This window comes from Lonchura striata, chromosome 35 (genome assembly GCF_050655825.1).
Source record: "Lonchura striata isolate lonStrDom1 chromosome 35, ASM5065582v1, whole genome shotgun sequence".
Classification (NCBI taxonomy): Eukaryota; Metazoa; Chordata; class Aves; order Passeriformes; family Estrildidae; genus Lonchura; species Lonchura striata.
Window position 1 is genome coordinate 9,624,687 of NC_140737.1, and position 283,903 is coordinate 9,908,589.

The following is a 283,903-nucleotide window of genomic DNA, read 5'->3' on the forward strand; positions in this document are numbered from 1 at the left end:
TCATGCTCCCAGGGACTGCAGGTTTTTCAAAGGACTTTGGCTTTTTTTCTTTTGCCTTGGAGTCTTTGAGAGGTTTCTGCAATCATGGCCCCAATTATCTGCTGTAATTAGTCCCTGGAGAGGCTTTGTACTCACAATCAGTTGGGCTCATTAATGCTTTGAGATACACAACTTTTTTCTGGTACTTTGGATTTTCCTTCCTACATTGAGTGTTTTTTGTGCCATTTTGAGTCTCTGAGAGGTTTTTGTGCAATCCTGGACTCCAATTATCTCCTCCAAGGAGGCCAAGAGGAGCCTGTGTTAAGGATGGACTTCATGGGGACCCATTAATTCTTTGAGACACTTTTGGGTTTTCTTCTGATTTTGACACTTGGATAGGTTTGTGCAACTTCTCTCAGGCCCTGAGGTTCCAGGTCTCAGCTCCAAATGCACCACGGGGCTCATTAGGATCAAGCAAGTCCTGACAAACCATGGCTCTGCCTTGATTTCCCTCTTGTCTGGGGCAGTTCATCAGGAAGTTTCTGTAGTGGTTTTGCTTTGCCAATTTGAGATTTCTCGGCCAATTCATCAATTAGTATGGTGGGTTTAGTGTTGGCTAATTACCAGTGCATACACTAGAATATACTTACTCATTTCCTCCTCTGAGGTAGGATTAGGAGAAAGGCAAAGTGGGCTCAAAATTTTAAAAGTGTATAAAGAAAAGTTTATTAACAGCAACTACAAGAGTGAGTGATGAGGATCAGAACAAAACTTTCAGAACACTTCCCCTCTCTATACAACTTGACAATGTAAAGCGACAAAACCTAAGATTTTCTGTCACTTTACCACCTCTACAATAGTCTGTCTTCAGTTCAGTTAGGGAGAGAAACTCCTCTTGTTAATGTTATGGAGGCTTATCCACAAGAAAACAGTTATCTCATGGCTTTTCATTTCCAGAAATAGCAGCTGCCTGGAATAATCTGCAATTGTGAAGTCCCTCCAATTTTTTCACAGCCGTTCCCAGAGCTGTGTTCATGAGCCTTGCCAGCTTCTGGGGTATTGGTTTAAAGATGAGCTGTTTAAGAGCAAAGGTTCTCTTCATCTCTTTCTGAAATCATCTTCATCTCTGGGAACAGAGGTCTTCTTCTCTCCCTGGGGACACAGGGTCTCATCACTCTCCTCTTTCTCTGTTCAAACTTCTCATGGGATCACAGCTACTACAACATTTGCTTACTTTAGCATGGAGGCCTTTGCTGAAACAAGTCATCTCCCCATACTTTTCAATGTGTTATGGGGAAAAAGAGAGTTTGAGGTATCAATGACATCCTTCTCCATAGCTTTAGCGGAGGATTTCTGCCCCAAGATCAAGGCATCTCCTCATCCCTCCCATATGGGACTCAACTTCCTCTTCCCTGCCCTCGGTGTGTTCATGCTGCTCCTCTGTGTGCCTGCCCTGTGTCTTTTTCTCTCACTGGAGGGAGGATGGCAGCACTGGCAGAGTCAATATCTGCCCAGGGCTGCAGATGGTTCCGTGAGCCTGGCCGGGCTCAGTAGCCAACTTTAATTTTGGCCATGGTTCCTGGACATGAAGTCCAGTTCTTTTCCATAGGAATGAAGGGACAGATCCCCACTGTTTTAGGGACAGATGAGAGGTGACCACAAGAGGAAAAGGCCAGCCTGAGATGGCAGGTTTTTGTCTGGGAGATACTCTTGCATATAGGGAACATTTTTGGGAGAGTACCGATTTTGGCAATGTGCATCTGAAAAGACAGATGGTTCTTTTCCATAGGAAGGAAAGCACGGAGCACCAGTGCTCCAGGAGCTGATGAGAAGCAGCCCTTGACATCCTAATAGCACCCTGACCTGTCAGGTGGCTCCTGGCAGGCCAAGCCAGCCAGACCTGGTCCATGTTCCCTCGCTTCCATGGGGCCCCACAGTGTCCCAATGGTTCCCTTGCTTCCAGGAGGCCCTGAGGTGTCACAATGTCCCCTTGGTGACACCAGGCCCTGAAGGGTCGGAATGGTCTCCATGGTTCCATCAGGCCCCACAGAGTCATAATGGTCTCTGGGTCCATGGAGCCCCGCGGTGTCACCATGGCCCCTTGGTTCCATGGGCTCCAGTGGTGCCACAATGATCCCCTTGGTTCCATGAGGTGCCACAGCGTCACAGTGATCTCCATGGGAAGGAAAGAACCGAGCCCCAGTGTGGCAGGGGCAGCCACATTAGACCAAGGCCAGCCAGACTTGATGGTACTGGCAGATTTTGTCTGGGAACAACCCTTGGATATAGGGAATTTTAGAGGTGGAATCCCAATTTCAGACATGGACACCCGAAGTAGAAGGATGGTTCTTTTCCACAGGAAGAAAAGCACGGAACACCGCTGTTTCAGGGACAGATGAAAGGCTTCCACCAGAGGCCTAAGGCAGCCAGACTTCTCTGTCCTGGTAGCTTTTGTTTGAAAGCAACCCTTGGATATAGGGAATTTGGGAAGTGGAACCCCAATTTCAGCCATTTCTGCATAGATAATAAGGATGGTTCTTTTCCATAGGAAGGAAAGCACAGAGCCCCAGTGTTTCAAAGGCAGAAATGAAGAGAGGTGGCTCTTGAGAGGCCAAGCCAGCCAGACCTGTTTGTTCTGGCAGCTTTTGTCATGGAGAGATCCTTGGATATATGGAATTTGGGAGAAGGTATCTCAATTTTGACCATGAACACCTTGAGAAGAAGGACAGGTCTTTTTCATTGGAAGGAAAGCACTGACCCCAGTGTTTTGAAAGCAGGTGAGAGGCATCCCCAAGAGGCCAAGGGCAGCCAGATCTGTCTGTCCTGGCAGATTTCACTGGGAGCAATCATTGGATGTACAGAGTTTTGGAGGTGGAATCCCAGTTCTGGCCATGGACGCCTGCTCAGGATGGATGTTTTTTTCCTATAGGAAAGAAAAGCACAAAATCCAAGTGTTCTAGAAGAAGATGAGATGTGGCCAGCCTTAGGCCAAGCCAGCCAGACCTCTCTCTCCTGACAACTTTCATCTAGGGGCTATCCTTGGACACAGGGCATTTTGGAGGTGGAATCTCGGTTTTGGCCGTGGACACCTAGACAGGAAGAAGAGTTATTTTCATTAGGAATGAAAGCACAGAGTCCCAGTGTTTCAGAGGCACATGAGTGCCAGCCCTCAGGAAGCCAAGGCCAGCCAGATTTGTGATTCCTGGCATCATTTTTCTGGGAGCTATCATTGGATATAGGGAATTCTGTAGGCAGATGCCCAATTTTGGCCATGGGTACCTGGTTGAAATGGATGTTTTCTTCCCATAATAAAGAAAAGCACATGGTCCCAGTGTTTGAAAGGCAGATGAGAGGTGGCCCCCAGGTGGCCAAGGCAGCCAGACTTGTTTCTCCTGGCAGATTTCATCTGGGAACAATCTTTGCAATTTTAAGCAAATTTGCAGAAGGAATCCCAATTTTGGCCCTGGGTCCCTGGAGGAGAAGGACAGTTCTCTCTCATAGGAAGTGAAGCCCAGAGACCCAGTGCTTCAGAGGAGATGAGAAGCAGCTCTAATTATACCAAGGTGTTCAGGTGGACCCCAGGAGGCCCAGCCAGCCAGACCTGTTCCATGTTCCCGTGGTTCTGTGGGACCAAACAGTGTCACAATGGTCTCCTTGGTTCCATGAGGCCCTGGAGTGTCACAATGTTCCCCTTGCTTCTGCAGTGTCACAATGGCTTTGTGCTTCCATGAGGCCTTGCAGTGTCACAATGGCTTGGAGGTTCCACAGAGCCCTGATGTGTCACAGTGGCCCTTCGGCTCCGTGTGCCCTCACTGTGTCACAGCGGCTCCTCTGTGACACTGCGGCTGCACAAGGTCACCATGGACCCTTAGTTCCTTGTGATCACTGAATTCCACGGTGGTTTCCTTGATTCCATGAGTCCCCACAGTGCCACAATGATCCCCTTGGTTCCAAAACTTCCCACAGTGTCACAATGGCCCCTTGGTTCCATGAGGATCTGCAGGGTCACACAGGTTTGTGACATTTGTCCTTGCTGCCCCTCACATCCCCCTGCCCCACAAACAGCCCCGAGCCACCCGTGAGGGACAGGCCCTGCTGTGCCAGGCTGGGCTCAGGGCTTGGCCTTTCTGCTTCCCCCAGCCAGCCCATGCCTTGCTCAACATTGCAGTTCCCTGCTCTGAGCCTTGGGCTCCCTGCAATCCTGGTCTCAAGGATCTGCTCTCACCAGTCCCTGGTAGCCTTTGGCAGTCCCTGTCCTCAGTGGGACCCAGTGATGCTCCAAGAGACTTGGAGTTTTGCTTCTGACTCCTTGAGCAGCTTCTTCAGCCTTCTCTCAGTGCCTCATGATCCTGGACAGGGGCTCGAATCCACCGTGGGGATCATCAAAACAAAGAAAACCCTCAGGGACGCTTTGTCTTCCTTCAATCGTCTTCAGGTCTCCAGGGCTTGTGCGGCTGATTGAAGCCAGTTTGGAGTTCTGTTAAGGAGGAAGATTTCCAAGTTCACCTCATGACTTCTTTTCTTTTATCAATGTAATATTTTTTTATTTCCCAATTCAGAGAAGAGCTGTTAGAAGTATTCCCCAGGTGATCTTGATGCTAAAGTTCCCCTGGGCATGTAGAAGAATGAGCCCCATGAGGGCTGACGCTGTTTGGACAAGCTGCTCCTCACCCCCAGCCTCACCATGTCTGACATCGCCCACCTGGCACTGACATCCCTGTGCCCTGCAGCAGAACCTTGTCCCTGAGCTCTGCAGCTCCATGTCCCAGCCCATTGCACCGTGTCCCACCTGCTCTCCTCAGGGCTCTGCCTGCACACAGGCCCAGGAGAAGTTTTCCTGTTGGGAAGGAAAGAATGGAAAAGCATGATCAGGTTTCCTGAACAACAAACCCCACTCAGGAACCACCTGCTCAGTACAGGCTGCCTGGAATGGTGTCACCTTTCTACAAGGGACAGTGTGACCAGAACTGATCTCAGGAAGCAGAATTCTCTGAGTCTCCCAGCTGAATTCTCTGTCCCTGTCCTTTTCCTGGATCTCTGTTGCAGATGGAAGCTGCTGGTGCCATCCTCACTTTAAACCTCTTTTTAGAATGCAGGCAGATATTCCCAGCTGTGTTGAGCAGGATTTCCTCAATGTTTCTATAAATCTTTTGTGTTCCCCATGGAACGAAGGGGCCATTTTGGCACTGAGGGGGTTACATGGAAACAAGGAGTCAGTTGTGACCCTGGGGTCCCATGGAACCAAGGAGTCCATGGTGACACAGCGGGGCAGCATGGAACCAATGGCCCATGGTGACACTGCCCATCCAAGGAGGCCATTTGGACATTATGGAAGCTCATGGAGCAAGGTGGCCATTGTGACACCGAAGAACTTCATGGCACCAAATATCCATGGGGACACAGCAGGGCATCATGGAACCCAGGAACTGCTGTTGGCAGTGTGGAAACTCCTGGAACCAGGGGCTGTTGTGGCACTGCAGAACCAACACAGCTGCTGCACCTTGTCCCCTGCTCTGCACAGCTCCTTGGGAGGCACGGCAGGAGCAGCACCCTGGGAGCCTCAGGAATGCCCCTCTGGGATCCATGGCACACACTCCCAGGGGCTGGAATTCCAGTTCCCAGCCAGGAAAATATGTTCCTGCCCTTGAAGGCAAAGCTCTTATGGAAGAGCCAGAAGCTGAGTGGAGCAAGATCTTAGAGTGACATTTCACTGCCAGACTCCCTAACTTCACCCATGGTTGTTGTAGCTCATGGATTGGGAATTAAATCAGGGCAGGGTCTTTGGTGGGACCTGCCCTGGGTCAAGGGAGGCCCTGAGAGAGAAACTGAATATGCAAAGAGAGGTGGGAGGGAAAGGAGGACACAAACACAATCAACTGAGAAGGTGGCACTCTGAAAAGCCAAACAAAACTGACTGAAAATTAATGGGACAGAAATCAATAATTCTGAAAGTTTTATTTACTATCAAAATATATCCCATACACCCAGCTGCACACAATCGTGATCCCACACCATTTAAATTTGGATCCCACTTTTCCTAATTTCCCTCCTACCCCATCTCACCCTGGAGGCTATGGAATTGGATATTTTGTCATGGGTTAGAATTTTTTGAGGTGGAAACAAGCCATTTTGAGGTGGGTTTGTAACCTTTTGTGGTAAAATTTGGTTTTTTCAGTGAGACGGAGTCATTTTGAGGTGACAGATCAATCCATCTTGACTTCAGGAGTGCAAAGATATGGACAACACTGCCTGAAATCCCCCAAGAACCCAAAAATCCTCCAGAATATGTGCCCAAAGTATAAATTCCTTCTCAAATACCTGTTTAAGGGTTGGACTTTGGAAATCTCTGAATAATTACTTTCTTTTCAGTCCTATTTCAGGTGTTTTATTTGATAAGGAAAAATCAGAAGAACATTAGGGCCAAACCAAAAAGATAACCAGTCAGATGTCTTACCAACATGGATCACAGGGAATGTGGGTCACAAGGCCTGTGCCCAAAATGGGTCTTCCCATGGGGATAAGGCTGGAGCAGTGTACAAAGCTCTTCCTGCAGTTGGGGGACTCACCGGGCTTCCCTTACTAGTGCCTCCGTTGGTGTTTGGTCAAGTGAGAGCTCTGGGTGAAGCTCTTCCCACACCGGGGACACTCGTAGGGCCTCTCCCCGGTGTGGATGCGCCGGTGCTTGACAAGGGTGGAGTTGCACTTGAAGCTCTTCCCGCAGTCGGGGCAGCGGAAGGGCCTCTCCTCTGTGTGAATCCGCTGATGGCAGAGGAGATTTGAGCTGGTCTTAAACTTCTTCTGACACTCAGGACACTCATAGAGCCTCTCCCCACTGTGGATCCTCTGGTGGATGTTCAGGTTGGACCTCTGGCTGAAGCCCTTCCCACATTGCTCACACTTGTATGGCCTTTCCCCAGTGTGGGTGATCTGGTGGCAGATCAAGTGGGATCTTGTCCTGAAGCTCTTCCCACATTCCTCACACTCGTAGGGCCTCTCCCCAGTGTGGATGTGCCGGTGGGTGACGAGGGTGGAGTTGCGCTTGAAGCCCTTCCTACAGTCAGGGCAGTGGAAGGGCCTCTCATCCGTGTGAATCCACTGGTGCAGGAGGAGATCAGAGCTGGTGTGAAACCTCTTCTGACACTCGGGACACTCGTAGGGTCTCTCCCCAGTGTGGATGCGTTGGTGGGTGACAAGGGCAGAGCTGCAGCTGAATCCCTTCCCACACTCCCCACACTCGTAGGGCCATTCCCCGGTGTGGATCATCAGGTGTCGTTTCAGATTGTTGCTCTGCCTGAAGCTCTTCCCACACTCTGAGCACTTGTAGGGCTTCTCCCCATCATGAAGCTTATCAGGGACCACCGGCTCTGAGCTCTGGATGAAGCTCTGCCCACCTTCCTGGCCCAGGGTGGGTCTTTGCTCCTCAGAACACCCTGGGCTGGGTTTGCAGCCCTTCCTCCGGTGGGATCTCTGGTGCTTTTCCTCCCTGTTGGATTCCTGTGCCAAGGTGTGGAAAAATGACGGGAGACAAGTCCATTCAATAATGTCAACAAGTCTCAGTTTATTCCAAGCACACATGTACAGTTATACCCGTTGTAATGAAGCTCATGCATATTGCAAAACTTAGGCTCATCATTGGTGTATTAAAAACAGGTCAACCCCGCCTTTGGAGCTTTCTGAGCTTGCTTTGTTTTCCCTTACATTTATCTTTTTGCTGACCATTCTACTGTTGTGAACCAGCTTACCCAAGGACATAAGATATTATTGCTACATCTGCTATTGCTGCACTGTGCAATTTTCAGCTACTGCTTCACTAACTGCATGTAGTCATGTCCTTTCTCACGAAGCCATTCATCCACAAAACTCTCCACATTTCTTATCAGTCATGCTGTGACATTCAATAGCCCATTATCAGCAAATGTCTGTCCTGAGGGAGGATTGATTGTGGAAGAGATAAGGAAAAACTGCCTACTTAACACAGGACAACTGCCATACAGATGGCAAAAAGAACACATCTTGCTTTTCAGTCTGGGACAGGAGGACACAAACAAAATCAGCTGAGAAGGCAGCACTCTGAAAAGCAAACCAGATCTGACAGAAACTGAATGGGACAGAAATCAATAATTCTGATAGTTTTACTTATTATCAAAATAAATTACACCCACCCAGCCCCACACAATCCTGACCCCACACCCTCAAATTTGGATCTCACTTCTCCCGATCACCTTCCAACCCCATCTCATCCTGGAGGCTGAGGAATTGAGCAATTTTAGCATGGGACTGAGGTGGCAACCAGCCATTTTGAGGTAGGATTGAGTCACTTTGAGGTGACAGACAAATCCACTTTGGGTTTTGGAGTGCAAAGATATGGAGAATACTACCAGATATCCCCCAAGAACCCACAAATCCTCCAGAATATGTTCCCAAAGAGTAAAGTCCACCTCAAATACCTCTTAAATGGTGGGACTTCTGACATGTCTGGTCAATACTCTTTTTAGTCATTTTCCAGGTGTTTTTAAGTGATAAAGACAAATCAGAAGAAAATTAGGGCCAAACCAAAACCAGAGACCCCTTGAGCATCCCCTGGACACTGGACAAAGCAAACTCAGCAGAAACCAAAGTTAACCCTACATAAAATGCCTTGAGGAAGATTTGCTCTTCCCACAAGTCATTTCTGATGGAAACACAAATAAATCCCAAACATTAATAGACCAACAACAGAAGCAATTCTCTGGCAATTCCAAATTTCATCAGTTCCAGCACAGCTCCAGCTCAGATGCTGGCAGGTTCCAAAAAAAAAAAAAACAAAACCAAAAAAACATGGAAATTTGTCCCAATACAGATTATTAAAAGGAAGGGAAAGGTCTGTGTAGCTATCACAAAGGTGACAGGGACCAAGAAAATAATGCTTCTCCCCCCAAAGCCCGTGAATTCAGGAGTTATTTGGGTATTTACCTACTTGAGCTGGGCTTCTTGTAGGATTTAAGTAGCCTTGTGTTCCTCACTTTGAGGTGAATGATCCTTGTCAGTCTTGCTGGTATCATTTGGTCCCTTTCCTCCAGTGATTTTAACAGAATTTTCAAAGAAGGAAAACAAAATATTTTCTTTACACTGGCCACCCACAAGAGCCATTTTCCTCGTAAGTTCTCCCAAAAGTCACTCAGAGGAAGCTGCATCCAAGCTTCCAAGAGTTCCTCCAGAAAGAGCCACAAACTCCTCAGAGGAGAGAAACATGCTGTTGTCAAAGGCACCTGGGGTCAGACAACAGAGCCCTGAATTCACTGTGCAAAATAATGTTGCAATCTGGATAATAAAATTGTTAGAGAGATGCCTCTGCCCCAATTAAGGTGCTAACAAGACCAAATCCAAAGTGGATTTTATTGACCAGTAAATGTGAGGTGAGAGAGATGGAAAGAAAAAGAGGAGAGAGCAAGGGAGTGACAGGGACAGAGATCTCCCCTGGGGCAGGGCAAGTGTGACATTGTCCCCTGTGTGCGTGGCCTTCCCAGGGTGGGGGTTTTACACCGGAGCCAGTTTGGGTAAGGGGGGTGGTGTTCACCCCCCACCCCGAGCAGGGATTGCCTCACTGTTTCAGGTTTCAGTGTCAGATGTAACCAAAAGTGTTTTCAGTCCCCATCTCCATAAACTGTTATCAACAGGTGGGGCAGTGTTCTTTATCTCTTCCATGGCTCAGCCCTGATAACGCCCTTCAGGGCCATCTTCTGTTAATGGGCCATTGAGTGTCACTGCAGCACTGATAAAATTACATCATCCCATTGTGGGATGCTCCGCCCAGGGGGAGGAACCAAGCATTCCTGCCTGGATAAAATCTCACCTTTGCAACACCACGAACACTGGATTCCCTGAGGACAAGAGCTCCATAATCACCACTGGACCTTCAGAGGAAGACCAGACCCTTCTACAGGATCACTGCTTTGACAGAATCACATTCATCACTCCAGCCAGACTGTAGACACCATTTCATCAGCCTGCTACCACCACCCTGACCAGCGGGGTGTCAGGTTATATCCTGACTCAGTGAGTTTAAACCAGTGTTTCTGTATAATTGCCTTGATCTTAATTTTCTTACACAATTGTTATTCTGGCTTAGACTCTCCCCCTGGTTTGCCTTCAAACCAGTAACAAACTCACTGTGCTCATAACTTTTTTCCTCCCAAAACAGGATTTTTCATCCCCAAACATTCGCCAGATGGAGGAGGAGGCTGCAAGGAAGAGGAAGATGCCCCAGGACCCCGAGGCAGGTGAGGAGGAAGTCAGTGCCCCTTTCCCCCTCTCTCCTGCTCCATCTCCCAGCCCAGCACAGCCCCCGGCTGCAGGACAGCCCCGCTGCCGGTGCCCTCCTGCCGGGGATGCACTGGGGGGATCTTCTTGCCCTTCCCTCTGGCAAGGAGGCAAATCCCATCCTCTCCTTGTCCTTCCTCTCCCAGAAAAGGAGAAGATGAAGAACAGAGAGGACAAATCCCCGCGGTAGAAACTCGTGGAAGAGTCCATTTTGAGTGGCTCCACAGCACAGGAATCCAATAGGGAGGAAAAGCCCTGGAGACCCCACAGGAGGAGGGGCTGCAAACCCAGCCCAGGATGCTCTGAGGAGGAAAGACCCACCCTGTGCCAGGAAGGTGGGCAGAGCTTCAGCCAGAGCTCGGAGCTGGTGGTCCCTGACAAACTTCAGAATGGGGAGAAGCCCTACAAGTGCTTGGAGTGTGGGAAGGGCTTCAGGCAGAGCAACAATCTGAAACGACACCTGATGAGCCACACTGGGGAATGGGCCTACGAGTGTGGGGAGTGTGGGAAGGGCTTCAGCTGGAGCTCCCAACTCATCATCCACCAACGCATCGACACTGGGGAGAGGCCCTACGAATGTCCTGAGTGTCAGAAGAGGTTTCACACTGCTCCAATCTCTTTGTACATCAACGGATTCACAAGGATGAGAGGCCCTACCGCTGCCCTGACTGCAGGAAGGGCTTCAAACACAACTCCACCCTCGTCACACACCAGCGCATCCACACTGGGGAGAGGCCCTACATGTGCCCCACTTGTGGAAAGAGGTTTCAGACCAGCTCCCATCTCCTCCGGCATGAGCGGATTCACACCGAGGAGAGGCGCTTCCTCTGCCCCGACTGTGGCAAGGGCTTCAAGCACAAGTGCAAACTTGTCAGGCACCGGCGCATCCACACTGGGGAGAGGCCATACGAGTGTCCCCAGTGTGGGAAGAGCTTCACCCAGAGCTCTGACTTGACCAAACACCAACGGAGCCACTGGTAAGGGAAGTCCTGAAAATTCCCCAGCTGCAGGAAGAGCTTTGTGCACTGCTCCAGCTTCAGCCCCCATTGGAGGACCCTGTTGGGAAGAGCCCTGGTGATCCATGTTCCCTGTGATCCATGCTGGGAAGACACCTGTCCCTTTTCCTGCCCCTGCCAATGACCTGATGTGGGATTGAAGAACATGAGGATCTGGCCATGGCCCTGTCACTACATTCACTCCCACCTCAGGTCATTGCCAGGGGCAGGAAAGGGACTCTGTCTTTCCGTGAGGAGAAGGGTGCCCTTTCCATGCAGGAGGAAACACGTGGCCAGGAAGATACAATTGATGGTGATGGAGTTTACCCTGTAACTAGTTTTTCTTATCCCTTCTGTTGTCAATATTTTTTCTGTTTCTGTTTGTTCCTTATCTTGTTGCTGTTCCCAGTAAATTGTTCTTATTCCAGCCTGGAATCTTTGCCTTTTGTGTTTTCCATGGTAAGTGGGAGGGCAACAAATGGCAGGGCGGTTTTAGCAGGAGCAGGAAATTGAGGAATCCCATTCCTGAACCCCGGCCTGTGGAAACCGAGCATCCCAGCTTGTGCCAGCCCTGGTAGCCAAGGCAGCAGCCTTGGGAGCGGGTCCCTGGCTGGGGCTGAGGGAACCTCTTCACTCTGGTGCCCAGGGACAGGAGTGGAGGGAGCGGCTGCAGCTGAGTCGGGGCAGGCTGAGGTTGGATCTCAGGAAAAGGTTTTTGCCCAGAGGCTGCTGGGGCACTGCCCAGGCTCCCCAGGGAAGGGTCACAGCTCCAGGGCTCTCTGAGCTCCAGCAGCGTTTGGACAGCGCTGCCAGGCCCAGGCTGGCAGTGTTGGGGTGTCCTGTGCAGGGTCAGCAGCTGGACTCGAGGATCCTGATGGGTCCCTCCCAGCTCAGCCAATTCTGTGGTTCTGGGATCCATGACCCTGGGGATGGGAGTGCCAATGGTTGCCATGGCAACGGGCTCCAGGCCTGAGCTGGTGTCCATGGCAACCACCCCTGGCATGGGGTCTCCATGGAGCTGCCCAGGGACTGACCATAGCAACAGGGGCTGGGGATGGTTGCCATGGAAACTGACCATAGCAACAGGGGCTGGAGATGGTTGCCATGGGAACTGAACAAACAATGGCCATATTGGGATTTCACCTCCAATGTTGACTGTTGTGACAGACTGAAGGAGATTGTTGGCTGGAAACATTTCATGTGTAGGGGAGGAAGGGGCAGGTCCAGCCCTGCCCTGGCCTGGAACCCCAGCACTGCCCTGCCCTGGAACCCCAATCCCCCCAGAGCCTCTATCCCAGCCCAGCAGTGTCTGCCAGTCCCTGGCACAGCACAGGCAATGCTCCACAGCCACCTCTGGAGCCCCAGCCCAGCTCCTGAGTGACCAAATGACCCCAAGTCCCACCTGGGGGAAGGCCCCAGGAAGACCAGGGAGTATTAAAGGCTGACCACAAGGCAAGCACACATCTTGACCCTACCTCCTCTTGGAATTTCCACCTGAACATTGCTGGAATCCAGGAGTTGGTAGCTGAGTGTGTGCTTCTCTGTATCTTATTGTTCTCTCTTTTTGTATCTACCTCTTCTATTTCTGTACTCTTGCCAATATTTATTAACTTAAAATTGACCAGGCTCAGAGTTTGTGAAGTTGAATGGGCCAAGTTAATGCTTTGAGAAGTTCTTTTTGTTGATTGAATGCCATATTAAAATGTTTGCCAAAGTTTCACTGATTTTCTAAATTTCCCAGTAAAGGCTGCTTTGTTGCTTAGAGCTCCTGAGAAAATCTTGATAGTATTGCTCTTGTGCATCCAACTCAGAGTGTTGCAGATGATAGATAGATATGATTGTTCATAAATAACACAGCTAGGATGAGAAAAGTTCTCCCAGCTAGCCGGATGTCACTTCTGCCCTTGGATGAATCCTGGAGTGAAATCGACTGCTCCATCTCACCCCCCAGAAGATGTGTGGCTCATCCCACACCTCTGTACCTGCCCCTAAAACATCAGTGTCTGTAACCCCATTGGCCCATGCCTTATCCCAGCCCACCTAGGAGCCCCTGATAAGGGGGCTCTGAGAAGCCATGCGGCCACTTGGAACCTCTTCCCGCTCTTGGAACCTCTCCCCTCTCTTAGAACTTCCTCCCCTCTTAGAACCTCTCCCTCCCCCCCTGGAGCTTCTCCTCTCCTAAACCCTCCTTTTGTCTCTCCCCTCCCCTGCCCTCTTAATCCCGGCCACATGCTACGCCTGCGAGCACGAGGCTCGGACCTTCCTGCACCCCCAATAAACCTCTTTCCCCAAGAGCAACCTTCGGAGATCTCTGCCTCCCTCCACCCACACCGTGCTGGAGCGTGGTCATCCCGCATTTAGGTCCCTGGGCTATTTGTTTTTTGAGTTGAAAAGACTAAAGTGGTTTCAGTGATATAATATACACATGGCTTGTCAGGTTGAGATCAAAGCAGCTTTAGCTATAAGAGAATAGAAGATGTCTGCACTTGGCAAACTCTTATTTTTCCTCCACGTATGCTGTACATTCATCAAAGAGCATCTTCACAAGTCATACTTTCAGCTGTCAGCCACTCCTAAAACTATTGCAGCTGCCTTCCTTTCTTCCTCAAAAAGATAGAATGGGGCTTTTTTCAGCCCCAGCCATCCTTCTTACTGTGCAGAGATAGGGACTGTGCAGTGCCATACAAGTTCCTCAGCCTGGGGACAGGTGCTCATTCTCTCCTGCCCCCAATGGTGTGAGTAACAAACTTGCAAGCAGGAGTCACTAACAGAAGCAGGTGTCTCTCACTTTTTTTTCTTTTTCTCTCTTTTTTTTTTTGTTGTCACTTTCCAGTATTCTGTGAGCAGTAAAAATCCTTAAATATTTGCAGGGGAAACTAAATTTTTTGTTCTTGTTTTTGCTTGACTAAAAATCTGTGGGTTTGCCAAGATACAGATCAAACCAACAGCAATCACTGTCAGTGGGATTTTTTTCCATGTTGAAAAAGTTTAACAATTAAATTCCATCATTTACTCTGACATGTTGAGATATCAGTCACTATTGCATGGGCCAAGCACTTATTCTGGATTATATCTCCCAGTTATATAACCAAGTATTCCTTCAGTACAATGGTCTTTTTGCCAAAAGATTTGATGTTCCATAGAAGATGCAATTACTGTACAGAGTTTGTGCATAAAAAGAAAAATCCTCAATCTCTGACATATGTATAGAGCTGACAAAGGAAAGAAATTCAGTATCAGAGCTGGGTAAAATGGCTCATGGTTCAAGTGGTTGTTTTTAATGCTTTTAATAAAAAAATCCTCTGCTGTTGTTTTTAAATACATGTAGTCAAATCTGGAAAGTTGAGCATAAGAACATAATGTAGCCACAGTAGGATAATGGACTCAAAAAAATAACCACTGAAAAGACTGAATAAAAAATAAACACTCCCCACTTTGTCCCCCAATTTTTCTGGAATTGTTTAAAGCTAAAAACTACAAAACCAAAATTTACAGAGCTATTTTTTCTGAAGTGTGGACTATACAGTAGTGATAATGAAAATGAGAACAAACCTCCTGGGATGGTTGTGCTACTTTGCCCTGCCAGATACAGAAACATTTCTATACTTTAAGTATTTTATGTTGTTTTAAATTTTATTTCATTTCTAGGGAACAACAGTACCTCAGGTCATTTTGATGTCAGATTGTGTTTCACATCATTTCTGTATGAGGTGCATTTCTTTTCTTTGGATACTTCAGGAAAACATTATGAGGAGCCTGAAAATTGATTATATGAGCTGTGGTCAGGATGCAGCCTTACAGAAAAATCATGAGCACTAAACTTTCCTTGCCAGCAACAATTAAAATATGTAAACCAGCATTTTAAAGAGTTTGAGTTGAATGGTGATGACTTTAAATGGCTTTTTAAAGATGGTGACAAAAGTACTTATGGGTATTTTCCCCTATACTCATACAATTCTGTGTCTTTAATGCACTGTAATCATAATAAATATTTCCAGAACTGAAGAAACAGAGCCTGAGAGCTTGTCCATCCTAGGAGTTTCTATTGTTCTCATAAATTTTTCTCTACAATTATCTCTTCTCTTGGAAACACTGTGACATAACCATGCTGCCATAATAAGCATAAGCAGTAGAAATCAAATTCAGAGCTACACAACTTATTTTACAAGGAGAACAGATAATGAAATGGTAAGTAGTGTCAATATACATTAATGGAAAAAATTGCCTAAGCCCTGCATGGCTCTGAAAGAGCAAGCTTTCCAGTTATTTTCGAATATTCTGATCCACATGGAAAATGCAGAGAAGTCCTATTTTGCAGGGCTGATTTGCTTCCTATGTGAGCCATAGCAAGGTCAGAGTCCTTGGAAGGACACTGCTTCTTACCTCAAGATTTCTGTGAGCTTCTGCCTTGCTTCTGGCTTGGAAGACCTTGAAAGGCAAAAAAAGAAGAGGAAACAAGTGCACTTTTAACCAGGGGTGACTCAAGAGATTAAATCGCTGCCCACTGGCCATGCTTCACAGAGCACAAAGCGAAGATTGACTGCCCATGACAACATTTGAACCTTGTGTCATTGCTGTGAATCCTCCTGGGTGTACTTTGCTCCTTAGACTGAAGGCACTGTCATTGAGCAAGCTGGGGGTTAAAGCAGCCTTTTTATTTTGGATAGTAATTCACTAATACTTGGGGACTGAGAGGATTTGGGTTGCAGTACTTATTACAGCCTATTTCTGCCTTGGTGGAAGGAGGTGAGAAGTACAGAGCACCTGAAGCAAGGAAGAATTGAGATATGCCAAAGAACCAAAAAGCTTGATTGGCCACCTAGAGCAAATCTTTGTGGGCTTTAGGAAACTGTGGGGTGGCTGCTCTCACCTGCTTCATGACTGGCCTTTCTTTTCCTGCATATTATTTTCATTTCTACTGTTTGTAGTGTTTTTTCTTGCACTTTGCTCCTTACTATGAATTAGTATGCTGCTCAAAGCTAAATATCAGCCAAATTGATAAAGATAGGTTATTTATATCTTCTCAGGATTTAAATGCCACAGAAAAAAGTTGGGGGACTTGAGCAGATCAAGCAATGTTTTACCCTGCAGCCCCATGCAAGTGACTAACTGCTTTAATGGCAGGTACATTGACAGCTTTAGTTTGGATATGGAGGGAAAATAGATTGTTTTTTGGAAGACACTGCTACTTTACTCAAATTTGCTACACTACAGCTCAAGGGTTAGAGCACACCTAGACAGTGTGACCATGCTGTAACTATCACTGTGTTCATTTGTAGTTTTTTACTCAGAAGTTGAAGCTTCTTCTTGTTCCTTTAATTAGCTGCATCTATCAGGACCTGTTTTGTTTTCTGCTATAAATGGTGGGTCAAATAAAAAGAAGGACAGATTTCAGGCAATTTGAGAAATTTTTCTCCTTTTATTATTTCTTCACACATATATATGTAGATATTGCTGAAGGGCAGCTATTACTGAAGGGTAGCTCAATCTTTTAGGACTAAATTGCTCCCTAGGAGTGTGTAAAAGTGACTGTGTAAAGAAAACTTCAGCAATCTTTCCAAAGATTGCTAAAAAAATTCAGGAGTACTCTGCTGCAAAATTTCAGGCATTTCAGGGCATTTTCACTTCAAACTTCAAGCATTTCTATGGAAATGCTCAAGAGACAGCATACTTAATATATCCAACATCTCTGTTTGCAAAGAGTCTTTATTTCAGATAGAGGTATAGGAAGGACATTCTCAAAGATATAGAGGGTTGCGTACAAAGAATGACACATTTCAGGCAATTTGAGAAACTTAACTTCTTTTATTAGTTTCTCAAACATAGATATTCAAGTATTGTTTAAAAGCAGACAAGCAACTAGGGGAATTCTCTAAACTAAGGGTAATTCTCTAAACTAAGGGTAATTCTCTAAACTAAGGGTTTAAACTAATCTAGTCTAAACTCTATTTCTCTACACTAAGGGTAGCTTTGCAAAATAGTTATATACTGCCAACACTAAAGGGCCTCTGGAATGAATGCTAAGAAACAAGTCTAATTAAAACTACAACTCACTAAATAACTACATTAAGTCCCTAATATGCTAGGTTGCTGTCTTCGAGGTATTCCAAGCAACCTCCATCAGCTTCACTGTTCTTCTGCGAGGATGTGCAGGTGGAGCCCGTTTCTGCCTCCTTGACTTAGGCAACAGCACTGTTGCAAATGGAAAGTGAAGGGCAAGGCCACTCATGGAAGTGTCTACACAACGAAACCATGTGCTGCAGCATCTTCATTTCACAGGAGCAGGAAAGCAGCTTCAGGATTGCCACGGACAAGTACAACAATCACAAAGAGTCGACGTCACAGCAATCGGCTGCGAACTTCTCCATCAGAGCTTTGTGCAGGGAATTCTTCTCATTGTTGAAGAGCATCATCCAGAGGCGAAAGTGCAGCTGAGCATAAGCCTCCATTGCCTTTCTGTGGGCATCTGGATCTCGGGCCAGGTACTCAAAGAGGTTGAGTGGCTCAACCTTTTGCATTGCTGGCAGCAAGCTGATCTCTGCAGGAAGCTTCTCGTTGCCTAGAACAAAATGGTCCAGGTGTTTCCATTTCAGGCAGAGCTGCATGTATGCCATGATGTCCCACAGCCGCAGTGGAAATTCCTTCCTGCGCCAGTAGACTGGTGGTAAGATGTTTAACACATGCATGACCAGAGTCTTCCAGTTACAGGTGGAAAAACCTGTGCCGCTCAGCATGCAGGTGAAGAGCTGCAGGTATTTCAGGTGCAACCTCTTGCATGGTATCTGCCTGGCAATGTGCTGGAAGAATTTTGCCTCCGCCACAGCGAATGTCTCAGGCCATGCTGTTCTTGTGAGGATGTTGGCCTTGGCGGGCTGACTGCTCACAAGGTTACCGGAGTTGCCTTTCTGGGCCTCTAAGGGCTGGTTGACCACAAAGATGTCAGAGTCCCCTTGGCGCATCCCAAAAAGCATCTCCACCGACAGGGTCCTCTTGCCTCTGCTCAGCTGGAATTGGCAGGACCAGCTGCAGAGCTGAAACACCAAGTGCCATGAGTATGACTGAGGCACATGCAGCCACGAGCATCTCACCATCTGGAAGAACCAGCGGGAGGTTTTCTCCACATCCAGGTAGGAGCCGGTGCAGAGTGTCTCCAGGAGGCTGCGCTGCTGCTTCCGCCGCAGCTCCTCCTGCGAGTGGTGCAGGAGGCACAACAGCTTCTCGCCCAGCTGCTCGCTCTCACACGTGCACACCAGCTCTACACGGACGCTGAAGGTCCTTGCTGCCGTCTGCCCTGCACTGCTTGGCTCTAGGTGGAAGGTGTGCCCTGGCGGGGGATTCAGTGGGACCAGCACACGGTACACCCCATCCCACTCATGGGGGCTCCAGCCCTCAAAGGCACTGCCCACCCCGATGGCTACTTGAGGCACCGGATCAAAGCTATTGCTCACGCTGTACACAAAGACACGCATGAAGCTCTCCATCAGCTCAGCTGTCACTGAGCAGCCTCTCTCCAGGTCCTCCACAGGCCACTCTATACCATCCATTAAAAGGATGTCCTTCTCATTCCCAGCATCTTGGGTGTCTTCTCTGTTTTCAATTCCACCACTGGCATTTTCTTCCCTGCCACCATCACTGCCACCTTTTTCACTGGCAGCCACATTACCTTGTTCCTCTTCTTGTCTATCATTATTCTTGTTTCCCTCCACATTCACATCAGCCTGTTATTCATCTTTGTTTCTATCATTGCCATCTTCTGCTATCACATCCTTATTTACTTCCTCAGGTGCAGGAAAACCACTATGGGCAATTTCATTCCCACATTGATTGCTATCTTCCTGCCCAGTCCAGTCTTTACTTCTTTGGTCATTGGCACGTCTGCTTTCCTGCACCTTCACATCCATGTATTCTTCTGTTCCATCTACATTGTCTTCACCTTCATTTACATCAGTGTTTTTGCCTGCCTTTATAGTAACACTATTGTTTTTTTCTTCATTTCCTTCTCCTTCTTCCTTTCCAGTGTCCTTGTCTTGGTCCACCTGTACATCCTTGGTTTTTTCTTCATTTGCTTCTCTAGATCTTCTTTATTTCCAGCAACATTGCCAGGTTCTTCTTCATTTCCTTCAGTGGTAGTGTCTCCTGGCATATCCCCATCACTCTGTCCTTCTTTCTTTAAGTGATAGCCATTGTCGACATCGCTGTCTTCCTTCACATCATAATTGCCACTGTTGACATCACTGTCCTCCTTCATCTTCACATCATAATTGTCTTCAGTGGCATCATCCTTGTTGCCATCATCTGCAGCCACAGGACTGCCTTCTCTGTCATCTTCAGTGCCGCTGTTTTCTGCCTCCAGAGTCATATCTCTGTCTTCTTCACCTTCCTCTGGATCAGCGGTGTCTTCTTCCTGTTCAGTTATTCTCTCATCTCCCACGGTCTTGCGGGAGCTCTGGTCCTTGCTGCTGCTGCTGGCCTCACAGCTCCTTCTCCTGCAGCCCAGCCACAGGCCCAAGAGGAGCAGGATGCCAGCAAGAACCCAGAATGGCCACTGCTGCAGGGCACCAAAGAGCATGGCTCCCCAGCCCTCATCCTGCTGCTGCAGGGGCCCCTGCTCCAGCTCCTGCATCAGCCGGGCCATCTCACGCTCCAGCAGCTCCTGACGCTCCCGCATTCTCTGGTGCGTGGCCTCATCCAGCCCATCCCCAGCTGGCTGGGGGTACTGGATCAGGCTTTGCACAAGCACAAACAGCAGTGACAGTAAAGCCATGGTCTGCAGGAGGACACACAGGAGGGGCTCAGTGGGGCCGGAATGGAGACAGTGAGGGGCAGGAGCGGCAGGGATGTGGTGGCAGGAAGGAAAGGGCCCCCGGCAGCTGGCAAGGCTGCACCGCTGCCCCGCGCGCCCCGCGCCCCCAGCAAGGCGCTGCGCCCGGCGCTGGGCCCTGGAGACAGGGCAGCCCCGGGGACCGGCACTCCTGTCCCAGCCCTCCTCCAGCCCCCTCTCCCCTCTGCTGTGCACTCACCGCTTGCCGAGGCTCTACTGGGGCAGCGGCACCGGCCTGGGGCCTTTTATAGTTGCCCCCATTGTGACACGGCCCCTGTGCTGTCACAGAGCCCAGAGCGCATCACAGGCCAGCCCCGCCCGCCATCCCAGCCCGGTCATGGAACTCATCATGGCCCCGATGCAGAGAAGAAAGGAACTGAAGTCTTTTTTTGTGTTTCAGGCTCTCTTATGTAGTTTGTCTCACAGCCACACAGCACTCCCCCTACCCCAGACTGGATGTGAGACTTCAAAAGGTGATGCATGTCATCTGCATCCTGTTCTGTTCAGCGCTTGAGACAAAACACCTCAACACCTCTTTCTGCTGCTGCTGGAAGGGGCAGATGAGATGGCTTGAGCTATGCTTGTAGGAAGCTACCAAAACAGTAATAGTCTCTTCAGCTGCACACTCACTAGGCAGAGGAATTTACCTCAAGGCACATGTTGGACCTGAAGGCACATCTGGAAGTGAAAAAGCATCTTGAGAAAAAATATCTGCGTTTAGTCTCAGAGGAAGAATTTGAGCCACCTCAGAGCATTTCTGTTTTGTTCTATAATTTTGGGGTTGGCGGCGTTTTTTTTTTTTTCTTTTTTTTTGAGGGCATAATAATTGTAATAAACACTACCAAATGTGAATTTCCCCTCTTCCTTCTTTGATGGAAGACAAGCAATATAAAAGTGGCAATTGCTCTTTCTCTGCATCTTACTCCAACATTTGCAGTTATTAAAATTTGTATCTTCTTTTCACTAGTCCATCAGTTTGAGGTGATGTCTGCAAATGAATAATAATTTTTCTTACCACTGTATCCTCAGCTTTAAGAGGATTCTCTCCCTTTCATATTCAGATCTTTCATTTTCTGCTTTATGCATCCTTTAAAGACCAGAAGCCTTTTCCCTCTGCTTTTTAATTTACTTAGGAAAAGCACATTAATTAAACAGTTACATTTGGTTGGTTGAAGGTTGCCCATGATATTTATTTAGCTGGAGGTTTATCTGGCTGTTAGAATAACTCACTGGAGAGATCACAATTTTATAACAATGCTGGTCAACCAATGTGACCTTCAACAGGACCACCTGTGGTGAACCTTGTGAGCCCGCCTGTGGCACTCATCCCTGCCTTTTCTGGCATGATTTTATATGCTACTGCACCTCAGGCACACAGTATGTAACTTCTGTCAAGCCTTCGAGACACTAGAAGTGTGATTCTGGAAATGCTGATAAATATAAAAGATACGACTCAGAGATAGCCATGTTACCTCTTCTTCTAAGGTTTCCAGGCCTGTAAACGAGGGGGGACAGGAACAACCAGACAATCAATTTATGGAACACTGAAAAGGTCAAGATATTGTAATATGCTGTATTGCACTGAATCTATGGGATATTAAAATTCAGATGGTTCATTCCTAGAAAATATTTGCAGTTGCACAAATAGAGAAGCACAGATTTCCACCATGGTGGCAATTACACAAACAAATGGATCTACTCCAATTACAGGTCGAGACAAACATCCGTGTGTGAGCTTCTTTGGAGCTTTTATATTTGGAGTACTGAGTTGTTCCACTCAAGCAGAGGAACTTAACCTGATACCAGGGATGGAAGGCTTCTTCCCTTCTTCTTTCTCATAAACAAAATGATGAGAAAACATTAACAGTCAGTTCAACCTCTGCTAACCTTTTAACTTCAGCTGTTGAGATGATTAAGTCAGGAGCCTCTGTTAGACTATTTTTACCTCTTATTTTCTTTCTCTTCTTTCTGATCCTTAATTTGCACTTGACATTTCAATTGATTTGTTGGGCTAAGGAATTTTGCCACTATTAGCTTTACTTTGACAAACCTCTCTTATTTTAGCATAGAGGGTCCCAGAAATTTAGCTAGGAGCCATTTTGACATAAGGGAAAGATCAGGTTTCTGGTCTATGTGACCCTGTACATTTTACAGGCTTTTGAGGAAAAAGTCCTTTTCTACAGGATGCAATTTCTAAACCTCTGGACATTGCTAGTCTAATCGACCCTAAGTGGTGACCAACATTTTTTAAATCCTTATCAAACTCTGGACCTGCAGCTACAACTGAGGCTGCAGCAGGAACACATGGAGCAGAAAGGGTATTATATGTATCTCGCAGAAAATAGTCTTCTCAGTACATCCCTCCTCTCAGTGCTTGCTTATATTAAGCACTGAAAGTCACAGTTCTCTATACAGAGCAGAACCTGACTATTTAGAAAGGAAATAATTTAGCCAGCTAACCCAGACAGAGAATTGAGGCATTACTTCAGGAGAAATGAGGAAGGTGATGTCTGCCATTAGTCTTCAGTTACAAGAAGAAATAAATCCTGTCCCAAATTAAAGCAAGAGTTGCAGACCTCTTGCATTGTGACTACAAACAAAGTTGAAAGAGTATTCTGGCAAGAGCTTCTGAATTTAAATACAGAAATGACACAGGTCATGTGAGAACCAAAGAATGGAAACATTAATAAAGGAAGCAAAACCCTGTCCATGTCACTCCAAGATGTCTTCTGATATCCATGGCAGAATGGTGAGTTTGACAGAAACATTTATGTCTGCCAGGCAGATATCCAGTTATAGGAAAAAATTCTGTTTGTCTATGAAAACGCAGTTTTCAGTAAAAAAGATGAAAACTAATTTTGAATGTATATAAACAATACAAAATCATTCTTCAGGATATCTTTATGTATCAGGAGGCACATCTTTTATAACACTTTTATTGCTATATTTGTGAATAACTGTTTTGCAGTGCTATTTTAACTCAAATAATTAAGCTTTCCTTCTGTTTTATGTTTAAAAGTTTGGGGGTTGGGGTTTTTTGGCATTTGGAAGCAAGTCAACTGGAGAGCATTTTCTGTGCCATCTGAGGTCAAAAGTAACAGCATGGAGTCAGAGAAGGCCATTCAGCAGGCAATTTGTATCCTCAGTTGGGTATCCCTTCTGTAGAATGCAGCTGATATAAACTATACAGGGTCTGGGGCTACAGAAACAGCAGAAATTAAGAAAGTGAATTTTCTAGGAAAGCTTGAAGTATAGAAAACTTTGAGCATGCTGTTAAAGAAGTTGTGAGTTTGGTTCAGGGGACTGCAGAGTTGATCCCTTCTTCAGTCATATTTCAATTGTTAATACAAGAGGAAATAGATCTTTTGATCACTTTTTCCTGTTAACAATCTGTTTTTAAACACTTCTTATAGATTGTTTTGCACTCATAGTATGATAAAAAACACAATTCTTGAAAAATTCAGCTACATGTGAAAATTAGATTTGGAAAAAATGGTGCTTCTTTACAAGTGTTGAAGTAGTTCTCTCTTCTTTGAGTAACTCCAGCTTTAGAGCAGGTATTTGAAAGTTACAAGTGAATCATACCTATGTCCTTCACCATTCTAAACAGACATCTGCACTTTGAGCCACTTTGGAAGCCTCAGCTGTTATGTGCAGTGCCTTCTCCATAAACAGCCAAAAGTTAGGGTGCTGGAGACTCCATCTTCACTGAGAAAATCCATTCTAAAACTTGCTGAAACTATTACTATCTAATCCCCAGCTTCTAAAGGTGTTTCTTTTTATCCCCATTCATTCTTTGTACCCAGCCTGAGCTCTGGGGGTGCCAGGGATTATGGAGGTCCCATTTGTATTCCTAAAGCTGCCATAACCCCCTGGAGGAACTCTCCTGCAAAATTAGTTCTGCTCTCTGAGTCTATGGCTTCCACAGTCCCTTTTATTGGAATGATGTCTTTTAGAAATGCCTTAGTAAGTGATCCAGTGGTTGCTGAGCAGTCAGAATTGCTTTTGCCCCCCTGTTAGGTGAGATGGTGTCACCAGAAGATATTGAACCCTTCCTGCTCAGGGCATTTCAGTGCCAGGCTCTTACAAGCACACACAGCTGTGCTGATTGAGCTGACCATGGGGGTAACCTGCACTTTGTCTGATTCCCTTTCCTCAATAACAGCATGTCTGGGAACTCTTTTCCCTTCTGCTGCCCTTGAAGAGCCATCCAGAAACACATTTTCTGCCTCAGGCCAGGCAATGTCTCCTGAATCTCCCCCAGGCTGGGTCTGGAGCTGTGTCACTTGAATGCAGTGCTGGGTTTCTTCCCAGCCCCTCTTTGGGCTGTTGAAACAGGAGGCTGGGTTAAACCCTTCCCCTGTGCTCAGTTCTGAATCCTCCTGTGCCACTGAACAAGTTTCACACTGTAATAACCGAGCACTGCTCATCCATTGCGAGGCTCTTTTGGTTATCAAAGCTTGAACTTGATGGCAGACTGGAACAGTTGGCGATCCTGTTGTCATCAGGTTTTGGTCCTGGGTCCCTGCTGAAGCTGTGGCTGCACAATTCTGCAGGCAATGAGGCCACTCTGGCCACTGGGTGAAACATTTTGGCCCAAGAATTCCTTTGGCATGGCCCTGTTTAACATTCACCTACAATTCCAATTTCTTTTCTGAGTCTGGAAGAGCCAGAGCTGAGGCATCAATATTTTTGGTTGTTCATTTTCTCAAGTTTTGCTCTCTTTCTCCTGTCTATACCACAGCATGGAGGCTGTCTGAGGTTAAAAAGTCCTACAGTGTTCTGGCTGGAACAGAGAATCCTCAATCCAGGCTGTGTAATTCCCTATTTATCCTCAAAATTGTCTCAGCTCCTTTTTGGTCCAGGGAAATGTTACTTCTGAGATTGCCCAGTGCCTCTCTGGGTCAATTCACCAGGAATCTTCAGTCCCAGTATTTCCCAAATATTTAACCTTTTTCTCCACCATTTACCATTTTTTTTTTTTTTTTCCCAATACTCAAAAGATATTTTTAGCCAGGAAATTCAGCCATTTCACTGGGGCTTTGTCTACCACTTGTTCTTGTCCTCCTCATTGGAGCCATCTGATTCCCTGACTGGCAGGATAGGAGTGCTGTAGGGAGACATCCCTGGCTCCAAAAGCCCTGCCTTTAGCAGGGACTCCATACCAGGCTGTGAGCCCTTCCTTCCCTCCCCTGGAACAGGGTGTTGCTTTTAGACACCACTTGTCCTGGTTGCTTCCAAGTAATTTGGAGAGGCTCCACATCAAATTTTCCCCCTGGGGCTGCCCACACCTCTGGGTTCCCTTCAGCACAGGCCTTGCCAGACATTTGACACAAAGGTACAGCAGCAATAGCCTCTGTATCACTTTTTACAATATTACAATGCCACCATCAAATTCCTTCCTAGTCAATTACAATCAGAGTAGGAAGAAAAAGAAATTAGTTTATTTCAAACCTACCCCCCACAGCTCCTAACAGTGATTGAACAAGTGATACCAGCTCAACTTTCCCATTTATTCCCTTAATAATGAAAACATTCCTTTACAATTTTCCCCCCTTAGGTGTAAGATTCCAAGTGGATGGAGAGGCCCCTGTGTCCATCAGGAGAGGCCTCCTCTGGATGCAGACCCAGCCTGAATGTTCTCCAGGGCTCCAGTGTGGTGGGTCCCCGGTGGGATGAGAGCTCAGAGAGCCCTGCCAATCCATGTCCATGCAGGGGTGGACTTGCTCCTGCTGAGGGTGCTGCTGTCTGTGCTTGCAGTGTCCTTGTGGGCTGCAGCTGGAGCCCTGACTCCTTCCCAGGGGCTGTTTGGGTGGGCTCTGCCCTGGCCAGGAGGGCAATGCCTCTGCCAGGTGCTTGTGGCCGACCCCGTCATGCCCTGGGTGCTGGGGCCCCCTTGGGCCCTGGGGTTGATCCCTCAGGGATGTAGGAACTCTGCCATGGCCTTTGCCTTCAGCTTGGCCTTTTGCTCATCCCTTCTTGCCTTCAGCTGCTGTGCCCTTGTGCCCAAGTGCTGCAGGGCTTCTTGTGCCACTCCTGCAGCCCCGGTCACTGCCTGTGGGTGCTCATCCTCTGAGAGCTGCTGAGCTTTCTGCAAAACCTTTCCTTTCTGCAGGGACCCAAAGCAAATCCTGAACAGCAAATCCTGATCCTTCCATGTGCACTCTGCATTTCCCAGCTGTTCCTTTGTGTTCCCCGTTGTGCTCAGGGTCCCTGCCCAGCCCGTGTGGCAGAGCCGGTGCCTGTCCTGCCGCAGTGTCCAAAGGCGGCCCCCCCGGCGGGCAGGGCCGGCAGCTCCCCGGGGCCGGGCAGCGGCCGGGGCGTCCCGCAGCCTCCTGGGGGCCGGGGGCCACTGCCGGCCCTGCCCGGGGCTGGTGGGGTCAGGCAGCGCCCGGCGCTGAGCCCCGGCTGCCCCACAGCCCCGGCCCGGCCCCGCAGCTCCCCACAGGCCCCAGCCCGTGCTCCCGGTGCCGCACCTCTGCGCCCGGTGCTGCCGCTGCCACCGCAGAGAAACCCCTGGCATCCTGACCTCCTGCTTTTCCTCTCCTGGAAACCGGGGATGGAAGGATCTGGATCAGCTGGCAAATGTGAGGATAAGACCCTGTTGAAAAACATTTCAGTCCTCTGTATTTTTCTCTTTCTTCTCTTTGCCATCATCCTTTTCCTCACCACATAGATTCCTCCTGCTGCTTCTTACCTGAACCATATTGCTGCACACTCCTCTTCACCTGATCCCTTCCCAGCACACCAACCCCATCCATCCCCTGTTGTCCAAATCCCTTCTCCCCTTCCCTTATTGCCCCCCTGGGTGTCCATGTCCTTAATTACCTCTGGGGAAATATGCAAACTACCTCAACATTCTCCCAGGGGACCCTTCAGAGACATTTTGGGATCATCATCCCTTTGGCCAGGACCCTCCCTGGCTTTCCCTTTTCTCCCCTCCATGGGTGCCCTGCCATGTTCACTCCCCGAGGATCCCAGGGCACTCACTGATGAGATTTTCAGTGCTCTCTCCCTGCTGACTCTTCCCAGACCCCCTGATGTGTCACTCATTTGTCTCCTGGTCACTCCCGGGTCCCCAATCAATCCCCGGTGCCGCCACCAGCCAAGGGAGCCGATCACCCAAAGTGGGTGAGGCACCTTCAGCTGCACTCCCTGCCCGCCGCCCCGGACAGTGTTGGAGGACACAGCCTCCTTTTCATCCTAATTCTCCTGGCCACATCTTCCTCTCCCTTTCCGCATTGACTGAAGTACTTGAGAGGTACAGACTTCCCAATCCACCTACTACATACTCCCATAATATGCTCCCTGTTTTTATATAGCAAATGATATTCATGGCTCTGTTAAGTCTTTGTTTTTCTTCTGGAACTTCTGAGCAGGACCTTGGCTGAGGAGCAGTCTGTGTCATCAGTTAATAACATTTTCTGAGACAGATTGTGTCTGCTGTCATTTCCTTATGAACAGGTCCCTGGCCCTATCTCCGAGGAGCTTCAGAGCATCTGTTTGTAAAGACACTTTCCTGTGGTTCCTTCCATGGGGTCCCCCGTTTGTGGGACATCCCCCCTGGAGCAGGGTGTCCCCTCTGTGCTGCAGCCCCAGGGCTCGGGCCGAGCTCAGCCAATCAGAGCCCGCGGCGCTGATGACTCACCAGTTGCCAGGCAGACTCGCAGCTCCCCGCGTTCCCCACCTGGACCCACCTGCGCCCCCCCTCGGCCCCATGGCCCCGCGAGGGGAATTTGGGGAGGTGGGAGTGGGGCAGCGCCAAGGCCGGGCCCCCCCGCGCTGTCCTGGCGGGAGCGGCTGCAGTGGGGACCGAGTGCGGGCGGGAGCGGCCGAGAGCCCAGCGCTGCCCCAGCCCGACCTGCCCCAGCTCCATCCCTGCCCCTGCGCTGGGATGCTGTGGGGCTGGGGGGAAGAGGGAGCCGGCAGTGGGTGCTGGGCCTGGGGGCAGGAGGAGAAGGGAAGGAGAAGCAGGCTTGAGGAACAAAATGGTCAAAGGATGAAGGTGGCATGAGAAGGGGGGAATTTGCAGGATAAGGAGGAATGGCACTAGGAAGAGGAGTGTGAGGAAGAGCAGGCGCACAAGAGGAGGAGGAGAAGGAGCAGAAAGAGGAAGCAGCAGAAGGTTCCACCAGTCCTTATAGGTGCAGCCTCCCCCCAGCCCCAGGAGTGCTGCTTCCCCCACATGCAGCAGGTGACTGTGGAGGGGGATCCACAATTTTCACGGGGTGAATCTTGGTGTTTCTGAGCTTGCTTGGGCTAAATGTTGGTGCTTTGGTTTTATGTGGCAGCTGAATATTTATCTTTTGGAGGAGGTTTTTGCTGGCTTTTGATGTTTGGGGTGTTTTTGTTGTGTGTCTTGGAAGTTTACGGGATTTTTCGGCTGAATCTTCGTGCTTTGGAGGTTCTTACAGACACAAGATTCCCAATGACTTCCTGAGATGAACTTGCGCAAGGAGGAACCTCCAGTCCAAGGTGCTCTCCTCTTGTTTTTTCCCCAAACCAGGATTTGTCATTGCCTGGGTGTGGCTGGATGGAGGAGGAGGAAAAGCCCCGGAGATTCTGCAGGAGGAGGAGCTGCAAACCCAGCCCAGGGAGCTGCGGGGAGGAAAGAGCCCCCCTGCGCCAGGAAGGCGGGCGGAGATCCAGACAGAGCTGGGAGCTGGTGGAGAAGCCTCATGGCAGGGAGAAGTCCCACAAGTGCTTGGAATGTGGGAAGGGTTTCAGGTGGAGCTCCAGCCTGATCGAGCACCAAAGGATCCACACTGGGGAACGGCCCTATGAGTGTGGGGAGTGTGGGAAGAGGTTTGGGTGGAGCTCAGACCTGAGAAAACACCAGCGCATCCACACTGGGGAGAGGCCCTACGAGTGTGGAAAGTATGGGAAGAGCTTCATACGCATGTCTGGCCTGATCCAGCACCAGGTGATCCACACTGGGGAACGGCCCTACGAGTGCTTGGAATGTGGGAAGAGCTTTGGGTGGAGCTCTGTGCTGAGAATACACCAGCGCATCCACACTGGGGAGAGGCCCTACGAGTGTCCCCAGTGTGGGAAGAGGTTTCAGACCAGCTCCGATGTCCTCAAGCATGAACAGATTCACACAGAGGAGAGGCCCTACCGCTGCTCCGACTGCGGGAAGGGCTTCAAGCAAAACTCCAACCTCACTGTGCACCAGCGCATCCACACTGGGGAGAGGCCCTACGAGTGTGGGAAGTGTGGGAAGAGTTTCTCCAGGAGCTTTCACTTGACCCAACACCAACGGAGGCACCAGTAAGGGAAGCCCTGTGAGTGCCCCGCGTGAGGGAAGAGCTTGGAGTGAGGGAAGAGAGCGAGGGAAGAGCTTGGTGTGCTCCTGCAGCTCCATTCCCCATGGGAGGATCTGGGCTGGATGATCCCCAGTGACCCCCGTGGGGCAGAGCCCTGGTGCCCCCATATGGGGAATAAAACAGAGAGTAAAGCAATGGAGCTGATCAAGGGGCCCGATATCTGAGGCCTGACTGAGCAGAAACTGTGGGAGACACAGACACAGTTTCAGTCTCCCTGGGCAAGAAGTGACCAGAAAAAATGGTGTGAGTCTTTGTGATAAGATAAATGTTCCCAGGTTACTGGATGTCTCGAAGAATGTGTAACCAATGGGAAATTGTTACCAAAAACAGAGCCCTCTATAAGCCCCATACAAGTCAATCCCTGTATAAACACCTGGTACACTCAATAAAATTTGCTTTGCTCTAAACTCGGATGTCCCTGTCTCTCCATGGTGGATAACCCTGTTGTGGGTGATCCCCGTTGGGTGGGGGAAGGTGCTGGAGGGATTTCTTTCCCTTCTCCTGGTGCTGCCGTGGTTTGGTTGGTAATAAATTCCCTCCCTGTGCCCAGGCTGGGTCTGTTGTCCCCGTGCCGGTGCTCGGGGCGGGATCTCTCCCGTTCCTTCTCTGCACTGCCGGGCCTCTCCTCAGCCAATGAGAGAACGCGGTGGAGAAGAGTCAGCCAATGAGAGCGAGCGGGGCTGATGACTCACCAGTTGCCGGGCAGACCCGCAGCAGGCAGTGTTCCCCACCTGGACCCGCCCTCCCTGCCCAGTGCCGGCCCCGCCGTGGGGTCCCCCCAAGTCCCTCCCCAGTGCCCCCATGAACTGGGCTGGGTTTAACTGGGAAGCTTTACTGGGAACACTGGGAGCAGGCGGGCAGGGTCAGAGTGACAGCAGGGCTGGGGGGACACTCGACCCCCCCAAAATCAGCGTGGGGATGGAGCGGGGGTCCCGGCCGGGCCGAAGACCACAGGGAGTGGCTGCGGCCGCCGGCGGCTCAGGAGCTCTGTGGGCAGAGAAAAGGGGGTGACACCTGACTGGGGGCCCCAGGGGAGCACCCACACACTGGGGGAGGGAGGACACGACCCCCGGGACACCCCTGACTTTCCTGCACAGGTAGAAGCTGAGCACCAGAGCCAGGAAGACAAAGCCGAACTCGGAGTCTCCAGTTCCTGACAGCATCTTGCTGTGGCAGCATCCGGCAGCATCTCTGGGGCGTCCGCAGGGGTCAGGACCCCCCAAAAACTCTCACAGGTATCCAAGCCCCTTCAAGCACCCTCCTGGTCGCTTCCAGCCCACTCAGGATCCCCTGAAACCTCCCTCTTGATCCCTTCCTGACCTCCCCAGGACCCACCAAAGCCCCTCCTGTCCCTCTCAGGATCCCACAGCCTCCTTCCAGTCACCCCCCCACTGCCCCAGGACCCCCAAACTCTCTCCCAGTCCCTTCTCAGCCCCACCAGGGTTCCCCCAGACCCCTCCCAGTCTCTTCCCAGCACAACCAGCCTCATCCCAATCTCTGCTTTTCCATCCCCAATCTCCTTCCAGCTCCTCCAGGCTCATTCACATCACTCCCAGTCACACCCAGCACAACCAAACTCTCTCCCAGTGTCCACCAGGACCCCCAGAACCTCATCCCACCCTCCCCAGTATCCTTCAAACACCTTCTTAGCCCTTCCAAACCCCAACCTCCTTTCCCAGTTTAAACCAGGCTCTCTCCAACTCTTTCCCAGTTGCTCCCAGCACATCCCAGTTGCTGTCCCAGCACCCCGAATTCCTCCCCTGTACCACAGTTCCAGCTCAGGGAGTGCTCCAGGCTAACGTGCTCCACCTGGCAGGTGGAGGTGAGCCCGGCCCGGGTCAGGGTTTCCAGCAGCACCAGGAGCTGGTGGGTTCAGTCCCCGTTGGGGACCACATCAGTGGCCACCACAGAGAGCTCCTGCTGGCCCTGGAACCACCTCAGCTGGACATGGGCAGGATAGAAATCCACCAAGGAGCACACCGGCCGGCGGGGCCGGACTGGGAGCTCGAGGGCACCAGCGAGATGGACACGCTGGGGGTCACTGGGAGAGAGCAGGGACACACTGGGATCAGCTGGGGGAACTGGGAGAGAGAGAGGAGGGGTGGTGTGTCCATGGGGCAGAATGGGAATGGACTGGGAGGGACTGGGAATGAACTGGGCAAGACTGGGATGATACTCAGAGAGAGGGGAGGGGATGGGGGGCACTGGCAGAGAGGGTGGAGATCTCGGAGTGAACTGGGGAGGAATTGGGAATGGGCTGGGAAGGAGTGGGAGGGACTGGGGCGGCACTGGGAGAAACTGGGAATGGGCTGGGAAGGAGTGGGAAGGACTGGGGCGGCACTGGGAGGAACTGGGAATGGGCTGGGAAGGAGTGGGAGGGACTGGGGCAGCACTGGGAGGAACTGGGAATGGGCTGGGAAGGAGTGGGAAGGACTGGGGCGGCACTGGGAGGAACTGGGAATGGGCTGGGAAGGAGTGGGAGGGACTGGGGCGGCACTGGGAGGAACTGGGAATGAAGCGCGCGGCACTGGGAGGCCGAGTCCAGTGCGGGGCACGCGGCGCTGCGGATCTGCCTGGCAACTGATGAGTCATCAGAGACTCGCGCTCTGATTGGCTGAGAGGCGGCAGCGCCACGCCAGGCTGAGATGGACAGCCGGGAGGCACTGGGAGAGACTGGGATGGACTGGGAGAGCCACGGGGTCAGTAATTAGTTGGTTGGTCCGTCTTTGGGATGCTGCAGGCGAGGCTACAATTCTGGATGGCACTGAAGCGAGACATTTGGGATCCCTGTCACATGATCCTGTCATTGATCAAGGAATGATGAGGGGGGCTCACCCTCACAGCCTCTGGGCACGGGTTCTGGAAAGTGTAGCACAAAGATACCTGTGTGCAGATGATCTTTATATGCAGCAGACCCAGTGGGAGACTATAGAACACGGGATCCAACGTCTGAGAGAAATGGCAGTGGCAGAGATTATCTTCTCAGATGAAATAACAACTAGGAATCCAGGCTTGGCACCATGTACATCTGTGATGTGGCAAAAACTTGTACGGCTTGGGCCACATGAATACGCTTCTGCTTTAGCAATAATGAAGCAGGAGGAGAGGGATGAGACCTTTCTCGACATGGCAAGGAAACTCCGAGCATATGCAGATGCTGTACATGGCCCAACCCATGCCAGAATTGCAGCAGTGGAAACATGTCTGCAGAAATTAGAAGATAAGAGGAGAATCATAAGAGACTCAGGGAGGAGATTAAGGAGGACCTTTTCCAAATTTCAGCAGTACAGATCAGAGGTTCTGGTATGCAATGTAGATGTTCCTCAGATGGTGAGAGAAGGTACACCCCACGAGCTGAGCTGTGGTTCTTCCTGCATGACTGCAGAGAAAACATGAGGAGATGGGACAGAAAATCTGCTGCTGCTCTGGCACAACGGGTGCATGAATTGAAGGAAGGCAAGACCCAGAGAGAAGTGCCACCAAATGGAGAGCAGCTCCAGTTGCCCGTAGCCAAACTGCCAGGCATGATGATGATGATGACATGTCCGATCCCCTTGAAGGAACCTCTAAGACATACGCCCAAGGCAAGAAGGATAGCCAGGCTTAGAGGGGCCCTGCCTCTAGCCAGGTAGAGGTGAGGGAAAACCGTGTTTTCTGGACTGTGGGGATTCAATGGCCTGGCACATCGGAGCCACAAAGATATAAGGCTTTGGTCGATACTGGTGCCCAATGCACGTTAATTCCATCAAGACACATAGGGGCAGAATCTGTCTCTATCGCCGGTGTGACAGGGGGATCACAGGACTTTACCTTGCTGGAAGCTGATGTAAGTCTGGCAGGAAAGGAGTGGAAGAAACACCCTATTGTGTCTGGCCCAGAGGCCCCATGTATTTTAAGCATAGATTACCTTCAAAGGGGGTATTTTAAAGACCCAAAGGGACTCAGGTGGGCATTTGGGATAGCAGCTGTAGTGACAGAGGGCATCCAGAAATTGAACACCTTGCCTGGACTGTCTGAGAATCCAACTACAGTAGGACTTTTGAAGGGAGAAGAACAAAAGGTACCAATTGCCACTTCAACAGTGCATCGTTGACAGTACAGAACAACTCGAGATGCTGTGGTTCCCATCCATAAGATGATCCGAGAGCTGGAGAGCCAAGGGGTGGTCAGCAAAACCCACTCACCCTTCAACAGCCCCATCTGGCCTGTGCGCAAATCTGAAGGAGAATGGAGATTGACAGTGGACTACCATGCATTGAATGAAGTGACTCCACCTCTGAGCGCTGCTGTACCAGACATGCTGGAACTCCAGTACGAGCTGGAGTCCAAGGCAGCAAAGTGGTATGCCACCATTGATATTGCCAATGCATTTTTCTCCACTCCTCTGGCAGCAGAATGCAGGCCTCAGTTTGCTTTCACCTGGAGGGGCGTGCAGTACACCTGGAACCGACTGCCCCAGGGGTGGAAACACAGCCCCACCATCTGCCATGGACTGATCCAGACTGCACTAGAAAAGGGTGAGGCTCCAGAACATCTACAATATATTGATGATATCATTGTGTGGGGGAACACAGCAGCAGAAGTGTTCGAGAAAGGAGAGAAAATCATCCGAATCCTCCTGGAAGCTGGTTTTGCCATCAAGAAGAGTAAAGTGAAGGGACCTGCTTGAGAGATCCAGTTCCTGGGAGTGAAGTGGCAAGATGGATGGGGTCAGATTCCTACAGATGTCATCAACAAGATCACAGCTATGTCCCCACCAACCAACAAGAAGGAGACACAAGCTTTCTTAGGTGCCATAGGTTTCTGGAGAATGCACATTCCCGAGTATAGCCAGATTGTGAGCCCTCTCTACCTGGTTACCCGCAAGAAGAATGATTTCCATTGGGGCCCTGAGCAGCAACAAACATTCACCCAGATCAAGCAGGAGATCGCTCATGCTGTAGCCCTTGGCCCAGTTAGGACAGGACCAGAGGTCAAGAATGTGCTCTACTCTGCAGCCGGGAACCATGGGTTGTCCTGGAGCCTTTGGCAGAAGGTGCCTGGGGAGACTCGAGGCTGACCACTGGGATTTTGGAGTTGGAGCTACAGAGGGTCTGAAGCCAACTACACCCCAACAGAGAAGGAAATCTTGGCTGCCTATGAAGGAGTCCAGGCCACCTCAGAGGTGATTGGCACGGAAGCACAACTCCTTCTGGCACCCGGACTGCCGGTGCTGGGGTGGATGTTCAAAGCAAAGGTTCCCTCCACCCACCATGCCACCAGACCTCCATGGAGCAAGTGGATTGCCCTCATCATGCAGCGTGCCCATATTGGTAAACTGAATCGCCCTGGGATTTTGGAAATAATTACAAATTGGCCCGAAGGTGAAAGTTTTGGTGTCACAGAGGAAGAAGAACAACCAGTGACACAGGCTGAAGAAGCTCCACCATACAACCAACTGCCAGCAGAGGAACCACATTAGGCTCTATTCACTGACAGTTCTTGTCGCATCGTAGGGATGAATCGGAAGTGGAAAGCAGCTGTATGGAGTCCCACACAATGGGTTGCAGAGGCCACTGAAGAAGAAGGTGGATCAAGCCAGCTTGCTGAACTCAAAGCCATTCAACTGGCCCTAGACATTGCAGAAAGGGAGAAGTGGCCAAAGCTCTACCTCTACACTGATTCATGGATGGTAGACAATGCTCTATGAGGGTGGCTGGAGAGGTGGAAAGAGGCTAACTGGCAGTGTAGAGGAAAACCTATTTGGGCTACTGAAGAGAGGAAAGATATCGCTACCTGGGTAGAGAAGCTACCTGTGAAGGTTCGCCATGTAGATGCCCATGTCCCCAGAAGTAGAGCTAATGAAGAGCAGCAAAACAATCAGCAGGTAGATCTGGCTGCAAAGATAGGGGTATCAAAGATAGACCTGGATTGGGAACACAAGGGGGAGTTGTTCCTGGCACGATGGGCCCATGATGCCTCAGGCCATCAGGGCAGAGATGCCACCTACAAGTGGGCATGAGACCGAGGGATGGATCTAACCATGGACAGTGTTCCATCACCATCATGTGATCCATGACTGTGAGACGTGTGCTGCCATCACAGGCCAAGCGGGTGAAGCCCCTCTGGTATGGTGGGCAGGGGTCCAAGTACAGCTATGGGGAGGCCTGGCAGATTGACTACATCACACTGCCCCAGACACGCCAAGGCAAGCGCTACGTGCTCACAATGGTAGAAGCCACCACTGGAAGGTTGGAAGCCTAGCCTTTCCTGTGTCTCATGCTACAGCCCATAACACCATCCTGGGCCTTGAAAAGCAGGTCCTTTGGAGGCATGGTACCCCTGACAGGATTGAGTCAGACCATGGGACTCATTTCAAGAACAGCCTTATCAACACCTGGGCTAGGGAACATGGCATTGAGTGGGTGTACCACATCCCCTACCATGCACCAGCTGCAGGCAAAGTGGAGAGGCACAATGGACTGTTAAAAATCACCTTAAAAGCATTGGGTGGGGGATCTTTCAAAAATTGGGAGCAGCATTTAGCAAAGGCCACCTGGTTAGTTAACAGCCGAGGTTCCACCAATCGAGCAGGTCCTGCCCAGTCTGAGCCCCTGAATATAGTAGATGGAGATAAAGTCCCAGTGGCACATGCCAGAGGTTTGTTAGGGAAATCAGTGTGGATCAATTCTGCCTCAAGTAAGAAAAACCCATTTGTGGGATTGTCTTTGCTCAGGGACCAGGCTGTACATGGTGGATAATGCAGAGAGATGGAGCAACACGATGTGTACCTCAGGAGGATCTGACTGTGGGGTGAGACTCGTGCAAATATCAATGTTTGCTGGATGTTACTGCCAGTGTCTGTACATGAAAACACACAGACACAGACAGAAGGAAATGTGTAAGTGTCAAAGGTTTGAGCAAGTGAAGTAGAAGGAAATGTGTAAATGTCAAAAGTTTGAGTAAATGAGATGGAAGGAAATGTGTATGAGTAAGTGAAAGATTGAAGTTTTTACTTGATGGAGTTTTTACATGATGTTGAAGATATGGAGATAAGGGGTAGAATATCCAAGGGTGACGTTATGGTGTTTGTATCTCCAATCGTGTGTTCTGTTTATGTTTGATATTCTGTTCTGTGCTTTCAGAACTGACTCAGAAAGTGAAGGTTTGTTTTGCCTTGTTATCAGCCGGCTCACCTCCCCCCATGCTCTGCTGTCTAGAAGAGGCCAGTGCTGGCTGGCTTGCTTTGCTTTGCTTGCTGGCTTTTGCTTGCTTTGCTTTGCTTTTTTGCTTGCTTTTGCTTTTGCCTTTGCTTTTTAAATTAGTTTAGCTAAGCAGTCCAATTCTTTCCCTGGACTGTTTCTTTTCCCTTTCCCTTTCCTGAATACCATCCAACCTGCTCTGGACTGGGACCAGGGAAACACCGAGGAGCACCGGGAGCCTGCGCTCTGTGATCTGCAGCAGCCATCCCCAGTGCCCAGAGCAATCCCCAGTGCCCAGACCCAGGCGACCACCCCCAGGAGAGACTTTCTGGATTTGTCATCTCTGCAGAGTGGTGAAAGAGTTTTGTTGTCATCTGATGTTGTTCATTTTTTTAGTGCTGGGAAGGGTTTTGTTTGTTAAATAAACAGGTTCTTTTCAATTTCTGTCCGAGAAAATTCTTCCCGAACCAGGTGGGTGGGGATGGGCTGTGGGGGTTTGTTTTCTGCAGGCTCCTTTCAGAGGTTTTATCTAAAATTTGCCCTAAACTAGAACAAGTATTTTTCTGCAAAACTTGTGGCTTGAGAGAGTGGAAAAAAACCCTGTTGTAATCATATTTTGGTTCCAATTACTTTGTGTTGGTATGGAGCAATTACTGGTTATGTTGTTTGAATTCATAGTGTCTCTTGGGGTGAAGGCTTGCATGTGTCTCTGGTCCCTAGGGTTTTTTGAGATCTTAATCCCTCTATGGTCCCTAGGTTTATTTTTTTATCCAGGAATAGCTCCAGTATTGTCCCAAATACGTAGTTTTTGGAGTAGAAGAGCACTGACCAGAATACCCATCAGGCTGGGCTTGGGTGTCATGGCTTGCAGGGAGTTTATGAAGGTGCTGAAGTCTGTTCCAGGAATGCATGGCTCATGGTCATGGTTGTGCAGCCAGTTTGTTAGAGGGGAAGCAGGGGATGAGGCTTTTCAGCCATTGTTTTCCTTCTTCTCCTCTGAATCTCTTAGCTCCCTATTAGAGAATGTTCCGTCTCCCCTGACTGTTAAAGAGACCATCTTCCTGGTGTTTAATCTGGTAAGCTTTCTCTCTACAGTCTGCAGTCTCTCTAGAATGAGGGCTGAGATTTCTAGAGGGGCTGAAGAGACCCCTGACCCAGGAGTAGACCCAGGTGTGAGAAATCCTGAGTGGTGTGGGAAATGGGGGGAGGCGGGAATTGGCACATAGACCATTTTCCCACATTCAAATCAATTTTACTGATTTGCCTAAAGTAGGAAGGTATAAACACTTATTGGTGATAATAGATCACTTGACTCACTTTGTAGAGACATTCCTTACCTCCAGGGCAACTACACAAACAGTAGTAAAAATACTATTAGAAGAGATAATCCCCCGCTATGAACTAGCAGAAGTAATAGACTCAGACAGAGGGCCACACTTTGCCTCCAAAATAATTAAAGAAGTAGTTACAACGCTAGGAACAAAGTGGCAATATCATACTCCCTGGCATCCACAAAGCTTGGGTAAAGTGGAAAGTGTAAATGGGAAAATTAAGAAACAACTAACTAAATCGATGTATAAAACACAGTTATCTTGGGTAAAATGTTTACCTTTAGCCTTGTTAAATATAAGAACTCAGCCCAGAACTGATATTGGAATTTCTCCATTTGAAATGCTTTATGGGATGCCTTATGACATGGATTCTCCTATAGATCACCCTGAAATGAGTAATCAACAAATTAACCAATCTGTCATGCAACTTATGAAAGCTTGGGAAGGGCTTAGAAGAGCTGAGTTATTAGTGCAAAAACCTCCTTTAGAGCTAGCAATCCATAATATAAATCCAGGTGATAAGGTGTTAATAAAAAACCTAGAAAGAAACCTCACTGACCCCAAATTGGGAAGCCTCCTATGTTGTTTTACTCACTACAGAAACTGCAGTCAGAACTGCCGAGGAGGGGTGGACCCATGCGAGCCGAATAAAGGGAGCGATTCCTGCTGCTGCCGAAGAGCCCTGGAGAATAACCAGCCAGCCCGGGCACCTTAAGGTCACATTTAAATGGACTGAATGGACTCAGTAAGAATTGTACGAACCAGCTGGTAGAGTGAGATATTGGACTATGGATATCCTATAACTAATGATTTTAGAGTATATTGTACAAAGAAGGATTGTGATTGTTACCCTTTTGTATGCTATATTTGTAAAATTTGCAGGAACGGTGGTGGGTCCATAGTTACAGAGGCACTCCTCCTAGGGGTATTTGTAAAGGTGTTATCAGTTAGAAAGAGAACTGACAGAGTCAGGCCTAACGATTGGAGAAGAGAACGGGACCCTACCAAGGGAATCCCAAGAGTGGTGGGAGGTGTTTACTAAGGGGGCTAGACCCGAAAATTGTTGTTTCCACTCCATTGAATCAATTCCCCTAATTGTTCAAATTATCAAAGGGAATTGCTGGAAAACTTTACCTGGGATTCAGTGTGACTCACCACAAGTGAAGGATAAAAGCTGGGAATCATTCAAAAAGAGGCAACAAAAACAGAGTAAGGGTCCTCCTGAAGAATATCCTTGCTCCGAGAAGATGGTGCACCTGGCGGCTCGGAGCAACCGAGTCGGCGAGCGAGGCAGAGGGATGAGAAGCGGTGGAGGAAAGAGCCCTCAGACTGGGACAATTCAAAGTATTTCAAGAACTGCCTCAAGGATACTGATCTCCCAAGGTTAAAGGTGAGCCCGGCAATAACATGTCAAAACAAACACTGGGAATGGGGAGATAATGATAATCAAACCCTGGGGCAGTTTGGACTCCACCCTTGCTGGCAAATTCTGTGCATATTAGTTATATGTTGTACCTGGCCTGTACAAAGGGACTATGCACACCAGCCATTTAATTGGACTCTGACCAAAACAGACCAAGGGAAAGTTGTTAAGGATAATGCCACCACTGTAGCTCCCAGTTTTTTGTTACTAACAAAGACTTGGTAAACTCTATGTGGGGATGGAGTAAACCTGAACTCCAGGCTACCTATTGGTGTCCTAGTTCCAATCCTGGGAGGAGATATTGTCATTATCCTGGGGAATATCTGTGTGGGTATTGGGGCTGTGAAACCATAGCAACCGCCTTGGCTGTCACCCATCCAGATCAATTTTTAAATGTCTCATGGTACCCTGAGGGGTGCAAAACTCTGGGGTATGGCACTCAAGGAGAAAATCTGTATGAGGGGGATTGCAGGTCCCATTGTATTGTTGTTACTAAGTTTAACTTTCAGACCTTACATTTTTAATAAAATCATAGACATTGTAAAAGGAAGATTAGAGGCAGCTCATCTAACACTTATTAGAGATAGGTAGGAAACATTGCCCAGGGACTTAGAAGTAGATGAAACCCTGTTCTTAAGCTACCAAGAGTTAAAGCGTTTTAATGAACAAATTGGTAAAGAGAAAAAGGGGGTGTTGTAATAAATAAAAAGGTCTTTGTTCATCAAAATGAGCATTAAAGGAGATCAGAATTTGAACTGAGTAGGGAATGCAACCAGCATAGAAGACTGTGCAACTAATTATATACAAGTTTAGTTTTAGGCCAAGGACAATCTGCAATGAAGATGAGGAGCCTTCATTCCTATGACCACCAAGGGCAGAAAAAAAGACCCCCCCCAGGAACCAATTGCACCAGCGCAGAGTGCATAGAGAGAAAATACGTCAACCGAAAAAGAAAGGGATTATAAAACCAAAAAGGTCAAAGGGGGATGGTGCTCCGTGGCAGAGCAGAGGCTTCCTGGCCACCCAGCGCTGTTCTTTTGCTTAATACCGCTTGCTTAATAAATTCTTGTTAATTGATTTATCTATAATTAGCCTCCCCAATTGAATTTGTCCATAACACCCCTGGCCCAGCAGCAGGGGACAGGGGGCACGGCCTGTCCCCCTGGCCCAGCAGCAGCCCCGTGCCCTGCCCAAGGCGCTCCCAGCAGGGGCTGGGCCCCAGAGGCAGGGGGAGACCCCAGTCCCGGGGCAGCGTTTCTGCCCCGTCCCCTGTCCAGCCCAGCCTGCCCCGTGTGCGCAGTGACCGCTGGCACGGGCTGCCCTGGACACTGTGACCTGCTGGGGACACTGAGAGCTGCCCCACTGTGACACTGCCCTTGGGATTGCACAGGCACCAAACAAACCCCAGCCAGCACCGCCCCTTGTCATGTCCCAGGCACCGGAGAGCATCAGAGCCAGCCCCGCTCCTGGTGATGTCCCAGGCACCAGGGCACATCCCAGCCCCGCTCCTGGTGATGTCCCAGGCACCAGGGCACATCCCAGCCCTGATCCTGGTGATATCCCAGGCACCAGGACACATCCCAGCCCCACTCCTGATGATGTCCAAGGCTCCAGGACACATCCCAGCCCCGCTCCTGATGATGTCCCAGGCACCAGGACACATCCCAGCCCCGCTCCTGGTGATGTCCCAGGCCCCACAAGTGTCCCAGGTGTGGGAAGAGCTCATCACACAGCTCAGCCTTGACCCCAAACCAGCAGAGGCACCATGAAGTGCAGCCCTGCGAGTACCCCAGTGTGGGAAGAGCTCCGTGCGCTGCTCCAGCTCCATCCCCCACGGGAGGATCCGTGCTGGATGATCCCCAGTGAGCCCCGGTGGGCAGAGCCCTGGTGACCCGTGGTGCTGCTGATCCATGTTGGGAAGACACCCAGCTGGGGGGCTCCACATCCTCCTGGCTCCCCGTGGCCTGGATTTTCTTTTCATTTCTCTTTGCCCTTTCAAAACTCTTAAAAGCAGGTAAAAATAAAGATGTTGAGCTAAGACAAGGATGGGGACATGGGGGGGTCTTGCAGGGGATGTGGGGGATGCTGGGTTTGAGGGACTTGGGGGTTCCTGGGAGGGACCTGGGAGTTGCTCAGGGCTTTGGGCACCCCAGGCTGAGCGGCTCCAGTTGCCCTGGGAGACCCTGGTGGAGGTTCTGGGCAGCTGGTCAAGGACCTCCTGCCCTGGAACTGTCCCCATGTGCCCCCATCCCAACGCCTCGTCCACCTGCAGCGGCTGCCCAACTCCTTACTCCCCTTCCATACTCCACTTGCCCCTGCCTGTTCCCGTGTCCCCCCTGTCCCATTCCCATCCTGCTCCCATCCCAATCCTGGCCCCATTCTTGATCCTTGTACCATATTCCCTGTCCCTGTCCCTGTCCCTGTCCCTGTCCCTGTCCCTGTCCCAGTCCTGTTCCCTGTCCCCATTCCTGGTCCCTGTCCCCATTCCCTGTCTCTGTCACCACTCCCAGTCCCTGTCTCCATTCCCATGCCCCATTCCCTGTCCCCATTCCCATTCCCTGTCCCCATTCCCATTCCCTGTCCCCAATCCCGGTGAGACATTAATTTTGAAGAATTAACAATTTTAGGAAAGTTAAGATGGTAGTTAAATTAGATGTTGCTGACTTATCGGAAGTAGATAAATGGGCTTTGTTCATAGTTAACAGTAGCTGGATCTTAGATAAGATATCCAGGATCTATTAACTCATTGCTTGCCAGCTTTATGCTTGGGTAGCTGTGCTTATCATGTGAAACAGAATGTGATCAACAGATTTCAGGGACACAAAAACAGTTGCAGACTTCCCATACTTTAGGAATCCATTAAGCACAGGAAAACGGCAAGGATTCATTTGTCACGTGTGCACGGGAAAGGCAGAAAGGTCAGAACGAGGAAGACTTATTTTACTTCCTCATTTTGGAGACCCCTCCCCAAAAAGGACCCCTGACTCATTTCAGGGAACAGAACTACAGATGCTTAATTGCCTTTTTGCCAATTAGCATGTGAAGCGGATCAGAGGAAGTGACAGGGATATGAATATGCATTCATATTTTGTGTATTCAAGACTTCTGTAAATATAAAAGCTTTGTAATACCTGTGATTTTTGCAGTGTGCATTAGGGAATTATCCCAGGTACTGCCTGGCTGTCTCAATAAACATACACTTTCTAACTTTAAACCCGTAGAGAGTTTTTGTCCATCTCAGTTGGATATCGATATTAGATTGATATTCATATTTTAGTAAATCATTGTCCTAAAGAAGTCCTAGTATGTGCATTAACATGTCTTTTCTTAATATTCGAGTAATAATTCTTGCATTGCTTTAAGATAAACTGGTATGATTCAAAGAATATCCACTGAGGTACACATAGAACATCGATTTATCATAAGCAAATTGCAGTTGCAGAGATTTTCACTGACATTCTGCCACTTGTCATCATTTTAAAAGTGAAAAGTCAGCTATTAAAGTCAATAAAAAATTTCTAACTTCTAACAAAGGGAAAAAAGTATATGGTTTGCACTAGATAAAATATAAATACAGAAAATGTCTCCCAACCAAGTTCCTTGCCCTGATCAAAACATCTCCCAATCAAGTTCTTCGCCCTGAACCTGGCTGATAAAACAAATATTTTCAGTAAATGTGGATGAAACGTTGCATAAGTTAATAGTATTCAAAGTCCATGTTCTGTTCCTATTATTATTTTTATACAAAGAAAAAAGGGGAAAGGGGTTGGATTGAGGGTACACCCTCCTCCCCTCTGAGTCTGTTCTCATGTTTTACAATAAATCCTACAACAGTACAATACAGCTGCCTAAAATATGGACACTGGAAACCACAGACAGCATTACAAATGATCACCTGCCTCATGGACAGTTCATAGATGGATTTGATTTGTTTACAAATTATTTCTCAAGTTTGCAAACAGTTTTTCTGTTTACAGATTGTTTTCTGGAAGTTTGGTTTTTCCCCAAGGGATCAAGTGCTTAAAGGTTGTTTTTTAAAATTGGGTTTTTCTCTAAGTGTTAAATGGGCTCAGGGTTAAATAGCTTTCTGCTTTTAGAGATAAGTTCAATTTGTAACCAAGAAGCATTATGCCTGTGGCCTGAGTTCTCCCCTAACAGTTACTGGAGGGGAATGCTGCAGCTCCAGTGTAAATTAGATGCACGCTGTCCTCTGTCACCATGTTTGCAAAGGGCCCTTGCAGATGGGTGACAGAGAACAATAAACAGAATTTTATAAAGAAAAGGAGGGTGAGGTGTTACCATGATTGACAGGGGTCTTGACCAATCCAATATCTCCCAAAACTGCAGGCACCTCACGGGCCAGAACCTGAAGGGGCATGGAGCTCAAACCAATGAGAGCTTCCAGGCCTGGTCTTTCAAATGCCCTGTGTAAGGGGGGCTTGGGAAATAAAATCTCTCTGTTGCCCCATGAACTTGGGAGGAGCAGTCTTTGTCTCCTGTGCCCTCGCTGCCCCACAAGACCAAAGAGATGCTCACCAGGGCCCTCCCTGTTTGTGGCTGTCCATTGCCCAGCTGAGCAGGCAGCCAGTTGTGTTTGCAGGGAGCTGCCACAGGCAGACACACAGCAGCTGGAGATTTGAATAGCAGGGCTTGGGCCAATTCTTTTTCTTTCAGAGTGCAAGAAAGATGCAAAAGCACAAGGAAACATGGCAGTGTTTTGGTGGAGTCTCTTTGTCCTGTGAAGTTCAGTAGTTGTTGGTGTTTCTGTGCTGCTGCTAATCCCTTCCATGAAAAAATCATTCTGGGAAGGAGCACCAACATCTGACATGCACCAAATGTTGCCCCCAGATGCTGCAGGTGCTGCTACCAACAGCCCCTGTAGGACGGAGCACAGCCCCCAGTGCACACCAGCTTTGGCTGCCCTCTGGCAGAGAAGCCCTTTTGGGGCACAGGTTTCTGGGCAGGAGATGGGCACCGGTGCTGCCAGGGCTCGGGGGAACTCTGCTTGGCCGGGGACTGTGCCTCACCTGCTGCTGTCAGCACTGCCCGGGCCCCAGGGCTCAGAGCAGCATTCCTGCCCTGGCCCACACGTTCCTGGTCTGTGTCCCATGGCCGTGCTCAGGATGGCCACCATGTGGGACGTGTCCCGAGGAGGCCGTGCCAGCTTCTGTGGAGGCCCCGTGCCCTTCCCGCCGCGGCTGCGTCAGCAGCTCCGGGGGCTCCTGCTGCTCTGAGCCCGCAGAGCAGGGCAGCGTTTGCTGATGGGCTGAGCCCTTCCTAAAGATCCTGTTGGGCTGTCTGACACACCTGGGCCAAGGCATTCCTTCCACCCTGGGACACTCTGGGGGGCTGGGGGTGGCCCCAGGGCAGGTGGCAGTGAGTGCAAGGGCCCTTGGTGACAGGGTGCAGCATGGTCACCGTGGAATGGAACGGGACAGGGATTCCAAGGGCCCTTGGTGACACGGTGCAGCATGGTCACCATGGAATGGAACGGGACAGGGATTCCAAGGGCCCTTGGTGACACGGTGCAGCATGGTCACCGTGGAATGGAACGTGACAGGGATTCCAAGGGCCCTTGGTGACACGCTGTGGCAGAGGTGTTGGCAGTTACAAGTTACAGTTACACTCCACAGTGCTCGGTGCACACGACGAGAGAGGACGCGAGAGAGCAGTGCTGTGAGGAGCCCTCGCACAGCCACTCGTTCCTGGCTGACCCAGAGCTTTCCCAAGGTATTACTCCTGCAGGTGAGCTCGTGGCCAGACCAGAGCACTTGGTGACCCCTGGCCTTCCCGAGGCATCTCTTCTGCAGCTGCCCTCGAGGGCAGACTGTGGCATTTGCTTTTCACTGCCCTTGACAGGAGTCTCCTGTCCTTGTGGCTGGAGCCCCCAGGACCAGAGTGCAGGACTTGCTGTCCTGTAGCCTTGCCAAGACTTCACTCTTGCAGGTGCCCTCAAGGCACGACTGCAGCACTTGCTGACTCGGACCTTTTCCTTTTCACCTTCTGCAAGCAGCCATGAATCCAGGCAGTGTCGTAGAGCACAGACCTGCGAGCGGGCCCAAGCTGGCCTGGGGGAAGGAGGAGAAAGAAGGCCCTGGATCTGCCCCAGCAGAGCAGCCTGAAGAGCTGGAGCAGTTCCAGCCACGGCAGAAGGGTGAGTGGCAGAGCTGGGCCACAGGGCTGGTGCCTGCAGCCAGCTTGGCCCCATGCCATGCCATGCCATGCCATGCCATGCCATGCCATGCCATGCCATGCCATGCCATGCCATGCCATCACATCCCCTGGGGCCATGCCCATGGACTGGATGGAATAGGGGCCGGGCAGACACCCCACAGCCGTGCTCCGTGCCCTGGGCCGTCGCGGGGCTGTCCCTGCCTGGGCAGCGCAGGGCTGGGCTGTGTTCTCCGGCTTCTCCCGCAGCCCCTCAGCTCGGGCTGCGCTCGCTCTTTGCCAGGTGCAGCCGTGCAGCGCACACGAGAGCAGGAACGCACCCGTGGCCGCTTCCGCAGAACAGCGCAGGTACCTGCAGCCATCCCCACCTGGGCTGGGCCTGCTGGCACTGCTCAGCCCAGCAGCACGCCTGCAGCACTCCGTGGCTTCTTGCCCTTCTCCTACAGCTCGTTTGCAAATTCATCAAGAGAATTCGGCAGGAAGAGACCGGCGCCATGGGCCCTGGGCTCAGAGCCTACTCAGAGCTCCTCGGACATGAGACCAGTGCCGCCCTGCTGGATTTGCTTGTGCAGAGGGGTGTTTCCAGAGCAGAGCAAGTAGGCAGCTGTGGCCAGGCTTCAATTCCCCCATGAGTCACACGGCTTCCCAAGCCACAGTGCTGGGCCCTGTGAGCCTTTGAGGCCATCGCAGTGTGGTGGGAAGGGAAGCACTTCTCTGGGGACACTGGGAACACTGCTCCCTCTGGCAGCTTCCCAAGTCTCCCTGTGCCTTCTCCAGGTGCCTGCCATGGTGAAGTACATCCACCAGTGGCTCATGGCCAATGATTCTGCAGAGCACAGGCTGGACAACGCCCTGCTGTATCTCACAGAAGCGCAGCCAAATGACGCTGTAATGACACTCCTGCGTGTGGCCCCATCCTGTGACAGGTATGGGGCCCACCTGCCCAGAGGGCTCAGGGCTCACCCCAACCCATCGCCCTGTACAGCCTGTGCCAGGTGTCTGACCCACAGAGAGTCCCAGGGCCCTCTGGCTGCTCCCTTTCCCAGCCCTGGCATGTCAGCCCCCGAGCCTGCTGCCATGCTCCCTCGCTGCCCCACAGGGGCCTGTCCCCACAGGGCTGGGCTGCCTGGCTGCTGCTGGAGAGGGGCAGTGAGCAAAGGCAGAGCCGTCGGTCAACCCGGGCCCCTAGAGATGCCCAGGCCACGGTGCTGTGTCTGAGATCCCCTGAGACAGATCTCTAACCCCACAGAGCTGCCATGGCCATGTGGAAGACCATCATGTGCACGCCCTGGACTGCAGAGCTGGCACAGCAGATACTCCTGGATGTGCTGGGGAGCTGGCCAGAGCACAGCACGTGCACCTCCGATGGGGACAAAACGGGTGTCTTTGTCCTGGCTGTGAGTTTCTGCCAGTGGCCTTTGCTGGCCCCAAGGTCACCTGTCCAGCAGCTCTCCATCCTCCTTCCCCCACTGCATCTCCTTGCCTCAGGGCCTGAAAGCTGGCCTAGGGACAGCTGCAGGGCCACCAGGCCCGCTGCTCCCCCTGTGTCTCTCTGGGCCTCTCCCTGCCACGCTCGGGCCCTGTCACACGAACACCTCGGCACTGAGCGCTGTACTGGGGGGCTTTGTCCTTTGCAGGCAACTGTGGTAATATGGAAGATCCTCCAGGAGCGCTGTGTCCCAGATATAGTGGATGAGCATTTCCCGCAGTTATTTGTGCATCTGCTCTTCCAAGTGTTCTCCAGCACCAAAGAGATGCCAGAGGCGGTTGGTACCTTCTGGAAGGGATGCCAGGAAGAACACGGCCTTGCCACCAGCCCCAGCAGGTGCTCTATCCCAGTCCTTCTGTACCTGCCACATGGCCAGGGCAGGAACCAGTGCTCCCAGTGTGACCCGGGCTTTGCTCTGCACTCAGGTTTGCAGTGAGGACCCTGAAGTCCCTGCTGTGCCGACTGCACTATGAGGATGTGGTGTTGTCAATGGAACGCAAGCGTGGCTGGGACACGCTGCTCTGTGCTGACACCCACATTTATGCCGTGGGTCTGCTGGCCAGGTGAGACCCCCTTCTCCCCATTGCTCCCGGCATTTGTGCTCTGTGTCTGGGGTATCCCACTCAGTCCCTGTGGCTGTGGGCCAGAGGCACGAGGGACGGCCAAGCAGACTGGGAAAGGATGGGAGAGGAGGGTGCCCAGTAGCAGCCACATCTCAAAGGGCCCAGGTCCCCCTGCAGGGTGGGGGGTAAAGACAAGAACTGCATCAGTCTGTCCTGGGAGGGGCTTCCCCCCCTGGCTCAGGGTCTTAGTGTCATAGGAGCAGGCCCCCAGCTGGGTAATCATTATCGCTGACTCCATATATTTCAGAGGTCCGATCAATAATAATTATTATTAAGAAACCCAGTGTTCTTATAGATAGTTATGATATAGATTGATTTAATGGGTTTTCAAGTCTAAACATTATCACCATTAGTTAATTAAAAAATCACGCTTAGGTAGACAAATCTCCGTAACATATTCAGATGTTCACAATACCAGGTGCAGCATGTTAAGATAAGAATGTTTTTTCATTCTTTCCTCTGATCTTCTCAGACTTTCTCAGGCGATGCCTGGGAAGGTTGTCTGTTTCTCTCTGAGGCCAGAGAGCTGCTGCCACATCTTAGTGCCATTTTCCGCCTTCCAGGGAGATACACAATGAATCCATCGATTTGTGTAAAAGCATCTCAGACTGTCTCCTTCAGTTGCTCCGCAAAGAGATGCCATACTGGAACTTCCCTGCCCTGGCATTCCTTGTGGGGGTGAGTCTGAAGGCCGGCACTGCCTCCCAGCTCTCTGCCCTCTCGTAGCCGCAGCTGCCTGGGACGGTGCCCACGCCCTGTGCTGCTGCCTGGTCCCCGCCCTGTGCGGTTCTGGGCTCCTGCCGGCCGGGTCCCCTGTCACTGCCCTGTGCCTTTCAGGTCCTGCATTGCCTGGACTTGAGCGCATGCAGTGACAGCATCATGGATCTCTTGTCGAGGCACTTGCTGAGTGAGTGCACAGAGATGCGCCGCCAGGTTCTGAGGGCCCTCCTCTTGCTCAGGGATAATCCCTCGCTGGTAAGGAGGGGCAGCAGCTGAAGCCGTGCAGGCAGCGTGGGGCTGGGGAACGCAGTCGCTGGAACTTGGCTGGGCTTCAGGCACTGGGGCAGCCACTCCCAGCTCTCCTGCCTCCCACTTCAGCTGCCCGAGGGCTGCGGGACAGGCCTTTGGCCTCTGGGCCCTGTGGCAGAAGGGTGGCCTTTCACACACCTTTGCTCCGCACAGGCCAAAAGAATATGGAGCCTGACCGAAAGCCTCGGGGAGCTCCTGCAGGAAAATGATAGTGATGTGGTCAGGATGGCCATTGTTCTAGTTAGTGATTTGTTCCTGGATAATGACGCCCCAATACCCAGCCTCATCACCCTGCAGCTGGCTAAGGTGCTCCTGCCACTCTTTGAACACGTAAGGCTCTGTGCCCTCAGCCACGGCCACTGGCTGCTGCCCAGACACTTGGTGCCCTGTGGAGATGCAGGCCTGCACCAACGTGGGCCAGAATCAGCTGATGCCAAGGTCTTGTTTCCTTCCTGTTACACAGGATGACAGGCATGTGCAGTGGATCTCCATGTTTGTATTTCGAACCTTGCTGTCTACTGTAGAAGAGGAAGGAAAAAAGCTCCTGATGACACAAGTGTGTCACAGCCTGCTCCCACTCTTCTTCCACTGCCATGATGAGAATCAGAGTGTGGCAGAGGTGAGGACTCGCGGGCTGCTGCTGTCCCGCTGGGAGAGGGCTTGGCTGCCTCCTACCCTGGCACCTAGTAGGCTGGATCCTCCTCCTGGCCCTGGCACAGGGATGCTGATCCTGGGCTGTAGGGCGATTTCCGTGTCTCTACTGCTCTCCAGGCTTCTCAGGAAACTCTCCTTTGTGTGGCCAAATTCCTGAACAGGAGAGATCTTGAAAAATCTGTAAAGAAGGAGAAACTGTGGAAGTTCATTGAGATCCTGGTAAGGAGGGCCGGGAAGCCGCAGCCCCAGCCTGGAGCAGCCCCTGAGCGCGGTGCTCGGTGTGCGGGCTGGCAGCTGTGCCCCTGCCCGCTGCTGCAGCCCGAGGCCGCGCGGGCTCTGCTCCAGGCTCCTGCGGCCCCAGCCGGGTGCCCATGGAGCCCCGGCCCGGGGGGCTGCGGGGCCAACCCTTCCCTCCTGTCGCTCTCTCCAGCTGGCAGAGGACAGCAGCAGCGTGGCCGAGCACCTGCGCCAGGCCCTGCCCTACCTGCAGAGCCCACAGGAGCCCCTGCGAGAGGCGGCCGTCAGGTTCATGGGTGAGCCACGAGCTGGGCCAGGAGGGCGTGTGGGCACAGGGCTGGCGGCGCCGCTGGCAGGGAGCTGTGCCCTGGGCCTGACAGGCTCTGTGTTCCCAGGGACGGCCGGGCGGCACCTGAGGGGGAGGAAGGAAGAGCTCCAGCTCCTCTCTGAGGGTGAGCGAGGGCAGCGGGCTGCCAGCGGGGGCTGCCGGGGGAGCTGCGAGCCCTGCCCCGGCTGCGGAGGGCTCTGCTCCCTGTGCGGACCAGGACTGGCGTGGGCAGAGCACACAGAGCTTTCAGGGCACCTGGGGGATTCGTGGCCAGCAGCTTTGGGCTGATCCAGCTGGTCCCTGCTCCCTGCTGGCCACGGCCAGAGCCGGCTGGGATGGCCCTGGCACAGAGTTCCCTCGGGTCCCGTCAGATGTGGGAACTGACCATGGCTCTGTTCCTCTCTCTTTCAGCCCTTGAAGGCTTGGAAAATGATATCAGTGTTGCCGTCGCAAGCCTGGCAGTTCAAACATCGTACATTCTCCAGGAAGCAGAGAGAGCTCCATATTCCACCTTTGACAACCTGCGTGATCGGCTCTGCAGGGCATGGAGGAGACGGCCTCGTCTGTCGGGGCTCGGCTGGCTGCGCTGCTGGAGCTCTGCAGAGAGCTGATTCCAGAGGCTCTGTCTGCAGGGCCACCCAAGCCAGCAGGACTGTTTTGTTTCTTTAAGATTGTTCTTTTCTATATTTTTTGTTTTTCTTTAGCGTAGAAATATAGGATGTGTTGCTATAGACAGACTCCCAGGATCTTTCTTTTGCTACCCAGGCTCTGCAGGGCCTAGGGGAAGAGGGAGAAAATGGTTCCTGGGCTCAGCAAGCTGCCCAGGCATGCAGGGTTGCAGGGAAAATGGCCACAAGCCCCTTGGCCTTTGGTGGTTCTGCTGAAGCCTCTGTGCTGCCCACAGAGCAGATGGGCAGGGGCTGGAGCTGTGGGGATCACTGTGAGAGCGGTGCCTGGAGATGGCCACAAGCCCTGTCCCAGGCAGGAAGCGCCATCCGTGTCCTCCTGCCCGTGTGTTGCTGGCTGGATTGCTGAGGGCTGCCAGGTGCCTCTTGGTGGGGCTCCTCTGGAGCTCCTGTGGGGCTGCGGCACTGCTGCCGGGCAGGTTGGCCGGGCTGGGGAGAACCTGAGGAGACGGGGCCACAAAGGGATGAGGGGCTGTGGGAGCCCTGACAGGACAAGGCAGTGGGAAGGCACGAGGGGGACGTGTGAGGGAGAAGGTAACGTTGGCTCGGGGAGGAAAGTGTGTTGGAGCCAAAGAGACCACTCACCCTTATGTTTGTGTGGCAAACAGAGCACATTTTTTCTCAAGCCCTTCCCTCTAAAGGGCCTTTGAAAACCCAGTCCGGATGATTTCACTGCTCTGATCTCTGCGCCCCTTCAGATTCTGGCCTGGGCAATGCCTGCAGCCTTGGGAGAGATGTGATGGGCCCGGCCCCTGTCAGTCAAAGCAGGGCTGGTACATTCACCCCGTACAAGCCAGCCTGCGCGGTGACACGGCAACAGAGTGCGAGGCACAGCTCCGGGAGCTCCCCGTGAACCTCAGCTCTGGGACCACTGTCTGCCCCAAGCTTCAGGGGCTGCAGTGGGAGCCCGGCTGGGCTCTGCCCTGGGGCCATCCTGCAGGGACAGCTGCAAACAGGGAGCATTCCCTGCCACAAAGAGCCAAGGCAGGGCTGCAGGGCAGCTGCTCCAGCCCCAACTGCACTGCTGAGTGCTGTGCTCTGGGGCTGGGGCTCCCCGCACAGGGGACTGCACTGGTGTGCCAGAGGAGACAGAGAAGCTGCAGCTTCAGCCTAACTGAGGTGGGTGCGTGGGCTGGAAAGAGTGGGGAGGCTCCAGGGGATTCACAGAGCTCATCCTGCTGCAAGGACAAGGAAAAAGGAGCGGGAACTCAGCAGTGAGGAGAGCTGGGGGCTGGAGAGCAGCTCTGAATGACACTAAAATCCCACCAGACCTCTGAGACATTGCTGCTCCTCAGCCAGTGACAGGATGAGTCCCTTAGCCTGGGGCTTGGCCTTCCTCATGGCGAGGGGCACCAAGGAAGGGAACAGTGTGATGGAGACTGGAATAGGCTGGGAACTCACTGCGGGAAAAGAGGAAGCAGTTGGGATGTAAAAGGCAGGGAGAAGAGAGAACAGTTCAGAGAAGGGCTGAGCTACTGCTTGAGCAAGCTGCAAAAAGTCATTTGGGGTCATCCCAGATTGATTTCATTTCAGAAGTTATTGAACAAGTTTATTTTTTGGGTGGCTGCATGTTTTCTTGAGCTGTATTGCTAAAATGCTCAAGCCAGTCTGTGCTGCAGGGCACCCCATTTCTCCTTTGGCTGATTGCAGCCCCGTGCTGAGCTCCAGCAGGGCCCTGGCAGAGCCCAGAGCAGCCTCAGCACCCGCAGAGCCCGGCTGCAAGGAGAGAAACCAGAAAGCCCCGTCAGCTGAAGGCTCCTGTCCCCTTGTCCCAGCCACCCGCGGTGCCCAGGCCATGCTGGCCGTGCCAGAGCTGTGCCCAGAGCTGCCCATCACTGCTGCCTTTGGGAGCAGAGCAGAAGGGCAGGACATGTGCCCAGCCTGCAGCCAGCCACGGCACCTCCAGCCCTCAGCAGCTGCCCAGAGCAGGACGCTCCTGTGCTCGCTGCCATCTCCCCAGAGCTCTGATCCCACCATCCCCAGCGGACAGGACCCACCTCACGCCATCCCCTGCTGGAAGAAAAGCTGGTCCCAAACGATGCCCTCAGCCTTCTCCAAGGGCACGGCCCATCCACGCCACAGCTGCTCCCAAGCACGTCCTGATCCAGACTGGGCCCCACCTGGAACACTTCCTCTAGAAAAACAAATATCAAATTATGGAAAATAGGTTACAGACAAAAAGGGGAACAAGAAAAAAGGTCAAAGATCTTACCTCTGTCAGGGCCTTAAGGAAGGCCCAACCCCTGCATGCTAGGGAAAAACCCACCATGGGGGAGGGAATCCCAGGCTTTCTCCCTTCCCCTGCACTGCCCCCATGGTGATCCCAAAGCAAACAAGGGCAGTGGAGCAGCCCAAGCCCTTCCTTGCCTGCAAAGCAAAGCAGCCCCTGCACAGGGTCTGGAGTCCCACCTCTGCTCCCACCATGGGGGTTTGTTTGTGTGGGGCTGGCTGCCCCAGCCCAGCCCCAGCCCGGGGCACGGTGGGTGCTGGGGGCTGTTGGCAGGGCCAGGAGCCCACTCCCATTTCGTACCCACCCCAGCCCATGCCCCCAGCCCTGCCAAAAGCAGCCTGGCAGCCGACTGAAGGATCAGCTGCATCTGCCCCAGCAAAGGGGGAACCTTTGGTTCCTGGCCAGGCTGTGCAATGCCCAAATCTGGGAGCATCCCCCAGTGTGTGGACTCATCTGCAAACTCCCTGTGGAGCCTGGCTTTGGAGGAGGTTTCAGAATCAAAGTCCACCATCTTCAGCCTGCCGGTGGTCAGGTGGAGCAAGAGGTTGTCATCCTTGATGTCCTCACTGTCCCCAGCAGCAGCAGCCCCACCTGGGACAGCTTCTCCAGGGGCTCCTTCTCCTTCCCTGGGCCAGACCAGGCTGTCAGGGCTCTGCCCAGGGCCCCAGCCATCCATGAACCATGGCAGGCAAAACCAGGGGGATGTTGGCCACCAGTGCTTGCCACACCAGGTCTCCAGCTCAGCTCCAGCCCATGAGCTGTGTTCCCTCCTGCTGACCCCTGCTCAGAGCTACAGGCAGGACAAAACCTGTCTGGTCGGCTTTGCTACTGAGTGCCAAGAGATGTGTGGAGCTGTTACCTGCCAGGCCCCTGGATCGAACTGTGCACGTGGATCTCTCCCATCTTCTAGAGCAGAGGAACACCCTGCACCCAAGGATCACAGAAAATCTCTTCTAAGGATGGCCTGTCCAAGGGCTGCATGGACAAACACCTCTTAATGACATCCTGGCACTCTGGGGAGAGAAACCAGAAATCACCAGTCATTTGGAGAAGTTGCCCCCTTTTCCCGTACCCAGGCCATGCTGGGTGTGCTTAGAGGTGGGCCTAAACTTCCCCATGGATTTTCTGTTTGGAGGAGAGCAGGAGAACAGGACATGTGCCACCTCCTCAGCAGCTGCCAGAGCAGAATGCCCATGAGCTGCTGCTGTCTCCCAGCACTGGTATTGCTCCCGAGGCCAGAGATGAGGATCCACCTTGAGAGAGCCATCCTGGGAACAAGATCTGCCCCCAGATATCTCCTGGCCCCTCCTGAACGGGTGCTTCCCCATGACCAGGTGGTGCAGCAGGAGGCCCAGGGATCAGATCGCCGCTGCCTCACCGTGGTAGCGTTGCTGGTGGATCCACTCTGGTGGGCTGTAGGACAGGGTTCCTGTGGAACACAGACACAGTTCATCAGGGGGATGTTGCAGCCTCCAGCACCTGGAGGAGCAGCCCCCGCGCCTCCTCCTCCGGCAGGAACCCCCGATCCGCCAGGAAACCCGACAGGTCCTGGCACCGCTCCGGATGCTCCAGCACCAGCACAAAGCTGTCGGGGAGCTGAAGCCACTGCAGGAGCTGAATGACACCAGCACAGCCAGAGGAGACCTTGTCCAGCAGCGCGATCTCCAGGGCTGCGCTGGTGCCGTGGGGCTGCGGGAGGAGCACGATGCCGTCAGTGGGGCTGATGCCGTGCCGGGGGTCGGGAACCCCTCAGCCAGCCCGGGATGCTCTGCGCCCTGCGCTGGCCCCACGCCCGCTCTCCCTCCAGGCGTCCTGGCAGCTCCCACCCTGCCGGGCCCCGGCTCAGCCCCGCCCGGCACGGCCCGGCTTCTGCCGCTGGCCCCGCTCATCACCAGCTCGCCCCGGCGCCGGACCCGGTTCCCTGGCACCCTTTTGATGGCCACCTGCGAGCCGAGGGCAGCAGCGGGCTGAGCTCGCCGCCTGCCCCGCACAGCCCCATCCTTCTCCTCCTTCTCCTTCTCTCCCTCCTCCTCCTCCTCCTTCCCCTCCTCCGCGCCCGCCGCCGGCCCCGCCGCTCCCCGGGCGCCGTCCGAGAGCCGCGTGGCCGCGCAGCCGCCGCCGCAGCCGCCGCTGCCCAGCAGCGAACCCGCCGGGGCCGCTCCTGCCGGGCCTCCTGCGCCTTCCCTGCGGGCGGGACGCGGCTGTCAGCGCTCGGCCCGGGCCAGGAGCGGCCCCGAGCGCCGCCCGAGCGCCCCGGGCCGGCCATGCCCCGGCGTTCTCCCCCGGCATCCCAGATTCGCCATGAAATGGGAGCCCTGATCTTGTGGAAGTGCCTGAAGGATGCCCTGTTCCTCTGCAGGGACACTCGGGCTTAGACAGGAGCCGGAGCCCTCTCTGGGGAAGCCTCCTCCGAGCTGGAATTTGTGCAGTGCTGGGAGAGGAGGAGGAGGGGAGAAGGCTGGTGCTGTGTGGCAGGAGCAGGAGGTTTGGGCCGCAGGACATTCCGTCTGCGCCGCTGCCCCGCAATGGGCGGGAACGCTGTGGGGAAGGCTGGGGGACACTGGAGCGGGATATGGATGGCACTGGGGGGGAACTGGGAGGGCCTGGGAATGAACTCAGGTGTATTGGGATGGACTGGGCTGTGCTGGGAGGGACTGGAGGGGCACTGGGGCTGTACTGGGCTGTACTGGGCTGTGCTGGGGATGAACTGGGCTGTGCTGGGAGGGACTGGAGGGGTTGAATGGCTGTTCCCACCCGCACTGCCTCCCATTGGCCGAGGCTCCCGCCCATCAAGGCCCCAACCAATCAGGGACATGGATCATGGCTTTGGGGGCGGGGCCTGAGGCCTGCACCATCTTTTCTTTTGCCTACAACTCCCATCATGCTCTGCGGCCCCATAGAGCCCCATTAAAGCCGGGACTACAACGCCCGTCATGCCCCGCGCTCCACAGAACCCCGGTACCGCCCCCATCTGTCCCATCAGTGTCCCCCAGACCCTCCGGGACCCCCAAGTGCCCCTCAGTGCCCATTCGGGACCCCCAAAATTTTACTGGCAAAGTACAAAAGAACAAGGAACTTTGGAAAAGCGTTTAATACAAATCCAATCCAACTTAAACTACTTGTCATAGCAGTAACTTCATTCACTCAGCCCATTTAGCCTGGAAACCCCTAAACACTGAAGTTGTTCAGGTACCCAAAAATGTTCCATATAAAGAGCATTAGAAGGAGAGGAAAGAGAGAGAGACAGGAAGACAGAAGCTCCACAGAAAGACACACATGTGGCTCCCAGCTCCTGGGGCTCCAGTGTGGGTGAGACACAAACCCCAGGAGAAGGCAGAGTCCATACCAGGGGCTGACCTTGTGCTCCTTGGTTTTAAGCCCCTGGGCCTTCGTGGGCCTCCCCCCAGCTGGGACTTCTGATATCTCAGGTGTTCAGAGCTGGGTGAGAGCTGTCCCATCTGTGTGACTGATTGACAGCTCAGCCCAAGGTGTCTGGGGACATTGATCTCATCCAGCCTCTGACAGCGACCACGGTGACACTGGGGAACTTCATGGAGCCTCATGGAGCCATGGGTCAGTTGTGACAAGGCAGGTCCAAGGACACCCTGGTGACACCGGGGAACCTCATGGGACCATGGGTGAGTTGGGACAAGGCAGGTCCAAGGACACCGTGGTGACACTGGGGAACCTCATGGAGCCATGGATCAGTTGTGACACTGTGGGGACCTCGTGGAATCAGAGGGGACCATTGGGAAGCTCCCATGGATCCAAGGGCCCAGGGTGACACTGTGGAGCCCAGAGTGTCATGGAGGAGCCATTTTAACACTGTGGGTCCCCATGGAACCAAGGGAACATGGGACAGGCTGATGCCTTAAGTTTTAGCTTCCATATTTTCCCAATTCTGTGCTGTATCAGTCTGTAACTCTGAACTTCATGCAGAGTGTCAGCAAGTTCTTTTACAGTGTAGTCAGACAAAACAATCCTTTTCCTGCCCGAGAACCATAGACACCGCTGCAGCTTCGGGCCCAAAAATTGAAAACAGCAAATTGAGGAGAGCAGACTGGGAGGGTGGGGCTGCATAACCTGAAGGTATAATTGGACAATTAACCCCAATATGGAAATGAACCAAATCTTAAAAAAGTGTGTAAACACGTGACCTGGCGTCCATCCTGGGTGTACCCTCAGCCAGGCCCTTGTACTGCCCAAGTGAATCCTTTGAAGGCCTTTTTAATAAATCCCCACTTTACTCCTGTAACACTGTCCAGCCTCTGCTCTAGGTGGCCTCTCAAGGCATCAAGGCCTGGCTGGCTGGGCCACCTGGGGGCCACCTGACAGGTCCAGCTGACCTTGGCATGTCCAGGGCTGCTGCTCATCTGCCCCTGGAGCACTGTGGCTCGGTGCTCTCCTTCCTGTGGAAAGAACTGTCCTTCTCCTCCAGGTGGCGATGGCCAAAATTTGGATTCCTCTTCTTAGTTTGCTTCTATGCAAAGATTGTTCCCAGATGAAATCTGCCAGGACAGACAGGTCTGGCTGGCTTGGCCACCCAGGGGCCACCTCTCATCTTCCTGTGAAACACTGGGACGCTGTGCTTTTCTTTCTTATGGGAAAAAAGCACCTTTCACATCCAGGCACCCATGGCCAAAGTTGGGAATCCGCCTCCAGGATTCCCTATATCCAGGGATTTCTCCCAGGTGAAAGCTTCCAGGAGAGACAAGTCTGGCTGGCCTTGGTTTCCAAGGAGCTGATTCTTATCTGCCTTTGAAACACTGGGGCTTTGTGCTTTCCTTTCTGATGAAAAGAACTCTTCTTCCTGCCCAGGTGCCCATGGCCAGAACTGAGATTCCACCTTCAAAATTCTGAATATCCAAGGATTTCCCCCAGATGAAAGGTGCCAGGAGAGACAGGTCTGGCTCTCTTGGCCTATGGTGACCACCTCTCATCTTCTTCCAAAACACCTGGGCTCCACACTTTTCTTTCCTATGGGAAAAACCATCCATCTTGACCAGATGCCCATGGCCAAAGTTTGGAATCCTCCTCCAGAATTCCCTAGGTCCAAGGAATTTTCAGTGACAAAGCTGCCAGGACAAACAGGTCTGGCTGGCCCGGCCTCCCAGGAGCCTTCTCTCTCTGCTTCTGCCCCTGCAACAGTGGGGCTCAGTGCTTTCCTTCCTATGGAAAAGAACCATCCTTCTTAACAATGCAGAAATGGCCGAAATTGGGGTTCCACCTCCCAAATTCCTTATATCCAAGGGTTGCTTTCAGAGAAAAGAATACCACAACGGAGAGGTCTGGCTGCCCTTGGCCTCTGATGGTCACCTTTCATCTGCCCCTCAAACACCGGTGTTCTGTCCTTGCCTTCCTATGGAAAAGAACCGTCCTTCTCCTCCAGGCAGCCAGGTCTGAAACTGGCATTCCACCTCTGAAATTCCCTATATCCAAGGACAAAATCTGCCAGCACCATCTGATCTGGCTGCCCTTGGCCTCTGGTGGCTGTGGCTCATCTGCCCCTGCAGCACTGGGGCTGGGTTGTTCCCTTCCTGTGGAGACCACGGTGGCACGGTGAGGACCTGGTGGAACCATGGAGTCCATTGTGAAACTCTGGGGCCACGGTGACACCGCGGGGCTCCATGGAACCCAGAGACCACCATGACTCTGTGGGGCCTTGTGGAACCATGGAGACCATTCCGACCCTTCAGGGCCTCGTGTCACCAAGGGGGCATTGTGACACCTCAGGGCCTCCTGGAAGCAAGGGACCATTGGGACACTGTGGGGCTCCATGGAATGAGGGGAACAGGGAACAGGTCTGGCAGGCTTGGCCTCCCAGGGGCCACCTGACAGGTCTGCCTGATCTTGGAATGTCAAGGGCTGCTTCTCATCTGCCCATGAACCACTGGGACTCTGTGCTTTCCTTGCTATGGCAAAGAACTGTCCCTCTTTTCAGACATCCATGGACAAAATTGGTACTTCCCCTAAAAAATTTCCTGTATGCAAGGGTATCTGCCAGAAAAAAACCTGCCAGCTCTGGCTGGCCTTGGCCTCTGGTGGTCGCATCTCAGTTGCCTCAGAAGCACTGGGGCTCTGTGCCTTCCTTCCTGCAGAAAAGAACTGTCCCTCTTGTCCCGGGGCCATGGCAGGAACTGGAATTTGGCTGCCAAAATTCCATCTATCCTAGGATTGCTCCCAGACAAAAGCTGCCAGGACAGACAGTTCTGCCTGACCTTGGCCTCTGGTGATATGAGCAGAATGTTTTCCTTTGCAAACACCTTGGAGAGGGCCCAGAGATCTCCCGAGCTGGGTTTTGCAGGCCTCAGGAACATAACCCATGTATGGAGGCTGATGTGCCTGGGCTCAGCTGTGAAGAGACTGAGGACAGATCAGGAGTGGCCTGGCAGGGCTTGAAAGGTGGATTCCGAAATGGTGGAGCTTTTCTCCATAGTGGGAATCAGGCAGGGAGAGAAATTATGCCACAAATGCAGCTGGGGAAGTCCAGACTGGACACAGGAGGAGAAAGGAATTTCCCTCCCAGGGCAGGGCTGTGGTGCAGCACGTCCCCAGCAGGAGCCTGGAGCAGCCCAAGGCTTTGTGTGGCCAGGCAGGGGCAGCAGGAGGCAGAGCTGCCAGCAAAGGAAGGGCCAGCGAGGTGGGGCAGCCGGGGGTGACGACAGCCTGCAGGGACAGAGGCGCAGGGCAGGGACACCGTGGGACAGCCTGGGCTGCAGAGGGCTCAGGGATGTGCAGCAGCTGCAAGGCCCTGACAGAGCCAACCTGTGCAGCCCTTTGGCCATGGCTGCTGGCCCTGGGCCTGAGGCCACGAGGGGACAAGTGACCCTTGCAGCCCTGGGGCCTCAGTGCCTCCTTGTCCCTGCTCAGCAGCCTGGCAGGGGCCGCCCCATGGTCCTGCCCTTGGCACTGCCCATCCCCACATGCCAGTGCCCATCCCGGGAAGAGCCCTGAGCAATGAGGGAGGGACAGGATCTGCCTTGCCAGGGGCTGGGGCTCAGGCCTGTGCCCTTTGCATTCCTGAAACACATCCAGGTTTGCTCAGCACCAGAGACACCTTCCCCTTGCTTGTCCCCAGCTCTCATCACTGCCTCCAGTGTTCTGCTCTGACTGGAACCTGGGGACACTTTCTCAGTCCTGTCCCTCAGTGGGACCCATTAAAACTTCAAGAAACTTTGGTGTTTTAATTTAACTTTGAGTTCTTGAGAAGTTTTTTGAAGACACTCTCAGGGACTGAGTCTGATGCAAATAAGACCAAAGCCCTGACAGGGTCATTAAAGTTTTCTTATTCCAGTTGTGGAGAAAGATTTCAAAGTGCTTGTAAGAAATACACATTCCTGTTTTAAAGGGTGTATTTTATTACATTTCTCTTTAGATCAGAGGTGATTGCAGCATTCTGTGATTGATATTGACCCAGGGTCTCCCCTCAGGAGCTCTGGCCTGCTCAGAGAAGCTGTGCCCTGAGCTCTGGCCCAGCGTGGACAACCTTGCTCCACATTGCCCCAGCCCATCCTGTCTGTCCTCACTCACCTGGGCCCTGCTGTGCCTGCAGAGCTGGCTGCACCCAGCCTAAGAGGGTCTTTCCCTTTTTCTATGTTTGGAGCAATCTAAAACTCCTGAGTTTCCCCATGAAAACAGACACCCTCCTCAGGTGTGTGCCAGCCCAAGGTGCCACCAAAACCATCCAGACCGGCCCTGGGCCAGCTGTGAGGGTGGATCATCAGCCCCAGCTGCACTGGGCACTGCAAGGGGCTGTGGCCATGGGCACTGCACTGACCCCACTGCTGGGTTTGGCTGCCACGGCAGCCCTGAGAAATTAAACTGTCCTTGGAAACATTGAGGAGGACTGGGACACACTGGGGAACACTGGGAATGCTGTTGGAGACACTGGGACATACTGGGAGTGATGCTGGGGAGGACTGGGACAGCCTGGGAACATGAGGAACGCTGAAGGGGAGTCTGGGTGGACTGGGACACACTGGGACATACTGGGAGTGAAACTGGGATTGAAAGTGGGGGATACTGGGACAAACTAGGGACATTGTGGGGAAGATTTGACAACACTGCAGCATACTGTGGATGACATTGGGAGAAACTGGGAGGGCCTGGGAATGAACTCATGTGTATTGGGAGGGACTGGGCTGTACTGGGAAGGACTGGGGGGGAACTTGGTTTTTACTGGGCTGTACTGAGGATGAACTGGGCTGTACTGGGAGGGACTGGAGGGGTTGAATGGCAGTTCCCGCCTCCGCCGCCTCCCATTGGCCGAGGCTCCCGCCCATCAGAGCCCCTAGCTAATCAGCGCATGGGATCATCGCTTTGGGGGCGGTGCCTGGAGGCAGCGCCATCTTTTCTTTTTTTCCTACAACTCCCATAATGCCACGCAGCCCAATAGAGTCCCATTGGGGTCGGGACTACAACGGCCGACATGCCCTGCGCTCCACAAACACACACACACACACACACACACACACACACGCGCACGCGCACGCGCACACACGCACACCCACAAACGCACACACGCACACACGCACACAAGCACACAAGCACACACGCACACACGCACACACCCCGCCCCCCCCAGTATCCGCCGCCCATCTGCCCCATGCAAAAGTGTCCCCGAGGCCTTCCCGGACCCCAAACGCCGCGTCCGAACCACTTCCGGGACTACAGCTCCCATCATGCTTCGCGGCGCACGGCCAGCGCTGTTCCAGCCGAGACTTCATCTCCCGCATCTGCCGCTGTCGCTGTGCCTGGAACTCCCGTGATGCTCCGCGGCCCCGTTACACCGCATTGTACCCGCGCCTACAACTCCCATCAGCCCCCGCGCCCCAGCGAGCCCCGCCCGAGCCCCCCGAGTGCCCAATCAATAGCCAATAGTGCTCAATGAAATAATTGTGTTACTTAGATCCTATGACCAATAATTTTTTGGTTACAAGACACATATAGAGATTTTTTTATACAAGCATTAAAATGAAATAATAAAATATTGATCAATATTTTTATTCATAAGCAAAATAAAATTTTAATTGTTATTAAGCTAAAATTAATTAATTGAAATAATTTATTAAAATTTAATTAAATTTTATTTATGAAGAAAATACAAATTTTTAAAAAATGTTTTGGCATGTCAGTCTCAGGTGGGCAATATCTGTGGGTAAGGGGCATGTGGTAAATGGATGTGATTCATGCTGAATAAGTTGTGTCCTAGATTGCGAGGCAAGATGTATTCAATTGCCATCTGTTAGAGGTTGGTTCACTGCATTGTTTATTTTATCTTTTTATTTTCTTCCCTAATAAAGAACTGTTATTCCTGCTCCCATATTTTTGCCCGAGAGTCGCCCTTAACTTCAAATTTATAGCAATTTACAGGGAGGGGGTTCTACATTTATTTTTTTCCCCATTTCAGGGAGGCTCCTGCCTTCCTTAGCAGACTCCTGTCTTTGCAAACCAAGACAGATTTTGGCACCCAACGTGCAGCTCGAGGGCACAGAAACAAAAAAGAGAATAACAGTTCTTGAGTAATCCAATTTTTGTGTGCTGCTACAGAAACCTCGTTCAGCAGCACCCTGTGCTCCAGCCTGCCCTGGTTTGGGTGACACGGAACCGTGGCTGCATTTCTCCATTTGCAGGCCCTGATCTAAACACGGCTCCTACAGCCAAGGCTGCTGTGGCTGTTCTCCGGTTTGTTTTATGGGTGAATAAGGGGAAGAATTCATGGATCTTTAACTTCCTCTGGGAAGCAGGCACATGGATTCACAGCTGTCACACACTGACTGTGTGCTTTTGGGGTTACTTTAATAATGGCACCTACTGTGAGGAAATGACACCATGGGAAATTTTCTCCCAAGCCTTTAACCATCTCTTTGGGGCTGCCCCACCAGTTTGTGAAGGGCTCAGATCCACTCCAAATACCAATGGTATCATAGAGGGGCTGTGTTGCTGTTAGCCCTGTTCTATTTGGCACTGAGAGACAAGGGAAGATTAACCTGGATAACCACCCTGACACCCAGCCCAGAACCTGACACGGCCCCAGAGACCAGGGATGCTGCGGCCCCAGAGCCTGACCCTGCCCCACAGCCACCCCAGATATGAACCACCCAGACTGGGTGGGGGTCTGGTGAGGGAGATGCAGGAGATGCTGAAGGAGTGCATTTCCCCAGCTGGTGAGAAGCCCTCCCCCTGCCTCGAAAAAGGAGAGTCTGATGGGGCAGTAGTGGAACCCACAGATGTTACAACTGTCCAGGTTCCAGCCGAGCCACAAAGGCAGCCACAGCCAGCAGCAGTCGCCCCTGTAGAAACAAGGAGGTCTAAGATGGAAGCAGAGCACCCAGATAAGGGAAGGCCCTCACAACCCACAGGGGAGCCAGAGGTTGCGATCATCACCGAGTCCCTGACGTACAAAAGTCTCTGTAACCTGCACAAGGACATTGTACGACGGAGACGTGAGGCTTATACAACCTGACTGCTTCAAGTCTGAGACCTCATGGGTACAGGTGTCCAGCTGGATGGTGGTGAGGCAAGGAATTTGGGACCCTTAACCCAAGACTCAGGTATGAATCAGATTTTTGTAAGGGAGCCAGGGTCCCTTTCCCTCTGGGAGCGGATTTTAATGAGTGTCAGAGAGAGGTTTGTCCACAGGGAGAGAATGCAGGAGCACCAGCACAGAACGTGCTGGGAAACCCTTGAGGAAGGGATCCAACAGCTGAGGGAAGTGGCAGCATTGGAGGTACTCTTTGGGAGGGATGGACAGCATGATAATGACCCCAACAAGGTCAGGGGCACAGGGCAAATGCTGTGGAGTCTGGCAAGGCTGGGGCCATCTCAGTACACCACCTTCACTGCCACGATTAATGCCGATAACAGCCGAGAGACAGTGGGCTCTGCTGCCAACAGCTGAGAAATTGTGAGAGTATGATCCATGGCCCAGTGCAGGCTCATGGCTCTGCTGTGGGCAAGGAACTCAAAGAGGAGATGAGGGAGATGAGGGTGGAGGTGAGGAGGAACAGTTCCCACATTGCCCCAGTGCGAGTCACAGGCCCCAAAGTCAGAGCCCAACGTTCCCCAGCCAGAGAGAGAGGGTACGCCCCACGGGCTGGCCTGGGGTTCTTTCTGCGTGACCATGGGGAAGACATGGGAAGGTGGGATGGGAAAGCCATTTCTGTCCTGGCAGCGTGGGTGTGTCAACTCAAGGAGGGAAGCACTGACCGAGGGAATTCCAGTGAAGTGAAGGTAGCCTCAACCTCCCATGACCGAGCTGCCAAGTATGATTTGTCATATCCACTTTAAAGTACCTCTACCATGTATGCCTAGGAAAAAAAATTATATCCAGGGCTAGGGAGGCCCTGCCTCAAGCCAGGGAGAGGCACGGGAAAACCGGATCTTTTGATCAGTGTGGATGCCATAGCCTGGCACATCAGAGCCACAGAAATATGAAACCCTAGGTGACACTGGTGCACAGTGTACCCCAATGCCATCGGGACATGTGGGGGCAGAACCTGTTTCCATTGCTGGGGTGACGGGGGGATTGCAGCAATTGACCCCGTTGGGAGCCAAGGTGAGCCTGGCTGGGAAGGAGCAGCAGAAACATCCATTGTGACCGGCCCAGAGGCCCCGTGTGTTCTGGGCATAGACTTCCTCCAGAACGGCTGTTACAGAGACCCAAAGGGACTCAGGTGGGCTTTTGGCATAGCTGCTGCAGAGGCAGAGGACATTAAGCAATTGAACACCTTGCCTGGACTGTCTGAGAACCCATCTGCAGTAGGACTCCTGAGGGTGGAAGAGCAACGAGTGCCAATTGCCACCTCAACAGTGCACGGCCGGCATTATTGAACAAATCGGGATGCCGTGATCCCCATCCACAGAATGATCCATGAGCTGGAGAGCCAAGGGGTGGTCAGTAAGGCCCACTCACCCTTCCACAGCCCCATCTGGCCTGTGCACATGTCTGATGGAGAATGGAGATTGACAGTGGACTATTGTGGCTTGAATTAAGTGACTCCACTGCTGAGCGCTGCTGTGCTGGACATGCTGGAACTCTAGCACGAGCTGGAGTCCAAGGCAGCAAAGTGTGAGAACTCAAAATGTCTCTCAGACATTTTTAGACATTCCAGGTCTTGATCAGAGGCACTCTAGACCCCGGCAGGCAGCTGGAAACAGCTGTGATTTTGAGTTTGAGCCGTGGAATGAATTAACAACTTTGAAAATGGAGCAAGCAGTCACAAAAGGTTAGATAGTATAGTAAAAGTAGTTACAAAGTAGAGGGGAAATTTTTTTAGTATTGTACAGGGGGATTTTAGCACATGTACAGGGAAGTTTTTACTTTGTACGTGGGGGTCAGAAGTTCTAAGATGGAGGAAAGTGGGCTGATCCTGTTCTTCCTCCTTCTTCTTCCTTACCTCCATGTTCTCAGTGATGTTGGCACTCACAGATTGGTTTAGAGTAGAAAAGCACTTTGTAATATAGGTAGTAGGTATTGGGGAATAATTGTAAACATGTTATACATAATATATCTTATAAAAGATAGCAGCAGCCCTGGGCAGGGAGAGAGAAGAAGACACCAGACAGTCAGGGTGTCAGGAGTGTGTGCCTCTCTGCCTGGGCCACTGATCAAACAGCCGCAGCCCGAGAAAAGAATCTGTTAGATAACCAGAAATAAACTGTCTTGAGACTGAACAACAAGAGACTGCCGAGTTTTTCTTTGAAAGCATGGGTTGGAGAAGAGACTTTACCACCACACACCAAGCCCGGGGTTCTCACACCAACCTTGCTGATTCTGGAATTCTCTGAAACCACCCTTGGAGCAGCTGCAGGAGGAGCCCTGGGCCTCCTCTTCAGAAGCTCCAGCAGCCCAGGTCCCTCAGCTTCTCCTCACAGCCCCAAAGCCCATCCTGTCAGTCCTGCAGAGCCTCTGCAGCTCCTCCTCACTGCCCAGAACAGGGAGCCCCACAGCCAGACACAGCAGCCCAGATGTGCCCCCCTGGCCTGGGGTGCCTCTGGCAAGGGAGCAGCACCAGGCACTGCAGGAACCTGCAGACAATTCCTGCAGCACTTATGGGATGATCCTGCTCCCCAAGAGATGTTCCCATGGTGCCAAGTCAGGAACTGCAATGGGGAGTGGGGCAAGAGAGGAAAGGGCAAACAGGGATGGGCTGTGTGCAGGGGAGGGAACAGGGTTGGGAAAGAGGAAAAAATTTGTAGAAGGAAGAGGAAAGAAAGCAAAGGGGAAACTAAGGAAATGCTCAGGGCAGTTTGGGGGTGGCTGCCAGGCAGCCCTGGCTCTGAGCAGCAGCGTCTGCAGTGGGACAGGAAACTCCCAGCTGATGGGAACAAACTTTCTGGCTGACTGCAGAGGCCAGGACAAAGCTGAGTGGTTTCCCTGGCATCCCCCAGCCCTTCCTGGCTTCAGGGGCTGATGGCATTTGTGCTCCCTCAGGTTCATGTCCCCACAGCACCAGCTCGGGGGTGCTCCCGCCTGCTGTGTGCAATGCAAACAGGGGCTGCTGAGCCAGTGCTGCCGTGTCTGTGCCTGCAAGGATGCGGCACCTCTGTGAGCTGGGGCAGAGGCCAGGGCTGCAGAGGGGGGATGTTGTTGGCAGCTCCATGAGGACGCTCTGGGACGCTGCCCTGGGCTGTGCAGCGCACTGGGGATGGATCAGCCCCTGCTCTGCTGCTCCTTCCCGTCTCCCCCAGGGCCCTTGCAGAGCACCAGCCGTGCTGTTTGCCCCCAGCCTGCCCACGGCCAGCCTGGGGCTGCTCACGGGGGTTTTCTGTGCTGAGCATTGGCCTGGCCGTGTTCTTGAGAGAGCCTGGGCAAGGAGCCTGGAGCCCCCAGGCCCTGGCCTGAGGCGTCAGCGCTGCCCCAGCAGTGCCCATGGCCTGTCCCTGCTGCAGCCCCGGCACTGCCACCCCCAGGACTGTGCCCGGCCCCGAGAGCACTCAGGCCCTGCAGCAACACCAGGGCCACCAGGGCAGCGGGGCAGGGCCACGGGAGCAGCACTGGCAGCACCAAGTGCTGCTGCTCCTGGGCACAGCTGCTGTGCCAGCCCTGATCTGCCCCAGCTCTGCACACAGACATTGCTGCTGCAGCTCCAGAGAAGGCAACAAAAGAGCATCTCTGCAGAAAACTTGCTGGGAGATCCTTTAGCACCTTTAGTGCCACCAAAAAATGAGAATTGGCACAAACAATGATATTTATTGTGGAAAATATGAAAAAAGTAAAACAAACAAAAAAAAATTCACAACCAAACCAACAGGAAATATCAAAGATTACTTTTATTACACATGATTAGCAGAATTTGGCCAGCAGTTTAATGTTCCTGAAACCATCCAGTCATCAGTCTCCTCACTGCAGCCTTGAGCTCCTGGTTCCTCAGGCTATAGATGAGGGGGTTCAGGGCTGGAGACACCACCGAGTACAGAAATGACAGGGCCAGATCCAGGGATGGGGAGGACATGGAGGGGGGCTTGACATTGGCAAATGCTGCAGTGCTGAGGAACAGGGAGACCACGGCCAGGTGAGGGAGGCAAGTGGAAAAGGCTTTGTGCCGTCCCTGCTCAGAGGGGATCCTCAGTACAGCCCTGAAGATCTGCACGTAAGAGAAAACAATGAACACAAAACAACCAAATGCCAAGCAGGCACTAACAGCAAGAAGCCCAAGTTCCCTGAGGTGGGAATTGGAGCAGGAGAGCTTGAGGATCTCTGGGATTTCACAGAAGAACTGGCCCAGGGCATTGCCATGGCACAGGGACAGGGAAAATGTATTGGCTGTGTGCAGCAGAGCATTGAGAAAGGCACTGGCCCAGGCAGCTGCTGCCATGTGGGCACAAGCTCTGCTGCCCAGGAGGGTCCCGTAGTGCAGGGGTTTGCAGATGGACATGTAGCGGTCATAGCACATGATGGTCAGCAGGGAAAGCTCTGCTGAGATGAAGAACAGAAAGAAAAAGAGCTGTGCAGCACATCCTGTGTAGGAGATGTGTCTGGTGTCCCAGAGGGAATTGTGCATGGCTTTGGGGACAGTGGTGCAGATGGAGCCCAGGTCGCTGAGGGCCAGGTTGAGCAGGAAGAAGAACATGGGCGTGTGCAGGTGGTGGCCGCAGGCTACGGCGCTGATGATGAGGCCGTTGCCCAGGAGGGCAGCCAGGGAGATGCCCAGGAAGAGGCAGAAGTGCAGGAGCTGCAGCTGCCGCGTGTCTGCCAGTGCCAGCAGGAGGAAGTGGCTGATGGAGCTGCTGTTGGACATTTGCTGTGGCTGCACATGGGCACCTGTTCATGGAGAAAAAGAGAGTGAAGAGTTAGAGGAGATACCTGTAACTAAAAACAAAGACATTTCCCATACACCGTCTTTTGTAGCACCCTTGGACGTACTTTTGTGCTTAAGAGTTCTGCGGTTTTCTTTATAAGCTCCCCAGTATTTTCCCAGTATTCTTGGATATAAAAAGGTCTGCATTTTTGCTTCCCTCAGGGAGAACAGAGCAAGTTCTGTGAGGCAAAGTGATGAGGGGAGATGGTCTGTCACTCTGATCTATTCCATTTTCTCTCGGCATTAGACTTTCTCAGCTGGAGGGTTATCACCTTCCCATGCTTCCACTAAAAACTGCTAGGTACTGCTGAGAGAAGATGGATCCACCACAACCCAGATCCACATTTGTAGCCAAGGACTCACTTTGCTCATTTCACCAACCCAGCAGCATTTTAGGTCTCAGAACACTTGCCTTTCCCCATCAATTTTATGACTCAAAGATGCTCTAGGATAGGTTTGCACCCTAGATTGCAGCTCCCAGCTTGGACTGAAATATCAGGGAGATTTCCAAGTGTCCTTCTGATGGCACTGGATGAAGGGAGGTGCAGCTCCTTCCCTGGCTGCACTGCCAGCATTGCCCAGAGCCGGGCTCTGGGGACAGCTGTGTCACCCTGAGCCAGCTGTGCCCCCTGCCAGAGCCCCCAGTGCCGGGCAGCTGCTCCCAGCCCTGTGCTCTGCAGAGGGAACTGGGCTCGGGGCTGCAGAGCTGCCTCACGGCTCTGCTGCAGCTCTGCCTGCACAGGAGGGGCTGCACGCCTTGGAGCCCCGGCCCTGAGGGCAGAGGCTTGGCTGGGGCACAGGAGGGAGGGGGCTTGTTCAGAGGGAGGGGCTGCACTGGAGGGGATCCTCTGGACATCTCTAAACTCTCCCTGCCACAGCATTTCTGGGTTTTGTTTTCTCTCCTTCCCTGATCTTCTCTCTGCTTCCTGGAGATTTTCCTCCTGCAGGTGTTTCCCTGTGCCTCATCTCTCCCTGCCAGCACTCCCAGACCCCAAATCTCTGTGCACTCTCCTTGGCCTGACAGAACCCTGCCTGTTTGCAGGGCACTGGCTGGGGGCAGTTTCTGTTTGCAGCTTGGAAAAAGGACAGCTCAGACTGAACCTGATGGCTCCAGCAAAGGTGATGCTGCTGCTGTTCATGGGCAGAGGGGCTGAAAGCACATTAGGGATCTCCTGTGAATCTATTTATCACTAAAAATAACAGTTCAGATTTCTCAGGCACTTTTCAAAATACATAAATAATAATTCATAATCATCCTTTAATATTTACCCCCTCCCTGCCATTCACCAATAGTACGAAACTGAACACAAACTCTTTGGGAATTTCCTCATTTTTTTCAAAATCCTTCTGTTGGAAATATTCTGTGACTGATCAGAAGCACTCAGCATGTCAGAGCTCCATGAGCATTTCACCTGCCCTGCACCAGAAATACTCAGAGTTGTACTCACAGGGTCTGTGGGCATTGGGATGTTCCAGCTTTAGGAGATCACTGCAGGAGCTGCAGCTGCATTGTCCTGCAGCCAGAGGTTCCTGTGCCAAGGGCTGGCAGTGATTCTGCCCCAGGCACTTCTCAGCCCCTTCCCAGCCCTGACTGATTGAAGCTCTCTGCCTCTGTGCTGTGCCCGGGCTGGCTGCAGGCAGTGCCCCAGCCCTGCTGGGCTGGCAGAAGAGCTGCTCAGCAAGAGAAATGTGCTTTTGAAGCTCTGCTTGGTTACCAGGATCACCCTCTGTGCCAGGAGCCCAGCCCAGCTCAGCAGCACAGACACAGCACAAGGACTTTAATGACCCTCTGGGGCTTTGTGATCAGGCCCTGAACATCCGGCCCTGAGAGGGAGCTACAGAAACCTCTCCAGAACTCCAAGTCAGAATCCAACTCCAAAGTTTTTTGGACTTTTAATGGGTCCCACTGAGGGACACGACTGAGAAAGTGTCCCCAGGTCCCAGGCAGAGCAGAGAACTGGAGGCACTGATGGCAGGTGGGGACAAAGAGAAGCCAAGTCTTGGTGCCCTGGGGCACAGCAGGGTCTGTGCCACCAAGGGCTGTGAGGAGACACCTTGTCCTGAGGCCCGGGGGCCTCCTGGCACAGCCCCAGCCAGGCTGGGCACTGTCAGCCCCTGGTCCTGCCCTCAGCATCCCCCCCTAGCCCACATCCCAGTGGCCTCAAGGATCTGCTGGAAGGAGTCCCTGGGGAGCCTTGGTCAGGAATGGCCCTGGGGGCTCCTTCATGCTCCCAGGGACTGCAGGTTTTTCAAAGGACTTTGGCTTTTGCTTTTGCCTTGCAGTCTCTGAGAGGTTTCTGCAATCCTGGCCTCCAATATTCTGCTGTAATTAGTCCCTGGAGAGGCTTTGTAATTAACAATACTCAGTGCACCTTATTAATGCTTCAGGGTACTTCAGTTATGTTAATGTACTTGGTGTTTCCCTTTTGCTACAGACTCTGAGGGAGGTTTGTGAAATCATGGCCCCAATTATCTGCTTTAATGAGTCCCTTGAGAGCTTTGTACTGACATTCAGTGAGGCACAAAATTGCTTTGAGATACTCAACTTTTTTAAGGTACTTTGGATTTTCCTTTCCACACAGAGGTTTTTGTGCCATTTTGAGTCTCTGTGAGGTTTTTGTGCCATCCTGTCCTCCAGTTCTCTCCTCCAAGGAGTCCATGAGGAGCCTGTGTTGGGGATAGACCTCACTGGGTCCCATTAATGCTTTGTGACATTTTGGGTGTTTCTTCTATCTCTCACTATTGGAAAGTTTGTGCAATCTCCTTTCAGGCCCTGAGGTTCCAGGGCTCATCTCCAAATGCACCATGTGGGTCATTAGGATCAAGCCAGTCCTGACAAACCATGGCTCTGCCTTGATTTCCCACTGCTATAATGCAGTTCTTAAGGATGTTTTCTACAGTGATTTTGGTTCACCAATTTGATATTTCTTGGCCAGTGTGGTGGATTCAGTGTTGGCAAATTACCAGTGCACACACTAGAATTTACTTATTCATTTCCTGCTGTGAGGTAAGATTAGGAGAAAGGCAAAGTAGCTCAAAATTTTAAGATTATAAAGAAAAGTTTATTAACAGTAACTGAAAGAAAGAGTAATGAAAAACAGAACAAAAATTTTCAGAACACTCCCCCTCTCCATACAACCAGACAATGAAAAGATACAAACCCTAAAATTTTCTTTCCATTTTACCACCTTTAGAACAGTCTTTCTTCACTTCACTTAGGGAGAGAAGTTCCTCTTGTTAATGTTATGGAGACTTCTCCACAAAAAAAACAGTTATCATGGCTTTTAAATTCCATGAATTGTATTCTCTTAGAAAAATCTGTAATCATGAAGTCCCTCCCATTTTTTCACAGTTTTTCCCACAGCTGTGTTTATGGGCCATGTCAACTTCAGGGCTGTAGTTTCAGGATGATCTGTTTAAGAGCAAAGGTTCTCTTCATCTATTTCCGAAATCATCTTCATGTCTGGGAACAGAGGTCTTCTTCTCTCCCTGAAGGCACAGGGTCTCATCACTCTTTCTTTTAAAACTTCACACAGGATCACAGATACTGCAACATTTGCTTACTTTAGCATGGAAGCCTTTGCTGAACAAATCATCTCCCCATAATTTTCAATGCATTATAGGCAAAAAGAGAGTCCTATGTATCAATGACATCCTTCTCCACAGCTTTAGCAGAGGATTTCAGCCCCAAGATCAAGGCATCTCCTCATCCCTCCCATCTGGGACTCAACTTCCTCTTCCCTGCCCTCGGTGTGTCCATGTTGCTCCTCTGTGTGCCTGCCCTGTGTCCTTTTCTCTCACTGGAGGAGGATGGCAGCACTGGCAGAGTCAATATCTCCCGGGGCTGCAGATGGTTCCGTGAGCCCGGCCGGGCTCGGTGCTTGCGGCCGGAGCTGTTTTCCCATGGAGGTTTCTGCAGCGGCTGCGCTGGGGCTGTGTCAGGCTGGGCCGCACTGGGGCAGGGCCAGGATCTCAGCAGCCAGGCCAGAGCCCAGCAGCAGCACGGCCGGGGCCGATGGCTTCTCCTGCCCTGCCCGCCGGCTGCGGGCGAAGCCCAAGGGCGGCAGAGCCTTGGCCGAGCCGGCCCGGCCCGGGGCTGCTCCTGGGGCCCGGCGGATCCTGGCCGGGCCCGGGCTGGCGGCGGGGCAGGGCTCGGCAGGGCCAGATGTCAGCACCCGCAGCCACGGCCCGGCCTCGGCCCCGCGGCCTCCCCTGCCCTGCCCGGCAGCCGATGGCGCCTGGCGGCTCCCTGGGAAGGGGCCCGGCCCCACGGCAGGAGCCGCCCGGCCCCACGGCCGAGACGGGGCTGGGCCGGCCTCGGCACCTCTGTGGGGCCAGAAGGGAGAGAGACCCAGCCAGGCTTTCTCATCTGTAACTTGTGTCTGCACAGAGGCGTCTGCAGCTTCCTTAGTGCTTTAACAGACTGTCAGCTCTCAAAGCTAATTACTGATTGGTTTTTGTCAGACACACAGGAAACTGCTAGCAGCTTCTCTCAGGACATCACTTCTGTGATGCAAAACCACCACAGCAGCACAGAGCACAGAGCTCCTTTGTCCATATGTAGTGGCCATGTGCCTGAGGCCTCAGAATCCCTCCTTGGGAGATCTCTGGGCCCTCTCCAAGGTGTTTTGAAATGAAAATATTCAGCTCATGGTCTAAGAAAATTACCAGAGGACAGAGCCAGCCAGACCTCTCTGTCCTGGCTACTTTTGTCTGGGAGCACTCCTTGGATATATGGAATTTGGGAGGCAAATTCTAATTTTGGCCATGGTTCCTGGAGATGAAGACCAGTTCTTTTCCATAGGAATAAAGGAACAGAGCCCTAGTGTTTCCCTGGGTGGATGAGAGATGATCACCAGAGGACATGGCCAGCCAGAACTGGGAGATTTTTTTCTGCAAGATACACTTGCATATAGGAAATTTTTTATGGAGAGTACCAATTTTGACAATGGGTATGTTAAGAGAGGGACAGTTCTTTTCCAAAGCAAGGAAAGCACGGAGCCCCAGTACTCCCAGAGCTGATGAGAGGCAGCCTTTGGCATCCCAAGATCAGCCAGACCTGTCAGGTGGCCCCTGGCAGGCCAAGCCAGCCAGACCTGGTCCATGTTCCCTCGCTTCCATGGGGCCCCACAGTGTCCCAATGGTCCCTTGCTTCCAGGAGGCTCTGAGGTGTCACAATGCCCCCTTGGTTACATGAGGCCCTGAAGGGTTGGAATGGTCTCCATGGTTCCATCAGGCCCCACAGAGTCATAATGGTCTTTGGGTCCATGAAGCCCCATGGTGTCACCATGGCCCCTTGGTTCCATGGGCTCCAGTGGTGCCACAATGATCCCCTTGGTTCCATGAGGTGCCCACAGTGTCACAGTGATCTCCATGGGAAGGAAAGAACTGAGCCCCAGTGTGGCAGGGGCAGCCACCAGAGGCCAAGGCCAGCCAGACTTGATGGTACTGGCAGATTTTGGCTGGGAGCAACCCTTGAATATAGGGAATTTTATAGGTGGAATCCCAATTTTAGACATGGACATTTGGAGGAGGATGGTTCTTTCCATAGGAAGGAAAGCACGGAACACCAGCGTTTGAGGGGCAGATGAAAGGCAGACATCAGAGGCCAAGGGCAACCAGACCTCTCTTTCCTGGTAGCTTTTGTCTGAAAGCAACCCTTGGATATAGGGAATTTGGGAGTTGGAAGCCCAATTCCCACAATTTCTGCATAGATAAGGACGGTTCTTTTTTCCATAGGGAGGAAAGCACTGTTGTGTTCCGCCGCTGCAAAGGGCGCAACAACTGCCCCAGGCCCCAGAGTCTCAGACCTCAGGCAGACACCAATGACCAACAGGGAAAGGAAGGCAACAGGACAGGTCTTGCTTTAGAAAACTGAGGATTCTTCATTTTCCCAGGGACATACACAAGAAACGAGGTGGTAGGGTCAAGACTTTTATGTTACAGGGTGGGATGGAGTTTAGGATCAAAGTCCAATATTAAGAGGAGCAGGAGACTGCAAAGGGGTGGATTGAGGAGGACAATCAATGGAAAAAACTACACTGGGGACATTGCAGCACAATTTAAGCCAATAAGGGTACAGAAAAAGAAGAACATTCTGGGGCCATTCCTCATTTGATCATATAGGGTAGAGTGTCTTTTCCCGGGCTTTCAGGGGCACACCCCACAGCGTGGAGGGGTGGAATCTTCTTTAAGTCACGCTCTCGCCAGATGCTGTGTCTGGGTAAAATTCCCACCTCATTGGGCAGGGGCACTCTACACCTTTGGTGCCATTATTTCTTTTCTGGCTGTTTTATACAATGAAATAAAACTCCAGCATCTGTGGAACCACCCTTCAATCCTTCCCAGGCTACTCCTGTTCTGTCCTCAGTCTGCACACAACTGAGCCCAGAGCCTGCAGCCTCTACGTGCTCGTTATGTGATGAAGCCTTCAAACCCCATCTTGGGAGATATTTGGGTCCTCCCCAAGGTCTGTGAAAATGGAAAAATAGTTATCAAAGTTATTTTCTCCCAAGTCTAGCAGTGACAGAACAATGGTAAATATCTCTAAACTGAATGAGAGTGGATTTAAATTTGTTAGAAGGAGGAAATATTTACAGTGATGAGAGTGGCACAAAATGGCAAATGTTTTTCCAGAGAAGTGGATTTCCCATCCCAGGAATGCTCAAAAATCAGGGAGTGTGTGCAACCTGACCCAGTGAAATCCCCTCCCCTCCCCAAGGATGGAATTCCTGTTGTGTGGGTTCTCGGATGTGCTGGGTGCCCTCACAACACTTCTGGCCAGAATGTCTGCTGAGGGCAGCCAGGCTGCTGCAGGGCAGTGACCTCACAGCCATCACCATGGCAGCCCTGTCCCCTGGGCCTGGCTCTCCCCTTTCCTCTGCCCCTGCCTTGTCTCTGCTGGAATGAAGAGTTTTGTCATTAATATCTTGTCCCCAAGGTGCTGGGCCAATGGCTTCCCCGTCAGGCTCCTGGAGCAGAAGTGGCTTTTCAGAGCCCAGCCAGAAATGAGCCCTGAGGCAGCAGTTCTGCAGCGCTGGCCACCAGGCCGGGTGCCAAGGGAGGCTTCTGGCCATGCCCTGCAAGCAGCTGCTGCTGCCAAGGTGCCTTTGGTGCCTCGGGCTGTCCCTGGCACAGCTCCCAGCACGGCACTCTGCCCTTGTGCCCGAGGCCTTCCCTGTGCTGGGGCTAGCCTGGGGCTGTTCCTGCAGCAGGACCTGCCCTGCTCCTGGCACAGGAAAGGCAGTTCCTGCTGGAGCAGGAGGCTCTGCCTGCAATGGGCTCAAACCACTCCAGCAAGGCCCTGCTGACTTCAAAATTGCTTCCTAGAGAAGAATATCCTATAATTGTTATAGATTCTGGACTGGGGAGTAAATAACTCTGGTTAAGAGCTTACTGTCTAGTCATGATCTGATTGTATTTATATAAATATATCTGGTATTCCATCATTAATCCTGTAGGAAAAATTGCATTGACAAATTGTTCAATTCTACCTGTCCAATCATTTATACATAAACCTTTGAAAAATTCTGGGGCTGGGTGTGGATCCAGTCACCCCCAGTCTCTTCTCTTAAAAGGAATTGTAGAAGTCTGGGGGCCCTGCAGGGGTTTGAGGATCCATGGTGGCTGTTGGGTGTCATTTTTCCATCTCATGACTCAGCAGGAGTTTCTCCAATAATGAAATAAAGCTTTAGCCTGAAGCTCCCACTCTGCACATGACAGGAGTGTGTGTGACATCCCAGCTCTTTGGCAGCCTGGGGACTCCTGGGATGTCACTGTGGAGCCCCCGTGAGTGCCTGTGACAGATCAGTGCCTTTGCAGCCCAAGGTGCCCTGGGATGTCACCATGGAATGGCTGTGACTGCCTCTGACCACACGGCTCTTTGCCATCCCCAGAAACCCTTGGGAGGGCTCCATGGAGCCCCTGTCTCTCTGTGTGACATTCCAGCTCTTGAACAGCCTGGAGACTCTTGGAAAGTCCCCATGGAACCCCTCTGAGGGCCTGTGACAAATCTCATCCTTAGAAGGCAACCATCACCAGGAAACCCTGTTGCTATGGTCAGTTCCCATGGAAACCATCCCCAGCCCCTGTTGCTATGGTCAGTTTCCATGGCAACCATCCCCAGCCCCTGTTGCTATGGTCAGTTTCCATGGCAACCATCCCCAGCCCCTGTTGCTATGGTCAGTCCCTGGGCAGCTCCATGGAGACCCCATGCCAGGGGTGGTTGCCATGGACACCAGCTCAGGCCTGGAGCCCGTTGCCATGGCAACCATTGGCACTCCCATCCCCAGGGTCATGGATCCCAGAACCACAGAATTGGCTGAGCTGGGAGGGACCCATCAGGATCCTCGAGTCCAACTGCTGGCCCTGCACAGGACACCCCAACACTGCCAGCCTGGGCCTGGCAGCGCTGTCCAAACGCTGCTGGAGCTCAGAGAGCCCTGGAGCTGTGACCCTTCCCTTGGGAGCCTGGGCAGTGCCCCAGCAGCCTCTGGGCAAAAACCTTTTCCTGAGATCCAACCTCAGCCTGCCCCGACTCAGCTGCAGCCGCTCCCTCCACTCCTGTCCCTGGGCACCAGAGTGAAGAGGTTCCCTCAGCCCCAGCCAGGGACCCGCTCCCAAGGCTGCTGCCATGGCCACCAGGGCTGGCATCAGCTGGGATGCTTGGTTTCCACAGGCCGGGGTTCAGGAATGGCATTTCTCAATTTCCTGCTCCCACTCAAACCCCGCAGGCACTCATTGCCCTCCCACCTTCCATTGAATGAAAAAAGGGAAAGATCCCAGGCTGGGATAAGAACAATTTACTGGGAATAGCAACGAGATGAGGAACAAACAGGAATAGAAAAAAAATTGACAACAGAAGGGATAAGAAAAACTATTTACAGGGAAAACTACATCACCATCAATTGTATCTTCCTATCCACGTGTTTCCTCCTGCATGGAAAGGACACCCGTCTCCTCAGGGAAAGACAGAGAGAGTCCCTTTTCTGCCCCGGCAATGACCTGAGGTGGGAGTGAATGTAGTGACAGGGCCATGGCCAGACCCTCATGTTCTTCAATCCCACATCAGGTCATTGGTAGGGGCAAGAAAAGGGACAGGTGTCTTCCCAGCATGGATCACAGGGAACATGGATCACCAGGGCTCTTCCCAACATTGTCCTCCAATGGGGGATTAAACTGGAGCAGTGCACAAAGCTCTTCCTGCAGCTGGAGAATTTTCAGGACTTCCCTTACTGGTGCCTCCGTTGGTGTTTGGTCAAGTCAGAGCTCCAGGTGAAGCTCTTCCCACACCGGGGACACAAGTAGGGCCTCTCCCCAGTGTGGATGCGTTGGTGGCTGACAAGAGTGGAGTTTTGCTTGAAGCCCTTGCCACAGTCAGGGCAGAGGAAACGCCTCTCCTCGGAGTGAATCCGCTCATGCAGGAGGAGATTTGAGCTGCTGTGAAACGTCTTCCCACAAGTGGGGCACATGTAGGGCCTCTCCCCGGTGTGGATGCGCTGGTGCATGATGAGGTGGGAGTTTTGCTTGAAGCCCTTCCTGCAGTAAGGGCAGCGGAAGGGCCTCTCCTCTGTGTGAATCCGCTGATGTACAAGGAGATTGTAGCTGGTCTGAAAACTCTTACAACACTTGGGACACTCGTAGGGTCTCTTCCCAGTGTGGATGCGTTGGTGGCGGACAAGGGCAGAGCTGCAGCTGAATCCCTTCCCACACTCCCCACACTTGTAGGGCCTCTCCCCAGTGTGGATGCGTTGGTGCCTGATGAGTTGGTAGCTCCAGCGGAAGCCCTTCCCACACTCCCCACACTCGTAGGCCCATTCCCCGGTGTGGATCATCAGGTGTCGTTTCAGATTATTGATCTGCCTGAAGCTCTTCCCACACTCTGAGCACTCGTAGGGCTTCTCCCCATCATGATGCTGCTCAGGGACCACCAGCTCTGAGCTCTGCCTGGAGCTCTGGCTGAAGCTCTGCCCACCTTCCTGGCCCAGAGTGGGTCTTTCCTCCTCAGAGCATCCTGGGCTGGGCTTGCAGCCCCTCCTCCTGTGGTGTCGCTGGGGCTTTTCCTCCCTGTTGGATTCCTGCGCTGTGGAGTTGCTTAAAACAGCTTCTTCCATAAGGTTCTGCTGCAGGGATTTATCCTTCCTGATCTCCATCCTCAGCTCCTGCTCTGGGGGAGGAAGGACAAGGAGAGGATGGGATTTGCCTCCATGCCACAGGGAAGGGCAAGGAGATCCCCCCAGGGCATCCCCAGCAGGAGGGCACCGGCAGCGGGGCTGTCCTGCAGCCGGGGGCTGTGCTGGGCTGGAAGATGGAGCAGGAGAGAGGGGGAAAGGGGCACTGACTTCCTCCTCACCTGCTTGGGGGTCCTGAGGCATCTTCCTCTTCCTCACAAAGTTCTCCATGTGGCGAACTTTTGGGTATGGGAAATCCTGTTTTGGGAGGAAAACAAGTGATGAGCACAGTGAGTTTTGTACTGGCTTCAAAGCAAACCAGGGGGAGAGTCTAAGCCAGAATGACAACTGAATAAGAAAATTAAGATCAAAGCAATGATACAGAAACACTGGTTTAAACTCACAGAGTCAGGATATAACCTGACACCCCGTTGCTCAGGGTAGTGGTAGCAGTCTGATGAACTGGTGGCTGCAGTCCGGCTGGAGTGATAAACGTGATTCTGTCAAAGCAGTGATCCTGTAGAAGGGTCTGGTCTTCCTCTGCAGGTCCAGTGGTGGTTATGGAGCTCTTGTCCTCTGGGAATGCAGTAGGCAAGGTGGTCGTGGTGCTGCAACGGTGAGATTATATCCAGGCAGGAATGCTTGGTTCCTCCCCCTGGGCGGAGCATCCCACAATGGGATGACGTAATTTTATCAGTGCTGCTGTGACACTCAATGGCCCATTAACAGAAGATGGCCCTGGAGGGCGTTATCAGGGCTGAGCCATGGAAGAGATAAAGAACACTGCCCCACCTGTTGATAACAGTTTATGGAGATGGTGACTGAAAACACTTTTGGTTACATCTGACACTGTAACCTGAAACAGTGAGGCAATCCCTGCTCGGGGTGGGGGGTGAACACCACCCCCCTTACCCAAACTGGCTCAGGTGTAAAACCCCCACCCTGGGAAGGCCACGCACACAGGGGACAATGTCACACTTGTCCTGCCCCAGGGGAAATCCCTGTCCCTGTTACTCCCTTGTTCTCCTACCTTTTTCTCTTTCTTTCCATCTCTCTCTCTACCTCACATTTACTGGTCAATAAAATCCACTTTGGATTTGGTCACCTGAGCTCCTTAATTGGGGCACAGGCATCTCTCTAACAATTTCATTATCCAGATTGCAACAGTATTTTGGCACAGTGAGTTCAGGGCACTGTTGTCTGACCCCAAGTGCCTTTGACAACAGCATGGTTCTCTCCACTGAGGAGTTTGTGGCTCTTTCTGGAGGAACTCTTGGAAACTTGGATGCAGCTTCCTCTGAGTGACTTTTGGGAGAACTTATGAGGAAAATGGCTGTTCTGGGTGGCCAGTGTAAAGAAAATATTTTGTTTTCCTTCTTTGAAAAGTCTGTTAAAATCACTGGAGGAAAGGGAACAAATGATGCCAGCAAGACTGACAGGGATCATTCACCCCAAAGTGAGGAACACAAGGCTACTTAAATCCTACAAGAAGCCCAGCTCAAGTAGCTAAATTCCCAAATAACTCCTTAATTCACGGGCTTTGAGGGGAGAAGCATTATTTTCTTGGTCCCTGTCACCTTTGTGACAGCTACACAGAGCTTTCCCTTCCTTTTAATAATCTGTATTGGGCCAAATTTCCATGTGGTTTTTTTTTTTTTTTTTGGAACCTGCCAGCATCTGAGCTGGAGCTGTGCTGGAACTGATGAATTTTGAAATTGCCAGAGAATTGCTTCTGTTTTTGGTCTATTAATGTTTGGGATTTATTTGTGTTTCCATCAGAAATGACTTGTGGGAAGAGCAAATCTTCCTCAAGGCATTTTATGGAGGGTTACATTTGATTTCTGCTGAGTTTGCTTTGTCCAGTGTCCAGGGGATGCTCAAGGGGTCTCTGGTTTTGGTTTGGCCCTAATTTACTCCTGATTTGTCTTTATCACTTAAAAACACATGAAAAATTACTAAAAAGAGTATTGACCAGAGATCTCAGAAGTCCCACCAGTTAAGAAGTATTTGAGGTGGAATTTCTGTTTGGGAACATATACTGGAGGATTTGTGGGTTCTTGGGGCATATCTGGTAGTATTCTCCATATCTTTGCACTCCAAAAGCCAAGGTGGATTGGTCTGTCACCTCAAAGTGACTAAATCCTACCTCAAAATGGCTGCTTCCCACCTCAGTCCCATGCTAAAATTGCTCAATTGCACAGCCTCCAGGATGAGATGGGGTTAGAAGGTGATCGGGAGAAGCGAGATCCAAATTTGAGGTTGTGGGGTCAGGATTGTGCGGGGCTGGGTGGGTGTGATTTATTTTGATAATAAGTAAAACTATCAGAATTATTGATTTCTGTCCCATTCATTTTCTGTCAGTTCTGGTTTGCTTTTCAGAGTGCTGCCTTCTCAGCTGATTTTGTTTGTGTCCTCCTGTCCCAGACTGAAAAGCAAGATGTGTTCTATTTGCCATCTGTATGGCAGTTGTCCTGTGTTAAGTGGGCAGTTTTTCCTTATCTCTTCCACAATCAATCCTCCCTCAGGGGAGACATCTGCTGATAATGGGCTATTGAATGTCACAGCATGACTGATAAGAACTGTAACATCCCATTGTGAGATGTTCTGCCCAGAGGGAGGAGCCAAGCATTCCTACCTGCATCTGGTCTGGAGATTCTGGCCCACCAACACAGCTTTTTCTGGGCTGGATTTCTCAGAGGAACAGCTGCCTCTTCCTCTTCAGAGGAAGACACCCTTTCCTATAGGATCACTGCTCCAACAGAACCACACCTGACACTGCAGGAGGACTGCAGCCACAATTCCAATTGGATTGTGGCCAACACCCTGTCCAACAGGGTGTCAGGTTGTATTCTGGCTCTCTCAGTGTTGTTTTGGTTCACTGCATTGATCATATTTTCATTTTCTTCCCTAATAAAAAGCTGTTATTCCTGCTCCCATATTTTTACCTGAGAGCCCCCCTTAATTTCAAATCTATGACAATTCTGAAAGAGTCTTCATTTTTCCATTTCAGGGGAGGCTCCTGCCCTCCTTAGGAGACACCTGTCATTCCAAACCAAAACACCTCCTTTCTCTCCTGCCTTCCTTTGCCTGCTCTGTTCCTCTCTCAGTGCCTCCTTTGACCCAGGGCAGCTCCCACCAAAGACCCTGCCCTGATTTAATTCCCAATCCATGAGCTACAACAACCATGGGTGAAGTTAGGGAGGTTGGCAGTGAAATGTCACTTTAAGATGTTGCTCCACTTGGCTTTTGACTCTTCCATAAGAGCTTTGCCTTCAAGGGCAGGAACATCTTTTCCTGGCTGGGAACTGGAATTCCAGCCCCTGGGAGTGTGTGCCATGGATCCCAGAGGGGCATTCCCAAGGTTCCCAGGGTGCTGCTCCTGCCATGCCTCCCAAGGAGCTGTGCAGGGCAGGGGACAAGGTGCAGAAGCTGTGTTGGTGCTGCAGTGCCACAACAGCCCCTGGTTCCAGGAGTTTCCACACTGCCAACAGCGGTTCCTGGGTTCCATGATGCCCTGCTGTGTCCCCATGGATATTTGGTGTCATGAAGTCCTTCAGTGTCACAATGGCCACCTCGCTCCATGAGCTTCTGCAGTGTCCAAATGGCCTCCTTGGATGGGCAGTGTCACCATGGACCATTGGCTCCATGCAGCCCCGCTGGGTCACCATGGACTCCTTGGTTCCATGAGGTTCTGGGGGTGTCTCCATGGTCTCCTTGGATCCACAGTGTCACAATGGACCACTGGATCCACGTGGCCCTGCTGTGTCACCATGGCCCCGTGGTTCCATGGGACCCCAGGGTCACAACTGACTCCTTGCTTCCACGTCACCCCCTCAGTGCCAAAATGGCCCCTTCATTCCATGGGGAACACAAAAGATTTATAGAAACATTGAACAAATCCTGCTTAACACAGCTGCAAACATCTGTTTGCATTCCAAAGACAAGTTAAAGGTGAGGCTGGCACCAGCAGCATCCACCAACAGAGATCCAGGGAAAGAACCAGGACAGAGAATTCAGCTGGGAGACTCAGAGAATTCTGCTTCCAGTGATCATTTCTGGTCACACTGTTCCTTTGTAGAAAGGTGACACCATTCCAGGCAGCCTGTACTGAGCAGGTGGTTCCTGAGTGGGGTTTGTTGTTTAGGAAACCTGCTCAGGCTTTTCCATTCTTTCTTTCCCAACAGGAAATCTTCTCCTGGGCCTGTGTGCAAGCAGAGCCCTGAGGAGAGCAGGTGGGACACGGTGCAATGGGCTGGGACATGGAGCTGCAGAGCTCAGGGACAAGGTTCTGCTGCAGGGCACAGGGATGTCAATGCCAGGTGGGCAATGTCAGACATGGTGAGGCTGGGGGTGAGGAGCAGCTTGACCAAACAGCATCAGTCCTGAAGGGGCTCATTCTTCTACATGCCCAGACCTCCTAAGGAGACACTGAGCATCAAGATCACCTGGGGAATGCTTCTATCAGCTCTTCTCTGAAGTGGAAAATGAAAATATACTCACTTGATTAAAGAAAAAATGGTTATGAGGTGCACTTTGAAATCTTCCTCCTTACAGGAACTCCAAACTGACTCCAGTGAGCTGCACAAGTCCTGGAGAGCTGAAGACAATTGAAGCAAGAGAAAGATCCTCCACGGGCTTTCTGTATTTTAATGATCCCCATGGTGGATTTGAGCCCCTGTCCAGGACCCTCAGGCACTGAGAGAAGGCTGAAGAAGCTGCTCAAGGAGTCAGAAGCAAAACTCCAAGTCTCTTGGAGCATCACTGGGCCCCACTGAGGGCTGGGACTGCCAAAGGCTCCCCAGGGACCGGTGAGAGCAGATCCTTGAGGCCAGGATTGCAGGGATCCAAAGGCTCAGAGCAGGGAACTGCAATGCTGAGCAAGGCCTGGGCTGGCTGGGGGAAGCAGAAAGGCCAAGCCCTCAGCCCAGCCTGGCACAGCAGGGCCTGTCCCTCACGGGCGGCTCGGGGCTGTTTGTGGGGCAGGGGGATGTGAGGGGCAGCAAGGAGAAATGTCACAAACCTGTGTGACCCTGCAGATCCTCATGGAACCAAGGAGCCGGTGTGACACTGTGGGAAGTTGTGGAACCAAGGGGATCATTGTGGCACTGTTGGGCCCATGGATCGAAGGGGCCAGGGTGACACTATGGGGCCTCATGGACACAAGAGGCCATTGTGAGCCTGCAGGGCTGTAACATCCCAATACTCTGAAGTGCTGGTGTTGACCAAAGGTTCTTTTACTTGAGTTTGGTGCACAAGAGAAACACCAACCGGATGTTCTCTCCATGGCCAGATGCAAAGAATACTCTTTGTGGGAAGGGATCCATAAGGATCATCAAATCCAGCTCTTCATTGCATGTCCCACACAGGGATTGAACCCATAGCCCCAGTGATACCAACACCATGCTCTAACCAACTGAGCTAAGAGGTCAAAACGACACAAAATATTACTGGCAAAAGATATATAACTAAGGAACTCTGGCAAAGGGTTTCATAAAACACCCAGTTCTACATAAAACTCTTATCATAGCATTAACTTCATTAACTTAGCCCATTCAGCCTAAAAACCTTTAACCCTCAAGATGTTATATTACTCAAAAATCTTCCGGGTAAGCAGGATTAGAAGGAGAAAAAATAGAGAAGAGTAGAAAGGCAGCAGATCTATAGAAAGACACGCACACATGCACCAACTGCTCAGGTTCCAGAATCACCAGCAGAGGAACCCCAGGAGAAGGCAGGATCCAGACCATGGGCTGGCCTCGTGCTCCGGCTTTTAACCCCCTGGGCCTCCATGGGCCCGCCCCTGGGGTGGGACTGCCAGGTGATTGCCCAATCAGAGTCAGGGTAGGCACCAGCTGCTGGTGTGTGATTGGTTGACAGCTCAGCCAATCAGCACCGCCCCTGCTGTGTGATTGACAGCTCTGCCAGGCCAGGCTGGGGGCGGGGCTCTGTCCCACCACAAACCAAGGCCTGACCCGGCCCCGGCCCCACACGGGCATTCCGAGCATCCCAAGGTGTCTCGGGACATCGATCTCATCCAGCGTCTGACAGCGACCACGGGGACACTGTGGGCACCTCATGGAACCAAGGGGATCATTGTGGCACCCCTGGAGCCCATGGAACCAAGGGGCCATGGTGACACCACGGGGCTTCATGGACCCAGAGACCATTATGACTCTGTGGGGCAGATGGAACCATGGAGACCATTCCGACCCTTCAGGGCCTGGTGTCACCAAGGGGGCATTGTGACACCTCAGGGCCTCCTGGAAGCCAGGGACCATTGGGACACTGTGGGGCCCCATGGAAGCAAGGGAACAGGGAACAGGTGTGGCTGGCTTGGCCTGCCAGGGGCCACCTGACAGGTCTGGATGTCAAGGGCTGCCTCTCATCAGCTCCTGGAGCACTGGGGATCTGCTCATTCCTTGCTATGGAAAAGAACTCTCCATCTTTTCAGATGCCCATAGCCAATACTGACATTCTGCCTAAAACATGCCCTTATTCAAGGGCATTTCTCAGAATAAAGTCCAGCAGCTTTGGCTGGCCTTGTCCTCTGGTGGTCACCTCTCATCTACCCCTAAAACACTGGGGCTCTGTTCCTTCCTTACTGTGGAAAACAACTGGTCTTCATGTCCATGAATCATGGACAAAATAAGAATTGGCCACCAAGCCCGGCTGGGCTCATGGAACTGTCTGCCGGCCCCGGGGGGATACTGACCCTTCCAGTGCTGCCATCCTCCCTCCAGTGACAGAAAAGGACACAGGGCAGCTCATCTTGAAACTAATATCCCATAAATTGACATGGCCCCTAAACACAGCTGTGGGAAAACTGTGAAAAAAATGGCATGGACATCACAATTGCTGATCTTTCCAGGTAGCTGTTATTCGTGGAAATGAAAAGCCATAAGATAAATGTTTTCTTGTGGAAAAGTCTCCACAACATTAAGAAAAGGAACTTTTCTCCCTAAGTGAAGTAAAGAAAGACTATCCTGGACGTGGTAAACTGACAGAAAATTTTAAGTTTTGACTCTACATTGTCACTTAGGAAGAAGAGGTTGCATGAAGAGGAGGAGAACTGTTCTGAAAGTTTTGTTCTGATCCTTATTACTCTTTCTTTTAGTTATTGTTAACAAACTTCTCTTTATCCTCTTAAAATTTTAGTCCACTTTGCCTTTCTCCTAATCCAATCTTAGAGCAGGAAATTAGTAAGTATATTCTAGTGAATGTACTGGTAATTAGCCAGCACTGAACCCACCACACTAATTAATGCATTGGCCGAGAAATCTCAAATTGGTAAACTAAAACCACTACAGAAACTTCCTGATGAACTGCTCCAGACAAGAGAGAAATCAAGGCAGAGCCATGGTTTGTCGGGACTTGCTTGATCCTAATAAGACTCGTGGTGCATTTGGAGCTGAGTTCTTGAACCTCAGGGCCTGAGAGGAGATTGCACAAACCATTCCAGGACTAAAAGACAGAGGAAACACCCAAAGTGTCACAAGGCAATAATGGGACCCACTGAGGTCCATCCCCAACACAGGCTCCTTATGGACTCCATGGAGGAGAAAACTGGAGGCCAGGATGGCACAAAAAACTCTCAGAGACAGTGTGGAAAGGAGAATCCAAAGTACCTTAAAAACCTGGAGAATCTCAAAGTATTAAAGAGCCACACTAAGTGTCATTACAAAGCTCTCAAGGGACTCATTAATACAGATAATTGGGGCCATGACTGCACAAATCTCTCACAGAATCTGTAGCAAAAGGGAATCACCAAGTACCTTAAAATAACTGAAGTACCTTGAAGCATTAAAGGGCTCCACTGAGTGTTGTTAATTTCAAAGCCTCTCCAGGGACTAATTACAGCAGATAATTGGAGGCCATGATTGCACAAAGCTCTCAGAGACTCTAAGACAAAAGCAAAAGCCAAAGGCCTTTGAAAAACCTGCAGTCCCTGGGAGCATGAAGGAGCCCCCAGGGCCATTCCTGACCAAGGCTCCCCAGGGACTCCTTCCAGCAGATCCTTGAGGCCACTGGGATGTGGGCATGGGGGGGATGCTGAGGGCAGGACCAGGGGCTGACAGTGCCCAGCCTGGCTGGGGCTGTGCCAGGAGGCCCCAGGGCCTCAGGACAAGGTGTCTCCTCACAGCCCTTGGTGGTACAGACCCTGCTGTGCCCCAGGGCACCAACACTTGGCTTCTCTTTGTCCCCTCCTGGCATCAGTGCCTCCAGTTCTCTGCTCTGCCTGGGGCCTGGGGACACTTTCTCAGTTGTGTCCCTCAGGGGGACCCATTAAAAGTCCAAGAAACTTTGGAGTTGGATTCTGGCTTGGAGCTCTGGAGAGGTTTCTGCAGCTCCCTCCCAGGGCCTGATATTCAGGGCCTGAGCACAAAGCCCCAGAGGGTCATTAAAGTCCTTGTGCTGTGTCTGTGCTGCTGAGCTGGGCCAGGCTCCTGGCACAGAGGGTGATCCTGGTAACCAAGCAGAGCTTCAAAAGCACATTTCTCTTGCTGAGCAGCTCTTCTGCCAGCCCAGCAAGGCTGGGGCACTGAAGAGAGCCTGACAGAGGAATGGTTGAACGACAAGGGACATGATACTGTAAAATTAATCCAAATAGGGAGGGCTACGTGACTGCTGCAAAGTTCGCATGGCCCTGAAGAGTAGATGATGTGCAGAAAGTAGGATATTGAAATTGCTTATTATGTAGAAGTAGATAGAGAAGAACAAAGGGGGTACTAAGCTGTTCTAACTGCAAGGCCAGCCGGACAGGCATGTATCGATCATAAAGATACTTTAAAGATAATAGTACAAGTCACATAGCAACCAATCATGAGTTTGGCTTTTGCAATATGTATGAGCTAATTAACGAACATATATAAACTGTGTAATCTGTCACAATAAACTGAGACTTGATGATCATGATATCATGAGTCTTGTCTCCCGCGGCATTCCCTCCAACAACTGGCGCCCGAAAGCAGGGACCTGATCCGAGCCTAAGGCGAGAGAGGTGCTGCGTTGGGGTTCGGGTCCTGCAGCTGGAAGGACGGCGAAAATAAAGAGAAGAGGCGAAACGCTCTGCTCCGCGCCCTGAGTGACCGTAGAAGCGGGCTCAGCCGATACGTGCTGCCGAAGCCTGAAGGAGACAGCAACGGTACCGACGTAATAATGGAAAGGCAAGCAGCATATGATTTATTTAGTGCTTCTCTTAGAAAAAGGCAGATTAAGGGGATTGACTTAGATAAGGATCTCCTTTCGCTATTGCATCATGCTGAGTCTTACGGCTTTTTCGTTAACCCCCATAGTGTTCATGAACTTTCAGAATGGAGAAGATATAGGGATAAGTTGTGGGAATTAGTGTTAGATGAGGATAAACCGGGCAAGAAAATGAGTAAACTTTGGAGTGTGGTTGATAACGAATTGTTAATGTGTCAGGCAGAAAAGAGGGCGGTGGAAGTGATACGGACAGCTCTGGAGAAAAATAAGGAATGTAAACCCTCGCTTCTCTCCAGTGAGCCAAAGCCTCCGGTTCTCACAAATTTTCCCATTCCCATCTCTGCTTCTGAAATGCCTGTACCTCCCATAGACACTAGTAGCATTAAGGTGCTGGAAATTGAGATCCAAATTGCTTTATGCAACGGGACTGGGATCCCAAATTCACTTTTTGTGAACGGGAATCAGGTAGAACGGAGCGGGCGCGGGGCCAGACAGAGCGGGGCCGGCCAGCACCGAGCCGGAGGCGAGCCCGGGGCGGAGCGGACATCAGCCGAGAGACGGAAGGCTCCTTGCTGCCGAGCAGCAGCGCAAGGGGGGAGAGGGGCGTTCCTGGGGCTCAGCCGCGCTGGAGCCGGAGCAGGCGGGGCGCGGCCGTGGCGGGGGTGTCTCTTCTCCCATCCACAAGGTGACACAACAAGGACGGGAGCAAGGCGGCGCCGCCCCTCATCTCCCCGCAGCGCCCAGCAATGGCGCCGGAGATGGCGGCACAGTCCTGGTTGCCATGGCAGCGACAACGCCGAGAGCAGCAGCGCCACCGGTGGCGGGATCGCAACACTACAGCAAAAATTTCAACAGCATCTTCCCAATTTCTTACAAGAGTCAGAAGACGTAATGAAAAAGTACAGCAGTACCGAGTGTTTTCCAAGATACCAAGAAGGATGAACATTATGTGAATCAATGTTATTTCAAATATGATATAGATAAAAATCACTGTATAAAGATAGAAATGTTAGTAATGATTTAATTACCAAAAATGTCTCTGAAAACAAAGAGTTGAGAAAATGTCACCTGATGGAATTTTTGTATTGAGTTTGTAATCTCTGTCTTTGGGTTTTTATAGATAATAATATAAGTAATAATGATTTTTAAGTTTTATAGATAATACGATAAATAGTGATTGTTAAGTTTTTGTAAGTAATGATAAGTAGTGATTGTTACTAATGTTATATGAGTGCTTTAAAAGGATTGTCTTAAACTATTTTAAACATTTCTTGTTAATAGGTTGATCATAAAATGTGAGTTGTCTGATTTTTGTGATAAGAATTATTATTAAGGTATTAAGGTATTAAGGTGTCGTTATAGTATTTACAGTCAGTTTTCATATGTTTTATTGTCTCTTTAGGTGATTGATTACAAGATATTTTTTCAGGATCCTGTGTTTTTGATTTTTTAACTACTCATGTGTTTTCTTTATCCAATCTTTTATGCAGCTGCAATTCATCTTCCTTTAAAAATTCATTGTCCAAATTTTAGTTCAAGATTTCAGACTTCAAATTTTCAGATTTCTGAAGAAAGGGTTTGTTGTATTTAGAGAATTTTTGTCTTGAAAGAGATTTTAGACAGGTTCAATTATTTGATAGTTTGATAAAGTTTTAATAATAAGGTTTTTTACTTGTAACTGTTATTTCTAGGACTTTTGTTTTATAATGTGTTAAAACATATCCTCCAATTAGAGTTTGAGCTCTGGCCAAGCTCTGGCTCTACATGGATGGTGTAATTGACCCAGGTGTTTTCTGCATCAAAAAGTATTCAAGTCCTTTTGGCTTGACAATTTGACCATGTAGGGCAGCTGAGCCTCAAAGGGAGTTTTGGAGAGACATGATCCGGACATGTTTTATCCAAATCTCTGTTGTTTTAAGGTTTATCAGCTGCTGCAGACTCTGGGATGACAATTTGATAGTGTAGCACTTGGTAACTGTGATTTTATATGTAATATTAATTGTGTATTATCTAATTGATTTTTATTTGTTGTTAGTTTCTTTACTATATGCATTGTTTTGTTCTTGATGTTTTTTCATGTTTATTATAAAGATGTTGATATTTCCATTTCTTCATGCAAATTTTAGGAAACAGAATTGAGAGAGGACCCTCCAGTCCCTGTGGGGAGTGTTGAGTTTGTTTGTGTTTTAGCAGGTGCAGAATCTAGATAGATTTCATTGAAGAATGTTAAACTTATCAATTTCAAGAGAACACTAATCTCTCCACAAGTAAATCAGAGGATGCACATCAAAAGTGGATTGTGCAAAGATTTGTGTTTCACCCACAGAAGATTGTAGACTTTGGGTTTTTTCATAAGTGTGTTTTTAATTATGTTATAGACTTTTTTGCTAAGTTTTAATGAGTTTTAGTAATGCCTGTGATTTTTCTGTTCATTTTACCATTGCTTTTCAATGGCAAAAGAAAAAGAGGAACAATCAGTTAGATAATCAAAAGCATAACATTAAGTTTATCATAAATATAGTTTGTATTTAGAATTAAGTTTGTTCCTTTCATGTTAAACAGAACAATCAAAAACATGAGAAATATGAAGTGGGGTGCACTTCTGTAATACTAACCTCATTTTTCACCCCACGAGTTGCTTCAGTGGAAGCTCTCACACAATTGAAAATCCTAGCCTACTGGACAAAAAAGTAAATTAGTATTCCATCTAAAATGTTGAGTGAGCTTGCCACAAATATAAGTAATATCTGTCATGCAGTTCTGCAAAACAGAGCAGCTGCCACTAATTTACTTCTTCTAGCCCAAGGTCATAGTTGTGAAGAATTTGAAGGAATGTGCTGTATGAACTTATCTGATCACTCTACATCTATCCATAAGCAAATACGAAAATTGACCGAGCTAACTCAACAGTTAAAGGTAGAGGATAGATTAGGTTTAAAAAGATAGCTAAAAGGATTGGGGATCGGACCATAGTTAAGAGACATTATCAAATACAGCATAATAGTTCTAAGCATAATTGTGATACTTTTGCTTGTTTTGCCCTGTGTGTTTGCTTGCTTGCAAGGCTTGATGCACAGCCTTTGCAGAAAATGCTGAATGCACACCTTCTTGTACAAAAGGAAAACGGGGGAGATGAAGAGAGCCTGACAGAGGAATGGTTGAACGACAAGGGACATGACACTGTAAAATTAATCCAAATAGGGAGGGCTACGTGACTGCTGCAAAGTTCGCATGGCCCTGAAGAGTAGATGGTGTGCAGAAAGCAGGATATTGAAACTGCTTGGTATGTAGAAGTAGATAGAGAAGAACAAAGGAGTACTAAGCTGTTCTAACTGCAAGGCCAGCTGGACAGGCATGTATCGATCATAAAGATACTTTTAAGATAATAGTACAAGTCACATAGCAACCAATCATGAGCTTGGCTTTTGCAATATGTATGAGCTAATTAACGAACCTATATAAACTGTGTAATCTGTCACAATAAACTGAGACTTGATGATCATGATATAATGAGTCTTGTCTCCCGCGGCATTCCCTCTAACACATTTCAGCAACACAGCTCAAGTTTTCAGAGTGTACACCTCCAAGAGAAAACATGGCACCACCCAAAAAATAAGCATGTTCAATAACTTCTGAAATTGAATCAATCTGGGATGACCCCAAATGACTTTTTGCAGCTTGCTCAAGCAGTACCTCAGCCCTTCTCTGAACTGTTCTCTCCCCCACCTGCCTTTTACTCCCCAACTGCTCCCTCTTTTCCCCCAGTGAGTTCCCAGCCCATTCCAGTCTCCATCACAGTGTTGCATTCCTTGTTGCCCCTCACCATGAGGAAGGCCGAGCCCCAGGCTTAGGGACTCATCCTGTCACTGCTGAGGAGCACCAATGTCTCAGAGGTCTGGTGGGATTTTAGTGCCATTCAGAGCTACTCTCCAGCCCCCAGCTCTCCTCACTGCTGAGTTCCTGCTCCCTTTTCCTCGTCCTTGCAGCAGAATGAGCTCTGTGAATCCCCTGGAGCCTCCCCACTCTTTCCACCCCACGCACCCACCTCAGTTAGGCTGAAGCTGCAGCTTCTCTGTCTCCTCTGGCACACCAGTGCAGTCCCCTGTGCGGGGAGCCCCAGCCCCAGAGCACAGCATTCAGCAGTGCAGTCGGGGCTGGAGCAGCTGCCCTGCAGCCCTGCCTTGGCTCTTTGTGGCAGGGAATGCTCCCTGTTTGCAGCTGTCCCTGCAGGATGGCCCCAGGGCAGAGCCCAGCCGGGCTCCCACTGCAGCCCCTGAAGCTTGGGGCAGACAGTGGTCCCAGAGCTGAGGTTCCCGGGGAGCTCCCGGAGCTGTGCCTCGCACTCTGTTGCCGTGTCACCGTGCAGGCTGGCTTGTACTGGGTGAATGTACCAGCCCTGGTTTGACTGACAGGGGCCGGGCCCATCACATCTCTCCCAGGGCTGCAGGCATTCCCCAGGCCAGAATCTGAAGGGGCACAGAGATCAGAGCAGTGAAATAATCCAGACCGGGTTTTCAAAGGCCCTTTAGAAGGAAGGGCTTGAGAAAAAATGTGCTCTGTTTGCCACACAAACATAAGGGTGAGTGGTCTCTTTGGCTCCAACACACTTTCCTCCCCGAGCCAACGTTACCTTCTCCCTCACACGTCCCCCTCGTGCCTTCCCACTGCCTTGTCCTGTCAGGGCTCCCGCAGCCCCTCATCCCTTTGTGGCCCCTTCCCCTCAGGGTCTCCCCAGCCCGGCCAACCCGCCCGGCAGCAGCGCCGCAGCCCCACAGGAGCTCCAGAGGAGCCCCACCAAGAGGCACCTGGCAGCCCTCAGCAATCCAGCCAGCAACACACGGGCAGGAGGACACGGATGGCGCTTCCTGCCTGGGACAGGGCTTGTGGCCATCTCCAGGCACCGCTCTCACAGAGATCCCCACAGCTCCAGCCCCTGCCCATCTGCTCTGTGGGCAGCACAGAGGCTTCAGCAGAGCCACCAAAGGCCAAGGGGCTTCTGGCCATTTTCCCTGCAACCCTGCAAGCCTTGGCAGCTTGCTGAGCCCAGGAACCCTTTTCTCCCTCTTCCCCTCAGCCCTGCAGAGCCTGGGCAGCAAAAGAAAGATCCTGGGAGTCTGTCTATAGCAACACATCCTATATTTCTACACTAAAGAAAAAAAAAGAAAGAAAAGAAAAATCTTAACGAAACGAAACAGTCCTGCTGGCTCGGGTGGCCCTGCAGACAGAGCCTCTAGAATCAGCTCTGTGCAGAGCTCCAGCAGCGCAGCCAGCCGAGCCTCGACAGACGAGGCCGTCTCCTCCATGCCCTGCAGAGCCGATCACGCAGGTTGTCAAAGATGGAATATGGAGCTCTCTCTGCTTCCTGGAGGATGTACAATATTTGAACTGCCAGGCTTGCGACGGCAACGCTGTTGTCATTTTCCAAGCCTTCAAGGGCTGAAAGAGAGAGGAACAGAGCCATGGTCAGTTCCCACATCTGAGGGGGGACCCGAGGGGACTCTGTGCCAGGGCCATCCCAGCCGGCTCTGGCCATGGCCAGAGGGACCAGGGACCAGCTGGATCAGCCCGAAGCTGCTGGCCACGAATCCCCCAGGTGCCCTGAAAGCTCTGTGTGCTCTGCCCACGCCGGCCCTGGTCCGCACAGGGAGCAGAGCCCTCCGCAGCCGGGGCAGGGCTCGCAGCTCCCCCGGCAGCCCCCGCTGGCAGCCCGCTGCCCTCACTCACCCTCAGAGAGGAGCTGGAGCTCTTCCTTCCTCCCCCTCAGGTGCCGCCCGGCCGTCCCTGGGAACACAGAGCCTGTCAGGCCCAGGGCACAGCTCCCTGCCAGCGGCGCCGCCAGCCCTGTGCCCACACGCCCTCCTGGCCCGGCTCGTGGCTCACCCATGAACCTGACGGCCGCCTCTCGCAGGGGCTCCTGTGGGCTCTGCAGGTAGGGCAGGGCCTGGCGCAGGTGCTCGGCCACGCTGCTGCTGTCCTCTGCCAGCTGCAGAGAGCAGCAGGAGGGAAGGGTTGGCCCCGCAGCCCCCCGGGCCGGGGCTCCATGGGCACCCGGCTGGGGCTGCAGGAGCCTGGAGCAGAGCCCGCGCGGCCTCGGGCTGCAGCAGCGGGCAGGGGCACAGCTGCCAGCCCGCACACCGAGCACCGCGCTCAGGGGCTGCTCCAGGCTGGGGCTGCGGCTTCCCGGCCCTCCTTACCAGGCACTCGGGGAACTGCCACAGCTTCTGGTTCTTCACCAGCTGTCCAAGATCCCTCCTCCTGAGGAACTCAGCTGCAGCAAGCAGCGTTTCCTGAGAAGCCTGGAGAGCAGCAGAGACACGGAGATGGCCCCAGAGCCCAGGGCGCAGGACCCCGTCCCTGTGCCAAGGCCAGCAGGAGCTGCAGCCTGCGAGGCGCCAGGGCAGGGCCAGCCCAGCCCCTGCCAGGGGCCAGCGGCAGCTGCCGAGTCCTCACCTCTGCCACTCTCTGGTTCTCATCGTGGCAGTGGAAGAAGAGTGGCACCAGGCTCTGGCGCACATGTGCCTTTAGGACCTTTTTTTCCTCTTCCGGAAAAAAATCCAGCATCTCTCGGAAGATAAACAGGGAGCACAACTGCACCTGGCTGTCCTCCTGTATGAAAGGAAGGAAGAAAGGCCTCAGCGTCAGCTGCTTCAGGCCCACCTGGGCACAGCCTGTGAGTGCACAGGGCACAAAGTGTGCGGGCAGCACCCGCTGGCCGTGGCTGGAGGCGCAGAGCCTTACGTTGTCAAAGAGTGGCAGGAGTGCCTCAGCCAGCTGCAGGGCGAGGGCGCTGGTTACTGGGGCACCATTGCACAGGAACAAACCCCTGAGGAGAACCGTGGTCATCCTGAGCATGGTGCTGTCATCTTCCTGGAGGAGCTCCACGAGCCTTTCATGCAGGCTCCACATCCTTATGGCCATCTACTTGTGGGACACAAGTGTGTGAAACACCATCCTGCTGCCACAGGGCCCAGGGGCCACAGGCCTGTGCCAAAGCCCTGGGGCAGCTGCAGCAGGAGGCAGGAGAGCTGGCAGCAGCTGCCCCAGTGCCCCAAGGCCAGCCAAGCCCCAAGGACTGCCTTCCCCAGCCCCACGCTGGCAGCACGGCTTCAGCCCCTGCGCTCTTCTCACCGAGACACTGGTGGTGCCGAGCGCCACGAGGCCTCGGAGTGCCAAGCGACGCCTCCCCCTGCACTCGCTCTGCAGGTGCTTGGACAAGAACTGCAGGATGCTGTCCCGGCACTCACTCACATTCAGGTGCTCCAGGATCTGAAAGGCACAGGCCGGTGACGGGGGAGCGGCCGGCGGGAGCCCAGAACCGCCCAGGGCCGGGCCCAGGCAGCAGCACAGGGCGCGGGCTCCGTCCCAGGCACTGCGGCCAAGAGAGGGCAGAGAGCCGGGAGGCAGCTCAGCGAGGCAGCGCCGGCCTTCAGGCTCACCTCCACAAGGAACGCCAGGGTGGCCAAATCCCAGCACGGCGTGTCCTTGCTGAGCAGCCCGAGCAGGTGGAATGCAATCCCGGAACACGCGGCTTCGGATGCGCGGTGCATTTCTCTGACAGGAGGAAACACGAGTCAAAGCCCTCAGCCAGCGGGGGCAAACCTCTCCCAGGACTGCCTCACATAGGTCTGGCCTTTCTCCACCACCCTGCAAGGGGCAACTGAGCCCTCTGGGAGGTTGCTGCTCTTGGGCACGCTCCTCTCCCAGCCTTTTGCAGCCTCTTTGGCCATCCCTTGGTGACAAGGCCTTCTGGCCCACGGCCACAGGGACTGTGTGGGGCACCTCGGGCACAGGGCACACATGCCGGGGACAGCTGGGGAGCAGGGGGTCTCACCTGGCCAGCACGCCCACAGCACAGTGGTGGGTGTCAGCACAGAGCAGTGTGTCCCATCCACACTTCTCTTCCATGGCCACCACCACATCCTCATAGTGAAGTTGGCAGAGCAGGGCCTTGAGGGTCTGCTCTGCAAAGCTGTGCACAGAGCAAAGCTGAGGTTACACTGGGAGCACTGGCCCTGCCCTGGGCACGTGGTAGGGATAGGAGGACTGGCATGGAGCACCTGCTGGGGCTGGTGGCAAGGCTGTGTTGCTGCTGGCATCCCTTCCAGAAGGTATTGACCTCCTCTGGCACATCCAGAGTGCTGAAGAGCACTTGGAAGAGCAGATGCACAAAGAGGCCAGGGAAATGCACGGTGACTATATGTGGCACACAGGGCAGCTGGAGGAGCTTCCACATCACCACGGTTGCCTGCAAAGGACAGAGCAGCCCGAGACAGCGCTCAGTGCCGAGGTGTCCGTGTGGCAGGGCCCGAGCACGGGAGGGAGATGCCCAGAGAGACGCAGGGGGAGCACCGGGCCTGGTGGCCCTGGAGCTGCCCCGAGGCCAGGTTTCAGCCCAGCGCCTGAGGCAGGGAGACGCCCTGGGGGAGGGAGGATGGAGAGCTGCTGGAGAGGTGGCCTTGGGGCCAGCAAAGGCAGAAACTCACAGCCAGGGCAAGGACAGCCGTGTGGTCCCCATCGGAGGTGCACGTGCTGTGCTCTGGCCAGCTCCCCAGCACATCCAGGAGCACAAGCATGGCCGGCTCTGCAGTCCTCAGCGAGCACATGATGCTCTTCCACATGGCCAGAGCAGCTCTGTGGGGTCAGAGCTCTGTCTCAGAGGAGTCTGGGACACAGCAGCGTGGCCTGGGCGGCAGCGGGGAGCTGAGCTGCTCTGCCAGCCCTGCCTCTGCCCACTGCCCCTCACTGGCAGCACGCAGGCAGCCCAGCCCTGTGGGCACTGGCCCCTGAGGGGCAGGGGGAAAGCATGGCAGCACGCTGGGGGCTGGCAGGGGCCAGGGTTGGCAAAGGGAGCAGCCAGAGGGCCCTGGAATTCTCTGTGTCAGACACCTGGGACAGGCTGCACAGGGGGAAGGGCTGCTGAGCCCCGAGCCCTCTGGGCAGGTGGGCCCCGTACCTGTCACACAATGGGGCCACACGCAGGAGAGCCATCACCACGTCAGAGGGCTGTGCCTCTGTCAGATCCAGAAGGGGCCTGTACAGATTGTACTCAGGAAACTCATTGGCCAAGAGCCACTGGTGGATGTACCTCACCATGGCGGGCACCTGAAGAAGGAAGGGGAGACTTGGAAAGCTGCCGGAGGAAGGAATGTGCCCAGCTGCCCCAGAGAAGTGCTTCCCTTGCCACCACACTGCCATGGCCTCAAAGGCTCCCAGGGAGCAGCAGGCGTGGCTTGGGAGGCCAAGCAATTGCTGGGAGGAGAAAAGCCAGGCCACAGGCTGCTTACTTGCTTTGGGCTGGAAGGACCCTCCTCCACAAGCATATCCAGCAGGGCAGCGCTGGTCTTGGTTTTGAAGATGGGAGAGTACGCCCTGAGCACGATGCCCATGGCGCTGCTCTCTTCCTCCCGAATCCTCTTCATGAATTTGCAAACCATCTGCAGCAGAAAGGCAAGAAGCCCGGGATGCTGCATGGAGTGCTCCGAGCACAGTGCTGGGCTGAGCAGTGCCAGCAGGCCCAGCCCAGGTGGGGATGGCTGCAGGTACCTGCGCTGTTCTGCAGAAGCGGCCACGGGTGCGTTCCTGCTCTCGTGTGCGCTGCACGGCTGCACCTGGCAAAGAGCGAGCGCAGCCCGAGCTGAGGGGCTGCGGGAGAGGCCGGAGAACACAGCCCAGCCCTGTGCTGCCCAGGCAGGGACAGCCCCGTGACGGCCCAGGGCACAGAGCACGGCTGTGGGGTGTCTGCCCGGCCCCTATTCCAACCTGTCCATGGGCATGGCCCCAGGGGATGGCATGGCATGGCATGGCATGGCATGGCATGGCATGGCATGGCATGGCATGGCATGGGGCCAAGCTGGCTGCAGGCACCAGCCCTGTGGCCCAGCTCTGCCACTCACCCTTCTGCCGTGGCTGGAACTGCTCCAGCTCTTCAGGCTGCTCTGCTGGGGCAGATCCAGGGCCTTCTTTCTCCTCCTTCCCCCAGGCCAGCTTGGGCCCGCTCGCAGGTCTGTGCTCTACGACACTGCCTGGATTCATGGCTGCTTGCAGAAGGTGAAAAGGAAAAGGTCCGAGTCAGCAAGTGCTGCAGTCGTGCCTTGAGGGCACCTGCAAGAGTGAAGTCTTGGCAAGGCTACAGGACAGCAAGTCCTGCACTCTGGTCCTGGGGGCTCCAGCCACAAGGACAGGAGACTCCTGTCAAGGGCAGTGAAAAGCAAATGCCACAGTCTGCCCTCGAGGGCAGCTGCAGAAGAGATGCCTCGGGAAGGCCAGGGGTCACCAAGTGCTCTGGTCTGGCCACGAGCTCACCTGCAGGAGTAATACCTTGGGAAAGCTCTGGGTCAGCCAGGAACGAGTGGCTGTGCGAGGGCTCCTCACAGCACTGCTCTCTCGCGTCCTCTCTCGTCGTGTGCACCGAGCACTGTGGAGTGTAACTGTAACTTGTAACTGCCAACACCTCTGCCAGAGCGTGTCACCAAGGGCCCTTGGAATCCCTGCCCCGTTCCATTCCATGGTGACCATGCTGCACCGTGTCACCAAGGGCCCTTGGAATCCCTGTCCCGTTCCATTCCACGGTGACCATGCTGCACCGTGTCACCAAGGGCCCTTGCACGCACTGCCACCTGCCCTGGGGCCACCCCCAGCCCCCCAGAGTGGCCCAGGGTGGAAGGAATGCCTTGCCCCAGGTGTGTCAGACAGCCCAACAGGATCTTTAGGAAGGGCTCAGCCCATCAGCAAACGCTGCCCTGCTCTGCGGGCTCAGAGCAGCAGGAGCCCCCGCAGCTGCCGACGCAGCCGCGGCGGGAAGGGCACGGGGCCTCCACAGAAGCTGGCACGGCCTCCTCGGGACGCGTCCCACATGGTGGCCATCCTAAGCACGGCCGTGGGACACAGACCAGGAACGTGTGGGCCAGGGCAGGAATGCTGCTCTGAGCCCTGGGGCCCGGGCAGCGCTGACAGCAGCAGGTGAGGCACAGTCCCCGCCCAAGCAGAGTTCCCCCAAGCCCTGGCAGCACCGGTGCCCATCTCCTGCCCAGAAACCTGTGCCCCAAAAGGGCTTCTCTGCCAGAGGGCAGCCAAAGCTGGTGTGCACTGGGGGCTGTGCTCCGTCCTACAGGGGCTGTTGGTAGCAGCACCTGCAGCATCTGGGGGCAACATTTGGTGCATGTCAGATGTTGGTGCTCCTTCCCAGAATGATTTTTTCATGGAAGGGATTAGCAGCAGCACAGAAACACCAACAACTACTGAACTTCACAGGACAAAGAGACTCCACCAAAACACTGCCATGTTTCCTTGTGCTTTTGCATCTTTCTTGCACTCTGAAAGAAAAAGAATTGGCCCAAGCCCTGCTATTCAAATCTCCAGCTGCTGTGTGTCTGCCTGTGGCAGCTCACTGCAAACACAACTGGCTGCCTGCTCAGCTGGGCAATGGACAGCCACAAACAGGGAGGGCCCTGGTGAGCATCTCTTTGGTCTTGTGGGGCAGCGAGGGCACAGGAGACAAAGACTGCTCCTCCCAAGTTCATGGGGCAACAGAGAGATTTTATTTCCCAAGCCCCCCTTACACAGGGCATTTGAAAGACCAGGCCTGGAAGCTCTCATTGGTTTGAGCTCCATGCCCCTTCAGGTTCTGGCCCGTGAGGTGCCTGCAGTTTTGGGAGATATTGGATTGGTCAAGACCCCTGTCAATCATGGTAACACCTCACCCTCCTTTTCTTTATAAAATTCTGTTTATTGTTCTCTGTCACCCATCTGCAAGGGCCCTTTGCAAACATGGTGACAGAGGACAGCGTGCATCTAATTTACACTGGAGCTGCAGCATTCCCCTCCAGTAACTGTTAGGGGAGAACTCAGGCCACAGGCATAATGCTTCTTGGTTACAAATTGAACTTATCTCTAAAAGCAGAAAGCTATTTAACCCTGAGCCCATTTAACACTTAGAGAAAAACCCAATTTTAAAAAACAACCTTTAAGCACTTGATCCCTTGGGGAAAAACCAAACTTCCAGAAAACAATCTGTAAACAGAAAAACTGTTTGCAAACTTGAGAAATAATTTGTAAACAAATCAAATCCATCTATGAACTGTCCATGAGGCAGGTGATCATTTGTAATGCTGTCTGTGGTTTCCAGTGTCCATATTTTAGGCAGCTGTATTGTACTGTTGTAGGATTTATTGTAAAACATGAGAACAGACTCAGAGGGGAGGAGGGTGTACCCTCAATCCAACCCCTTTCCCCTTTTTTCTTTGTATAAAAATAATAATAGGAACAGAACATGGACTTTGAATACTATTAACTTATGCAACGTTTCATCCACATTTACTGAAAATATTTGTTTTATCAGCCAGGTTCAGGGCGAAGAACTTGATTGGGAGATGTTTTGATCAGGGCAAAGAACTTGGTTGGGAGACATTTTCTGTATTTATATTTTATCTAGTGCAAACCATATACTTTTTTCCCTTTGTTAGAAGTTAGAAATTTTGTTATTGACTTTAATAGCTGACTTTTCACTTTTAAAATGATGACAAGTGGCAGAATGTCAGTGAAAATCTCTGCAACTGCAATTTGCTTATGATAAATCGATGTTCTATGTGTACCTCAGTGGATATTCTTGGAATCATACCAGTTTATCTTAAAGCAATGCAAGAATAATTACTCGAATATTAAGAAAAGACATGTTAATGCACATACTAGGACTTCTTTAGGACAATGATTTACTAAAATATGAATATCAATCTAATATCGATATCCAACTGAGATGGACAAAAACTCTCTACGGGTTTAAAGTTAGAAAGTGTATGTTTATTGAGACAGCCAGGCAGTACCTGGGATAATTCCCTAATGCACACTGCAAAAATCACAGGTATTACAAAGCTTTTTTATTTGCAGAAGTCTTGAATACACAAAATATGAATGCATATTCATATCCCTGTCACTTCCTCTGATCCGCTTCACATGCTAATTGGCAAAAAGGCAATTAAGCATGTGTAGTTCTGTTACCTGAAATGAGTCAGGGGTCCATTTTGGGGAGGGGTCTCCAAAATGAGGAAGTAAAATAAGTCTTCCTCGTTCTGACCTTTCTGCCTTTCCCATGCAGACGTGACAAATGAATCCTTGCCGTTTTCCTGTGCTTAATGGATTCCTAAAGTATGGGAAGTCTGCAACTGTTTTTGTGTCCCTGAAATCTGTTTATCACATTCTGTTTCACATGATAAGCACAGCTACCCAAGCATAAAGCTGGCAAGCAATGAGTTAATAGATCCTGGATATCTTATCTAAGATCCAGCTACTGTTAACTATGAACAAAGCCCATTTATCTACTTCCGATAAGTCAGCAACATCTAATTTAACTATCATCTTAACTTTCCTAAAATTCTTAATTCTTCAAAATTAATGTCTCACCAGGATTGGGGACAGGGAATGGGAATGGGGACAGGGAATGGGAATGGGGACAGGGAATGGGGAATGGGAATGGAGACAGGGACTGGGAGTGGTGACAGAGACAGGGAATGGGGACAGGGACCAGGAATGGGGACAGGGACCAGGAATGGGGACAGGGACAGGGACAGGGAATACGGTACAAGGATCAAGAATGGGGTCCGGATTGGGATGGGAGCAGGATGGGAACGGGACAGGGGGGACACGGGAACAGGCAGGGGCAAGTGGAGTATGGAAGGGGAGTAAGGAATGGGGCAGCCGCTGCAGGGGATGAGGTGTTGGGATGGGGGCACATGGGGACAGTTCCAGGGCAGGGGATCCTTGACCAGCTGCCCAGAACCTCCACCAGGGTCTCCCAGGGCTACTGGAGCTGCTCAGCCTGGGGTGCCCAAAGCCCTGAGCAACTCCCAGGTCTATCCCAGGAACCCTCAAGTCCATCAAAACCAGCATCCCCCACATCCCCTGCAAACCCCCCCATGTCCCCATCCTTTTCTTAGCTCAACATCTTTATTTTTACCTGCTTTTAAGAGTCTTGAAAGGGCAAAGAGAAATGAAAAGAAAATCCAGGCCACAGGGAGTCAGGTGAATGTGAAGCTGCCCCAGCCATGTGTCTTCCCAACATGGATCAGCAGCACCACAGGTCACCAGGGCTCTGCCCACTGGGGCTCACTGGGGATCATCCAGCACGGATCCTCCCGTGGGGGATGGAGCTGGAGCAGCGCACAGAGCTCTTCCCACACTGGGGCACTCGCAGGGCTGCCCTTCGTGGTGCCTCTGCTGGTTTGGGGTCAAGGCTGAGCCGTGTTATGAGCTCTTCCCACACCTGGGACACTCGTAGAGCCTGGGACATCACCAGGAGTGGGGCTGGGATGTGCCCTGTTGCCTGGGACATCACCAGGAGCGGGGCTGGGATGTGCCCTGGTGCCTGGGACATCACCAGGAGCGGGGCTGGGATGTGCTCTGGTGCCTGGGACATCACCAGGAGTGGGGCTGGGATGTGCTCTGGTGCCTGGGACATCACCAGGAGCGGGGCTGGGATGTGCTCTGGTGCCTGGGACATCACCAGGAGCGGGGCTGGCTCTGATGCTCTCCAGTGCCTGGGACATGACAAGGGGCGGTGCTGGCTGGGGTTTGTTTGGTGCCTGTGCAATCCCAAGGGCAGTGTCACAGCAGGGCAGCTCTCAGTGTCCCCAGCAGGTCACAGTGTCCAGGGCAGCCCGTGCCAGTGGTCACTGCGCACACAGGGCAGGCTGGGCTGGACAGGGGACAGGGCAGAAACGCTGCCCCGGGACTGGGGTCTCCCCCTGCCTCTGGGGCCCAGCCCCTGCTGGGAGCGCCTTGGGCAGGGCACGGGGCTGCTGCTGGGCCAGGGGACAGGCCGCGCCCCCTGTCCCCTGCTGCTGGGCCAGGGGGACAGGCCGTGCCCCCTGTCCCCTGCTGCTGGGCCAGGGGTGCTATGGACAAATTTAATTGGGGAGGCTAATTATAGATAAATCAATTAACAAGAATTTATTAAGCAAGCGGTATTAAGCAAAAGAACAGCACTGGGCAGCCGGGGAGCCTCTGCTCTGACACGGCGCACCTTCCCCCTTTTACCTTTTTGTTTTTATAGTCCCTTTTTTTTCCCGGTTGACATATTTTCTCTCTATGCACTCTGTGCCAGTGCAATTGGTTGCTTGGGGGACTTTTTTTCTGCCCTTGGTGGTCATAGGAATGAAGGCTCCTCATCTTCCTTGCAGATTGTCCTTGGCCTAAAAGTTAACTTGTATATAATTAGTTACACAGTCTTCTATGCTAGTTGCATTCCCTACTCAGTTCAGATTCTTATCTCCTATATCGCTCGTTTTGATGAGCAAAGACCTTTTTATTTATTACCATCCCCCCTTTTTCTCTTTACCAATTTGTTCATTAAAACGCTTTAACTCTTGGTAGCTTAAGACCAGGGTTTCATCTACTTCTAAGTCCCTGGGCAATGTTTCCTACCTATCTCTAATAAGCATTGGATGAGCTGCCTCTAGTCTTCCTTTTACAATGTCTATGATTTTATTAACAATGTAAGGTCTGAAAGTTAAATTTAGTAACAACAATATTACAGGACCAGCAATCCCCCTTATACAGAATTTCTCCTTGAATGCCATACCCCGGAGTTTTGCACCCCTCAGGGTACCATGAGACCTTTAAACATTTACCTGGATGGGTGACAGCCAAGGCGGTTGCTATGGTTTCACAGCCCCAATACCCACACAGATATTCCCCAGGATAATGACAATATCCCCTCCCAGGATTGGAACTAGGACACCAATAGGTAGCCTGGAGTTCAGGTTTACTCCATCCCCACATAGAGTTTATCAAGTCTTTGTTCGTAACAAAAAAATGGGAGCTACAGTGGTGGCATTATGCTTAACAACTTTCCCTTGGTCTGTTTTGGTCAGAGTCCAATTAAATGGCTGGTGTGCATAGTCCCCTTGTACAGGCCAGGTACAACATATAACTAATATGCACAGAATTTGCAAGCAAGGATGGAGTCCAAACCGCCCCAGGGTTTGATTATCATTATCTCCCCATTCTCAGTGTTTGTTTTGACATGTTATTGCCGGGCTCACCTTTACCCTTGGGAGATCAGTATCCTTGAGGCAGTTCTTGAAATACTTTGAATTGTCCCAGTCTGAGGGCTCTTTCCTCCACCGCTTCTCATCCCTCTGCCTCGCTCGCCGACTCGGTTGCTCCAAGCCGCGAGGCGCACCATCTTCTCGGAGCAAGGATATTCTTCAGGAGGACCCTTACTCTGTTTTTGTTGCCTCTTTTTGAATGATTCCCAGCTTTTATCCTTCACTTGTGATGAGTCACACTGAATCCCAGGTAAAGTTTTCCAGCAATTCCCTTTTATAATTTGAACAATTAGGGGAATTGGTTCATTGGAGTGGAAACAACAATTTTCAGGTCTGGCCTCCTTAGTAAACACTTCCCACCACTCTTGGGATTCCCTTGGTAGGGTCCCGTTCTCTTCTCCAATCCTTAGGACAGACTCTGTCAGTTCTCTTTCTAACTGATAACACCTTTACAAATACCCCTAGGAGGAGTGCCTCTGTAACTATGGACCCATCACCGTTCCTGGCAAATTTTATAAATAGAGCATACAAAAGGGTAACAATAACAATCCTTATTTGTACAATATACTCTAAAATCATTAGTTATGGGATATCCATAGTCCAATATTTCACTATACCAGCTGGTTCATACAATTCTTACTGAGTCCATTCAGTCCATTTAAATGTGACCTTAAGGTCCCCGGGCTGGCTGGTTATTCTCCAGGGCTCTTCGGCAGCAGCAGGAATCGCTCCCTTTATTCGGCTCGCATGGGTCCACCCCTTCTCGGCGGTTCTGACTGCAGTTTCTGGAGTGAGTAAAACAACATAGGGGGCTTCCCAGTTTGGGGTTAGTGAGGTTTCTTTCTAGGTTTCTTATTAACACCTTATCACCTGGATTTATATTGTGGATTGCTAGGTCTAAAGGAGGTTGTTGCACTAGTAACTCAGCTCTTCTAAGCCCTTCCCGAGCCTTCATAAGTTGCATGACATATTGGTTAATTTGTTGATTACTTATTTCAGGGTGATCTATAGGAGAATCGATGTCATAAGGCATCCCATAAAGCATTTCAAATGGAGAAATTCCAATATCAGTTCTGGGCTGAGTTCTTATATTTAACAAGGCTAAAGGTAAACATTTTACCCAAGATAACTGTGTTTTATACATCAATTTAGTTAGTTGTTTCTTAATTTTCCCATTTACCCTTTTCACTTTACCTGAGCTTTGTGGATGTCAGGGAGTATGATACTGCCACTTTGTTCCTAGAGTTGTAACTACTTCTTTAATTATTTTGGAGGCAAAGTGTGGCCCTCTGTCTGAGTCTATTACTTCTGCTAGTCTGTAGCAAGGGATTATCTCTTCTAATAGTATTTTTACTACTGTTTGTGTAGTTGCCCTGGAGGTAGGGAATGCCTCTACAAAGTGAGTCAAGTGATCTATTATCACCAATAAGTGTTTATACCTTCCTACTTTAGGCAAATCAATAAAATTGATTTGAATGTGGGAAAATGGTCTATGTGCCAATTCCCGTCTCCCCCATTTCCCACACCACTCAGGATTTCTCACACCTGGGTCTACTCCTGGGTCAGGGGTCTCTTCAGCCCCTCTAGAAATCTCAACCCTCATTCTAGAGAGACTGCAGACTGTGTAGAGAAAGCTTACCAGGTTAAACACCAGGAAGATGGTCTCTTTAACAGTCAGGGGAAACGGAACATTCTCTAATAGGGAGCTAAGAGATTCAGAGAAGAAGGAAAGCAAAGGCTGAGAAGCCTCATCCCCTGCTTCCCCTCTAACAAACTGGCTGCACAAGCAGGACCATGAGGCATGCATTCCTGGAACAGACTTCAGCACCTTCATGAACCCCCTGGATGCCATCACACCCTAGCACAGCCTGATGGATATTCTGGTCAGTGCCCTTCTACTGCAAAAACTACGTATTAGGGACAATACTGGAGCTATTCCTGGATAAAAAAATAAACATAGGGACCATAGAGGGATTAAGATCTCAAAAAAAACCCTAGGGACCAGGAACACATACAGGCCTCCACTCTAAAAGACACTATGAATTCAAACAACAAAGCCAGTAACTGCTCCATACTAATACAAAGTAATTGGAACCAAAATATGATTAGAACGTTTTTGTTTTTTTTTTTCATTCTCTCCAGCCACGAGATGGGCAGCAAAATATTTGTCCTAGTTTGGGGCAAATTTGGGAGAAAAACCTCTGGAAGGAGCCCCCAGAAAACAAACCCCCATGGCCCCTCCCCACCCACCTGATTCGGGAAGAATTTTTTCTGAGAGAAGTGGAAAATAACCTGTTTATTTAACAAACAAAACCCTTCCCAGCACTAAAAAAATTAACAACACCAGGTGACAACAGAATTCTTTCACCACTCTGCAGAGATGACAAATCCAGAAAGTCTCTCCTGGGAGTGGTCGCCCAGGTCTGGGCGCTGGGGATTGCTCTGGGCACTGGGGATGGCTGCTGCAGATCACAGAGCGCAGGCTCCCGGTGCTCCTCGGTGTTTAGAGGGTCCCAGTCCAGAGCAGGTTGGAGTGACATGGAAAGGGAAAGGGAAAGGGAAAGGGAAAGGGAAAGGGAAAGGGAAAGGGAAAGGGAAAGGGAAAGGGAAAGGGAAAGGGAAAGGGAAAGGGAAAGGGAAAGGGAAAGGGAAAGGGAAAGGGAAAGGGAAAGGGAAAAGAAACAGTCCAGGGAAAGAATTTGACTGCTTAGCTAAACTAATTTAAAAAGCAAAGGCAAAAGCAAAAGCAAGCAAAAAAGCAAAGCAAAGCAAGCAAAAGACAGCAAGCAAAGCAAAGCAAGCCAGCCAGCACTGGCCTCTTCTAGACAGCAGACCATGGGGGCAGGTGAGCCGGCCGATAACAAGGCAAAACAAACCTTCACTTTCTGAGTCAGTTCTGAGAGCACAGAACGGAATATCAAACATAAACAGAACACACGATTGGAGATACAAACACCATAATGTCACCCTTGGACATTCCACCCCTTACCTCCATATCTTCAACATCATGTAAAAACTCCATCAAGTAAAAACTTCCATCTTTCACTTACTCATACATATTTCCTTCTATTTCACTTGCTCAAACCTTTGACACTTACACATTTCCTTCTGTCTCATGTCTGTGTGTTTTCATGTACAGACACTGGCAGCAACATCCAGCAAACAGTGATATTTGCACAAGTTTCACCCCACAATCAGATCCCCATGACGTACACATTGTGTTGTTCCATCTCTCTGCATTATCCACCATGTACAACCTGGTCCCTGAGCAAAGACAATCCCACAAATGGGTTTTTCTTACTTGAGGCAGAATTGATCCACACTGATTTCCCTAACAAACCTCTGACATGTGCCACTGGGACTTTATCTCCATCTACTATATTCAGGGGCTCAGACTGGGCAGGACCTGCTCGATTGGTGGAACCTTGGCTGTTAACTAACCAGGTGGCCTTTGCTAAATGCTGCTCCCAATTTTTGAAAGAACCCCCACCCAATGCTTTTAAGGTGATTTTTAACAGTCCATTGTACCTCTCCACTTTGCCTGCAGCTGGTGCATGGTTTGGGATGTGGTACACCCACTCAATGCCATGTTCCCTAGCCCAGGTGTTGATAAGGCTGTTCTTGAAATGAGTCCCATTTTCTGACTCAATCCTCTCAGGGGTACCATGCCTCCAAAGGACCTGCTTTTCAAGGCCCAGGATGGTGTTACGGGCTGTAGCATGAGACACAGGGTAGGCTTCCAACCTTCCAGTGGTGGCTTCTACCATGGTGAGCACGTAGCGCTTGCCTTGGCGTGTCTGGGGCAGTGTGATGTGGTCAATCTGCCAGGCCTCCCCATACTTGTACTTGGACCACCGCCTACCATACCACAGAGGATTCACCCGCTTGGCCTGTTTGATGGCAGCACACGTCTCACAGTCATGGATCACCTGAGAAATACTGTCCATGGTTAAAGCCACCCCTCGGTCTCGTGCCCACTTGTAGGTGGCATTTCTGCCCTGATGGCCTGAGGTATCATGGGCCCATCGAGCCAGGAACAGCTCCCCCTTATGGTGCCAATCTAAGTCTATCTTTGACACCTCTATTTTTGCTGCCTGATCTACCTGCTCATTGTTTTGGTGCTCCTCATTAGCCCGACTTTTGGGGACATGGGCATCTACATGATGGACTTTCACCGTTAGTTTCTCCACCCGAGAGGCAATGTCTTTCCATATATAAGCAGCCCAGATTGGCTTTCCTCTACGTTGCCAGTTCGCCTTCCTCCACCTTCCCAGCCAGCCCCACAGAGCATTGGCTACCATCCACGAATCAGTATAAAGGTAGAGCTTTGGCCACTTCTCCCTTTCAGCAATGTCCAGAGCCAGCTGAACGGCCTTGAGCTCAGCAAGTTGGCTCGATCCACCTTCTCCTTCAGTAGCTTGTGCAACTTGTCGTGTGGTGCTCCATATGGCTGCTTTCCACTTCCGGTTCATCCCTAAGATGCGACAGGAACCGTCAGTCAAAAGAGTGTAGCGTATTTCCTCTGCTGATAGTTGGTTGTATGGTGGAGCTTCTTCAGCCCGTGTCACTTCTCCCTGCTCTTTTTTGTTAGTGAGGCCAAAGTTTTCACTTTCCGTCCAGTCTGTAATTATCTCCAAAATCCCAGGGTGATTCGGGTTTCCAATATGGCATGGTGTGTGATGAGAGCAATCCACTCGCTCCATGTGGTGTCAGTGGCATGGTGGGTGGAGAGAACCTTTGCTTTGAACATCCACCCCAGCACTGGCAGTCAGGGTGCCAGGAGGAGTTGTGCTTCTGTGCCAATCACCTCCGAGGCAGCTTGAACTCCTTCATAGGAAGCCAATATTCCCTTCTCTGTTGGGATGTAGCTGGCTTCAGACCATCTGTAACTTTGGATCCAGAATCCCAGTGGTCGGCCTCGAATCTGCCCAGGCACCTTCTGCCAAAGGCTCCAGGACAGACCATTGTTCCCAGCTGCAGAGTAGAGCACATTCCTCAACTCTGGTCCTGTCCTGACTGGGCCAAGGGCCACAGCATGAGTGATCTTCTGCTTGATCTGGGTGAAGGCTTGTTGCTGCTCAAGGCCCCAGTGGAAATAGTTCTTCTTGCGGGTACCCAGGTAGAGAGAGCTCACAGTCTATCTATACTTGGGAATGTGCATTCTCCAAAAACAGTGACGCCTAGGAAAGCTTGTGTTTCCTTTTTGCTGGTTGGTGGGGACATAGCTGTGATCTTGTTGATGACCTCAGTGGGAATCTGGTGCCATCCGTCATGCCATTTCAGTCCCAGGAACTGGATCTCTTCAGCAGGTCCATTGACTTTGCTTTTCTTGATGGCGAAGCTTCTAGTAGTATCTGGATGATCCTCTCACCTCTCTCAAACACTTCCATTGCTGTGTTCCCCCACACAATGATGCCATTGATGTACTGCAGGTGTTCTGGAGCCTCACCCTTTTCCAGTGCAGCCTGGATCAGTCCATGGCAGATGGTGGGGCTGTGCTTCCACACCTGGGGCAGTCGGTTCCAGGAGTACTGCACGCCCATCCAGGTGAAAGCGAACTGAGGCCTGCATTCTGCTGCCAGAGGAATGGAGAAAAACGTGTTAGCAATGTCAATAGTGGCACACCACTTTGCTGCCTTGGACTCCAGCTCGTACTGGAGTTCCAGCATGTCCAGCACAGCAGCGCTCAGCGGTGGAGTCACTTCATTCAAGCCACAATAGTCCACAGTCAATCTCCATTCTCCTTCAGACATGTGCACAGGCCAGATGGGGCTGTGGAAGGGTGATTGGGCCTTACTGACCACCCCTTGGCTCTCCAGCTCATGGATCATTCTGTGGATGGGGATCACGGCATCCCGATCCGTTCAATACTGCCGGTTGTGCACTGTTGAGGTGGCAATTGGTACTTGTTGCTCTTCCATCCTCAGGAGTCCTACTGCAGATGGTTTTTCTGATAGTCCAGGCAAGGTGTTCAACTGCTTAATGTCCTCTGCCTCTGCAGCAGCTATGCCAAAAACCCGCCTGAGTCCCTTTGGGTCTCTGTAACATCCGTTCTGGAGGAAGTCTATGCCCAGAACACACGGGGCCTCTGGGCCGGTCACAATGGATGTTTCTGCCGCTCCTTCCCAGCCAGGCTCACCTCGGCTCCCAACAGGGTCAATTGCTGCGGTCCCCCCGTCACCCCAGCAATGGAAACAGGTTCTGCCCCCACATGTCCTGATGGCATTGGGGTACACTGTGCACCAGTATCAGCTAAGGCTTCATATTTCTGTGGCACTGATGTGCCAGGACATTGGATCCACACTGACCAAAAGATCCGGTTTTCCTGTGCCTCTCCCTGGCTTGAGGCAGGGCCCCTCTAGCCCTGGTTGTTATTTCTTTCCTAGGTATACATGGCAGAGGTACTTTAAAGGGATCTGACAAATCACACCTGGCAGCTCGGTCATGGGAGTTTGAGGCTGCCTTCACTTCACTGGAATTCCCTCGGTCAGTGCTTCCCTCCTTGAGCTGACACACCCACGCTGCCAGGACAGAAATGGGTTTCCCATCCCACCTTCCCATGTCTTCCCCATGGTCGCACAGAAAGAACTCCAGGCCAGCCCGTGGGGCGTACCCTCTCTCTCTGGCTGGGGAATGTTGGGCTCTGACTTTGGGGCCTGTGACTCACACTGGGGCAATGTGGGAACTGTTCCTCCTCACCTCCACCCTCATCTCCCTCATCTCCTCTTTGAGTTCCTTGCCCACAGCAGAGCCATGAGCCTGCACTGGGCCATGGATCATACTCTCACAATTTCTCAGCTGTTGGCAGCAGAGCCCACTGTCTCTCGGCTGTTATCGGCATTAATCGTGGCAATGAAGGTGGTGTACTGAGATGGCCCCAGCCTTGCCAGACTCCACAGCATTTGCCCTGTGCCCCTGACCTTGTCGGGGTCATTATCATGCTGTCCATCCCTCCCAAAGAGTACCTCCAATGCTGCCACTTCCCTCAGCTGTTGGATCCCTTCCTCAAGGGTTTCCCAGCACGTTCTGTGCTGGTGCTCCTGCATTCTCTCCCTGTGGACAAACCTCTCTCTGACACTCATTAAAATCTGCTCCCAGAGGGAAAGGGACCCTGGCTCCCTTACAAAAATCTGATTCATACCTGAGCTTTGGGTTAAGGGTCCCAAATTCCTTGCCTCACCACCATCCAGCTGGACACCTGTACCCATGAGGTCTCAGACTTGAAGCAGTCAGGTTGTATAAGCCTCACGTATCCGTCGTTCAATGTCCTTGTGCAGGTTACAGAGACTTTTGTACGTCAGGGACTCGGTGATGATCACAACCTCTGGCTCCCCTGTGGGTTGTGAGGGCCTTCCCTTATCTGGGTGCTCTGATTCCATCTTAGACCTCCTTGTTTCTACAGGGGCGACTGCTGCTGGCTGTGGCTGCCTTTGTGGCTCAGCTGGAACCTGGACAGTTGTAACATCTGTGGGTTCCACTGCTGCCCCATCAGACTCTCCTTTTTCGAGGCAGGGGGAGGGCTTCTCACCAGGTGGGGAATGCACTCCTTCAGCATCTCCTGCATCTCCCTCACCAGACCCCACCCAGTCTGGGTGGTTCATATCTGGGGTGGCTGTGGGGCAGGGTCAGGCTCTGGGGCAGCAGCATCCCTGGTCTCTGGGGCCGTGTCAGGTTCTGGGCTGGGTGTCAGGGTGGTTATCCAGGTTAATCTTCCCTTGTCTCTCAGTGCCAAATAGAACAGGGCTAACAGCAACACAGCCCCTGTATGATATCATTGGTATTTGGAGTGGATCTGAGCCCTTCACAAACTGGTGGGGCAGCCCCAAAGAGATGGTTAAAGGCTTGGGAGAAAATTTCCCCCGGTGTCATTTCCTCACAGTAGGTGCCACTATTAAAGTAACCCCAAAAGCACACAGTCAGTGTGTGATAGCTGTGAATCCATGTGCCTGCTTCCCAGAGGAAGTTAAAGATCCATGAATTCTTCCCCTTATTCACCCATAAAACAAACCGAAGAACAGCCACAGCAGCCTTGGCTGTAGGAGCCGTGTTTAGATCAGGGCCTGCAAATGGAGAAATGCAGCCACGGTTCCGTGTCACCCAAACCAGGGCAGGCTGGAGCACAGGGTGCCGCTGAACGAGGTTTCTGTAGCAGCACACAAAAATTGGATTACTCAAGAACTGTTATTCCCTTTTTTGTTCCTGTGCCCTCGAGCCGCATGTTGGGTGCCAAAATCTGTCTTGGTTTGCAAAGACAGGAGTCTGCTAAGGAAGGCAGGAGCCTCCCTGAAATGGGGAAAAAAATAAATCTAGACCCCCTCCCTGTAAATTGCTATAAATTTGAAGTTAAGGGCGACTCTCAGGCAAAAATATGGGAGCAGGAATAACAGTTCTTTATTAGGGAAGAAAATAAAAAGATAAAATAAACAATGCAGTGAACCAACCTCTAACAGACAGCAACTGAATACATCTTGCCTTGCAATCTAGGACAACAACTTATTCAGCATGAATCACATCCATTTACCACATGCCCCTTACCCACAGATATTGCCCACCTGGGACTGACATCCCAAAACAGTTTTTAAAAATTGTGCATTTTTCTTCATAATTAAAATTAAGTGAATTTTTAATTAAATTAATTAAACTAATTGATTTTTGATAATAATAATTAAAATTTTATTTTGCTTATGCATATAAATATTATTCTATATTTTAACATTTCATCTTAATGCTTCTATAAAAAAAATCTCTGTATGTTTTTTGCAACCAAAAACATATTGGTCATTGGTTCTAAGTAACACAATTCCCTTCATTAATTCATTGACCACTATTGGCTATTGATTTTGCCCTTTTTATTCTAATTTCCTTTATTTTTATTATCTTTGTCATAATTTTTTATCATTTTCACAGACAGGGTAAAAGCGGCCACTTTGGGGCCCACGGAGACATTTCTGGGCACATTTGGGGCAGTTTTGTGTCTGGGGAGGGAATTCAGAGAGAACTTGAGGGTCTGGGGGACCCCTGGGGGAGCCGGGCGGGCGCTTGGAGGGGCACTCAGGGATCCTGAGGGGCAGTTCGGGGTCCGGGGGAGCACTCGGGGGTCCGGGCCCTGGAGGTCAGCGAGGGGAATTTGGGGCCCTTCGGGGTCCGGGGAACACTCGGGGGAGCTTGGGGAGATTTAACCGGGTTCCTCAGGGCGCAGGGCGCGGCAGGAATTTTAGGCGCGGAACTGTGTTCGGAGGGGCTCTGGGGCCGCGGGGGATGAGAGGAGAGGAGAGGAATTCCCAGAAGTGGCTGTACCGGGCACCTGTGGGGCTGGGAGCACTCAGGGGATCCGAGGACGCTTTTGGGGGGTCCCGAATGGGCGCTGAGGGGCACTTGGGGGTCCCGGAGGGTCTGGGGGGCACTTACGGGAGAGATGGGGGCGGTACCGGGGTTCTGTGGAGCGCGGGGCATGACGGGCGTTGTAGTCCCGGCCCCAATGGGGCTCTATTGGGCTGCGGTGCATCATGGGAGGTGTAGGCAAAAGAAAAGATGGCGCTGACTCCAGGCACCGCCCCCAAAGCCATGATCCCTGGCGCTGATTGGATGGAGGCAGTGATGATGGGCGGGAGCCTCAGCCAATGGGAGGCGGCAGGGTCGGGAGCAGCTCATTCAACCCCTCCAGTCCCTCCCAGTACATCCCAGTCCCTCCCGATACACCTGAGTTCATTCCCTGGCCCTCCCAGTTCCTCCCAATGTCATCCACAATATGCCCCAGTGTTGCCCAGTCTTCCCCACAATGTCCCTACTTTATCCCAGTATCCCCCAGTTTCACTCACAGTTTCACTCCCAGTATGTCACACTGTGTCCGAGTTTACCCCCACAGTCCATCCCGGTCCACCCAGATTCCCCCTCAGCATTCCTCATGTTCCCAGGCTGTCCCAGTCCTCCCCAGCATCACTCCCAGTATGTCCCAGTGTCTCCCACAGCATTCCCAGTGTTCCCCAGTATGTCCCAGTCCTCCCCAGTGTTTCCAAGGACAGTTTAATTTCTCAGGGCTGCCGTGGCAGCCAAACCCAGCAGTGGGGTCAGTGCAGTGCCCATGGCCACAGCCCCTTGCAGTGCCCAGTGCAGCTGGGGCTGATGATCCACCCTCACAGCTGGCCCAGGGCCAGTCTGGAGTGGTTTTGGTGGCACCTTGGGCTGGCACACACCTGAGGAGGGTGTCTGTTTTCATGGGAAACTCAGGAGTTTTAGATTGCTTCAAACATAGAAAAAAGGAAAGCCCCTCTTAGGCTGGGTGCAGCCAGCTCTGCAGGCACAGCAGGTCCCAGGTGAGTGAGGACAGACAGGATGGGCTGGGGCAATGTGGAGCAAGGTTGTCCACGCTGGGCCAGAGCTCAGGGCACAGCTTCTCTGAGCAGGCCAGAGCTCCTGTGGGGAGACCCTGGCTCAATATCAATCACAGAATGCTGCAATCGCCTCTGATCTAAAGAGAAATGTAATAAAATACACCCTTTAAAACGGGAATGTGTACTTCTTACAAGCACTTTGAAATCTTTCTCCACAACTGGAATAGGAAAACTTTAATGACCCTCTCAGGGCTTTGGTGTTGTTTACATCAGACTCACTCCCTGAGCATGTCTTCAAAAAACTTCTCAAGAACTCAAAGTTAAATTAAAACTCCAAAGTTTCTTGAAGTTTTAATGGGTCCCACTGAGGGACAGGACTGAGAAAGTGTCCCCAGGTTCCAGTCAGAGCAGAACACTGGAGGCAGAGATGACAGCTGGGGACAAGCAAGGGAAAGGTGTCTCTGGTGCTGAGCAAACCTGGATGTGTTTCAGGAATGCAAAGGGCACAGGCCTGAGCCCCAGCCCCTGGCAAGGCAGATCCTGTCCCTCCCTCATTGCTCAGGGCTCTTCCCGGGATGGGCACTGGCATGTGGGGATGTGCAGTGCCAAGGGCAGGACCATGGGGCGGCCCCTGCCAGGCTGCTGAGCAGGGACAAGGAGGCACTGAGGCCGCAGGGCTGCAAGGGTCACTTGTCCCCTCGTGGCCTCAGGCCCAGGGCCAGCAGCCATGGCCAAAGGGCTGCACAGGTTGGCTCTGTCAGGGCCTTGCAGCTGCTGCACATCCCTGAGCCCTCTGCAGCCCAGGCTGTCCCACGGTGTCCCTGCTCTGCGCCTCTGTCCCTGCAGGCTGTCGTCACCCCCGGCTGCCCCACCTCGCTGGCCCTTCCTTTGCTGGCAGCTCTGCCTCCTGCTGCCCCTGCCTGGCCACACAAAGCCTTGGCCTTGATACCAAAAGGGTTAATTCCATTTTTACCTTGCCTGGGAGCTTTTAACACAGGAACAAGGCGTGCAGGAGCTGCTTTTCCAGCAAGGACAGTTGGAAGTGTAGAAGACATCTGGCTCAAGAATGCAGTGATAGAAAAAGCAAGGACTGAACCTGGGAACTTGGGGTGGGTTTTATGGAAATGGGTAAATTGTAATACACATTTAGTGACTGTGTATAAGCAGCACACTGGTAGAGTTACATGTCCACATGAGGTTAGGAGTTATCCCTCACTAGACCCAAGGCCTGAATAAATGATCCCCTCTTAAATAGCAAATTAGTGTTAAGGAGTTTTGTTCTGATATTTCAGGGATTTGGTGGCCATGGGGCCTCACAGAACCCAGGAGTCAGCTGTGACTCTGTGCAAACTCATGGAACGAAGGGTCCATGGTGACACAGCGGAACCCCATGGAACCAAAATCCATTTTGGCACACTGGGGCCACATTGAACCAATGGTCCATTGTGACACCACGGATCCAAGGAGACCATTGTGACCCTGAGAAACCTCTTGGAACCAAGTGGCCATTCTGACACAGCAAGGCCTGGTGGAACCACAGGTCCATTGTGACACTGCAAGGTCACACGGAACCAAGGTGGCCATGGAACCAAGGTTCTGCCATAGAACCTAATGGAACAAAGGGACCATGGTGACACTGTGGAACCAGGGAGACTGTTTTTGGCAGTAGGAAAGCTCATGGAACCCCAAGTCCATTGTGACACAGCGTGGCCTCGTGGAACCAAGGGACCATTGTTAAACTGTGTGGCCTCATGGAACCATGAGCCATTGTGACACAGCGTGGCACCTCATGGAGCCAAGAGTCCATTGTGACACTGTGGGGCCCTGTGGCACCAAGGGGACCACAGTGACTTTGTGGGGCCTCATGGAACAATGGAGACTGTTCTGACACTTTGGGACCCACTGGAACCAGGGGTCCATTAGAGCATGTCAGGGCCTCATGGAATCAAGGGGACTGCAGTGAACACTGTGGGTCTCCGTGGGATGAAGGGTCAAATGGAACCATTGTGTCACCATGGTGTCACTCTGGGGCATCCTGGAACCAAAGGTCCATTGTGACCCAGCAGGGCCTCATGGGACCATGGAGACCATTTCTACATTTTGAGGCCTTGTGAAACCAAAGGGCGTCTGTGGCACTTCAGAGCCTCGTGGGGCCAAGGGGACCATCGTGACACTGTGGGGCTCAGTGAAACCAATGGTCTGTTGTCACACTGCCAGGCCTTAGGTGTGGGTTCTCTGCTTGTTTTTTCTACCTGTGTCCTGGTCAGGATTGAAGATGCTTGAGACAATAGTTCGTGTTCAGACTCAGGTGCCTGTTGTTTCTCATCAGTGTTGCGGCCTCACAACTGTGAGTTCTGCAGGCTTTCATTAGCAAGTCACAAAATGGCCAAATATCTCTTGTTACAAGGTCTTTGGAAACTATCCAACCAAGGAATGACACCTAAATTATTTTCCCTTTTAACCCAATAACAGATCCCTTCAAAGCCTGTGGACTTTTCTGTCCAATCACAAAATATCACCCAAACCCATGAAGGAGAAGGTAAGAAGAAGGTAAATAAGAAGAACAGTCTGTCTCCACCCTAAAACCTCCATATTGCTTCATATTTATGACTATATTCTAAACCCCCAAACGCTAAGTTTTCCACCCTGTGGTAGTATACACGTCTAACCAACTACGCACCCATAACCCCAATGCTATTAATAAATTTTGGAAGCCTTCTCCACAGCCTCAGGTCAAATGCAGTGTTCCCTTGCAAGTCTGTGCCTTTCAGCACAGCCAGTTTAACATTCTCAGCATCCAGGGCTCCAACACTCATGGAATCAGGGACACTCTTGTGACACTAAAGGCCTCACTGAGCCATTGTGACACCACAAGGCCTCATTGAACCGAGGGGCCGTTGTGACACTATGGAGTGTTGGCAGGCCAAGGGGCAGCTGTCACACTGAGTGGCACCATGGAACCAAGGAGCTGCAGGGCCCATGGAACTAAGGATTCATGGAACAGTGTGGGACCCCACGGAACCAAAGGTCCATTGTGACATTGTGGGTCCCATTGGAATCCTGGAGGCCATTCTGACACTTTGAGGCCTCATTGAATCAAGGGGCTCTGCAGGGCCCCATGGAGCCAAGGAGACCCTTCTGACACTGTGAGTGCCCATGGAACCAAGGGTCCATTGTGACCCTGTGGCACCAAGGAGACCCCTGTGACCCTGCAAGGCCTCATGGAAGCAACGGACCATTGTGACACCATGGAGCCCCATGGAAACAAGAGGCCAGCGTGACACATCTGGGCCTCATGGAACCAAGGATCCAATATGACACCACCAGTGTGACACTGCAGGGCCCCATGGATCCAAGGGAACAGGTCACAGGTCTGGTTTGCTTGGCCTGACTGGTCCAACTGCCCTTGGTATGTTGAGGGTTTCTTCTCATGTACCCCTGAAACAGAGCCCTGGGGCTCTGGGCTTTCCTTCCAATGGAAAAGAACTGCCCTTCTCAATCAAGCATCCATGGCCAAAATGGGATTCTCCCCTCAAAATTCCCAGTATCCAGGGATTGCCCCTAAACAAAAGCTGCCATTACCAACAAGTGTGTTTGACCTTGTCTTCTTGAGAGCTGGCTCTCACCTGCCTTCAAACATTGAGGCTCTGTGCTTTTCTTCCTGTAGAAAAGAACCGTCCCTCCTGCACAGGCAACCATGGCCAAAATTGATATTTTTCCTCCAAAATTCCCTATATGTAAGGTTTTCTCCCAGACATAAGCTTCCAGGACAGACTGCTCTGGCTTGCCTTGGCCTCTGGTGGTCTCCCTATTCTGCCCTGCAGCACTGGGGCTCTGCCATTTCCTTCCTATGAAAAACAGCCATCCTTCTTCATCCTTCATCCATCTCCTTCTTTCAGCCAGGTGTCCATGGCCGAAATTGGGATTCCACCTCCAGAAGCCCTATAGTCAAAGATTGCTCCTACACAAAAGCTGCCATTACAGACAGGTCTGGCTGGCCTTGGCCTCCTTAGCGGGGGCTCTCACCTGCCTTCCTGTGGTTTCCTTTCTGTGAGACCATTGTGACACTGTGGGGCCTTGTGGAACCCAAGGGCCATTGTCACCCTGGGGGCCTCATGGAAGGAAGGGGCCACACTTCAGAAGCAAGCAGAACATTGGGACACCGCAGTGCGCCCTGAAACCAAGGGAACATGGAACAGGTCTGGCTGGCTTGGCCTCCCAGGGGCCACCTGACAGGTCCAACTGATCTTGGAATGTTGAGGGCTGCCTCTCATCCACCCCTGGAGAACTGAGGCTCTGTGCTTTCCTTCCTATGGAAAAGAACCATCCATCTTTCCAGGTGCTCACAGCCAAAATGTATATTCCCCCTGAAAAATTCCATATATGCAAGGGTTATCCCAGACAAAAGCTGCCAGGACAGAGAGCTCTGGCTGACCTTGTCCTCTGGTGGTCGCCTCTCATCTCAAGGAAGAGCTGAGGAAGGCATTTGGACAAGTTTAACTACTGGAACACCAATGAGTGTCTTGTCCTTTGGAAAACTCAGATGATCTTCTGATCATATGTGTATTTTTTCCTTCATTGTGCATCAAGAATGAAATATAATTTTCAGCTAAAAATATTATTATCACTCCCACAGTGTTACCTGACACAAAACACCTCATCTACATTTGGATCCAGGTCACCTGTAGAGGCAAACACAATAAAGAAACCAGCAGGAATTATTTGTCTCTGTTCCCATCTGTCACATCTCCTCTGGAGCTGGAGGTGCATCCCCAGCACTTGGGAGGGCTCAGAGGGTCACGAGCTCAGCTCCCACACAGAGAACTTGTGGACCTTGGATGCTCTTCCTGCCCCTGCCCGCTCAGCCAGGCTGAGATGGACACTGATGGTTTCTGTGCCAGGCTCTCCCAGCCCAGCCCAGCTCCCTGCCAGCTCTGCCAGCTGCCCTGAGCTCTGGGCAGCACCAAGGGCCTCTCCCCAGCACAGCCCAGCCGGCTCTGGCCCCACAGCTCTGCTCAGCCCAGGCTGCTCTGGGCACTGCCCCACGGCCTCAGCCCCCGCCAAGGGCACAGCAGCAGCTGCAGCTCAGCCAGGACTCAGCCCCACCATGGGGGAAGGGGCTTGGCCAAGGCCAAAGGAGCTCCCTGGCTGCCCTGCTCCCCTCTGCCTGAGGTGCTGAGAGCTCTGCAGCCCCTCCTGCCATCCCATCTGCCCAGGCCAGCACAAGAGCCCCGGCCCTGGGGCCCTCCAGAGCTGCTCCTGCTCCAGGCCCAGGGCCCATCCCAGAGCTGGGGCAGCCACAGAGCTGTGCCCATTTCTGCTCATTGCTGCTCTGATGGGGATGCATCCTCAGCCACTTGGAGGTTGCTGATGGATTTTACTACCCCAGGGTCCTCCTCTTCTTTCTTGAGCTCCTCTGTTCAGGAATTCTGTGAAAAAGACCCATAAATATATGTTCTAAACACCTGAAGAAGAAAAACCTCTGGGAATAATTGAAGACCTCAATTCCTCTGTGTTTAATGAGACAGATTTCTGAAGTTTATTCCAAGTGAATATACTATATTGAAAACAATGCAGAGATATTTTTTTTGTCCTGTTAAGTTTTCTTTTCCTGTTTATTGATTGATATCAGCAATGTCCAATTGATATTGATCCCCACACCTTCTAATACAGTCTAAAAATATATGAGAATCAAGACCCCTCATGGCTGACAATCAATCACACTTTGTCCCCGCTCCCTCCCTACCATTTCCCTCAGCCCCTGGTACTCCTAAGGATCAGGAATGTTGTGGCCAGCAGGAGCAGGGCAGTGATTCTTCCCCTGTGCTCAGCACTCGTTGGGCAGCACCTGAAGTGCTGTGTCCAGGAGTGCCCCCCCCAATTTAGGAAGGACATGGAGGGGCTGGAATGTGTCCAGAGACGACATCAAGGCTGGTGAGGGGTCTGGAGCACAAGTCCTGTGAGGAGTGGCTGAGGGAGCTGGGGCTGTTTATCCTGGAGAAGAGGAGTCTCAGAGGAGACCTCATCACTCTCTACAACTCCCTGACAGGAGGGTGCAGCCAAGTTGGGGTCAGGCTTTTTTCCCAGGGAACAGTGACAGGACAAGAGGACACAGCCTTCAGCTGCACCAGGGGATGTTTACGCTGGACATCAGGAAATATTCTTCGCACAAAGGGTGATTGAGCATTGGAATGGGCTTCCCAGGGAGGTGGGTGAGTCACTGTCCCTGGAAGTGTTTCAGGAAAGACTGGATGTGGCACTCAGTGCCATGGTCTGGGTGACAAAGTGGTGTTGGTTCCCAGGTTGGACTTGATGCTCTCCAAGGTCTTTTCCAGCCTGGTTGATTCTCTGATGATTGTGACACTGCAGGGCCCTGGGGAAGCAAGGGGCCATTGTGACACTGCAGGGCCTGGTGGCACTGAGAGGACCATGGTGACATGTGTACGACATGGCACCGCAGAGCCATGGGGCCACTGTGACACTGTGGGGCTGAATGGGAGCAAGGAGTGCATTGTGACAGTCTGGGTCCTGGTGGGACCACAGAGGTCACTGTGACCCAGCAGGGCTGTGTGGAACCATGCAGAGCTTTGTGACAGAGCAGGACCTCATGTCATGATGGGGCCATGGTGACACTGCAGCGCCCCAGGGAGCCACGGGGCCTGAACTGCTCCTCAGGAACTCACGGAATGAAGGAAACACGTTGGACACCGTGGTGGCCTTGGAACCAAGAGGCCATTGTGACACTGTGGAACCAAGGAGAGCATTGCTACCTGCCAGACCTCATGGAACCAAGGATCCACTGTGACACTGCAGGGTCTTGGGGACCACGGTGACATTGTGACACTGCAGGGCCCAAGGATTCAAGGGACTCTGTGACACCAAGGGGTCCCATGGAACCAAAAGGACATTGTGACACTGGGAGGCCTCATGGAATCATGGAGACCATTGGGACACTCTGGGGCCTCATGGAACCCTGGTGACACCAAGTTGTCTGGGAGTGTTGATCTGTTGGAGGGTAGGAGGGCTTGTAAGAGGCCGTCTGAAGACCCTCACTCATTTGCCTGCTGATTGCCATGAGCAGGAACTCCCTTCCCCCTCTGCAGTTCCGGCTTGGAGAAGGCAACAGTGCAGGTGCAGCCGCTGCACCGTTACGTTGGCTATTCCCAATGAGGCCTGGCAAAAACTTGGCAAGGACTTGGCAAAGACCCAGCATGGACCCAGCACCGAGTAGCCTACTGCAATTCCTGGTTCACTCTCCACCTTTAAGCTGAATGAACTGTTGGGGTGACTCTGGTGGTCTCTCACTGCAGACCCCTCATCTGCCTCATTACCACCGTGACAGATGGAGATCAAGAACCCTCTCCCCAAGGACTGAAACTGAGACCCTTACCACAAAGACTCGGGGGGGAGAATGACTGACCTGTTCTTCTCCAGTAACTTCAATGGACTTATTCTTCATTGTGTTTGTTCAGCCTTGATGATTTTCTGTAGATACACCTGTTCCCCCCATAGCAATTTCAATAGACTCTCATTGTTCTGCCTGTTCCCCCCTTTTCCCTCTGTGGACTATAACTGGACCCCTGGGTTAGGTAGAACTTTGGAGACTCTCCCCAACACAACAAGATGGATCCCCATTGTCCGGACCAGTGAGGACTCCGCCTGTGTTGGTAGCTATCCTCCCTTCTCTCTCTCTCTCTCTCTCTCTCTCTCTCTCTCTCTCTCTCTCTCTCTCTCCCCCTCTCTCTCTCCCTCTATCCTTTTTATTTCTTTTCTTTTATTGTTTTGGCCCCTAATAAAGGTACATTTGTTGTGATTAAACTTATAGTCCCATGCTGTTTGTCTTTTGCACTTTGGGATGGGCTAACAAACCATCACGACACACGGCTATAAGTGGATCCTGACAGGACTCTGCACAGGGCCCTGGACAGGCTGGATCCAGGGCCCAAATCCAACAAGGTGAGGTTTAACAAGACCAAGGCCCAAATCCTGCACTTTGGCCACAACAACCCCTGCAGTGCTACAGGCTGGGGACAGAGGGGCTGGACAGCAGCCAGGCAGAAAGGGACCTGCAGGGACTGAGGGACAGCAGGCTGGACACGAGCCAGCAGAGTGCCCAGGTGGCCAAGAAGGCCAATGGCTCCTGACCTGGATCAGGAATGGTGTGGCCAGCAGGAGCAGAGCTGCTGTGCCAGCACTGATCTGCCCCAGCTCTGCACACAGACATTGCTGCTGCAGCTCCAGAGAAGGCAACAAAAGGGCATCTGTGCAGAAAACTCTGCTGGGAGATCCATTAGTTCCTTGAAAGCCACCAGAAGTGCAGCCCCTCATTGACACAGACTGTGGCCACAGGGAAGGTGGAGAGAACCAAGATATAAGAATTGGCAAAAACCATATTTCTTTGTGGACAGCATTAAAATGTAAAACAAAGAAAAACAACCTCCAAAGGAAACCAACAAGAAGTATCAAAATTACTTTTATTAAAAGTTATTTGTAGAAATTGGCCAGCAGTTTAATGTTCCTGAATGCATCCAGTCATCAGTGTCCACACTGCAGCCTTGAGCTCCTGGTTCCTCAGGCTGTAGATGAGGGGGTTCAGGGCTGGAGGCACCACCGAGTACAGAACTGACAGGGACAGATCCAGGGATGGGGAGGAGATGGAGGGGGGCTTTAGGTGGGCAAGCATGAGACTGCTGACAAACAGAGAGACCACGGCCAGGTGAGGGAGGCAAGTGGAAAAGGCTTTGTGCCGTCCCTGCTCAGAGGGGATCCTCAGCACAGCCCTGAAGATTTGCACATAGGAGAAAACAATGAACACAAAACAACCAAATACCAAACAGGCACTGACAGCAATGAGCCCAAGTTCCCTGACGTAGGAATTGGAGCAGGAGAGCTTGAGGATTTGTGGGATTTCACAAAAGAACTGGTCCAGGGCATTGCCATGGCACAGGGGCAGGGAAAATGTATTGGCTGTGTGCAGCAGTGAATAGAGAAAGGCACTGGCCCAGGCAGCTGCTGCCATGTGGGCACAAGCTCTGCTGCCCAGGAGGGTCCCGTAGTGCAGGGGTTTGCAGATGGACACGTAGCGGTCATAGCACATGATGGTCAGCAGGAAATACTGTGATCCAAGGAAGAAGATAAGCAGAAATACCTGTGCAGCACATCCCTTGTAGGAGATGTTCCTGGTGTCCCAGAGGGAATTGTGCATGGCTTTGGGGACAGTGGTGCAGATGGAGCCCAGGTCGCTGAGGGCCAGGTTGAGCAGGAAGAAGAACATGGGCGTGTGCAGGTGGTGGCCGCAGGCTACGGCGCTGATGATGAGGCTGTTGCCCAGGAGGGCAACCAGGGAGATGCCCAGGAAGAGGCAGAAGTGCAGGAGCTGCAGCTGCCGCGTGTCTGCCAGTGCCAGCAGGAGGAAGTGGCTGATGGAGCTGCTGTTGGACATTTGCTGTGGCTGCACATGGGCACCTGTTCATGGAGAAAGGACAGGGACTAGTCAGGAGAGGCTGCTTGGAGCCAAACCTGGGCCATTCCCTGCAGCCTGTCCTGCTGGGACTCACCCAACCTTGTTCCTGCTCTGGGAAAACCTTCACCCAGGTCCCTGCCTGAGCTCCAGTTGTGCTGGCTGAGTGTGCCAGGAGCAGCCAGGGCTGTGTGTGGGGGCTCTCAAGGAGCCATCCCTGCCCTGCTGCCCTGCTGTGGCCATTTGGCAGAGGGACAAGGCAGGATATTCAGTATTTGTCAGAGGAATTGCTCATACTGCAGAAGGGTTTGGCACCATCTGCACTACCAAGTCTGGAGGACATGGACAGCAGGGAAAACATGTAGGGAATGTTTTTCCTACCCACACACCATTGCTGGCTCTCTGAGGTCAGAAATCCCCAATATTCCTGCTGCACTCAGAGTTTGGCACTGAGAGATGTGAGAGGCAAAGGATTCTCTGTGGCTGAGGGAAGGTGACGGGCTGGATGGGCTTGTTCCCCTACCTGCAGAGGTGATGCTGCTGCTGCCCAGGGCTGAGGAGTGGCTGAAGGCCCTTTGGGAGGCTCCCAGCAGAGACACTGACCACCCAAAGTCACAGTTCTGGCGTCTCTGTAAATGTTCAAACATTCCTTTGATGATCCCTTCAACTCAGAATGTTCTGTGATTCTGGGATTACAATTCCTGTTCTGATTCTCTCATCCCTCTGTTGTCTATAATGGAAACAGAAAAAAAGGATCTTTGCAATAGTGTTAGAGCAGTAAAGTAAAAACCAGACCTTTATTGGAAGCTTCCAGGTGTCCCAAGGGGATGAGGAACATTCAAACTCTTATTTAAACAATTTATTATTCTTGATTAATTAGGATATTTAATAGGAACATCCAAGAAGAGATTCAGTTGCCCCAGTTACACACCCCTGGCTCAACCCATTGGAGTAGGTCCAAGGCTTCTTTGCCCAGCTTTTTGTTACCACTGCTCACATTCTAAAACCAAAATGCTTTTCTTGTAGGTCCACTTCCTGATAGTAAGACTATGTAGTATTTTAAAAATATATTTAGAAAATCAGCTTATTTTTCTTAAATCTAGGAGAAAGGTAAGGAAACCTTTCTACAGTTATTTTAGGACTATTATTATATTATCTATATAATAGTTGTTAGAGTTAATTAAGAGTTTAATAGAGTTAGGTAAGAATTATAGTTTTATAACAATTTCATAGTAAGTTCCAGAACTAAAAATATGTGAAAAATATATGAAAAGCAAAAATCTTTTTGTCACCAAACCAACTGTCCCATCCTGCTCCAAGCAGGAAATTGAAAACACTCTCAGGAAAGCTCCTGATCTTCACAGCACTCCCATCATACCTTCTTTGGGAAGTGTCCTCCGGAGCTGTGCCCAGGCTGGTCTGGAGCTGGAGCAGCCCTGCCCCAGCCAGCCCCTTTCAGCAGCAGCACCTGCCCTGCTCAGGGTGGCTCCTTCCCCCCACAGCTCCTGGCCAGCGCTGGGAGCAGCTCCAGGGCCGGCTGAGAGCTGTCCCTGGCAGGCAGCAGAGTCCCTGGCCCAGCACAGCGCCCTGGGCTGCAGGACCCTGCTCTGCAGGACAGCCCTGGGCACCCCTGGCTGCTCTGCACAGGAGATGAGCAGAGAATGCACTCACAGGGTCTGTGGGCATTGGGATGTTCCAGCTTTAGGAGATCTCTCCAGGAGCTGCAGCTGCATTGTCCTGCAGCCAGAGGTTCCTGTGCCAAGGGCTGGCAGTGATTCTGCCCCAGGCACTTCTCAGCCCCTTCCCAGCCCTGACTGATTGAAGCTCTCTGTGCCTCTGTGCTGTGCCCGGGCTGGCTGCAGGCAGTGCCCCAGCCCTGCTGGGCTGGGAGAAGAGCTGCTCAGCAAGAGAAATGTGCTTTTGAAGCTCTGCTTGGTTACCAGCATCACCCTCTGTGCCAGGAGCCCGGCCCAGCTCAGCAGCACAGACACAGCACAAGGACTTTAATGACCCTCTGGGGCTTTGTGCTCAGGCCCTGAACACCAGGCCCTGGGAGGGAGCTGCAGAAACCTCTGGAGAACTCCAAGTCAGAATCCAACTCCAAAGTTTCTTGGACTTTTAATGGGTCCCACTGAGGGACACGACTGAGAAAGTGTCCCCAGGCCCCAGGCAGAGCAGAGAACTGGAGGCACTGATGCCAGGTGGGGACAAAGAGAAGCCAAGTCTTGGTGCCCTGGGGCACAGCAGGGTCTGTGCCACCAAGGGCTGTGAGGAGACACCTTGTCCTGAGGCCCTGGGGCCTCCTGGCACAGCCCCAGCCAGGCTGGGCACTGTCAGCCCCTGGTCCTGCCCTCAGCATCCCCCCCCATGCCCACATCCCAGTGGCCTCAAGGATCTGCTGGAAGGAGTCCCTGGGGAGCCTTGGTCAGGAATGGCCCTGGGGGCTCCTTCATGCTCCCAGGGACTGCAGGTTTTTCAAAGGACTTTGGCTTTTGCTTTTGCCTTGGAGTCTCTGAGAGTTTTGTGCAATCATGGCCTCCAATTATCTCCTGAAATTAGTCCCTGCAGAGTCTTTGTCAGTCACAGTACTTAGTGGGGCTCATTAATGCTTCAAGGTACTTCAGTTCTTTTAAGGTACTTGGTGTTTCACTTTTGTTACAGACTTTGTGAGAAGTTTGTGCAATCATGGCCCCAGTTATCTGCTTTAATGAGTCCTGTGAGAGCTTTGTACTGACACTCAGTGGGGTTCATTAATACTCTGAGATACTCAACTTTTGTGAGGGTCTTTGAATTCTTCTTCCAAAACTGAGAGGTTTTTGTGCCATTTTGAGTGTCTGAGAGGTTTTTGTGCCATCCTGGCCTCCAGTTCACTCCTCCAAGGAGTCCATCAGGAACCGTTGTTGGGGATGGACCTCAGTGGGTCCCATTAATACCTCGAGAAACTTTGGGGTTTTTTTCTGACTTTTGCCTCCTGGAAAGGTTTGTGCAATCTCCTCTCAGGCCCTGAGGTTCCAGGGCTCAGCTCCAAATGCAGCACGGGGCTCATTAGGATCAAGCAAGTCCTGACAAACCATGGCTGTGCCTCGATTTCCCTCTTGTCTGGGGCAGTTCATCAGGAAGATTTCTATGGTGGTTTCCGTTTGCCTATTTGATATTTCTCGGTCAACGCATCAATTAGTGTGGTGGGTTCAGTGCTGGCTAATTACCAGTGCACTCACTAGAATATACTTACTCATTTCCTGCTGTGAGATAGGATTAGGAGAAAGGCAAAGTGGGCTCAAAACTTTAAAGAATGTAAAGAAAAGTTTATTAACAGTAACTAAATGAAAGAGTAATAAGAATATGAACAAAACTTTCAGATCACATCCTCTCTCCATACAACCTGACAATGTAGAGACAAAACCTAAAATTTTCAAGTCAGTTTACCACCTCTAGAATATTCTAATCTTTCTTCAGTTCACATCAGGAGAGAAGTACCTCTTGTTAATGTTATGGAGAATTCTCCACAAGAAAACAGTTATCTCATGGCTTTTCATTTCCATGAATAACCACTGCCTGGAAAAATCTTCAATTGTGAAGTCCCTCCGATGTTTTCACAGCTTTTCCCACAGCTGTGTTTAGCGGCCATGCCAACTTATGGGGTATTAGTTTCAAGATGAGCTGTTTAAGAGCAAAGGATCTCTTCATCTATTTATGAAATCATCTTCATCTCTGGGAACAGACGCCTTCTTCTCTCCCTGAGGGCACAGGGTCTCATCACTCTTCTCTCTTTCAATGTTCAGACTTCTCATGGGATTACAGCTACTTCAACATTTGCTTACTTTAGCATGGAGGTCTTTGCTGAACAAGTCATCTCTCCATGTTTTCAATGCCTTATAGGGAAAAAGAGAGTCCTATGTATCAATGACATCCTTCTCCATAGCTTTACCAGAGGATTTCAGCCCCAAGATCAAGGCATCTCCTCATCCCTCCCATCTGGGACTCGACTTCCTCTTCCCTGACCTCAGTGTCTTCACGTTGCTCCTCTGTGTGCCTGCCCTGTGTCTTTTCTCTCACTGGAGGGAGGATGGAAGCTCTGGAAGAGTCAATATCTACCCCTGGGCCTGCATATGGCTATTTGACTCCGGCTGGGCTTGATGGCCAATTCTTATTTTGGCCATGGTTCCTGGACATGAGGACCAGTTATTTTGCATAGGAATGAAGGAACAGAGTCCCACTGTTTTAGGGGCAAATGAGAAGTGACTACCTAAGGACAAGGCCAGACAGATCTGCCAGATTCTGTTCTTAGAGATACCCTTGAATACAGGACATTTTTTAGGCAGAGTATCAGTTTTGGCAATGGGCATCTGAAAAGACAGACAGTTCTTTTCCATACAGAGGAGAGCACGGAGCTGCAGTTCTCCAGGAGCTGATGAGAAGCAGCCCTTGACATCCCAACATCAGCCAGACCTGTCAGGTGGCCCCTGGCAGGCCAAGCCAGACAGACCTGGTCCATGTTCCCTCGCTTCCTTGGGGCCCCACAGTGTCCCAATGGTCCCTTGCTTCCAGGAGACCCTGAGGTGTCACAATGTACCCTTGGTGACACCAGGCCCTGAAGGGTCAGAATGGTCTCCATGGTTCCATCTGCCCCACAGAGTCATAATGGTCTCTGGGTCCATGAAGCCCCACGGTGTCACCATGGCCCCTTGGTTCCATGGGCTCCAGTGGTGCCACAATGATCCCCTTGGTTCCATGAGGTGCCCACAGTGTCACAGTGATCTCCATGTGACGGGAAGAATCGAGCCCCAGTGTGGCAGGGGCAGTCACCAGAGGCCAAGGCCAGCCAGACTTGACGGTACTGGCAGATTTTGGCTGGGAACAAACCTTGGATATAGGGAATTTTAGAGGTGAGATCACAGTTTCAGATATGGACACCTGGAGAAGTACAGGTTTATCCATAGGAAGGAAAGCCCAGAGCCAAAGTGTTTCAAAGGCAGATGAAGAAAGAGGTGGCTTCTGGGAGGCTGAGACAGCCAGACATGATCTTCATGGCAGCTTTTGTCATGGAGGAATCCTTGCATACACAGAATTTGGGAGGAGGAATCTCAATTTTGATCACAGACATCTTGAGAAGAAGGACAATTCTTTTCATTGGAAGGGAAGCACCAAGCCCCAGTGTTTCAAAAGCAGATGACAAGCAGCTCCCAAGAGGCCAAGGGCAGCCAGACCTGTCTGTTCTGGCAGTTTTCACTTGGGAGCAATCCTTGGATGTACAGATTTTTGGAGGAGGAATCCCAGTTTTGGCCATGGCCCATGGAGGAGAAAGAGAGTTCTCTCCCATAGGAAGGAGAGCCCAGAGCCCCAGTGCTCCAGGGCAGGTGAGAAGCAGCCCTCGACATGCCAAGGTGGTCAGGTGGTCCCCAGGAGGCCCAGCCAGCCAGACCTGGTCCGTGTTCCCTTGGTTTGGTGGTGATGCCTTGAGAGGCTGCCTAGAACAGAGCTAGGCAGGGTTAAAGGAATAAAGCAGGTATTTATTAAAAGGCCTTCAAGGGATACACCTTGGGCAGATACACCAGGCACCTTGAGCCTGGCTCTGGCTCCATCCTAAATGGAGTCCAGGTCACAAGTTTTCACTGGGGCAAACAGGGAGATTTGGTCTGGCAGGATGTGTAAAACAATCTCCTGTAATATCTACTTGTTCTTACACAGAGCACTTGGCTGCAGGGACACATTCCCATCGTTCCTGCCCAGGTTTCAGGATTCAAACACTGCTGTCCTTCCCAGGAGCTGTACTTCATCTGCCTCAGGAGGGCCTTTTGGCCTCTGGAGCCACACTCTGGCTCCATTATTAGCACTGCTGGATCCAAACCCTTTATCTCCACCAACAGTAGTGATTTGAGGTGGATCTCCTTTTTTCCCAATTGTTTTAAACACTGACAATATCAATAACTGTGCTACCCTGTCATGGGGTTGAATAATCCAATCTTGTTCAGTATTCTTTAACCAAATTACTTCATTTTCCCCTTGATAATCTGCATCAGTTCCTCCTCCCATGACATGAGCACTTTGCAAGGCCAAGCTCCAGTGAGCAGTTACCAAACCAAAGTGTCCTGGAGGAATCTGGATTCCTGTTCCTGCATTGTTAACTCTCATTTGCTTCTGAATTATCCTAACTAATTCCACTGGATGAAGGTCCAGCCCTGCAGCTTCTGGGCTGGCCCTGCCAGGGCCATCACACCCAGAACAATTTCCCAGGCAGTCCCAGTCTCACTGTCCAGGGCTGTATTTGCACACTGGGAGCAGCTGTGCACAGCCAGGGGGTTCCCATTTCCCCAGGGGCCATTGTTAAGGGCATGGAGCACATCTGGGAGATGGGTTCTCCATGGGGACAGGTTCCCAGGACAGGTTCATTCTTTCAACTGCACTTTGAACAACCCCTTCTCCTCCACCTCCTCCTCTTCATCTTCCTCCTTCTCATTCCCATCCTTGTCCTCATCCTCATCCTCATCCTCATCCTCATCCTCATCCTCGTCCTCGTCCTCGTCCTCCTCCTCCTCTTCCTCCTCCTCTTCCTCCTCCTACTGGTCTTCCTCGTCCTCCTTGTCCTCTTCCTCCCCCTCGTCCTCCTCCTCCATTTATGCGTCCTCCCCCTCCTCCTCCTCCTCCTCCTTGTCCTGGTCAGCCTTATCCTCCTCCTCATCATCATCATCCTCTACATCCTAATTCTCATCCTCTTCCTCTTCCTATTCCTCCTTCTCCTCCTTGTCCTCCTCGTCCTCCTCCTCCTTGTCCTCCTTGTCCTCCTCGTCCTTCTTGTCCTCTTCATCCTTGTCCTTTTCCTCATCCTTGTCCTTCTCCTCCTCCTCATCCTCATCCTCCTCCTTATACTCTGCATCCTTATCCTCCTCCTACTCCTCATCATCCTCCTCTTCATCCTCATTCTCCTCCTTCTCCTCCTCCTCATCTCCCTCCTCCTCTTCCTCCTCGTCCTCCCCATCCTGCTCATTCTCATCCTCCTCATCTTTCTCCTCCTGGTCCTCATCCTTCTCCTCCTCCTCCTTTTCTTTATTCTCCTCCTTGTCCTCCTCCTCTTCCTGTTCATCTTCCTTTTCTTCCTCATCCTCCTCCTCCTCGTCCTCCTTTTCCTCCTCATCTTCATCCTTTTCTGCATCCGCATCCTCCTCCTCATCCTCGTCCTCCTCCTCCTTCTTCTCCTCCTCATCATCATCGTCCTCCTTGTCCTCGTTCTCTCTCTTCCTCCTCCTACTCCTCTTCCTTGTCCTCCTCCTCCTCCTCCTCGTCCTCCTTGTCCTTGTCCTCCTTGTCCTCATCCTCGTCGTCCTCCTCCTTCTCCTCTGAGTGTGGTTCTCAGGATTCAATGACTCTAGGATTCCAGGAACCTGGAACTATGGGATTCCATGGCTCTGTGACCCCATGGATGGATTCAGGACTGTCTCCAAGGCCACGAGGGAACGTTGGTGCCAGCGGGACGGGCTGCAGTGCAGGGGCACCAACAGCTGAGAGGCGACTGCAGCTGCTGCTGCTGCTGCTGCTGCTGCTGCTGCTGCTTGTGGGGGTGCTGCTGGCAGGGGCAGGGCCTTGGTGTGGCTGAGCGTTTCCATCTCAGCCGGTGAGTTCCTGGGAGCTCAGGACAGAGCCAGGACTGACCCAGGCTGGCACTGCACTAGAGGATGAACACAGAGAATGGAAAGTGCCCATGGAGTGCTTCCGAGCAGGTCTGTGGGAAGGACGAGGGAGGGAGGATGAATCCCCTGCCCAAGGCTGCCAAGGGAAAGGCTTTGGGAGGGAAAGGAAGCCTTGACCTGCACGAAGCCCCTTCAAGGGCCCAGTTGCCCACGCTGAGCAGGATTTCATCGAGCTTTGTCTCATGACAGTGTCAGGGTCAGAAGTGGTGGGAGCAGCTGGAAAGCAGGGCCGTGTATTCCCTCCCCCCAGCCCATTTGGGAACATCTGGGCAAGGTCTCCATTGTCTGCCTGCAGCCAGCTTGGGAGGCCCTTCCTCTCCTCCTCCTGCTTGGGGGACTGGGCTTGGTTTCTTCCGTCATCTGCAATGCTGAGCTTCTCTCTCCTCAAACCCGGCTGCTCAAGTTTCTGTCCCTGTGTCTCGCACCTTCCTCCTCTTCCTCCTCACCACGTGCTCATGGAGCCTCTTTGGGCAGCTGGACTGGAACTGGCAGCAGCAGGTGTGCCCTGAGGAGCACCTCTGGCCTCCAGCCTTTCTGCAGGGCTGGCCAGAGCCTTCCTGCCAGGGGTGAGCCTCTTTCCTGTCTCTTCCCAAGGCAATATAGTCTGGATCTTGGCTCTGTCCTCCTTTCTTTCTCTTTCAGGGAAGGATCAGCCATGGCTGAAGGAATCTTCCATAGGTACCTGGTGCTGATGGCCATTGTCAGCATCAACCTGCCCCCTGGAAAAAATGGGATTTCTCCTGAGGACGACAAAGGAATTGTCCAGAGGATGAAGGAGCAGGAGGTAACCCTTCAGCAGCACCAGCTGCACTTGGAGGAGGAAATTGCAGACCTGGAAGCCAGACAGGAGTGTCTGGCATGGCCTCTGTGGGAAATGGAGGAAAGATCCATTGTCACACATGGACAGTGGTTTGCTTGGCTGTCCCTGCCACATTCATGATCTGGAGGCAGCATAGGAATGGAGCCAGAGGGGAGCACAGAGAAGAAAAGACTGACCTGGGGCTTCTGGGGAAAGCCTGGAAAGGAGTGGCCTTCCTGACAAAGCCCTTGGGCTGCTCAGGACCATTTGCATCTCACTGGGCAGAACTGGAGGATTCTTCCAGCATTTGTGGATAGATTTGTTGAATTACCTGTGTTCAAAAAAAGGGGAACTGGAAAGGGTTCTTTCAAAGTGTGACTCCTCCCTATTCCATCAGCAATAGTCTCACAGGATTTATGGGTCAGGAACATGTACCACACATGGCAGGGAAGCTGGGCAAGCAGTGAGTGCTGTAGCAGCAGGGCCAAAACAGTGCAAGAGCCAGCGCCAAACAGGCTGAGGCAGCCAGGCCAATCTCATCATTCCAGGGCTCTGGGCTGAACACACAGCTTCAATAACGTCAGGTGTGCTCCCCACAGAGCCTTCTGCAGAGCTCTGGGTGAGGACTGCCAGCTTTCCTCTTTATTTTGTATCAATGTTCTGGTTTGAAAGAAAAACCAGTGAGAGACTTTAAGTCAGAAATACAATGTATTGGGAAAAGAGAAAAAAAAAACAAAAATATGTGCAATAATATAAAAAGAAGACCACTGACAAAGTCAGAATACAACCTAACCACCTCTCTGGCCAGCATGCTGGTAACAGTCCAAATTGGAGTGGGTGCAGTCTTCTTGGATTGGCAGATGTGGTTGCTGTGTCTTCTTGGAAACCTGTGGAAAGGCTGCCTCTCTGTCTAGAAAGTCCTGGTTTTATCCAGGTGGGAATGCCTAGCTCCTCCCCCCTGGCCGGAGCATCTCACAATTGGCTGATGTTATTCTGAGTCACGAGTTGTGTCCTTGATCACCTGTTGAACAGAAATGGCTCCTGGAGAGTATCTCTGAGCAATGTGGCAAGACATTGATGGGGCTATTAACAGGAGTTAAGGAAAAATGCCCAGAGGCAGCTCCTACTCAGATGGTAATAAGAAAAATCTTGGTGCTCCAATCTTGGACAATCAGAAAAGGAAATTTTTCTCTCGTTTTGCCAATCTTACCTATGCAGATGTGATGGGAGGCCATCTCTCTGTTTGTGTAGGTGTTGAACCTGGGAAAGACAGTCTGTAGTGTCAGCTGGATACCTGAGGGCTGTCACATAAGCAGTAAGGGTGAACTGTCAATGTAAATCATTATAAAGAATGTAGTATGTTCCAGTCCCTCTTAACATTAAAATTCAGTGCCACCTGTGGCTCCAGTGGGCTGTGGATTAGGCATGTGTCTTTACCAAAAATGTAATGGTTATTATAATACTTTTCAATTGGGATTGGGCTCAAAAGCAGGAGGATCTTGGTGTGAAATTAGTATTCAGCCTAAACATTACAACTAATTATGAGTTTTATTGAATAAATGCACATGCACAAATGTGCCAGCAGTTAGACTCTTTAATGAGTAGCTTTGAGGCATTTTTTCATTTAGTCTGTAGTGTGAACTTCAGTGCCTGCAGACTTACATATTAAATTTCTCTCTTGGTCACCACTTGATGATTATCATCACTAGCATTAAATTCTTAGTGTTGTGAGGAGGTGGGAAATAGATAAGAAAGTCTATTGGGTTTGCATGGCCAGGTTTTGGTAGGTGAAGTAATGGTTTCTGTAAGAAGCTGTTGGATGTTCCCCCATGCCCACAGAGCAAATGCCAGCCAGCTCCAGGAGAGGCCCACTGGCCTGGGCCGGGCCTGTCAGGGATGTGCTGATGCCTCTGTTATTGCTGTGAATATGTAAACTCACTGAAGAAGGGAAAAGCAATTGCAGCAAAGGAATTGTGTCCAGAAAGGAGTGAGGATGTGTGAGAGGAGCAGCCCTGCAGACAGCCAGGTCCGTGCAGGAGGGGCAGGAGGTGCTCCAGGCACAGGGATGCTGAGATTGCCCTGCAGCCCTGGGGCAGCCCTGGGGAGGCAGCTGAGCCCTGAGCACAGGGAGGGCACGGGGATGCTGAGATTGCCCTGCAGCCCTGCAGGAGCACATGCCCCAGCAGGAGGATGCCTGAGAGGAGGCTGTGAGCCCGTGGGAGGACTGTGCTGGAACAGATTGCTGGCAGGGACCTGCAGACCTGTGGAGAGAGGAGCCCACCCCAGAGGAGGTTTTCTGGTTGGACGTGTGATCCTGGGGGGACCCAAGCTGGAGCAGGCTGTCCTTGAAGGACTGCGCTCTGTAGAAGAGTGATCCCCGTTGGAACAGTTTGGGAAGAACTTGTCAGGAAAATTAATCCACAAACACCAGAGCTTTATGTCATTGTCACAGGCCCCAGGCTGGGTAATAATTAGCATTGACTCCAGAATTCACAGAAGGCTGATCAACCTCTTTATTATATTATATATCATTGTTAAGGAACCCATTGCTTTTATACAGTTATAATACACCTGGACCTAATTGGTCCACAAATCCAAATACCACCGCCATTGGCTAATTAAAAAAACACCCTTTGGTAAACAAATCTCCATAACATATTCCACATTTTTATGTCACCAGGTGCAGCAAGTGAAGATAAGAATTTTTTCTCATTCTTTTCTCTGATCTTCTCACAGCCTGCCCCCAGGACAATGCCTGGGAAAGTTGTTTCTCTCTGTGGCCAGAGAGCTACTGCCACAGGTTTATGTCCTAAACAGAGACAGAGGAGTCCTTTCATTTTATTCAAATAAAGGGAGAGGCCATGGGGCATTCCCTTGAGGTCTTTCCAATTTTTGGAGGAAGCAGTCTCCTTTTTATCCTAATTTCCCTTCTGTCTTTCCACACTGAATGAGGCACTTAAACGGTACAGACTTCCTGATATGCCTGATACCAAAGATTCCCCTCTAATATATGACATTCACTTTTAGATTTTAATTTTCATGGAATCTATGTTTTTTCCCCATCCTTTCTTTCATCTTTCAATATCGAATTTCATTTATCAGTAAACCTACAGTTCGTTTGTTGTCTGAGATTGAGAGGCCAGATGTTTTCTATTGCCATCTGTGTAGCAGTTGCCTCTGGACTGTTTTCCTTATCTCCTGTGAATGGGCCCATCAATGTTTCCCACATGGCTCAGAGATAACTCCCTCCAGAGCCATTTCTGTTTAACAGGGGATCAAGTGTTGCAGCATTTCTGAGAGACAGAGGTCATGATTTATGTTTGGAATGAGATTTGAGCTACTCCGGTCTAGGCCTCAGATTTGGGCCTTGTGAGGCCTTCCAGCCTCTGACGCAGTTAGAAATTAAGAGTTTGTGGTGCAGTTAGAAATTGTATTAAGGTGTGATGGGGAGCACTGGGCTGTCTGGGTGTGAAGTAGTATAGGTTTACAGTGTAAGGTTTCAGCCACCTTAAGACAAAGATAAACAATGTTAGCTTGCCAATCAAAGTGCCTTTGTAAATTGTAAACTATGTAGATGTGTATAAAAACTGCCATCTTCTCTCAAACAAGAGGAGAACATTGCATTAATAATATTGGTTGGATGTGCGTTCTGTCCGGCCAGCTTTCCCGTTTTATGACATTCCTGGCTTTTATCAAGGACCCACCGTGTTACTCAGAATGACATCAACCCATGGTGAGATGCTCCATCCAGGGGGAAGAGCTAAACATTCCCACCTAGATATATCCTGGGATTTCTAGACAGAGAGGCAGCCTTCCCACAGGTTTCCAAGAGGACACAGCTGGGGTTTTCCACTGGACCAACTACACCTTTCCTACAGGACCACTGCTCCAACAGAAACCAGCTTTGGCTGCCCTCTGGCAGAGAAGCCCTTTTGGGGCACAGGTTTCTGGGGCAGGAGACGGGCACCGGTGCTGCCAGGGCTCGGGGGAACTCTGCTTGGGCGGGGACTGTGCCTCACCTGCTGCTGTCAGCACTGCCCGGGCCCCAGGGCTCAGAGCAGCATTCCTGCCCTGGCCCACACGTTCCTGGTCTGTGTCCCACGGCCGTGCTCAGGATGGCCACCATGTGGGACGTGTCCCGAGGAGGCCGTGCCAGCTTCTGTGGAGGACCCGTGCCCTTCCCGCTGCGGCTGCGTCGGCAGCTGCGGGGGCTCCTGCTGCTCTGAGCCCGCAGAGCAGGGCAGCGTTTGCTGATGGGCTGAGCCCTTCCTAAAGATCCTGTTGGGCTGTCTGACACACCTGGGGCAAGGCATTCCTTCCACCCTGGGCCACTCTGAGGGGCTGGGGGTGGCCCCAGGGCAGGTGGCAGTGCGTGCAAGGGCCCTTGGTGACACGGTGCAGCATGGTCACCGTGGAATGGAACGGGACAGGGGATCCAAGGGCCTCTTGTAACACACTGTGGCATAGGTGTTGACAGTGACAAGGCCACACCACAGTGCTTGGTGCACGCGACGGGACAGGACACGAGAGAGGGCTGCTGTGAGGAGCCCTCGCACAGCCACTCGTTCCTTGCTGACTCCGAGGTTTTCCCGAGGCGTTACTCCTGCAGGTGACCTCGTGGGCACTTGGTGACCCCTGGCCTTCCCGAGGCATCTCTTCTGCAGCTGCCCTCGAGGGCAGACTGTGGCATTGGCTTAGCACCGTCCTTGACAGGAGTCTCCTGTCCTTATGGCTGGAGCCCCCAGGACCCCAGTGCAGTACTTGCTGACTTGGACCATTTCTGAGCTACCTTCTCCTACAAGCAGCCATGAATCCAGGCAGTGACGTAGAGCACAGACCTGCAAGCGTGCCCAAGCTGGCCTGGGGGAAGGAGGAGAAAGAAGGCCCTGGAGCTGCCCCAGCATAGCAGCCTGAAGAGCTGGAGCAGTTCCAGCCACCGCAGAAGGGTGAGTGGCAGAGCTGGGCCACAGGGCTGGTGCCTGCAGGCAGCTTGGCCCCATCCCATCCCATCCCATCTTATCCCATCCCATCCCATCCCATCCCATCCCATCCCATCCCATCCCATCCCATCCCATCCCATCCCATCCCATCCCATCCCATCCCATCCCCTGGGGCCATGCCCATGGACAGGATGGAATAGGGGCCGGGCAGACACCCCACAGCCGTGCTCCGTGCCCTGGGCCGTCACGGAGCTGTCCCTGCCTGGGCACTCCATGGCTTCTTGCCCTTCCCCTACAGCTTGTTTGCAAATTCATCAAGAGAATTTGGCAGGAAGAGACCAGCGCCATGGGCCCTGGGCTCAGAGCATACTCAGAGCTCCTCGGACATGAGACCAGTGCCACCCTGCTGGTTTTCCTTGTGCAGAGGGGTGTTTCCAGAGCAGAGCAAGTAGGCAGCTGTGGCCAGGCTTCAATTCCCCCATTAATCAAATAGCTTCCCAAGCCACAGTGCTGGCCCCTGTGAGCCTTTGAGGCCATCACATTGTGGTGGGAAGGGAAACACTTCTCTGGGGACCCTGGGAACACTGCTCCCTCTGGCAGTTTTCCAAGTCTCCCTGTGCCTTCTCCAGGTGCCCGCCATGGTGAGGTACATCCACCAGTGGCTCATGGCCAACGATTCTGCTGAGCACAGGCTGGACAACGCCCTGCTGTATCTCACAGAAGCGCAGCCAAATGACGCAGTAATGACACTCCTGCGTGTGGCCCCATCCTGTGACAGGTACGGGGCCCACCTGCCCAGAGGGCGCAGGGCTCCCCAACCCATCGCCCTGCACAGCCTGTCCCAGGTGTCTGATCCACAGAGAGTCCCAGGGCCCTCTGGCTGCTCCCTTTGCCAGCCCTGGCACGTCAGCCCCCGATCCTGCTGCCATGCTCCCTCGCTGCCCCACAGGGGCCTGTCCCCACAGGGCTGGGCTGCCTGGCTGCTGCTGGAGAGGGGCAGTGGGCAAAGGGAGAGCCGGCAGTCAACCCAGGCGCCTAGAGATGCCCAGGCCACGGTGCTGTGTCTGAGATCCCCTGAGACAGAGCTCTAACCCCGCAGAGCTGCCATGGCCATGTGGAAGACCATCATGTGCACGCACTGGACTGCAGAGCTGGCACAGCAGATACTCCTGGATGTGCTGGGGAGCTGGCCAGAGCACAGCACGTGCACCTCTGATGGGGACAAAATGGGTGTCTTTGTCCTGGCTGTGATTTTCTGCCAGTGGCCTTTGCTGGCCCCAGGGCTGCCTGTCCAGCAGCTCTCCATCCTCCTTCCCCCACTGCATCTCCCTGCCTCAGGCACTGGCCTGAAAGCTGGCCTAGGGACAGCTGCAGGGCCACCAGGCCCGCTGCTCCCCCTGTGTCTCTCTAGGCCTCTCCCTGCCACGCTCGCGCCCTGCCACACGGACACCTCGGCACTGAGAGCTGCATTGGGGGGCTTTGTCCTTTGCAGGCAACCGTGGTAATGTGGAAGATCCTCCAGGAGCCCTGTGTCCCAGATATAGTGATGAAGCATTTCCCACAGTTATTTGTGCATCTGCTCTTCCAAGTGTTCTTCAACACCAAAGAGATGCCAGAGGTGGTTGATACCTTCTGGAAGGGATGCCAGGAAGAACACGGCCTTGCCACCAGCCCCAACAGGTGATCCATCCCAGTCCTTCTGTCCCTGCCACACAGCCAGGGCAGGAGCCAGTGCTCCCAGTGTGACCCGGGCTTTGCTCTGCACTCAGGTTTGCAGTGAGGACCCTGAAGTCCCTGCTGTGCCGACTGCACTATGAGGATGTGGTGTTGTCAATGGAACGCAAGCGTGGCTGGGACACGCTGCTCTGTGCTGACACCCACATTTATGCCGTGGGTCTGCTGGCCAGGTGAGACCCCCTTCTCCCCATTGCTCCTGGCATTTGTGCTCTGTGTCTGGGGTATTCCACTCAGTCCCCATGGCTGTGGGCCAGAGGCACGAGGGACGGCTAAGCAGACTGGGAAAGGCTGGGAGAGGAGGGTGCCCAGTAGCAGCCACATCTCAAAGGGCCCAGGTCCCCCTGCAGGGTGGGGGGTAAAGACAAGAACTGCGTCACTCTGTCCTGGGAGGGGCTTCCCACCCCGGCTCAGGGTCTTAGTGTGATAGGAGCAGGCCCCCGGCTGGGTAATCATTATCAGTGACTCCATGTATTGCAGAAGTCTGATCAATAATTAACTTTATTAGGAAACCCATTGTTCTTATAGATTTTTATGATATAGGTTGATTGAATTGGTTTTCTAGTCTAAACACTATCACCATCAGTTAATTAAGAAAGAACCCTTTGGTAGACAAATCTCCATAACATATTCCACATGTTCACAATACCAGGTGCAGCATGTTAAGGAAAGAATGATTTTAATTCTTTCCTCTGATCTTCTCAGACTTTCCCAGGTGATGCCTGGGAAATTTGTCTGTTTCTCTCTGAGGCCAGAGAGCTGCTGCCACATCTTAGTGCCATTTTCCGCCTTCCAGGGAGATGCGCAATGAATCCACCTGCTTGTGCAAAAGCATCTCATGCTGTCTCCTTGAGTTTCTCAGCAAAGAGATGCCATACTGGAACTTCCCTGCCCTGGCATTCCTTGTGGAGGTGAGTCTGAAGGCCGGTGCTGCCTCACAGCTCTCTGCCCTCTCGTAGCCGCAGCTGCCTGGGACGGTGCCCACGCCCTGTGCTGCTGCCTGGTCCCCGCCCTGTGCGGTTCTGGGCTCCTGCCGGCCGGGTCCCCTGTCACTGCCCTGTGCCTTTCAGGTCCTGCATTGTCTGGACTTGGCTGCATGCAGTGACAGCATCATGGATCTCTTGTCGAAGCACTTGCTGAGTGAGTGCACAGAGATGCGCCGCCAGGTTCTGAGGGCCCTCCTCTTGCTCAGGGATAATCCCTCGCTGGTAAGGAGGGGCAGCAGCTGAAGCCGTGCAGGCAGCGTGGGGCTGGGGAACGCAGTCGCTGGAACTTGGCTGGGCTTCAGGCACTGGGGCAGCCGCTCCCAGCTCTCCTGCCTCCCACTTCAGCTGCCCGAGGGCTGCGGGACAGGCCTTTGGCCTCTGGGCCCTGTGGCAGCAGGGTGGCCTTTCACACACTTTTGTTCCACACAGGCCAAAAGAATGTGGAGCCTGACTGAGGCCTCGCACTGCTCACCAAGGATCCTTGGATGGTGAGAAGGGGGCAGTGGCTGAAGCTGCGCTGGGCAAAGCAGCCCCTTGGGCTGTCAGGGCTTCAGGAGCTGAGGCAGCTGCTCCCAGCTCTCCTGCCTCACCTGCCCCAGTGCTTTGGGAAAGGCCTTCGGCCTCTCTGTGATGTCACACGGACATCTCTGTGATTTCACACTGAAACTGTGAGGTCACATAGCTGTTTGTGATGTCACAGTGACAGCTATGTGATGTCACAAAGCCCTCTGTGATGTCCCACAAACATTTCTGTGATATCATACAACTTCCTGTGATGTCACACTGACATCTCTGTTATGTCACACAGCTCTCTGTGATTTCACAGGGACATCTTTCTGATGTCACAATATCTCTTGTGATGTACACAGACAACTCTGTGACGCCACAAAGCTCTATGTGATCGCTGTGCTCTCACACATCCTCCTCTGATGTCACAGAGACATTTTTGTGATGTCACACTGACATCTCTCTAATGTCAGACAGCTCTCTGTGATGTCACACGGACATCTCTGTGATGTCACACAACTCTCTTTGATGTCACACTGATATGTCTGTGACGTCACACAGCTCTTTGTGACGTCACACTGAGATCTCTGTGATATCACACAACCTCCTGTGATGTCACACAATCAACTCTGTGATGTCACACATCTTTTTGTGAGGTCACACAGACACACAACTCTCTTTGATGTCACACTGACATTTCTGTGATGTCACACAACTGTCTTTAATGTCACATAGCTCTCTGTGATGTCACACAGCTTTTTGTGATGTCACATGGACATCTCTGTGATGTCACACTGCTCTCTGTCTTGTCACAAGATCATCTTTGTGATGTCACACAATCTCCACTTGATGTCACAAAGACATCTGTGTGAGGTCACTCTGACATCTCTGTGATGTCACACAGCTCTCTGTGATGCCACACGGTCAGCTCAGTGATGTCATACAACCTCCTATGATGTCACAATTACATCTCTATGATGTCACACTGAAACCTTTGTGACGTGGCACAGCTCTCTGCGATTTCACACTAACCCTGTGATGTCACAAAGCTCTCTGTGAGGTCACACTGACATCTCTGTTATGTCACACAACTTCCTGTGATGTCACAGAGACATATCTGTGCGGTCACACTGACATATCTGTGATGTCACATAGCTCTCTGTGACATCACATGGACATCTCTGTGATGTCACACAGCCTCCTGTGATGTCACATGAACATCTCTGTGATGTCAAGATGACATCTCTGTGATGTCACACTGACATCTCTGTGATGTCACACAGCTCTCTGTGATGTCACATTGACTTCCCTGTGATTTCACACACTCTGTGATGTCATAATGACATCTCTGTGATGTCACACCACTCTCTGTGATGTCACATGGACACCTTTGTGATGTCACACAACCTACTGTGATGTCACAGAGACATTTCTGTGATGTCACATGGAGATCTCTATGATGTCACACAGCTCTTTGTGATGTCACACAGATATCTGTGATGTCACATGGACATCTCTGTGATGTCACATTGACTCACTGTGATGTCACAAAGCTCTCTGTGATGTCACACGGTCATCTCTGTTATGTCACACTGAGATCTCAGTGATGTCACACAACCTCCTGTGATGTCACACAGTCATCTCTGTGATGTCACACAGTATTTTGTGATGTCACACAGACATCTCTCTGATGTCACACAACTCTCTTTGATGTCACACTGACATTTCTGTGATGTCACACAACTCTCTTTAATGTCACACAGCTCTCTGTGGTGTCACACAACTTTTTGTGATGTCACACGGACATCTCTGTGATGTAACACTGGCATATCTGTGATGTCGCACAAAATACTGTGATATTACATTGGCATCCCTTTGATGTCACACATCTCTCTGTCATGTCACGCGGTCACATCTGTGATGTCACACTGACATTTCTGTGATGTCACACAATTTTTTGTGATGTCACATGGACATCTCTTTGATGTCACACAACTCTCTGTCATGTCACACTGTTCTCTGTCATGCCACAAGGTCATCTTTGTGATGTCACACAAGCTCCACTTGATGTCACCTAGACATCTTTGTGATGTCACTCTGACATCCCTGTGATGTCACACAGCTCTCTGTGATGTCACATTGACATCTCTGTGATGTCACAATGACATGTCTGTGATGTCACACAGACAGCTGTCTGTGATGTCACACTTACATCTTTGTGATGTCATGCAAGCTCCTGTGATGTCACAGAGACATCTCTGTGATTTCACACAGCTCTCTGTGATGTGACACTGACATCTCAATGATACCATGAAGCTCTCTGTGATGTCACACGGTCATCTCTGTGATGTTACACTGACATGTCTGTGATGTGACACTGACATCACAGCCTGGAGCAGAGCCCGCGCGGCCTCGGGCTGCAGCAGCGGGCAGGGGCACAGCTGCCAGCCCGCACACCGAGCACCGCGCTCAGGGGCTGCTCCAGGCTGGGGCTGCAGCTTCCCGGCCCTCCTTACCAGGATCTTAATGAACCTCCACAGTTTCTCCTTCTTTACAGATTTTTCAAGGTCTCTCCTATTCAGGAATTTGGCCAAACAAAGCAGGGTTTCCCGAGAAGACTGGAGAGCAATAGAGACACGGAAATGGCCCCACAGCCCAGGGCCCAGGATCAGCATCCCTGTGCCAGGGCCAGGAGGAGGCTGCAGCCCGCCAGGCGCCAGGGCAGGAGGGAGCCGAGCCCCCTCCCAGGGGGACAGCAGCAGCCCAGGTGTCCTCACCTCTGCCACACACTGATTCTCCTCATGGCAGTGGAAGAAGAGTGGCAGCAGGCTCTTACACACTTGTGTCATCAGGGGCTTTTTTCCTTCTTCTGCTACAGCAGACAGCAAGGTTTGAAAGACAAACATGGAGAGCTGCTGCACGTGGCTATCATCCTGTGGAACAGGAAGGAAAAAAGACCTTGGCATCAGCTGATTCTGGCACACGTTGGTGCAGGCCTGCAATCTCCACAGGGCACCAAGTGTCTGGGCAGCAGCCAGCGGCCGTGGCTGAGGGCACAGAGCCTTACGTGGTCAAAGAGTGGCAGGAGCACCTTAGCCAGCTGCAGGGTGATGAGGCTGGGTATTGGGGCGTCATTGTCCAGGAACAAATCACTAACTAGAACAATGGCCATCCTGACCACATCACTATCATTTTCCTGCAGGAGCTCCCCGAGGCTTTCGGTCAGGCTCCACATTCTTTTGGCCTGTGCGGAGCAAAGGTGTGTGAAAGGCCACCCTGCTGCCACAGGGCCCAGAGGCCAAAGGCCTGTCCCGCAGCACTCGGGCAGCTGAAGTGGGAGGCAGGAGAGCTGGGAGCGGCTGCCCCAGTGCCTGAAGCCCAGCCAAGTTCCAGCGACTGCGTTCCCCAGCCCCACGCTGCCTGCACGGCTTCAGCTGCTGCCCCTCCTTACCAGCGAGGGATTATCCCTGAGCAAGAGGAGGGCCCTCAGAACCTGGCGGCGCATCTCTGTGCACTCACTCAGCAAGTGCCTCGACAAGAGATCCATGATGCTGTCACTGCATGCGCTCAAGTCCAGGCAATGCAGGACCTGAAAGGCACAGGGCAGTGACAGGGGACCCGGCCGGCAGGAGCCCAGAACCGCACAGGGCGGGGACCAGGCAGCAGCGCAGGGCGTGGGCACCATCCCAGGCAGCTGCGGCTACGAGAGGGCAGAGAGCTGGGAGGCAGCGCCGGCCTTCAAACTCACCTCCACAAGGAATGCCAGGGCAGGGAAGTTCCAGTATGGCATCTCTTTGCTGAGCAACTCAAGGAGACATCATGAGATGCTTTTGCACAAGCAGGTGGATTCATTGTGCATCTCTCTGCAAGGAGGAAAATGGCACTAAGATGTGGCAGCAGCTCTCTGGCCTCAGAGAGAAACAGACAACTTTCCCAGGCATTGCCTGTGAAAGTCTGAGAAGATCAGAGGAAAGAAAGAAAAAACATTCTTATCTTAACATGCTGCACCTCGTATTGTGAACATGTGGTATATGTTATGGAGATTTGTCTACCAAAGGGTTCTTTCTTAATTAACTAATGGTGATAGTGTTTAGACTAGAAAACCAATTAAATCTACCTATATCATAACTATCTATAAGAACAATGGGTTTCCTAATAAAGTTAATTATTGATCAGACTTCTGCAATACATGGAGTCACTGATAATGATTACCCGGCTGGGGGCCGGCTCCTATGACACTAAGAGCCTGAGCGGGGGGGGAAGCCCCTCCCAGGACAGACTGATGCAGTTCTTGTCTCTACCCCCCACCCTGCAGGGGGACCTGGGCCCTTTGAAATGTGGCTGCTACTGGGCACCCTCCTCTCCCAGCCTTTCCCAGTCTGCTTGGCCATCCCTCGTGCCTCTGGCCCACAGCCACAGGGACTGAGTGGGATACCCCAGACACAGAGCACAAATGCCGGGAGCAATGGGGAGAAGGGGGTCTCACCTGGCCAGCAGACCCACGGCATAATGGTGGGTGTCAGCACAGAGCAGCGTGTCCCAGCCACGCTTGCGTTCCGTTGACACCACCACATCCTCATAGTCCATTTGGCACAGCAGGGACTTCAGGGTCCTCACTGCAAACCTGTAGTAGATAGGGACAGGCGAACGGAAGATTTCGGGATGTGACGGAAAGAAAGACTCCCTTCCCCCTCTCACCCTGCAACATGTTATCCATTACTCCAAAGAATGTAACCACACTTAACCTAGTAGTTTTCCACTCTTGACTAACCCTAGAGACCCTACCAACCCCCCTTGACGTAGCAGAGTCCCCCAAGACTATTTAAACTCATGAGATAAAATAATAAAGGCTTTCGACCGTCCACCACATTGGTGTCCAGCGCGTGTCGCTAGCCCGAGTGGCCCAGGGGAGACTGGGCTGCCGTGCTGTTCCTTGCAACCAGGTCGCCTTGCCTTCCCCTGAAGGCAACATAACTGGTGCCGAAGCCCGGGAATAATTCGCTCGGGCAGCGGGTGTCGCCTGGACGAGAGCAGCGGCCAGACCGGTAAGACCGTGTTCTTGGCGAGGGAGACGTCCCAGGACCCGCGATCATCATGGATGCCATCGCCAGGGTCGTAAGTGAGGTTCATAAGCAATGGGGAATTGAGTGTAAGCTCAAAGACTTTTATCTTGCTATAGCAAGGCTGCTTGAGCTTGGGGCAATTGAACGCCCTGTGGATGTTTTGCATCCGGAGATATGGGAAAAATGCACAGCCGCGCTGGCCGAGGACACGAAATCCTCAGGCAGCGGCAAATGCCTTAAGGCGTGGGGAAAAGTAGAGAAAGCCCTGCGCAGAGCAATAGAAGAGCAGGAGACATGGAGCGCAGCGCGTACGTGTTTATTGGTTACACCCAAGCTAGGGGTAGGAGCGGCAACGCAAACCGCCCCTGAGGGTGATCCGCCCGGGAGCGGGGATCCGGGGGGGCCCGGCGCATCCCCCCCCTCCCCGGGCCGGGGCCCGGGGCCCCCCGCGGAAACCTCCCAAAAATCCGCGGCTTCCCCATCCGCCCCGCCACCGCCGGTCGGTGGCCCACTGCCGGAGGTGCAGCAGCGCGCAGAGCTCTGTCGGCGGAGGCTGGCGGGGGAAGCCAGAGGCGCGGGAGCCGCGGCTCGGGAAGAGATGCTGCCCACGCCGCCTCCATACGCCTTTGAAAATGGCGCCGGTAGCCAAGGGGAGGGGCGGGGCGCGGGCAGTCTCGGCGCGAAGAGCCCAGAGGCGCGGAGTTTTGCTAATAAGCGTGTGCGGAAGAAAGAGGAGGAGAGCGGCAGAGGGCTCGGAGCCGATCGGCAGCCGCGCCTGACGCCGCCACCATATAAGGGAGAAACCCACCCCTGCAGGAGGCAGGGCGAGCCCGGGGGGCGGCAGCGGCGCCACCCCCGGGGGGAGGAGCGGGGTCGGAGCCGCACAAAACGGCACTGAGCCCCGGAAGTGCGCTGGCACTCGACTTCCGACTCTGAGTCCAGCAGCAGCTCCGGCAGCTCGGAAGAGCTGACGGGAGCCGGCTGGGACTCTGAGACAAAGAAAATAGAGCCAATGCAATTTAAAACAAAACCAAGTAAAGCTTTAAGCCGCACCGAAAAGCAGCCACAATACAAACCAGCCCAGTTTACCGACTGGGGAGAAATAAAAGGGAAAAACACAACCCACCCCAAAACCTTGCCCCCAAAAGTCACCGACACCCCGGCTGGCCATGCAAATGTATTCCAGATAAGCCGCACAGCCGAGTCCGATCCAAACCCAATTTTTCATATGCTAGAAGCTACCTTTCTAACCCTAAACAAAACCAAACCGAACCTGACTAACTCCTGTTGGCTTTGTTATGATGTTAAACCCCCTTTCTACGAAGGCATCGCTTTAGACACCTCCTTCAGTTACTCCACAGCCAGTGCCCCCCACCAGTGCAGATGGGACACTCCCCGCAGAGAAATCACCCTGAGTCAAATCACAGGACAAGGCAAATGTTTTGGTAATGCAACTTTAGCAAAGCAGAAAAGCAACTTCTGCACTAAAGTTGTCAAGCCCAACAGAAAGATCGGTAAGTGGGTGGTCCCATCCGCATCTGGGATGTGGGTTTGCCAGCGATCCGGAGTGAGTCCTTGTGTGTTCCTTGCCAAATTTAATGACTCTATTGACTTCTGTGTCCAAGTTCTGATTGTTCCTAGGGTCCTGTACCACTCAGATGAAGAAGTGTGCCACCTTTTCGAAGAACCTGACAGACTCCACAAAAGAGAAATAATCACAGGTATAACTATCGCAATGCTGCTCGGCCTGGGAGCAGCTGGTACAGCCACAGGTGTCTCAGCCATCACAACCCAACAGCACGGACTCTCTCAGCTGCAAATGACCATCGATGAAGACCTGCAGAAGATCGAGAAATCCATCTCCTATCTAGAAAAATCAGTCTCTTCGCTTTCAGAAGTAGTTTTACAGAATAGGCGAGGACTGAACCTCTTGTTCATGCAACAAGGAGGACTGTGTGCAGCTTCGAAAGAGGAATGCTGCTTTTATGCAGATCATACGGGAGTCGTTAAAGACTCCATGGCAGAACTCCGAGATAGACTGGCTCAGAGAAAGAGAGACAAGGAAACCCAGCAGAGCTGGTTCGAATCCTGGTTCAATCAATCACCTTAGCTCACCACTTTAATTTCTGCCCTGGTAGGTCCACTGGCAATACTGCTTTTAGCTGTTACCATAAGACCATGCCTGCTGAACAAGCTAGTCTCGTTTGTTCAGGCCCGTCTAGAACGGGCAAACATTCTGTTTGTAGGCCAGCAACAAATGCTGTAAACCAAAAACTGCTAACACAGTCAGCTGCAAAAGCCTTCAAAACTCACCTTGCGAGATTTACTCAGGTTTACCAAAACCCCTTTTTTCCTTACCAAGTTACAAGTTTGTACCTCACTCCAGTGCCTATATCTACAACTACCTCATGTTACTTATGAAAAGGAGGGGGGAGATGTAGTAGATAGGGACAGGCGAACGGAAGATTTCGGGATGTGACGGAAAGAAAGACCCCCTTCCCCCTCTCACCCTGCAACATGTTATCCATTACCCCAAACCCAGTAGTTTTCCACTCCTGACTAACCCTAGAGACCCTACCAACCCCCCCTGACGTAGCAGAGTCCCCCAAGACTATTTAAACCCATGAGATAAAATAATAAAGGCTTTCGACCGTCCACCACATTGGTGTCCAGCGCGTGTCGCTAGCCCGAGTGGCCCAGGGGAGACTGGGCTGCCGTGCTGTTCCTTGCAACCAGGTCGCCTTGCCTTCCCCTGAAGGCAACACAAACCTGAGTGCAGAGCAAAGCCCGGGTCACACTGGGAGCACTGGCTCCTGCCCTGGCCGTGTGGCAGGGACAGAAGGACTGGGATGGAGCACTATTTGGGGCTAGTGGCAAGGCCGTGTTCTTCCTGGAATCCCTTCCAGAAGGTATCGACCTCCTCTGGCATCTCTTTGGTTCTGAAGAGCACTTGGAAGAGCAGATGCACAAATAACTGTGGGAAATGCTCCATCACTATATCTGGGACACAGGACTCCTGGAGGATCTTCCATATCACCACAGTTGCCTGCAAAGGACAAAGCCCCCTGAGACAGCGCTCAGTGCCGAGGTGTTTGTGTGGCAGGGCCCGAGCACGGGAGGGAGAGGCCCGGAGAGCCACAGGGGGAGCACCGGGCCTGGTGGCCCTGGAGCTGCCCCGAGGCCAGGTTTCAGCCCAGCGCCTGAGGCAGGGAGATGCAGTGGAGGAAGGAGGATGGAGAGCTGCTGGACAGGTGACCTTGGGGCCAGCAAAGGCCACTGGCAGAAACTCACAGCCAGGACAAAGACACCCGTTTTGTCCCCATCGGAGGTGCACGTGCTGTGCTCTAGCCAGCTCCCCAGCACATCCAGGAGTATCTGCTGTGCCAGCTCTGCAGTCCAGGGCGTGCACATGATGGTCTTCCACATGGCCATGGCAGCTCTGTGGGGTTAGAGATCTGTCTCAGGGGATCTCAGACACAGCACCGTGGCCTGGGCATCTCTAGGGGCCTGGGTTGACCGACAGCTCTGCCTTTGCCCACTGCCCCTCTCCAGCAGCAGCCAGGCAGCCCAGCCCTGTGGGGACAGGCCCCTGTGGGGCAGCGAGGGAGCATGGCAGCAGGCTCGGGGGCTGACATGCCAGGGCTGGCAAAGGGAGCAGCCAGAGGGCCCTGGGACTCTCTGTGGGTCAGACACCTGGGACAGGCTGTGCAGGGCGATGGGTTGGGGTGAGCCCTGAGCCCTCTGGGCAGGTGGGCCCCGTACCTGTCACAGGATGGGGCCACACGCAGGAGTGTCATTACTGCGTCATTTGGCTGTGCTTCTGTGACATACAGCAGGGCGTTGTCCAGCCTGTGCTCTGCAGAATCATTGGCTGTGAGCCACTGGTGGATGTACCTCACCATGGCGGGCACCTGGAGAAGGCACAGGGAGACTTGGGAAGCTGCCAGAGGGAGCAGTGTTCCCTGTGTCCCCAGAGAAGTACTTCCCTTCCCACCGCACTGCGATGGCCTCAAAGGCTCACAGGGCCCAGCACTGTGGCTTGGGAAGCCGTGTGACTCATGGGGGAATTGAAGCCTGGCCACAGCTGCCTACTTGCTCTGCTCTGGAAACACCCCTCTGCACAAGCAAATCCAGCAGGGTGGCACTGGTCTCATGTCCGAGAAGCTCTGAGTATGCTCTGAGCCCAGGGCCCATGGCGCTGGTCTCTTCCTGCCGAATTCTCTTGATGAATTTGCAAACGAGCTTTGGAGAAGGTCAAGAAGCCATGGAGTGCTGCAGGCGTGCTGCTGGGCTGAGCAGTGCCAGCAGGCCCAGCCCAGGTGGGGATGGCTGCAGGTACCTGCGCTGTTCTGCGGAAGCGGCCACGGGTGCGTTCCTGCTCTCGTGTGCGCTGCACGGCTGCACCTGGCAAAGAGCGAGCGCAGCCCGAGCTGAGGGGCTGCGGGAGAGGCCAGAGAACACAGCCCAGCCCTGCGCTGCCCAGGCAGGGACAGCCCCGGGATGCCCCAGGGCATGTAGCACGGGCACTGCGGGGTGTCTGCCCAGGCCCTCTTCTGTCCTGTCTATGGGCACGTCCCCAGGGGATGGGATGGGATGGGATGGGATGGGATGGGATGGGATGGGATGGGATGGGATGGGATGGGATGGGATGGGATGGGATGGGATGGGATGGGATGGGATGGGATGGGGCCAAGCTGTCTGTGTCCAAGTGGCCTGGCTCTGCCACTCACCCTTCTGCCGTGGCTGGAACTGCTTCACTTCTTCAGGCTGCTGTGCTGGGGCAGCTCCAGGGCCTTCTTTCTTTTCCTTGCCCCAGGCCACCCTGGGCACAGTTGTAGGTCTGTGCTCTACGTCACTACCTGGATTCATGGCTACTTGTAGGAGAAGGTGGCTCGGAAAAGGTCCAAGTCAGCAAGTCCTGCACTCTGCTCTTGGGGGCTCCAGCCACAAGGACAGGAGACTCCTGTCAAGGATGGTGCAAAGCAAATGCCACAGTCTGCCCTCGAGGGCAGCTGCAGAAGAGATGCCTTGGGAAGGCCAAGGGTCACCAAATGCTCTGCTCTGCCCACGACATCACCTGCAGGAGTAACGCCTCGGGAAAGCCTCGGAGTCAGCCAGGAACGAGTGGCTGTGCGAGGGCTCCTCACAGCACCACTCTGTCCTGTCCTGTCCCGTCGCGTGCACCGAGCACTGTGGTGTGGCCTTGTCACTACCAACACCTATGCCACTGCGTGTCACAAAAGGCCCTTGGAATCCCTGTCCCGTTCCATTCCACGGTGACCATGCTGCACTGTGTCACCAAGGGCCCTTGGATCCCCTGCCCCGTTCCATTCCACGGTGACCATGCTGCACCCTGTCACCAAGGGCCCTTGGATCCCCTGCCCCGTTCCATTCCACGGTGACCATGCTGCACCGTGTCACAAAGGGCCCTTGCACGCACTGCCACCTGCCCTGGGGCCACCCCCAGCCCCCCAGAGTGGCCCAGGTTGGAAGGAATGCCTTGCCCCAGGTGTGTCAGACAGCCCAACAGGATCTTTAGGAAGGGCTCAGCCCATCAGCAAACGCTGCCCTGCTCTGCGGGCTCAGAGCAGCAGGAGCCCCCGCAGCTGCCGACGCAGCCGCGGCGGGAAGGGCACGGGTCCTCCACAGAAGCTGGCACGGCCTCCTCGGGACACGTCCCACATGGTGGCCGTCCTGAGCACGGCCGTGGGACACAGACCAGGAACATGTGGGCCAGGGCAGGAATGCTGCTCTGAGCCCTGGGGCCCGGGCAGCGCTGACAGCAGCAGGTGAGGCACAGTCCCTGCCCAAGCAGAGTTCCCCCGAGCCCTGGCAGCACCGGTGCCCGTCTCCAGAAACCTGTGCCCCAAAAGGGCTTCTCTGCCAGAGGGCAGCCAAAGCTGGTTTCTGTTGGAGCAGTGGTCCTGTAGAAAAGTTGTAGTCGGTCCAGTGGAAAACCCTAGCTGTGTCCTCTTGGAAACCTGTGGGAAGGCTGCCTCTCTGTCTAGAAATCCCAGGATATATCTAGGTGGGAATGTTTAGCTCTTCCCCCTGGATGGAGCATCTCACCATGGGCTGATGTCATTCTGAGTAACACAGTGGGTCCTTGATAAAAGCCAGGGACGTCATAAAACCAGAAAGCTGGCCGGACAGAACGCACATCCAAACAATATTATTAATGCAATGTTCTCCACTTGTTTGAGAGAAGATGGCAGTTTTTATACACTTCTACATAGTTTACAATTTACAAAGGCACTCTGATTGGCAAGCTAACATTGTTTATCTTTGTCTTAAAGTGGCCGAAACCTTACACTATAAACCTATACTATTTCACACCCAGACAGCCCAGTGCTCCCCATCACACCTTAATACAATTTCTAACTGCACCACAAACTCTTAATTTCTAACTGTTTCAGAGGCTGGAAGGCCTCACAGGGCCCAAATCTGAGGCCCAGACTGGAGTAGCTCAAATCTCATTCCAAACATAAATCATGACCTCTGTCTCTCAGAAATGCTGCAACACTTGATCCCCTGTTAAACAGAAATGGCTCTGGAGGGAGTTATCTCTGAGCCATGTGGGAAACATTGATGGGCCCATTCACAGGAGATAAGGAAAACAGTCCAGAGGCAACTGCTACACAGATGGCAATAGAAAACATCTGGCCTCTCAATCTCAGACAGCAAACTAACTGTATGTTTACTGATAAATGAAATTGGATATTGAAAGATGAAAGAAACTATGGGGAAAAAACATAGATTCCATGAAAATGAAAATCTAAAAGTGAGGGTCATAGATTAGAGGGGAATCTTTGGTATCAGGCATATCAGGAAGTCTGTACCACTTAAGTACCTTATCCAGTGTGGAAAGACAGAAGGGAAATTAGGATAAAAAGGAGGCTGTGTCCTCCAAAAATTGGAAAGACCTCAAGAGAATGCCCCATGGCCTCTCCCTTTATTTGAATAAAATAAAACCACTCCTCTGTCCCTGTTTAGGACATAAACCTGTGGCAGGCAGCTCTCTGGCCACAGAGAGAAACAACTTTCCCAGGCATTGTCCTGGGGGCAGGCTGTGAGAAGATCAGAGAAAAGAATGAGAAACAATTCTTATCTTCACTTGATGCACCTGCTGTTGTGAACATTTGGAATGTGTTATGGAGATTTGTTTACCAAAGGGTGATTTTTAATTAGCCAATGTTGGTGGTGTTTGGATTAGTGGACCAATTAGGTCCAGGTGTATTATAACTGTATAAAAGCAATGGGTTTCTTAATAATGATATATAATATAATGAAGAGGTTGATCAGCCTTCTGTGAATCATGGGGTCAATGCTAATTATTACCCAGCTGGGGGCATGTGACAATGACATAAACCTCTGGTGTTTGTGGATTAATTTTCCTGACAAGTTCTTCCCAAACTGTTCCAGCGGGGATCACTCTTCCACAGAGCGCAGTCCTTCAAGGACAGCCTGCTCCAGCTCGGGTCCGCACAGGATCACACGTCCAACCAGGAAACCTCCTCTGGGGTGGGCTCCTCTCTCCACAGGTCTGCAGGTCCCTGCCAGCAATCTGTTCCAGCACAGGCCTCCCACGGGCTCACAGCCTCCTCTCAGGCATCCTCCTGCTGGGGCATGTGCTCCTGCAGGGCTGCAGGGCAATCTCAGCATCCCCGTGCCCTCCCTGTGCTCAGGGCTCAGCTGCCTCCCCAGGGCTGCCCCAGGGCTGCAGGGCAATCTCAGCATCCCCGTGCCTGGAGCACCTCCTGCCCCTCCTGCACGGACCTGGCTGTCTGCAGGGCTGCTCCTCTCACACATCCTCACTCCTTTCTGGACACAATTCCTTTGCTGCAATTGCTTTCCCCTTCTTCAGTGAGTTTACATATTCACAGCAATAACAGAGGCATCAGCACATCCCTGACGGGCCCGGCCCAGGCCAGTGGGCCTCTCCTGGAGCCGGCTGGCATTTGCTCTGTGGGCATGGGGGAGCTTCCAACAGCTTCTTACAGAAACCATTACTTCACCTACCAAAACCTGCCCATGCAAACCCAACAGACTTTCTTATCTAGTTCCCACCTCCTCACTACACTAAGAATTTAATTCTAGTGACGATAATCATCAAGTGGTGACCAAGAGAGAAATTTAATATGTAAGTCTGCAGGCACTGAAGTTCACACTACAGACTAAATGAAAAAAATACCTCAAACCTACTAATCACAGAGATTAACTGCTGGCACATTTGTACATGTGCATTTATTCAATAAAACTCATAATTTTTTGCAATCATTAGGCTGGATACTAATTTCACACCGAGACCCTCCTGCTTTTGGAAATATCCCAATTGAAAAGTATTATAATAACCATTACATTTTTGGTAAAGACACATGCCTGATCCACAGCCCACTGGAGCCACAGGTGTCACTGAATTTTAATGTTAAGAAGGATTGGAACGGACTACATTCCTTATCATGATTTAAATTGACAGCTCACACTTACTGCTTATGTGACAGCCCTCAGGTATCCAGCTGACACTACAGACTGTCTTTCCCAGGTTCAACACCTACACAAACAGAGAGATGGCCTCCCATCACATCTGCATAGGTAAGATTGGCAAAACAAGAGAAAAATTTCTCTTTCTGATATGAAATAAGAGGAAAGCTGTCAGTCCTAACCCAGAGCTCTGCAGAAGGCTCTGTGGGGAGAGCACCTGACGTTATTGAAGTTGTGTGTTCAGCCCCGAGCCCTGGAAAGATGGGATTGGCCTGGCTGCCTCAGCCTGTTTGGCACTGGCTCTTGCACCGTTCTGGCCCTGCTGGTACAGCACTCACTGCTTGCCCAGCTTCCCTGCGATGTGTTGTACATGTTCCTGACCCATAAATCCTGTGAGACTATTGCTGATGGAATAGGGAGGAGTCAAGCTTTGAAAGAACCCTCTCCAGTTCCCCTTTGTTTGAACAGATGCACAACCTCGGCCATGCCTGGGAAGTGTTTCCTCACAGCCCGCAGTGCACCCTCCAATCCCTGGAAGTCTGAAGGAAGCACTAGGAATTCCAGCATCCATTAATGCAGACAAGGATTGAAATCCTTTCTTACCTGAAGAGGGTAGGAAAATATATTGATGCTGTGAAGAAAGTAACATTCCTTCCCAAAATGCTATGGGTTTGAGAATTAATGTTCAGTTTAGGAAGGTTTTGTCCCCATCACTGAAGTCCAGACATCATCACTAAACATGCTGAGGCCCTTTTCTCAGCTTCTCTGCTCCACCCTTCTTGCCAGCACTGGATGGCAGTGTCAGACTTCACTTGACACAAACTCCTCTGTGTGCTCCCCTCCTGCTGAAGGAAAGCTCCTGCCAAACTGTTCCTTCCCTGCTTTCCAGCCACAATGTCCACAGCCTCCTTCTGAAACATCCTCCCCTAAATGTCTGTCCCTTCAGAGGAGCACACACCCCTGGCTGTGCTTTGCACACAGGGTCTCTGTTTCTGTGGTGTTTGCATTTCAGTCTGTAAGGGGAGCACAGGGTGCAAGGAGAATGCCAGAGGCAAAAGATAACAGGAAGTCATCTGGTTGCAAACAAACAACTCTGAAAAGTTTATTCCTTTGCTTAAATCTATCTTATTAATAGAAGCCTATTGTTTATAACAATGATTACAGAGAGTATTTCTAATAATCAATACAGAAACTATTTCTAACAATCAATACAGAGTATAACAATCAATACAGAGATGATAGCAATCAAAACAGAGTATTTTTAACAATCAGTACAGAGTATTTCTAACAATATAGGGTATCTCTAACAATCAATACAAAGAGTATCTCTTATAATCAATACAGAACCTATTTCTAACAACCAATATGGAGAATTTTTAACAGTCAATTCAAAGTATTTCTAACAATGTAGAGTATTTCTAACCATCAATAAAGACATTATAGCAATCAATACAGTATATTTAACAATCATTACACAGAAATAAGGACATTCTTAACCTAAGGAACTTAAAGAATTTCAGAACTTAAGAATTTGTCTTACAGGAATGAAGCAATTGAAGAGGTAATTCAACAAGTCTATCCACAAATGCTGGAAGATATCCTCCAGTTCTGCCCTTGGAGATGCAAATGGCCCTGAGCAGCACAAAGGGCTTTGTCAGGAAGGCCACTCCTTTCCAGGCTTTCTCCAGGAGCCCCGGGTCAGTCTTTTCTTCTCTGTTCTCCCCTCTGGCTCCATTCCTATGCTGCCTCCAGAGTGGCAGGGACACCCAAGCAAACCACTGTGCATGTGTGCCATTGGATCTTTCCTCCAGTTCCCACAGAGGCCATGCCAGACACTCCTGTCTGGCTTCCAGGTCTGCAATTTCCTCCTCCAAGTGCAGCTGGTGTTGCCAAAGGATCACCTCCTGCTCCTTCATCCTCTGGACAATTCCTTTATCATCCTCAGGAGAAATCCCATTCTTTCCAGAGGGCTGGTTGATGCTGACAATGGCCATCAGCACCAGGTACCTATGGAAGATTCCTTCAGGCATGGCTGATCCTTCCCTGAAAGAGAAAGAAAGGAGGACAGAGCCAAGATCCAGACTATATTGCCTTGGGAAGAGACAGGAAAGAGGCTCGCCCCTGGCAGGAAGGCTCTGGCCAGCCCTGCAGAAAGGCTGGAGGCCAGAGGTGCTCCTCAGGGCAAGCCTGCTGCTGCCAGTTCCAGTCCAGCTGCCCAAAGAGGCTCCATGAGCACGTGGTGAGGAAGAAGAGGAGGAAGGTGCAAGACACAGGGACACAAACCTGAGCAGCTGGGTTTGAGGAGAGAGAAGCTCAGCATTGCAGATGGCAGAAGAAACCAAGCCCAGTCCCCCAAGCAGGAGGAGGAGAGGAAGGGCCCCCCAAGCTGGCTGCAGGCAGACAATGGAGATCTTGCCCAGATGTTCCCAAATGGGCTGGGGGGAGGGAATACACGGCCCTGCTTTTCAGCTCCTCCCACCACTTCTGACCCTGCCACTGCCTTGAGACAAAGCCCGATGAAATCCTGCTCAGCATGGGCAACTGGGCCCTTGAAGGGCTTAGTGTCAGGTCAAGGCTTCCTTTCCCTCCCAAAGCCTTTCCCTTGGCAGCCTTGGGCAGGGGATTCATCCTCCCTCCCTCCTCCTTCCCACAGACCTGCTCGAAACCACTCTGTGGGCACTTTCCATTCTCTGTGTCTGTCCTCAAGTGCAGTGCCAACCTGGGTCAGTCCTGGCCCTGTCCTGAGCTCCCAGGAGCTCACAGGCTGAGATGTCAACGCTCAGCCAAACCAGGGCCCTGCCCCTGCCAGCAGCACCCCCACAAACAGCAGCAGCAGCAGCAGCAGCAGCAGCTGCAGTCGCCTCTCAGCTGTTGGTGCCCCTGCACTGCAGCCCCTCCCGCTGGCACCAACATTCCCTCATGGCCTTGGAGACAGTCATGAATCCATCCATGGGGTCACAGAGCCATGGAACCCCAGAGTTTCAGGTTCCTGGAATCCTAGAGTCATTGAATCCTGAGAACAACACTCAGAGGAGGAGGAGGAGGCGGAGAAGGATGAAAAGGACGTGGAAGATGAGGAGGAGGAATAGGAGGAGGAAGACAGAGAACGAGGACAAGGAGGATGATGAGGAGGATGATGAGGAGGAGGAGAACGAGGAGAAGAAGGAAAAGAAGGAGGAGGAGGAGGATGAGGAGGAGGACGAGGAGGATGAGGATGAGGAAAAGGATGAAGATGAGGAGGACAAGGAGGACAAGGAGGAGGAGGATGAGGAGGAGAAGGAAGATGAACAGGAGGAGGAGGAGGACAAGGAGGAGAATAAAAAAAAGTAGGAGGAGGACAAGGATGAGGAGGACCAGGAGGAGAAGGACGAGGAGGATGAGGACGAGCAGGATAGGGAGGACGAGGAGGAGGCGGAGGAGGAAGATGAGGAGGAGGAGAAGGAGGAGAATGAGGATGAGGAGTAGGAAGATGAGGAGTAAGAGGAGGATAAGGATGAGGAGGATAAGGAGGAGGAGGATGAGGAGGAGGACGAGGATGAGGAAAAGGACAAGGATGAGGAGGACAAGGAGGACGAGGAGGATAAGGAGGACAAGGAGGAGGAGGACGAGGAAGACAAGGAGGAGGAGGAATAGGAGGAAGAAGATGAGAATGAGGATGTGGAGGAGGATGATGAGGAGGAAGAGGATAAGGATGAGCAGGACAAGAAGGAGGAGGAGGAGGGGGAGGACTAGGATGACAAGGAGGACAAGGAGGATGAGGATGAGGAGGAGGAGGATGAGGAGTATGAGGACAAGTAAATGGAGGAGAAGGACGAGGAGGAGGAACAGGACAAAGAGGATGAGCAAGACCAGCAGGAGGAGGAAGATGAGGAGGATGAGGAGGAGGAGGCAGAGAAGGGCTTGTTAAAAGACCACTTAAAGAATGAGGAGATGGGAACCTGTCCCCATGGAGAACCCATCTCCAGATGTGCTCCATGCCCTTAACAATGGCCCCTGGGGAAATGGAAACCCCCTGGCTGTGCACGGCTGCTCCCAGTGTGCAAATACAGCCCTGGGCAGTGAGACTGGGACTGCCTGGGAAATTGTTCTGGGTGTGATGGCCCTGGCAGGGCCAGCCCAGAGGCTGCAGGGCTGGACCTTCATCCACTGGAATTAGTCAGGATAAATCAGAAGCAAAAGAGAGTTAAAAATACAGGATCAGGAATCCAGATTCCTCCAGGACACTTTGGTTTGGTAACTGCTCACTGGAGCTTGGCCTTGCAAAGTGCTCATGCCATGGGAGGAGGAACTGATGCAGATTATCAAGGAGAAAATGAAGTAATTTGGTTAAAGAATACTGAACAAGATTGGATTATTCAAACCCATGACAGGGTAGCACAGTTATTGATATTGTCAGTGTTTAAAACAATTGGGAAAAAAGGAGATCCACCTCAAATCGCTGCTGTTGGTGGAGATAAAGGGTTTGGATCCAGCAGTGCTAATAATGGAGCCAGAGTGTGGGTCCAGAGGCCAAAAGGCCCTCCTGAGGCAGCTGAAGGAACAGCTCCTGGGAAGGACAGCACTGTTTGAATCCTGAAACCTGGGCAGGAACAATGGGAATGTGTCCCTGCAGCCAAGTGCTCTCTGTGAGAACAGGTAGATATTACAGGAGATTGTTTTACACATCCTGCCGGACCGAATCCCCCTGTTTGTCCCAGTGAAAACTCGTGACCTGGGCTCCATTTAGGATGGAGCCAGGGCCAGGCTCTTGTACTGCCCAAGATGTATCCCCTGAAGGCCTTTTAATAAATCCTGCTTTATTCCTTTAACACTGCCTAGCTCTGTTCTAGGCAGCCTCTCAAGGCATCACCACCAAACCAAGGGAACATGGACCAGGTCTGGCTGGCTGGGCCTCCTGGGGACCACCTGACCACCTTGGCATGTCCAGGGCTGCTTCTCACCTGCCCTGAAGCCCTGGGGCTCTGGGCTCTCCTTCCTATGGGAGAGAACTCTCCTTCTCCTCCATGGGCCATGGCCAAAACTGGGATTCCTCCTCCAAAACTCTGTACATCCAAGGATTGCTCCCAAGTGAAAACTGCCAGAACAGACAGGTCTGACTGCCCTTGGCCTCTTGGGAGCTGCTTGTCATCTGCTTTTGAAACACTGGGGCTTGGTGCTTTCCCTCCAGTGGAAATAACTGTCCTTCTTCTCAAGGTGACTGTTGTCAAAATTGAGATTCCTCCTCCCAAATTCTGTGTATGCAAGGATTCCTCCATGACAAAAGCTGCCATGAAGATCATGTCTGGCTGTCTCAGCCTCCCAGAAGCCGCCTCTTTCTTCATCTGCCTTTGAAACACTTTGGCTCTGGGCTTTCCTTCCTAGGGAAAAACCTGTACTTCTCCAGGTGTCCATATCTGAAACTGTGATCCCACCTCTAAAATTCCCTATATCCAAGGTTTGTTCCCAGGCAAAATCTGTCAGTACCGTCAAGTCTGGCTGGCCTTGGCCTCTGGTGGCTGCCCCTGCCACACTGGGGCTCGGTGCTTTCCTTCCCATGGAGATCACTGTGACACTGTGGGCACCTCATGGAACCAAGGGGATCATTGTGGCACCACTGGAGCCCATGGAACCAAGGGGCCATGGTGACACCGCGGGGCTTCATGGACCCAGAGACCATTATGACTCTGTGGGGCCTGATGGAACCATGGAGACCATTCCGACCCTTCAGGGCCTGGTGTCACCAAGGGGGCATTGTGACACCTCAGGGCCTCCTGGAAGCAAGGGTCCATTGGGACACTGTGGGGCCCCATGGAAGCAAGGGAACATGGACCAGGTCTGGCTGGCTTGGCCTCCCAGGGGCCACTTGACAGGTCTGGCTGATGTTGGGATGTCAAGGGCTGCTTCTCATCAGCTCCTGGAGAACTGCAGCTCTGTGCTCTCCTCTGTATGGAAAAGAACTGTCTGTCTTTTCAGATGTCCATTGCCAAAACTGATACTCTGCCTAAAAAATTTCCTATATTCAAGGGTATCTCTAAGAACAAAATCTGGCAGCTCTGGCTGGCCTTGTCCTTAGGTGGTCACTTCTCATTTGCCCCTAAAACAGTGGGACTCTGTTCCTTCATTCCTATGGAAAACAACTGGTCCTCATGTCCAGGAAGCATGGCCAAAATAAGAATTGGACATCAAGCCCAGCCGGAGTCAAATAGCCATCTGTAGACCCAGGGGGAGATATTGACTCTGCCAGTGCTGCCATCCTCCCTCCAGTGAGAGAAAAGGACACAGGGCAGGCACACAGAGGAGCAACATGAACACACTGAGGTCAGGGAAGAGGAAGTTGAGTCCCAGATGGGAGGGATGAGGACATGCCTTGATCTTGGGGCTGAAATCCTCTGCTAAAGCTGTGGAGAAGGATGTCATTGATACATCAGACAATCTTTTTCCCTATAAGGCATTGAAAAGTATGAGGAGATGACTTGTTTCAGCAAAGGCCTCCATGCTAAAGTAGGGAAATGTTGAAGTAGCTGTGATCTCATGAGAAGTCTGAACATTGAAAGAGAGAAGAGTGATGAGACCCTGTGCCCTCAGGGAGAAAAGAAGGCGTCTGTTCCCAGAGATTAAGATGATTTCATAAATAGATGAAGAGATCCTTTGCTCTTAAACAGCTCATCTTGAAACTAATATCCCATAAGTTGGCATGGCCGCTAAACACAGCTGTGGGAAAAGCTGTGAAAACATGGGAGGGACTTCACAATTGAAGATTTTTCCAGGCAGTGGCTATTCATGGAAATGAAAAGACATGAGATAAATGTTTTCTTGTGGAGAATTCTCCATAACATTAACAAGAGGTACTTCTCTCCTGATGTGAACTGAAGAAAGATTAGAATATTCTAGAGGTGGTAAACTGACTTGAAAATTTCAGGTTTTGTGTCTACATTGTCAGGTTGTATGGAGAGAGGATGTGATCTGAAAGTTTTGTTCATATTCTCATTACTCTTTCATTTAGTTACTGTTAATAAACTTTTCTTTACACTCTTTTAAAGTTTTGAGCCCACTTTTCCTTTCTCCTAATCCTATCTCACAGCAGGAAATGAGTAAGTATATTCTAGTGAGTGCACTGGTAATTAGCCAGCACTGAACCCACCACACTAATTGATGCGTTGACCAAGAAATATCAAATAGGCAAACGGAAACCACCATAGAAATCTTCCTGATGAACTGCCCCAGACAAGAGGGAAATCGAGGCACAGCCATGGTTTGTCAGGACTTGCTTGATCCTAATGAGCCCCGTGCTGCATTTGGAGCTGAGCCCTGGAACCTCAGGGCCTGAGAGGAGATTGCACAAACCTTTCCAGGAGGCAAAAGTCAGAAAAAAACCCCAAAGTTTCTCGAGGTATTAATGGGACCCACTGAGATCCATCCCCAACAACGGTTCCTGATGGACTCCTTGGAGGAGTGAACTGGAGGCCAGGATGGCACAAAAACCTCTCAGACACTCAAAATGGCACAAAAACCTCTCAGTTTTGGAAGAAGAATTCAAAGACCCTCACAAAAGTTGAGTATCTCAGAGTATTAATGAACCCCACTGAGTGTCAGTACAAAGCTCTCACAGGACTCATTAAAGCAGATAATTGGGGCCATGATTCCACAAACTTCTCACAAAGTCTGTAACAAAAGTGAAACACCAAGTACCTTAAAAGAACTGAGTACCTTGAAGCATTAATGAGCCCCACTGAGTGTTGTTCCTGACAAAGCCTCTCCAGGGACTAATTACAGTAGATAATTGGAAGCCATGATTGCACAAAGCTCTCAGAGACTGCAAGGCAAAAGCAAAAGCCAAAGTCCTTTGAAAAACCTGCAGTCCCTGGAAGCATGAAGGAGCCCCCAGGGCCATTCCTGACCAAGGCTCCCCAGGGACTCCTTCCAGCAGATCCTTGAGGCCACTGGGATGTGGGCATGGGGGGGGATGCTGAGGGCAGGACCAGGGGCTGACAGTGCCCAGCCTGGCTGGGGCTGTGCCAGGAGGCCCCAGGGCCTCAGGACAAGGTGTCTCCTCACAGCCCTTGGTGGCACAGACCCTGCTGTGCCCCAGGGCACCAAGACTTGGCTTCTCTTTGTCCCCACCTGGCATCAGTGCCTCCAGTTCTCTGCTCTGCCTGGGGCCTGGGGACACTTTCTCAGTCGTGTCCCTCAGTGGGACCCATTAAAAGTCCAAGAAACTTTGGAGTTGGATTCTGACATGGAGTTCTCCAGAGGTTTCTGCAGCTCCCTCTCAGGGCCTGATGTTCAGGACTGAGCACAAAGCCCCAGAGGGTCATTAAAGTCCTTGTGCTGTGTCTGTGCTGCTGAGCTGGGCCGGGCTCCTGGCACAGAGGGAGATCCTGGTAACCAAGCAGAGCTTCAAAAGCACATTTCTCTTGCTGAGCAGCTCTTCTGCCAGCCCAGCAGGGCTGGGGCACTGCCTGCAGCCAGCCCGGGCACAGCACAGAGGCACAGAGAGCTTCAATCAGTCAGGGCTGGGAAGGGGCTGAGAAGTGCCTGGGGCAGAATCACTGCCAGCCCTTGGCACAGGAACCTCTGGCTGCAGGACAATGCAGCTGCAGCTCCTGGAGAGATCTCCTAAAGCTGGAACATGCCAATGCCCACAGACCCTGTGAGTGCATTCTCTGCTCATCTCCTGTGCAGAGCAGCCAGGGGTGCCCAGGGCTGTCCTGCAGAGCAGGGTCCTGCAGCCCAGGGCGCTGTGCTGGGCCAGGGACTCTGCTGCCTGCCAGGGACAGCTCTCAGCCGGCCCTGGAGCTGCTCCCAGCGCTGGCCAGGAGCTGTGGGGGGAAGGAGCCACCCTGAGCAGGGCAGGTGCTGCTGCTGAGAGGGGCTGGCTGGGGCAGGGCTGCTCCCAGCTCCAGACCAGCCTGGGCACAGCTCCGGAGGACACTTCCCAAAGGAGGTAAGCCTGGGTTTGCTGTAAAGGTCAGGAGCTTTCCTGAGAGTGTTTTCAATTTTCTGCTTGGAGAAAGATGATGAAGTTGTGATGATGATAAAAATATTTTTGCTTTTTATATATTTTTCATATATTCATAGTTCTGTAAATTACTGTTACGTAGTTTTAAAATTATAATCCTTAACTAACTCTATTAAACTCTTAAATAACTCTTTTTAACTACTATTATATATTTAATGTATTTATGATCCTTAATTAACTCTAGTATGTTTCCTTACCTTCTCTTAGATTTTAGAACTATAACCTGTCTAAATACATTTTTAAAGTGCTATATAATCTTTTTATCAGAGAAAGAACCCACAAGAAGAGTATTTTGGGTTTTGAATGTAAGCAGTGATAAGAAAAACTGGGACAAAGAAAGGCCCTGGACTTATTCCAGTGGGTTGAGCCAGGGTTGTGTAACGGGGTACTGAATCTCCCATTGGATGTTCCTGTTAAATATCCTAAATAATCAACATTAACAAATTGTTGAAATCAGGGGCTGGGTGTTCCTCATCCTCACTGGGACACCTGGAAGCTTCCAATAAAGGTCTGGTTTTAACTTCACTGTTCTAACACTGTTGCAAGGGTTCTTTTTTTCTCTTTTGATTATAGACAACAGGGGGATGAGAGAAGCAGAACAGGAATTGTAATCCCAGATTCACAGAACATTGTGAGTTGAAAGGGATGCACAGCATCATCAAAGGAATGTTAGAACATTTACAGAGACTCCAGAACTGTGACTTTGGGTGGTCAGTGTCTCTGCTGGGAGCCTCCCAAAGGGCCTTCAGCCACTCCTCAGCCCTGGGCAGCAGCAGCATCACCTCTGCAGGGCCCAGCAGGGCTCTCCTGAGCTGCCCTTGCCCAGCTGCACACAGAGCCTGCCCCAGCCAGGGCCCTGCACACAGGCAGGTTTCTGTAGGGCTGGGCCGAGGGCACACAGGGTGGGATGGGCTCTGTGAGTGCTGGCAGGGACAAGGCACCTCTCAGGAGGGGATGTCCAGGCCCAGGGAGATGCTCAGGGAAGCAGAGGGGGCTGAGCAGAGCAGTGCTGGGGGAACAAGCCCATCCAGCCCCTCACCTTCCCTCAGCCACAGGGAATCCTTTACCTCTCACAGCTCTCAGTGGGAAACTCTGAGTGCAGCAGGAATTCTGGGGATTTCTGACCTCAAAGAGACAGGAATTGTGTGTGGGTAGGAAATCAATTCCTAAATCCAACCCCTGCCATCAACTTCTCTTAGAAGTGTAAGTGCAGATGGTACCAAACCTTTCTGCAGAAGGAGTGATTCCCCTGACAAATCCTGAATATCCAGCCTTGTCCCTCTGCCACATGGCCACAAACCCAGGGCAGCAGGGCAGGGATGGCTCCTCGAGAGCCCCCACACACAGTCCTTGCTGCTCCTGGCACACTCAGCCAGCACAACTGGAGCTCAGGCAGGGACCTGGGTGAAGGTTTTCCCAGAGCAGGAACAAGGGTGGGTGAGTCCCAGCAGGACAGTCGGCAGGGAATGGCCCAGGTTTGGCTCCAAGCAGCCTCTCCTGACTTGTCCCTGTCCTTCTCCATGAACAGGTGCCCATGTGCAGCCACAGCAAATGTCCAACAGCAGCTCCATCAGCCACTTCCTCCTGCTGGCACTGGCAGACACGCGGCAGCTGCAGCTCCTGAACTTCTGCCTCTTCCTGGGCATCTCCCTGGCTGCCCTCCTGGGCAACGGCCTCATCATCAGCGCCGCAGCCTGCGGCCACCACCTGCACACGCCCATGTTCTTCTTCCTGCTCAACCTGGCCCTCAGCGACCTGGGCTCCATCTGCACCACTGTCCCCAAAGCCATGCACAATTCCCTCTGGGACACCAGGAACATCTCCTACACAGGATGTGCTGCACAAGATTTTTTTTTCTTTTCTGTGCTGCAACAGAATATTTCCTGCTGACCATCATGTGCTACGACCGCTACGTGTCCATCTGCAAACCCCTGCACTACGGGACCCTCCTGGGCAGCAGAGCTTGTGCCCACATGGCAGCAGCTGCCTGAGCCAGTGGCTTTCTCAATGCTCTGCTGCACACAGCCAGTACATTTTCCCTGCCCCTGTGCCATGGCAATGCCCTGGGCCAGTTCTTCTGTGAAATCCCACAGATCCTCAAGCTCTCCTGCTCCAAATCCCACCTCAGGGAACTTGGGCTTCTTGTGGTTACTAGCAGTTTATCATTTTGTTGTTTTTTGTTCATTGTTTTCTCCTATGTACAGATCGTCAGGGCTGTGCTGAGGATCCCTTCTTAGCAGGGACGGCACAAAGCATTTCCCACCTGCCTCCCTCACCTGGCTGAGGTCTCTCTCTTTGTCAGCACTGCAGAATTTGCTCACCTGAAGCCTGCCTCTATGTCCTCCCCATCCCTGGATCTGGCCCTGTCAGTTCTGCGCGACGAAATCCTGCTCAGCGTGGGCAACTGAGCCCTTGAAGGACTTAGTGTCAGCTCAAGGCTTGCTTTCCCTCCCAAAGCCTTCCCTTGTCAGCCTTGGGCAGGGGATTCATCCTCCCTCCCTCCTCCTTCCCACAGACCTGCTTGGAACCACTCTGTGGGCACCTTCCATTCTCTGTGTCTGTCCTCAAGTGCAGTGCCAACCTGGGTCAGTCCTGGCCCTGTCCTGAGCTCCCAGGAGCTCACAGGCTGAGATGGCAACGCTCAGCCAAACCAGGGCCCTACCCCTGCCAGCAGCACCCCCACAAGCAGCAGCAGCAGCAGCAGCAGCAGCAGCAGCAGCAGCAGCAGAGGCAGCAGCAGCAGCAGCAGCAGCAGCAGCAGCAGCAGCAGCAGCTGCAGTCGCCTCTCAGCTGTTGGTGCCCCTGCACTGCAGCCCCTCCCGCTGGCACCAACGTTCCCTTGTGGCCTTGGAGACAGTCCTGAATCCATCCATGGGGTCACAGAGCCATGGAAGGCCAGAGTTCCAGGTTCCTGGAATTCTAGAGTCATTGAATCTTGAGAACCACACACAGACAAGGAGGAGGAGGAGGAGGAGGAAGAGGAGGAGGAGGAAGAGGAGAGGGAGGAGGAATAGAAGGAGGACGAGGAGGCGGAGGATGAGGAGGAAGAGGAAGAGGAGGAGGAGGAAGAGGAGAGGGAGGAGGAATAGAAGGAGGATGAGGAGGAGGAGGAAGAGGAGGAGGAGGAAGAGGAGGAGGAGGAGGAGGAGGAGGAGGAGGAGGAGGAGGAGGAGGAGGAGGAGGAGGAGGAGGAGGAGGACGAGGAAAAGTGCGAGGAGGAGGACAAGGAGGAGGAGGACGAGGAGGAGGAGGAGGCTGAGGAAGACGACAAGGAGGAGGAGGAAGAGGAGGAGGAGGATGAGGAAGAGGAGGAGGAGGAGGACGAGGAGGAGGAGGACGAGGATGAGGAGGACGAGGATGAGGAGGAGGAGTAGGTGTATGACGAGTAGGAGGAGGACAAGGAGGAGGAGGATGAGGACGAGGACGACGAGGACGCGGAGGACGATGAGGACGAGGAGGAGGAGGACAAAGAGGAGGAGGATAAGGAGGAGGAAAAGGAGGAGGAAGAAGAGGAGGAGGAAGAGAAAGAGGAAGAGGAGAAAGAAGAGGAGGAGGAGGAGGAGGACGAGGACAAGGAGGACGAGGATGAGGAGGAGGAGTAGGTGGAGGAGGAGGAAGAGGAGGACAAGGAGGAGGATGATGAGGACAAGAAGGACAAGGACGAGGAGGACGATGAGGACGAGGACGAGGAGGACGACGAGGACGAGGAGGACGAAGGGGACGAGGAGGACGATGAGGAGGACGAGGAGGAGGACGAAGGAGGATGACAAGGAGGAGGACGAGGAGGAGGAGGAGGAGGAGGAGGACGACGACGATGACCAAGAGGAGTTTGAAGATGAGGAGGAGGAATAGGAGGAGGAAGAGAGAGAACGAGGACAAGGAGGATGATGAGGAGAAGGAGAACGAGGAGGAAGAGGAGAATGAGGATGAGGAAGAGGAGGAGGAGGAGGACAATGACAAGGAGGGTGAGGATGGGGAGGAGAAAGAGGAGGAGCAGGAGGAGGAATAGGAGGAGGAGGAGGACAAGGAATAGGAGGAGGCAGAGAAGCATGAAGAGGAGGAATAGGAGGAGGAAGAGAGAGGACAAGGACAAGAAGGATGATTAGGATGAGGAGGAGGAGGACAACGAGGAGGAGGAGGAGGATAAGAAGGATTAGGACTAGGACAAGGAGGAGAAGGATGAAGATGAGGAAAAGGATGAAGATGCAGAAGACAAGGAGGACGAGGAGGTTGAGTAGGAGGAGGAGGAGGAGGAGGAGGAGGAGAACGAGGATGAGGACAAGGACGAGGACGAGGACGAGGACGAGGATGAGGACGAGGAGGAGGTCGAGGAGGAGGACGACGACCACAAAGACGACGACGAAGAGGAGGTGGAAGATGACGAGGAGGAATAGGAGGAGGAAGAGAGAGAACAAGGACAAGGAGGATGAGGAGGAGGAGGAGGAGAACGAGGAGGAGCAGGAGGAGGAAGAGGAGGAGGAGGAGGACGACAAGGACTAGGGCAAGCACAAGGAAGATGAGAAGGAGGAGGAGGACATAGAAGAGGAGGAGGAGGAGAAGAAGGATGAGGACGAGGACGAGGGGGAGAAGGATGAGGATGAGGAAAAAGATGATGATGCAGAGGACAAGTAGGAGGAGGAGGAGGAGGAGGAAAAGGAAGATGAACAGGAGGAGGAGGAAGACAAGTTGGAGAATAAAGAGGAGGAGGACAAGGATGAGGAGGACCAGGAGGAGAAGGAGGAGGAGGATGAGGATGAGCAGGATGGGGAGGACGAGGAGGAGGAAGAGGAGGAGGAGAATGAGGAGAATGAGGATGAGGAGGACAATGAGGAGGATGAGGAGGATAAGGATGCGGAGGATAAGGAGGAGGAGGATGAGGAGGAGGACAAGGATGAGGAAAAGGACGAGGATGAGGAGGATAAGGAGGACGAGGAGGAAAAGGAGGACAAGGAGGAGGAGGATGAGGAAGACGAGGAGGAGGAGGAGGAATAGGAGGATAAAGAGGATGAGAATGATGATGTGGGGGAGGACAAGGAGGAGGCCGACGAGGAGGACGAGGAGGATGAGGAGGAGGACGAGGAGGACAAGGAGGACGAGGAGGAGGACGAGGAGGATGAGGAGGATGAGTAGGAAGACGAGGAGGACAAGGAGGACGAGGAGGAGGAGAAGGAGGAAGAAGAGGAGGAGGACGAGGAGGAGGACGAGGAAGAGGACGAGGACGACGACGACGATGACAACGACGACGACGACGAAGAGTGGGTGGAAGATGAGGAGGAGGAATAGGAGGAGGAAGAGAGAGAAGGAGGACAAGGAGGATGATGAGGAGGAAGAGGAGAACGAGGAGGAAGAGGAGAATGAGGATGAGAAGGAGGAGGAGGAGGAGGAGGACAATGACAAGGAGGATGAGGTGGGGGAGGAGAAAGAGGAGGAGCAGGGGGAGGAAGAGGAGGAGGAGGATGATGACAAGGACTAGGGCAAGCATAAGGAAGATGAGGAGGAGGAGGAGGACAAGGAAGAGGAGGAGGCAGAGAAGCATGAAGAGGAGGAATAGGAGGAGGAGGAGAGAGGACAAGGATAAGGAGGATGATGAGGATGAGGAGGAGGAGGACAACGAGGAGGAGGATGAGGAGAAGAAGGATGAGGACGAGGACAAGGAGGAGAAGGATGAGGATGAGGAAAAGGATGAAGATGCAGAGGACAAGGAGGAGGAGGAGGAGGAGGAGGAGGAGGAGGAGGAGGAGGAGGAGGAGGAGGAGGAGGAGGAGGAGGAGGAGGAGGAGGAGGAGGAGGAGGAGGAGGAGGAGAAGGAAGATGAACAGGAGGAGGAGGAGGACAAGGAGGAGAATAAAGAGGAGGAGGACAAGGATGAGGAGGACCAGGAAAAGGACGAGGAGGATGAGGATGAGCAAGATGGGGGCGAAAAGGAGGAGGAGGAGGAGGAAGATGAGGAGGAGGAGAATGAGGAGAATGAGGATGAGGAGGACAATGAGGAGGATGAGGAGGATAAGGATGCGGAGGATAAGGAGGAGGAGGAGGAGGAGGACGAGGACGAGGAGGAGAAGGATGAGGATGAGGAAAAGGATGAAGATGCAGAGGACAAGGAGGACGTCCTCCTCCTCGTCCTCCTCCTCATCCTCCTCGTCCTCCTGCTCATCCTTGTCCTCCTCCTCGTCCTTGTCCTCTTCCTCCTACTCTTCCTCCTCGTCCTCCTCGTCTTCCTCATCCTCCTCGTCCTCCTCGTCCTCGTCCTCCTCCTACTCGTCCTCCTCCTCCTCCTCCTCCTCATTGTCCTCCTCCACATCCTCCTTCTCATCCTCTTTATCCTCCTATTCCTCCTCCTCCTCCTCGTCCTCCTTGTCCTCCTCATCCTCATCCTTTTCCTCATCCTTGTCCTCCTCCTCATCATCCTCCTCCTAATCCTCTGTATCCTTATCCTCCTCATCCTCCTCATTGTCCGCCTCATCCTCATTCTCCTCCTTCTCCTCCTCCTCATCTTCCTCCTCTTCCTCCTCCTCGTCCTCCCCATCCTGCTCATCCTCATCCTCCTTGTCCTTCTCCTCCTGGTCCTCCTCATCCTTGTCCTCCTCCTCTTTATTCTCTTCCTTCTACTCCTCCTCCTCCTCCTCCTACTCAACCTCCTCGTCCTCCTTGTCCTCTGCATCTTCATCCTTTTCCTCATCCTCATCCTTCTCCTCCTCGTCCTCATCCTCATCATTCTTCTCCTCCTCCTCCTCCTCCTCATCCTCATCATCCTCCTTGTCCTTGTCCTCTCTCTTCCTCCTCCTATTCCTCCTCTTCATGCTTCTCTGCCTCCTCCTCTTCCTTGTCCTCCTCCTCCTCCTCCTCATCGTCCTTGTGCTTGCCCTAGTCCTTGTCATCTTCCTCCTCCTCCTCTTCCTCCTCCTGCTCCTCCTCTTTCTCCTCCCCCTCCTCATCCTCCTTGCCATTGTCCTCCTCCTCCTCCTCATCCTCATTCTCCTCTTCCTCCTCGTTCTCCTCCTCCTCCTCGTCATCCTCCTTGTCCTCGTTGCCTCTCTTCCTCCGCCTATTCCTCCTCCTCATCTTCCACCTCCTCTTGGTCGTCGTCGTTGTCGTCATTGTCGTCGTCCTCCTCGTCCTCCTCCTCGTCCTCATCGTCCTCCTCGTCCTTGTCCTCCTCTTTCTCCTCGTCCTCCTCCTCCTCGTCCTCGTCCTCCTCCTCGTCCTCCTCCTTCTCCTCGTCCTCGTCCTCCTCCTCCTCCTCGTCCTCCTCTTCCTCCACGTCCTTGTCCTCGTCCTCCTCCTCATCGTCGTCTTCGTCCTCCTCCTCCTCCTCCTCCTCCTCCTCCTCCTCCTCCTCCTCTTCCTCTTCCTCCTCGTCCTCCTCATCCTTGTCCTCCTCCTCTTCCTTCTCCTCCTCCTCCTCCTCCTCATCCTCCTTGTCCTCTGCATCTTCATCCTTTTCCTCATCCTCATCCTTCTCCTCCTCGTCCTCGTCCTCATCCTTCTTCTCATCCTCCTCCTCCTCATCCTCATCATCCTCCTTGTCCTTTTCCTCTCTCTTCCTCCTCCTATTCCTCCTCTTCATGCTTCTCTGCCTCCTCCTCTTCCTTGTCCTCCTCCTCCTCCTCATCTTCCTTGTGCTTGCCCTAGTCCTTGTCGTCCTCCTCCTCCTCTTCCTCCCCCTGCTCCTCCTCTTTCTCCTCCCCCACCTCATCCTCCTTGTCATTGTCCTCCTCCTCCTCCTCCTCCTCATCCTCATTCTCCTCTTCCTCCTCCTCATCCTCATTCTCCTCTTCCTCCTCGTTCTCCTCCTCCTCCTCCTCATCATCCTCCTTGTCCTTGTTCTCTCTCTTCCTCCTCCTATTCCTCCTCGTCATCTTCCACCTCCTCTTCGTCGTCGTCGTCGACGTCGTCGTCATCGTCGTCCTCCTCCTCGTCCTCCTCGTCCTCCTCCTTGTCATCCTCCTTCTCCTCCTCCTCATCCTCCTCGTCCTCCTCCTCGTCTTCCTCGTCCTCCTCGTCGTCCTCCTCCTCCTCCTCTTCCTCCTCCTCCTCCTTGTCCTCCTTCACATCCTCATTCTCATCCTCTTTGTCCTCCTATTCCTCCTCCTTATCCTCCTCATCCTCGTCCTTTTCCTCATCCTTGTCCTCCTTTTGCTCCTCGTCCTCCTTATCCTCCTCATCCTCGTCCTTTTCCTCATCCTTGTCTTCCTCCTCATCCTCCTCCTCCTTATCCTCCGCATCCTTATCCTCCTCATTGTCCTCCTCATCCTCATTCTCCTCCTTCTCCTCCTCCTCATCTTCCTCCTCTTCCTCCTCCTTGTCCTCCCCATCTTGCTCATCCTCATCCTCCTCGTGCTTCTCCTCATCTTCCTCCTCTTCCTCCTCCTTGTCCTCCCCATCTTGCTCATCCTCATCCTCCTCGTCCTTCTCCTCCTGGTCCTCCTCATCCTTGTCCTCCTCCTCTTTATTCTCCACCTTTGTTAGAGGGAATGCCGCGGGAGACAAGACTCATGATATCATGATCATCAAGTCTCAGTTTATTGTGACAGATTACACAGTTTATATATGTTTGTTAATTGGCTCATACATATTGCAAAAGCCAAGCTCATGATTGGTTGCTATGTGACTTATACTATTATCTTAAAAGTAACTTTATGATCGATACATGCCTGTCCAGCTGGCCTTGCAGTTAGAACAGCTTAGTACCCCTTTGTTCTTCTCTATCTACTTCTACATACCAAGCAGTTTCAATATCCTGCTTTCTGCACACCATCTACTCTTCAGGGCCATGCGAACTTTGCAGCAGTCACGTAGCCCTCCCTATTTGGATTAATTTTACAGTGTCATGTCCCTTGTCGTTCAACCATTCCTCTGTCAGGCTCTCTTCACACCTTGTCCTCCTCCTCCTCCTGTTCATCTTCCTTTTCCTCCTCCTCCTCCTCCTCCTCCTCCATGTCCTCTGCATCTTAATCCTTTTCCTCATCCTCATCCTCCTTGTCATTTTCCTCCTTCTCCTCCTCCTCCTCATCCTCATTCTCCTCTTCCTCCTCGTTCTCCTCCTCCTCATCATCCTCCTTGTCCTCGTTCTCTCTTTTCCTCCTCCTATTCCTCCTTCTCAGCTTCCACCTCCTCTTCGTCGTCATTGTCATGGTCGTCGTCCTCCTCGTCGTCCTCCTCGTCCTCCTCCTCATCATCCTCCTCCTCATCCTCATTCTCCTCTTCCTCTTCGTTCTCCTCCTCGTCCTCATCATCCTCATGTTTTTGTTCTCTCTCTTCCTCCTCCTATTCCTCCTCCTCATCTTCCACCTCCTCTTCGTCGTCGTCGTCGTCGTCATCCTCCTCCTCCTCTTTCTCCTCCTCGTCCTCCTCCTCATCCTCCTCGTCATCCTCCTCGTCCTCCTCCTTGTCCTCTTCGTCCTCTTCGTCCTCCTCGTCCTCCTCCTCCTCCTCGTCCTCGTCCTTGTCATCCTCATCCTCCTCCTCCTTGTCCTCCTCCTCCTCCTCCTCCACCTAGTCGTCCTCCTCATCCTCGTCCTACTCGTCCTCGTCCGCCTCCTCCTCTTCCTCCTCCTCCTCCTCGTCCTCCTCATCCTCCTCATCCTCGTCCTTCTCTTCGTCCTCGTCCTCCTCGTCCTCCTCCTCGTCGTTTTCCTCGTCCTCCTCCTCGTCCTCCTCATCCTCCTTGTCCTCCTCCTCCTCTTCCTCCTCCTCCTCCTCCTCCTTATCCTCCTCCTCCTCGTCCTCCTTCTCCTCCTCCTCCCCCTCGTCCTCCTCCTCCTTGTCCTCCTCCTCTTCCTCCTCCCTCTCCTCCTCCTCCTCCTCCTCGTCCTCCTCCTCCTCCTCCTCGTCCTCCTCCTCCTCCTCCTCCTCGTCTGTGTGTTGTTCTCAGGATTCAATGACTCTAGGATTCCAGGAACCTGGAACTCTGGGATTCCATGGCTCTGTGACCCCATGGATGGATTCAGGACTGTCTCCAAGGCCACAAGGGAACGTTGGTGCCAGCGGGAGGGGCTGCAGTGCAGGGGCACCAACAGCTGAGAGGCGACTGCAGCTGCTGCTGCTGCTGCTGCTGCTGCTGCTGCTGCTGCTGCTGCTGCTGCTTGTGGGGGTGCTGCTGGCAGGGGCAGGGCCCTGGTGTGGCTGAGCATTGACATCTCAGCCTGTGAGCTCCTGGGAGCTCAGGACAGGGCCAGGACTGACCCAGGTTGGCACTGCACTTGAGGACAGACACAGAGAATGGAAAGTGCCCACAGAGTGGCTCCGAGCAGGTCTGTGGGAAGGAGGAGGGAGGGAGGATGAATCCCCTGCCCAAGGCTGACAAGGGAAGGCTTTGGGAGGGAAAGCAAGCCTTGAGCTGACACTAAACCCTTCAAGGGCTCAGTTGCCCACGCTGAGCAGGATTTCATCGCGCAGAACTGACAGGGCCAGATCCAGGGATGGGGAGGACATCGAGGCAGGCTTCAGGTGAGCAAATTCTGCAGTGCTAACAAAGAGAGAGACTACAGCCAGGTGAGGGAGGCAGGTGGGAAAGGCTTTGTGCCGTCCCTGCTCAGAAGGGATCCTCAGCACAGCCCTGACGATCTGTACATAGGAGAAAACATTGAACACAAAACAACAAAAAGATAAACTGCTAGTAACCACAAGAAGCTCAAATTCCCTGAGGTGTGAATTGGCGCAGGAGAGCTTGAGGATCTGTGGGATTTCACAGAAGAACTGGCCCAGGGCATTGCCATGGCACAGGGGCAGGGAAAATGTATTGGCTGTGTGCATGAGAGCATTGAGAAAGGCACTGGCCCAGGCAGCTGCTGCCATGTGGGCACAAGCTCTGCTGCCCAGGAGGGTCCCGTAGTGCAGGGGTTTGCAGATGGACACGTACCGGTCATAGCACATAATGGTCAGGAGGGAATACTCTGATCCAAGGAAGAAGATAAGCAGAGAAACCTGAGCAGCACATCCTGTGTAGGAGATGTTCCTGGTGTCCCAGAGGGAATTGTGCATGGCTTTGGGGACAGTGGTGCAGATGGAGCCCAGGTCGCTGAGGGCCAGGTTGAGCAGGAAGAAGAACATGGGCGTGTGCAGGTGGTGGCCGCAGGCTACGGCGCTGATGATGAGGCCGTTGCCCAGGAGGGCAGCCAGGGAGATGCCCAGGAAGAGGCAGAAGTGCAGGAGCTGCAGCTGCCGCGTGTCTGCCAGTGCCAGCAGGAGGAAGTGGCTGATGGAGCTGCTGTTGGACATTTGCTGTGGCTGCACATGGGCACCTGTTCATGGAGAAAGGACAGGGACTAGTCAGGAGAGGCTGCTTGGAGCCAAACCTGGGCCATTCCCTGCAGACTGTCCTGCTGGGACTCACCCACCCTTGTTCCTGCTCTGGGAAAACCTTCACCCAGGTCCCTGCCTGAGCTCCAGTTGTGCTGGCTGAGTGTGCCAGGAGCAGCCAGGCCTGTGCGTGGGGGCTCTCGAGGAGCCATCCCTGCCCTGCTGCCCTGGGTTTGTGGCCATGTGGCAGAGGGACAAGGCTGGATATTCAGGATTTGTCAGGGGAATAACTCCTGATGCAGAAAGGCTTGGTACCATCTGCATTCAGACTTCTAAAGGAATTTTACTTTATTTCTAAAGGAAATAGATGGCAGGAGCTGGTTTTAGGAATTGTTTTCTTACCCACTCACCATTCCTGGCCCTCTGAGGTCAGAAATCCCCAGCATTCCTGCTGCACTCAGAGTTTCCCACTGAGAGCTGTGAGAGGTAAAGGATTCCCTGTGGCTGAGGGAAGGTGAGGGGCTGGATGGGCTTGTTCCCCCAGCACTGCTCTGTTCAGCCCCCTCTGCTTCCCTGAGCATCTCCCTGGGCCTGGACATCCCCTCCTGAGAGGTGCCTTGTCCCTGCCAGCGCTCACAGAGCCCATCCCACCCTGTGTGCCCTCGGCCCGGGCCTACAGAAACCTGCCTGTGTGCAGGGCCCTGGCTGGGGCAGGCTCTGTGTGCAGCTGGGCAAGGGCAGCTCAGGAGAGCCCTGCTGGGCCCTGCAGAGGTGATGCTGCTGCTGCCCAGGGCTGAGGAGTGGCTGAAGGCCCTTTGGGAGGCTCCCAGCAGAGACACTGACCACCCAAAGTCACAGTTCTGGAGTCTCTGTAAATGTTCTAACATTCCTTTGATGATCCTGTGTGTCCGTTTCAACTTAGAATATTCCGTGATTCTGGGACTACAATTCCTGTTCTGCTTCTCTCATCCCCCTGTTGTCTATAATCAAAAGAGAAAAAAAGAACCCTTGCAACAGTGTTAGAACAGTGAAGTTAAAACCAGAACTTCATTGGAACCTTCCAGGTGTCCCAGTGGGGATGAGGCACACCCAGCCCCTGATTTCAACAATTTGTTAATGTTGATTATTTAGGATATTTAACAGGAACATCCAATGGGAGATTCATTACCCAGTTACACACCCCTGGCTCAACCCACTGGAATAAGTCCAGGGCCTTTCTTTGTCCCAGTTTTTCTTATCACTGCTCACATTCAAAACCCAAAATACTCTTCTTGTGGGTTCTTTCTCTGATAAAAAGATTATATAGCACTTTAAAAATGTATTTAGACAGGTTATAGTTCTAAAATCTAAGAGAAGGTAAGGAAACATACTAGAGTTAATTAAGGATCATAAATACATTAAATATATAATAGTAGTTAAAAAGAGTTATTTAAGAGTTTAATAGAGTTAGTTAAGGATTATAATTTTAAAACTACGTAACAGTAATTTACAGAACTATGAATATATGAAAAATATATAAAAAGCAAAAATATTTTTATCATCATCACAACTTCATCATCTTTCTCCAAGCAGAAAATTGAAAACACTCTCAGGAAAGCTCCTGACCTTTACAGCAAACCCAGGCTTACCTTCTTTAGGAAGTGCCCTCTGGAGCTGGTCTGGAGCTGGAGCAGTCCTGCCCCAGCCAGCCCCTCTCAGCAGCAGCACCTGCCCTGCTCAGGGTGGCTCCTTCCCCCCACAGCTCCTGGCCAGCGCTGGGAGCAGCTCCAGGGCCGGCTGAGAGCTGTCCCTGGCAGGCAGCAGAGTCCCTGGCCCAGCACAGCGCCCTGGGCTGCAGGACCCTGCTCTGCAGGACAGCCCTGGGCACCCCTGGCTGCTCTGCACAGGAGATGAGCAGAGAATGCACTCACAGGCTCTGTGGGCATTGGGATGTTCCAGCTTTAGGAGATCTCTCCAGGAGCTGCAGCTGCATTGTCCTGCAGCCAGAGGTTCCTGTGCCAAGGGCTGGCAGTGATTCTGCCCCAGGCACTTCTCAGCCCCTTCCCAGCCCTGACTGATTGAAGCTCTCTGTGCCTCTGTGCTGTGCCCGCGCTGGCTGCAGGCAGTGCCCCAGCCCTGCTGGGCTGGGAGAAGAGCTGCTCAGCAAGAGAAATGTGCTTTTGAAGCTCTGCTTGGTTACCAGGCTCACCCTCTGTGCCAGGAGCCCGGCCCAGCTCAGCAGCACAGACACAGCAAAAGGACTTTAATGACCCTCTGGGGCTTTGTGCTCAGCCCTGAACGTCAGGCCCTGGGAGGGAGCTGCAGAAACCTCTGGAGAACTCCAAGTCAGAATCCAACTCCAAAGTTTCTTGGACTTTTAATGGGTCCCACTGAGGGACACGACTGAGAAAGTGTCCCCAGGCCCCAGGCAGAGCAGAGAACTGGAGGCACTGATGCCAGGTGGGGATAAAGAGAAGCCAAGTCTTGGTGCCCTGGGGCACAGCAGGGTCTGTGCCACCAAGGGCTGTGAGGAGACACCTTGTCCTGAGGCCCTGGGGCCTCCTGGCACAGCCCCAGCCAGGCTGGGCACTGTCAGCCCCTGCTCCTGCCCTCAGCATCCCCCCCTAGCCCACATCCCAGTGGCCTCAAGGATCTGCTGGAAGGAGTCCCTGGGGAGCCTTGGTCAGGAATGGCCCTGGGGGCTCCTTCATGCTCCCAGGGACTGCAGGTTTTTCAAAGGACTTTGGCTTTTCCTTTTGCCTTGGAGTCTTTGAGAGGTTTCTGCAATCATGGCCCCATTTATCTACTGTAATTAGTCCCTGGAGAGGCTTTGTACTCACAATCAGTTGGGCTCATTAATGCTTTGAGATACACAACTTTTTTCTGGTACTTTGGATTTTCCTTCCTACATTGAGTGTTTTTTGTGCCATTTTGAGTCTCTGAGAGGTTTTTGTGCAATCCTGGACTCCAATTATCTCCTCCAAGGAGGCCAAGAGGAGCCTGTGTTAAGGATGGACTTCATGGAGGCCCATTAATTCTTTGAGACACTTTTGGGTTTTCTTCTGATTTTGACACTTGGATAGGTTTGTGCAATCTTCTCTCAGGCCCTGAGGTTCCAGGTCTCAGCTCCAAATGCACCACGGGGCTCATTAGGATCAAGCAAGTCCTGACAAACCATGGCTCTGCCTTGATTTCCCTCTTGTCTGGGGCAGTTCATCAGGAAGTTTCTGTAGTGGTTTTGCTTTGCCAATTTGAGATTTCTCGGCCAATTCATCAATTAGTATGGTGGGTTTAGTGTTGGCTAATTACCAGTGCATACACTAGAATATACTTACTCATTTCCTGCTGTGAGGTAGGATTAGGAGAAAGGCAAAGTGGGCTCAAAATTTTAAAAGTGTATAAAGAAAAGTTTATTAACAGCAACTAAAAGAGTGAGTGATGAGGATCAGAACAAAACTTTCAGAACACTTCCCCTCTCTATAAAACTTGACAATGTAAAGCGACAAAATCTAAAATTTTCTGTCACTTTACCACCTCTACAATAGTCTGTCTTCAGGTCAGTTAGGGAGAGAAACTCCTCTTGTTAATGTTATGGAGGCTTATCCACAAGAAAACAGTTATCTCATGGCTTTTCATTTCCAGAAATAGCAGCTGCCTGGAATAATCTGCAATTGTGAAGTCCCTCCAATTTTTTCACAGCCGTTCCCAGAGCTGTGTTCATGAGCCTTGCCAGCTTATGGGGTATTGGTTTAAAGATGAGCTGTTTAAGAGCAAAGATTCTCTTCATCTCTTTCTGAAATCATCTTCATCTCTGGGAACAGAGGTCTTCTTCTCTCCCTGAGGACACAGGGTCTCATCACTCTGCTCTTTCTCTGTTCAAACTTCTCATGGGATCACAGCTACTACAACATTTGCTTACTTTAGCATGGAGGCCTTTGCTGAAACAAGTCATCTCCCCATACTTTTCAATGTGTTATGGGGAAAAAGAGAGTTTGAGGTATCAACGACATCCTTCTCCATAGCTTTAGCAGAGGATTTCTGCCCCAAGATCAAGGCATCTCCTCATCCCTCCCATACGGGACTCAACTTCCTCTTCCCTGCCCTTGGTGTGTCCATGCTGCTCCTCTGTGTGCCTGCCCTGTGTCCTTTTCTCTCACTGGAGGGAGGATGACAGCACTGGCAGAGTCAATATCTGCCCGGGGCTGAAGATGGTTCCGTGAGCCCGGCCGGGCTCAGTAGCCAACTTTAATTTTGGCCATGGTTCCTGGACATGAAGGCCAGTTCTTTTCCATAGGAATGAAGGGACAGATCCCCACTGTTTTAGGGGCAGATGAGAGGTGACCACAAGAGGAAAAGGCCAGCCTGAGATGGCAGGTTTTTGTCTGGGAGATACTCTTGCATATAGGGAACATTTTTGGGAGAGTACCGATTTTGGCAATGTGCATCTGAAAAGACAGATGGTTCTTTTCCATAGGAAGGAAAGCACGGAGCCGCAGTGCTCCAGGAGCTGATGAGAAGCAGCCCTTGACATCCTAATACCACCCTGACCTGTCAGGTGGCTCCTGGCAGGCCAAGCCAACCAGACCTGGTCCATGTTTCCCTTGCTTCCATGGGGCCCCACAGTGTCCCAATGGTCCCTTGCTTCCAGGAGGCCCTGAGGTGTCACAATGCCCCCTTGGTGACACCAGGCCCTGAAGGGTCGGAATGGTCTCCATGGATCCATCAGACCCCACAGAGTCATAATGGTCTCTGGGTCCATGGAGCCCCGCAGTGTCACCATGGCCCCTTGGTTCCATGGTCTCCAGTGGTGCCACAATGATCCCCTTGGTTCCATGAGGTGCCACAGTGTCACAGTGATCTCCATGGGAAGGAAAGAACCGAGCCCCAGTGTGGCAGGGGCAGCCACATTAGACCAAGGCCAGCCAGACTTGATGGTACTGGCAGATTTTGTCTGGGAACAACCCTTGGATATAGGGAATTTTAGAGGTGGAATCCCAATTTCAGACATGGACACCCAAAGTAGAAGGATGGTTCTTTTCCACAGGAAGAAAAGCACGGAACACCGGTGTTTCAGGGACAGATGAAAGGCTTCCACCAGAGGCCTAAGGCAGCCAGACTTCTCTGTCCTGGTAGCTTTTGTCTGAAAGCAACCCTTGGATATAGGGAATTTGGGAAGTGGAACCCCAGTTTCAGCCATTTCTGCATAGATAATAAGGATGGTTCTTTTCCATAGGAAGGAAAGCACAGAGCCCCAGTGTTTCAAAGGCAGAAATGAAGAGAGGTGGCTCTTGAGAGGCCAAGCCAGCCAGACCTGTTTGTTCTGGCAGCTTTTGTCATGGAGAGATCCTTGGATATATGGAATTTGGGAGAAGGTATCTCAATTTTGACCATGAACACCTTGAGAAGAAGAACAGGTCTTTTTCATTGGAAGGAAACCACTGACCCCAGTGTTTTGAAAGCAGGTGAGAGGCATCCCCAAGAGGCCAACGGCAGCCAGATCTGTCTGTCCTGGCAGATTTCACTGGGAGCAATCATTGGATGTACAGAGTTTTGGAGGTGGAATTCCAGTTCTGGCCATGGACGCCTGCTCAGGATGGATGTTTTTTTCCTATAGGAAAGAAAAGCACAAAATCCAAGTGTTCTAGAAGAAGATGAGATGTGGCCAGCCTTAGGCCAAGCCAGCCAGACCTCTCTCTCCTGACAACTTTCATCTAGGGGCTATCCTTGGACATAGAGCATTTTGGAGGTGGAATCTCAGTTCTGGCCGTGGACACCTAGACAGGAAGAAGAGTTATTTTCATTAGGAATGAAAGCACAGAGTCCCAGTGTTTCAGAGGCACATGAGTGCGAGCCCTCAGGAAGCCAAGGCCAGCCAGATTTGTGATTCCTGGCATCATTTTTCTGGGAGCTATCATTGGATATAGGGAATTCTGTAGGCAGATGCCCAATTTTGGCCATGGGTACCTGGTTGAAATGGATGTTTTCTTCCCATAATAAAGAAAAGCACATGGTCCCAGTGTTTGAAAGGCAGATGAGAGGTGGCCCCCGGGTGGCCAAGGCAGCCAGACTTGTTTCTCCTGGCAGATTTCATCTGGGAACAATCTTTGCAATATAAGCAAATTTGCAGAAGGAATCCCAATTTTGGCCCTGGGTCCCTGGAGGAGAAGGACAGTTCTCTCTCATAGGAAGTGAAGCCCAGAGACCCAGTGCTTCAGAGGAGATGAGAAGCAGCTCTAATCATACCAAGGTGTTCAGGTGGACCCCAGGAGGCCCAGACAGACAGACCTGTTCCATGTTCCCGTGGTTCTGTGGGACCACACAAAGTCACAATGGTCTCCTTGGCTCCATCAGGCCCTGGAGTGTCACAATGTTCCCTTGCTTCTGCAGTGTCACAATGGCCCCATGCTTCCATGAGGCCTTGCAGTGTCACATTGGCTTTGTGGTTCCACAAAGCCCTGATGTGTCACAATGGCCCCTCAGCTCTGTGTGCCCTCGCTGTGTCACAACGGCTCCTCTGTGACACTGCAGATGCACAAGGTCACCATGGACCCTTAGTTCCTTGTGATCACTGAATTCCACGGTGGTTTCCTTGATTCCATGAGTCCCCACAGTGCCACAATGATCCCCTTGGTTCCACAACTTCCCACAGTGTCACATCGGACCCTTGGTTCCATGAGGATCTGCAGGGTCACACAGGTTTGTGACATTTGGGACATGCTGCCCCTCACATCCCCCTGCCCCACAAACAGCCCTGAGCCACCCGTGAGGGACAGGCCCTGCTGTGCCAGGCTGGGCTCAGGGCTTGGCCTTTCTGCTTCCCCCAGCCAGCCCAGGCCTTGCTCAGCATTGCAGTTCCCTGCTCTGAGCCTTTGGATCCCTGCAATCCTGGCCTCAAGGATCTGCTCTCTCCAGTCCCTGGGGAGCCTTTGGCAGTCCCTGTCCTCAGTGGGGCCCTGTGATGCTCCAAGGGACTTGGATTTTGCTTCTGACTCCTTGAGCAGCTTCTTCAGCCTTCTCTCAGTGCCTGAGGGTCCTGGACAGGCGCCCAAATCAACTGTGGGGATCATAAAAATACAGAAAGCCCTTGGAGGCTCTTTTTCTTCCTTCAATCGTCTTCAGTGCTCCAGGCCTTGTGCAGCTGATTGGAGTCAGTCTGCAGTTCTGTTAAGGAGGAAGATTTCAAAGTACACATCATGATTTTTTTTTTCTTCAATCAAGTGAGTATTTTTTTATTTCCCAGTTTGGAGAAGAGCTGATAGAAGCATTTCCCAGGTGATCCTGACACTGAACTTCTCCAGAGGAGGTCTGGGCATGTAGAAGAATGAGCCCCCTGAGGGCTGACTCTGTTTGGACAAGCTGCTCCTCACCACCAGCCTCACCATGTCTGACATTGCTCACCTGGCACTGACATCCCTGTGCCCTGCAGCGGAACCTTGTCCCTGAGCTCTGCAGCTCCATGTCCCAGCCCATTGCACCGTGTCCCACCTGCTCTCCTCAGGGCTCTGCCTGCACACAGACCCAAGAGAAGTTTTCCTGTTGGGAAGGAAAGAATGGAAAAGCCTGAGCAGGTTTCCTGAACAACAAACCCCACTCAGGAACCACCTGCTCAGTACAGGCTGCCTGGAATGGTGTCACCTTTCTACAAGGGACAGTGTGACCAGAAATGATCACTGGAAGCAGAATTCTCTGAATCTCCCAGCTGAATTCTCTATCCCAGCCCTTTCCCTGGATCTCTGTTGCAGATGGAAGCTGCTGGTGCCAGCCTCACCTTTAACCTCTCTTTGGAATGCAAACAGATGTTCCCAGGTGCGTTAAACAGGATTTGCTCAATGTTTCTATAAATCTTTTGTGTTCCCCATGGAATGAAGGGGCCATTTTGGCACTGAGGGCATGACATGGAAGCAAGGAGTCAATTGTGACCCTGGGGTCCCATGGAACCAAGGGGCCACGGTGACACAACAGGGCCACGTGGATCCAGTGGTCCATTGTGACACTGTGGATCCAAGGAGACCATGGAGACACCCCCAGAACCTCATGGAACCAAGGAGTCCAAGGTGACCCAGCGGGGCTGCATGGAGCCAATGGTCCATGGTGACACTGCCCATCCAAGGAGGCCATTTGGATACTGTGGAAGCTCATGGAGCGAGGTAAGTAATTGTGACACTGAAGAACTTCATGACACCAAATATCCATGGGGACACAGCAGGGCATCATGGAACCCAGGAACTACTGTTGACAGTGTGGAAACTCCTGGAACCAGGGGCTGTTGTGGCACTGCAGCACCAACACAGCTGCTGCACCTTGTCCCCTGTCCTGCACAGCTCCTTGGGAGGCACGGCAGGAGCAGCACCCTGGGAACCTTGGGAATGCCCTTCTGGGATCCATGGCACACACTCCCAGGGGCTGGAATTCCAGTTCCCAGCCAGGAAAATATGTTCCTGCCCTTGAAGGAAAAGCTCTTATGAAGGAGCCAAAAGCCAAGTAGAGCAGGATCCTACAGTGACATTTCACTGCCAGCCTTCCTAACTTCACCCATGGTTGTCGTAGCTCATGGATTGGGAATGAAATCAGGGCAGGGTCTTTGGTGGGAGCTGCCCTGGGTCAAAGGAGACACTGAGAGAGAAACAGAGCAGGCTAAGGAAGGCAGGAGAGAAAGGAGGTGTTTTAGTTTGGAAAGTCAGGTGTCTTCTAAGGAAGGCAGGACCCTCCCCTGAAATGGAAAAATGTAGAATCTTTCAGAATTGTTATAAATTTGAAATTAAGGGGGCCTGTCAGGTAAAAAAATATGGGAGCAGGAATAACAGTTTTTTATTAGGGAAGAAAATAGAACTATAAAATAAACAATGCAGTAAACTAAAACAACAATGACAGAGTGAGAATACAATGTGACTCCCTGTTGGACAGGGTGTTGGCTGGAGTCCAATGGGAACTGTGGGTGCAGTCCTCCAGGAGTGTTAGGTGTGGTTCTGTTGGAGAAGTGATCCTGTAGGAATGGGTGTCTTCTTCTGAAGAGGAAGAGGCAGCTGTTCCTCTGAGAAATCCAGCCCAGAAAAAGCTGTGTTGGTGGGCCAGAATCTCAAGACTAGATGCAGGTAGGAATGCTTGGCTCCTCCCTCTGGGCGGAACATCTCACAATGGGATGTTACAGTTCTTATCAGTCATGCAGTGACATTCAATAGCCCATTATCAGCAGATGTCTCCCCTGAGGGAGGATTGATTGTGGAAGAGATAAGGAAAAACTGCCCACTTAACACAGGATAACTGCCATACAGATGGCAAATAGAACACATCTTGCTTTTCAGTCAGGGACAGGAGGACACAAACACAATCAGCTGAGAAGGCAGCACTCTGAAAAGCAAACCAGAACTGACAGAAAATGAATGGGACAGAAATCAGTAATCCTGAAAGCTTTATTTATTATCAAAATAAATGACACCCACCCGTCCCCACACAATCCTGATCCCACGCCCTCAAATTTGGATCTCACTTCTCCTGATCACCTTCCAACCCCATCTCATCCTGGAGGCTGAGGAATTGAGTAATTTTGGCATGGGAGTGAGGTGGGAACCAGCCATTTTGAGGTGGGATTGAGTCATTTTCGGTGACAGACAAATCCACCTTGGCTTTTAGAGCGCAAAAATATGGAGAATACTCCCAGATAACCCCCAAGAACCCACAAATCCTCCAGAATATGTTACCAAACTGTAAATTCCACCTCAAATACCTCTTAAATGGTGGGACTTTTGACATCTCTGGTCAATACTCTTTTTAGGCATTTTTCAGGTGTTTTTAAATGATAAAGACAAATCAGAAGAAAATTAGAGCCAAACCAAAACCCAAGACCCCTTGAGCATCCCCTGAGCACTGGACAAAACAAATTCAGCAGAAATCAAATTTAACCCTCTATAAAATGCCTTGAGGAAGTTTTGCTCTTCCCACAAGTCACTTCTGATGGAAACACAAACAAATCCCAAATATTAATAGACCAACAACAGAAGCAATTCTGTGGTAATTCCAAATTTCATCAGTTCCAGCACAGCTCCAGCTCAGATGCTGGCAGGTTCCAAAAAACAAAACATTGAAATTTGTCCCAATACAGATTATTAAAAGGAAGGGAACAGTCTGTGTGGCTGTCACAAAGGTGACAGGGATGAAGAAAATAATGATTCTCCCCCCAATCTTGTGAATTCAGGAGTTATTTCGGAATAACTTGAGCTGGGCTTCTTGTAGGACTTTAGTAGCCTTGTGTTTCTCACCTTGGGGTGAATGATCCTTGTCAGTCTCGCTGGTATCATTTGTTCCCTTTCCTCCAGTGATTTTAACAGACTTTTCAAAGCAGGAAAACAAAATATTTTCTTTACCCTGGCCACCCACAGCTTCCACTTTCCTCATAAGTTCTCCCAAAAGTTGCTCAGAGGAAGCTGCATCGAAGTTTCCAAGAGTTCCTTCGGAAAGAAGCAGAACCTCTGCAGAGGAGGGAACCAGGCTGTTGTCAAAGACACTTGGGGTCAGCCAACAGTGCCCTGAACTCACTGTGCAAAGTAATATTGCAGTTTGGTTAATAAAATTGTTAGAGAGATGCCCCTGCCCCAAATAAGGTGCTAACAACACCAAATCCAAAGTGAATTTTACTGACCAGTAAATGTGAGGTAGAGAGAGATGGAAAGGAAGAGAAAAGGGGAGAAAGCAAGGGAGTGACAGGGACAGAGATCTCCCCTGGTGCAGGGCAAGTGTGACATTGTCCCCTGTGTGCGTGGCCTTCCCAGGGTGGGGGTTTTACACCGGAGCCAGTTTGGGTAAGGGGGGTGGTGTTCACCCCCCACCCCGAGCAGGGATTGCCTCACTGTTTCAGGTTACAGTGTCAGATGTAACCAAAAGTGTTTTCAGTCCCCATCTCCATAAACTGTTATCAACAGGTGGGGCAGTGTTCTTTATCTCTTCCATGGCTCAGCCCTGATAACACCCTCCAGGGGCCATCTTCTGTTAATGGGCCATTGAGTGTCACTGCAGCACCGATAAAATTACATCATCCCATTGTGGGATGCTCCGCCCAGGGAGAGGAACCAAGCATTCCTGCCTGGATATAATCTCACCCTTGCAACACCACGATCACCTTGCCTACTGGATTCCCAGAGGACAAGAGCTCCATAAGCACCACTGGACCTTCAGAGGAAGACCAGACCCTTCTACAGGATCGCCACTTTGACAGAATCACGTTCATCACTCCAGCCGGACTGCGGCCACCATTTCATCAGACTGCTACCACCACCCTGAGCAACGGGGCGTCAGGTTATATCCTGACTCTGTGAGTTTAAACCAGTGTTTCTGCATCATTGCCTTGATCTTAATTATCTTATTCGATTGTCCTTCTGGCTTAGACTGTCCCCCTGGTTTGCCTTCCAACCAGTAACAAACTCACTGTGCTCATCCCTTGTTTTCCTCCCAAAACAGGATTTCCCGTACCCAAACATTCGCCAGATGGAGGAGAAGGTTGCAAGGAAAAGGAAGATGCCCTGGGACACCAAGGCAGGTGAGGAGGAAGTCAGTGCCCCTTTCCCCCTCTCTCCTGCCCCATCTCCCAGCTCAGCCTGGCTCCCAGCTGCAGGACAGCCCCACTGCCGTTGCCCTCCTGCTGGGGACGCACTGTGGGGGATCTCCTTGCCATTCCATCTGGCACGGAGGCAAATCCCACCTACTCCTTGTCCTTCCTCCCCCAGACAAGGAGAAGAAGATAAAGACCAGGGAGGATAAATCTCCGCAGCAGAACCTCTTGGAAGAGGCCATTTTGAGCAGCTCCATGGTGCAGGAATACAACAGTGAGGAAAAGCCCCAGAGATGCCACAGGAGGAGGGGCTGCAAGGCCAGCCCAGGGTGTTCTGAGGAGGAAAGTCCCACTCTGTGCCGGGAAGGTGGGCAGAGATTCAGCCAGAGCTCGGAGCTGGTGGTGCCTGAGCAGCATCATGATGGGGAGAAGCCCTACAAGTGCTTGGAGTGTGGGAAGAGCTTCAGGAGGAGCAACAACCTGATCCACCACCGGGTGATCCACACTGGGGAATGGGCCTACGAGTGTGGGGAGTGTGGGAAGGGCTTCAGGTGCAGCTCTGCCCTTGTCACCCACCAACGCATCCACCCTGGGGAGAGGCCCTATGAGTGTCCCAAGTGTCAGAAAGGGTTTCACACCAGCTCCACTCTCCTCCTGCACCAGTGGCTTCACACGGATGAGAGGCCCTTCTGCTGCCCGGACTGTGGGAAGGGATTCAAGCGCAACTCCACCCTCGTCACCCACAGGTGCATCCACACCAGGGAGAGGCCCTATGAGTGCGGGGAATGTGGGATGAGCTACAGCACAAGATCCAACTTGATCCGCCACCAGATCATCCACACTGGGCAAAGGCCATACAAGTGTGAGCAATGTGGGAAGGGCTTCAGCCAGAGGTCCAACCTCATCATCCACCAAATGATCCACCCTGGGGAGAGGCCCTATGAGTGTCCTGAGTGTCAGAAAAAGTTTAAGACCAGCTCTAATCTCCTCTGCCATCAGCGGATTCACATGGATGAGAGGCCCTTCCGCTGCCCCGACTGCGGGAAGGGCTTCAAGTACAACTCCTCCCTTGTCAAGCACCGGCGCATCCACACTGGGGAGAGGCCCTACGAGTGTCCCCGGTGTGGGAAGAGCTTCACCCAGAGCTCTCACTTGACCAAACACCAACGGAGGCACTAGTAAGGGAAGCCTGGTGAGTCCCCCAACTGCATGAAGAGCTTTGTACACTGCTCCAGCCTTATCCCCCATGGGAAGACCCATGCTGTGCACAGGCCTGGTGACCCACATTCGCTGTGATCCATGTTGGGAAGACACCTGACTGGTCATCTTTTTGGTTTGGCCTTAACGTTCTTCAGATATGTCTTTATCAATTAAAACACCTGAAATAGGACTGAAAATAAAGTAATTATTCAGATATTCCCAAAGTCCAACCCTTTAACAGGTATTTGAGATTAAATTTATAGTCTGGGGACATATTCTGAAGGATTTGTGGGTTCTTGGGGGATTTCAGGCTGTGTTCTCCACATCTTTGCACTCCTGAAGACAAGATGGATTGATCTGTCACCTCAAAATGACTCAGCCTCACTGAAAACACCTCAATCTTACCCCAAAAGAGCTCAATACCACATCAAAATGGCTTGTTTCCGCCTCAAAAAACTATAACCCATGACAAAATACCCAATTCCACAACCTCCAGGGTGAGATGGGGTAGGAGGGAAATTGGAAGAAGTGGGATCCAAATGTAAAGGGTGTAGGATCATGATTGTGTGCAGCTGGGTGTATGGGATATATTTTGAAAGTAAATAAAACATTCAAAATTATTGCTTCCTGTCCCATTAATTTTCAGTCAGTTCTGTTTTGCTTTTCAGAATGACACCTTCTCAGTTGATTGTATTTGTGTCCTCCTGTCTCTCCTGCCTTCCTTTGCCTGCTCTGTTTCTCTCTCAGTGTCCCCTTTGACCCAGGGCAGCTCCCACCAAAGACCCTGCCCTGATTTCATTCCCAATCCATGAACTCCAACCACCATGGGTGAAGTTAGGAAGGCTGGCAGTGAATGTCACTGTAGGATCTTGCTCCACTTGGCTTTTGACTCTTTCACAAGAGCTTTGCCTTCAAGAGCAGGAACATCTTTTCCTGGCTGGGAACTGTAATTCCATGCCCAAGGAGTGTGTGCCATGGATCCCAGAGGGGCATTCCCAAGGTTCCCAGGGTGCTGCTCCTGCCGTGCCTCCCAAGGAGCTGTGCAGGGCAGGGGACAAGGTGCAGCAGCTGTGTTGGTTCTGCAGTGCCGCAACAGCCCCTGGTTCCAGGAGTTTCCACACTGTCAACAGTAGTTCCTGGGTTCCATGATGCCCTGCTGTGTCCCCATGGATATTTGGTGTCATGAAGTTCTTCAGTGTCACAATTACTTACCTCGCTCCATGAGCTTCCACAGTATCCAAATGGCCTCCTTGGATGGGCAGTGTCACCATGGACCATTGGCTCCATGCAGCCCCGCTGGGTCACCTTGGACTCCTTGGTTCCATGAGGTTCTGGGGGTGTCTCCATGGTCTCCTTGGATCCACAGTGTCACAATGGACCACTGGATCCACGTGGCCATGCTGTGTCACCATGGCACTTTGGTTCCATGGGACCCCAGGGTCACAATTGACTCCTTGCTTCCACGTCACCCACTCAGTGCCAAAATGGCCCCTTTGTTCCATGAGGAACACAAAAGATTTATAGAAACATTGAGCAAATCCTGTTTAACGCACCTGGGAACATCTGTTTGCATTCCAAAGAGAGGTAAAAGGTGAGGCTGGCACCAGCAGCTTCCATCTGCAACAGAGATCCAGGGAATGGGCCAGGACAGAGAATTCAGCTGGGAGACTCAGAGAATTTTGCTTTCAGAGATCATTTCTGGTCACACTGTCCCTTGTAGAAAGGTGACACCACTCCAGGCAGCCTGTACTGAGCAGGTGGCTCCTGAGTGGGGTTTGTTGTTCAGGAAACCTGCTCAGGCTTTTGCATTCTTTCTTTCCCAACAGGAAAACTTCTCCTGGGCCTGTGTGCAGGCAGAGCCCTGAGGAGAGTAGGTGGGACACGGTGCAATGGGCTGGGACATGGAGCTGCAGAGCTCAGGGACAAGGTTCTGCTGCAGGGCACAGGGATGTCAGTGCCAGGTGGGCGATGTCAGACATGGTGAGGCTGGGGGTGAGGAGCAGCTTGTCCAAACAGGGTCAGCCCTCAGGGGGCTCATTCTTCTACATGCCCAGACCTCCTCTGGAGAAGTTCAGTGTCAAGATCACCTGGGGAATGCTTCTATCCGCTCTTCTCCAAACTGGGAAATAAAAAACCCCACTCATTTGATTGAAGAATAAAAGGTCATGAGGTGCACGTGGAAATCTTCCTCCTTAACAGAACTCCAGACTGACTCCAGTCAGCTGCACAAGCCCTGGAGGCTTGCAGACAATTGAATAAAGACAAAGCACCCGTGAGGGCTTTCTGTATTTTTATGATCCCCACTGTGGTTTTGGGACGGAGTCCAGGACCCTCAGGCACTGAGAGAAGGCTGAAGAAGCTGCTCAAGGAGTCAGGATCAAAACTCAAAGTGACCTGGAGCATCACACGGCCCCACTGAGGGCAGGGACTGCCAAAGGCTCCCAGGTTGTGGGAACTCAAAATGTCCCTCAGATATTTTTAGAGGTTCCAGGCCTTGGTCAGAAGCATTTTTGACCCTGGCAGACAGCTGGAAACAGCTGTGATTTTGTGTTTGAACCATGGAATGAATTACCAAATTTGAAGGTGGAACAAGCAGTCACAAAAGGTTAGATAGAATAGTAAAAGTAGTTACAAAGTAGAGGGGAAATTTTTGTTAGTATTGTACAGAGGGGTTTTAGCACATGTACAGGGGCGGGGTTTTCTATTGTACATGGGGGTCAGAAGTTCTAAGATGGACGAAAGTGGGCTGATCCCATTCTTCCTCCTTCTTCTTCCTTGCCTCCATGTTCTTGGTGATGTTGGCACTCACAGGTTGGTTTAGAGTAGAAAAGCACTTGGTAATATATGTAGTAGGTATCGGGGAATAACTGTAAACATGTAATACATAATATATCTCATAAAAGATAGCAGCAGCCCTGGGCTGGTAGAGAGAAGAAGACACCAGACAGTCAGGGTGTCAGGAGTGTGTGCGTCTCTACCCAGGCCGCTGATCAAAGGGCCGCAGCCCAAGAACATAATCTGTTAGATAACTAGCAATAAATCCTCTTGAGACCAAACAACAAGAGGCTGCAGAGTATTTCTTTGGACGCACGGGTTGGAGGAGAAGCTTTACCACCACACGAGACCCCAAACCAAACCCGGGGTTCTCACATCTGGCGTCCCTTTGCGGGCATCAGCAAGAAGACCGAAAAGAAACATCAAACAACCTCCAATCTGCATTAGCGGAGAAGAAAAAAAAGAGAAGAGCAGAGCACACACACTCGCAGCAAATTCCAAGAAGAGAGGGAGCAGACAGCTCGAGATAAGAACCTGACCTTCACTGAAACAACTCGTCTCGGGGACTTTCCAGGGAGGAGATGACCCAGAAGCGCACCTGGGATCTCTCACCTGTGACCTGCTGGACGGTGATCAGTGCTATCTCCGGACTGACCTCGAGCCGACACAGCTTTTGGTGAGAACGGTCAAAATTAAGAACATGGGGGGGGAATTCTCCCAAGAGGAAAAAGAAATAGTATCTGCCTTCCAGGGCATCATCTCTGCCCATCCGGTGGAGATTGCTCAAAAGGAGATGAAAGATTTATTATTGTGGGTGAGGTGTAACTTCCCACACTCAGATCCAGATTTATCGTTTGAGCCAAATTTTTGGCAGGAAATTAATAAGCAATTATATTATCAGGCTATAAGAAATAATAAGCTTGCCGCAAAACTTTTACCTTCAGCAAGAACAGTTTTAGAGTCACTCTCACAACACGGCAGCTCAAGCCAGGCAGCTACGGCTCCTGGTGATAAACCGGGGGGGGGACAGTCCAGCCAGCAGCTTGGGACAGCCCCTCTCACCACAGACACAGGACAGGCAGGATTGCTTCCTGTGGAACATCGCGTCCCGTGTCCCTGGGCTCTCACTGTTCCTCAGTTTCCCAAGAGTCCCTAAGCTCCTCCGATGCAGAAATTCCCCAGACAGAGGCAGGCGAGCCAGGCACAGCCGCGACCCTCGGTGGGAGGAAGACATTGCCCAAGTCCAAACTCATGGCAGGGGTGGCAGCGGTGGCGGCTCCGGTGGGGGAAGGTGCGAACGTGAGTGCAGAGCAGGGGGAGGAGGGAGAGGAAAGCGCCTCCACATCTGCGCAGGCTGGGAGTTCAAAACAGCCCGCGCAGAAAGCGAGGCCGGGGAGAGCGGCGGGGCCGGGACGGATCGGGGCGAAAGCGGAGGGTGCGAGTGCGGCGGTGGTACGCTCGGAGTGCCCGGGGACGCGTTCGGTGTCGAGAATCCGTGAGGCCGCAGAAGCGGCCGCCCAAAGGGTGCGGGAACTTGGCTCCCTGACCGCGGCAGCCCGGGCTGCTGAGAAAGCGGCAGAGGGACAGCGGGAGGCGTTCCTCACTGCAGCTCAGGCGGCGGGCACGTGTGTGAAGGTCGAGCAAAACCCGACAGCCACGGGTGGAGGGGATTTCTCACATTTCGAACGCGCGGGACGGGCACACGGGGTGGAGCCGGCGCGCGCGGGCTGTGGATGCTGGCATGGAGCCAGGAGACAGGCAAAGCGAGACGGAGACATCAGGGCCGGAATGGGAACAGGAGGGTGGTTGTGTCAGCCTTGTGGGGGACGGCAGTGGCTCTGATTTGGAGGCGGTGCGGGGCGGAGCAAGGCCAAAGCATAGCTGGGGTCGGAGCAGGAGCGATCACTCCCCTGAGATGACGCAGGCAGGGATGGGGCGCGGCCAGGAGGTAAACATTCCTCAGGGCACCGCTCCATCACAGTTCCCATGGCAACAGACAGCCCAAGCCCACAGTCAAACCCTGTCTGCTTCTGACATGACCAAATTAGAACAGTTGTTACAACAAGAGTCAGTTTCACCCACTGCAAGTATTGCAAACGTGAATCAGTTATTAGGAGAAATGCTCAAAGGTTTATCAGGAATTAGTGCGGGATTTGCAAATGTAAATCAGTTGACAGAAGAGATGCTCAAATGTTTATCGAAGTGCAGATTGAAGAGCAGAGTGCGGTTCCCACCTCAGCTGGTCAGGCGGCAGCGCCATCTAGCGGCGGAACCACAACATTGCAACAGGCGGCACAGAACTTGTCGAGGCACTGCGCCACCCAGTGGTGGGACTGTGACATTGCAGGACTTTTTTCCAGTTTCTTATAAGAAAAACTCCAGGGTGAAAAAGGTCACATCTGCACGGCAGCAGGAACCTCCACTGACACCAGAACAGTGCGGGACTCAGGACACTTCTGCTGAGGCGCAGCAACGGGATGAAACGATACGCATCACCGCTTTGAAAGGTGTCCCAGCTTGGACAATTCCAAAATCAAGGTCTGCCAAACTTTCGGGGCAGGGAGAGTCAATTTTAATATCAAAGGTGGTTGTTGAATTTCTTTTACGATATTTAAGCACAGCCTTGGAGTCACAGCCAGAACTGTTGGTTCATCTTCCAAAAATTTTCCAAATAACGCAAGGCAGTCGTGTGTTCTCCTCCACAGCAGATGCTTCACTTTTCTCCAGAGACTTCCAGCCTTCATCTTCGCAGATGCTGCAGACACCGTTAGTATCGGTGAGTGCTGCTGCACCAGAGCTGCAGCCACAACAGATGACTCCACTCTACAGGCAAGTACCCACTGAATTTACAGCTTTGCAGAGCGCAAAAGTGGACTGGCAGGACATTCGAGCAGAGTTGGAGAAAGAGAAAGGTTTATTGCAGGGCTCGGGAAACATAATAATGCCGGTGAGCTATGACGCTCAGGGCCAAAACCCGAGATGGGAACGCCTGGACCGTGGAGCAATCAAAGATTTAGCTAAGGCCATTAGGGACAATGGGTTGTCATCACCATATTTCAAGCAGATGTTAAAAAGCATTTTTGGCATGTATGATTTAACACCATACGATCCTAAATATCTTGCAACATCAGTTCTTACAGACACCCAAGCTCTTGTGTGGCAGAAGGTGTGGAGGAGATCCCTGGAGGAGCTGAGAGCCAGATACCAGGGTGGGCCAAATGCAAACCTCACCATGGTGCAGCTTGCTGGTGATCCTCCTGAGGACGATCCAACTCAACAGGCAGTGAGACTCCTGTGTCACGTGCTCAGCGACATCAAAGAGGCAGCATGGAGGGCAATTCTTCAGATTGCTCCAGCGGGGGTCCAGGACACCATCTACACCGAGATCAAACAGGGTCCTTTGGAGCCGTTTTCTTCATTTGTGGATCGTCTTTCTCAGGCGGTGGAGCGGCAGGTGACCGAGGAGGGAGCAAAACCACACCTGGTCAAAAGCCTCGTGTTCTCCAATGCCAATCCAGAGTGCAGATGGATCATCAGAATGATGCGCATCAGGCCACCTTGGCAGACATGATCAAGGCTTGCAGCAAGGTGGGGACACCACAACATGTTGCTTCCATCATGGAGGAACACTTGGGGGATCAAATTGAAAAACGTGTTAGGGAAGTTCTTGCAAATTATACAAAGGGCAACTCCAATGCAGAGAGACAGTGCTTTGGGTGTGGGGCACAAGGACATATTAAAAGGAACTTCCCACAACTTGCAAAGCCCAACAAACCACCAGACCTTTGCCCTCGATGCAGGAGAGGGAAACATCTCACAAGTGAGTGTCACTCACAGACAGATATGGATGGGAAACTTCTTCCTATTCCGGGAAACGGGAAAAAGCGCGAATCAACGCTAGCGCTCTCAGACACAAATCCTGGCAGTGACACAGAACCAGCAGGGACAATCCTCGGGGAGCAACAAACAGAACCCCTCAGCAGAGCAATCTCCAAAATCCCCAGCGACCCAGACTTGGTACCACCCAGATTCCAATGCATCTTGGCAACCTCCAAGTTGACGTGTCTTTTGGACAATAGCCATGCAGTGATACCTACAGGTGTCACAGGGACTTCTTGGAAAAGGCAGGACTTTTTAAAAATGGCCAGGGACAGGAGCAGTATCCTTGGACTTGTTGTTTATCCATCTTTGATTTCAGCAAACCATAATGAGGAGTTGATGGTCACGGCAAAAGCCTTGCGACCACCTCTGACAATTCCACAAAACACATCGATTGCTCGAGCTATGGCTCTGCCATCTCACCCAGAAAGGCAAGCCATGCCGGTGTTCAACAAACGGGACTCTTTTCCTGGTGATCAAGCAGAGGTGCATGCATCTTGGGTGAAACATTTGAGCCGGGATCGGCCCATTGTTACTTGTCAGTTGACTTGTAACAAGAAGACAATTGCTATTACAGGGATGCTCGACACAGGAGCGGATGTTACAGTTATTTCATACATTTTTTGGCCTTGGGAATGGGACTTGGTTGCACCTTTGGGTTCTCTCACAGGCATAGGGGGGAGTTCCCTGTGCATGCAGAGTGAGAACGCAATTGTTGTCACAGGCCCAGGAAAAAAGACAGCAGTTATCCGTCCTTTCATCATGCAAAAGCCCATCACAGTATGGGGAAGGGACCTTTTGGCACAATGGGGACTGAAATTAGAATTGGATTTTTAACAGGGGTCACTGTGGCACTTTGAAACTGACCTGGAAAACAAATGATCCTGTTTGGGTGGATCAGTGGCGCCTGGAGTGGAAAAAATTGAGTGCATTGAAAAAGTTGGTCCAGGAACAGCTGCAGAAGGGACACATCAAACCAACAGACAGCCCATGGAATTCCCCAGTGTTTGTCATTCACAAGAAAACTTCAGGGTCTTGGAGACTGCTTTATGATCTCAGGAAAATCAACGAGGTCATCAGGACATGGGGCCACTGCAGCTTGGGCTTCCATCTCTCTCGATGATCCAGAGGGACTGGTCGCTTGTGATCATTGATCTCAAGGACTGTTTTTTCAGCATTCCACTTCATCCAGATGATGCTTCACGCTTTGCATTTTCTGTCCCAAGCATCAACAGAGAAGAACCTTTGCAGAGATACCACTGGACGGTTCTTCCTCAGGGACTCAAAAATTCTCCAAGCATTTGCCAATGGTACGTGGCCCAAGCTTTGCATCCAGCATGAGAAAAACATCCAAAACCAAAAATTATCCATTATATGGATGATTTTCTCATTGCAGCACCAACAAAACAGGAGGAGCAAGAGGTTCATGACTGTGTGATTGTGCAGGTGCAAAAATCAGGACTGGAAATTAGTACACCAAAAATACAGGAAATTGCACCTTGGAAATACCTGGGATGGAAGATCACAAAACAAACAATAAGGCCACAGAAACTGAAAGTCAACACAAAGGTCACCAATCTCCAGGACTTGCAACAGCTTTTGGGGGAGATAACTGGATGAGACCGATCCTGGGAATCACCAATGATGACATCTCGTCGTTGCTCGACCTTTTGAGAGGGGACAATAACATCAAATCTCCCAGAACTCTGAGGCCTGAAGCAAAAAGAGACCTTGAAAAGATCACAGACATGATTCAGCAGAGACAAGCACATCACTTTGTAGAATCATTGCCTTTTCATTTAGCAGTGTTGGGGGAAACAGCACAGTTATATGGGTTGATTTTTCAATGGGATTTGTCTCAAATGGACCCTCTTTTGTTGATAGAATGGGTTTTCTTAGCTTACAGGCCCTCAAAAACAATTCTCACAGATCTAGAAATGGCAGCACAGATTATTATTAAGGCGAGAACCAGGTTGCTGACAATGTCAGGCAGAGATTTCTCAGTTATTCATGTTCCTTTGAAAAAAGTGTATTTTGAATGGGCGATGCAGAAATCACAGGATTTTACAATTGCTTTGTTAGGTTATCCGGGAATTTGTACAGTTCATTTTCCAGCTCACAGGATGCTGAATGCGAAAGTAAGTTTCAGGGAAAAGCCAAAAATAAGCCAGGAACCAATGGATGGGGTGACAGTATTCACTGATGGTTCGGGAAAAACTCACAAATCAGTAGTTACATGGCAAAATTCAAAAACAGGGGAGTGGAAATCAGACATAAAAATGGTACAGGGTTCACCACAAATTGTGGAATTGGCAGCAGTGGCCAGGGTTTTTCAATTGTTTCAGGAACCTCTCAATCTGGTCACAGATTCAGCATATGTTGCAAATGTGGTCAAACGGTTAGAGGGATCACTTTTGAAACACACTGACAATGAAATTTTATATTCATATTTGTCATGCATGAGGACAATTCTGGAAAATAGAGAACATGAATATTTTGTTACACATATCAGGGCACGCTCATCACTCCCAGGGTTCTTAGCAGAGGGAAATGCTCAAGCAGACAGACTCACAATGACCATATCTCAGACATTGCCGGATATTTTTGAGCAGGCAAAATTGAGCCTTGCTTTTTTCCATCAGAATGCACAGGCATTGATGGAATCCTTTTGCCTCTCCAAAAGTCAGGCGAGGGAGATCATCAATGCTTGTCCAGACTGTCAGCTTGTGCAGCCTCCTGCGTCTACAGGAGCTGTCAATCCAAGGGGATTGCAGAGTCTTCAGCTCTGGCAAGCTGATGTCACAAAATACCCATCTTTTGGGAGGCTCAAAAATATCCATGTCTCAGCTGACACATTTTCAGGGGCGATTTTTGCATCATTACATACAGGGGAAACCGCAGAACATGCCTGCAGACACTTTTTACAAGCATTTGCATCACTCGGGATGCCACAAGAAATAAAAACAGATAATGGTCCAACTTATACAGGCAAGGTGCTTGACAAATTTCTGAAAAAATGGGGAGTGAAGCACATTTTTGGTATTCCTTATTCTCCCTCAGGTCAAGCAATCATTGAAAGAACACATCACACCCTGAAATCCCTTTTGGATAAACAGAAAAGGGGAGAGGCAGGCTCAACACCTTATATGCAGCTGAACAAAGCTCTGTATGTATTGAATTTTTTAAATGGTTCTTTCTCAGAGCCCACACCACCAATTGTCAGGCATTTTACAAACAGTGCACAAGCAAAGTAAAGGGAAAATCCTTTGGTTTTGATCAGAAATCCAGAATCAGGACAAATTGAAGGTCCATTTACATTAATAACTTGGGGCAAGGGTTTCGCTTGTGTCTCCACAGAGCGAGGACCGAAGTGGGTGTCGGCGAGGCACGTGAAACCTTTTCGGGTGCAGACGCAGGTGGACGCGGACCCGAGGAGCAAAGAAGAGAGCACGCAGACGGAGGCAGACAAGGACGCTGCAGACGTCTCGTCGGACAACGATTGATTATTCAGAGACTTGGGGTTTTTTCAGGGAAATTAAGTGTCATTTGAACATTGCTGCATTGAGGGGTTTTTCACAGAGGTTGGGGACATGGACATGGAGTTTAGACAGGCAGTGTTCATGTGTCTCATTCTCTTGTCTGTTGCTTTGGACAATGAGACAGACTTTCCCATGAAACAACTGAGGGAAAATGTGTGGGAAACTTTGGCAAAGGCAGCGGGTCTGGACAGTATTTGTCTGACTCATTCAAAGCCAGGGAAACCATTTTCAACATGTTTGGTAGGTGTGCCAGTGAAGGAGTGGCCAATTCCAAAAAATATCCCTCCAAAGGTTTTGAAAACCTTTTCGGATCCTGTGGAAGGGTGGCATGTTTGGACACAATACCTTCCTGTGGCTCACCTGGAACCCCCAGAGTTAGACATTTTTGGGTCAACAAAAATGAAATACTGTATCAAATTTAATCCAGTGGGAGTGGCAAAGACAGATAATCACACAATAGATGTCACTTCGAATCAGTCTTTTTATAAAAATGCATCATCCTGGTGCAATTACACCAAGGTGACAAGAAAAGCATCCCTTCAACACCCAGTCACTTTACCAAAGGGAGTGTTTTTGATTTGCGGGGACAGAGTTTGGCCTGCTATCCCTTCAAAAATCAAGGGCAGTCCATGCAGCATTGGGGAGCTCTCATTGATAACGCCTGATTTGAAAACTTTAAAGGAGCAGACACGCAGGGGAAAAAAGATCCCTTGATCAATATAGTCCGAATTGTGATGATGATGTTTATACCTGGGACAAGGCTCAGAGAATTGCAGTTGCAATTTTCTCGCCCCAAACATCATCGGGGGTGGCCTTGACACAATTGGACCACATAGCTTGCTGGTTGAGCAAACACAGTCGTGCCATTTCGTCTGCACTGAGTGACATGTTAACAGACATCAGCAGTGCAAGACAGGCAGTGCTTCAAAACCGGGCAGCAATTGATTATTTGCTGCTGTCACATGGGCACGGATGTGAAGAATTTGAGGGGATGTGCTGCATGAATTTGTCCGATCATTCAAAATCCATTCATGAAAATATAAAACAAATAGAAAGTAGTATCACCAAGTTGAAAAAAGTAACAGGGTCCTGGTGGGATGATTTCTTTAACCTTTTTGATCTCTCACTAGTGTGGAAAGAAATTTTGAAAATAATATCTTACATTCTTATAGGGCTTGTAGTTCTTCTGCTTGTCATGCCATGCATTTTCATGTGTATTCAAAGGGCCTTGAACAAAGTGGCAAAGCAGGTGTTTTTGGTTCAAACAGGGAGGGGAGATGTGGGAACTCAAAATGTCTCTCAGACATTTTTAGAGGTTCCAGGCCGTGGTCAGACGCAGTCTGGACCCGGCAGGCAGCTGGATTTAGCTGTGATTTTGAGTTTGAACCATGGAATGAATTACCAACTTTGAAGGTGGAACAAGCAGTCACAAAATGCTAGATAGTATAGTAAATGCAGTCACAAAGTAGAGGGAAAATTTTTTTGGTAGTGTGCAGGGGTGTTTTAGTGCATGTACAGGGGGTTTTTTACTTTGTATATGGGGGGTCAGAAGTTCTAAGATGGAGGAAAGTGGGCTGAACCCATCCTTCTTCTTTCTTCTTCCTTACCTCCATGTTCTTGGTGATGTTGGCACTCACAGATTGGTTTAGAATAGAAAAACACTTGGTAACGTAGGTAATAGGTATTGGGGAATAATTGTAAACATGTTATATGTAATATATCTTATAAAAGATAGCAGCAGCCCTGAGCGGAGAGAGAGAAGAAGAAGACACCAGACAGTCAGGGTGTCAGGAGTGTGTGCCTCTCTGCCTGGGCCGCTGACCAAAGGGCCGCAGCCCGAGAACCTAATCTGTTAGATAACTAGCAATAAATCGTCTTGAGACCGAGCAAGAAGAGGGTGCGGAGTTTTTCTTTGGGAACACGGGTTGGAGGAGAAGCTTTACCACCACACGAGACCCCAAACCAAACCCGGGGTTCTCACACATGGGTCCCACTGAGGGACAGGACTGAGAAAGTGTCCCCAGGTTCCAGTCAGAGCACAACACTGGAGGCACTGATGACAGCTGGAGACAAGCAAGGGAAAGGTGTCTCTGGTGCTGAGCAAACCTGGATGTGTTTCAGGAATGCAAAGGGCACAGGCCTGAGCCCCAGCCCCTGGCAAGGCAGATCCTGTCCCTCCCTCATTGCTCAGAGCTCTTCCCGGGATGGGCACTGGCATGTGGGGATGTGCAGTGCCAAGGGCAGGACCATGGGGCGGCCCCTGCCAGGCTGCTGAGCAGGGACAAGGAGGCACTGAGGCCCCAGGGCTGCAAGGGTCACTTGTCCCCTCGTGGCCTCAGGCCCAGGGCCAGCAGCCATGGCCAAAGGGCTGCACAGGTTGGCTCTGTCAGGGCCTTGCAGCTGCTGCACATCCCTGAGCCCTCTGCAGCCCAGGCTGTCCCATGGTGTCCCTGCCCTGCGCCTCTGTCCCTGCAGGCTGTCGTCACCCCCGGCTGCCCCACCTCGCTGGCCCTTCCTTTGCTGGCAGCTCTGCCTCCTGCTGCCCCTGCCTGGCCACACAAAGCCTTGGGCTGCTCCAGGCTCCTGCTGGGGACGTGCTGCACCACAGCCCTGCCCTGGGAGGGAAATTCCTTTCTCCTCCTGGGTCCAGTCTGGCTTTCCCCAGCTGCATTTGTGGAATAATTTCTCTCCCTGCCTGATTCCCACTATGGAGAAAAGCTCCACCATTTCGGAATCCACCTTTCAAACCCTGCCAGGCCACTCCTGATCTGTCCTCAGTCTCTTCACAACTGAGCCCAGGCACATCAGCCTCCATACATGGGTTATGTTCCTGAGGCCTGCAAAACCCAGCTCGGGAGATCTCTCGGCCCTCTCCAAGGTGTTTGCAAAGGAAAACCTTCTGCTCATATCACCAGAGGCCAAGGCCAGGCAAAACTGTCTGTCCTGGCAGCTTTTGTCTGGGAGCAATCCTAGGATAGATGGAATTTTGGCGGCCACATTCCAGTTCCTGCCATGGCCCCTGGACAAGAGGGTCAGTTCTTTTCTGCAGGAAGGAAGGCACAGAGCCCCAGTGCTTCTGAGGCAACTGAGATGCAACCACCAGAGGCCAAGGCCAGCCAGAGCTGGAAGGTTTTTTTCTGGCAGATACCCTTGCATACAGGAAATTTTTTAGGGGAAATACCAATTTTGTCCATGGGTGTCTGAAAAGAGGGACAGTTCTTTTCCATAGCAAGGAAAGCACGAAGCCCCAGTGGTTCATGGGCAGATGAGAAGCAGCCCTTGACATTCCAAGATCAGCCAGACCTGTCAGGTGGTCCCTGGGAGGCCAAGCCTGCCAGACCTGTTCCCTGTTCCCCTCATTCCATGGAGCCCCACAGTGTCCCAATGGTCCCTTGCTTCCAGGAGGCCCTGAGGTGTCACAATGCCCCCTTGGTGACACCAGGCCCTGAAGGGTCGGAATAGTCTCCATGGTTCCACAAGGCCCCACAGAGTCATGGTGGTCTCTGGGTTCCATGGAGCCCTGCAGTGTCACCATGGCCCCAAAGTGTCACAATGGACTCCATGGTTCCTCCAGGTCCTCACTGTGCCACCATGGTCTCCACAGGAAGGGAACAACCCAGCCCCAGTGCTGCAGGGGCAGATGAGCCACAGCCACCAGAGGCCAAAGGCAGCCAGATCAGATGGTGCTGGCAGATTTTGTCCTTGGATATAGGAAATTTTAGAGGTGGAATGCCAGTTTCAGACCTGGCTGCCTGGAGGAGAAGGACAGTTCTTTTCCATAGGAAGACAAGCACAGAACACCGGTGTTTCAGGGGCAGATGAAAGGTGACCATCAGAGGCCAAGGGCAGCCAGACCTCTCTGTTCTGGTATTTTTTTGTCTGAAAGCAACCCTTGGATATAGGGAATTTGGGAGGTGGAACCCCAGTTTCAGCCATTTCTGCATTGTTAAGAAGGATGGTTCTTTTCCATAGGAAGGAAAGCACTGAGCCCCACTGTTGCAGGGGCAGAAGCAGAGAGAGAAGGCTCCTGGGAGGCCGGGCCAGCCAGACCTGTTTTTCCTAGCAGCTTTTGTCACTGAGAAATCCTTGGACCTAGGGAATTCTGGAGGAGGATTCCAAACTTTGGCCACGGGCATCTGGTCAAGATGGATGGTTTTTCCCATAGGAAAGAGAAGCGTGGAGCCCAGGTGTTTTGGAAGGAGATGAGAGGTGGTCACCATAGGCCAAGAGAGCCAGACCTGTCTCTCCTGGCACCTTTCATCTGGGGGAAATCCTTGGATATTCAGAATTTTGATGGTGGAATCTCAGTTCTGGCCATGGGCACCTGGGCAGGAAGAAGAGTTCTTTTCATCATAAAGGAAAGCACAAAGCCCCAGTGTTTCAAAGGCAGATAAGGATCAGCTCTTTGGAGACCAAGGCCAGCCAGACTTGTCTCTCCTGGAAGCTTTCACCTGGGAGAAATCCCTGGATATAGGGAATCCTGGAGGCGGATTCCCAACTTTGGCCATGGGTGCCTGGATGTGAAAGGTGCTTTTTTCCCATAAGAAAGAAAAGCACAGGGTCCCAGTGTTTCACAGGAAGATGAGAGGTGGCCCCTGGGTGCCCAAGCCAGCCAGGTCTGTCTGTCCTGGCAGATTTCATCTGGGAACAATCTTTGCATAGAAGCAAACTAAGAAGAGGAATCCAAATTTTGGCCATGGGCACCTGGAAGAGAAGGACAGTTCTTTCCACAGGAAGGAGAGCACTGAGCCGCAGTGCTCCAGAGGCAGATGAGCAGCAGCCCTGGACATGCCAAGGTCAGCTGGACCTGTCAGGTGGCCCCCAGGTGGCCCAGCCAGCCAGGCCTTGATGCCTTGAGAGGCCACCTAGAGCAGAGGCTGGACAGTGTTACAGGAGTAAAGTGGGGATTTATTAAAAAGGCCTTCAAAGGATTCACCTGGGCAGTACAAGGGCATGGCTGAGGGTACATCCAGGATGGACGCCAGGTCACACGTTTTCACAATTTTGTAAGATTTGTTTCATTTCCATATTGGGGTTAATTGTCCAATTACACCTTCAGATTATGCAGTCCCACCCTCCCAGTCTGCTCTCCTACATTTGCTGCTGTTTTCACTTTTTGGGCCTGAAGCTGCAGCGGTGTCTTTGGTTCTCGGGCAGGAAAAGGATTGTTTTGTCTGACTGCACTGTAAGAGAACTTGCTGACACTCTACATGAAGTTCAGAGTTACAGACTGATACAGCACAGAATTGGGAAAATATGGAAGCTAAAACTTAAGGCATCAGCCTGTCCCATGTTCCCTTGGTTCCATGGGGACACACTGTCACAATGGCTCCTCGTGACACTCTGGGCTGCACAGTGTCACCCTGGGCCCTTGGATCCATGGGAGCTTCCCAATGGTCCCCTCTGATTCCACGAGGTCCCCACAGTGTCACAACTGATCCATGGCTCGATGAGGTTCCCCAGTGTCTCCAGGGTGTCCTTGGACCTGCCTTGTCACAACTGACCCATGGCTCCATGAGGTTCCCCAGTGTCACCGTGGTCGCTGTCAGAGGCTGGATGAGATCAATGTCCCCAGACACCTTGGCCTGAGCTGTCAATCAGTCACACAGATGGGACAGCGCTCACCCAGCTCTGAACACCTGAGATATCAGAAGTCCCAGCTGGGGGGAGGCCCACGAAGGCCCAGGGGCTTAAAACCAAGGAGCACAAGGTCAGCCCCTGGTATGGACTCTGCCTTCTCCTGGGGTTTGTGTCTCACCCACACTGGAGCCCCGGGAGCTCGGAGCCACATGTGTGTCTTTCTGTGGAGCTTCTGTCTTCCTGTCTCTCTCTCTCTTTCCTCTTCTTCTAATGCTCTTTATATGGAACATTTGTGGGTACCTGAACAACTTCAGTGTTTAGGGCTTTCCAGGCTAAATGGGCTGAGTTAATGAAGTTACTGCTATGACAAGTGATTTAAGTTGGATTGGATTTGTATTAAACGCTTTTCCAAAGTTTCTTGTTCTTTTGTACTTTGCCAGTAATATTTTGGTGGTCCCGAATGGGTGCTGAGGGCACTTGGGGGTCCCGGAGGGTCTGGGGGACACTGATGGGACAGATGGGGGCGGTACCGGGGTTCTGTGGAGGGCGGGGCATGACGGGCGTTGTAGTCCCGGCTTTAATGGGGCTCTATGGGGCCGCAGAGCATGACGGGAGTTGTAGGCAAAAGAAAAGATGGCGGAGCCCCCAGGCCCCGCCCACAAAGCCATGATCCCTGGCGCTAATTGGTTGAGGCCGTGATGGGCGTGAGCCTCGGCCAATGGGAGGCAGTGCGAGTGGGAACAGCCATTCAACCCCTCCAGTCCCTCCCAGTACAGCCCAGTTCATCCCCAGCACAGCCCAGTACAGCCCCAGTGCCCCTCCAGTCCCTCCCAGCACAGCCCGGTTCATCCCCAATACACCTGAGTTCATTCCCAGGCCCTCCCAGTCCCCCCAGTGCCATCCATATCCCGCTCCAGTGTCCCCCAGCCTTCCCCACAGCGTTCCCGCCCATTGCGGGGCAGCGGCGCAGACGGAATGTCCTGCGGCCCAAACCTCCTGCTCCTGCCACACAGCGCCAGCCTTCTCCCCTCCTCCTCCTCTCCCAGCACGGCACAAATTCCAGCTCGGAGGAAGCTTCCCCAGAGAGGGCTCCGGCTCCTGTCTCAGCCCGAGTGTCCCTGCAGAGGAACAGGGCATCTTTCAGGCACTTCCACAAGCTCAGGGTTCCCATTTCCTGGCGAATCTGGGATGCCGGGGGAGAACGCCGGGGCATGGCCGGCCCGGGGCGCTCGGGCGGCGCTCGGGGCCGCTCCTGGCCCGGGCCGAGCGCTGCCAGCCGCGTCCCGCCCGCAGGGAAGGCGCAGGAGGCCCGGCAGGAGCGGCCCCGGCGGGTTCGCTGCTGGGCAGCGGCGGCTGCGGCGGCGGCTGCGCGGCCACGCGGCTCTCGGACGGCGCCCGGGGAGCGGCGGGGCCGGCGGCGGGCACGGAGGAGGGGAAGGAGGAGGAGGAGGAGAGAAGGAGAAGGAGGAGAAGGATGGGGCTGTGCGGGGCAGGCGGCGAGCTCAGCCCGCTGCTGCCCTCGGCTCGCAGGTGGCCATCAAAAGGGTGCCAGGGAACCGCGTCCGGCGCCGGGGCGAGCTGGTGATGAGCCGGGCCAGCGGCAGAAGCCGGGCCGTGCCGGGCGGGGCTGAGCCGGGGCCCGGCAGGGTGGGAGCTGCCAGGACGCCTGGAGGGAGAGCGGGCGTGGGGCCAGCGCAGGGCGCAGAGCATCCCGGGCTGGCCGAGGGGTTCCCGACCCCCGGCACGGCATCAGCCCCACTGACGGCATCGTGCTCCTCCCGCAGCCCCACGGCACCAGCGCAGCCCTGGAGATCGCGCTGCTGGACAAGGTCTCCTCTGGCTGTGCTGGTGTCATTCAGCTCCTGGAGTGGCTTCAGCTCCCCGACAGCTTTGTGCTGGTGCTGGAGCATCCGGAGCGGTGCCAGGACCTGTCGGGTTTCCTGGCGGAGCGGGGGTTCCTGCCGGAGGAGGAGGCACGGGGGCTGCTCCTCCAGGTGCTGGAGGCTGCAGCATCCCCCTGATGAACTGTGTCTGTGTTCCACAGGAACCCTGTCCTACAGCCCACCAGAGGGGATCCACCAGCAAGGCTACCACGGCGAGGCAGCGACGATCTGATCCCTGGGCCTCCTGCTGCACCACCTGGTCACGGGGAAGCACCCGTTCAGGAGGGGCCAGGAGATATCTGGGGTCAGATCTTGTTCCCAGGATGGCTCTCTCAAGGTGGATCCTCATCTCTGGCCTCGGGAGCAATACCAGTGCTGGGAGACAGCAGCAGCTCATGGGCATTCTGGTCTGGCAGCTGCTGAGGAGGTGGCACATGTCCTGCTCTCCTGCTCTCCTCCAAACAGAAAATCCATGGGGAAGTTTAGGCCCACCTCTAAGCACACCCAGCATGGCCTGGGCACGGGAAAAGGGGGCAACTTCTCCAAATGACTGGTGATTTCTGGTTTCTCTCCCCAGAGTGCCAGGATGTCATTAAGAGGTGTTTGTCCATGCAGCCCTTGGACAGGCCATCCTTAGAAGAGATTTTCCGTGATCCATGTTCCTCTGCCCTAGAAGATGGGAGAGATCCACATGCACAGTTGGATCCAGGGGCCTGGCAGGTAACAGCTCCACACATCTCTTGGCACTAAGTAGCAAAGCCAACCAGACAGGTTTTGTCCTGCCTGTAGCTCTGAGCAGGGGTCAGCAGGAGGGAACACAGCTCATGGGCTGTAGCTGAGCTGGAGACCTGGTGTGGCAAGCACTGGTGGCCAACATCCCCCTGGTTTTGCCTGCCATGGTTCATGGATGGCTGGGGCCCTGGGCAGAGCCCTGACAGCCTGGTCTGGCCCAGGGAAGAAGGAGCCCCTGGAGAAGCTGTCCCAGGTGGGGCTGCTGCTGGGGACAGTGAGGACACAGGGGAATGCTCCCAGATTTAGGCATTGCACAGCCTGGCCGGGAACCAAAGGTTCCCCCTTTGCTGGGGCGGATGCAGCTGATCCTTCAGTCGTCTGCCAGGCTGCTTTTGGCAGGGCTGGGGGCATGGGCTGGGGTGGGTACGAAATGGGAGTGGGCTCCTGGCCCTGCCAACAGCCCTCAGCACCCACTGTGCCCCAGACTGGGGCTGGGCTGGGGCAGCCAGCCTGACACAAACAAACCCCCATGGTGGGAGCAGAGGTGGGACTCCAGACCCTGTGCAGGGGCTGCTTTGCTTTGCAGGCAAAGGAGGGCTTGGGCTGCTCCACTGCCCTTGTTTGCTTTGGGATCACCATGGGGGCAGTGCAGGGGAAGGGAGAAAGCCTGGGATTCCCTCCCCCATGGTGGGTTTTTCCCTGGCACGCAGGGGTTGGGCCTTCCTTAGGCCCCTGACAGAGATAAGATCTTTGACCTTTTTTCTTGTTCCCCTTTTTCTCTGTAACCTATTTTCCATAATTTGATGTTTGTCTTTCTAGAGGAAGCGTTTCAGGTGGAGTCCAGTCTGGATCAGGACGTGCTTGGGAGCAGCTGCAGAGTGGATGGGCTGTGCCCTTGGAGAAGGCTGAGGGCATCGTTTGGGACCAGCTTTTCTTCCAGCGGGGGATGGCGTGAGGTGGGTCCTGTCTGCTGGGGATGGTGGGATCAGAGCTCTGGGGAGATGGCAGCGAGCACAGGAGCGTCCTGCTCTGGGCAGCTGCTGAGGGCTGGAGGTGCCATGGCTGGCTGCAGGCTGGGCACATGTCCTGCCCTCCTGCTCTGCTCCCAAAGGCAGCAGTGATGGGCAGCTCTGGGCAAAGCTCTGGCACGGCCAGCATGGCCTGGGCACCACGGGCGGCTGGGACAAGGGGACAGGAGCCTTCAGCTGACAGGGCTTTCTGGTTTCTCTCCTTGCAGCCGGGCTCTGCGGGTGCTGAGGCTGCTCTGGGCTCTGCCAGGGCCCTGCTGGAGCTCAGCACGGGGCTGCAATCAGCCAAAGGAGAAATGGGGTGCCCTGCAGCACAGACTGGCTTGAGCATTTTAGCAATACAGCTCAAGAAAACATGCAGCCACCCAAAAAATAAACTTGTTCAATAACTTCTGAAATGAAATCAATCTGGGATGACCCCAAATGACTTTTTGCAGCTTGCTCAAGCAGTAGCTCAGCCCTTCTCTGAACTGTTCTCTCTTCTCCCTGCCTTTTACATCCCAACTGCTTCCTCTTTTCCCCCAGTGAGTTCCCAGCCTATTCCAGTCTCCATCACACTGTTCCCTTCCTTGGTGCCCCTCGCCATGAGGAAGGCCAAGCCCCAGGCTAAGGGACTCATCCTGTCACTGGCTGAGGAGCAGCAATGTCTCAAGAGGTCTGGTGGGATTTTAGTGTCATTCAGAGCTGCTCTCCAGCCCCCAGCTCTCCTCACTGCTGAGTTCCCGCTCCTTTTTCCTCGTCCTTGCAGCAGAATGAGCTCTGTGAATCCCCTGGAGCCTCCCCACTCTTTCCAGCCCACGCACCCACCTCAGCTAGGCTGAAGCTGCAGCTTCTCTGTCTCCTCTGGCACACCAGTGCAGTCCCCTGTGCAGGGAGCCCCAGCCCCAGAGCACAGCACTCAGCAGTGCAGTTGGGGCTGGAGCAGCTGCCCTGCAGCCCTGCCTTGGCTCTTTGTGGCAGGGAATGCTCCCTGTTTGCAGCTGTCCCTGCAGGATGGCCCCAGGGCAGAGCCCAGCCGGGCTCCCACTGCAGCCCCTGAAGCTTGGGGCAGACAGTGGTCCCAGAGCTGAGGTTCACGGGGAGCTCCTGGAGCTGTGCCTCGCACTCTGTTGCCGTGTCACCGTGCAGGCTGGCTTGTACTGGGTGAATGTACCAGCCCTGCTTTGACTGACAGGGGCCGGGCCCATCACATCTCTCCCAAGGCTGCAGGCATTGCCCAGGCCAGAATCTGAAGGGGCACAGAGATCAGAGCAGTGAAATCATCCAGACCGGGTTTTCAAAGGCCCTTTAGAAGGAAGGGCTTGAGAATAAACGTGCTCTGTTTGCCACACAAACATAAGGGTGAGTGGTCTCTTTGGCTCCAACCCACTTTCCTCCCCGAGCCGTTACCCTCTCCCTCACACGTCCCCCTCGTGCCTTCCCACTGCCTTGTCCTGTCAGGGCTCCCGCAGCCCCTCATCCCTTTGTGGCCCCGTCCCCTCAGGGTCTCCCCAGCCCGGCCAGCCTGCCCGGCAGCAGCGCCACAGCCCCACAGGAGCTCCAGAGGAGCCCCACCAAGAGGCACCTGGCAGCCCTCAGCAATCCAGCCAGCAACACACGGGCAGGAGGACACGGATGGCGCTTCCTGCCTGGGACAGGGCTTGTGGCCATCTCCAGGCACCGCTCTCACAGTGATCCCCACAGCTCCAGCCCCTGCCCATCTGCTCTGTGGGCAGCACAAGGGCTTCATCAGAGCCACCAAAGGCCAAGGGGCTTCTGGCCATTTTCCCTGCAACCCTGCAAGCCTGGGCAGCTTGCTGAGCCCAGGAACCCTTTTCTCCCTCTTCCCCTCAGCCCTGCAGAGCCTGGACAGCCAAAGAAAGATCCTGGGAGTCTGTCTATAGCAACACATCCTATATTAACATGCTAAAGAAAAACAAAAAGAAAGAAAAGAACAATCTTAAATAAACAAAACATTCCTGCTGGCTCAGGTGGCCCCAGCAGACAGAGCCTCTGGAATCAGCTCTGTGCAGAGCTCCAGCAGCGCAGCCAGCCGAGCCTCGACAGACGAGGCCATCTCCTCCATGCCCTGCAGAGCCGATCACGCAGGCTGTCAAAGATGGAATATGGAGCTCTCTCTGCTTCCTGGACGATGTATGGTGTTTGAACTGCCAGGCTTGCGACGTCGACACTGATGTCATTTTCCATGCCTTCAAGGGCTGAAAGAGAGAGGAACAGAGCCATGGTCAGTTCCCACATCTGAGGGGACCCGAGGGGACTCTGTGCCAGGGCCATCCCAGCTGGCTCTGGCCATGGCCAGCAGGGAGCAGGGACCAGCTGGATCAGCCCAAAGCTGCTGGCCACGAATCCCCCAGGTGCCCTGAAAGCTCTGTGTGCTCTGCCCACGCCAGCCCTGGTCTGCACAGGGAGCAGAGCCCTCCGCAGCCGGGGCAGGGCTCGCAGCTCCCCCGGCAGCCCCCGCTGGCAGCCCGCTGCCCTTGGTCACCCTCAGAGAGGAGCTGGAGCTCTTCCTTCCTCCCCCTCAGGTGCCGCCCGGCCGTCCCTGGGAACACAGAGCCTGTCAGGCCCAGGGCACAGCTCCCTGCCAGCTGCGCCGCCAGCCCTGTGCCCACACGCCCTCCTGGCCCAGCTCGTGGCTCACCCATGAACCTGACGGCCGCCTCTCGCAGGGGCTCCTGTGGGCTCTGCAGGTAGGGCAGGGCCTGGCGCAGGTGCTCGGCCACGCTGCTGCTGTCCTCTGCCAGCTGGAGAGAGCGGCAGGAGGGAAGGGTTGGCCCCGCAGCCCCCCGGGCCGGGGCTCCATGGGCACCCGGCTGGGGCCGCAGGAGCCTGGAGCAGAGCCCGCGCGGCCTCGGGCTGCAGCAGCGGGCAGGGGCACAGCTGCCAGCCCGCACACCGAGCACCGCGCTCAGGGGCTGCTCCAGGCTGGGGCTGCGGCTTCCCGGCCCTCCTTACCAGGCACTCGGGGAACTGCCACAGCTTCTGGTTCTTCACCAGCTGTTCAAGGTCCCTCCTCCTGAGGAACTCGGCCGCACAGAGCAGTGTTTCCTGAGAAGCCTGGAGAGCAGCAGAGACGCGGAGATGGCCCCACAGCCCAGGGCGCAGGACCCCGTCCCTGTGCCAAGGCCAGCAGGAGCTGCAGCCTGCGAGGCGCCAGGGCAGGGCCAGCCCAGCCCCTGCCAGGGGCCAGCGGCAGCTGCCGAGTCCTCACCTCTGCCACTCGCTGGTTCTCATCGTGGCAGTGGAAGAAGAGTGGCACCAGGCTCTGGCGCACATGTGCCTTCAGGACCTTTTTTTCCTCTTCTGGAAAAACATCCAGCATCTCCTTGAAGATAAACATGGAGCACAACTGCACCTCGCTGTCCTCCTGTATGGATGGGAGGAAGAAAGGCCTCAGCGTCAGCTGCTTCAGGCCCACCTGGGCACAGCCTGTGAGTGCACAGGGCACAAAGTGTGCGGGCAGCACCCGCTGGCCGTGGCTGGAGGCGTAGAGCCTTACGTTGTCAAAGAGTGGCAGGAGCGCCTCAGCCAGCTGCAGGGCGAGGGTGCTGGTTACTGGGGCACCATTGCACAGGAACAAACCCCTGAGGAGAACCGTGGTCATCCTGAGCATGACGCTGTCATCCTCCTTCAGGAGCTCCACGAGCCTTTCATGCAGGCTCCACATCCTTATGGCCATCTACTTGTGGAACACAAGTGTGTGAAACACATCCTGCTGCCACAGGGCCCAGGGGCCAAAGGCCTGTGCCAAAGCCCTGGGGCAGCTGCAGCAGGAGGCAGGAGAGCTGGCAGCAGCTGCCCCAGTGCCCCAAGGCCAGCCAAGCCCCAGGGACTGCCTTCCCCAGCCCCACGCTGGCAGCAGGGCTTCAGCCCCTGCGCTCTTCTCACCGAGACACTGGTGGTGCCGAGCGCCACGAGGCCTCGGAGTGCCAAGCGACGCCTCCCCCTGCACTCGCTTTGCAGGTGCTTGGACAGGAACTGCAGGATGCTGTCCCGGCACTCACTCAAGTTCAGGTGCTCCAGGATCTGAAAGGCACAGGCCGGTGACGGGGGAGCGGCCGGCGGGAGCCCAGAACCGCCCAGGGCCGGGCCCAGGCAGCAGCACAGGGCGCGGGCTCCGTCCCAGGCACTGCGGCCAAGAGAGGGCAGAGAGCCGGGAGGCAGCTCAGCGAGGCAGCGCCAGCCTTCAGCCTCACCTCCACAAGGAACGCCAGGGTGGCCAAATCCCGGCACGGCGTGTCCTTGCTGAGCAGCCCGAGCAGGTGGAACGCAATCCTGGAACACGCGGCTTCGGATGCGCGGTGCATTTCTCTGACAGGAGGAAACACGAGTCAAAGCCCTCAGCCAGCGGGGGCAAACCTCTCCCAGGACTGCCTCACAGAGGTCTGGCCTTTCTCCACCACCCTGCAAGGGGCAGCTGAGCCCTCTGGGAGGTTGCTGCTCTTGGGCACGCTCCTCTCCCAGCCTTTTGCAGCCTCCTTGGCCGTCCCTTGGTGACAAGGCCTTCTGGCCCACGGCCACGGGGACTGTGTGGGGCACCTTGGGCACAGGGCACACATGCCGGGGACAGCTGGGGAGCAGGGGGTCTCACCTGGCCAGCACGCCCACAGCACAGTGGTGGGTGTCAGCACAGAGCAGTGTGTCCCAGCCACGCTTGTCTTCCATGGCCACCACCACATCCTCATAGTGAAGTTGGCAGAGCAGGGCCTTGAGGGTCTGCTCTGCAAAGCTGTGCACAGAGCAAAGCTGAGGTTACACTGGGAGCACTGGCCCCTGCCCTGGGCACATGGCAGGGACAGGAGGACTGGCATGGAGCACCTGCTGGGGCTGGTGGCAAGACCGTGTTGCTGCTGGCATCCCTTCCAGAAGGTATCGACCTCCTCTGGCACATCCAGAGTGCTGAAGAGCACTTGGAAGAGCAGATGCACAAAGAGGCCGGGGAAATGCACGGTGACTACATGTGGCACACAGGGCAGCTGGAGGATCTTCCACATCACCACGGTTGCCTGCAAAGGACAGAGCAGCCTGAGACAGCGCTCAGTGCCGAGGTGTCCGTGTGGCAGGGCCCGAGCACAGGAGGGAGATGCCCGGAGAGACACAGGGGGAGCACCGGGCCTGGTGGCCCTGGAGCTGCCCCGAGGCCAGGTTTCAGCCCAGCGCCTGAGGCAGGGAGACGCCGTGGGGGAGGGAGGATGGAGAGCTGCTGGAGAGGTGGCCTTGGGGCCAGCAAAGGCAGAAACTCACAGCCAGGGCAAGGACAGCCGCGTGGTCCCCATCGGAGGTGCACGTGCTGTGCTCTGGCCAGCTCCCCAGCACATCGAGGAGCACGAGCATGGCCGGCTCTGCAGTCCTCAGCGAGCACATGATGTTCTTCCACATGGCCAGAGCAGCTCTGTGGGGTCAGAGCTCTGTCTCAGAGGAGTCTGGGACACAGCAGCGTGGCCTGGGCGGCAGCGGGGAGCTGAGCTGCTCTGCCAGCCCTGCCTCTGCCCACTGCCCCTCACTGGCAGCACGCAGGCAGCCCAGCCCTGTGGGCACTGGCCCCTGAGGGGCAGGGGGAAAGCATGGCAGCCCTGGCAGGGGCCAGGGCTGGCAAAGGGAGCAGCCAGAGGGCCCTGGAATTCTCTGTGTCAGACACCTGGGACAGGCTGCACAGGGGGAAGGGCTGCTGAGCCCTGAGCCCTCTGGGCAGGTGGGCCCCGTACCTGTCACACAATGGGGCCACACGCAGGAGAGCCATCACCACGTCAGAGGGCTGTGCCTCTGTCAGATCCAGAAGGGGCCTGTACAGATTGTATTCAGGAAACTCATTGGCCACGAGCCACTGGTGGATGAACCTCACCATGGCGGGCACCTGAAGAAGGAAGGGGAGACTTGGAAAGCTGCCGGAGGAAGGAATGTGCCCAGCTGCCCCAGAGAAGTGCTTCCCTTGCCTCCACACTGCCATGGCCTCAAAGGCTCCCAGGGAGCAGCAGGTGTGGCTTGGGAGGCCAAGCAATTGCTGGGAGAAGAATAGCCGGGCCACAGGCTGCTTACTTGCTTTGGGCTGGAAGGACCCTCCTCCACAAGCATATCCAGCAGGGCAGCACTGGTCTTGGTTTTGAAGATGGGAGAGTACGCTCTGAGCACGGTGCCCATGGCGCTGCTCTCTTCCTCCCGAATCCTCTTCATGAATTTGCAAACCATCTGCAGCAGAAGGGCAAGAAGCCCGGGATGCTGCATGGAGTGCTCCGAGCACAGTGCTGGGCTGAGCAGTGCCAGCAGGCCCAGCCCAGGTGGGGATGGCTGCAGGTACCTGCGCTGTTCTGCGGAAGCGGCCCCGGGTGCGTTCCTGCTCTCGTGTGCGCTGCACGGCTGCACCTGGCAAAGAGCGAGCGCAGCCCGAGCTGAGGGGCTGCGGGAGAGGCCGGAGAACACAGCCCAGCCCTGCGCTGCCCAGGCAGGGACAGCCCCGTGACGGCCCAGGGCACGGAGCACGGCTGTGGGGTGTCTGCCCGGCCCCTATTCCAACCTGTCCATGGGCATGGCCCCAGGGGATGGCATGGCATGGCATGGCATGGCATGGCATGGCATGGCATGGCATGGCATGGCATGGCATGGGGCCAAGCTGGCTGCAGGCACCAGCCCTGTGGCCCAGCTCTGCCACTCACCCTTCTGCCGTGGCTGGAACTGCTCCACCTCTTTAGGCTGCTCTGCTGGGGCAGATCCAGGGCCTTCTATCTCCTCCTTCCCCCAGGCCAGCTTGGGCCCGCTCGCAGGTCTGTGCTCTACGACACTGCCTGGATTCATGGCTGCTTGCAGAAGGTGAAAAGGAAAAGGTCCAAGTCAGCAAGTGCTGCAGTCATGCCTTGAGGGCACCTGCAAGAGTGAAGTCTTGGCAAGGCTACAGGACAGCAAGTCCTGCACTCTGGTCCTGGGGGCTCCAGCCACAAGGACAGGAGACTCCTGTCAAGGGCAGTGAAAAGCAAATGCCATGGTCTGCCCTCAAGGGCAGCTGCAGAAGAGATGCCTCGGGAAGGCCAGGGGTCACCAAGTGCTCTGGTCTGGCCACGAGCTCACCTGCAGGAATAATACCTTGGGAAAGCTCTGGGTCAGCAAGGAACGAGTGTCTGTGCGAGGGCTCCTCACAGCACTGCTCTCTCGCGTCCTCTCTCGTCGTGTGCACCGAGCACTGTGGAGTGTAACTGTAACTTGTAACTGCCAACACCTCTGCCAGAGCGTGTCACCAAGGGCCCTTGGAATCCCTGCCCCGTTCCATTCCATGGTGACCATGCTGCACCGTGTCACCAAGGGCCCTTGGAATCCCTGTCCCGTTCCATTCCACGGTGACCATGCTGCACCCTGTCACCAAGGGCCCTTGCACTCACTGCCACCTGCCCTGGGGCCACCCCCAGCCCCCCAGAGTGGCCCAGGTTGGAAGGAATGCCTTGCCCCAGGTGTGTCAGACAGCCCAACAGGATCTTTAGGAAGGGCTCAGCCCATCAGCAAACGCTGCCCTGCTCTGCGGGCTCAGAGCAGCAGGAGCCCCCGCAGCTGCCGACGCAGCCGCGGCGGGAAGGGCACGGGGCCTCCACAGAAGCTGGCACGGCCTCCTTGGGACACGTCCCACATGGTGGCCATCCTAAGCACGGCCGTGGGACACAGACCAGGAACGTGTGGGCCAGGGCAGGAATGCTGCTCTGAGCCCTGGGGCCCGGGCAGCGCTGACAGCAGCAGGTGAGGCACAGTCCCCGTCCAAGCAGAGTTCCCCCGAGCCCTGGCAGCACCGGTGCCCGTCTCCTGCCCAGAAACCTGTGCCCCAAAAGGGCTTCTCTGCCAGAGGGCAGCCAAAGCTGGTGTGCACTGGGGGCTGTGCTCCGTCCTACAGGGGCTGTTGGGAGCAGCACCTGGAGCAACTGGTGGCAACACTTGGTGAGTGTCAGATGTTGTTGCTCCTTCCTGGGATGATTTTTTCATGGAAGGGATTAGCAGCAGCACAGAAACACCAACAGCTACTGAACTTCACAGGACAAAGAGACTCCACCAAAACACTGTCATGTTTCCTTGTGCTTTTGTGTCTTTCTTGCACTCTGAAAGAAGAAGAATTGGCCCAAGCCCTGCTATTCAAATCTCCAGCTGCTGTGTGTCTGCCTGTGGCAGCTCACTGCAAACACAACTGGCTGCCTGCTCAGCTGGGCAATGGACAGCCACAAACAGGGAGGGCCCTGGTGAACATCTCTTTGGTCTCGTGGGGCAGCGAGGGCACAGGAGACAAAGACTGCTCCTCCCGAGTTCATGGGGCAACAGAGAGATTTTATTTCCCAAGCCCCCCCTTACACAGGGCATTTGAAAGACCAGGCCTGGAAGCTCTCATTGGTTTGAGCTCCATGCCCCTTCAGGTTCTGGCCCGTGAGGTGCCTGCAGTTTTGGGAGATATTTGATTGGTCAAGACCCCTGTCAATCATGGTAACACCTCACCCTTCTTTTCTTTATAAAATTCTGTGTATTGTTCTCTGTCACCCATCTGCAAGGGCCCTTTGCCAACATGGTGACAGAGGACAGCGTGCATCTAATTTGCACTGGAGCTGCAGCATTCCCCTCCAGGAACTGTTAGGGGAGAACTCAGGCCACAGGCATAATGCTTCTTGGTTACAAATTGAACTTATCTCTAAAAGCAGAAAGCTATTTAACCCTGAGCCCATTTAACCCTTAGAGAAAAACCCAATTTTAAAAAACAACCTTTAAGCACTTGATCCCTTGGGGAAAATCTGAACTCCCAGAAAACAATCTGTAAACAGAAAAACTGTTTGTAAACATGAGAAATAATTTGTAAACAAATCAAGTCCTTATATGAACTGTCCATGAGGCAGGTGATCATTTGTAATGCTGTCTGTGGTTTCCAGTGTCCATATTTTAGGCAGCTGTATTGTACTGTTGTAGGATTTATTGTAAAACATGAGAACAGACTCAGAGGGGAGGAGGGTGTACCTTCAATCCAACCCCTTTCCCCTTTTTTCGTTGTCTAAGAAATAATAATAGGATTAGAACATGGATTTTGAATACTATTAACTTATGCAAAATTTCATCCACGTTTACTGATAATATTTTTCTTTACCAGCCAGGTTCAGGGTGAAGAACTTGATTGGGAGATGTTTTGATCAGGGCAAGGAACTTGGTTGGGAGACATTTTCTGTATTTCTATTTTTTCTAGTGCAAACCATATACTTTTTTCCCTTTGTTCAAAGTTAGAAATTTTGTTGTTGACTTTAATAGCTGACTTTTAAAATGATGACAAGTGGCAGAATTTCAGTGAAAAAACTTTGCAACTGCAATTTGCTTATGATAAATCGATGTTCTATGTGTACCTCAGTGGATATTCTTTGAATCATACCAGTTTATCTTGAAACAATGCAAGAATAATTACTAGAATATTAAGAAAAGACATGTTAATACACATACTAGGACATCTTTAAGACAATGATTTACTGAAATATGAGTATCAATTTAATATCGATATCCAACTGAGATGGACAAAAACTCTCTAAGGGTTTAAAGTTAGAAAGTGTATGTTTATTGAGACAGCCGGGCAGTACATGGGATAATTCCCTAATGCACACTGCAAAAATCACAGGTATTACAAAGCTTTTTTATTTGCAGAAGTCTTGAATACACAAATATGAATGCATATTCATATCCCTGTCACTTCCTCTGCTCCGCTTCATGTGCTAATTGGCAAAAAGGCAATTAAGCATGTGTAGTTCTGTTCCCTGAAATGAGTTGGGGGTCCATTTTGGGGAGGGGTCTCCAAAATGAAGAAGCAAAATAAGTCTTCCTCGTTCTGACCTTTCTGCCTTTCCCATGCATACGTGACAAATGAATCTTTGCCGTTTTCCTGTGCTTAATGGATCCCTAAAGTATGGGAAGTCTGCAACTGTTTTTGTGCCCCTGAAATCTATCACCAGGAACGGGGCTGGGATGTGCCCTGGTGCCTGGGACATCATCAGGAGCGGGGCTGGGATGTGCTCTGGTGCCTGGACATCACCAGGAGCAGGGCTGGGATGTGCTCTGGTGCCTGGGACATCACCAGGAACGGGGCTGGGATGTGCCCTGGTGCCTGGACATCACCAGGAGTGGGGCTGGGATGTGCCCTGGTGCCTGGGACATCACCAGGAGCGGGGCTGGCTCTGATTCTCTCCGGTGCCTGGGACATGACAAGGGGCGGTGCTGGCTGGGGTTTGTTTGGTGCCTGTGCAATCCCAAGGGCAGTGTCACAGCGGGGCAGCTCTCAGTGTCCCCAGCAGGTCACAGTGTCCAGGGCAGCCCGTGCCAGCGGTCACTGCGCACACGGGGCAGGCTGGGCTGGACAGGGGACGGGGCAGAAACGCTGCCCCGGGACTGGGGTCTCCCCCTGCCTCTGGGGCCCAGCCCCTGCTGGGAGCGCCTTGGGCAGGGCACGGGGCTGCTGCTGGGCCAGGGGGACAGGCCATGCCCCCTGTCCCCTGCTGCTGGGCCAGGGGACAGGCCGTGCCCCCTGTCCCCTGCTGCTGGGCCAGGGAACAGGCCGTGCCCCCTGCCAGCTGCCCAGGCCCCTCTGATGCCTGTCCCTTGTCCCTGTGGCTTCTGTCCCCACCACTCCCCACCACCTTCACTCCCTCTGTCAAAGCCCCACTCAACCCCTTCACAGTGACCTCTGGAAAGAATGAATGAAGGAAAGGAAGTGTTGTCTGTTCACCCTGGCTGGATGTCAGGCACCCACCAAAGCTGCTCTCTCACTCCCCTCCAGAGATGGACAGGAGGGAGAAAACAGAATGAAGGCTTCATGGGTTGAGCTAAGGACTGCGACAGATCACTCAGCAAATGCCATCATGGGCAAACCATTTTCAAAATTGGAGATATTAATGGAATTTTTGCTATCTGGATCAGGGCAGGATAGTGAGAAGTAAAACAAAGCTTTAAAAACACCTTCTGCCCTTTCCTCCCTCCTTCCCATCTCTACCTCCCCCCGCAGTGGGTGCAGGGAGACAGGGAATGGGGGCTCTGGTCAGTTCATCCCCGGTTGTTTCTCCTGCTGCTTGGGGAGAGGAGTCATTCCCCTGCTGTGCCAGGGGTCCCTCCTGGAGACACTTCTCCATAAACTTCTCCACGGTGAGTTCATCCCACGGACAGCAGTTCTCCACAAGCTGCTGCAGCGTGGCTCGCTCCTCCATGGGCTCACAAGTCCTGGCAGGGCCCTGCTCCAGCGTGGGCTCCTCTCCAGGGGTTTGCAGGTCCCTGCCAGGTCCCTGCTCCAGCACAGGTTTCTCATGGGGTCACAGCCTCCGCTCAGGCATCCCCCTGCTCCAGCACGGGCTCCTCCAGGCGCTGCAGGTGAATGTCTGCCCTCCGTGCCCTCCATGGGCTGCAGGGCCCAGCTGCCTCCCCAGGGACTGACCAGGGAATCTCAGGGCAATCAGCTCCAGCAGCTGGAGCAGCTCCTGCCCCTCCTGCCCTGCCCTGCCCTGGGGGTGTGCAGAGCTGTTCCCCTCACAGGTCCTCACCCTGTTCCTCCCTGCTCACAGCCACAATTCCAGGATCACCCATTTCCTTAAATCTCTTATTCCAAAGGTGTTACCACCATTTCTAACTGGGCCAGCCTTGTCCAGCAGCCAGTCTGTCCTGGAGCCAGCTGGAATTGACTCTGTGGGACATGGAGGAACAGCTGCTCTCACAGAAGCTGCTCCTAGATCCCCTGCCTTACCAAAACCTGGCCATGCAAACCTGGTATAAGTATGGTAGGGTTTTTATTACCACTATTAATTCTTATTATTTCTATTCTCTCAATTTTTTGCTATTAATGGTACAGTTGTTATTATTATTACTAGTATTTTTAGTCTTTTGGACTCTATATTAATAGTGGCTAGATTAGAACTGGAAACAAAGGTACTTCATTGCAAGTAGCGGTTAGAGTTTTGTCAGCCTCTTGCCCTGCCCTGTTCTCTGTCATTGCTGTGTGTGAAGCTGCTGCTGCCAGGCCTCCCTATTTCCCTGGTTTGAGAAATTCCATGGCATTGCTCACATGTCAGAGAGGGCTTATTCCATTCAAACACATGCTCTTAGCTCTTCGAGTCCCATTGTTGGAAGCTTGTTTTCTAACATTGTTGACTTTCTCAGCTTCTGTTAATATTTGTGATTTTGTAACAAAATGTTCTTGGATGTGATTGTGCAAGATTCTCTAATCAGCTTCCAGTTTGCTCTTGGGTTTCTTACCGGTGTGTCCAAGCTGAAGGCAGCATTTTGGGTGGGAGGCTTCAGCGGGAGCTGGGATTGTCTCGGCAGCAGCTGGTTTTGCAATGTGAGAAGCGCTGACAGAGATTCCGTGCGCTGAATATTCCGCCTGGTTGGAGCCGCAGTGCCCGGCTGGAGGGAGCCGCGCCGGGCGCTGCGGGTTGTGCCGGGCCGGGCAGCGGCCGCAGCCCCGGCAGGGCCCGGCCGTGGACACGGAGCCTTTGCTGGGCAGGGCTCGGCCCTGCGGCGCCGGGCGGGCGGTGCCGCTCCCGCCGGGAGCCTGCGGGAGCCGGGACAGCGAGAGAGCCCGGGCCGAGCATCAGCCCCGGGGCACGGCCCGGGAGGGGGCACAGCCCGGGGGTCCCGCAGAGCCTCCCTGCTCCAGAGCCGCGCCTGCCGCAGCGGGGCAGCTGCGGCACCTGCGGGGCACGGAGGAGCCGCAGGCGGCGTTCCGAGCGCTCCTTCGGGGCAGGATTTTGTCCCGCTGCGGGGAATTCCCGCGGGCCGGGCGGGCAGGGGCCGCTGCCGAGCGCCGCCGCCTTTCCCGGGAGCCGCCGGGCAGAGCTCTCTGCTCGGGGCTGGGAAAAACACCTTCACTGCCCTGGGAACATTTAAAAAGTTTAATACAGGACAAGAGGAGACAAGGGCCATAGAGCAAAGGTTGTTAGGGCCGGGTGCATCTCGGCACTGAGCCAAGAGCACACGCTTATCTCCGGAGATACCCCTTGAATACGTTTTCCCTTACACCAGCCTGTTGCATATTCATAGTCCCTTATGCATAGTAAACTTTTTCCCAAGCTAGTTTACATATTCCAAGAACTGTTCAGCATGGCTCCTCCTCGGTTGCACCTTTTTAGGGCATGTGTATTCCTTGGTTGTGGTTTTGGTCCTTTTTTATCATCATCTTCAGTTTTGGCCCCGGCCCACACTGCCTTCAGACGGTGAGTGCTGATGGTTGGCAGATCTGTACAGGTGTCCTCATCCTGTGCTCACTCGATGTTATCCCATCCAAGCAGGAATTTTAACACAAGCATGCTTCTATCAGCTATGGCACTAGTATGTCTGATCTTAATCAATGAACAACAGAAATAAAAACTATATAACAAAGTTATTGTAACACCACACATATAAAATCCAGTGGAATATTTGCAAAAAGCCAATATTATAATATGTATCTATAACAGGGCCAAGGGCCGGGTGCCCGCTCGGTGGCCCCGGGACAGCAGAATTTTGGGGTCCCGGTGCTGGCTGCCGGCAGAGCCCCGGCGCTGGGCCGGGGATGCGTGGGACCCTCCCGCGGTGGGGTTGGGCTGCCCGGGGCAGGCGCTGCATCGTCAGCCCGGAGCCACCGGGGATCGCCCGGTACCGGCGGGGCGGGGCTGGGGAGCGGAGAAGGGCGGCACCGGAGCTGGGGGACCCTCTGCAGCCTGCGGGGTCGGACATACCGATAAGGGGGTCCCCGGGAGCCTGGAACGTTGTGAAAAACGCCAATCACTTGGTTTTTAAAATTTTAAACGTTTAATAATAATAAAATGGTTATAAAAATAGTAACACAATTAGAGTAATCAAATTTAGAGTTAGGACAATTACAAGACAATAAAAAGCAAAAAATTATAGACGTCCAGATGCTCTCGGACACTTAAGCCAGGACGAGCATGCCTTGTGAACTAAGGAATAACCTTTAAAGCAATAGCCTATTGCATATTCATGTATCTCATACATGATGCAGAAATTCCTTGCAAATTAGGAACTTTTCTGGATTTTGTCAACTTCTTTCCCTTAATCCTGGTGCTTCCATAAAGATGGAGACAAGATGGAAGAATGTTTGTCTTTTCTGATAAGGAGGTTGTAACTCTTTATGTGCCCCAAGTCACCGCCATCCCTGTGTGAAGAGTTTATTGATTATCTCATCTCTTGCTTGAGCAAGTAAAAAAATCCTACATCGCAGAGTTTCTATTTTAATATTATGTTGTTACCTAAAACTCTATTTAACACGCTACTTAAGAGAATGAATACAGCATAACTTTCTAACATTACACATATAATATTCATTGTAACATTTGTGAAAAGCCAATCATAAAATAAGCATTCTACACAGAAAGTGTTGAAATGGTAAAACCAGTCAAAACCCCTTAGGAATTGGAAGGAAAACCAGAGGCAGTGGCAGCTAACACCTCAGAAACCCGTGGATTTTGCTCCTCTCTTCAACCTGAGAGCTTCCTGGGCAGGGGCGACTCTTCCAATTGCACCAGCGTGGCCATGGCTGGGAAGGGCAGCGAGCAGATGGGTTGAGCTTCTCCTGCCAGCCCCTGAAGTGCCAGCTGTCATTTGTGTGCGCTGAGGATTCCCTTCAGGCTCGGAGCTGGCGCAGCTGCTCCTGGGCGCTGCTCGCCCGCGGGCGCAGCGGTGCTGCAGCCGCTGTCCCGCACACAGGGAGGGCTCTGGAGCCTCCCAGGGCACCAAGGAGCGGAGCAGGGAACGTGCCGGGATCTGCTGCAGGACCGTGGGGCTGTGGGGGATCCTTCGGTCTCTTGGATGGGGCAGGGAGGGGGCAATGGAATCAAGGTGAGACAGGGATCAGGCAGCCCCACGCCAGGCAGCGTTTTCTCCTCTGAGAGCTCCTCTGAGCTGAGCGAGCTGGTGAATCCTGCGGAGCAAATGAGACCCGGGAGCGAGGGAAGGGCTGGCTGGGAAGGAGTCAGATAAACCCAGTGGGTATTTCCCTTTCCAAGGGGCTTCTGGGGAGACAAAGGAGACAAGAAGGATTCCCCATCTCATGACATTCCCTTTTTTCCTTCAGTAGCTCTATTGCAGTCACTGCATACAAGAGTTTAGTTGATCCCTTTGATGCCAGGGAGAACCCAGAACTTGAACCTCGCTGGATCCAGCCCTGTCTGCCTATCACAGAGCAGACGGAAAAGATAAAGAACCTGGGTGGGGGTTGAGCCAAAATGGCATTTTGCCACTTCTGATCTGCTCCCAGCTTTTGCAGCAGGGCAACAACCCCATCGCTGCAAACCACTCCCTTTTGCAAGGCACACGTGGACCTCGCTGGTAGCTCAGGGCTCCTGAAGGGGCTGCTGCAGTTGGCAACTGGAGCTGTTGTTGAACTTTTCACATTGCTTACCCCCCCTGCCAAATGCCATCAAGTGGCTGAGGAAGGACACAAAAATATTACCCTGGAGGGGCCAAAAACTTGGAAAAGGATAAAAGAAATGTTCTGATGATGACAATGACAATGACAAAAAAACACAATTTATTTTTGACAGCAAATGAGTACCCACAGCCCTCCAGCCCTCCCAGACTGGCAGCCGAGTGGGGCCGTTTCCATGGCATGAGGAGCTGGCAGTCTGCAGAGAGAAACCAGAGAGCCACGGTCAGTCACAGAAGGCTCCTGTGCCCCTGTCCCACCATGGCCTGTGCCTGGGTCAGGCTGCTGTGTGCTCAGAGCCCAAACCTCTTGACCCATTCTCCGTTTTTAGAGGACAGAGTGGTAAGCCACATTCCATCTCCTCTGCTGAAGCACAGCCCAGCAGCCTCCTCAGCAGCTGCAAGGGCGGGATGGCCGTGTGCCTGGTTTCCAGGCTCCCCGGCAGATCAGGGGTTAAACGTTGGGTGTCTCCTGGATTGTCCCCAGAAAGAGCCCATCTCTGCACCGAGACACCTTTTTTCATTTGTAAATTAGGTCTTTCTTTCTCTGCCAACTGTGGTTTCTCCAGCCCCGGCTGCAGCCACTGGTCATTTAAAACTTTAAGAATCTTTTTCTACAAGCACAACTGACTTGATGTCTATTTTACAAAATCACGAATTATGCCATAACATATATTACAATGGGGCTGCAGAGATCCACCTGCAGGTCCATGGGGATGCAGAGATCCCCTGCAAGTCCATGTGGATGCAGAGATCCCCTGCAGATCCATGGGGATGCAGAGATCCCCTGCAGGTCCATGGGGCTGCAGAGATCCCCTGCAGGTCCATGGAGAGGCAGAGATCCCCTGCAGGTCCATGGGGAGGCAGAGATCCCCTGCAGATCCATGGGGATGCAGAGATCCCCTGCAGGTCCATGGGGATGCAGAGATCCCCTGCAGCCCCTGGAGGAGCCGGGCTGGAGCTCGGCGATGCCTGAGAGGAGGCTGTGAGCCCGCGGGCAGAGGGGCCCCGCTGGAGCAGCCTGTCCTGGCAGGACTGAGCCCGTGGCACAGTGACCCACGCTGCAGCACTCGGAGGGGGCTGTGCCCAGGGGATGGACTCCGCTCCGAGAAGTTCCTGGAGAAGTCTCGGCCGGGAGAGAGCGCAGGGTGCAGCAGGGAACGACTCCTGTCCCTGAGCAGAGGGAGAAGCCCCGGGGGATGAGCTGAGCATGGCCCCATTCCCTGTCTCCTGCCCTGCCGGGGGAGGAGGTGCAGCTGGGAGCAGGGAGGCGTGGGGAAAGCTGCATTTAAGGCTCTGCACTGACTTCTCCTTCTCCTGCTCCGAGTCTTTGGAGTTTTCTGCCAGAAATCTCTCCCCTGCCCCACTCACCCACAGGGCTTCGGGCAGGTTTCCCTTTTCGGGGGAAATCAAAGCGAAGCTCTGATGCACTAACGAGGGGCAGGAGAAGTGAGGCTCCTGGGCTTCCCGCAGAGGCGGAGGCACGGGAGGCGCAGGGCCGGGAAAGCCGTGGCGGGAGGCGCGGAGAAGTTTGTTTGTGTGGGCAGCTCAATCCCGGCTCGGCCCGGGCCCGTGCCGGGGCTGTTCCTCATCTCCGGCTTTCCCCTCACGCAGCCCGGGGGCGCCGAGAGCGCGGGGCGAGGCGGGGCCGTGCGCAGAGCCCGCCCCGAGCTCGCTGCCATTGGCCGCCGGTGCCGTCAGTCGCGGTTGCGGCGCGCTGATTGGTGGGAGCGGGGCGCGGCGCGGCCCCGGCGGCGGGCTGAGGGCGGCCGTGGCCGCGCAGCGCCGCCATTGGCCGAGCGGCTGTGCGGGCCCGGCAGCGGCGGCAGCGGCCGGAGCGCGGTGAGGCGGCGGCGGCGGAGCTCGGAGGCGGCCCCGGCGCAGGTGGGAGCCGCGCTGGGCTCTGCGGGGGCTCGGGGCTGGCTGCGGGCGGAGGGGGCGGCAGGGAGCTCCGGCGGCTCGCCGGTGCCGTGTCCGGCCCGTGCCGGCCCCGGGCTGAGGGCGCTGCGGGAGCGGCTGCCCGCGGTCTCCTTCCCGCCGGGGCCGGGCAGGAGCCGCTGCCGGAGCAGCGCTGGCTCGGCCCGGCTGCTGTGGGTAGGACAGAGGGGCTGCCCCGCGGCCGGGAGCGGGCGGGGAAATTCCCGTCGCCGGAGGTTCGTGTGCCCGGCGGAGAGCGAGGAGTCCTGTCAAAGTGACTTTATTGCCGAGCAGGGGCAGAGGCCGTGGGGCATTTGCCGTGCGCTCTCTGCCGTGGCTGTAGTCCGCAGCCTCCTTTTTATCCTCATTTTCCCGGCCGATCTCCCTCTGCCTTTGCCCACCGGCTGAGTTCCTTGGAAGGTTCCGACTTCCCGATGCGCCTGGAGCCTGTCCTCGTTAATGTGCACCCTCCTTTTGTAGAACAGCCGATATTCATGGCTCTGTTAAGTCTTTGTTCTTCTCCCCGAAGTTCGGGAATGTAGCGGGACTTTGAGCAGCTGTCTGCGTCAATTTCTAACATTTATTGGAACTGATGGTTTCTTTCGTTGCTTCCTTATCTACAAGTGCCCGGCCCTATCTCCAGGCAGATTCACTCCTTGACTCTGTTTTGTTCTTCCCGGGTCCTCTTTGGTTTTGGGATTATTCTCGGTGCCCTCATTCCCTGTCCTTTTGTAGCCGTTTGTGGATCAGGAGGCCTGGCTGCCACCTGCATGCCCTGGCTCAGCTGCTGGATGAGCTGCACTGCCAAGGTGTGGAGCGTGGTAAAAAGATGAGAGTTGCTGCAGCACAGAAGAGGAGAAGCAGCATTCGTTTGACCCCTGGTCTGCTGGGGAGCCGGGGAGCCGTGTCCCATTCCCATCCTTTCCATGTTTGGACCAATACATAAACTCTCTCCTATTTCCTTTGTTATCTTTTTTAGCAGTTTTCTCTTGTCATGTCTTTGCCAACAGCAGTTTGAGCCACTTTGTTTCCCCCAGACTCCTGTTTTTTCTGCTCACAGATAATCTGATCCGATCCCCTGGTGAAATGTTGTGTTCCTCATTTCAGTGGCTTGGTCGGCAGGAAGGTCAGGAGCTGGAGCTGTCTGGTTGGTTCTTATTCCGAGGACAGCTTGTAATTTAATGATGCCATTGAAATAATAAATGGGTTCTCTGTGTCCTGATATGAATTGATTCAGGTCCCAGGGGCTGGCCCATGGTGTTGTAGGATATGTTCTGGTGGCCCTTCAATTCTTTTGCCCATTTTTGGGTGTTCCCTCCATCCGGGGCTGCGTCAATTGACTGCTTTTTTCTAATTACATCATCAAATACTTGAATTCCAGCTGATTTCCCTGAACTTGCTATAGCAACAATCCCAGTGCTCTGATACACCCTGTACAGCACAGACAGTGACAGCAGATGTTGGAGTGGGCAGAGGGATGATCTCCCCCTTATTTTAGTGAAGTTTTCCCAACATTCTCCATTTGCTGTTTCCCTTTGCAGCTTCAGCCATTTCTGTTGCAGAGTCAGAGATCCTCAGCATGGGCTCTGCCTTCAGCTGTGCAGATTCCATCTGTGCAAGCAGGCAGAGCTTGGGGTGAGGGGCAGAGGGAATCAGCCAATTCCTGCCTCAGGCAAGAAGAGCCAGGTACATTGTCTCCACTTTGCCCCTGCAGTGTTAATTTGCATTTCTGAAGTTCCTTCTGGGTGCCTGGAATGCAGCTTCTCTTCCAGAGGAGCTTCAGCAGCCTCACGTGTGCCCCCCCACAACCTGCCGCTTTATTTTTTTTTCCTTCAAATAATCCGTTTAATATTTGTGACTTAAAGGGTCACCTTTAAATCTCTTCTAGTTTTGCAAAATGCTGCCTAAAGGTGAACGTTGAAAAACCCAGACCAAAATTTTGGTATCTCTTACAGAAACATACACAAAAAAATTCCAAGGCAATTCAGTTCTTTTCTACTTCTCCTTGGAGTAAAAATTCATTCTCACATCCCTGACCCAAACATAACTGGCAATATTGAAGTGGGATTATTACAAAAAAAATACTCTAATTCTCTAAACTTTGCATTGGAACTGCAGGAAAAAGAAAAACTCCACCAATAGGTTTAGTGTTAGAGTCAAGGCATTCCTTGATTCTGGCCAGGATGTGCAACAGAAATCATTCCATCCCCACACAGCCCAGGTGTGCAAAGAAAATTGTTCCATAACACGTGGGTTTTAGATTTTTCCCAAACTTCATACAGTCTAAATGCATTGGTTTAATGTTCTGTAGTTTCGAGTTGTGCGGTTTTTAGTATGTGGTTTCCTGTTGGACCCGGATTTCTTTGCTTGTGCTGTTAATGAGGTGGGAAGTGCTGGATTTCCTTCTCAGCCTTTTGCAGACCAGGTGTCTGCAGCCCTGCCGGGGGCAGTGTCTGGGGTAGGTGTTGGTTGCTGTTTGCTGCTGGGGTTGATGTTTTGCTGCTGGTCGTTATCTTTGTGGGTATCTTTCGGGCCATTCCCAGTGTGTTGAGGTGTGAAACTCATCTCCACTGAGTGGTGTAACATCCCTTAACAAAACCTTTAACATTTCTTTCCCCAAGGCCAAGGCAAAGCAAGCCTGAGTAGAGAAATCAAAGGTTAACAATGTTCAAGTCTATGAGCTGGTCTATTTTCCATGGATGCACTGGCAGGCAGGGCAGTGTGTGAGTGAGAGTGAGAGCCAGAGTGGAATTGTCCCGGTGTCTCCCCAGCAGCTGTGGCAGTGCAGGCCCAGCGAGCACTGAAGCTGCAGCAGTGGCAGCAAGGGCTGGCCCCGGTGGCTGGAGCTGCCCAGGGAGGGTGGCCAGGCCGAGGATTTCAGCAGAGGATGTGTGGGCAGGCCCAGGGCCTTGCCCCGCTGTGGAGCCCTGGCTGCTGCTGCGCTGCCTTCAGTGCAGGCTCAGGGGGGCCTCCCATCCTCCTGCTGCAGGCGGGAAGTGCAAATCTCCGGGGCTGCAGAGACCTGGAGCCCAGGCTGAGGGGTCCCCCCGTGTTCAGCTGTGCTGGCGGCTGTTTCTGGCCTCGGGGCCCCTTGGCATGAGCCACGCCACTTGGCCACCAGTGGTGCTGCTTTGCACTCCTTAGGCAGAGCCCATGTCCTGCTTGGATGTTGGTGTTATAAATGAAAATTTGTCCATCCAAATAAAAATGAAAAATGAAAATTTTATTTAGGATCAAATTCTCTCTGAGCCAGCCACAAGGAGAAGGACAGTGCTGAGCCTGGGGTCGGCACTGGGTGTGTGACAGGAAGGACGCCATTTGGCAGAGGTTCCCCTACCCTAGGCACACACATGCCCTCCTGGACCCTGCAGTTCTTACAGGAAATTTTCTGCCCAAGGCTGGGATTTCAGCCATCTGCCTTTTTTTTCTATTCAAAGTCCCACATATTCATGACGTTCTTTTCTCTGAGTCAAGGTTGAACAATCCAAGTCCAGGTGTGGATGATCCTCGATCCTCTGATGGAGTTATGGAGCCGTGGCTTTCAGATGTATCAGCCCGGAGGAGTTCAGCAATCCCAATCTAGGGTTGTTACCAGGATGATCAGTGCCCAGGCATTCCAGTATCGCCCTTCTGAGCAGCCCATCTCCCCATCTTCAGGCGAGCCACATGTGTTAAATTGTAAATGAGGCTTTGGCCAAGAAAGCCGGTATTGGTGTAACCAATATGGGGGGGGGGGGCAGTTCTCAGTGCTGGCGTGTGTGCTTAGCAATAACAAAATATTATACGTGTCAAATCATATTTCCCTTAACCAAATACAACAATATTACATTGGTGCAAATTATAACAAACATACATATCATTGGGAGCAGCAAAGTGCCAAGGCAGGCTCTGTGCCAGCCCAGCTTGCTGGGGAAGAGATTGCACCAGAGACAGGATTCTGGCCACAGACTGCTTTAAATGTGCATCCCTTATCTCCACCCTGCACTAGGTGGAGAATTCCCAGGGTAAGGAATTCCCAAGATCAATTCCATGGGAGATTGAATTGAATATCTGCCCTGGGTCTGGCTCTTCTTCTTGCCCAAGCCAATGGCAAAAGCCGTATCCATGGCATCCTGGTTTGTATCCCCAGCTTCCAAAGGTGTTTCCTTAGTTCCCTATTCATTCTTTCTACCCAGCCTGAGCTGTGGGGGTGCCAGGGGTTCTGGAGGTCCCATTGTATTCCTAAAGCTGAAATAACCCCCTGAAGGATTTTTCCTGTAAAATGAGTTCTACTGTCTGATTCTATTGCTTCCACAATCCCTTTTATTGGAATTATTTCTTTTAGAAATACCTTAATAAGTGATCCAGTGGTTGCTGAAGAAGTCAGAATTGATTTTGCCCCCTTTTAGCTGACATGGTGTTACCAGAAGCTATTGAAGCCTTCCTGCTCAGGACATTTCAGTGCCAGGCTCTTACAAGCACACACAGCTCTGTGGGTTTGTCCTGCGCTTTGTCCAATTCCCCTTCCTTCCTGTGAAAAACACCATTCACTTTTGTTAAAATTCTAGAACTTTATTAGTAAGAAAATAGTAATAAAAATTAGGACAATAAGAGACAATAAATGTAAACAATTATGGAGTCCGGTTGCCTGGCACTCCACCAAATAGCACACCTTGCTTATGAAGGATTACCCCTTAAAAGCAATGGCCTATTGCATATTCATATATCTCATACATGATTCAAACATTCCTTTCAAACCAGGGTGTTTCTGCTTAATTTTAGATTCCCCCCCATGTTGTAAATCAGCCTTCTTGGTTCCTGGAAGTCTGAGCTTTTCTGGAAAGGAGGCAATGATTCTTTTCTGGGGTTCCAATTGTCTGTTGCTGTGATCTCTATCCAGCCTCAATAATGCAAAGAATTTCTTGATTATCTTTTCCATTGCTTGAGCTAGTTACAGAAAGTATCTTATGTCACATAGTTTCTATTTTAATCTCATGCTATAGGCTAAAATCTGTATGTAGCACACTACTTAAAAGAGATTAATACAGCACTACTTAAAAGAGATTACTAGAGCATAACTTTCCAACATACCACATATAGGATTCATTTTAATATTTGCAATGAGCCAATCATATAATATGCATTTTTCATTCTTCCCTCCCTTGGAATAGGGTGTTGCTTCTAGACAACACTTGTGCTGGTTGCTTCAAAGTACTTTGAAGAGGCTCCATATCTAATTTTCCCCATTTCCCTGAGGCTGCCCACACTTCTGGGTTCACTTCAGCATAGGCCTTGCCAGACATATGACACAAAGGTACAACAGAACTAGCCTCTGTGTCAGCTTTTATAATGTTAATTTGCATTCCCAGTTTAGCGATCAAATCCCTTCCCTGTAAACTATAGTCACAATTAGGAGCAGGTAAAAATTCTTCCATTTCAAACCCTTTCCCACATATGCTATAAGTGGTTGAATAAAGCCACTCCTCTTTCCTACTTCTCCCCTGAATACTCAAAGACATTTTTAGCAGTTGTCCCGCTTAGGTGTAAGATTCAGAGTGGATGGAGAGGCCCCTGTGTCCATCAGGAGAGGCCTCCTCTGGATGCAGACCCAGCCTGAATGTTCTGGAGGGCTCCAGTGTGGTGGGTCCCCGGTGGGATGGGAGCTCAGAGAGCCCTGCCAATCCATGTCCATGCAGGGGTGGACTTGCTCCTGCTGAGGGTGCTGCTGTCTGTGCTTGCAGTGTCCTTGTGGGCTGCAGCTGGAGCCCTGACTCCTTCCCAGGGGCTGTTTGGGTGGGCTCTGCCCTGGCCAGGAGGGCAATGCCTCTGCCAGGTGCTTGTGGCCGACCCCGTCATGGCCTGGGTGCTGGGGCCCCCTTGGGCCCTGGGGTTGATCCCTCAGGGGCTGTGGGAACTCTGCCATGGCCTTTGCCTTCAGCTTGGCCTTTTGCTCATCCCTTCTTGCCTTCAGCTGCTGTGCCCTTGTGCCCAAGTGCTGCAGGGCTTCTTGTGCCACTCCTGCAGCCCCGGTCACTGCCTGTGGGTGCTCATCCTCTGAGAGCTGCTGAGCTTTCTGCAAAACCTTTCCTTTCTGCAGGGACCCAAACCAAATCCTGAACAGCAAATCCTGATCCTTCATGTGCACTCTGCATTTCCCAGCTGTTCCTTTGTGTTCCCCGTTGTGCTCAGGGTCCCTGCCCAGCCCGTGTGGCAGAGCCGGTGCCTGTCCTGCCGCAGTGTCCAAAGGCGGCCCCCCCGGCGGGCAGGGCCGGCAGCTCCCCGGGGCCGGGCAGCGGCCGGGGCGTCCCGCAGCCTCCTGGGGGCCGGGGGCCACTGCCGGCCCTGCCCGGGGCTGGTGGGGTCAGGCAGCGCCCGGCGCTGAGCCCCGGCTGCCCCACAGCCCCGGCCCGGCCCCGCAGCTCCCCACAGGCCCCAGCCCGTGCTCCCGGTGCCGCACCTCTGCGCCCGGTGCTGCCGCTGCCAGCGCAGAGAAACCCCTGGCATCCTGACCTCCTGCTTTTCCTCTCCTGCGAATTAAAAGTATCAGATGATAAATTCTGAGGAAAAAACGGTGCTGGAAAAGAAACCAATCCTGAGTATTTTTCTGTTCGTCCTCTTTGCCATCATCCTTTTTCTTACTACACAGATTCCTCCTGCTGCTTCTTGCCTGAACCATATTGCTGCACACTCCCCTTCACCCGATCCCTTCCCAGCACATCAACACCATCCATCCCTTGTTGTACAAATCCCTTCTCCACTTCCCTCATTCCCCCACGGGGTGTCCATGTCCTTAATTACCTCTGGGGGAATGTGCAGACTACCTCAACATTCTCCCAAGGGACCCTTCAGAGACATTTTGGGATCATCATCCCTTTGGCCAGGACCCCTCCCTGGCTTTCCCTTTTCTCCCCTCCATGGATCCCAGGGCACTCACTGATGAGATTTTCAGTGCTCTCTCCCTGCTGACTCTTCACAGACCCCCTGATGTGTCACTCGTCTGTCTCCTGGTCACTCCCGGGTCCCCAATCAATCCCCGGTGCCGCCACCAGCCAAGGGAGCCGATCACCCAAAGTGGGTGAGGCACCTTCAGCTGCACTCCCTGCCTGCCGCCCTGGAGGGTGGAAGGAATTCGGGATGAACCCCAGGGTGTGTGGAAAAATTGCCATCACCAGAGGATTCTGTCCACAAAGCAGACAGAGGAGTCCTGTGAAAGTAATTTCTTTCCTAAAAATGAGAGAGTCCATGGGACATTCCCCATGGGATCTCTCCAATTGTTGGAGGATAGAGTCTCTTTTTCATCTGAACTTTCCTGGCCACATCTCCCTCTGCTTTCCCCACTGGCTGAAGTTCTTGAGAGCTACAGACTTCCCAGTCCACCTACTACATACCCACCTTGATATGCTCCCTGCTGTTATATAGGAAATGATATTCATGGCTCTGTTAAGTCTTTGTTGTTCTTCTGGAAGTTCTTGAATTGAGCAGGACCCTGCCTGAGCAGCAGTTTGTGCCATCAATTGATAACATTTTCTGAAACTGATGGTGTCTCCTGTCATTTCCTTATGTACAGCTCCCTGGCCCTATCTCCGAGCAGATTCAGAGCATCTGTTTGTAAAGACACTTTCCTGTTGTTCCTTCCATGGGGTCCCCCGTTTGTGGGACATCCCCCCTGGAGCAGGGTGTCCCCTCTGTGCTGCAGCCCCAGGGCTCGGGCCGAGCTCAGCCAATCAGAGCCCGCGGCGCTGATGACTCACCAGTTGCCAGGCAGACTCGCAGCTCCCCGCGTTCCCCACCTGGACCCACCTGCGCCCCCCCTCGGCCCCATGGCCCCGCGAGGGGAATTTGGGGAGGTGGGAGTGGGGCAGCGCCAAGGCCGGGCCCCCCCGCGCTGTCCTGGCGGGAGCGGCTGCAGTGGGGACCGAGTGCGGGCGGGAGCGGCCGAGAGCCCAGCGCTGCCCCAGCCCGACCTGCCCCAGCTCCATCCCTGCCCCTGCGCTGGGATGCTGTGGGGCTGGGGGGAAGAGGGAGCCGGCAGTGGGTGCTGGGCCTGGGGGCAGGAGGAGAAGGGAAGGAGAAGCAGCCTTGAGGAACAAAATGGTCAAAGGATGCAAGTGGCAGGAAAGGAGGAATAGGAAGAGGAAGAGGAGTGTGAGGAAGAATAGGGACACAGGAGGAGGAGGAGGAGCAGAAACAAGGATCACCACGAGGTTCCATCCCTCCTTGTATCTATAGCCTCCCCTCAGCCCCAGGAGCATTGCCACCCCACATGCAGCAGGTGACTGTTGAGGGGTTCCACGATTTTCACAGGGGTGAATCATGGCATTTCTCAGCTTTATTGGGTTAAATGTTGGTGCTTTATTTTTTTTAGGGGCTGAATCTTTATGTTTTGGAGGAATTTTTTACTGAATCTTGATGTTTGGGGAGGTTTTGATCTGTGTCTTAAAGTTTGGAAGATTTTTATGCTGAACCTTGGTGTTTTGGATGTTCTTATAGACACACAATGCCCAATGACTTGGTGAGATGAAGTGGGGACAGGAGGAACTCCCAGTCCAAGATGCTCTATTCTTTTTTTTTCCCCCAGACCAGGATTTTTCATTCCAGGGAGGAATGAAAATGGAGGAAATGGAGGAGGAGGAAAAGCCCTGGAGATCCCGCACAAGGAGTGGCAGCAAACCCAGCCCAGGGAGCTGCGGGGAGGAAAGAGCCCCCCTGAGCCAGGAAGGTGGGCAGAGATCCAGCCAGAGCTCAGAGCTGGTGGAGAAGCCTCGTGGCAGGGAGAAGCCCCACAAGTGCTTGGAATGTGGGAAGGGTTTCAGCTGGAGCTTGGATCTGATCCAGCACCAGGTGATCCACACTGGGGAACGGCCCTACGAGTGTGAGGAATGTGGGAAGCGTTTCCGCTGGAGCTCCAGCCTGAGACTTCACCAGAGGATCCACACCGGGGAGAGGCCCTTTGAGTGTGGGGAGTGTGGGAGGAGCTTCAGCAAGAACTCCATTCTGATCCAACACCAGAGGATGCACACTGGGGAAAAGCCCTTTGAGTGTGGGGAGTGTGGGAAGAGCTTCAGCCAGAGGAGCAGCCTGATGCAGCACTCGGTAATCCACACTGGGGAAAAGCCCTTTGAGTGTGGGAAATGTGGGATGAGCTTCAGCCAGAAGGGCTACCTGATGCAACACCAGAGGATCCACACTGGGGAAAAACCCTATGAGTGTGGGGAATGTGGGAAGAGCTTCAGGCAGAGCTCTGGCCTGAGGAGACATGAGAGGATCCACACTGGAGAAAAGCCCTACAAGTGTGGGGTGTGTGGGATGAGCTTCAGCCTCAACTCCCAGCTTACGGAACACAAAAAGATCCATACTGGGGAAAAGCCCTACAAGTGTGGGGAATGTGGGAAGAGTTTCAGAGAAAGCTCAGCCCTGATTCGGCACCAGGTGATCCACACTGGGGAACGGCCCTACACCTGCTTGGAATGTGGGAAGAGCTATGGGTGGCACTCAGACCTGAGAAAGCACCAGCGCATCCATAGCGGGGAGAAGCCCTACGAGTGTTCCCAGTGTGGGAAGAGGTTTCAGATCAGCTCCAGTCTCCTCGTACATCAGCGGAGTCACACCGAGGAGAGGCCCTACCGCTGCCCCGACTGCGGGAAGGGCTTCAAGCACAACTCCCACCTCACCGTGCACCGGCGCATCCACACCGGGGAGAGGCCCTACGAGTGTGGGAAGTGTGGGAAGAGCTTCTCAGAGAGATCAAACTTGATCAAACACCAACGGAGGCGCCACTAAGGGGGGAAGCCCTGTGAGTTCCCCAAGGGTGGGAAGAGCTTCTTATGCTCCTCCCAGCTCCATTCCCTATGGGAGGATCCATGATGGATGATCCTGAGTGACCTTCATTGGGCAGTCTTGGTGATCTATGGGCCTGGTTATCTGTGTTGGGAAGACACTTGGCTGGGAGGCTCCACATCTTCCTCGTTCCCTGCGGGCACCTAGATAAACCCAGTGGCAGGAACATCCATTGGGGCACAGACCAACAATGAGAATTCCTTGGGGAGAGCAGATTTAATGACTTCCAACTCCATAAAATCTTTTGCATTCAATCCTATATTCTGGTGGCATCAAGGAATACTGAATGGTCTTGGAGGTATGTCCTAGGTTGACTATATGATGCTTGTATCTCCAGTTGTCTGTTCTGTTTATAGTGAATTATAATTTTTGCACCTTTAAGACTTGTTCCGAGAACAAAGGAGGGAGAGAAGGGCAGAGTTTGTTTTCAGAAACTGCACTCACTCCTCCACATTCCTGCTCCTGGGCCGGGTTGTCTGCAGATGGACAGACAGAGGTACAGAGCTCTCCTTTGCTGTTAATTAGTTTTAGCTAGCTGTGGCAGAGAAGTTCCCTGGACTGTGGCTGCTTTTCCCTTTTCTTTGGACCTGTTTAAACCTGCTCTGGCCTGAACACCCAGAAGAGCACCGGCAGCTCACACCTTTGGCCCAGCGGGCCAGGCCTGGACTGTGGCATTTCCAGCACCGGAGGGACTGATAAGAGACTGAGGGAGCTGAGCTACAACCCACGGAGGGACTTCCTGAGTTTGTCTCTCTTTTAGAGCAGCAAGAGGTTTTATTGTTTAATATTGTTTAGGTTTTATTCTTTAAAAAACAGTTTTTTCCACTGTTCTCCAAGGAGATACTTTTCCCAAACTGGCTGGGGGAGGAGCCAATTGAATCTGCTTTCCAGAGGAATCCCTTTGGAGGTTCTCTCCCAAATTTGCTCTGAACCAGGACAAGGTCTTTTCCAACTTCAGGGATTCCACGATTTTGATTTCCTATTGCCCAAGGGTGTCTTCTGCAGCCAGATGGTGGAAAAACTGGGGAAAAGACCAAGATTTTGGAGACAATGGGGTAGAAACTCCACCAAAAAGGTTCTTCCCTCCACCCAAGCACGTGGATCCTCAGCCGGCATGGACATGGAAGTCTTTTTATTTTGGCCTTGATTTTGTTTTCATTTCTCTTTATCCCTTTAAAATATCCAATATTGAAGTAAAAATAGACATTGAACTAAGTTAGTGGATGTGGTCATGGTAGGACACAGACATGGTGGGACACGTGTAAGAATGTGCCCTCTGTTGACAGAGTAAACAAGTTAACCTTTTGTTCCCTTAAAAAGGACAAAAGGCCAGGTGTTTCTCTCCTCAATTTGGTTGAAAGACACCTCATAGGACCTCTGGGACTTCACCTCAAACTTAAGGGTAGCTAATTGGACAGGAGCCAAAAAGTCCCACCTAAGCAATTCCCTAGAAAAGAAGAGAACAAAAGAAGTTAATTGCTTTAGTGAAGTGTTTTAGCAAGAGCAAGAGCCTCTGCCCTGACTTGGCTTTTCTCTGTAAAAAGCTTTTTTATTTTTGCCTTTTATTAAAACTTTTTATTCCCAACACTGTCACATGAGCCATCCTGCTTGTTTTATGCCACCTGAGGTAGCTGAGCTATCAAGGGTATAATGCTTATCTCTGAGAGCTTATAAGACCAGGCTCAAAAAGAGAAAAAGCATTAGACATGGAGAGTGACATGGGCACACATGGACATGGAGGGGGACAGGGCCATCCCTAGGGACATGGGGAGACACAGGCATGGATGGAGACATGGGGGGCAGTGACAGGGATGGAAACATGGTGGGGAGACAGCCATGGGTGAGGACATGGTGGGACATGGCCAGTGACAAGTGGGGACATGGCCATGGCCGGTGCCATGGGAGGAACTTGCAGGGGATGAGGGGGATGCTGGGTTTGAGGGAGTTGAGGGTTCCTGGGCAGGACTTGGACCTTGCTGAGGCCTTTGGGGAGCCCAGGCCGAGCGGCTCCGGCTGCGCTGGGAGAACCTGGTGGAGGTTCTGGGGCAGCTGCTCAAGGACCCCTGACCTGGAGCCCCAGCTGGGCACTGGGCTCCTGGAAGGGGATGAACGTCCTTGTCCCTAGGAGGGAAATCCCAACACCCCCAGGGTGTCGGGAACAGCTGAGGGGCCACAACAGGGAGGGGAAAGCCCGACAGAGCTGTTCTCCTCCTAAGCTACATCCTAAAAGTCCCAAAACTCAGGGATTCCTCCCAGGAAAAAGCTGCCAGGAGCTGCCTGAATTGAGGGAAAGGGGGGATGTGATCCTCAAACTGAACAGGAGGGGCCTGGATCCCCAAATCCAAGCCCAGGGGTGAGAGGTAGAGCTGGAGGCACAATGGGGAAGGGGTGGGAGAGCAGGGGAAAAGAGGATTCCGACCAGGAGAGGAATGGGACCCTCAGATTGAGTTGGGAGGGGTCTTTGGGTTGGGGGAACAATGGGAGTGGGGAGGGAAGGGTGGGGATGGGATCAAAAATGGGTGGTTCCATGGGCATCCCTTAGTGTCCCCATCGCTTGATCCCTGGAGTGATTTCCGTGAGGCTCTGGGAGGGGGGAATGGATCTGCACTGGGTGGGTCCCCAAGCCCCCTGCCCATACCTGGGGGGCTCATGGGAGGTTCCCTCTACCCAAACGCTGGTGCTGCAGCCATGGGGGAGAGGTGGGTAGGAAAGGGGGATCTGGGGTGGTCAGGGAGGAGGAGCAGTAGGAAGAGGAGAGAGAGATGAGGAGGAGGTTAGGGAAAAGAAGGAACAGGAACAGGAGGAGGAAGAGGAGGAACCGCAGCAGATCCACACGGTTTGCCTGCCCTTCTGCTGAGTCTGCAGCTCCCCTGGTCATGGCAGCATTTACTCCCCCAGATCCTGCAGGTAAGTGGGGAGGGGGAGCTCACCCCAAATCCATTGGGGGATTTCTGGGAGTTTTTTTTGCAGGGAAAGGGATATTTGGATCTTGCATTGCCCCAAAGGTGAGACGCAGATGCCCCTTTGGAGACTTGTGAAGGGTTCCTGTAGCGATCTCTGTACTGGCTGGGGCAGTGGTAACAGTTTGGGGGGGACATTGGTTTTGGGGTTCCAATTGGCATCGGAGTGGGGAGAGCAGCAATGGCCAATCCTGGAGCTGGGGGATCCCAGCAGCCTGGAGGAGTGGGGGACTCTGGAGATGAGCAGAGTCTGGGCCCATCCAACTGTGAACAGGGTGGTGACTTCTCGAGCTGGACTTGGGCAGCAGGACCAAGGTGCTCACCCTTTGTTTTTCCCCCAAGCCAGGATTTGTCCATCCCAACCTTTGTGCAGGTGGAGCTGGTGGAGGCTGTGAGGAAAAGGAAGATAGCATGGAACACTGAGGCAGGTGAGGAGGAAGTCACTGCCCCTTTCCCCCTCTCCTCTGCCCCACCTATCAGCCCAACATTGCCCCTGGCTGCAGGACAGCGCTGCTGCCAACGCTGTCCTGCCAGGGATGAATTGGTGGGATCTCCTTCCCCTTCCCTCTGGCATGGAGGCAAATCCCATCCTCTCCTTGTCCACCCTCCTTTCTCTTCTCATTCTATCCTTCTTCCTTCCACATCCCTTCCTCTTCTTTTCTTTCCTTACCCCAGGCACTGAGCTGCAGACAGAGACCTGGGAGGACAAATCGCTGCTCAGAACCTCTGTTTTGAGGCTTTTTTGAGCAGCTCCACAGCATGGGAACCCAATGGGGAGGAAAAGCCCTGGAGATCCCACACAAGGAGGGGCTGCAAACCCAGCCCTGGGAGTTGTGAGGAGGTAAGAGCCCCTCTGTGCCTAGAAGGCAGCCAGAGATCCATTTGGCACTCAGAGATGGTGGAGATGACTCATGGCGGTCAGAAGCTCCACAAGTGCTTGGAATGTGGGAAGGACTTCAGCTGGAGCTCCGGAGATCAGACCTGATCTGGCACCAGGTGATCCAGATGGGGAATCAATCAGCCCTACAAGTGTGGGGAGTGTGGGAAGGGCTTTGGGTGGATCTCCAAGTTCATCAGCACCACAAGATTCACACCAGGGAGAGGCCCTATGAGTGTCCCAAGTGTAGGAAGTGGTTTCTGAGAAGCTCCAATCTCATCGTAATGAGCCAAGGATCAGCTGGAAATGTATTTAGGATAATTGAAAACTGTGGATGAGTCAAAGGGACAGCTGGGAATATAACTGAGATAGTAGAAGATTTCGTATTTTAGTTAAGATTTTAAAATTAGTTAAGAAGCCAAGTTAGCTAGCAAAAATCACATGCCTTAGTTAAAGAGTAGCAAATATATTAGAAAAGTAAAGCTAGGAGTGACAGGGATAGATGTAGGAATTGCGAAGGAGCAGAGACCATAGAAATATCTTGCCTTAAGAATAATCAGCAGTTAGGAGAGGCTACCGTGACCAGCAGATCAAAAAGTCCTGCAAACTGGCCATGGGTGAAGAGTTTACCTTGAGGAAGACAGCTTTCTTCCTCCCTTACACCCACTCCCTTATTTCAAAATCCCAAAGACCCAGTTAAGGAAACACGATTGCACAGCCGTAATGGATATTCAGCTGATTATAATACGAAGCGGGCAGGTAATGATTATGTATTATGTGTCCTTAGAAACAGCTTGGATATGTAAAACCTTTTCTGTATAAATAGAAAGCAGGAGTCTGCAACTCCTTGCACATGTACTTGGAAATGATTCCACATGTGTCCAGCACTGCAATAAAATACCCTTCTTTCCAGCTTTAATTAGTTGAGGAGCCGTCTGTCCATGCTTCAGTGCATCAGTGGATTCACACACAGGAGAGGCCCTTCTGCTGCCCTGAGTGCGGGAAGGGCTTCAAGCACAGCTCCAGCCTCGTCACCCACAGGCACATCCACACCAGGGAGAGGCCCGGTGAGTGTCCTGTGTGTGGGGAGAGATTCTCCAGAAGCTCTCGCTTGACCCAATACCGAAGAAGGCACCATTAAGGGAAGCCCTGCGAGCACCCCCAGTCCCAGTGTCACCCCCTTTCCTGCCCACAGAGCTCCTGAGCCAGCGGCGGCCGCAGCCGCTCCCCGTGGCCTTGCACAGGACCCCCTGTGATGGGGCAGGGAGGATTTGGGAGGATTTGGGAGGATTTGGGAGGATTTGGGGAGGATTTGGGGAGGATTCGGGGAGGGTTTGGGAGGATTTGGGAGGATTCGGGGAGGATTTGGGGAGGATTTGGGGAGGATTCGGGGAGGATTTGGGGAGGATTCGGGGAGGATTTGGGAGGATTGGGGAGGATTTGGGAGGATTCGGGGAGGATTGGGGAGGATTTGGGAGGATTTGGGGAGGATTTGGGAGGATTTGGGGAGGGTTTGGGAGGATTCGGGGAGGATTCGGGGAGGATTCGGGGAGGATTTGGGAGGATTTGGGAGGATTTGGGGAGGATTTGGGAGGATTCGGGGAGGATTTGGGAGGATTGGGGAGGATTTGGGAGGATTCGGGGAGGATTGGGGAGGATTCGGGGAGGATTCGGGGAGGATTCGGGGAGGATTCGGGGAGGATTTGGGAGGATTTGGGGAGAGTTTGGGAGGATTTGGGGAGGATTTGGGGAGGATTTGGGAGGATTCGGGAGGATAGGGGAGGATTTGGGAGGATTTGGGGAGGATTCGGGGAGGATTTGGGAGGATTTGGGAAGATTGGGGAGGATTTGGGAGGATTCGGGAGGATTCGGGGAGGATTTGGGAGGATTTGGGCCGTGGCGGGCGGGTCCGGCCGGGACCGCTGGTCGCTGCGGGTCTGCCCAGCAACTGGTGAGTCATCAGCCGCGCTGTCTCTGATTGGCTGAGGGAAGGCGGGAGTAGGAAAAGGATCGGGAGAGATCCCGCCCCGAGCACCAGCACTGGCAAAACAGTCCCAGCCCGGGCACAGGGAGGGAATTTATTACCATCCAAATCACAGCAGGAGAAGGGAAAGAAATCTCTCCAACACCTTCCCCCCACCCAACAGGGATCACCCAGACCAGGGGTTATCAATGATGGAGAGTCGGGGGCATCTGAGTTGGGATCAGAAGCCAATTTTATTGAGTGTACCAGGTGTTATATAGAGTTTCACTTGTATGGTGCTTATATAGGGCTCTGTTTTTGGTAACAATTTCCCATTGGTTACACTTCTTTATGACATCACATCATCTGGTAACATTATTTTATCACTATGTCTCACAATATGTTTCTTGGTCACTTCTTGCCCAGGGAGAATTTCTCTGTGTCTGTCTCTCCCATGGTTTCTGCTCAATCAGGCAGAAGAAGAAGAAGATATCAGGCCCCTTTATCAGTTCCACTGTACTTTCTGGTTTGTTCCCCATACCTCCCCCTATCTGTTCAAACAAAAATACATTCTTAAGTGATTTTTCTATTCATTTTTTCACACAATATAAAATACAAGGAATAAGCATAACAATACATAATATAATGCTAATACATATAAGCCTATTTTAACTAAATTTCTTATCCATCCACCAAGTCTCCAATCCCCCAGAAGCTGATCTAGCCCTGTAAGCCCTGATACCACTGGGTAATCATAACCATTTTCCCAAGGGCATAAGTCTGTTAGAGGTTAAACAGGTGCTGATGTGGTGGCATGAGGGCTTCTTGGTCTCTGACCACTCTGCTTGTCAGAGAGCCGAGTCCTCAGAAGCCGGATAGCGTAATGAAATCTTCCTCTATGAAGGCGGGACGACTCACAGGCGGCTTTAATTCCAGGAGGGTTTATTGAGGAACAGCAATTCAGGGAGCGAAGGGAAAACAACCTCTCCGGGAGGGAGCTCGCTCTGAGAGCCCCGAACAGGGGGCGGAATGGGGATTATAACTGGGACAAGAGAGGGAGGGTCCAGGCATGAAGCGTTCAGTGAAGGAAGGCTTCGGGGGCAGAGTCAGGGTCGAGTGACAGGGTTATAACCAATGAGGGTAAGGGGAAGGAGCGGCTTCAGGGAAGGAACCAATGGGGGTATAAAGAACAAAGAACTTTCTAGAACCAAGGGATGACAGACATACTGATTAACAAGGGGAAGGGATGACAAAATGATTGACAACAGGGGAGGCGGGGAACTACACACCTGTCACCTCCCAGGGTATTTCGGGGGGACAGTTTCCCAAGTCCCCTCCCACAGTGGCAAGGTCCTGTTCACAAGGGTTCTCCTCCAATGTTGATGTTCAAGGTGAATCTTCAAGTGATGCAGTCAAAGAATCTCAAAACGCCTTCACATTGTTTGCTGGAATCCACTTGGAACCATTCTCTGTGGACATGCAAGCAAAACCTCTACCCCAGCCTGGTCAGAGAGAAAGCCAGGTAAACTTTCCTAGGAATTGTTCTGGGGAGTTTTGAGAAGGCTGAGAGAAAGAATTAAAGCAATCTTGCAGCTGGTGTTTTGAACAGTTGTTTTCTTATAAGATGTTTAATAAGGGCTGTTTCCTTAATTAGGCAATCATATGAGGTGTGTTGATTAAAGGACCAGTCAGGTCTACCAGTGTTGGAGCAGTGTATAAAAAGAAATGGGTTCCTAATAAAATTAGTATTAGTCTCCTGGAGAGAGTTAGATTTTATGTGTCGCCTGACTCTTGTTCCTGACTCAGTGGTGACACCAGGTGACATCAGGTGACCTAAGGATAAAGCCCCAATATCTTACCAGATCCTGGATCCTTCACTAAGGCAAGGGATTTTTCCTTTTGTTGCAATTGTGAATTACAATTAAAATGTCAAACAATCAGGGGTTGGGGTCCATCAAAGATCATTTCAAGAAGTTGAACACGTAAAAGGCTTTCTGCAGTCTCTCAGAAGGGTTGTCCTCTCTGGCCCCCCTTTCTATTGTACCAGGAGACGCTTGAGGGAGCCATGTTCAGTGACATTCCTCAGGCCTTTTGAGGAATGAGGAATACCTGTTTTGTGCATAATTCCCCAAAGGCAAAAAAGGTAGCAACTCAGCAGGAAGTATAAGCTGGGCCATTGCCTTTACTTCAGGTGGTATACCCAGAGTTACAAAAGCAGCAGTGAAGTTCTAGAGACATCTTTAGCCATTTTCCCTGAACGGGCTGATGCAATGTCTTGGTTTGAAAAGACAGGAGTCTGTGTAGGAAGGGAAGACCCTCCTGTGAAATGGAAAATGTAAACCCCCCTCCCTCCGAATTACCACAATTTCAAAATTAAAAGGCTCTCAAGCAAAGATATGGGAATGGGAATAACAGTTCTTTACTAGGAAAAAAAATAAATTAAAAAAAATGCAGTTAGTACAAACAAAACTAGTGATGGAGTCAGAAACCTGACACCCTGAGGAGTCAGGGTGTTGGTAATAGTCCAGTTAAATGGTGGCTGCTCCTCCTGGAGTGGCTGATGAAATGCTGCTGAAGTGGTGATCTCTAGAAGGGTGGAGTTTTCTCTGAAGGTCTGGTAGTAGTTGGGCCTGGTCTTCCTCTGGGAATCCAGCAGAGAAGAAGCTGCTCCTCGGGGAATCCAGCAAAGTGGCTGCCAGTGTCTCAAAAAGTGCTGATTTTATGCAGGTAGGAATGCTTGGCTCCTCCCTCTGGGTGGAGCATCTCACACTGGGATGATGTAACTTTACTGGTCATGCAGTGAGTCATTCAATGGTCCATGAACAGAAGATCTCTCCCCGGAGGGAGACATTGTTCTTGGAAGAGATAAGAAAACTGCCCAACCTCCAACAGATGGCAAATAGAATACATGCTTATCTTACAAGCCAGGACACCCCACATCCCCATTGTCCCCAGTGTCCCCCCACTGTCCCAATGTCCCCAATGTCCCCGATGTCTCTGATGTCCCCAATGTCCACCCGTTATCCCTGGTGTCCCCCCAAATATCCCCACATCCCTGATGTCCCCCTTTTGTCCCTTATACTCCTGCATTTCCCCATGTCCTCAGTGTCCACCCATTATCCCCGATGTCTCTGATGTCCCCAGTGTCCCCTCCCCATTGGCCCAAATATCTCAATGTCTCCAATGTCCCCACATTGTCCCCATGTCCCCCAATGTCTCCTATGCCCCCGCACTGTCCCCATGCCCCCAGTGTCTCTCTGTTGTCCCCACATCCCTGATGTCCCCCCACATCCCCATTGTCCCCGATGTCCCCAGTGTCCCCAATGTCCCCCCACATCCCTGATGTCCCCACATCCCAAATGTTCCCCTGTTGTCCCCTATGTCCCCACACCTCTGACGCCCTGTCCCACCCCTCAGTGTCCCTGTTAGTGTCCACGGGGACGCCGCAGACACGGGCGCTGCTGGGGGCGCCGGGGTGGCTGCACTGCGCCTTCGCGCCCCCGGCCGAGCCCTTCATGCTGCAGTGGCTGCGGCACCGCCACGGCGCCACGCGGCGCCTGCTGGCCTTCGACTCGGCCGCCGCCCGCCGCACCGAGGCCGTGCCGGGGGTGCTGCTGTTCCTGGAGGGCCACGGGAGCCCCCCCGGCACCGTGCAGGTGAGGGGAGGGGAGGGGCTGTAGAGCCCTGCGGGGACAGCGGGGGGCGCCACCGAGCGGGGGGGGGTGTCGGGTCCTCCCGGCCGCCAGGGGGCGCTGCTGGGAGTGGGCGGCCTCAGTCCTCCTGGCCACTGGGAGGCGCCAATGGACAGCCTTGGTCCTCCCGGCCACCAGGGGGCGCCACTGGCAGTGGGTGGTTTTGGTCCTCCCGGCCACCTGGGGGCGCCACTGGCACGGAACAGCCTCGATCCTCCTGGCCGCTAGGGGGCGCTGTGGGCATTGAATGGTTTTTTGGAAGGTTTTGGGAGCATTTTTTGGGGTTTTTTGGGAGGTCCTGGGGGGGTTTGGTGGGTGATTTTTGGGGGTTTTGGGGGCATTTTTTGGGTTTTTTTGGGGGAGTTTTGTGGGTGATTTCTCGGGACTTTTTTTCTGTGTTTCTGGGAGGGTTTAGCAGGTGATTTTTGTGGGTTTTGGGAGTATTTTGGGTTTTTTTGGGGGGGGCGGTTCTGGGGGTTTTTGGGCACAGAACGGCCACGATCCTCCCAGCCGCCGGGGGGCGCCACTGAGGCCGAACGTTTCCTCGGTCCTCCCAGCCGCCGGGGGGCACCAGGGAGGTGTCGCTGCAGCTGCCGCCGCTCTCGGTGTCAGACGACGGCGCCTTCGTCTGCTCCGTGAGCGCGCCCCAGGGCAGGTGCAGCAGGTGCTGCGGCTGCACGTGATTGGTCAGTGCCGGGAATGGGCGGGGCCGGGGCTCCCAGTATGTCCCAGTCCCTCCCAGTATGTCCCAGTATGTCCCAGTCCCTCCCAGTACTTCCCAGTTCCCTGCCAGTATGTCCCAGTCTTCTCCCAGTACGTCCCAGTTCCCTCCCAGTTCCCTCCCAGTCCCTCCCAGTATGTCCCAGTCCCTCCCAGTCCCTCCCAGTATCCCCAGCTCACTGTCTCGTGTCCCAGCCCCTCCCCGGGTGTCCCTGCTGCCGTCCCGGCTGTCCCTGGGGCTCCCGGCCGAGCTGCGCTGCGACGCCGTCGGCTTCTTCCCGCTGGACGTGGAAATCTGCTGGGAGCACCGTGCCCATGGACACACCTGGCCACGCCCGGGGGACACTGAGGGGGACACTGAGGGGGACACTTTGGTGACCACCCTGGAGCCCGGCTGGGACGTGCCACACCAGGTCACTGTGGTGGTGGCGGGTGAGGGACACATGGGGACATCAGGGATGGGGTTTGGGGACACTTGGGGACATCAGGATCAGGTCTGGGGACACCTGGGGACATCAGGGATGGAGTTTGGGAAACCTGGGGACATCAGGGACAGGGTTTGGCCACAGCTGGGGACATCAGGAACGGAGTTTGGGACACTTGAGAACATCAGGGATGGGGTTGGGGACACCTGGGGACATCAGGGATGGGGTGTGGATGGTCTTGGGACACCAGGACTGGAGCTGGGGACACCTGGGATGGGGTTTGGGACATTGAGGATAGAGTTGGGGACACCAGGACGGAGTTGGGGACATCAAGAGTGGGGTTGGGGACAGCTGGGGACATCGGGAATGGGGTTTGGAGGGTCTTGGGACAGCAGAGATGCCTGGGGACACTGGGGACAGGGTTGGGGACATCAGGAATGGGGCTGGGGACAGCTGGGATACGGCTGGGGACAGCAGGGATGGGGTTGGGGACACCGGGGATGGGGTTTGGGACACTGGGGACACGAATGGGATCTCCTAAGGGACATCAGGAGCAGAGCTGGGGACATCGGGGGGTGGCCGGTGCCACCAGGACGGGCTCGGTGCCACCCGGGGGTGTCAGTGTCACCCGGGGGTGTCGGTGACGTGTCCCCAGTGTCCCCACAGGTGCCACCATGCCCAGCGTGGAGAACATGGTGGGGATGGGCCTGGTGGACATTTGGGGAGGTCTGGGGAGGTTTGGGGACATCTGGGGAGTTTGGAGACATTTGGGGAGTTTGGGGACATTTGGGGAGGTTTGGGGATATTTGGGGATATTTGGGGACATTTGGAGAGTTTGGGGACATTTGGGGAGGTTTGGGGACATTTGGGGAGTTTGGGGACATTGGGGACACCGGTGGGTTGGTGGCACTGGAGGAGTTTGTTCCAGTTTGGATTTTAAGGTTCTTTTTTAAAGCATTGATTAAAAAACCCAAAGCACGAATTTAAAGTCATTAGAGAACCAATTACCCAGCTCCAATTGTTCACTGAATTTTTTTTAAAAAGCAATTTTTAAAAAGTTCTGTTTCCCATTTTATCGATTTTTCATCAAATCTTCACTTTTGTCACGGGAGAGAGAGGGGCAAAAAACGGAGGAAAAAAATGGGGAAAAAAAGGAAAAAAAAGGAGATTTCCATTTCCATTGTTCCTTCATCTCCACACATCCTAATCAATAGCAGGGAGTTATCAATAATCAATAGTAGGGAGTTATCAATAATCAATAGTGAGTTATCAATAATCAATAGCGGATTATCAATAATCAATAGCAGTGAGTTATAAAAAATCAATAGCAGATTATCCATAATCAATAGCAGTGAGTTGTCAATAATCAATAACAGATTATCAATAATCAATAGCAGGGAGTTATCAATGATCAATAGCAGGGAGTTATCAATAATAGCAGATTATCAATAATAGCAGTGAGTTATCAATAATCAATAGCAGATTATCAATAATCAATAGCAGTGAGTTATCAATAATCAATAGCAGGGTGTTATCAATAATCAATAGCAGGGAGTTATCAATAATCAATAGCAGTGCATCATTCAATCGGCATTTTTCACAATATTACAAAGAAATCAATCCAATATTATTTATTGATTATTGATTATTGATTATTGATTATTGATAATTAATTATTAATTATTAACCATTACAAATAAATTTATCCGATATCAACTATTGATTATTAATTAATCAATATTGCAGAGAAATAAATTCAGTAGTAATTATTAATTCTTTATTATTACCAGCATTGCAAAGAAATAGACCCAATATCAACTATTGATTATTAATTAATCAACACTAAAAATAAGTTGATCTATTATTAATTATTAAGGATTAATTAATCAATATTACAGATAAGTATATCCAATATTAATTATTAATTATTGATTATTAAGAATCAATATTACACATAAATTAATCCTATGTTATTAGTTATTTATTATTAATCAATATTACAAGGAAATCGATCCTATATTATTATTATTAATATTACAAAGTAACAAATCCAATAGTGTTAATCAATGTTAAAAATAAAATAATCCAATATAAATTATAAATTATTAATCAATATCACAAAGGAATCAATCTATGTTATTAGATATTAGTAATTATTAATTATTAATCACTCGATATTACAGAAACTTTTATCCACTCTTCATTATTATTTATTATTAATCAATGCTACAGAGGAATCAATCCAATGTCAATTATTTATTATTAATTAATCAATATCACAAATTAATAGTTCCAGTATTAATTATTAATTATTGATTATTGAGCAATGCCACAGGAATCGATCCAGCATTAGTTATTGATTATTGATTATTGATCAGTATCACACAGGAATCGATCCAAAGCTCGTTCCCGTGTAACGTTTCCTGCTCGCCGCGAGTTCTGAAAGCGCCGATCGCGGGTCTGTAAAATCACAAACTAATCACTAATTACACAAGTTAATTAATAATAAACTAATTATTACACAAGTTAGTTAGTAATAAATAACTAAACAAGTTAATTAGTAATGAAATAATAATTATAATAGCGATAAAATCGGAGCAATAAAAACGTGGACAATGAGGGTCAGGACACCACAAGATGATAAAAAATGAAGAATTTTGGACACCCAGGAGTTCTTGGGCACTGTGAAAACACCGATCAGTTGTTCTCGAAATGTTAAAAGTTTATTAATAATAAAATAGTTATTAAAAATATAAAATAAAATATTAAAATAATAAAAATAATAAAATTAAAATACAAAATAAAATCAGAGTTATCAAAATCTGGACAATGACATTTAGGCAACCACAAGGCGATAAAAAGAAAATCATTTTGGATGCCCGGATGTTTTTGGGCACCGTGAAAAATGCCAGTTCTGGTTCTTTAAAATATTTTAAAAATTACTGATTCAAACAAGTTAATTAGTAATAGAATAGTTATAAAAATAGCAATAAATAGGAGTAATAAAAATTTGGACAATGAGGGTCAAAGCACCACGAGATGATAAAAAATGAAGAATTTTGGACATCCAGGAGCTTTTAGGCACTGTGAAAACACAGATCAGTTGTTTCTGAAATTTTAAAAGTTTCTTAGTAATAAAACAATTATTGAGACATATAAAAATAAAAATAAAATAATAAGAAATAAAATAAAATAAAATTTAAAAATAAAATCAGAGTAATAAAATGTGGATAGCGAGGGTCAGGCACCATGAGACAATAAAAAATTAAGAATTTCAGACATCCAGGAGTTTTTGGGCACTGTGGAAAATAACAATCAGTTGTTTTTTAAATTTTAGAAGTTTATTAGTAATAAAATAGTGAGTAAAAAAAAAAAGTAAATAAAATCAGAGTAATAAAAATGTGGACAATGAGGATGAGAACACCACAAGATGATAAAAAATGAATTTTGGACATCTAGGAGTTCTTGGGCACTGTGAAAAGCACCACTCGCTGGTTTTTGAAATTTAAAAATTTACTAATTCAAAAAGTTAATTAGTAACAAAATAGTTATAAAAATAGCAATGAAATCGGAGCAATAAGAATCTGGACAATGAGGGTCAGGACGATGACAAGACAATAAAAAGTGAAGAATTTTGGACATCTGGATGGTTTTGGGCACTGTGGAAAACACCAGTCAGTTGGTTTTTAAAATTGTAAAGGTTTATTAGTAATAAAACAGTTATTAAAAACCAGCGATAAAATCAGAGCAATAACAATGTGGACAATGAGGTCAGGACAGTGACAAGACAATAAAAAGCGAGGGATTACGGACGTCCGGATGGTTCGGGCACTGAGCTGCCAAAGCCACGCCTTGAACAAGGAATAACCCAAAAGCAGCAGCCTGTTGCATATTCATCGATCTCATGCATGATGCATCAATCCTGTCCAGCCACAGAGCCCGGAGCAGTGGCAGCCTCTTCTCAATCCCGCGGCGCCCGCAGGGCTGAGCGGGGCACGGAGAGTGAATTTCCTTTAATCAGGGAGCCCTTGTGGCAGCACATTGCTCTGCCTCCCAGCATTTTCCACAGAGGAGCACAGAGGGAAACGAAAGAGAAAACAATTTCTGTTTCTGCTCCTTGTTTTAGCATGTGGAATGTGCTTGGAGAATTGTTTACCAAGTTGTTACCCAAATTGTTGTGGGGTGGTTGCTGGGTTGGGTTCTGGTGAGGATCGTTTGAGCCTGGGGCCAATCCAACCCACCTGGGGCTGGAATCTCAGAGAGGGTCGCGAGTTGTGAGGAGTTACATTTGGGAGTTAGAAAAAGCAGTTTGCAGTTTTAGTATCTCCTTTAAACAATATATTAATAGAAAAAGCAGGTTAGTAGTTTTAGTGTCTCCTTTAAACAGTATATTAATGTATATTAGTATAGTTCTAATAAAGAAACCATTCATCCTTCTGAGCTGGAGTCAGGCATCGTCATTTCTTCCCCCCGGCTCGCCTGCATTTACAATAAGCTGTAAATTCTTTTTCTCTGGAAGATTTCGGTGTCCTGCGGCTGCCATCCCGGTGCAAGTACCTCATTCCTTTCTTCCCACGCACAGAGTTTCTGTTTTAACCACAAAAGCTCAGTTTTAACCACAAATCTGCATTTACCCTACCATTAAAATGTTAATACAGCACTACTAATCAATGTAACATAATGCAAATCCTATTCAATTTAATACTTGCAAAAGCCAACCATAAAATATGCATTTTTCACAGAGGACACCCCGAGGCTGCTGCAGGGACAGCGATGTCACCACTGTGCCGTCATCGGGGACAGTGACATCATCAAGGACATCGCTGCTGTCACTTCTCCCCCCTCCCCAAACCACACTGGATTTGAGACAAATTCGGGGAATTTTCTGGGAATTTTCATTGCAATTGTCCCAAATGCTGATGGGAATTCCTGGGGTGACGTCACTGGGGACACTTGGGGACATTCTGAGGACGCTCTGGGGACACTGATGGGGGTGGCGGTGGGTCAGGGGCTGAATGAGCCCCTCGGTGCCTTGCAGCAGAGCCGGGTTATAAATGACAATAGAATAATCAGCTTTTGAAATTCTGTATTGCCTTCTGCACGTTGTTATTGAGCACGAGGATTTTGCTGTGGTACTTGATATTGATATTGATTACTGATAATTCCTTGCAGCTGCTCGCTGGCACAATAAAATCAATCCGTTTATGTGTGCAGCATATAACATATTTACTGCTAGAGTAATAAACAGATATTATATCATAGGCCTTAATATATTAAAAATAGATAAACATTAAATAGATCAATAATAAATACCGGAATAGAGACTATGTAATGTTAAAATGCTTTTGTGTGACTGACTCAGGTGTAAAACAATTCCGGTGTTTCTCACATCTGCGGACCAGCCTCACCAGGTGATACCAGTGACACAAAGCTCAGAAGAATTTATGAATTTATCAGGGGGCCTGAAACAACAGCATGGAACCATGAGAAGAAATCAAAAACATCGACTTAATCTACAGAATGTCCTGCAGACAAGTCAGAGGTGAGACCCAAACACGAGTTCCTGGGACACCCAAACCTCCCGGGAGTGTTTGAATAATGTCAAAACTCAGGAGTGTGTTCCTGGCCCTGCAGTGGAACCGGATCCGGAGAACGAAGGGTTAAGTTGAGGGCGAGTTCTTTGGCCAGCCCCAAAACCCTTTTTTATCCCTGATTAAGCTTTGTTTAGTAATCCCTTAGTGAACTTTGTTTTTCACACCCGGCTGGGATTTGGGGGGGCCGGGGGTCCCTGGACAGCCCCCGCTGCTGAGCACTGACCCCCCCTCACCGAGCACCGGGACCCCCCAAAAACCGCACCTGCACCCCTTCAGTGCCCCCGACCCCCCCGAGCACTGGGCCCGGACCCCCCTTTGTGCCCCCCACCCATCACGGGGGTTCCGCCCCCTCCCCTTTGACCCCCCAGAGCCGCGGGACCCCCGGGAACAGCGCCGGGACCGGGGGGGCCCAGGGATGTGAGAATTGGATTCGTAAAGGATTCCCAAATCCTGGCAGAAAGCTCACACTGCCTTGGACTTGTCCATGTACACTCTGAGATTTTATTGTGCCAGCGAGCAGCTGCAAGGAATTATCAATAATCAATATCAGTATGAGCACCTGAGCAAAATGCTGGGGGTCAATAGGAACCTGCAAAAGGCAATAGAGAAATGCCAAACCCAACAGAAAAAGCAGAAAAATGCAAAAGGCAGCAGGGGAATGCAAAAGCCTTCTGAGTGCTCTCAGAATGGCCCCAGGTGCGGCTGGTAACGTCATCCCAGAAACTCCCATCAGCATGTGGGACAATGCCCATGAAAATTCCCAGAAAATTCTCCGAATTGGTCTCAGATCCCACATGAGGAGGGGACTGGTGACGCCAGCACTGCCCACCAGGATGTCACTGTCCCTGATGGCATCAGAGCGGTGCCATCGCTGCAGCAGCCTGGGGAGATCCTCCACGGCTTTTTGGCACCGCTGGGCCAGGGCGCGCCTGCTGGGGCCACCGGGGCCACCGGAGCCACCACAGGGACTCAAGAGGAGGTCGTGGATGTCCCCAAGTGTCCCCAGCAGGTGATCCTTGCCCAGGCAGGCACTGGCATCCCACAGCTTCTCAAACTCGGCCACTTCGGCCATCAAGGCCTCAGGGACATCGGGGGACGCCTTCTTTGTCCCCTCCAGGATGGCCTCGATGTCCCCGAGCCGGCGCTGCAGCTCCTCGGGGAACCACCTGCCTCCTTCACACTCTTCCACCAAGCGCTCCAGCGGCCCCAGGGCCACCTGTGCCCAATGTCCCCTTCTGGTGGCCACCATGGCTTGGCTGCTGGCCACCACGGCCTCTCCCACGGCCTCGTTGGTGGCCGCAGCCACCTGGGCCTTGTGCGTGGCCCTGCCAAGGCCCTCTTTTCCCTGCCCAGGGCCACCTTCAGCTGCTGGGCTGTGGCCACCAGGTTGCTCCCAGCTGTCCTCCTGCGGGTGGCCACGTTCTGCAGGTCCCCGGCCCGGATGGCAGCGATGGCCGCGTCCCAGCGGGCGTCGTGGAGCTCGGTGGCATCCCAGGCCAGCAGGGCCCGGCTGTCCTCGAGCCTGACCACCAACTCCTGCCAGGCCCAGCCCGCAGCTCTCACATCGGCCCAGGTGGCCCTGGGGTGGCCCCAAGCACGGCCAGGGCCTGGCCCAGGGAGGGGACACCATGGTGGCCCAGGGAGGTGACATCGCCCTGCTCCAGGGTCTCACAGAGACTCCAGGTGAAGTTCCTCAGGTTCCCGTGCAGGGACTCTGGGGACATGACCTGCTGCTCGTCCCTCTGTAACCTCGTCACGGTGGCTGCCACCTCACCCAGGGTGGCCACCACATTCACCAGTGACTCCAGCTGGTAAGGGGACACCTGGGGAGGAGACAGGGGAGGTATCAGGGACCTGGTGGCACTTGTGGCCTCCTGCGGTGGTCCCTGTGTCCTCCCAGGGTCCCCTTTGTCCCCTCCTGAGGGCTCTGATGTCCCCTCTGTCCCTTTGTCACCCCCTCATCCCCTCTGTCACACCCCTGCCACCCCCCACTGTCCCCTCTTCTTGCCCAGGGAGCATTAAACTGTGTCTGTGTCTCCCACAGTTTCTGCTCAGTCAGGCCTCAGATATCGGGCCCCTTTATCAGCTCCATTGCTTTTCTCTCTGTTTTATTCTCCATACGGGGACACCAGGGCTCTGCCCAACGGGAGTCACTGGGGATCATCCAGGCCGGATCCTCCCATGGGGGATGGAGCTGCAGCAGCGCACCAAGCTCTTCCCTCACTCCAAGCTCTTCCCTCACTCGGGGCACTCACAGGGCTTCCCTTAGTGGTGCCTCCGTTGGTGTTTGGTCAAGGTTGATCTCTGTGTGAAGCTCTTCCCACACTTCCCACACTCGTAGGGCCTCTCCCCGGTGTGGATGCGCCGGTGCACGGTGAGGTCGGAGTTGTGCTTGAAGCCCTTCCCGCAGTCGGAGCAGCGGAAGGGCCTCTCCTCTGTGTGACTCCGCTCATGATTTAGGACATCGGAGCTGGTCCGAAACCTCTTCCCACACTGGGGACACTCGTAGGGCCTCTCCCCAGTGTGGATGCGCTGGTGTGTTCTCAGGTCTGAGCTCCACCCAAAGCTCTTCCCACATTCCAAGCACTCGTAGGGCCGTTCCCCATTGTGGATAACCTGGTGCTGGATCAGGCCAGACATGCGTATGAAGCTCTTCCCACACTTCCCACACTCGTAGGGCCTCTCCCCGGTGTGGATGCGCCAGTGCACAGTGAGGCTGGAGTTGCGGTTGAAGCCCTTCCCGCAGTCGGGGCAGAGGAAGGGCCTCTCCTCTGTGTGAATCCGCTCATGTCTGAGGAGAGTGGAGCTTCTCTGAAACCTCTTCCCACACTCCCCACACTCGTAGGGCCTCTCCCCAGTGTGGATCCTCTGGTGCTGGATCAGGCTGGATCTCCAGCTGAAACCCTTCCCACATTCCAAGCACTTGTGGGGCTTCTCCCTGCCATGAGGCTTCTCCACCAGCTCCGAGCTCCGCCTGGATCTCCGCCCGCCTTCCTGGCTCAGGGGGGCTCTTTCCTCCCTGCAGCTCCCTGGGCTGGGTTTGCAGCTCCTCCTCCTGCAGCATCTCTGGGGCTTTTCCTCCTCCTCCATCCAGCCGCGCCCTGGCAATGAAAAATCCTGGTTTGGGGAAAGAACAAGAGGAGAGCACCTTGGAATGCAGGTTCCACCTTGCCCAAGTTCATCTCAGGAAGTCATTGGGAATCTTGTGTCTGTAAGAACCACCAAAACACCAAGATTCAGCCCAAACACACCACAAACTTCAAGACACAGATGAAAAACTCCCCAAACATCACAAGTCAGCAAAACCTCCTCCAAAACATAAAGATTCAGCTGCCACATAAAACCGAAGCACCAACATTTAACCCAAGAAAGCTCAGAAACACCAAGATTCACCCCCTGAAAATCGTGGATACCCCTCCACAGTCACCTGCTGCATGTGGGGGGAACAGCGCTCCTGGGGCTGGGGGGAGGCTGCAGACACAGGGAGGGGTGGAACCTTCTGCTGCTTCCTCTTTCTGCTCCTCCTCCTCCTCCTCCTCCTCGTCACTCCTCATTCTCACACGCCTCTTCCTCCTGCTATTCCTCCTTCTCCTGCACAATCCCACCCTCTTCTGCCACCTGCATCGTTTGACCATTCTGTTCCTCAAGCCTGCTCCTCCTTCCCTTCTCCTCCTGCCCCCAGGCCCAGCACCCACTGCCGGCTCCCTCTTCCCCCCCACACCCACAGCATCCCAGCGCAGGGGCAGGGATGGAGCTGGGGCAGGTCGGGCTGGGGCAGCGCTGGGCTCTCGGCCGCTCCCGCCCGCACTCGGTCCCCACTGCAGCCGCTCCCGCCAGGACAGCGCGGGGGGGCCCGGCCTTGGCGCTGCCCCACTCCCACCTCCCCAAATTCCCCTCGCGGGGCCATGGGGCCGAGGGGGGGCGCAGGTGGGTCCAGGTGGGGAACGCGGGGAGCTGCGAGTCTGCCTGGCAACTGGTGAGTCATCAGCGCCGCGGGCTCTGATTGGCTGAGCTCGGCCCGAGCCCTGGGGCTGCAGCACAGAGGGGACACCCTGCTCCAGGGGGGATGTCCCACAAACGGGGGACCCCATGGAAGGAACCACAGGAAAGTGTCTTTACAAACAGATGCTCTGAATCCCCGCGGAAATAAGGCCAGAGAATTGTACATAAGGGTGTGACAGGAGAATCCATTGGTTTCCAAAAATGTTATTTGATGACACAGATTGCTGCTCAGCCAAGGTCTTGCTAAATTCATTAACTTGGAGAAGAACAACAAAGCCTTAACAGAGCCATGAATATCATCTGCTATACAAAAGTGGGGTGCATATGAAAGGGGTAAGCAGTAGGTGGATTGACAAGTCTGTAGCTCTCAAGTATTTCAGCCAACACAGAAAGGGAAAGGGAGATGCAGCTGGGAAAATTAGGATGAAAAGGAGACTGTGTCTTCCAACAATTGGAGAGATCCCATGGGGAATGTCCAATGGCCTCTCCCTTTTATTAGGAAAGAAATTACTTTTACAGGATTCCTCTGTCTGCTCTGTGGACAGAATCGTCTGGTGATGTCAATTTTTCCACACACCCTGGGGTTCATCCCGAATTCCTTCCACCATCCGGGGCGGCGGGCAGGGAGTGCAGCTGAAGGTGCCTCACCCACTTTGGGTGATCGGCTCCCTTGGCTGGCGGCGGCACCGGGGATTGATTGGGGACCTGGGAGTGACCAGGAGAAAGACGAGTGACACATCAGGGGGTCTGTGAAGAGTCAGCAGGGAGAGAGCACTGAAAATCTCATCAGTGAGTGCCCTGGGATCCTCGGGGAGTGAACATGGCAGGGCACCCATGGAGGGGAGAAAAGGGAAAGCCAGAGAGGGGTCCTGGCCAAAGGGATGATGATCCCAAAATGTCTCTGAAGGGTCCCCTGGGAGAATGTTGAGGTAGTTTGCACATTCCCCCAGAGGTAATTAAGGACATGGACACCCAGTGGGGCAATGAGGGAAGTGGAGAAGGGATTTGGACAACAGGTGATGTATGGTGTTGATGTGCTGGGAAGGGATCGGGTGAAGGGGAGTGTGCAGCAATATGGTTCAGGCAAGAAGCAGCAGGAGGAATCTGTGTGGTAAGAAAAAGGATGATGGCAAAGAGGAGGAACAGAAAAATACTCAGGATTGGCTTGTTTTCGAGCACCGTTTTTTGTTTTTTCCTCAGAATTTCCCAGCTGATACTTTCAATTCCCAGTTGCCCAAGACAGGAAAAGCAGGAGGTCAGGATGCCAGGGGTTTCTCTGCGCTGGCAGCGTCAGCACCGGGCGCAGAGGTGCGGCACCGGGAGCACGGGCTGGGGCCTGTGGGGAGCTGCGGGGCCGGGCCGGGGCTGTGGGGCAGCCGGGGCTCAGCGCCGGGCGCTGCCTGACCCCACCAGCCCCGGGCAGGGCCGGCAGTGGCCCCCGGCCCCCAGGAGGCTGCGGGACGCCCCGGCCGCTGCCCGGCCCCGGGGAGCTGCCGGCCCTGCCCGCCGGGGGGGCCGCCTTTGGACACTGCGGCAGGACAGGCACCGGCTCTGCCACACGGGCTGGGCAGGGACCCTGAGCACAACGGGGAACACAAAGGAACAGCTGGGAAATGCAGAGTGCACATGAAGGATCAGGATTTGCTGTTCAGGATTTGGTTTGGGTCCCTGCAGAAAGGAAAGGTTTTGCAGAAAGCTCAGCAGCTCTCAGAGGATGAGCACCCACAGGCAGTGACCGGGGCTGCAGGAGTGGCACAAGAAGGCCCTGCAGCACTTGGGCACAAGGGCACAGCAGCTGAAGGCAAAAAGGGATGAGCAAAAGGCCAAGCTGAAGGCAAAGGCCACGGCAGAGTTCCCACAGCCCCTGAGGGATCAACCCCAGGGCCCAAGGGGGCCCCAGCACCCAGGGCATGACGGGGTCGGCCACAAGCACCTGGCAGAGGCATTGCCCTCCTGGCCAGGGCAGAGCCCACCCAAACAGCCCCTGGGAAGGAGTCAGGGCTCCAGCTGCAGCCCACAAGGACACTGCAAGCACAGACAGCAGCACCCTCAGCAGGAGCAAGTCCACCCCTGCATGGACATGGATTGTCAGGGCTCTCTGAGCTCCCATCCCACCGGGGACCCACCACACTGGAGCCCTGGAGAACATTCAGGCTGCGTCTGCATCCAGAGGAGGCCTCTCCTGATGGACACAGGGGCCTCTCCATCCACTCTAAATCTTACACCTTAGGGGAGAAAATTGTAAAGGAGTGTTTTCATTATTAAGGGAATAGATGGGAAACCTGAGCTGGTATCAATTGTTTAATCACTATTAGGAGCTGTGAGGGATAGGTTTGAAATAAACTAATTTATTTCTCTTCCTATTGTCATTTTTATGAACCAGGAAGGAATTTGATGGTGGCATTGTAATATTGTAAAAGGTGATACAGAGGCTATTGCTGCTGTACCTTTGCATCAAATGTCTGGCAAGGCCTGTGCTGAAGGGGACCCAGAGGTGTGGGCAGCCCCAGGTAAAGAGGGAAAATTTGATGTGGAGCCTCTCCAAATTACTTGGAAGCAACGAGGACAAGTGGTGTCTAAAAGCAACACCCTGTTCCAGGGGAGGGAAGGAAGGGCTCACAGCCTGGTATGGAGCCTGCTAAAGGCAGGGCTTTTGGAGCCAGGGATGTCTCCCTACAGCACTCCTATCCTGCCAGTCAGGGAATCAGATGGCTCCAATGAGGAGGACAAGGAGAAGTGGTAGACAAAGCCCCTGTGAAATAGCTCAATTTGCTATCTAAAAAATACCTTTTGAGTATCTGAAAAAGAAGTGAAAATGATGCAGAAAAAGTTTAAATATTTGGGAAACACTGGGACTGAAGATTCCAGGCAGATTGATGCACAGAGGGTCTGGGCAATCTCAGAAGTAACATTTCCCAGGACCAAAAACGAGCTGAGACAATACGGAGGATTAACAGGGAATTACACAGGCTGGATTAAGGGTTCTCTTAACAGCCAGAACATTGTAGGACTTTTTAACCTCAGACAGCCTCCATGCTGTGGTATGGACAGGAGAAAGTGAGCAAAACTTGGGAAAATGAACAACCAAAAATATTGATGCCTCAGCTGGGGCTCTTCCAGACTCAGAAAAGAAATTAGAATTGTAGGTGAATGTTCAACAGGGCCATGCCAAAGGAATCCTTGGGCCAAAATGTTTCACCCAGTGGCCAGAGTGGCCTCATTGGCTGCAAAATTGTGCAGCCACAGCTTCAACGGGAACTGAGGCCCAAAACCTGATGACAACAGGATCTCCAACTGTTCCAGTCTGCCATCAAGTTCAAGCTTTGATCACCAAAGGAGCCTCTCAATGGATGAGCAGTGCTCGGTTATTACAGTGTGAAACTTGTTCAGTGGCACAGGAGGATTCAGAACTGAGGACAGGGGAAGGGTTTAACCCAGCCTCCTGTTTGAACAGCCCAAAGAGGGGCTGGGAAGAAACCCAGCACTGCATTCAAGTGACACAGCTCCAGACCCAGCCTGGGGGAGATTCAGGAGACATTGCCTGGCCTGAGGCAGAAAATGTCTTTGTGGATGGCTCTTCAAGGGCAGCAGAAGGGAAAAGAGTTCCAAGACACGCTGTTATTGAGGAAAGGGAATCAGACAAAGCGCAGGTTACCCCCATGGTCAGCTCAACCAGCACAGCTGTGTGTGCTTGTAAGAGCCTGGCACTGAAATGCCCTGAGCAGGAAGGCTTCAATATCTTCTGGTGACACCATCTCACCTAACAGGGGGGCAAAAGCCATTCTGACTGCTCAGCAACCACTGGATCACTTATTAAGGTATTTCCAAAAGAAATAATTCCAATAAAAGGCATTGTGGAAGAAACAGACTCAGAGAGCAGCACTCATTTTCCAGGAAAGATCGTCCAGGGGCTTATGGCAGCTTTAGGAATACAATGGGACCTCCATAACCCCTGGCACCCCCAGAGCTCAGGATGGGTACAAAGAATGAATGGGGAAAGAAAGAAACACCTTTGGAAGCTGGGGATAGAGACCAAGATGCCATGGGTACGGCTTTTGCCATTGGTTTGGGTAAGAAGAAGAGCGAGAGCCAGGGCAGATATTCGATTCTCTCCCTTGCAATTGATCTCGGGAATTCCTTACCCTGGTTATTTTCCACCTAGTGCAGGGTGGAGATAAGGGATGCACATTTAAAGCAGTCTGTGGCCAGAATCCTGTCTCTGGTGCAATCTCTCCCCCAGGAAGCTGGGCTGGCACAGAGCCTGTCTTGGCACTTTGCTGTTGCCAACATCCAAGCAGGACATGGGCTCTGCCTAAGGAGTGCAAAGCAGCACCACTGGTGGCCAAGTGGCGTGGCCCATGCCAAGGGGCCCCGAGGCCAGAAACAGCCGCCAGCACAGCTGAACACGGGGGGACCCCTCAGCCTGGGCTCCAGGTCTCTGCAGCCCCGGAGATTTGCACTTCCCGCCTGCAGCAGGAGGATGGGAGGCCCCCCTGAGCCTGCACTGAAGGCAGCGCAGCAGCAGCCAGGGCTCCACAGCGGGGCAAGGCCCTGGGCCTGCCCACACCTCCTCTGCTGAAATCCTCGGCCTGGCCACCCTCCCTGGGCAGCTCCAGCCACCGGGGCCAGCCCTTGCTGCCACTGCTGCAGCTTCAGTGATCTCTGGGCCTGCACTGCCACAGCTGCTGGGGAGACACCGGGACAATTCCACTCTGGCTCTCACTCACACACTGCCCTGCCTGCCAGTGCATCCATGGAAAATAGACCAGCTCATAGACTTGAACATTGTTAACCTTTGATTTCTCTACTCAGGCTTGCTTTGCCTTGGCCTTGGGGAAAGAAATGTTAAAGGTTTTGTTAAGGGATGTTACACCACTCAGTGGAGATGAGTTTAACACCTCAACACACTGGGAATGGCCCAAAAGAGACCCACAAAGACAACGACCAGCAGCAAAACATCAACCCCAGCAGCAAACAGCAACCAACACCTACCCCAGACACTGCCCCCGGCAGGGCTGCAGACACCTGGTCTGCAAAAGGCTGAGGAGGAAATCCAGCACTTCCCACCTCATTAACAGCACAAGCAAAGAAATCCGGGTCCAACAGGAAACCACATACTAAAAACTGCACAACTCGAAACTACAGAACATTAAACCAATGCATTTAGACTGTATGAAGTTTGGGAAAAATCTAAAACCCACGTGTTATGGAACAATTTTCTTTGCACACCTGGGCTGTGTGGGGATGGAATGATTTCTGTTGTACATCCTGGACAGAATCAAGGAATGCCTTGACTCTAACACTAAACCTATTGGTGGAGTTTTTCTTTTTCCTGCAGTTCCAATGCAAAGTTTAGAGAATTAGAGTATTTTTTTTGTAATAATCCCACTTCAATATTGCCAGTTATGTTTGGGTCAGGGATGTGAGAATGAATTTTTACTCCAAGGAGAAGTAGAAAAGAACTGAATTGCCTTGGAATTTTTTTGTGTATGTTTCTGTAAGAGATACCAAAATTTTGGTCTGGGTTTTTCAACGTTCACCTTTAGGCAGCATTTTGCAAAACTAGAAGAGATTTAAAGGTGACCCTTTAAGTCACAAATATTAAACGGATTATTTGAAGGAAAAAAAAATAAAGCGGCAGGTTGTGGGGGGGCACACGTGAGGCTGCTGAAGCTCCTCTGGAAGAGAAGCTGCATTCCAGGCACCCAGAAGGAACTTCAGAAATGCAAATTAACACTGCAGGGGCAAAGTGGAGACAATGTACCTGGCTCTTCTTGCCTGAGGCAGGAATTGGCTGATTCCCTCTGCCCCTCACCCCAAGCTCTGCCTGCTTGCACAGATGGAATCTGCACAGCTGAAGGCAGAGCCCATGGTGAGGATCTCTGACTCTGCAACAGAAATGGCTGAAGCTGCAAAGGGAAACAGCAAATGGAGAATGTTGTGAAAACTTCACTAAAATAAGGGGGAGATCATCCCTCTGCCCACTCCAACATCTGCTGTCACTGTCTGTGTTGTACAGGGTGTATGAGAGCACTGGGATTGTTGCTATAGCAAGTTCAGGGAAATCAGTTGGAATTCAAGTATTTCATGATGTAATTAGAAAAAAGCAGTCAATTGACGCAGCCCCGGATGGAGGGAACACCCAAAAATGGGCAAAAGAATTGAAGGGCCACCAGAGCATATCCTACAACACCATGGGCCAGCCCCTGGGACCTGAATCAATTCATATCAGGACACAGAGAACCCATTTATTATTTCAATGGCATCATTAAATTACAAGCTGTCCTCGGAATAAGAACCAACCAGACAGCTCCAGCTCCTGACCTTCCTGCCGACCAAGCCACTGAAATGAGGAACACAACATTTCACCAGGGGATCGGATCAGATTATCTGTGAGCAGAAAAAACAGGAGTCTGGGGGAAACAAAGTGGCTCAAACTGCTGTTGGCAAAGACATGACAAGAGAAAACTGCTAAAAAAGATAACAAAGGAAATAGGAGAGCAGTTTATGTATTGGTCCAAACATGGAAAGGATGGGAATGGGACACGGCTCCCCGGCTCCCCAGCAGACCAGGGGTCAAACGAATGCTGCTTCTCCTCTTCTGTGCTGCAGCAACTCTCATCTTTTTACCATGCTCCACACCTTGGCAGTGCAGCTCATCCAGCAGCTGAGCCAGGGCATGCAGGTGGCAGCCAGGCCTCCTGATCCACAAACGGCTACAAAAGGACAGGGAATGAGGGCACCGAGAATAATCCCAAAACCAAAGAGGGCCCGGGAAGGACAAAACAGAGTCAAGGAGTGAATCTGCCTGGAGATAGGGCCGGGCACCTGTAGATAAGGAAGCAACGTGAGAAACCATCAGTTCAATTAAATGTTACAAATCGACCCAGACAGCTGCTCAAAGTCCCGCTACATTCCCGAACTTCAAGGAGTAGAACAAAGACTTAACAGAGCCATGAATATCGGCTGTTCTACAAAAGGAGGGTGCACATTAACGAGGACAGGCTCCAGGCGCATCGGGAAGTCGGAACCTTCCAAGGAACTCAGCCGGTGGGCAAAGGCAGAGGGAGATGCGGCCGGGAAAATGAGGATAAAAAGGAGGCTGCGGACTACAGCCACGGCAGAGAGCGCACGGCAAATGCCCCACGGCCTCTGCCCCTGCTCGGCAATAAAGTCACTTTGACAGGACTCCTCGCTCTCCGCCGGGCACACGAACCTCCGGCGACGGGAATTTCCCCGCCCGCTCCCGGCCGCGGGGCAGCCCCTCTGTCCTACCCACAGCAGCCGGGCCGAGCCAGCGCTGCTCCGGCAGCGGCTCCTGCCCGGCCCCGGCGGGAAGGAGACCGCGGGCAGCCGCTCCCGCAGCGCCCTCAGCCCGGGGCCGGCACGGGCCGGACACGGCACCGGCGAGCCGCCGGAGCCCCCTGCCGCCCCCTCCGCCCGCAGCCAGCCCCGAGCCCCCGCAGAGCCCAGCGCGGCTCCCACCTGCGCCGGGGCCGCCTCCGAGCTCCGCCGCCGCCGCCTCACCGCGCTCCGGCCGCTGCCGCCGCTGCCGGGCCCGCACAGCCGCTCGGCCAATGGCGGCGCTGCGCGGCCACGGCCGCCCTCAGCCCGCCGCCGGGGCCGCGCCGCGCCCCGCTCCCACCAATCAGCGCGCCGCGACCGCGACTGACGGCACCGGCGGCCAATGGCAGCGAGCTCGGGGCGGGCTCTGCGCACGGCCCCGCCTCGCCCCGCGCTCTCGGCGCCCCCGGGCTGCGTGAGGGGAAAGCCGGAGATGAGGAACAGCCCCGGCACGGGCCCGGGCCGAGCCGGGATTGAGCTGCCCACACAAACAAACTTCTCCGCGCCTCCCGCCACGGCTTTCCCGGCCCTGCGCCTCCCGTGCCTCCGCCTCTGCGGGAAGCCCAGGAGCCTCACTTCTCCTGCCCCTCGTTAGTGCATCAGAGCTTCGCTTTGATTTCCCCCGAAAAGGGAAACCTGCCCGAAGCCCTGTGGGTGAGTGGGGCAGGGGAGAGATTTCTGGCAGAAAACTCCAAAGACTCGGAGCAGGAGAAGGAGAAGTCAGTGCAGAGCCTTAAATGCAGCTTTCCCCACGCCTCCCTGCTCCCAGCTGCACCTCCTCCCCCGGCAGGGCAGGAGACAGGGAATGGGGCCATGCTCAGCTCATCCCCCGGGGCTTCTCCCTCTGCTCAGGGACAGGAGTCGTTCCCTGCTGCACCCTGCGCTCTCTCCCGGCCGAGACTTCTCCAGGAACTTCTCGGAGCGGAGTCCATCCCCTGGGCACAGCCCCCTCCGAGTGCTGCAGCGTGGGTCACTGTGCCACGGGCTCAGTCCTGCCAGGACAGGCTGCTCCAGCGGGGCCCCTCTGCCCGCGGGCTCACAGCCTCCTCTCAGGCATCGCCGAGCTCCAGCCCGGCTCCTCCAGGGGCTGCAGGGGATCTCTGCATCCCCATGGACCTGCAGGGGATCTCTGCATCCCCATGGACCTGCAGGGGGATCTCTGCATCCCCATGGACCTGCAGGGGATCTCTGCATCCCCATGGACCTGCAGGGGGATCTCTGCATCCCCATGGACCTGCAGGGGATCTCTGCATCCCCATGGACCTGCAGGGGATCTCTGCATCCCCATGGACCTGCAGGGGATCTCTGTATCCCCATGGACCTGCAGGGGATCCCTGCATCCACATGGACCTGCAGGGGGATCTCTGCCTCCCTATGGACCTGCAGGGGATCTCTGCAGCCCCATTGTAATATATGTTATGGAATAATTTGTGCTTATGTAAAATATACATCAAGTCAGTTGTGCTTGTAGAAAAAGATTCTTAAAGTTTTATATGACCAGTGACTGCAGCCAGGGCTGGAGAAACCACAGATGGCAGAGAAAGAAAGACCTAATTTAGAAATGAAAAAAGGTAGCTCAGTGCAGAGATGGGCTCTTTCCGGGGACAATCCAGGAGACACCCAACGTTTAACCCCTGGTCTGCCGGGGAGCCAGGAAACCAGGCAGACGGGCATCCTGCCCTTGCAGCTGCTGAGGAGGCTGCTGGGCTGTGCTTCAGCAGAGGAGATGGAATGTGGCTTACCACTCTGCCCTTCTCTAAAAACGGAGAATGGGTCAGGAGGTTTGGGCTCTGAGCACACAGCAGCCTGGCCCAGGCACAGGCCGTGGTGGGACAGGGGCACAGGAGCCTTCTGTGACTGACCGTGGCTCTCTGGTTTCTCTCTGCAGGCTGCCAGCTCCTCATGCCATGGAAACGGCCCCACTCGGCCTGCCAGTCTGGGAGGGCTGGAGGGCTGTGGGAACTCATTTGCTGTCAAAAAGAAATTGTGTTTTTTTGTCATTGTCATCATCAGAACATTTCTTTCATCCTTTTCCAAGTTTTTGGCCTCTCCAGGATAATATTTTCGTGTCCTTCCTCACACAGTTGATGGCATTTGGATGGGGGGGTAAGCAATGTGAAAAGTTCAACAACAGCTCCAGTTGCCAACTGCAGCAGCCCCTTCAGGAGCCCTGAGCTACCAGCGAGGTCCACGTGTGCCTTGCAAAAGGGAGTGGTTTGCAGCGATGGGGTTGCCCTGCTGCAAAAGCTGGGAACAGATCAGAAGTGGCAAAATGCCATTTTGGCTCAACCCCCACCCAGGTTCTTTATCTTTTCCCTCTGCTCGGTGATAGGCAGACAGGGCTGGATCCAGCGAGGTTCAAGTTCTGGGTGCTCCCTGGCATCAAAGGGATCAACTAAATTCTTGTATGCAGTGACTGCAATAGAGCTACTGAAGGAGAAAAGGGAATGTCATGAGATGGGGAACCCTTCTTGTCTCCTCTGTCTCCCCAGGAGCCCCTTGGAAAGGGAAATACCCACTGGGTTTATCTGACTCCTTCCCAGCCAGCCCTTCCTTCGCTCCCGGGTCTCATTTGCTCCGCAGGATTCACCAGCTCGCTCAGCTCAGAGGAGCTCTCAGAGGAGAAAACGCTGCCTGGCGTGGGGCTGCCTGATCCCTGTCTCACCTTGATTCCATTTGCCCCCTCCCTGCCCCATCCAAGAGACCGAAGGATCCCCCACAGCCCCACGGTCCTGCAGCAGATCCCGGCACGTTCCCTGCTCCGCTCCTTGGTGCCCTGGGAGGCTCCAGAGCCCTCCCTGTGTGCGGGACAGCGGCTGCAGCACCGCTGCGCCCGCGGGCGAGCAGCGCCCAGGAGCAGCTGCGCCAGCTCCGAGCCTGAAGGGAATCCTCAGCGCACACAAATGACAGCTGGCACTTCAGGGGCTGCCAGGAGAAGCTCAACCCATCTGCTCGCTGCCCTTCCCAGCCATGGCCACGCTGATGCAATTGAAGAGTCGCCCCTGCCCAGGAAGCTCTCAGGTCGAAGAGAGGAGCAAAAGCCACGGGTTTCTGAGGTGTTAGCTGCCACTGCCTCTGGTTTTCCTTCCAGTTCCTAAGGGGTTGTGACTGGTTTTACCATTTCAACACTTTCTGTGTAGAATGCTTATTTTATGATTGGCTTTTCACAAATGTTACAATGAATATTATATGTGTAATGTTAGACAGTTATGCTGTATTAATTCTCTTAAGCAGTGTGTTAAATAGAGTTTTAGGTAACAACATAATATTAAAATAGAAACTCTGCGATGTAGGATGTTTTTACTTGCTCAAGCAAGAGATGAGATAATCAATAAACTCTTCACACAGGGATGGCGGTGACTTGGGGCACATAAAGAGTTACAACCTCCTTATCAGAAAAGACAAACATTCTTCCGTCTTGTCTCCATCTTTATGGAAGCACCAGGATTAAGGGAAAGAAGTTGACAAAATCCAGAAAAGTTCCTAATTTGCAAGGAATTTCTGCATCATGTATGAGATACATGAATATGCAATAGGCTATTGCTTTTAAGGTTATTCCTTTGTTCACAAGGCATGCTTGTCCTGGCTTAAGTGTCAGAGAGCATCTGGACGTCTATAATTTTTTGCTTTTTATTGTCTTGTAATTGTCCTAACTCTAAATTGGATTAGTCTAATTGTGTTACTATTTTTATAACCATTTTATTATTATTAAACGTTTAAAATTTTAAAAACCAAGTGATTAGCGTTTTTCACAACGTTCCAGGCTCCCGGGGACCCCCTTATCGGTCTGTCCGACCCCGCAGGCTGCAGAGGGTCCCCCAGCTCCGGTGCCGCCCTTCTCCGCTCCCCAGCCCCGCCCCGCCGGTACCGGGCGATCCCCGGTGGCTCCGGGCTGACGATGCAGCGCCTGCCCCGGGCAGCCCAACCCCACCGCGGGAGGGTCCCACGCATCCCCGGCCCAGCGCCGGGGCTCTGCCGGCAGCCAGCACCGGGACCCCAAAATTCTGCTGTCCCGGGGCCACCGAGCGGGCACCCGGCCCTTGGCTCTGTTATAGATACATATTATAATATTGGCTTTTTGCAAATATTCCATTGGATTTTATATGTGTGGTGTTACAATAACTTTGTTATATAGTTTTTATTTCTGTTGTTCATTGATTACGCTCAGACATAGTAGTGCCATAGCTGATAGAAGCATGCTTGTGTTAAAATGCCTGCTTGGATGGGATAACATCCAGTGAGCACAGGATGAGGACACCTGTACAGATCTGCCAACCATCAGCACTCACCGTCTGAAGGCAGTGTGGGCCGGGGCCAAAACTGAAGATGATGATAAAAAAGGACCAAAACCACAACCAAGGAATACACATGCCCTAAAAAGGTGGAACCGAGGAGGAGCCATGCTGAACAGTTCTTGGAATATGTAAACTAGCTTGGGAAAAAGTTTACTATGCATAAGGGACTATGAATATGCAACCGGCTGGTGTAAGGGAAAAGGTATTCAAGGGGTATCTCCGGAGATAAGCGTGTGCTCTTGGCTCAGTGCCGAGATGCACCCGGCCGTAAGAACCTTTGCTCTATGGCCCTTGTCTCCTCTTGTCCTGTATGAAACTTTTTAAATGTTCCCAGGGCAGTGAAGGTGTTTTTCCCAGCCCCGAGCAGAGAGCTCTGCCCGGCGGCTCCCGGGAAAGGCGGCGGCGCTCGGCAGCGGCCCCGGCCCGCCCGGCCCGCGGGAATTCCCCGCAGCGGGACAAAATCCTGCCCCGAAGGAGCGGTCGGAACGCCGCCTGCGGCTCCTCCGTGCCCCGCAGGTGCCGCAGCTGCCCCGCTGCGGCAGGCGCGGCTCTGGAGCAGGGAGGCTCTGCGGGACCCCCGGGCTGTGCCCCCTCCCGGGCCGTGCCCCGGGGCTGATGCTCGGCCCGGGCTCTCTCGCTGTCCCGGCTCCCGCAGGCTCCCGGCGGGAGCGGCACCGCCCGCCCGGCGCCGCAGGGCCGAGCCCTGCCCAGCAAAGGCTCCGTGTCCACGGCCGGGCCCTGCCGGGGCTGCGGCCGCTGCCCGGCCCGGCACAACCCGCAGCGCCCGGCGCGGCTCCCTCCAGCCGGGCACTGCGGCTCCAACGAGCCGGAATATTCAGCGCACGGAATCTCTGTCAGCGCTGCTCACATTGCAAAACCAGCTGCTGCCGAGGCAATCCCACCTCCCGCTGAAGCCTCCCACCCAAAATGCTGCCTTCAGCTCGGACACACCGGTAAGAAACCCAAGAGCAAACTGGAAGCTGATTAGAGAATCTTGCACAATCACATCCAAGAACATTTTGTTATAAAATCACAAATATTAACAGAAGCTGAGAAAGTCGACAATGTTAGAAAACAAGCTTCCAACAATGGGACTCAAAGAGCTAAGGGCATGCGTTTGAATGGAATGAGCTTTCTCTTTCTGACATGTGAGCAATGCCATGGAATTTCCCAAACCAGAGAAATAGGGAGGCCTGGCAGCAGTAGCTTCACACACAGACACAGCAATGACACAGAACAGGGCAGGGCAAGAGGCGGACAGAACTCTAACCGTTACTTGCAATGAAGTACCTTTGTTTCCAGTTCTAATCTAGCCACTATTAATACAGAGTCCAAAAGACTAAAAATACTAGTAATAATAATAACAACTGTACCATTAATAGCAAAAATAGAGGTAATAGAAATGATAAGAATTAATAGTGGTAATAAAAACTCTACCATACTTATACCAGGTTTGCATGGCCAGGTTTTGGTAAGGGAGGAGCTCTAGGAGCAGCTTCTGTGAGAGCAGCTGCTCCTCCATGTCCCACAGAGTCAATTCCAGCTGGCTCCAGGACAGACTGGCTGCTGGCCAAGGCTGGCCCAGTTAGAAATGGTGGTAACACCTTTGGAATAAGAGATTTAAGGAAATGGGTGATCCTGGAATTGTGGCTGTGAGCAGGGAGGAGCAGGGTGAGGACCTGTGAGGGGAACAGCTCTGCACACCCCCAGGGCAGGGCAGGGCAGGAGGGGCAGGAGCTGCTCCAGCTGCTGGAGCTGATTGCCCTGAGATTCCCTGGTCAGTCCCTGGGGAGGCAGCTGGGCCCTGCAGCCCGTGGAGGGCACGGAGGGCAGAGATGCACCTGCAGCGCCTGGAGGAGCCCGTGCTGGAGCAGGGGGATGACTGAGCGGAGGCTGTGACCCCATGAGAAATTTGTGCTGGAGCAGGGACCTGGCAGGGACCTGCAAACCCCTGGAGAGGAGCCCACACTGGAGCAGGGCCCTGCCAGGACTTGTGAGCCCATGGAGGAGCGAGCCACACTGCAGCAGCTTGTGGAGAACTGCTGTCCGTGGGATGAACTCACCGTGGAGAAGTTCATGGAGAAGTGTCTCCAGAAGGGACCCCTGGCACAGCAGGGGAACGACTCCTCCCCCCGAGCAGCAGGAGAAACAACAGGGGATGAACTGACCAGAGCCCCCATTCCCTGTCTCCCTGCACCCACTGGGGGAGGGAGGTAGAGCTGGGAAGGAGGGAGGGAAGGGCAGAAGGTGTTTTTAAAGCTTGGTTTTACTCCTCACTATCCTGCCCTGATCCAGATAGCAATAAATTCCATTAATATCTCCAATTTTGGAAATGTTTTGCCCATAATGGTATTTGCTGAGTGATCTGTCCCAGTCCATAGCTCAACCCATAAAGCCTTCATTCTGTTTTCTCTCTGCTGTCCATCTCTGGAGGGGAGTGAGAGAGCAGCTTTGGTGGGTGCCTGACATCCAGCCAGGGTGAACAGCCAACACTTCCTTTCCTTCATTCATTCTTTCTTTCCAGAGGTCACTGTGAAGGGGTTGAGTGGGGCTTTGAAGGAGGGAGTGAAGGTGGTGGGGAGTGGTGGGGACAGGAGCCACAGGGACGAGGGACAGGCATCAGAGGGGCTTGGGCAGCTGGCAGGGGGCACGGCCTGTCCCCCTGGCCCAGCAGCAGGGGACAGGGGGCACGGCCTGTCCCCTGGCCCAGCAGCAGGGGACAGGGGGCATGGCCTGTCCCCCTGGCCCAGCAGCAGCCCCGTGCCCTGCCCAAGGCGCTCCCAGCAGGGGCTGGGCCCCAGAGGCAGGGGGAGACCCCAGTCCCGGGGCAGCGTTTCTGCCCCGTCCCCTGTCCAGCCCAGCCTGCCCCGTGTGCGCAGTGACCGCTGGCACGGGCTGCCCTGGACACTCTGACCTGCTGGGGACACTGAGAGCTGCCCTGCTGTGACACTGCCCTTGGGATTGCACAGGCACCAAACAAACCCCAGCCAGCACCGCCCCTTGTCATGTCCCAGGCACTGGAGAGCATCAGAGCCCCGCTCCTGGTGATGTCCCAGGCACCAGGGCACATCCCAGCCCCGCTCCTGGTGATGTCCCAGGCACCAGAGCACATCCCAGCCCCGCTCCTGGTGATGTCCCAGGCACCAGGGCACATCCCAGCCCCAATCCTGCTGATAAACAGATTTCAGGGGCACAAAAACAGTTGCAGACTTCCCATACTTTAGGGATCCATTAAGCACAGGAAAACGGCAAAGATTCATTTGTCACGTATGCATGGGAAAGTCAGAAATGTCAGAACGAGGAAGACTTATTTTACTTCCTCATTTTGGAGACTCCTCCCCAAAATGGCCCCGGGAACAGTACCACACATGCTTCATAGCCTTTTTGCCAATTAGCATATGAAGCGGAGCAGAGGAAGTGACAGGGATATGAATATGCATTCATATTTTGTGTATTCAAGACCTCTGTAAATAAAAAAGCTTTGTAATACCTGTGATTTTTGCAGTGTGCATTAGGGAGTTATCCCACGTACTGCCCAGCTGTCTCAATAAACATACACTTTCTAACTTTAAACTCTTAGAGAGTTTTTGTCTGTCTCAGTTGGATATCGATATTAGATTGATATTCATATTTTAGTAAATCATTGTCTTAAAGAAGTCCTAGTATGTGTATTAACATGCCTTTTCTTAATATTCTAATAATTATTGTTGCATTGCTTCAAGATAAACTGGTATGATTCAAGGAATATCCACTGAGGTACACACAGAGATTGGATTTTTCATAAGCAAAGTGCAGTTGTAAAGTTTTTTCACTGAATTCTGCCACTTGTCATCATTTTAAAAGTTAAAAGTCAGCTATTAAAGTCAATAAAAAATTTCTAACTTCTAACAAAGGGAAAAAAGTATATGGTTTGCACTAGATAAAATATAAATACAGAAAATATCTCCCAACCGAGTTCCTTGCCCTTATCAAAACATCTCCCAATCAAGTTCTTTGCCCTGAACCTGACTGGTAAAGAAAAATATTATCAGTAAACCTGGATGAAAGTTTGCATAAGTTAATAGTATTCAAAATACATGTGCTGTTCCTATTATTATTTCTTAGACAAAGAAAAAAGGGGAAAGGGGTTGGATTGAGGGCACACCCTCCTCCCCTCTGAGTCTGTTCTCATGTTTTACAATAAATCCTACAACAGTACAATGCAGCTGCCTAAAATATGGACACTGGAAACCACAGACAGCATTAAAAATGATCACCTGCCTCATGGACAGTTCATAGAAGGACTTGATTTCTTTACAAATTATTTCTCATGTTTGCAAACAGTTTTTCTGTTTACAGACTCTTTTCTGGGAGTTTGGTTTTTTTCCAAGGGATCAAGTGCTGAAAGGTTGTTTTATAAAATTGGGTTTTTCTCTAAGGGTTAAATGGGCTCAGGGTTAAATACTTTCTGCTTTTAGAGATAAGTTCAATTTGTAACCAAGAAGCATTATGCCTGTGGCCTGAGTTCTCCCCTAACAGTTCCTGAAGGGGAATGCTGCAGCTGCAGTGTAAATTAGATGCATGCTGTCCTCTGTCCCCATGTTTGCAAAGGGCCCTTGCAGATGGGTGACAGAGAACAATACACAGAATTTGATAAAGAAAAGAAGGGTGAGGTGTTCCCATGATTGACAGGGGTCTTGACCAATCAAATATCTCCCAAAACTGCAGGCACCTCACAGGCCAGAACCTGAAGGGGCATGGAGCTCAAACCAATGAGAGCTTCCAGGCCTGGTCTTTCAAATGCCCTGTCTAAGGGGGGGCTTGGGAAATAAAATCTCTCTGTTGCCCCATGAATTCGGGAGGAGCAGTCTTTGTCTCCTGTGCCCTCGCTGCCCCATGAGACCAAAGAGATGTTCACCAGGGCCCTCCCTATTTGTGGCCGTCCATTGCCCAGCTGAGCAGGCAGCCAGTTGTGTTTGCAGTGAGCTGCCACAGGAAGACACACAGCAGCTGGAGATTTGAATAGCAGGGCTTGGGCCAATTCTTCTTCTTTCAGAGTGCAAGAAAGACGCAAAAGCACAAGGAAACATGGCAGTGTTTCGGTGGAGTCTCTTTGTCCTGTGAAGTTCAGTAGTTGTTGGTGTTTCTGTGCTGCTGCTAATCCCTTCCATGAAAAAATCATCCCAGGAAGGAGCAACAACATCTGACACGCACCAAGTGTTGCCCCCAGTTGCTCCAGGTGCTGCTACCCACAGCCCCTGTAGGACGGAGCACAGCCCCCAGTGCACACCAGCTTTGGCTGCCCTCTGGCAGAGAAGCTCTTTTGGGGCACAGGTTTCTGGGCAGGAGACGGGCACCGGTGCTGCCAGGGCTCGGGGGAACTCTGCTTGGGCGGGGACTGTGCCTCACCTGCTGCTGTCAGCGCTGCCCGGGCCCCAGGGCTCAGAGCAGCATTCCTGCCCTGGCCCACACGTTCCTGGTCTGTGTCCCACGGCCGTGCTCAGGATGGCCACCATGTGGGACGTGTCCCGAGGAGGCCGTGCCAGCTTCTGTGGAGGCCCCGTGCCCTTCCCAGCGCGGCTGCGTCGGCAGCTGCGGGGGCTCCTGCTGCTCTGAGCCCGCAGAGCAGGGCAGCGTTTGCTGATGGGCTGAGCCCTTCCTAAAGATCCTGTTGGGCTGTCTGACACACCTGGGGCAAGGCATTCCTTCCACCCTGGGCCACTCTGGGGGGCTGGGGGTGGCCCCAGGGCAGGTGGCAGTGCGTGCAAGGGCCCTTGGTGACACGGTGCAGCATGGTCACCGTGGAATGGAACGGGACAGGGGATCCAAGGGCCCTTGGTGACACGGTGCAGCATGGTCACCGTGGAATGGAACGGGACAGGGGATCCAAGGGCCCTTGGTGACACGGTGCAGCATGGTCACCGTGGAATGGAACGGGGCAGGGATTCCAAGGGCCCTTGGTGACACGCTCTGGCAGAGGTGTTGGCAGTTACAAGTTACAGTTACACTCCACAGTGCTCGGTGCACATGACGAGAGAGGACGCGAGAGAGCAGTGCTGTGAGGAGCCCTCGCACAGACACTCGTTCCTTGCTGACCCAGAGCTTTCCAGAGGTATTACTCCTGCAGGTGACCTCGTGGGCAGACCAGAGCACTTGGTGACCCCTGGCCTTCCCGAGGCATCTCTTCTGCAGCTGCCCTCGAGGGCAGACCGTGGCATTTGCACCATCCTTGACAGGAGTCTCCTGTCCTTGTGGCTGGAGCCCCCAGGACCAGAGTGCAGGACTTGCTGTCCTGTAGCCTTGCCAAGACTTCACTCTTGCAGGTGCCCTCAAGGCACGACTGCAGCACTTGCTGACTTGGACCTTTTCCTTTTCACCTTCTGCAAGCAGCCATGAATCCAGGCAGCGACGTAGAGCTCAGACCTGCGAGCGTGCCCAAGCTGGCCTGGGGGAAGGAGGAGAAAGAAGTTCCTGGAGCTGCCCGAGCACAGCAGCCTGAAGAGCTGGAGCAGTTCCAGCCACGGCAGAAGGGTGAGTGGAAGAGCTGGGCCACAGGGATGGTGCCTGCAGCCAGCTTGGCCCCATGCCATGCCATGCCATGCCATGCCATGCCATGCCATGCCATGCCATGCCATGCCATCCCATCCCATCCCCTGGGGCCATGCCCATGGACAGGATGGAATAGGGGCCAAGCAGACACCCCACAGCCGTGCTCCATGCCCTGGGCCGTCGCGGGGCTGTCCCTGCCTGGGCAGCGCAGGGCTGGGCTGTGTTCTCCGGCCTCCCCCGCAGCCCCTCAGCTCGGGCTGCACTCGCTCTTTGCCAGGTGCAGCCATGCAGCGCACACGAGAGCAGGAACGCACCCGTGGCCGCTTCCGCAGAACAGCGCAGGTACCTGCAGCCATCCCCACCTGGGCTGGGCCTGCTGGCACTGCTCAGCCCAGCAGCACGCCTGCAGCACTCCATGGCTTCTTGCCCTTCTCCTACAGCTCGTTTGCAAATTCATCAAGAGAATTCGGCAGGAAGAGACCAGCGCCATGGGCCCTGGGCTCAGAGCATACTCAGAGCTCCTCGGACATGAGACCAGTGCCGCCCTGCTGGATTTGCTTGTGCAGAGGGGTGTTTCCAGAGCAGAGCAAGTAGGCAGCTGTGGCCAGGCTTCAATTCCCCCATGAGTCACACGGCTTCCCAAGCCACAGTGCTGGGCCCTGTGAGCCTTTGAGGCCATCACATTGTGGTGGGAAGGGAAGCACTTCTCTGGGGACACTGGGAACACTGCTCCCTCTGGCAGCTTCCCAAGTCTCCCTGTGCCTTCTCCAGGTGCCTGCCATGGTGAGGTACATCCACCAGTGGCTCATGGCCAATGATTCTGCAGAGCACAGGCTGGACAACGCCCTGCTGTATCTCACAGAAGCGCAGCCAAATGACGCAGTAATGACACTTCTGCGTGTGGCCCCATCCTGTGACAGGTACGGGGCCCACCTGCCCAGAGGGCTCAGGGCTCACCCCAACCCATCGCCCTGCACAGCCTGTCCCAGGTGTCTGACCCACAGAGAGTCCCAGGGCCCTCTGGCTGCTCCCTTTCCCAGCCCTGGCATGTCAGCCCCCGAGCCTGCTGCCATGCTCCCTCGCTGCCCCACAGGGGCCTGTCCCCACAGGGCTGGGCTGCCTGGCTGCTGCTGGAGAGGGGCAGTGAGCAAAGGCAGAGCCGTCGGTCAACCCGGGCCCCTAGAGATGCCCAGGCCACGGTGCTGTGTCTGAGATCCCCTGAGAGAGATCTCTAACCCCACAGAGCTGCCATGGCCATGTGGAAGACCATCATGTGCACGCCCTGGACTGCAGAGCTGGCACAGCAGATACTCCTGGATGTGCTGGGGAGCTGGCCAGAGCACAGCACGTGCACCTCCGATGGGGACAAAACGGGTGTCTTTGTCCTGGCTGTGAGTTTCTGCCAGTGGCCTTTGCTGGCCCCAAGGCCACCTGTCCAGCAGCTCTCCATCCTCCTTCCCCCACTGCATCTCCCTGCCTCAGGGCCTGAAAGCTGGCCTAGGGACAGCTGCAGGGCCACCAGGCTCGCTGCTCCCCCTGTGTCTCTGTGGGCCTCTGCCTGCCACGCTCGGGCCCTGTCACACGAACACCTCGGCACTGAGCGCTGTCTTGGGGGGCTTTGTCCTTTGCAGACAACTGTGGTGATATGGAAGATCCTCCAGGAGCCCTGTGTCCCAGATATAGTGGATGAGCATTTCCCGCAGTTATTTGTGCATCTGCTCTTCCAAGTGTTCTCCAGCACCAAAGAGATGCCAGAGGCGGTTGGTACCTTCTGGAAGGGATGCCAGGAAGAACACGGCCTTGCCACCAGCCCCAGCAGGTGCTCTATCCCAGTCCTTCTGTACCTGCCACATGGCCAGGGCAGGAGCCAGTGCTCCCAGTGTGACCCGGGCTTTGCTCTGCACTCAGGTTTGCAGTGAGGACCCTGAAGTCCCTGCTGTGCCAAATGGACTATGAGGATGTGGTGTTGTCAATGGAGCGCAAGCGTGGCTGGGACACGCTGCTCTGTGCTGACACCCACATTTATGCCGTGGGTCTGCTGGCCAGGTGAGACCCCCTTCTCCCCATTGCTCCTGGCATTTGTGCTCTGTGTCTGGGGTATTCCACTCAGTCCCTGTGGCTGTGGGCCAGAGGCACGAGGGACGGCCAAGCAGACTGGGAAAGGCTGGGAGAGGAGGGTGCCCAGTAGCAGCCACATCTCAAAGGGCCCAGGTCCCCCTGCAGGGTGGGGGGTAAAGACAAGAACTGCATCAGTCTGTCCTGGGAGGGGCTTCCCCCCCCAGCTCAGGGTCTTAGTGTCATAGGAGCAGGCCCCCAGCTGGGTGATCATTATCACTGACTCCATATATTTCAGAGGTCCGATCAATAATAATTATTATTAAGAAACCCAGTGTTCTTATAGATAGTTATGATATAGATTGATTTAATGGGTTTTCAAGTCTAAACATTATCACCATTAGTTAATTAAAAAATCACGCTTAGGTAGACAAATCTCCGTAACATATTCAGATGTTCACAATACCAGGTGCAGCATGTTAAGATAAGAATGTTTTTTCATTCTTTCCTCTGATCTTCTCAGACTTTCTCAGGCGATGCCTGGGAAGGTTGTCTGTTTCTCTCTGAGGCCAGAGAGCTGCTGCCACATCTTAGTGCCATTTTCCGCCTTCCAGGGAGATGCACAATGAATCCATCGATTTGTGTAAAAGCATCTCAGACTGTCTCCTTCAGTTGCTCCGCAAAGAGATGCCATACTGGAACTTCCCTGCCCTGGCATTCCTTGTGGGGGTGAGTCTGAAGGCCGGCACTGCCTCCCAGCTCTCTGCCCTCTCGTAGCCGCAGTTGCCTGGGACGGTGCCCACGCCCTGTGCTGCTGCCTGGTCCCCGCCCTGTGCGGTTCTGGGCTCCTGCCGGCCGGGTCCCCTGTCACTGCCCTGTGCCTTTCAGGTCCTGCATTGCCTGGACTTGGGTGCATGTGGTGACAGCATCATGGATCTCTTGTCGAGGCACTTGCTGAGTGAGTGCACAGAGATGCGCCGCCAGGTTCTGAGGGCCCTCCTCTTGCTCAGGGATAATCCCTCGCTGGTAAGGAGGGGCAGCAGCTGAAGCCGTGCAGGCAGCGTGGGGCTGGGGAACGCAGTTGCTGGAACTTGGCTGGGCTTCAGGCACTGGGGCAGCCGCTCCCAGCTCTCCTGCCTCCCACTTCAGCTGCCCGAGTGCTGCGGGACAGGCCTTTGGCCTCTGGGCCCTGTGGCAGCAGGGTGGCCTTTCACACACCTTTGCTCCGCACAGGCCAAAAGAATGTGGAGCCTGACCGAAAGCCTCGGGGAGCTCCTGCAGGAAAATGACAGTGATGTGGTCAGGATGGCCATTGTTCTAGTTAGTGATTTGTTCCTGGATAATGACACCCCAATACCCAGCCCCATCGCCCTGCAGCTGGCTAAGGTGCTCCTGCCACTCTTTGAACACGTAAGGCTCTGTGCCCTCAGCCATGGCCACTGGCTGCTGCCCAGACACTTGGTGCCCTGTGGAGATGCAGGCCTGCACCAATGTGGGCCAGAATCAGCTAATGCCAAGGTCTTGTTTCCTTCCTGTTACACAGGATGACAGGCATGTGCAGTGGATCTCCATGTTTGTATTTCGAACCTTGCTGTCTACTGCAGAAGAGGAAGGAAAAAAGCTCCTGATGACACAAGTGTGTCACAGCCTGCTCCCACTCTTCTTCCACTGCCATGATGAGAATCAGAGTGTGGCAGAGGTGAGGACTCGCGGGCTGCTGCTGTTCCCCTGGGAGAGGGCTTGGCTGCCTCCTACCCTGGCACCTAGTAGGCTGGATCCTCCTCCTGGCCCTGGCACAGGGATGCTGATCCTGGGCTGTAGGGCGATTTCCGTGTCTCTACTGCTCTCCAGGCTTCTCAGGAAACCCTCCTTTGTGTGGCCAAATTCCTGAACAGGAGACATCTTGAAAAATCTGTAAAGAAGGAGAAACTGTGGAAGTTCATTGAGATCCTGGTAAGGAGGGCCGGGAAGCCGCAGCCCCAGCCTGGAGCAGCCCCTGAGCGCGGTGCTCGGTGTGCGGGCTGGCAGCTGTGCCCCTGCCCGCTGCTGCAGCCCGAGGCCGCGCGGGCTCTGCTCCAGGCTCCTGCAGCCCCAGCCGGGTGCCCATGGAGCCCCGGCCCGGGGGGCTGCGGGGCCAACCCTTCCCTCCTGCCGCTCTCTCCAGCTGGCAGAGGACAGCAGCAGCGTGGCCGAGCACCTGCGCCGGGCCCTGCCCTACCTGCAGAGCCCACAGGAGCCCCTGCGAGAGGCGGCCGTCAGGTTCATGGGTGAGCCACGAGCCGGGCCAGGAGGGCGTGTGGGCACAGGGCTGGCGGCGCCGCTGGCAGGGAGCTGTGCCCTGGGCCTGACAGGCTCTGTGTTCCCAGGGACGGCCGGGCGGCACCTGAGGGGGAGGAACGAAGAGCTCCAGCTCCTCTCTGAGGGTGAGTGAGGGCAGCGGGCTGCCAGCGGGGGCTGCCGGGGGAGCTGCGAGCCCTGCCCCGGCTGCGGAGGGCTCTGCTCCCTGTGCGGACCAGGGCCGGCGTGGGCAGAGCACACAGAGCTTTCAGGGCACCTGGGGGATTCGTGGCCAGCAGCTTCGGGCTGATCCAGCTGGTCCCTGCTCCCTGCTGGCCATGGCCAGAGCCGGCTGGGATGGCCCTGGCACAGAGTCCCCTCGGGTCCCCTCAGATGTGGGAACTGACCATGGCTCTGTTCCTCTCTCTTTCAGCCCTTGAAGGCATGGAAAATGACATCAGTGTTGCCGTCGCAAGCCTGGCAGTTCAAACATCGTACATTCTCCAGGAAGCAGAGAGAGCTCCATATTCCACCTTTGACAACCTGCGTGATCGGCTCTGCAGGGCATGGAGGAGACGGCCTCGTCTGTCGGGGCTCGGCTGGCTGCGCTGCTGGAGCTCTGCACAGAGCTGATTCCAGAGGCTCTGTCTGCAGGGCCACCCAAGCCAGCAGGACTGTTTTGTTTCTTTAAGATTGTTCTTTTCTATATTTTTTGTTTTTCTTTAGCATAGAAATATAGGATGTGTTGCTATAGACAGACTCCCAGGATCTTTCTTTTGCTGCCCAGGCTCTGCAGGGCTGAGGGGAAGAGGGAGAAAATGGTTCCTGGGCTCAGCAAGCTGCCCAGGCATGCAGGGTTGCAGGGAAAATGGCCAGAAGCCCCTTGGCCTTTGGTGGCTCTGCTGAAGCCTCTGTGCTGCCCACAGAGCAGATGGGCAGGGGCTGGAGCTGTGGGGATCTCTGTGAGAGCGGTGCCTGGAGATGGCCACAAGCCCTGTCCCAGGCAGGAAGCGCCATCCGTGTCCTCCTGCCCGTGTGTTCCTGGCTGGATTGCTGAGGGCTGCCAGGTGCCTCTTGGTGGGGCTCCTCTGGAGCTCCTGTGGGGCTGTGGCGCTGCTGCCGGGCAGGTTGGCCGGGCTGGGGAGAACCTGAGGAGACGGGGCCACAAAGGGATGAGGGGCTGTGGGAGCCCTGACAGGACAAGGCAGTGGGAAGGCACGGGGGGGACGTGTGAGGGAGAGGGTAACGTTGGCTCGGGTAGGAAAGTGGGTTGGAGCCAAAGAGACCACTCACCCCGATGTTTATGTGGCAAACAGAGCACATTTATTCTCAAGCCCTTCTTTCTAAAGGGCCTTTGAAAACCCAGTCTGGATGATTTCACTGCTCTGATCTCTGTGCCCCTTCAGATTCTGGCCTGGGCAATGCCTGCAGCCTTGGGAGAGATGTGATGGGCCCGGCCCCTGTCAGTCAAAGCAGGGCTGGCACATTCACCCAGTACAAGCCAGCCTGCATGGTGACACACGGCAATAGAGTGCGAGGCACAGCTCCGGGAGCTCCCCGTGAACCTCAGCTCTGGGACCACTGTCTGCCCCAAGCTTCAGGGGCTGCAGTGGGAGCCCGGCTGGGCTCTGCCCTGGGGCCATCCTGCAGGGACAGCTGCAAACAGGGAGCATTCCCTGCCACAAAGAGCCAAGCCAGGGCTGCAGGGCAGCTGCTCCAGCCCCGACTGCACTGCTGAGTGCTGTGCTCTGGGGCTGGGGCTCCCCGCACAGGGGACTGCACTGGTGTGCCAGAGGAGACAGAGAAGCTGCTGCTTCAGCCTAACTGAGGTGGGTGCGTGGGCTGGAAAGAGTGGGGAGGCTCCAGGGGATTCACAGAGCTCATCCTGCTGCAAGGACAAGGAAAAAGGAGCGGGAACTCAGCAGTGAGGAGAGCTGGGGGCTGGAGAGCAGCTCTGAATGACACTAAAATCCCACCAGACCTCTGAGACATTGCTGCTCCTCAGCCAGTGACAGGATGAGTCCCTTAGCCTGGGGCTTGGCCTTCCTCATGGCGAGGGGCACCAAGGAAGGGAACAGTGTGATGGAGACAGGAATGGGCTGGGAACTCACTGGGGGAAAAGAGGGAGCAGTTGGGATGTAAAAGGCAGGGAGAAGAGAGAACAGTTCAGAGAAGGGCTGAGCTACTGCTTGAGCAAGCTGCAAAAAGTCATTTGGGGTCATCCCAGATTGATTTCATTTCAGAAGTTATTGAACAAGTTTATTTTTTGGGTGGCTGCATGTTTTCTTGAGCTGTATTGCTAAAATGCTCAAGCCAGTCTGTGCTGCAGGGCACCCCATTTCTCCTTTGGCTGATTGCAGCCCAGTGCTGAGCTCCAGCAGGGCCCTGGCAGAGCCCAGAGCAGCCTCAGCACCCACAGAGCCCGGCTGCAAGGAGAGAAACCAGAAAGCCCTGTCAGCTGAAGGCTCCTGTCCCCTTGTCCCAGCCACCCGCGGTGCCCAGGCCATGCTGGCCGTGCCAGAGCTGTGCCCAGAGCTGCCCATCACTGCTGCCTTTGGGAGCAGAGCAGGAGGGCAGGACATGTGCCCAGCCTGCAGCCAGCCACGGCACCCCCAGCCGTCAGCAGCTGCCCAGAGCAGGACGCTCCTGTGCTCGCTGCCATCTCCCCAGAGCTCTGATCCCACCATCCCCAGCAGACAGGACCCACCTCACGCCAGCCCCCACTGGAAGAAAAGCTGGTCCCAAACGATGCCCTCAGCCTTCTCCAAGGGCACAGCCCATCCACGCTGCAGCTGCTCCCAAGCACGTCCTGATCCAGACTGGGCCCCACCTAGAACGCTTCCTCTAGAAAAACAAACATCAAATTATGGAAAATAGGTTACAGAGAAAAAGGGGAACAAGAAAAAAGGTCAAAAATCTTACCTCTGTCAGGGCCTTAAGGAAGGCCCAACCCCTGCGTGCCAGGGAAAAACCCACCATGGGTGAGGGAATCCCAGGCTTTCTCCCTTCCCCTGCACGGCCCCCATGGTGATCCCAAAGCAAACAAGGGCAGTGGAGCAGCCCAAGCCCTTCCTTGCCTGCAAAGCAAAGCAGACCCTGCACAGGGTCTGGAGTCCCACCTCTGCTCCCACCATGGGGGTTTGTTTGTGTCAGGCTGGCTGCCCCAGCCCAGCCCCAGCCCGAGGCACGGTGGGTGCTGGGGGCTGTTGGCAGGGCGAGGAGCCCACTCCCATTTCATATCCACCCCAGCCCATGTCCCCAGCCCTTCCAAAAGCAGCCTGGCAGCCGACTGAAGGATCAGCTGCATCCGCCCCAGCAAAGGGGGAACCTTTGGTTCCCAGCCAGGCTGTGCAATGCCCAAATCTGGGAGCATTCCCCTGTGTGTGGACTCATCTGCAAACTCCCTGTGGAGCCTGGCTTTGGAGGAGGTGTCAGAATCAAAGTCCACCATCTTCAGCCTGCCAGAGACCAGGTGGAGCAAGAGGTTGTCATCCTTGATGTCCTCACTGTCCCCAGCAGCAGCAGCCCCACCTGGGACAGCTTCTCCAGGGGCTCCTTCTTCCCTGGGCCAGACCAGGCTGTCAGGGCTCTGCCCAGGGCCCCAGCCATCCATGAACCATAGCAAGCAAAACCAGGGGGATGTTGGCCACCAGTGCTTGCCACACCAGGTCTCCAGCTCAGCTCCAGCCCATGAGCTGTGTTCCCTCCTGCTGACCCCTGCTCAGAGCTACAGGCAGGACAAAACCTGTCTGGTTGGCTTTGCTACTGAGTGCCAAGAGATGTGTGGAGCTGTTACCTGCCAGGCCCCTGGATCCAACTGTGCATGTGGATCTCTCCCATCTTCTAGGGCAGAGCAACATGGATCACGGAAAATCTCTTCTAAGGATGGCCTGTCCAAGGGCTGCATGGACAAACACCTCTTAATGACATCCTGGCACTCTGGGGAGAGAAACCAGAAATCACCAGTCATTTGGAGAAGTTGCCCCCTTTTCCCGTGCCCAGGTCATGCTGGGTGTGCTTAGAGGTGGGCCTAAACTTCCCCATGGATTTTCTGTTTGGAGGAGAGCAGGAGAGCAGGACATGTGCCACCTCCTCAGCAGCTGCCAGAGCAGGATGCGCATGAGCTGCTGCTGTCTCCCAGCACTGGTATTGCTCCCGAGGCCAGAGATGAGGATCCACCTTGAGAGAGCCATGGTGGGAACAAGATCTGACCCCAGATATCTCCTGGCCCCTCCTGAATGGGAGCTTCCCCGTGACCAGGTGGTGCAGCAGAAGGTCCAGGGATCAGATCGTCGCTGCCTCGCCGTGGTAGCATTGCTGGTGGATCCCCTCTGGTGGGCTGTAGGACAGGGTTCCTGTGGAACACAGACACAGTTCATCAGGGGGATGCTGCAGCCTCCAGCACCTGGAGGAGCAGCCCCCGCGCCTCCTCCTCCGGCAGGAACCACCGCTCCGCCAGGAAACCCGACAGGTCCTGGCACCGCTCCGGATGCTCCAGCACCAGCACAAAGCTGTCGGGGAGCTGAAGCCACTGCAGGAGCTGAATGACACCAGCACAGCCAGAGGAGACCTTGTCCAGCAGCACGATCTCCAGGGCTGCGCTGGTGCCGTGGGGCTGCGGGAGGAGCACGATGCCGTCAGTGGGGCTGATGCCGTGCCGGGGGTCGGGAACCCCTCGGCCAGCCCGGGATGCTCTGCGCCCTGCGCTGCCCCACGCCCGCTCTCCCTCCAGGCGTCCTGGCAGCTCCCACCCTGCCGGGCCCCGGCTCAGCCCCGCCCGGCACGGCCCGGCTTCTGCCGCTGGCCCCGCTCATCACCAGCTCGCCCCGGTGCCGGACGCGGTTCCCTGGCACCCTTTTGATGGCCACCTGCGAGCCACGGGCAGCAGCGGGCTGAGCTCGCCGCCTGCCCCGCACAGCCCCATCCTTCTCCTTCTCCTTCTCTCCCTCCTCCTCCTCCTCCTTCCCCTCCTCCGCGCCCGCCGCCGGCCCCGCCGCTCCCCGGGCGCCGTCCGAGAGCCGCGTGGCCACGCAGCCGCCGCCGCAGCCGCCGCTGCCCAGCAGCGAACCCGCCGGGGCCGCTCCTGCCGGGCCTCCTGCGCCTTCCCTGCGGGCGGGACGCGGCTGGCAGCGCTCGGCCCGGGCCAGGAGCGGCCCCGAGCGCCGCCCGAGCGCCCCGGGCCGGCCATGCCCCGGCGTTCTCCCCCGGCATCCCAGATTCGCCATGAAATGGGAACCCTGAGCTTGTGGAAGTGCCTGAAGGATGCCCTGTTCCCCTGCAGGGACATTCGGGCTGAGACAGGAGCAGGAGCCCTCTCTGGGGAAGCCTCCTCCGAGCTGGAATTTGTGCCGTGCTGGGAGAGGAGGAGGAGGGGAGAAGGCTGGCGCTGTGTGGCAGGAGCAGGAGGTTTGGGCCGCAGGACATTCCGTCTGCGCCGCTGCCCCGCAATGGGCAGGAACGCTGTGGGGAAAACTGGGGGACACTGGAGCGGGATATGGATGGCACTGGGGGGACTGGGAGGGCCTGGGAATGAACTCAGGTGTATTGGGAGGGACTGGGCTGTACTGGGAGGGACTGGAGGGGCACTGGGGCTGTACTGGGCTGTACTGGGGATGAACTGGGCTGGGCTGGGAGGGACTGGAGGGGCACTGGGGCTGTACTGGGCTGTACTGGGGATGAACTGGGCTGTACTGGGAGGGACTGGAGGGGTTGAATGGGCTGTTCCCGCCCCTGCTGCCTCCCATTGGTCAGGGCTCCCGCCCATCACGGCTCCAACCAATCAGCGCCAGGGATCATGGCGTTGTGGGCGGGGCCTGGGGGCTGCGCCATCTTTTCTTTTGCCTACAACTCCCGTCATGCTCTGCGGCCCCATAGAGCCCCAGTAAAGCCGGGACTACAACGCCCGTCATGCCCCGCGCTCCACAGAACCTCGGTACCGCCCCCATCTGTCCCATAAGTGTCCCCCAGACCCTCCGGGACCCCCAAGTGCCCCTCAGCGCCCATTAGGGACCCCCAAAATTTTACTGGCAAAGTACAAAAGAACAAGGAACTTTGGAAAAGTGTTTAATACAAATCCAATCCAACTTAAATCACTTGTCACAGCTGTAACTTCATTCCGTCAGCCCATTTAGCCTGGAAAGCCCTAAACACTGAAGTTGTTCAGGTACCCACAAATGTTTCATATAAAGAGCATTAGAAGGAGAGGAAAGAGAGAGAGAGACAGGAAGACAGAAGCTCCACAGAAAGACACACATGTGGCTCCCAGCTCCCGGGGCTCCAGTGTGGGGGAGACACAAACCCCAGGAGAAGGCAGAGTCCATACCAGGGGCTGACCTTGTGCTCCTTGGTTTTAAGCCCCTGGGCCTTCGTGGGCCTCCCCCCAGCTGGGACTTCTGATATCTCAGGTGTTCAGAGCTGGGTGAGCGCTGTCCCATCTGTGTGACTGATTGACAGCTCAGCCCAAGGTGTCTGGGGACATTGATCTCATCCAGCCTCTGACAGCGACCACGGTGACACTGGGGAACCTCATGGAGCCTCATGGAGCCATGGGTCAGTTGTGACACTGTCGGGACCTCGTGGAATCAGAGGAGACCATTGGGAAATTCCCATGGATCCAAGGGCCCAGGGTGACACTGTGGATCCCAGAGTGTCACGGAGGAGCCATTGTAACACTGTGTGTCCCCATGGAACCAAGGGAACATGGGACAGTCTGATGCCTTAAGTTTTAGCTTCCATATTTTCCCAATTCTGTGCTGTATCAGTCTGTAACTCTGAACTTCATGCAGAGTGTCAGGAAGTTCTCTTACAGTGTAGTCAGACAAAACAATCCTTTTCCTTCCCGAGAACCAAAGACACCACTGCAGCTTCAGGCCCAAAAAGTGAAAACAGCAGCGAATTGAGGAGAGCAGACTGGGAGGGTAGGGCTGCATAATCTGAAGGTGTAATTGGACAATTAACCCCAATATGGAAATGAACCAAATCTTACAAAATTGTGAAAACATGTGACCTGGCGTCCATCCTGGATGTACCCTCAGCCAGGCCCTTGTACTGCCCAGGTGAATCCTTTGAAGGCCTTTTTAATAAATCCCCACTTTACTCCTGTAACACTGTCCAGCCTCTGCTCTAGGTGGCCTCTCAGGGCATCAAGGCCTGGCTGGCTGGGCCACCTGGGGGCCACCTGACAGGTCCAGCTGACCTTGGCATGTCCAGGGCTGCTGCTCATCTGCCCCTGGAGCACTGTGGCTCGGTGCTCTCCTTCCTGTGGAAAGAACTGTCCTTCTCTTCCAGGTGCCCATGGCCAAAATCTGGATTCCTCTTCTTAGTTTGCTTCTATGCAAAGATTGTTCCCAGATGAAACCTGCCAGGACAGACAGACCTGGCTGGCTTGGCCACCCAGGGGCCACCTCTCATCTTCCTGTGAAACACTGGGACCCTGTGCTTTTCTTTCTTATGGGAAAAAAGCACCTTTCACATCCAGGCACCCATGGCCAAAGTTGGGAATCCGCCTCCAGGATTCCCTATATCCAGGGATTTCTCCCAGGTGAAAGCTTCCAGGAGAGACAAGTCTGGCTGGCCTTGGTCTCCAAAGAGCTGATCCTTATCTGCCTTTGAAACACTGGGGCTTTGTGCTTTCCTTTATGATGAAAAGAACTCTTCTTCCTGCCCAGGTGCCCATGGCCAGAACTGAGATTCCACCTTCAAAATTCTGAATATCCAAGGATTTCCCCCAGATGAAAGGTGCCAGGAGAGACAGGTCTGGCTCTCTTGGCCTATGGTGACCACCTCTCATCTCCTTCCAAAACACCTGGGCTCCACACTTCTCTTTCCTATGGGAAAAACCATCCATCTCGACCAGATGCCCATGGCCAAAGTTTGGAATCGTCCTCCAGAATTCCCTAGGTCCAAGGATTTCTCAGTGACAAAAGCTGCTAGGAAAAACAGGTCTGGCTGGCCTGGCCTCCCAGGAGCCTTCTCTCTCTGCTTCTGCCCCTGCAACAGTGGGGCTCGGTGCTTTCCTTCCTATGGAAAAGAACCATCCTTCTTAACAATGCAGAAATGGCTGAAACTGGGGTTCCACCTCCCAAATTCCCTATATCCAAGGGTTGCTTTCAGACAAAAAAATACCAGAACAGAGAGGTCTGGCTGCCCTTGGCCTCTGATGTTCAC

At 52.7% G+C, this 283,903-nt stretch overlaps 6 protein-coding genes across 6 annotated transcripts; 1 reads left to right on the plus strand and 5 right to left on the minus strand.

Annotated features, from left to right (window-relative positions):
- Positions 1-6,558: 6,558 nt before the first annotated feature.
- LOC146764368 (uncharacterized) lies at positions 6,559-7,698 on the minus strand. Its single transcript, XM_085565018.1, has 3 exons — positions 7,678-7,698; positions 6,845-7,473; positions 6,559-6,760 (listed from the first exon to the last, which is right to left on the minus strand). Exons 1-3 carry the CDS (start codon positions 7,696-7,698, stop codon positions 6,559-6,561), a joined length of 852 nt encoding a protein of 283 aa, XP_085421144.1.
- Positions 7,699-17,596: 9,898 nt separating this feature from the next.
- On the minus strand, positions 17,597-18,817 carry LOC144248437 (inositol 1,4,5-trisphosphate receptor-interacting protein-like 1). The gene has a single exon (XM_085565019.1). It carries the CDS (start codon positions 18,815-18,817, stop codon positions 17,597-17,599), a length of 1,221 nt encoding a protein of 406 aa, XP_085421145.1.
- On the minus strand, positions 18,572-20,214 carry LOC146764369 (uncharacterized). Its single transcript, XM_085565350.1, has one exon. It carries the CDS (start codon positions 20,035-20,037, stop codon positions 19,237-19,239), a length of 801 nt encoding a protein of 266 aa, XP_085421476.1. The 5' UTR covers positions 20,038-20,214; the 3' UTR covers positions 18,572-19,236.
- A 2,602-nt stretch (positions 20,215-22,816) lies between these two features.
- On the plus strand, positions 22,817-237,983 carry LOC144246558 (uncharacterized). The gene is made up of 6 exons (XM_085565020.1): positions 22,817-22,843; positions 28,724-29,358; positions 185,680-186,441; positions 196,489-196,491; positions 231,940-232,934; positions 237,802-237,983. Exons 1-6 carry the CDS (start codon positions 22,817-22,819, stop codon positions 237,981-237,983), a joined length of 2,604 nt encoding a protein of 867 aa, XP_085421146.1.
- LOC144248811 (olfactory receptor 14J1-like) lies at positions 67,112-68,319 on the minus strand. The gene has a single exon (XM_085564976.1). The coding sequence runs from the start codon at positions 68,042-68,044 to the stop codon at positions 67,112-67,114; it is 933 nt and encodes a 310-aa protein (XP_085421102.1). The 5' UTR covers positions 68,045-68,319.
- Positions 118,510-133,027, minus strand: LOC146764370 (olfactory receptor 14C36-like). Its single transcript, XM_085564977.1, has 3 exons — positions 133,003-133,027; positions 122,397-123,241; positions 118,510-118,530 (listed from the first exon to the last, which is right to left on the minus strand). The coding sequence occupies exons 1-3, from the start codon at positions 133,025-133,027 to the stop codon at positions 118,510-118,512; spliced, it is 891 nt and encodes a 296-aa protein (XP_085421103.1).
- Positions 237,984-283,903: the final 45,920 nt, after the last annotated feature.

Excerpts from the sequence above, each read along its gene's own strand:
- LOC146764370 (XM_085564977.1), bottom strand. The coding sequence starts at position 133,027 with ATGGCCTCCCATCACATCTGCATAG. Across the intron at positions 123,242-133,002 it reads CTCCCATCACATCTGCATAG|ACACGCGGCAGCTGCAGCTC; the intron begins GTAAGATTGGCA and ends TGGCACTGGCAG. Across the intron at positions 118,531-122,396 it reads ACCAGGAGCTCAAGGCTGCA|GTGACCTGGATCCAAATGTA; the intron begins GTGTGGACACTG and ends TTGCCTCTACAG.
- LOC144246558 (XM_085565020.1), top strand. The coding sequence starts at position 22,817 with ATGTCTTCTGATATCCATGGCAGAATG. Across the intron at positions 22,844-28,723 it reads CTGATATCCATGGCAGAATG|GAAGGCGGGCGGAGATCCAG; the intron begins GTGAGTTTGACA and ends CCCCTGCGCCAG. Across the intron at positions 29,359-185,679 it reads TTGACCCAACACCAACGGAG|TCATGATGGGGAGAAGCCCT; the intron begins GCACCAGTAAGG and ends GCCTGAGCAGCA.
- LOC144248437 (XM_085565019.1), bottom strand. The coding sequence starts at position 18,817 with ATGGATGGTATAGAGTGGCCTGTGGAGGACCTGGAGAGAGGCTGCTCA.
- LOC144248811 (XM_085564976.1), bottom strand. The coding sequence starts at position 68,044 with ATGTCCAACAGCAGCTCCATCAGCCACTTCCTCCTGCTGGCACTGGCA.
- LOC146764369 (XM_085565350.1), bottom strand. The coding sequence starts at position 20,037 with ATGGCTTTACTGTCACTGCTGTTTGTGCTTGTGCAAAGCCTGATCCAG.
- LOC146764368 (XM_085565018.1), bottom strand. The coding sequence starts at position 7,698 with ATGGTCAGCAAAAAGATAAAT. Across the intron at positions 7,474-7,677 it reads TGGTCAGCAAAAAGATAAAT|GAATCCAACAGGGAGGAAAA; the intron begins GTAAGGGAAAAC and ends ACCTTGGCACAG. Across the intron at positions 6,761-6,844 it reads GGGAAGGGCTTCAGCCAGAG|CTCAAATCTCCTCTGCCATC; the intron begins GTCCAACCTGAA and ends GTTTAAGACCAG.